We start from the raw sequence: 272,903 nt of genomic DNA on the forward strand, positions 1-272,903 counted from the left end.
GTCTTTAAACCAGACGACTGATTTGATGGAAATATGACATGCCACTGGCCTGCACATTACAACGTTAAAAAGTTAGTTTGGAAACAAGTTGTTGGGGTTTTCCCCCAGGTTTTTCAAGGAATTTTGGAGATTTACTATGTATTCAGTTCACATTCCCACATAGTGTGTCACAGGGAAAGATCGTGGAAATAGAATGTACAAAGTCTCCCCTTCCCCCCCCAGCAGAACCTGACGTATATTAAGCTTTTACGCCAAGATTGTTGCCATCTTGGCTTATCTCCAAACAACAAGATTGATTACACCATAGATTTCACATGGCATGTATTTATAAAAGAAAGAAATAAGATGACCGGGATGTGATTTTCCAAAATTAGATTTTGATGCCAGATTTTCAAACCTGTGAGAAACCTTCCTTGAGAGGAATTTAATAAAAATGGGTTGAATTTTTTGTTAAATTTAATTTACTTTCCCTAGTTCTCTCCTTTCCAAAATCATGTTGAATCGAGACCCATCCACCTACAAATCTTCAAATTTTTCAGAGTACGGTAAGCCCTCAAACTGGTCAATCATATTACTCAAATAAGGTTGGTGTTTTTTGTTTTTTTTAACGTTGACATACATTCTTTGGTCTCAAATTGGTTTTCATCATAAGCCTATAACAGACCACATGAAAATCGGGTTTCCCATTTATGTGTAGCCCCCAGATCCACCTGACCTTATAGAAAAAGTGCATGAAGGCAGGAAGAGAAATGGCCTACCCATTGACTTCAAAAGTTAACGAGTGCAGGTTCCCCCTCAGTGGACCCAGACAGAAACGTCTCTGAAATGTTGACACGACCTGCACATAAACCTCCCATTTAACAGCACAAGAATCATCTGCTTCCACTCTTAACCCTTTCAGGACCATAAGGATCGTAGGCCAATTTTTGTGGTTTTGACGACATTTTTATGGTAAAAAGGGCTTGCAGATGCCAAAATATTGATTTTTTTTGTGAAATATCATTATTTTTTTTTTTAAAAATAACACTTCTGGCTTATGGACAGTGTGGCAAGTGAATCTTCTTGTCAATCTGGCAACGACGCTAATGAATGAATGTCGGAACCAGTTTGTTTACATAAAGGCAGTATCATATGGAATCCGTACATATCAAATTTAGAACTGTAGACTATCCCAATCAAAATTTATAGGATTTTAAAGTTATGGGACAAATATGTCCCTTGGTCCTGAAAGGGTTAAGGGCTGTGGCAGATTGCCTGATTTCTCATAGCAATGAACTGTTTTTTTGCTTAATCCCTACAAAGTAAAAAAAAAATATTGAGGAGTGACGAGCATGTAAACAGCCACTTAGAGAGATATTAGTTGATGGGAGAGAGCATGTTCATAACTAGCCCATCTTTCACAGGCATGCTTCTTTTCTCCTAAATTCAACCAGGAATATTTTCCTGTATACGATACTATCGGCCTCTTTTACAAAGCTGCCCTAGCGGCCCCAAAGCCCAAAGGGCTTCAGGGCTGTTGCTGCACGGCTTTGTAAAAGAGGCCGTATGTCTCTCCAATTATCAAATTCATTCATTCAATTTTCTATACCGTTCTCCCAGGGGAGCTTAGAACGGTTTACATGAATTTATTCAGGTACTCAAGCATTTTTCCTTGTCTGTCCTGGTGGGCTCACAATCTATCTAATGTACCAGGGGCAATGGGGGGATTAAGTGACTTGCCCGGGGTCACAAGGAGCAGCGTGGGATTTGAACCCACAACCTCAGGGTGCCGAGGCTGTAGCTTTTAACCACTGCGCCACACATTTGAGCATTTCTAAATCATTTTCTCTTAATATTCAGCATTACATATTTGCCTTTTCCCGCCTCTCTTATAAAATATGTGTTATAGTAAATCCCCTTTCCCTCCCCAAGAGCAGCTCGAGGCTTACAGTACTGAAAGGATCAAGTGTTACCATATCCAAGCACAGCATATAGTATTTCAGCGACAATATATCTGTGTTCTCCCTCGGAGAGCGCTACGATATGGTGAACGGTCTTGGTATCTGCACTTGCAACCTCGTTCGCTTGCCTCTTCATGGAGTGGGGACCCGGATGCGAAACAAGCCCTGTTGCAGCTGCAGGCGGAAAAGCTTGCAATTCGCAATGCGCAGAGGAGCGCAGCCTGTGCGACGGAGGTCTGAAGGTAACAAAGGTTTCGTGTGATGCCATGTCCCAGTGCTCCTTTTAAACTCTCGGACATAGTCGTAACTGGTACCTGAAAGAAAACAGAAGCAAAAACATTGTATACCGTATATGCCTGCATTTTGTGCTTTTGAATCATAATCAATCATTTTGCTCTTTAGCGTGTCCTTATATTTTAAGGGAAAGATGACAAAGTTATCAGGCAGTTCAGGAATGCAATTCTCTTCCAATGGAAATAAGAAGTGCTACATACAAGTACAGACAAACCTCAGTTTGTGAGGAACGCGGTTTGCGAGTGCTTTGCAAGATGGGCAAATCTTACCTCGCAAACTGAGCGCTGTCCCGATACATGAGCGAATTAAGCCATCCGCCGTCCTGATAACGCTTTAGTTTGTTTCTCCCCAGATAATGGTTTTTGACTAACGGAAGCAGTCTCCCTTACTCCTGAAGCTCCCTTTGGCAATTGGCAGGTGCTCTTCTCGCGTGCATGCGTCTACATTCCACGCAATCTTTTTCTCTCTCAACTCCCTCTCCTTCCGCCGCCGCCAGTCGCGCCCCCCAGTCACGTGAGGTAACTTTTAACCAATGAGCGCGGACCGGTGAGCTGCGGCTGTATAGGAACACGCCCAGAAATCAACAGAGAGGGAAGATGTCTGTTCCTCTCTGCCAGGGAAATCTACTGTTCTCCGTGCTGCCTGGTTGTGATAAAGGTCTGAGGGGAAGCGGATGCACCATGCCCGCCGGCTCGAGGCTGTCCTTTCCTGCAAGCCTCGCCACAGGTGCCTGTGGGAGCTTCGCTGACTGTGCTGCTGAGAGGGGAGGGGAGACGAGACGAGACATGCTAGTGAGGAACTGGTACAACCTGGTGGAGGACGGAAGCAGGGGTAGCTGTACGGGGACCCCGATGGAAGGAAGTGACCCTGCTGAAGGGGCTGCGGCACCCGTGAATCATCCAGGCATGTACCTACCCCTAGACCACCATAGCAAACCTTGGTTGTGGAATGAATTGTCTGAGTTTATATTATGGCCTATGGGGAACTTTGCTTTGATATACAAATGCTTTGGATTACGAGAATGCTTCTGGAATTAATTATGCTCGTAAACCAAGGTACCACTGTACTTTCAATTTTTTTGTTATGTTAAAACTTTTTTCCCTGATGTATAATTGTTTTGTTTGCTTTTATCTAAACTTTTGTTGCTATGACAAAATGTTTACTTAGCATTTGATTGATATTATATTCTATTAATATCATCCCAACTTTATTGCACTCTTCAAATTTCATTTTGCTTTTCTGTATTTTTACACATTGTGATATTTTTTTGTAACTAATTATTATGATTATTTTCTGTTATAATCTGCACTGGAACTTTGGTGATAAAATGAAATATGAGGGGCTGCTGAAAAGTTACCAAGAAAAGAATGATGTGGAGCAGGGGTGCACAACTTCGGCCCTCGCCAGGCCAGGTTTTCAAGATTTCCCAAATGAATATGCATGAGATCAATATGTATACAATGGAAGCAGTGCAAGCAAATAGATCTCATGCAAATTCACTGGGGAAATCCAGACTGGATCGGCCCACGAGGACTGGAGTTGTGCACTCCTGATGTGAAGCCATGAAACTTACAAGTTATTCCACACTTTTCTTGATGCTTTTCGTTTCAATGAACCAAAAATGCACTGCCATTTTCAGCTGAAACCCAAACCCAGATCTCTGACTGCTTTCAGTGCTGAATCCAAAACCAAAATTCAGTTAGCCTCTAATGTCATCTTTAGGTACAGGAAAGAACCCCAACTCTTTCCTGCCTGGTGCCACTGCTGGTTTAAAATGGCTTCAAACTTGAATGCAGGAGGTGACAGTAGCCATTCTGAGATTGCTTTTGCTTATTTATTTATTAGGCTTATTTCGGAGAAAGAGAAAGAAAGAAAGAGAGAGAAAGAAAGAGAGAGAGAGAGAAAGAAAGAGAGAGAGAGAGAAAGAAAGAAAGAAAGAGAAAGAGAGAGAAAGAAAAAGAGAGAGAAAAAGAGAAAAAAGAGGAAAAGAGAGAAAAAGAGAAAGAGAGAGAGAAAGAGAGAGAAAGAGAAAGAGAGAAAGAAAAAGAGAGAGAGAAAAAGAGAAAAAAGAGAAAGAGAGAGTGAAAAAGAGAAAGAGAGAGAAAGAAAGAGAGAGAGAGAGAGAGAGAGAGAGAGAGAGAGAGAGAGAGAGAAAGAAAGAGAGATTTGGTATCAACCAAAAATGCACTGCCATGTTCAGCTGAAACCCAAACCCAGATCTCAGGCTACTTTCAGTGATGAATCCAAAACCAAAATTCAGTTAGCCTCTAACTTACTAGCAGCACTCCAGCTGGTTTCTGGAAAATCACAGCCTACTAGTATGAACTCTGCTCCCTCATGACCTGCAGGGGGCACCAGTCTACTGTCTGAAATTGAGTATGGTTCCTACCATAACCAACCATAACACCATCCAGGCAACTTCAGATTTCATTTCAAGTATTTGGAATGCAGCATTGAATGTGCTAAAACAGCAAGCCTTGAAAATTGTGTATGATTTATATAATCTAAGCTAGACTGGCAGAAACTCAGCATGGGGAGCAGAGCCACATGCCAGTGCGTATCAGTCCACAGCCACACGCTGATCTTAGATCAATCATGCGGCCCGGTTCCCCTATTCATTTCTCATGGGAAAGCACGTAACCAAGGGGAGAATGGCTACTGCAAGGGAAAACTAAAGAGGCTTCCTTCAGTGCTTTCATATCATCAGCCCACCTTCCACCACAACACTTGAAGACAGGAGGTTAAAGATTTAAAACCTTGAGTGATAAACAGAAGAAAAACAAGCTGCAAATGAACTTCAAAGCACATTTCAAGAGATATAAAAAGGGCAGGGGGGTTCTCAACTCAGTCCATGGGACATACCTAGCCAATCATGTTTTCAGGTACAGTATTTAAAAAAAGGCTATTACTGGCTTAGATGCATTCGTTCAGTCAGTAAGACCTTAGATTTTGACTCCATTCACACACTTAATCATGCCTTTGTAATATCAAGGTTAGATTATTGTGGAATCAATGCAGCACTTTTACGTAGGTTACAGACATTGCAAAATTCAGCAGCTAGGCTTCTACCGGTATTCAAGGCTAGAGTATATGATTTCAGAGACTGGTACTTCCTTCACACAAAAATGGCTCATTATCAAATCAACTCATAATTCTGCTTTTTTTCTTTTTATCTCCCCTTCTTATGAACGACATTCCACAAGTTATTCAAAGTGAACTTTCATTTCCAAAATTTAAGTCTATGCTGAAAATTCATTTTTTCAATTTGATATACATACCCCCCTCCCTTTTTACAAAAGCACGGAAGAGGATTTAGCGCTGGCTGGCATGATGAATGCTCTGCGCTGCTCTGATGGTCATGGGGCATCCGTGGAAAATCAGGGGTGGGAAACTGCACGGTGACACTAGGAAGTTCTTCTTCACTGAAAGGGTGGTTGATCGCTGGAACAGTCTTCCACTTCAGGTCACTGAGGCCAGCAGCATGCCAGATTTTACAGCCAAATGGGATAGACATGTGGGATCTATTCGCAGAGATAGATAGGGAGGGTCATTGGGGTGGGCAGACTGGATGGGCCGTGGCCCTTATCTGCCGTCTGTTTCTATAGAGTTCCTAAGAGCAATGGAGCAGCCCAGAGCATTCAGCATGCTGGCCTGTGCTAAAAACCTCTTCCGCGCTTTTGATAAGGGGGGTGGGTGTTAATTTGAGGTGATTTTTAGATTGTGAGTGGACATAAGACTGCATTCACACGACCACAACAAAAAGAGGTGGGTTTTTTTGCTCCTCAGTATTTAGATGAAGTCTTTCCTATTAATAATGGTGTTCTTTTCTTGTTTTAACTGATTTTATTGTGTTTTGTAAGCTGTGTTGATCTGTTGTAAATTGCAATTTTAATAAACATAAAACATGAGATAATATACATGCACTGCCTCCATTGTATGCAAATCTATCTCATGCATATTCATTCAGGATGTCCTGAAAACCTGACTGGCTAGGTATATCCTGAGGTCTGGGTTGAGAACCCATGAAATGAACTTATTGCACTTTTTCGAAGGAATTAACAAACAAATGGACAAAGGGGATCCCATAGACATAATATACTTAGATTTCCAAAAAGCCTATGACAAGGTACCCCATGAACGCCTACTACGTAAACTGAAGAGCCATGGGGTGGCTCTTCAGTTTCTCGTACATAGATGGATCAAAAATTGGCTAGCGGGTAGAAACCAAAGGGTAGGAGTGAAGGGCCACTACTCAGACTGGAGGAGGGTCAAGAGTGGTGTTCCGCAGGGGTCGGTACTCGGACCACTGCTGTTCAATGTATTTATAAATGATCTAGAAGCAGGGATGAAGTGTGAAGTAATAAAATTTGCAGATGACACCAAACTATTTAGTGGAGTTAGGACTAAAGAGGACTGTGAGGATTTACAAAGGGACCTGAACAAACTAGAAGAGTGGGCGAAGAGATGGCAGATGAAGTTTAATGTAGAGAAATGTAAAGTCTTGCATGTAGGAAACAGGAACCCGATGTACAGCTATACGATGGGAGGGCTGGTAATGGATGAAAGTACCCTAGAAAAGGACTTGGGGGTAATAGTGGACAAGACAATGAAGCCGTCGGCACAGTGCGCAGCAGCCTCTAAGAAGGCGAATAGAATGCTAGGTATTATCAAGAAAGGTATTACAACCAGAACGAAATAAGTTATCTTGCTGTTGTATCGGGCGATGGTGCACCCGCATCCGGAGTACTGCGTCCAATATTGGTCACTGTACCTTAAGAAGGATATGGCGATACTTGAGAGGGTTCAGAAAAGAGCGACATGATTGATAAAAGGTATGGTAAATGCTGAAAGATTAGAGAAACTGGGGCTCTTTTCCCTGGAAAAGCGGAAGCTTAGAGGGGACATGTCAGAGACTTACAAGATCATGAAGGGCATAGAGAAAGTGGAGAGGGACAGATTCTTCAAACTTTTGAAAACTAAAAGAACGAGAGGGCATTCGGAAAAATTAAGAGGGGACAGATTCAGAACCAATGCTAGCAAGTTCTTCTTCACCCAAAGGGTGGTGGACACCTGGAACGCGCTTCCAGAGGGTGTGATAGGACAGAGTACGGTATTGGGGTTCAAGAAGGGATTGGATGATTTCCTGAAAGAAAAGGGGTTAGAAGGGTATAGATAGAGGATTACTATACAGGTCCTGGACCTGATGGGCTGCCGCGTGGGCGGACTGCTGGGTGCGATGGACCTCTGGTCTGACACAGCAGAGGCACTGCTTATGTTCTTACGAAAAAGAGAGTATAGCAGCTTTTCCACTGGTAAGGAAACACTCCTGTCAGCAAGTACTTCAAATGTCGACTGTGGTGTTTAAATTTATACCCAGATATTCAATGCTGGGCCAGATCCAGAAAATTGGCTCTGAACATGCAGGTATGAAGGTGGTCTTCACACCCAGAAGAGCAACCAAGATGAAAAAGGGGATAGAACTCTTCTCGTATGAGGAAAGAATAAAGAGGTTAGGGCTCTTCAGCTTGGAAAAGAGGCGGCTGAGGGGAGATATGATTGAAGTCTACAAAATCCTGAGTGGAGTAGAACAGGTACAAGTGGATCAATTTTTCATTCTGTGAAAAATTACAAAGATTAGGGGACACTCAATGAAGTTACAGGGAAATACTTTTAAAACCAATAGGAGGAAATATTTTTTCACTCAGAGAATAGTTTAGCTCTGGAACATGTTGCCAGAGGTTGTGATAAAGGCGGATAACGTAGCTGGTTTTAAGAAAGGTTTGGACAAATTCCTGGAGGAAAAGTCCATAGTCTGTTATTAAGACATGGGGAAGCCTCTGCTTGCTACTCTTTGGGTTTTGGCCAGGTACTAGTGACCTGGATTGGCCACCGTGAGAACGGGCTGCTGGGCTAGATGGACCCTTGTTCTGACCCAGTACGGTTATTCTTATTTTCTTATGTACTGTTGAAATTCAATGCAAGTTAGCACATCTGTTTGAAGTTCTTCAGCTTAGCTGCACTCCTGAACCAACCTGACAAATGATGCTGAGTTGATCAGACTAGACCAGGGGTAGGCAGTACCGGTCCTCGAGAGCCACAGTCAGGCCAGGTTTTCAGGATATCCACAATGAATACGCAGGAGATGGATTTGCATGCACCATCTCCTTGAGATGCAAATCTAGCTCATGGCTCTCGAGGACCGGAATTGCCTACCCCTGGACTAGACTATTTTTAGCAGTGTTACATGGATAGAGCTGCTGAAAAATCACAGCTCGAGGTCAATGAACATTAGCTAGCCATGTAACAGGTAGTAGCTACCTAGATAAATAGCTTAGAATATTGAGCCTTGAAATGGCTGAAAGAAAACAAAATAAGTAAAAGGTTTAAGCCTTAGTGCAGGGGTGTCAAAGTCCCTCCTCGAGGGCCACAATCCAGTCGGGTTTTCAGGATTTCCCCAATGAATATGCATGAGATCTATTTGCATGCACTGCTTTCATTGTATGCTAATAGATCTCATGCATATTCATTGGGGGAATCCTGAAAACCCGACTGGATTGCGGCCCTTGAGGAGGGACTTTGACACCCCTGCCTTAGTGTTACAGGAAAACAAATCTCCCTTGCTTGCTCAGTTTGACCATTTATTTTCCCGAAAGTCTTCTCACAGTGCCTAAAACCCAGCTTCCAGTAAGAAGGATTACTTTGAGAAATAACCTGGCTCTGCTTTTAATCATTTGCCTGCTTACAAAAGACGCCTGGCCAAGCCACATCAGTCTGAGTTGGCAGACAGAAGTAAGAACTGAATCCCTGAATGGTGAGCAGCAACACTTCATCAACCTGATCTAAAAGCTGGAACACGGACCTCCATTCTAAGGGGATACATGACGCTAAAATATAACACAAAATGCAAGCTTCATATGCAACATAAAATATATTATTTTCTTAAAAAAAGAAGCAGTTTTCTCCTGAGAAGTTTGAAAACTGGACACATCCCGGAAAGGCCAATCCTTTTTCTGCTGGGTTAAATCAGAGTCCTAAGTGCTAAGTGCTCTGACAGGTTTCAGAACAGCCACAATTAAGTTCCAAATTTCAGCAGAGGGTTACTACGAGAATGAGCCTGATTTTCTAATTCCATGCTTAAGTTTATTTTAAAAAGGCAATGTAAGTACTTGTGTTTTTATAAAAAGGCAGCCAGTATCAGCTCCAGTAAAGCATATCAACACACACATGTACACCTGCACCAAAGCAGATATGCATATACTCTAAGCCAGTGGCGTAGTGAGGGGCAGAGGCGTCCCTCTACATGCTTCATTCCCACCCTCCACTCATATTCTCCATTCCCCCCCCCCCCCGGACCTCTTTAAATCTTCACCAGCGTGAGAAGCTTCTCTGGCTTGCTGCTCGCACCAGTGTTGGCTTTCCCTCTAATGTCACTTCCTGGCCCTGTGACCCGGAAGTGATTTCTGAGGAGAGCCAGGCTGGTGCAAGCAGCAGGCTGGAGAATTTGCTCGCAGTGGTGAAGATTTAAATAGGTACGGGGGGGGGGGAAGGGAGGGCGCAAGTGTGGTGTGGGAGTTGGAGAGGTGTCAATTCCCTAGGGTGGTCTGCACCCTCCCTCCCCTTACTACGCCAGTTGTCATGGTGCGACGGTTAATTTGTTCTGAGCATAAGTGCTTTACAGACTATTAGGCCTGGGTTTTATTATTTTCAAAGTCCCTTGAAGAAGGCTTCTGCCGAAACTGGGATCCTAGTTGGGATATTATAGAAGAGAGCTGCTTTCTTCTTTGGACATTTTTATGGACTAATAAATACATTTCCATGGCTTGGTTTGAGACATGTCGCTTGCCTCTTTTTGTGTATATATTGTGTTGTTTCTCGAGGTGAATCTTGCTTTTCAAACACAACTCTGCCCCCAGAAATGCCAAAACATGCTTCACATTCATAAACACAATCCTTCATAAAAGGCTTTTTCCATAGGTGAAACAGGATTTACATGTATGAAAAGCTTAAGAAAAATTACCCCTCCCCACACCCAGCTGGGGATAAAACTATTTAGTTATGCAGATGATTTTACGATTATCATCCCATTCACCAATTCTGTCTCCGAAACTATTCCCAAAGCTTCAGAAGCTATAAACATGATGGAACAATGGATGACAAACTTTAGGCTCAAACTTAATTCAGATAAAACGACTTTTTTCATTGCTTCACCACATCCACTTGACATTAAATCACCCCTCTATATCAATAACCTTAGTTACCCTATCCAGCCCTCCATAAAGATACTAGGTGTAACTCTGGATCAATGCCTAACCATGAAAGTCCAAGTAGATTCCTTAATCAGAAAGGGATTTTTCACTCTCTGGAAACTCAGATCCCTTAAAGCTTATTTTGTTACATCGTTTTTTAGAATCCTAGTCCAATCCCTCGTACTAAGCCTGCTTGACTACTGTAACATCGCCTATTTGGCAATTTCCCAAAAAAATATGCGACGCCTACAACTGTTGCAGAATGCGGCAGTCAGACTAATCTTTGGACTAAAAAAATTTGACCACGTGACACCCTACTACCGGCAGCTACATTGGCTGCCGATGAAGGCACGCGTAAAGTTCAAATTTGCCTGTTTCTGCTTTAAAGCATTACACGGACTTGCCCCTAAATACATTACTGACCTTTTCTCCTTCTCAACCAACAGACACAAGAGAAGTTCACACTCCAACTTAGTTTCCCCCCCAGTGAGAGGTTGCAAACTGAAAAAAACACCATGAATTCCTTCTCTCACACCAAGCAGCATCATGGGGTAAAGACCTAGAACAATTACTTTCGCCCTCTACTTATGAGGAATTTAGGAAACCTGTTCCTAAAACATCTTGACAACTGATCCACTTATCTCTTTCCTCTCAATAGCGACCTACTGTCCTTTTGATCACTTTTCTCCTCAACAATGAATTTCCTGTCTAATTACTTCTCTTTCTTCTTCCCCTCTTGAAGTCAGTCAATTTGTACCTTTGCTTAATCTTTTGTAAACCGCATAGAACTTCACGGTATTGCGGTATATAAGCTGTTATTATTATTATTATTATCATGGCTAAATGCCAGAATTTATTACTAAACTCTTGATACCGTACGCTTCATCGCGTCTTCTTCGTTCCTCGGACCAAAATCTATTAGCAATTCCATCCCTGAACCCTATAAACACTAGAAGAAACACTCTTTTCTCAGTAGTTGCCCCATCCCTCTGGAACTCGGCGCCAAACGCATTTAGAGAGATAAGTAACCTCAAGAAATTTAAGGGCCCCTTTTACAAAGGCACGCTAGGGCCTTAACGCACGGAATAGTGCGCGCTAAATTGCCGCGTGCGCTAGCCACTACCGCCTCTTTTTGAGCAGGCGGTAGATTTTTGGTTAGCGCACGCTAATTCAGTGCGTGCGTTAAAAACGCTAGCGCACCTTTGTAAAAGGAGCCCTAAGTCTTTTCTTAAGACATTCCTTTTTAAAGATGCTTTTCAAGTTTGAGTGTCCTTTTAAGGATCTAAAAACTTTTATCTTTTACTAGTCCATTTGTATTGGACTTACTTGCTTTTAACCCCGTCCTTTTGGTTTTCCCTTTGTACCTCACTTTCTTTTAACCATTGTAGTTCTTCCCCTCTTTCCATTCGTACCCGTTTGTCCAGCTATTTACTTTATCTTTTGTTAAGTTATGTTAATTGTATTACTATTTTAAAATTGTACAACCACCTTGAAATAAATGATACTTGAAACTTGATTTCAAAACAGAGAAAGCTTCCATCTCTCCCTCAAGAGAGAGAGAGAGATGGAAAATAAATATTTTTTTAAGCAAACAGAACAAGAACTGTAGCAAATAAAAGCTATACACTTTTCCCTCCGTATTCGCTGCAATAGGGGATTAACAGACCCGTGAATACAGAAAAACCGTGACTTAACTTTTTCATATGTTATTCACTGCTTTCTATTAAAAACCACCATGAATATGGTGAAACCGCGAACAACATGGTGGGAGACCTGGCCTGTTCCTGAAGGAGAGGCAAAACACGGTCAAGAAAGTGCCGGGAATCAGCGATTTCTCTTTGCAAGTTGAGCTAAAAACCGTGAATAATCGAAACCGCGAATACAGAGGGAGAAGTGTACAAAGAACAAACTACCGGCAGTTATTGCAGTCCAATCTAACCTGTATCAAGATCTCCAATCACATAAATACTGGCCCCAATAGGAACAGCGCCATACACGAAAGAGGAGCTGGTGGGAATGCATAAATTCTGGTCGTTCAGATAGATCCACCTGTCGAAAAAAGAATAACAAAGGTTAGGCTCAATGACCTCAATCGGCAATACATTTCAAAGTCCCAGACATTCGTCATGTGTAACGTTTCCCTTCCTAGCTTATGTCTGATTTCTTTATTTAAATATTTGTATTTAGCTCACACCATTTTCAGCAGTAGCTCAAAGTGAGTTATATTCAGGTACGTAAGAATTGCCATACGGGGGACAGTCCAAAGGTCCACCAATCCCAGTATCATGTTTCTAACACAGGCCAACCCAGATCACTGTTTAGTTATGCTGATGACGTTAACAAGTACGATTTCTATCCCAGGTTCTCTTTCTCAAATTCTCATATAGTTACTGAAGTGTTTAGGTTACTGGAACAATGGATGATCGAATTTAGATTAAAACTTAATTCAGAAAAACCCCCCAAAATTTTATGCTTCTCCATGTGATAATTGCATAGAAAAATCATTGACTATAGCTTGAGAAATCGTAGCATGATAAAACATAGTATGGAAAACATAAAGTGATAGATATGATGTATAGTATCACAGAAATGGTGACAGTATGACAAAGTGGCAAAACATTGTACGGTAAGACCTAGTACATAGTATGGTGGGACCATTTGTCTCAACATTCTCCCCCCCCCCATCCGATGGGCTCTTCTCCACTTCCATATCTCCAGAAATCCCACAGAGGAGGCAAGAAGACAGACACAAGTTCTTTGGGTGATGGGAAGGGAGACGGATGAACCGCAGAGCTACATGTTGGGAAGACAGGACCCTGGGCTCCATGTCATTTTTCCTTTTGTTTTTACATTTTTTTCCTCCCACAATTTTCTATTAGTTTTAAAATGTATTTTGTTTCAGGTAAAAGAAACCCAAAATCAAATCAGAAGTGAAACGAGTTTGAAATCCCCATCCCATTGCAACATATTCCCCTTGCCAGTTCCTAACCAGCCTTCGTTCCTGCATCATCATCTCATCCTGTGCTGTTGAAATGTGAGCGAGCAGCAGACTTGGATTTCTCTTAAAAGCAGGCAGACAAGGGGTAGGAGAAACCAAAAGACTCTCTTAACATAACTTGCACTAGGACAGTGGCATCAATATTTCTTTGTATAGCAAAAGGGAAACCCCCCTCCACGGTTCCTCTAGGGCTGGCTTCAGCAACACCCTCAAGCAGTTCAATTCTTTCTTCCCTAGCCATAGAGAGACCTTGCCTTCAAGTCTGTGCCCTACTATCCTGATCTTCAAAATAAGAGAGACTTCCTACCTTAATAGCCTCTTCCACAAACAGGTACCTGAAACACTCTGCTTCCCTGGTCCAGTCTCTTCAGGTATTATGGCTCATCCTTCCACAGGGGTTCTCTTGACTCAGGACCTCCCTCCTGGAAGTCTCTACATTTGAGGCCTCTCTGTTCTGTCTTGCCAGAGAATTTTTACTTCTTGCTCCCTGTTGAGCTCCGCCCCTCTGGCCAGACAGCCTAACATGCCTCCAGTTGGCGCCACCTGCTGGAAGGTAGCTTAACTGCCACATCAGTGAGGAATGTTTCTAGGGATACCTGCTACTATGTCACTCCCTCCCTCACATAATGAAACTCCCAAGCTCAGCCTGTATCTGGGGTCCAATGCATAGAACTGGCAGCGTTTCTGTGAATGTTATTCTAAAGAGTCTGTATTTCAGTATGCCACACAGAAGCCTGTTATATGGCTTCTAGAAACTGCCTCCTGCATAATCTTACCTCATTGAAACCTACAAGTACCATTGATGGCTGGTTCCTCCCCAGCATGTTTTAAAAATCTTTTGCAGATGACATATCAGATTCACTACCTCCACATCAGGTAAGCTGGTTACCAAGCGATCCTTCCGACTGACTGCCACACAGCTGTCTGAGCTGCTGCTGCTGCTTCTTATCTCTGTAAATGAACCAAAACCAATCCCACAGGAGTCTAGAGTTTAAAGAAGTCAAATGGATTCTTGTTGGGCTGGAGAACTGAGTTTTGCTGAAAACTGTCACTTGCTGCTGAAAGCAGGAGTTAAAATGATTTGGAAGATAAGTGAATAATTTCGGAGACTTTTTCCCAGAGTCCCTCACTGCATGAGTTTTCATATTAGGTCTAAATGAAGGTCATTACATTATCCATACTGTATATATTAGGCAGACTATGCCATACAGCCGTGGTACAGAAATTCTGAATTTAATAGGAAAAGATGCGAGGGAATGAGCAGAGCAGTAAGGGGGGAACGTCGAGCATAAGTAATGACTGCTACTGGGCTCTCCGTGCACATCTATAAATGCCCTAATTTTCCCATCGTTTGCCATTATACTGTCATTACTACCTGCAGAAACTGAGCAACCAACACAGTCTCATAATAGATCAGGTAATCCTAGTCACTGCAAGAGAAATAAGCAAGAAATAACCAGCAAGCTCTGCTCTCTCCCCAAACACAGAACAGCCTCAACCAAACTTGATGGACTAAAAGACAGAAGAAAATGTTAACACACAAAATTAATATTCAGTTGATAAAGGTTATATTGGATCTTGCCTAATTTTCTTTTCTTTCTTTTAAGCCTCTCCAGACCAGTCAAGACACTTTGATATTAGCTCAAAACAGACAGATTTATGACATCACTCTGTGTAGCCTTCAGTACTTTCGCAATGCCACGCCAAAAACACGAAGAGAAACCCAGCGACATACGTATTGCAGACATTTGAAGTGCCAATTAACGGTACTATACAAATTATGCCTACTCACTTTTAAATCATTACTTTTTAAAACACCTGCATTTATTTTTAAATCATTAATTCCTTACTCCTCAAATAGAATACTACGGTCAAACGAACAACATTTATTGACAATTCCCTCTCTCAAGATCATCAACACTAGACGACAATTTATTTTTTCCGTTACGGCCCCTCAAGTCTGGAACTCTCTTCCAATTTATTTGAGAGAAGAACACAATATTGATAAATTTAAGACTAATCTAAAAACATTTCTGTTCAAAGATGCTTTTGAGTAATATTTTTTAACTTTGGATTTATTAATAATATTGAATTTGACTATGTATCTTATATCCCTTACCTTGTGTTTTTTCCTAACTATTCTCTCTATAATAATTTGTAGTTCAAATCCCTTTCTCCCTTTTATCTTGTTTATGAAGTTTGTGTATAGTCTGGCTTGTTTTTATGTTTATGTTAAATATTATATTACTTTTTAATATTGTAATTTTTAATGTTTTTTATTTATGTTCATCGCTTTGAAGTATGATTAAGCGATTAATCAAAAACACTAATAAACTTGAAACTTGAAGATAAGGGAACAAGTTCAACCTCCCTTAAACCAGGGCTGCCCAAGTCCGGTCCTCGAGATCTACTGGCAGGCCAGGTTTTCAGGATATCCACAATGAATATGCATGAGAGAGATTTGCATACAAAGAAGGCAGTGCAGGCAAATCTTTCTCATGCATATTCATTGTGGATATCCTGAAAACCTGACCTGCCAGTAGATCGCGAGGACCGGACTTGGGCAGCCCTGCCTTAAACACATCTGTGTAGCTGTTCTGCCCCCATTTGCATGGGAGCATATTTTGCTGTCTGAAACAGATGGTACAGTGTCACTCTATAACCTACTACCAGTGCTTTGGCGAGTGGCTCAGAGCACATGGATTCTACTTGTTAGCTTGGCTGGCCCTTTGCTTGCTGGGAAGAGGAGGTGGAGGTGGTGGTGACCCCCCCCCCCCCCCCAGCAACCGAATGTCTCTGACAGAAGATGCCAGAAGGCAGCTTACTGAGAGCCATGCTTGAGTGAGCAAGTACCTTATTGAGAGAATTGTAATCTCTCCATGCCAAAGCAAGGCTATAAAATGCTTGTTCTCCCAGGCCCTTAGCAATCCGTGATGTTTTTCACTCTATACTATTTTCACATTTGCAGTCAGTAGCAGTCCCTCCTTTTTGTGAAAAAGGCTAATCACAGTACAGACTCACTCTGTAGAGACCGAACTCAAGTGTCTGCTTGTCTTTGCCTCGTCATTAAATGCATCAAAGGAGGAATTTGGATTAAGAATTAAATTCTTTTCTCTCTGGTAATAAAAATACTGGGGTTAACTTTCTGAATATACTCAGTAAAGGAGCAACGAATAAAGGTCTGAATAGTAGCAGTTCACAACCGAGACATTGGGTGGGGGTTCTGGACTGGTCTGGAGAGACTCAAGGAAAGAAAATTTCCTGGAGGAAAAGTTCACAGTCTGTTATTGAGAAAGACATGGGGGAAGCCACTGCTTGGCCTGGATCGGTATCATAAAATGTTGCTACTCCTTGGGTTTTGGCCAGGAACTAGGGACCTGAATTGGCCGCCGTGGGAGCAGGCTACTGGGCTTGATGGACCATTGGTCTGACCCAGTATGGCTGTTCTTATGAAAAGTTAGTAGGTAAGACCTAATTTAAGCTTCATTACCTTTCTTCCAGACTACAGATGTTTGGGAGATACAAATGCCCTATTCAAGGGTAGGAACTAGTGCCACCCGCTAAAAACACACAAGCTCCAAAAGCAGCATCTTACCCCATCCACACATCTAATGGGTAATTCTTAAAAGGTCACCGCAATTTAGGTGCTATTCTATAACCACAATTATATACATAACTAGCTGATGCCCCGGCGTTGCACGGGTATTTAATTATAGCAATAACACTGTAAATGGAATCAAATAAAGATACTTTATAGTGGTGAATTAAATTATATTTTTACAGCTTTATAAAAAGTACAATAATCAAATTATAATGTGAAATATTTGACAAAATGAATACAATACAACTAACACAAAACTTGATTATAAACAACATTTTTAGTTTCACCTCCAGGAGCAAGAACATATAAATTCTTGGGTGAACCCACCCTTGAGCAAGCAACATAGAGTTGACCATGGGGAAAACAGGGGGATCTTAAATCCACTCCACAGTCTGTCCCTGTGATTTGTTGATCTGGAATTTGCAATCTCTTAAACTGAAAAGGAAGATCTGTTGGAATAAGTGGCATCCAAAAGTTTCAGTATTGATTTAAACAACTCAATATGTGGAAACTCAGGTTGAAAAGAAACTCCATGCATTTTTTTCCCGGTTCAGAATGGAACCTGTGTTCCTAGTTCAGCATATGTGAGTACTCATGTAATGTAATAACATTATGAACTGGGGTGCATGAAGGAAACAGTTACAAACACAGTTAGAACATACAAACTCTATATGTATGGTGTCCGTGGTAGAATAGAAACGATGTCCCTAGTGGTTATAGTGTCATAGAAAGTGTTTTATAGTTGGAATTACGGTGAGAATGGCAGCTTTTTACATTTTTTCCATTGACATGAATGGGTGAAATCTGATTTTCTGTTTGTAGCTCCGCCCACGTGTGCAGGTGGGCCGTGAGACCCCCAGAACATATCACCCCAGGTAGTGAGGGATCTGCATACCAAGTTTCGTTCAAATCGGTCAAGCCGTTTTTGCGTGATCGCGGCACATACACACATACATACCTCCGATTTTATATATATAGATTTCTGATAAAGAATTCATACTTAGCGTGTAATAATAATTTTATTTTTGTATACCGCCATACCCGGGGAGTTCTAGGCGGTTCACATCAGTTAATCGAATTACAAACAATGCAGTCATTGAAGTTAACACATTAAATGCATACGATAAAGAAGAGGAAGAAGGAGGAGTTTACAGGCCAACAGGCTTAAAGGATCGTAATAATAATTTAATAATAATAATAATTTATTTCTTATATACCGCTATACCTGAGGAAAGAAGTAGGAATTCAGTCTGTGGAATACCTTAAATGCATTTATTACTATCTTTTTACTACTTCTTTCCTCATTATGATCCTTTAAGCCTGTTGGCCTGTAAACTCCTCCTTCTTCCTCTTCTTTATCGTACGCATTTAATGTGTTAACTTCAATGACTGCATTGTTTGTAATTCGATTAACTGATGTGAACCGCCTAGAACTCCCCGGGTATGGCGGTATACAAAAATAAAATTATTATTACACGCTAAGTATGAATTCTTTATCAGAAATTATGTATATAATTGCGGTTATAGAATACTGGTTAAGTTTACATGCCAACATTTAGTAAAACTGCTTATTTCATGTCAATGCCTGGTGCAATGTTGCAGTTGGGTGCATATCTGACAGTATTTTATAGCACTGACTCCCAACCCTGCCCTGGAGGACCCCCAGCCAGTCGAGTTCTTGGGATAGCCCTAATGAATATGCATGAGGGAGATTTGCATATAATGGGGGAGACAGGCATGCAAATCTGCTCCATGCATACTCATTATGGCTGTCCTGAAAACCTGACTGGCTGGTGGTCCTCCAGGACGGGGGTAGGAACCACTGCTCTAAAGTACTAACCTGAAAGTGCCGGGCATGGTCCTGACTCATGCATGCCCCGTCTGCCTGCAAACCCCCTTGAAGTTCTGTATTAGAGAATGACACGGGGAAAAAATCTGTCCCCGTCACCGCCCCACCATCGTCTGCACCGCCCCATCACCGCCGTTCCCTTCACTGCCCTGTCACCGTCACCGCCATCCCTTTCACCGCCCCGTCACCGCCACTGCCATCCCATTCACCGCCCCGTCACCGTCCCCGCTGCATCCATATAAGCCTTAGTACTGTAATATTTAGCTTATTCCTTTCTTATAAATCAAAGTTCCTGCTGCTGAACTAGAGAAAGAGATGTTCAGCTGGCAGGGCTTTGTTTATAAATTTTTATCAACACAACTAATATACTATTTTATCCTAAAGCAAAAAATAAATAAATAAATATAATTTTTTTTTCTACCTTTGTTGTCTGGTTTCTGCTTTCCATATCTTCTCATTCAATTCCTTCCATCCACTGTGTGTCTTCTCTCTGCGTCTTCCACTTGCTGTTACTGTGCCTCTCTCTTCACCTCCCACCCCCTCCAATTGGTCTAGCACCCATCTTCTTCCCTCCGCTCCCCCATAGTCTGGCATCTGTCTTCTTCCCACTCTGTCTTCCACATTTCCCTTCGGGGTCTGTTCCTCTCCACCCTCCTTCAATGTCTGTTCTATTCCTTTCCACCACCACCACCCTTCCCTCCCTCCTTTACCATCTGTTCCTTTCTACTACCCTTCAGCTCCTCTCACGTGGCCTATCTATCTACCTACCTTCCTCCCTCTTATTTTCATGGCACGTTACAATGTAATTTGTGCAAGCCACTGGAGCCTGCAAGCTCGGTCCCTGTCCCATCCCCACAAACCATCTCGCTTCTGTGCTATTTTCCCCATTTCTAATATCTCCCCTATGTATCTGCCATTGCCCCCCCCCCCCGTGTCCATATACCATCCCCATGGCATGTCCCCTTTATGTCTCTGTCCCTATGCCCCATGCACATAATTTCCCCTCTTTCTGTTACCTTCCTTTGTCCAGATTTCCCCTATCTTCCTCTTCCATACCAGTGTGTCTCTTCTTTTCAACCCCATCTAGCTTTTTTCCCTCTTTCTTCCCCTCCCCCACCCTTGCTTCTAGCATCTGGCTCACCTGCCTGTCCTTCCATTTCTTTCCTGCTGTGGGTTTTTCTTTCTGTCTTCATCCCCTTGGCCCAGAATCCTTTTCCCTTTCACTCCCTCCTTCCAATTTGAGCCGGGAACACGAGCGATCGCACGGTCCCCGCAGTCACCACCCGCCTGCCCAATGGATCCTACTGTTTAGCCAGCTCTCTCCCTTCTCCTCACCTTAGTTTGTAGGTTTTGTTTTTCGGCGACGCGCACGCGCGACTGCTCAGTGTTCAATCTTCTGCTCTGCTACAACTTCCTGTTTCCGGTTGCGTCAGAGCAGAAGATCGAAACTGAGCAGCGGCGGGTGCGTGGCTCTCTGATAGCGTGCGGGTCGCCGAAAAAGAAAACCTACAAACTAAGGTGAGGAGAAGGGAGAGAGCTGGCTAAACACTAGGATCGATTGGGCAGGCGGGTGTGTGCTGCGGGGACCGCGTGATCCTTCATGCCTCACTGCGGGGACAAGACCATTCACCGCCCCACGGGCGGTGAATGGCCTTGTCCCCGTTGCCGCAGCGACTGCTAGTTTTCGTTCCCCATTTCGGCGGGTGACCCGCGGCTAAAATGCGGTGGCCGCGGGTAAACCGCCACCGTGTCATTCTCTATTCTGTATTACAACTTTTGCATATTAAATTTCTAGTATAGCAATTAAGTGTATTTACCTGCAACTGCAAATTAATACCAGCTAATAATTTGGGATTATTAATTGTTAGCACCAATTAGCTCCTAATTTGCCAATTAACTTACATGCATAACTGGCACTATTCTCTAACCAAATAGAAGGGGTAAGTTAAGATTAAACATATAGGAAGGGTAAGTCTAAATGCATATACATGAAACTCTTCTCTGGACAAAACTATTTCTTATTTGAACTGAAAACACAAAACTTCAAAAATACACTTCAAATAAAAGTGATCTGGTATATGCTCTGAGACCTAGATACTCTATGAGATGTTGAAACTCAAAAAAAGTCAAACCGACCAATCATTGCATATACATATTTAAAACTTTTTAAATAAGCTGCTTGAAATCTGATATTTTCAAAATACTGTGCAAAAAACCCAAAACTTATCTCAATCTTGTAGGATCCCAACATGGACCATGTTTTGATTGTGATAATTGTATTATGCAGGATTTAAGGGGGGCCCCATAACCAATATGTAGTAGATACAATGTTAGTTAAGACCTTTAAAGATAGATATATATACAGTGGTACCTCGGTTTACGAGTGCACCGGTTTGCGAGTGTTTTGCAAGACAAGCCATTGGCAAAATCGGCGCCTCAGAAACCGAGCATGCCTCGATTTACAAACGGCACCCCCCATGATCCGGCACCCTCCACCCGCGATCCGGCACCCTCCCCCCCCCGCCGCGATTGGGCACCCCCCCCGCCGCTTCTTACTGTCATCTGGGACTGGGCACCGGCATGTCCTGTGCGTTGGTGCCGGTGCCCGAAGATCGGCCTCCTCTTCTTGCTGGGCCTTGAGCATCTGCGCATGCTCAAGGCCTGCGAGTTCACACTCTCTCCGAGATCTCCGAGAATCTTCGGGCTCCGGCACCAACGCACAGGACATGCCGGTGCCCAGGCCCAGATGACAGTAAGAAGCGGCAGGGGGAGGGGTTGAGCAGTGCCGCTGGCCTCGGGGGGTGGGAACATATCAAAGCGAGTTTCCATTATTTCCTATGGGGAAACTCGCTTTGATAAACGAGCATTTTGGATTATGAGCATGCTCCTGGAATGGATTATGCTCGTAATCCAAGGTACCACTGTATATAGATATAAAAAGATGGAGCTGAATGATAGAAATGCTTCAGAAATTTGTGACACAGCATAGTATAGACAGCATGCAAACTACATATTTTTATCATCACTGAAACAGAGAGAGAAAATATTTTGGTTTAATGTCTGGAACAAGATGCTGAAGTCATAACATAACTTTATAACAGAAAACTGTTCCCTGAAAATAAGCTAAGGGTTACACCGACATATTTGTACTGTCCCCTTGACAACTGCTTCAGGAGGAGAGACTTAGCTGTTTACCAGTAAGACATATGGATGCCCTGTGATTTAATAGCATATGATAAGTTAAGTCATTACTTGTTGTTAAGGGAAAGTACTAATGAAGTATGATTAACCGGAAACCATGTGACTTGAATAGAACCAATAGAATATTGTTGAAGTATGCGATTTGTAAATGGATGTACCAACTACGTATGCTTAATAATGAATTAATTGATAATGTCATTATCCCAATAAAATGGCCAGTCACTTGTAATTCGGGGAGCCTTTCTGATGCTGTCCTATTCATTAAAGGATGACAGAAACGCTACCAAGGCCTTGAATATTAAAACCACACTTTGTGTTAGATTTCTTTTTCTTGATCTGCTCTGAGATAGAAATAAGAGCTGAGGGGTATGTAGCCTGTCCACATAGTTTCGACCAAACAGTTTCACTGTCTGCCTCAGGGAACCCCACTCGAAGTTCTGATACCAAAGTACCGGGTCCCTGTGTGCTAAAGTGAAAATGTTTTTTGACTTGAGGAGCATTTTTCAATGATTGGTTGGTGGGACTTTTTTTGAGTTTCAACATCTGAGTCTCCAGGTCTCTGAGTATATACCAGATCACTTTATTTGCAGTGCATTTTTGAAGTTTTTGAGTTCTCAGTTCAAATAAATAGTTTTGGTCCAGAAAAGAGTTTCATGCATATATGATTCTATAACCTGCATATATAATTTTGTGCTCCAAGTGTAAAAAGGTGCACACATAGATTATAGAATGAGGGGACTAACCTGTAAAGTCCAAGTGGCCATCTTGCAAATCTCTTGCCCAAGACATTGCTTGACCTCAAGTTGAATGAGTCTTGAAAATCAAGGGGACTGCTCTGCCTGACCAAATGTGTACTAAAGCAGTCAGAGCCTTAATTCATGCTCGTTATCTTCAAGACTGTTTCACTAGGGCAGGGGTAGGCAATTCCGGTCCTCGAGAGCCGGAGCCAGGTCAGGTTTTGTGGATCTCCACAATGAATATGTATGAGATGGATTTGCATGCACTGCCTCCTTGAGACGCAAATCTATCTCATGCATATTTATTGTGGATATCCTGAAAACCTGACCTGGCTCCAGCTCTCAAGGACTGGAATTGCCTACCCCTGCACTAGGGTCCATTAAATATCACAAAAACTGTCATCCTAACTCACTGGTCCTTAACAACAAAGGAGCTTCTCTCCCATATCCAATTTATGATGACATAATGATGATGCCCATCTCTAGATTGTTTAAAGACTGGTAAGGAGACTGATGAGGTGAAATGGAATAACTCGGCAGACCATTTCTGCCGAGAAACTCTGCTTGAACACTTTCTGCTTCTGTTGTGTGTGAGGTTGACAGGGCTAGGTGGCGAATTCCCACCCAAATGAATCATCAGATTGATTTCCTCTTCTACTATTTGACTCTGTTCCTTCTTGGTGACCGACATATGCCACTGCTGTTGCACTGTCTGAAAACACTTGTGCTGTCATGTCCGAGAGTAAGTGAACTACAGCAATGCTAATTGGAAGGCTTTTGCTTTGACAATTGATCAACTTTCCATTATTGACCACTGTTTCTGGGTAAACTGTCCCTGGAAAGGCTGGCATCTGTTGTGACCACCAGCCATTGTGGAGACTCTAATTCTAGTCCCTGCTTCATACTGAAGGTGCATAACCACCAAGCAAGACTGAGTTTTACTAAAAACAGAAAAGGCAAACCTTTTCCAGATGGTGTGAGTGAGGCAATGAGCAGCAAAGCAAAGCTCTTTGAAAAGGTCTCGTATGCACCCGAGTCCACAAACTACAAACTTGTAAGTCCAGGTTTGCTACCATGGAGCCCAGTATTTGTAGGCAATCTGGCACAGCCAGCCTAAAACTGTTGCACAATGTTTTGACCTGATGTTGGAGCTTTTTGATATGATTTTCCTGTAGGAAAACCTTCCTCTGCTGTGGTGAACTGTGTCCCCAGATATCCCCACAACTATGAAGGAACCGCCGCACACGCACCGCCACGCACGCTCGGAACTAGTCCCCACAGAGTGCCAATGAGGTGTGTAGGTTTGCCAAAATAAAATCTTTTTCTTTTTTTTGGCACTTTCAAAAGCAAAAGATTTATTTTTCTTGGAATTCTTTTATACAGTGAAACTGGCAGAAAAATACCCCTTACTGCTTCCAACACAGTCCAAGCTTCAAAAAATACAGCAAACTTTTCAAATATCTCCAACAGTTCAGGATTTCAATATTCTTCATTCAAACACAGCAAACTTATTTTGCAGCTGCTCTAACACAGTCCAGCCATCTTACAGTAAACTTCCTAATTTCAAACCGTAAAACAAACTCTCACAGCAACAGATTCAGTCCAAATACCGTAGCCAGAATTTCATTTATACCGGCTGAAAGGTTTTATAGAGGACCTAAGGGATATCAGACAGCCCTCCAAACAGCATAGTTTGGATGGGTAAATTCCTCATTTGTCCCAAGGTACCTCCTCCACCTTATCTATATAATAAAACCGTAGACGGCGCATGCGCAGTCTTATCGGCGTGCTTCCATGATCCGTATGTCCGTGGCCGCCAAGACTGCAGCATGCCCCGCTCTTACTACGGCCCCCACTGCCCTACACTCTCCAGAAGGACTGGACTGTACGAGTCCCCAGCACAAGCGCGTAGGCTCGAGCCACTTCTCATCTCTGCCTTGATTACACATAACAATAAAAAATGCCCCAGATGTTAACACCAGCCAGAGAGCAAGAGGAGCGCCTGCGATCCACTGTCACGTGAGCCCTGCATTTGACACATAGGAAGTGTGCATGCGCGGCTTACGATTCTTTTGAAAGACGCGGCGGTGGCTAATCTCACGATCCCCGCCTGCGTTGAACTTCCGACGCAGGCGGGGATCATGAGAGGAGCCACCGCCGCATCTTTCAACTAAAAAAAAACAACAAACCAAGGCGGATGTCGGCCCCGATGGCTGGAGTTCACCGCTGAGTCCGGTGAGGAGTGCTTCCCTCACAGGAACCGTCGGGTCTAATTCAAATACTCCCAGCAGGTCGGGAGGGGGCGGAGCAGGCTCGCACGCCTGGCGCGGACCGGACAGGAACTAGACTCCCTGCAGGAGCCATCCTGTTGGCTGGAGATCACCGGACTGGACAGGGGGAGCAGGTAAGGGGGTGCTGCAGTACAGGAGGAGCGGCGGAAGAGGTGATTCTGGACAGGGGGGGAGGTAACAGGAAGGAGGCCCTACTGCTGGATAGGGGAAGCAGGGAAGAGGTACTGCTAGACCGGGAGGGGGGGGGATAAAAGGAAGGGAGAAGGGCTCCTGCAAAGGAGAATAGCTACTGCTGGATATGGGAGCTGGAAATGGGGTGATGCTGAACAGGGGGAGATAAAAGGAAAAGGGCTACTGCTATATAGGGGGAGCAGGGAATGGGTGGGGGTGCTGCTGGACAGGGAGGAGGTAAAAGTAAGGGAGAAGGGCTGCTAGCACCCGTTAATGTAACGGGCTAAACAACTAGTTTTATATATATCTTTTGCTTAATTTCTTATATGTATATTTATTCTTATTTTCAATCTTATAACTTATTTTTCTTAAGCATATTGGATGTACTTAGCTTTTTTTGTTAGCATTCAGCTGCAAGCTATTTCCCCAAACGCCAACGCGTTTCGAGATCTTTGTCAAGGCGACAAGGGGAACTAAAAGCAAAAAAGAACAAAAGCAAGCACATGATTAAAAACTAAGCAAGAGTCAGGAAAGATATTTTTTAAAGATACTGACCCCAACACTATATATTATCTAAGGTCTTACCTTAATATTAACAAAGAACAGCATACCGTCTACCCATATCCAAAAGCAGTAGCAGACTGAATCTGAGGCTTTAAATAATCCCTCCCCTATGACGTCATATCCTGGGAAAAAAAGGCTGACACTACCTAAATTCCTTTTAAAGGGAACTGACACTTCCTACAAATCTGCTTGGGCAAGCCAATCCGATGTTTCATTCAAACCCTTAGGGGACATGGAGTTAAGTTTAAACATCCAACGGAGCTCACAACGATTAAGTCTCCTGATGGTATTACCACCCTCCCACCCAACTACAATACGATCTATCACCCTCCATTTAAGATCTTTTAAAGTGTGCCCACAATTAGTCCAATGACGGACTAAAGGAGATGATTCGTTTTGGGTGTGGACACGTGATTTATGTTCCGTTTGTTACAACCCATAATACTTCCTGCACTTCGGATAATGTCATATATGTAATTCAATGTCCTTGCCCCATGTTATATGTCGGACGTACAACTCGTCCGATTCGTGTCCGTTTAACGGAACATAAATCACGTGTCCACACCCAAAACGAATCATCTCCTTTAGTCCGTCATTGGACTAATTGTGGGCACACTTTAAAGATCTTAAATGGAGGGTGATAGATCGTATTGTAGTTGGGTGGGAGGGTGGTAATACCATCAGGAGACTTAATCGTTGTGAGCTCCGTTGGATGTTTAAACTTAACTCCATGTCCCCTAAGGGTTTGAATGAAACATCGGATTGGCTTGCCCAAGCAGATTTGTAGGAAGTGTCAGTTCCCTTTAAAAGAAATTTAGGTAGTGTCAGCCTTTTTTTCCCAGGATATGACGTCATAGGGGAGGGATTATTTAAAGCCTCAGATTCAGTCTGCTACTGCTTTTGGATATGGGTAGACGGTATGCTGTTCTTTGTTAATATTAAGGTAAGACCTTAGATAATATATAGTGTTGGGGTCAGTATCTTAAAAAAATATCTTTCCTGACTCTTGCTTAGTTTTTAATCATGTGCTTGCTTTTGTTCTTTTTTGCTTTTAGTTCCCCTTGTCGCCTTGACAGAGATCTCGAAACGCGTTGGCGTTTGGGGAAATAGCTTGCAGCCTGAATGCTAACAAAAAAAGCTAAGTACATCCAATATGCTTAAGAAAAATAAGTTATAAGATTGAAAATAAGAATAAATATACATATAAGAAATTAAGCAAAGATATATATAAATAAGGTGGAGGAGGTACCTTGGGACAAATGAGGAATTTACCCATCCAAACTATGCTGTTTGGAGGGCTGTCTGATATCCCTTAGGTCCTCTATAAACCTTTCAGCCGGTATAATGAAATTCTGGCTACGGTATTTGGACTGAATCTAACACAGTCCAAGCAGCCTTTGAAAATAGGACCAAAGTTTGCTTCTTTTTTGCCCACAGGCAACTCCAAGCAGCGCTCCTGCCTGCCCTCAATTTTCAGACTGCTACTACCATCCACAGTCAAATCAAGGACTCCAAGACTACACAATCATTCATAGATGTAGACTTTGCATCCATGGCAGACTAAACTACTTCGTTGGGGGTCTTGCAGCTGCCAAATGCCTCATAGCTAATCACTGGAAAATAAAGTTGCTCCATCCATATCAGACCTTGACCACTAGATTTTTGTCCATTGGAGAATGGAGATGGCGGGTGGCTATGCGTCGCCATAAGTTCCTAACACGTTCTTTGACTTGGAGCACAATTGGAGCCTTATTGGATTGCTCCTGTAGGGGTTTCTGAGTATCTTTCTACCTAGCTGGCTCACAGGATGGTGAGCGAGAGTTCTGGGGGGGTTGAATGGGGGTTGGGAGTGGAGGTCTGATTGAGTGGGGGGGAAGAGGGGGGGGGTTTGGGATGAAAATTGTAGGGATAATGTGCATTCTTTCTTGTATATTGAGCATTCTTAGTAGTTGATATCTAATCTATTGCTGTACCTGATGGTTGCTGTATATTGTTTGTTTGTATTTTATGGAAAAACTTTACAATAACAAATTTAAAAAAAAAAAAAAAAAAGATGTAGACTTTGCCCAATTTACTACTATTATTTATCATTTCTATAGTGCTGAAAGGCGTATGCAGCGCTGTACATTTAATATACAGTGGTACCTTGGTTTACGAGTATAATTCGTTCCAGAAGAATGCTCGTAAACCAAAATACTCGTATATTGGGGGCGTGGCTTGGACGCGCATGAGGAAGGTCGGCTAATAAGTGAGCTCCAGAGAAAAGACCTTGAAAGTCCAGAAAAAGTCAAAAAGATTTAAAATTGGATTAAAAAAAAGTGCTTAGACTAAATAAAGAAGATAAGATAAAAGGATGGCAACAGGAAAACAAAACAAGAATGACTTTGCGATGTCTGGAAGCAGTAAGAGAGCAAAACCGGAACAGGAGTCAGGCTTAAAGATGGCAGATGTAGAAGTAATAAAAGAACTGAAAGAAATAAAAGAAATGTTATCAATTTTAACTAAAAAAGTAACGAATATATCGGAGGAAGTTTCCACATTAAACAAAAAAATGGATCTCCTGGAATTAAAATCTAATAACCTAGAAGAAAGAATGATGATTGTAGAAGAAGAAGCATGCTGCAGTCGAGCAGATAGGAAAAAAATAGATCTACTTACTAAAGAAATTGAAGATTATTCGAACCGAGAAAGAAGAAGTAATGTCCGTTTGATTGGATTACCAGAAGGAGCAGAGAAGGGAAATCCGGTAGCCTTTATTGAAAATCTGCTTCCCAAACTACTTCCGATAAAAACAAACTATCCCATAGAGGTAGAAAGGGCACATAGAGTGCCTATGAAAAAAGGAGAAAATCAACATCTGCCAAGGCCATTTATATTCAAACTATTGCGCCACCAACAGGTCTTAGAAATACTTCAGCTAGCAAAACAAAATAAAGGACTTAAATATCAAGATGTTTACATCCATTTTGTTCCTGACTTCGCTAAAAACACAGCAATAAAAGAAAAAAGCTGTTGGAATTGAGACCAAAGCTAAGAGAATTGGGAGCAAAATTTGGTTTAATGTATCCTGCAAACATGAAGGTTACCATCGGAAACAAAACTTTAACATTTGATGATGCAGAGAAACTAGAAAGATTTATTCAAACTCAAGAAGTGCCTATGTCATCCTAATTTGATTAATATGTCTTTAAATATATTGATTAGAAATGATGAAAATTGAATTATATTAACATATATTGATTATATAGCATATATTGATTATATAGCAAAAAAAAAAAAAAAATGAATGATTTTATTTTATTTTATTTTAAAGGAAAAGATTTCTGTGTTTTAAAATACAACGATTTAGAATGCTTAGATTAGCTTCAAATGTATTCTTTTCTAACGTCTCTCTTACAGTAGAACTAGAATGTAATAAACATTCTAAAATGCAAATGAAATTTATTAAAATGGCTTAAATACAATTTATATAATAGAGAGTTAACAAAATAGATGTTATAATATATGATATGAAAAGAAAGAAAATAGACAGGAAATTGAACGATTTAATATAAAAAATATTTAATTATATTTAAAAGACTATTCTGCAAATTGATTTCTGATAAAATAGAATGATGAAATATGGGGGAAAAAAAAAAATGAATGAGGGGAGTGGTTCTTCGTGTGGGATTTCTCTCTTCTGGGGGGGGTTGCTGCGGAATTACACACCGCAAATAAGAAAAGGTTTGTTGGATTTGTTTTCCCTCTACTCTCTCTCAAAAGTTTTAAAACTTAAAAACTCAGAATCCCGAAAATCTGTGCGAAAAGGAAACAGGAAATGGATTTTTTCTACATACACCGGAACATAATATGAACTTACTCCATAAAATACAAGAAGAAAAAGAAGGAAAAGGATATTAGAACTTGAACTACAAGAAAAGGGAAACTTGTAAAGACCTATTTAAACTGTTCTCCTTCAAGGGAAAAAAAGAAGAAAGAAGATAAGGACAGTAAAGAAAAGAAAAGGAAAAAGAGAAGAGAGAGGAAGAGAGATAGACAAAAAGAGAAAAATACATAATAGCTGGTGTGTGGTTTCGTGGTGATCTCTCGTAGGGGGGAGGAATCTTTGCTCGTGGAATCACTTTTCACATAACATTATACTCCCATATTAATAATATCACGATGATAAAGTAAAAGATGAAAAAAAAAAAAAAAACAGGGAAAAAAAAAAAAAAAAAAAGGGGGAACGTTTTAAAGTTTTAGAATATAAGTAAAGATAAACAATATCTGTCTGTGATTTCATTAATGCTTTCAGTTTCTGCCAAAACCAAGCAGCTAATTTTGGTCGCAGATTCAATTGAGGCATAAATCAAAGATCTTTGCTTGGACTCTAACCATCGGCTTGCACTACTGGATGCAAAGAAACACATTAAAAGGCTGTAAAACCAGAGACAAGCTGCAAGTAAAGGTAAACAATATATATTTATTTGTTTTTACAATAAACAATTTATATTTAACAGGGGAAAAAAAAAAAAGAAATATATATATAATAATAAAAAGATATTAAAGATTTAATAATATTGAATATAAAAATTTTGATATATTAAGAAATATATATGAAATTTATTTAGTTAATTCATGATTACTAAATATATGAATTATTACTTACATTTTAATATAATTTTAATATTCAGATGACTTAAATTGAATATTGAAAGTTTTAAGGTCTTCTTGGAGTGTGTTATTGCTGATCTTGATATGCGTGAGGCCAAGTGTACACAACTTTTGTTAATTGGGGAGGGATGGGAGGGGGATGGGAAAAGGGGAATGGAATTAGATATAAGTAAGGAATTGATAATAAGAAAAGGAATAAATATTAAACATGTGTGGATGTCTGATCTAAACTTTTATTATAGAGTTCTAATTCAAACATTACTTATTAATTTAGATGGCTCTTAAAATTTATTCTCTTAATGTCAATGGTCTTAACCATCCAATCAAAAGAAAGAGAATACTGAATTTTCTTCATAAGCAAAACGCTGACATATATTTCATACAAGAGACCCATCTGACAGGACTTGAATCTAATAAACTAATAGGGGGTTGGGTGTCCAAATGTTTTTTTTGCACCTGCTATTGGTAAAAAGCGGGGAGTAGCTATTCTCATAAATAAGAAATTCATAGCAGATTTCAAATTAATAAAATTTGATCCACTAGGAAGATGGGTACATATTAAAATGAATCTGAGAAATACAACCCTGGATTTATTTAATTTATATGCTCCTAATTCAAATCAAATGGAGTTTTTCAAAAATATTCAACAGATATTACTACCACTGGCTGCTTCTAATTTAATAGTAGCTGGAGATTTCAATGCTGTAATGGATCCTATTTTGGATAAAAAACCAAGTAAAATTATGAAATCATTAGGATTAGACAATTTGATACAATCTTGTGATTTAGTTGATATATGGCGTATCCTTCATTTTAATGATCAGGAATATTCTTTTTGTTCTCAGGTCCATAAATCCTTTTCAAGAATTGATTATATATTTGTTTCTAATAATATTGCACAAAGAGTGATAAAAGCAATTATTGATCCTATAATTATTTCAGATCATGCTGGTGTGTGGGTTGATCTGCAGGATGATATATCAGTTTTTTTCTAAACAATTTGGAGATTTGATAATGCTTTGCTTGCAGACATGAACTTTATAGAAGATATTAAAGTAAAAATGGATGAATTTTTTCAAATTAATAATTCAGACAACATAAATATTGAAATTTTATGGGATGCTTATAAAGCAACAATGAGAGGAAATATTATATCATATTCCGCATATAAGAAAAAACAACTTAAAAAACAATTTATAGAATTGGAGCAAGAAATTAAATTACTAGAACATAAATTAATTATAAAATGGGAACATGATACATTACAGAAATTATTAAAAACAAAAGTTAAATATAATGAGATTTCTTCTCAATTTGTAAGAAAAGATATGTTCTATAGACAAGTACAGTATTATGGAAATTCAAATAAGGCTGGAAGATTGTTAGCAAATTTTATTAAAGCAAAAAAAAGAAAAACTAAAATAAATTGCAATTAAAGATAAGCAGGGCAATACACACACCAACATTGAAGAAATTATAAAACAATTTCTTGATTTTTATAAGGATTTATATACTTCTAATACTTATGAAAATAAAGAACAAGATGGTTTAGAGTTTTTAAATTCATTTATTGGACCAAATGTTCCGGATCATATAAAAAGAAGCTTAGAAGAACATATATCTTTAAAAGAAATAGAATCAGCATTGAAGGCTCTTAGAGTTGGATCCGCTCCAGGTGGAGATGGATATACTGTTGAATATTATAAAACATTTCAAAATACTTTATTACCTTATCTATTAAATTTATACCAATATCAAATGAATAATGGAATATATCAGGAACTATGGCTGATTCTGTTATAATTGTCTTGCCAAAACCAAACAGGGATCCAACATTGATAACAAACTATAGGCCTATATCTTTGATGAATGTAGATGCTAAATTAATTGCTAAAGTGCTAGCTATAAGGCTAGCAAAAGCTCTTCCTTTTATCATTGATGTACATCAAACAGGATTTGTTGCTAAAAGACACTCTTCACATAACACTAGATTAGCATTTCATTCTTTAATTTAGCAAAAAATTTTGAATGATCCAGCTTTTCTAATATCATTAGATGCAGAAAAAGCATTTGATAGAGTAGAATGGAAGTTTATGTATCAAGCTCTAGAATGGTTTGGTGTAGGATCTGGTTTTATTAAAATGATTCAAACATTATATAGCTCCCCTGGAGCAAGATTAAATATAAACAATAACTTATCTGATAAATTTAACTTGCTAAGGGGAGTTAGACAAGGTTGTCCTTTATCTCCCTTACTTTTTGATATCGTTCTGGAACCCTTATTAATTGCAATATAAATCAAACTAAGGGAATAAAGGGAATCACATTTTCTAATTGGGAATTTAAATTATCTGCGTATGCAGATGATATTTTATTATATTAAGAGAACCAGAAGACACCATTCCAGATCTACTTAACTTAATAGAAAAGTTTGGAAAGTTTTCTGGATATAAAATCAATTGGGAAAAATCTGAAGTTCTTCCAATTAATATCCATTGTACCAAAGGATTATTTGATTCATATTCATTTAAATGGAAAGATGGAAGGACTAAAATATTTAGGTATTCTTATAAAAAATACAATTGATGACACAGTAAAAGAGAATGAAAACTTTTATTAAAGAAAATAACAGAAATGTGCGAGCAATGGAATCCTTTACATCTTTCTTGGTGGGGAAGAGTTCAAACAATTAAAATGATGATTTTACCTGTGGTTTGTTATCAAATGAGTATGATCCCAATATTTTTTCAGGGGTCATTTTATAAAAGTTAAACAGTATACTAACAAATTTGTTTGGTTTGGGAAAAGACCCAGAATCGCTTTAGCATCATTACAAAAAACAATTAAGGAGGGAGGGGTAAATTTTCCAAATTTCTATAGGTACCATCAAGCCTATATTTTAAGACAGGGTATGTATTGGATCCTCCCAGATCTCATGGAAAATGTACCTGATTGGTTATATTTAGAATGGCGCCTCATGTTCCCTTTACATCCAGAACAATTTCATTAGTATAACAATGCCCAGGAGTTATAAAGATCATAGAATTCTAATAGATACATGGAAAACATTAAGATTTATAAGCAATTTATCAACAAATCCATTGGCTAAATCTTTAAATCAATCTATTTTGGGTAAACTCCAGGATCAAATTGGTGGATTTAAAATAGTATGGAAACAATGGATAATAGCAGGTATACGTACTTTAAAAGATGTAATAATAAATGGATCACTGCTTAGTTTTTCACAATTGCAACAAAAATTTGGATTAGAAAAAACACAATATTTTAAATGGATGCAATTGAAGCAGGCTATTCAGGAAGGGTTCCCTGAATGGAAGAATCTTAATAATCAATATAGTTTGCCAATCCTTTGTTTTCAAGCAGATTTTCTAGGACACCAAGCTGCAAAATGGTATAAGATTATATATGAATTTTCAAACAAAAAAAAGAGAACAGGACTTAGGGACATTTGGAGTATTGAGATAGGACAGACAATTTCTGCATCTCAATGGCAAAAATTTTGGTCCTGGAGAATACATACTACAAGGTCAGCATCTATGAGTCAAACATGGATGTTTTTATTACATAGAGTTTTATGGACCCCTACAAGATTACAGAAATTAGATAGTAGTAGATCTAATAGATGCTGGCATTGTAAGATAGAAGTGGGGACATTAGATCATTTATTATTCTTTTGTCCCTGTATTAATTCCTTTTGGAAATTAATTTGGCCCCAAATTAATAAATTATTAGAAAATCATGTTGGACTATCATATGATACAATATTATTTGGAACAACAATGAGAACACAGAGTCCGATATCAGCTAACAATAATAAACTTTTATTAATTCTAACAGGGGTCGCCATTCAGCAAATTACTCAGAATTGGAAAGATTACACTAAATTAAATTACACTTTCTGGTGGAATTCAATTTGTCATATATATAAAATGGAAAAAGTAATGGCATTACAACAAGGTTATATATTAAAAATTTAATAAAATATGGGGACCATTGACAAATTATTCTACTGATCAGATATCATAACACATGTATAGAACATATAGAGGGGGGTAGGGAAGGGAAAAATATTGTAATAATAATATGATATAAAATTTTGATTAAAGGGTTTTCTTTAATTTACAATGTAAGAACATTTATTGATTAATTTCAAGTGTTTCTTCATAATTGAATGTAATACATGTATTTCACTTGATGTAAGAATTTAAAAAAGAATAAAAATTATTTACAAAATACTCGTATATCAAAGCGAGTTTCTCTATAGGAACTAAGGGAAACCTCGCTTGATTCGTTCCCTACCCACCCACCCACCCCATCCCCTGAGGCCAGCGGCGTTGCTCCACCCCCCCCAAGAAGCGGTATTGCTCCCCCCCGCTCATGAAGGCCCCCTCCCGCGTGATCTACCATCCCCCCCCTGCTCGTTTCGCCCCCTCTCCCGCGATCCAGCACCCTCCGCTCGCGTCGAACCCCTTCCCTGCCGCGATCCGGCATCAAAAAGACCCCATCCACCCACCCGATCACATTTTTTACCCTTCATTTGGCACCGGCACCAACGCACTAGGACATGCCGGTGCCGAAGATCTGCCTCCTTCTGTGCTGGGCCTTGAGCATCTGCGCATGCTCAAGGCCTTCGTGTTCCCATTCTCTCCGAGAATCTCGGAGGAGAACGGGAACATCGAAGGCCTTGAGCATGCGCAGATGCTCAAGGCCCAGTGCAAGAAGGAGGCAGATCTTCAGGCACTGGCACCGGCATGTCCTGTGCGTTGGTGTCGGTGCCAAATGGGGGGTAAGAAATGTGATCGGGTGGGTGACTTTTTGATACCGGATCGTGGCGGGGAGGGGGTGCGACGTGAGCGGAGGGTGCCGGATCGCGAGGGGGGGGGGGCGCTCGCAAATCGAGGCACGCTCGGTTTCTGAGGCGCCGATTTTGCAAATGTTTTGCTCGTCTTGTAAAACACTCGCAAACCAGTGCACCACTGTATTTATTTATTTTAAAATTTATTTATTATTTATATACCACTTATATCCTATGTGGTTTACATTCAGGTACTTTATCATATTTCCCTATCTGTCCTGGTGTACCTGAGGCAATGAGGGGATTAAGCGACTTGCCCAGGGTCACAAGGAGCAGTGAAGGATTTGAACCCGCAACCTCATGGTGCTGAGGCTATAGCTCTAACCCCTGCACCACACATTCCCATCAATCCGGGGTTTTTTTTTTCTTTCTAAGACTAGCGATGGCTCATGTATCGGGAACTACATCAAGTTCATTCTAAAGGCGTAGCACCTGTGGGCACTTGAAGTCTTTTCCCATTGCAATGCATAGCCAGCATTTAGTGGCGATTAGTCTTGTCAGACCAACAGAGAATGAGGAGAGTAAGAGTTCAACACTGCCTCCATGACCATCTGGGCAAGGTGTGTGTGAGAAAAGGTACCCTCCATGGCACAGGGTGGCAGCTGAAGCAGCGTCTCCAGGGCAGATCCAGGTTTCAGTTAAATCAAATTTTAATAAACTTGAACTATCACTTTACATAAAATTCTAAGCAATTTACAATTAAAATGGGGGGAATACAAGTAATTGTATAAAACATGGTGTTAGTTAGTGCTAGCAGGTGGAGCTGTTTATTAAGAAAGAGGTCATGGATGAAGGACAGTTTGTTGGAGACGGAGCGGGTATTCCATAGGGTGCATGAGAAGGGCAGGCAGGAACAGAAATAAGATTGATTAGATTACGCTGTGATTCCCATGAGTAGGCTGAGAAATGATTGGGAGGACCAGATTAGAAAAATACAAACGAGTGTGGGCGAGGCATGGGGGCTATGCCATGGTCAAGATGCATCTAGGTAGAGTGGCAATATCTGAATGAAAGGGAAACAGTTGGGTTGAGAAAAGGGTGAGGTGGTGAAGTTGAAAAGTGATTGGTGTGATGGTGGCAGGTTAAGTGACTTGGGATGGGGGGAGGAGATGGGCAAGGTCAGTAGAAGCAAGAGGAATTGGTAAACAGGGGTCATTGGGGAGGACAGAGAGTGAGTAATTTCCTGTCCCTGCCCCATTCCTGCAAGCTCTGCACAAGCCTCAAACCCTTTAAACCCATAAGTAGCAACATTCTAGAGCTCAGATTGTGATGTCATAATGCCTCATTCCACCAATGCCTAAGCTCCGTCCTCATCTGCAGAAGCCTCAAACCCTTTAAAATCCTAAGTAGCAACATTCTAGAGCTCAGATTGTGATGTCATAATGCTTCATTCCACCAATGCCTAAGCTCCGTCATCATCTGCACAAGCCTCAAGCACTTTGAAATCATGTGTTTGAGGCCTGTACGGTTAAGGCAGAGCTTACAGGAATGGGGCAGACACAGAAACAGCGACAAAACTCGTGGAGATGGGACGGGAAAATTGAGTTCCTGTGAGGACTGCGATAAATTTGTCCCCCTGTCATTCTCTAGTAGGGGGGCAAGTCTTTCATGCCCACCAACTTTGGACTTAGGCCAGCCCACAGTTTGACTACACTCCTGCTTAAGATTAATCTTAAGACATATGTTGCGTGCACTCAGAGCATAGAAGGCACAAAAGGACACCCTGGGGACTACTACTACTAATTATTTCTATAGCACTACAGGACCTATGCAGCGCTGTACAGAGTCATGAAGGAGACACACTCTGCTTGAATGAGCTTCCATTCTAAACAGACAAGACAAATGGTTAATTGCTGGCTAGGTTGGTGGGCAGTGGGGAATGGGATTATGAATTGAAGGCTATCTCAAAAAGGTGGGTTTTCAATCTGCTTTTAAACAAGGAAAGGGAAGGTACTTAGCAGACAAATTCAGGTAATTTATTCAAGGCATAGGGAGCAGCTAGATGAAAGGAATGAAGGCTGGAGTTGGTAGTGAAGGAGAAGGGTACAACTAAGAGCTGCTGATCTAAGGAATGGAGTTGCTTGGGAGGTGTTTAAGGAGAGAGAAGAGATAATGAGGGGCAGCCGAATGAACACACTTGTAGGTCAGCAATAGGAGCTTGAATTGGACGCGAAGGCAGATAGAGAACCAGTGAAGTGATTTAAGGAGAGGGCTGACATGAGCGCAGCGAGGTTGGTAGAAGATATGGAAGCAAAGCGCGTGAAAGGGAACTTGGAGCAATTCAAGAGTTGTCAACTTCCTGATAAGTGACAGCTCCAGATTATTCTATGCACAGAACTACATGACCATATTTTCTGGCCTCAATAAAATGTATTAAATAATAATGCTTAAAACTAATCCCCTCTTTTACTAGAACGGTAAATGCTCCGATGCTCATAGGAATTCTATGAGAATCGGAGCAGTATCGGAGCATTTAGCGCTCTGGGCCACGGTAGAAATCTCTACCACAGCTTAGTAAAGGAGGGTGGGAGTGATAAATCAAAAGCACTATCTATGGCTGGTAAGTGGCCAATTCAAAAGCTCCACTTCTCTGCAAAATACTAAGGGCTTAAGAACATAAGAAGTTGCCTCCGCTGGGTCAGACCAGAGGTCCATCGTGTCCAGCAGTCCGCACCTGTGGCGGCCCATCAGGTCCATGACCTGTCTGGTTTTCTAGATTTAGCCCCATAGACCCCTTATTGTTCTAACCATACTCTTTCTGTACCCTATCTACCTCTATCTATACCCCTCAATCCCCCTATCCTTCAGGAATTTATCCAATCCCTCTTTGAATCCCCGTAGTGTACTCTGCCCGATCACATCCTCCGGGAGCGCGTTCCATGTGTCCACTACCCTCTGAGTGAAGAAGAACCTCCTGGCATTGGTTCTAAACCTGTCCCCTTCCAGTTTCTCTGAGTGCCCTCTTGTATTTGTGGTTCCCCGTAGTCTAAAGAATCTATCCTTGTCTACCTTCTCTATGCCTTTCATGATCTTGAAAGGCTTCTTTTACTAAGCTGCGATAGGGCATTAACGCGCTAAATTGCCCCGCACGCTAGACCTTAATGCCAGCATTGAGCTAGCGTTAGTGCTAGCCGCATAGCGCCACGGTAATATCCTGCGTGTGCTAAAAACGCTAGCGCAGCTTAATAAAAGGAGCCCTAAATTACGTCTGTTGGCAGCGACGAGACATAAGAAGCTAACACCAACTCCATAAATCAGGATAATATATAAATATTTCTCACAAAAATCCAGCAGTGCCAAAGTCACCGTAAAAGGAATAGCTGGAACTTGAATTAATCATATTTTAAGAGGATTAGTCATAGTTAATCCATCAAAACAACCCTTACTGGCATCTTTGCTATGGACAAACAGTATCGTGCTGCTTCAGATAAGTGCGATATTGGTAGCAGTGATCTGATTTATGAAAATTAAATGGTTTAAACCAGGGATCTCAAAGTCCCTCCTTGAGGGCCGCAATCCAGTCGGGTTTTCAGGATTTCCCCAATGAATATGCATTGAAAGCAGTGCATGCACATAGATCTCATGCATATTCATTGCGGCAATCCTGAAAACCAGACTGGATTGCGGCCCTCAAGAAGGGACTTTGAGACCCATGGTTTAAACAATTCTAAAAGTCTTTTTATGAGATGAAATAGTAGCATTGGGTTTGTACATTATAATTTTGAGCACAAGCACTTAAGTCAGTGGTGTCTGTCAGGAGAACCTCTGCAATTAAGACTATGGAGCTGATTTTGGCTCGACTATAATTATGAAGGAACTGCTTAAATTCGGATTAATTCAACTTCTAGTTATTCCATGTACAATACGACTTTGGCAGTACATGTACCAAGCAACATAATTAAATGAGGGACAATTTCTTTTGATCTCAAATGAATGGCATTTCCAACAGAGCTCCCTCCTAATGTTTGATAAATCAGTTTCTCAGGAATATATTGGTGGAAACGCCTTTTTTTTTTCTTTTAAATCCCTCCTGGCATCTTCTCACTAGATGGCGCTGTTGGGTTAATTTTCTACTCCTGGTGCTGCAGAAGACAGAGGTCCATAGAACAGTGGGTGTTGAACTTTTTTGGCTCCGGCACACTAAACGGAGCATATTTTTTTTGTGGCATATTATTACTTCATTTCAAATGCACCCTCCTACCAAACCTTCAGGAAATCAATTAAAACCTATCTCTTTGATAAATTTCTCTGACTCCTTTCCTGCCTTGTTGTATCTTTGAAATGCTTCCAGATAAATCTTGACTACTCTTGGCATGCTAATGTAATTTGAAAGTCTTTTTCTGTAACATCGCTGTCTGTATACAGTCTCTTCCTCTGTAAACCACTCTGAACTGCTTGTGGTATTGCGGTATACAAAAAAAGTTATTATTATTATAATTGAAATCATAAAATTGTAAACCAACAAAAAATTGAATTTGAGATTTCTTTATTTAAATTTCTTTAAGCTATGTATGGGTAATTGTAACAACAGTGAAACTAAAATAGTGGATGTGCTTGTTTCAGAGTGCAAATTAACTCAAAACACGACTCAATAGTCAACAAGCAAACAAACTTTCATCATCCATCATCTGCAGTTCTCTTCCATTTAATTTCTGTCAGAGCTGAAAAACCAAGTTTGCAAACATATGAACATCCAAACAGTATCAAAACCTTGCTTTGTTGCTTAAGTTGGGATAACTACAGCATAAAAAATAAAATTACTTGCCTTTAGTGTTCAAGAACCATTCACGTCAAAGAATGATGCTTGTCTGGGCGGTTGTATCCTTTACACACAGACTCACTTGTGTAGGCAACTAAATTGATAAAAGGTATGGAAAACCTTTCATATGCTGACAGGTTAGAAAAGCTGGGACTCTTCTCCCTGGAGAAGCGGAGACTTAGAGGAGACATGATAGAAACCTTCAAAATCCTGAAAGGCATAGAGAAGGTAGACAGGGACAGATTCTTCAGACTGTGGGGAACCGCAAGTACAAGGGGGCACTCGGAGAAATTGAAAAAGGACAGGTTTAGAACAAATGCTAGGAAGTTCTTCTTTACCCAGAGGGTGGTGGACACATGGAATGTGCTCCCGGAGATTGTGATAGGGCAGGGCACGCTACGGGGGTTCAAGGAAGGTTTAGATAAATTCCTGAAGGATAAGGGGATTGAGGGGTACAGATAGATTTAGAAATAGGTTATAGGAAAAGGCAGACACCACTTAACAGGTCGTGGACCTGATGGGCACGATGGACCTCTGGTCTGACCCAGCAGAGGCAGCTCTTAGCTCTTATGCGATGCACATGCCATCTATTCTACTGTATATTTATGAAGGGAATTTTATTAAATAAAGTAAAATTCTGGAATCTCTCATGGCACACCCAGAATCTCTTCAGGACACACCACTGTGCCCTGGCACACAGTTTGAGAGAGACTGCCATAGAGGAAGCTCAGACTAAAGCAATCATCTGACTGCATTAGCTTTCAAAACAGCACTACAGTCTACAAGAGAAGATTTGGGTGGATTTCTTTATAAAAAGGTTAATAAATGCCAATAAATAAAATTCATATTATGTCTACTTAAAATTAATTTAATGTAAATCTTCTAATTCATACTAGATTCACTAATCAATCACCTAACAATTCATTTTGGAACACAGAACCGACAGAAAAAGGTACTTTATCTTAGGAAAGTGCACTGGTGCTTTAAAGTGCTGTATTGAAAAGTGCATTTGTGCTTCTTTAATTCATTTCTGCTTGTAAAGCTTAAAGTGCATAACTCCTGCTCTAAAAAACCAAGGCCGTTGCTGGTATCTTTCAAACATCCGACGCAGCTTGCGTTTTGCGGGATGCACTACTCCCCGCTGCGTCAGGGAAAATATCTCTAGCAACACTTCTTTTTGGCAGGAGCATGTTTGCAGCCAAAAAGAAGCGTTGCTAGAAATATTTTCCCTAACGCAGCGGGGAGGTGATGTATCCCGCGAAACGCAGGCCGTGTCGGATGTTTGAAAGACACCAGCAACGGCCTTGGTTTTTTAGAGCAGGAGTTATGCACTTTAAGCTTTACAAGCAGAAATGAATTAAAGAAGCACAAATGCACTTTTCAATACAGCACTTTAAAGCACCAGTGCACTTTCCTAAAATAAAGTACTTTTCTGTTGGTTCTGTGTTCCAAAATGAATTGTTAGGTGATTGATTAGTGAATCTAGTATGAATTAGAAGATTTATATTAAATTAATTTTAAATAAAATTTTTTTTAAATAAGTAGCAATAAATTAAATGAATTAAAGTATTGTAGTTTAAAAGGTAGGGAGGATGGGTTCAAGCCAGTGATGTAAGCAGGAGCAAGAGAACAATCTGGCTTGTCTCTTTGAGAAAACCCGAAATGGGTGTGGCTCCATGAACTGAGGCTTGTTCCTCTATTAATAAAATCCTTTCAGTATCATTTTGGTTATTGGCGGTTTTTATAATAATACTGTGACACGTGATCTGATCTTTTCAATCTGAAAATCAGTCGTACTGCAGTATTTTGAATGATCTGAACCCTTTTTACATTTTTCTTAGAAATCGACAGAGAATATTAAAGTAATGGCTTAATTGTTCTTAATTTCCATAATAGGAAGTGAGATTTTTTAAAACTAGAGTGGTAATATGGAAATCGAAAGATAATTTACGATCAAGGCAGACTCTCAAGATTTTAGAAATTCTAGCTTCACCCTTCTTACGTGATCAGCTGCAGTCTATGGCATGACCAAAAAGACAGGCAGCTCCTTTATTAGGTGTTCATGTGAAGAGGGACTCAATGGCAGCAAGTTGATCTTTATTGACCAGTTTTCTTCAGCTCAACAGGGTGCAAATCAAGAATTATTTACGGGTTAAAAAAAAAAAAAAAAGCAAGCCAAAAATAGACATGCCCAAAAACCCAAACAGATTAAGAAGGCATGGTATATAAGAATTAAATTAAATTAAATATGCTTTACTAAAGATTCTGTTCTATTACAGTTTATCTTTATTCTGCCTATAAATTATACTATCTAGGCAGTGAACAATATAATAAGAGAACTGAGTGGGAAAAACACACAGAACTACATAAGGAGGAGCAAGCTGCAATATTTTATTTATTTTTAAGTATTTATATACCACTTAAAGCCTAAGTGATTTACATTCAGGTACTCAAGCATTTTTCCCATCTGTCCTGGGGGGGGGGGGGCTCACAATCTATCTAATATACCTGAGGTAATTGGGAATTCAGTGACTTGCCTAGGGTCACAAGGAGCAGCATGGGATTTGAACCCCACAATCTCAGGGTGATGAGGCTGTAGCTCTAACCACTGCGCCACACACTCCCATGTAATCATAAAATAATCTAATGAGAGAAGACTTAGGTGGGGCTGGGAAACGACGAGAAAACCACAAGAGATGCGAGATGGTCAGGACAAAAACAAGGTTCAAACAAAGTAACAGTGGAAAATGCCAAGGTAAAAATCAGTTTTTAGAGCTCTTTAAATGTTTTAAGAGACATTTAAGTGCAGTTGTGAATAGGTGAGAGATTCCACAAAGTGGGGGCCTGAACAAAACATCACAATCGAGGATGGTGGAGCAACCAGGAGTTCTGCTGAAATGATCCAAATACGAGTAGGTTTGAAAGGAAGCAAGAAATTGTAAAGTAATAGGGGGTAAACAGAGTAATAAACCTGGTGTGTTATGACCAATGTTTTAAAAGGAATATGGTGCACGTTAGAGAATGACACGGTGACAAAATTCATCACCGTTCCCGTCCCCGCGGATAACCGCGGGAAACCATCTTCATGTCATTCTTTAAGGAGAGAAGGAAGAATCAAGAGAATGAATGGCCACAACCACTGACCCACAAGCTTTGCTCTGAAGAATGCTGGTGTAGAAGGACTGAGGTTGAAACAGACACTACAGAATGACAGTCTCTGGTATCCAGAGCAGATATTGTGATGTCATAATGCCTCATTCCACCAGTGCCTAAGAGCCAATCACATCAGTGATGTCACAATGGCTTCATTATCCTTGGCTCCCATAAGAATCAGAGTATGAATGGCCACAACCACTGACCCGCAAGCTTTGCTTTGAAGAATGCTGGTGTAGAAGGACTGAGGTTGAAACAGACACTACAGAATGACAGTCTCTGGTATCCAGAGCAGATATTGTGATGTCATAATGCCTCATTCCACCAGTGCCTAAGAGCCAATCACATCAGTGATGTCACAATGGCTTCATTATCCTTGGCTCCCATAAGAATCAGAGTATGAATGGCCACAACCACTGACCCTCAAGCCTTGCATTGAAGAATGCTGGTGTAGAAAGACTGAGGCTGAAATAGACACTAGAAAATGACATGGGATTATTTCCCGCGGGGACGGGAACGGTGATGAATTTTGTCACCGTGTCATTCTCTAGTGCACGTGGCCCGACAAATGCACGCAGGACAACAGCACCCATGTTAATCATGCCACATCAAATGCGTGCACCAACAAGTGTGCGCAAGACAATGGCGCTCCGTCAATTGTGCTCCATACAGCGGATACTATTTTGCCTTTTTGAAAGTTACAAAGTAACCCTCTTTTTTGAGAAGGGGTGGGGGCGGAACTCCCCCCCACACTTAAAATATTCACTTGGTATCTAGTGTTAGGGTAAGGTTTAGATGAGGATTTAACCTAACCTTATCCTAACAATAGCGCAATTGACGGGGCACAATTGTCCTGTGTGCATTTGTCAGTGTACCCATGGTGTAAATTGGTAACCAGTGCTCGACCAGTAGTAACAGAGTAACCTCCATCAAATTTCTTAGCAGTATGCTAATAAGTTAATTTTGGTGCGATATTAACCCCCCCCCCCCATTTACAAAACGGTAGCGCAGTTTTTAGTGCCAACTGCGGTGGTAATAGCTCCGACGCTCATAGGAATTCTATGACAGTAGGAGCCGTTTCTGCTGTGGCCAGCACGAAAAACTGCGCTATGGTTTTGTAAAAAGGGGGTGGGGGATGTAAATGATGTCATTTTAGTAAGCGATATCCAACTTACTGATTTTGTGGGCAAGAAAACATGAACAGCGCAAGCGCCACCTTCAAGCGCAAGTGGCGATACAGCACTGGCCAGGGTTCTGTACCTCTTAAACTCATCGTGGTAGAACTCGGACTTGCATGCGACCATCTCGCTGTTTTGATTATCGTTGTCGCGGCTTCGGACCCCGCCAAACACGTAGAGCTCCAAGCCTACACCACAAGCAACAGCGCCAAACCTAGAGGGGAAAAAAAAAGCAGAGGAAAGGCTGAGTGAGGAGCTGCAGAGCGTATACTCTTGCAGGTCAGTAAGAGGAGTTTGAACTCTCCTGCATGATCTTCCATTGGGCCTGAGAGATTAATAATACTAAGAACAGTTTATATACTGCAGGACTGTGAAGTTCTATGTGGTTTACAATGATTAAAATATGCTACAGATTGAGTAGAATTAACAAAGTTAAGGGCTAGTGATAAACAGCTCTAGAGATCAGATATTGTGGACTAAGATTGTACAGGTCAGTTGCCTAAATACTTCAGGAACACACATGTTTTTTAGGTGTTTTCTAAATTCCCCATTAAGTAGTAGGCATAAGCAATTGTTCCAGATCTTTACCCCATAATGCTGCCTGGAATAACCGGTCAGTAGTCCTTCAAGGATATACGGAATGGCTAGAGAGCTCAAAAACAGTGGTGAGTAATCATAAGCTTTATAGGCCAAAAGTAAGATTTTAAATTTCAACTCAAAAATGAACAGGCACCAATGAAAATCATATGAAGAGTGAGGATACAGCTACTATTTATCATTTCTATAGCACTGAAAGGCGAATGCAGCACTGTGCATTTAACATGCAATAGACCAGTTATTCCCAACCCTGTCCTGGAGGAACACCAGGCCAATCGGGTTTTCAGGCTAGCCCTAATGAATATGCATGAGAGAGATTTGCATATGATGGAAGTGATAGGCATGCAAATTTGCTTCATGCATATTCATTAGGGCTAGCCTGAAAACCCAATTGGCCTGGTGTTCCTCCAGGATAGGGTTGGGAACCACTGCAATAGACGGTCCCTGTTCAGAAGAGCTTACAATCTAATTTGGATAGACAAACAGGGTCTATAGGAGTTGAGGAGTTTCTTGCAGAAAGAATATAGTAACATAGTAGATGACGGCAGATAAAGACCCGAAAAGTCCATCCAGTCTGCCCAACCTGATTCAATTTAAATTTTTTCTTCTTAGCTATTTCTGGGCAAGAATCCAAGGCTCTACCCAGTACTGTGCTTGGGTTCCAACTGCTGAAATCTCCATTAAAATCTACTCCAGCTCATCTAAACCCTCCCAGCCATTGAAGCCCTCTCCAGCCCATCCTCCCCCAAATGGCCATAAACAGACACAGACCGTGCAAGTCTGCCCAGTACTGGCCTTAGTTCAATATTTAATATTATTTTCTGATCCTAGATCCTTTGTGTTCACTTTCTGATCCTAGATCCTCTGTGTTCATTTTCTGATTCTAGATCCTCTGTGTTCACTTTCTGATCCTAGATCCTCTGTGTTCACTTTCTGATCCTAGATCCTCTGTGTTCATTTTCTGATTCTAGATCCTCTGTGTTCATTTTCTGATTCTAGATCCTCTGTGTTCATTTTCTGATTCTAGATCCTCTGTGTTCATTTTCTGATTCTAGATCCTCTGTGTTCATTTTCTGATTCTAGATCCTCTGTGTTCATTTTCTGATTCTAGATCCTCTGTGTTCATTTTCTGATTCTAGATCCTCTGTGTTCATTTTCTGATTCTAGATCCTCTGTGTTCATTTTCTGATTCTAGATCCTCTGTGTTCATTTTCTGATTCTAGATCCTCTGTGTTCATTTTCTGATTCTAGATCCTCTGTGTTCATCCCACGCTTCTTTGAACTCAGGATGGACATAGGTAATTTTACTGTGATTGGGAGTTAAGAGTTGAAAGCAGCCTCATAAAAGTGGGCCTTTAGCTTAGATTTGAATACCGCTATGCTTACACAGATTTTCTAAATCTCCAAGGCTGCATTTTGAGTGTTTGCAGACGCTTCATTGAGTTGGTGGAGATCTGCATACCCATATGTCCTTGAGGTAATCTACTATAATAAAACCCTAGCCGTGCATGCACACTCTTACCTGCGTGTTCCGTGATCTCTGATCTGTGATCAGTAGGTCCGTGGCCGGCAAGAGTGCGTATGCGAGCTTACAATGGCCCCGCATTCACGGTCTGGCTGGCTCCCTTACTAAAGTATTTCGCGGTGGCGGCTCCTCTTGCATCTGGCTTCCGACGCTGGTGCGCCTCTTGAGAGAAGCTGCCGCCGCGGCTTTAAACAGAAAAATAATATTTTCATGGGAGCCAGCCTTCGGAGAAGCTTTGGACACAGGGCTGGATGCAAGAGGAGCCGCCACCGCGAAAAGCTTTAGTAAGGGAGCCAGCCAGACCGCGAGTGTGGGGCCATTGTAAGCTCGCATACGCACTCTTGCCGGCCATGGATCTACTGATCACAGCTCAGAGATCACGGAACATGCAGGTAAGAGTGCGCATGCGCGGCTAGGGTTTTATTATAGTAGATTACCTCAAGGACATATGGGTATGCAGATCTCCACCAACTCAATGAAGTGTTGTAAGCGCAGATCAGTCGAGGAGCTGCCGCTGCCGGCGGCTTTGAAATTTGGCAAGGGAGCCGGCCAGAAAAGAAAACAAATGCTGCTGCCCTGCTGCACAGGGAATGGGGGACTTCTAAAATGTAAGGTGGCCCGGCCTACCAAAAGCCCCAAGGCTGCATGGTTTGCAGGTAAGGGAGAAGGGTTCCTAATGGACAGTGGGGAAGGTACAAGTAAGGGAGAAGGGCTACTACTGGACAGGGGGCGCAGGGAATGGGGGGTGCTGCTGGACAGGGAGGAGGTAAAAGTAAGGGAGAAGGGCTGCTAGCACCCATTAATGTAACGGGCTAAAAAACTAGTAAGAACATAAGAATTGCCGCTGTTGGGTCCATCGTCCTCAGCAGTCCGCTCCCGCGGTGGCCCGTAGGTCAAAGACCAGTGCCTTGACTGAGTCTAGCCTTACCTGTGTACGTTCTGGTTCAGCAGGAACTTGTCTAACTTTGTCCTGAATCCCTGGAGGGTGTTTTCCCTTATAACAGCCTCCAGAAGAGCGTTCCAGTTTTCTACCACTCTCTGGGTGAACGTTACGTTTGTACGGAATCTATCCCCTTTTAACTTTAGAGACAGCCCTTTAGATCTCTCTACCTTGGAGAGGGTGAACAAGCTGTCCTTATCTACTAAGTCTATCCCCTTCAGTACCTTGAATGTTTTGATCATGTCCCCTCTCAATCTCCTCTGTTCGAGGGAGAAGAGGCCCGGTTTCTCTAATCCTCCGCTGTATGGCAGCTCCTCCAACCCCTTAACCATCTTGGTCGCTCTTCTCTGGACCCTTGGCTCTATAAACTGTAGAGATTGCAATCAAGTGATTTCTTGCCATACTTTGCAGCTTACAATAATGATCTCACATGTCACAAATACTAATTGTGGATTGCCCGTAGGTATTGGTTCACCAGCAGTGCAACCATTTGTGTGAAAGGAACAGATTCTGCATCAGTAATGAAAGGAAAAACTGTTAAGAGCTAGCTGCACTAAACAGGGTCGATAAGACGGTGTAGGTCTGCTCTGATCCGATTTTTGGCTGATTCAAAGAGCTATTGATCCACAAAAAAGTTGCATGCAAATGATTGAGTGGAGGTTCATCATAATCCCCATCTGATCCCGCCGCCGATGAATCTGCAGAGCCGGCAGGGGAAGCCTCGAAGCAGCCTCCTGCCACTCAGCTTTTTGGGGCAGGAAACCTTTTTTTCTTTTTAATGAACACAAAATATAACCTGAAACCTCACTATGTAACATGAAACCAACTACCTTCCAATGTAATGTAACTTCCTGGAAATGTCCAGCCATCTTCAATGTAATGTAACTTCCTGGAAATGTCCAGCCATCTTCAATGTAATGTAACTTTCTGGAAATGTCCAGCCATCTTCAATGTAATGTAACTTTCTGGAAATGTCCAGCCATCTTCAATGTAATGTAACTTCCTGGAAATGTCCAGCCATCTTCAATGTAATGTAACTTCCTGGAAATGTCCAGCCATCTTCAATGTAATGTAACTTCCTGGAAATGTCCAGCCATCTTCAATGTAATGTAACTTCTTGGAAATGTCCAGCCATCTTCAGAAGGGAACAAACGGATGGAGGACAGGACCAGCCAGGAGCCTCCAGGACCCACCAGGACCCACCAGGAGCCGAGGGGAAGGAACCTTGCGGAGAAACCAATCAGGAGAAAGAAGGATTGGAGGACCCAATCATTGACACAGACCTGAGACCCAGGAGGAAGCTGAGGAGAGGAAAATCTGCTATCGTGGTGGGAGACTCAATCTTGAGAGAGGTGGACAGTCACATAGCAGGAGGCAGAGCGGATCGCCTAGTGACATGTCTCCCAGGGGCGAGGACAAAGGATATCTCCGACAGAATCGAGAGAATTATGGAGGGAGCTGAGACAGAGGAAACAGCAGTGATAATCCACGTCGGAACCAATGACGTCAGCAGAAGAAATTTCAACATGACTACACTGACCGAGCAGTTTAAGATCCTGGGGAGGAAGCTGAAGCTGAGGACAGGGAAGATAGCCTTTTCAGAGATCCTGCCAGTACCAAGGGCAGATGCAAAGAGGCAGACCGAGCTGCAAGCAACAAATGGATGGCTGAGGCGATGGTGTGATGAGGAGGGTTTCCTCTTTGTACGGAACTGGTCAACCTTCCTGGGGAAAAATAAGCTCTACAGGAGAGATGGACTGCATTTGAGCACGGCTGGGACGAAGATGCTGGCACAAAACTTCCAGACCTGCATAGACATGGCTTTAAACTGATAACAAGGGGAAAGCCGACAGTCGATCTGACCTCGACACATCGGACCACGGTATCAAACAAGGATACTGAAACAGGAAAGGGCGATAGTGGACTAGAGACAAAATGGGCACTTTATGGATATAAACCCAAAGATGCAGTGCAGGGATCCGAGAGGAAATCAGAGCAAAAGAGTAAGACAAGGAGGAAACAGCTGGAACCAGAGGGCTATCAAAGAACAAAGAAGAGGGCAGAGGACAGGATAGACACACCACAGGAGGCAGACAGTGAGGAGGCAGCCCGTGAGGAGACCAGCAAGGGCATCAAATCAAGAGTAGATCCAAAAGAAAAGGTAACAAACTGGGACTTAAATTGCCTATATACAAATGCTAGGAGCCTAAGGACTAAAATGGGGGAGCTAGAAGTTATAGCCAGAAATAAGGACCTAGACATAATAGGAGTCACAGAGACATGGTGGTCAGAGGACAACAAATGGGATGTGGCCCTGCCAGGGTACAAACTCTACAGGAGGGACAGGGCCCACAAGAAGGGGGGAGGAATAGCACTGTATATAAAGGACTCCATTCCTTCATCCAGAACAGAAACAACAATAAGGGCAGACAGTCTGGAGTCACTATGGGTTAAGCTCACAGGAGGGGAAGGAGCTGACATCAAATTGGGACTGTACTATCGCCCACCAGGACAGCCAGAAGCAAACGACCTGGACCTGGAGGCCGAACTGAGGCAGGTGTGCAAAAGTGGAAGGGTGGTGGTTATGGGGGATTTCAACTATCCGGGAATAGACTGGGACATTGGGCTCTCAAATTGCACGAGAGAAACTAAATTCCTAGAGGCAATAAGGGACTGTTTCATGGAGCAGCTGGTCACGGAACCAACACGAGGGGATGCCACTCTAGACCTAATCCTCAACGGGCTAGAAGGACCCGCAAAGGAAGTGGTGGTAATAGCACCATTAGGGAACAGCGATCACAACATGATCCAATACAAATTAAACATGGGAACATCAAAGGCGAAAAGAACCACAACGACAGCACTCAACTTCAGAAAAGGAAACTACAAAGACATGAGGAAAATGGTGGGAAAAAAGCTCAGCAACAGCCCAGGGAAAGTGAAGACCGTAAAGGAAGCCTGGACACTGCTTAAAGGCACAGTGCTCGAGGCGCAAGACCTGTACATCCCAAGGTTTAGAAAAGGGTGCAAAAAAAATCGAACTAGAAACCCAGCATGGATAACTACTGCAGTTAAAAAGGCGATAAGCAACAAGAAATCATCCTTCAAAAAATGGAAAAAGGAACCAACAAAGGAAAACCAAGAAGAGCACAAAAGACACCAGAAAGAATGCCATCAAGAGGTCAAGAAAGCAAAGAGAGAATATGAGGAAAGACTGGCAGGAGAAGCAAGAAACTTCAAACCCTTCTTCAGGTATGTGAAAGGGAAACAACCAGCCAGAGAGGAAGTGGGACCACTGGACGACGGAGACAGGAAAGGAGCGATAAAGGAGGAAAAAGAGATAGCTGACAGGTTAAACAAATTCTTCTCGTCAGTCTTCACCAGAGAGGATACATCCAATATCCCAGAACCCGAGGTGATTATAAGCGGAGAACACGACGAAAGGCTGGTACAACTAGAGGTAAGCAAAGAGGATGTCCTCAGGCAGATAGACAGACTAAAGAGTGACAAATCACCGGGCCCGGACGGCATCCACCCAAGGGTACTAAAAGAACTGAGAAACGAAATAGCAGAGACACTTCGCCAAATATGTAACCTCTCCCTAAAAACTGGGGAGATTCCAGAGGACTGGAAAATAGCAAATGTCACGCCCATCTTTAAAAAGGGATCAAGGGGTGACCCGGGAAACTACAGGCCTGTGAGCTTGACCTCGGTTCCGGGAAAGATGATGGAAGCAATGGTAAAGGACACAATCTGCGAACACATAGAAAACAATGGACAACTGAAGGCGAGCCAGCATGGCTTCTGCCAGGGAAGGTCATGCCTCACGAACTTGCTGTACTTCTTTGAGGGAATAAACAGCCAGATGGATAAGGGGGAATCCATAGACATCATTTACCTTGACTTCCAAAAAGCCTTCGACAAGGTACCTCACGAACGGCTACTTAAAAAGCTGTGGAACCACGGGGTGCAAGGGGATATCCACCGATGGATCAAACACTGGTTGGCAGGCAGGAAACAGAGGGTTGGAGTAAAGGGCCAATACTCAGACTGGCAATGGGTCACGAGCGGAGTTCCACAGGGGTCGGTGCTGGGACCTCTACTATTCAATATATTTATTAACGATCTGGAGACGGGGACAAAATGTGAGGTTATCAAATTTGCTGATGACACCAAACTCTGCAGCAGGGTTAGAAACACGGAAGACTGTGAAGACCTGCAAAGGGACCTAACGAGATTGGAAGACTGGGCAAAAAAGTGGCAAATGAGTTTTAACGTGGAGAAATGCAAGGTCATGCATGTAGGGAAAAAGAACCCGATGTTCAGCTACAAAATGGGGGGAACACTTCTAGGGGTGAGTAACCTTGAGAGGGACCTGGGGGTGATGGTCGACACATCACTGAAACCATCGGTGCAGTGTGCGACAGCTTCAAAGAAGGCAAACAGAATGCTGGGCATCATCAAAAAAAGGTATCACAACCAGGACGAAGGAAGTCATCATGCCGCTGTATCGCGCAATGGTGCGTCCGCACCTGGAGTACTGTGTTCAATACTGGTCGCCGTACCTAAAGAAGGACATGGCGGTACTAGAGGGAGTGCAGAGGAGAGCGACTAAACTGATAAAAGGTATGGAAAATTTTTCATACGCTGACAGGTTAAAAATGCTGGGACTGTTCTCCCTGGAGAAAAGGAGACTTAGAGGGGACATGATAGAAACCTTCAAAATCCTAAAGGGCATAGAGAAAGTGAATAGGGACAGATTCTTCAAACTGAGGGGAGCCACAAACACTAGGGGCCACTCGGAGAAATTGAAGGGGGATAGGTTTAGAACAAATGCTAGGAAGTTCTTTTTTACCCAGAGGGTGGTGGACACATGGAACGCGCTTCCGGAGGATGTGATAGGCCAGAAATCTGTACAGAGGTTCAAGGAGGGTTTGGATAGGTTCCTGAAGGAAAAGGGGATAGAGGGGTACAGATAGAACTTGAGGTAGGTTAAAGAAATGGTCAGAAACCATTTCACAGGTCGCGGACCTGATGGGCCGCCGCGGGAGCGGACCGCTGGGCAGGATGGACCTCTGGTCTGACCCAGTGGAGGCAACTTCTTATGTTCTTATGTTCTTATTAATGTAATGTAACTGCCTGGGAAATGTCCAGCCATCTTCAATGTAATGTAACTGCCTGGGAAATGTCCAGCCATCTTCAATGTAATGTAACTGCCTGGGAAATGTCCAGCCATCTTCAATGTAATGTAACTTCCTGGAAATGTCCAGCCATCTTCAATGTAATGTAACTTCCTGGAAATGTCCAGCCATCTTCAATGTAATGTAACTGCCTGGGAAATGTCCAGCCATCTTCAATGTAATGTAACTTCCTGGAAATGTCCAGCTATCTTCAATGTAATGTAACTTCTTGGAAATGTCCAGCCATCTTCAATGTAATGTAACTTCCTGGAAATGTCCAGCCATCTTCAATGTAATGTAACTTCTTGGAAATGTCCAGCCATCTTCAATGTAATGTAACTTCCTGGAAATGTCCAGCCATCTTCAATGTAATGTAACTTCCTGGAAATGTCCAGCCATCTTCAATGTAATGTAACTTCCTGGAAATGTCCAGCCATCTTCAATGTAATGTAACTTCCTGGAAATGTCCAGTTATCTTCCAATATAATCCGCTTAGAACTGCAAGGCACAAGCGGAATAGAAATCTGTAATGTAATGTAAGATGTTGGCCATGTGTTGCACACGCACGATATCCGTCTCATTAAAGAAAAGAAAAAAGCCCCCCGCTGCCAGCCCTCCCCAACATCCCCCCTGATGAATCAGCACCAGGGATTGACATCCACCCCCCCACAGCATCAGCGAAAATCAGCAGGAGGGATGTCCACTCCCTCCTGCCAGGCCGTAAACCCCTCCCCCCCCCCCCACGGCTTCATTCTGTTACGCTCTTCTGAGCATCTGGATCAGATCTCCTCAATAATCTATCCATCTTCCTTCAGCACACTCTGCGCCTCAAGGGACAGCTGAGGAACAGACCGGCAACCGCTATGCTTTCTCATTTTACTATAACCAAGAGACTCCTCCCTGAACATATGAATTTTATATTTCCCTCCAAAAGGTAAAGATTCACTGATCTTGAGCTATTTTCTTTTTAAAAGATTACCCCCTAACCCCCCTCCATTATATTCGATTGGCACCTTGGTGGAGCAGGGGTTCAAAATGTTCTTCCTGCAAGTGCATAGGATGGCACATTTTTTGCAGCCTGCTGCAGACATACTTGGGGATTAAAGTTTGGGAGAGAATGGAATTCATTATGTCATATGTATAAAATGGAAAGAGTAATAGCAACACAGCGAGATGTGTGGGAGCCATTAACAAAATTTTTTTTTTTTTGTTTAAATTTTCTTTTATTAAGAAAAGAAGAATACAAAGAAGTAAACCACAATCTGAATACAAAGAACCAGGAACAAATCAAAACACAAGACAAAAGGGTCTACCGCGTGGTTTCTGCGCGGAGACAAAAGATACTCATCAAAAGCCAAGAACAAAGCACCCCCCAAACCCCCCCCAACCCCACCCCTCACCCCCCAAGCACTCCAGTATCAGAAATTCAGAAGAGCACTTCGGGCACCCAGAGACAAATTGTCCCAGACCGGAGCCCAAATCGCTCGGAATTTCCTTCATTGACCAGGGCCACTTTTCTTAGTATCCAAATATTCATACTTCAACAAAGTAAACAGTTCATTTTTCCACATTGTGAGGGTAGGCACCTCAGCCTGTCTCCAGAACAAGAGGATACATTTACGAGGTAACAAAAAAGCCTTCTTCAGCAACAGGGAATTACCCCTAGAAAGTCCCAAAGAGGTAAAGTGATAAAAAAGAAAAACCTTCGCTCCAAGGGGAAGTCGTTTCTTTAAGATCGTCTGTAGATGAAGGCCCACAAAAGACCAGAAGGTTTGTATTCTGTCACAGGACCAAAACACATTAACAAAATTTTGTAATTTCCCTTAATTCTTAAAGTTCATTTTTCAGGGGGGTGGATTTTAAGTATAACATCTTATATAAAGTAATTTAATTACATGTTATGAAGGGGTGGGAAGGGAGGGAGATAAGATTTTATGATTGGTATTATTGCTGAATATTAAGTGGTATTCTCAATGTGCAAATGTGTTTATGTATTATCACACTTAGGGCTCCTTTTATCAAGGTGCGCTACGGAGGTTAGCGCGTTGGACATTTCATCACGCGTGAACCCCCGCGGAAAGCCAAAAACCCAACGCCTTGTCAATGGAGGCGTTAGCAACTAGCGCGGCAGATGGTTGAACGCGCGGTATTCCGCGCGTTAACCGCTTACTGCACCTTGATAAAAGGAGCCCTTATTGTACGTATAAAAATGAATAAAGATTTACAAAAAAAAAGATGTGCTCTGAATTCAGGAGTTTAGGACTGACAACTGACTGACTTTTTCTGGATGTGACAGATTTTTACATTAGTGTCTATAAGTTAGAAGAATGGCCAACATATCTAGACTTTTTTGGGCGATCAAAACTATTGGCTGATCTCTACTTAAGTGGACACACAACACACATTGCATAAAAGTTATGTTTTTTTCCACTTGGACAAAAAAGGCACTACGGCCCATATTCTATAAACGACGCTGGCATCCTACTGACGCAAAACTTAAGCAGTCAAGCTATTTAAAATCCCCCTTAAAATCATTTAGAACGAAAAATGAAGATGCCTCGATTGCGTTTATGGTGGTGCCTAAGGCCAAAGTAGGTATGACTAATGGTGAAAACGACCTTAGGCATCCTTAGGTGCCGCCATAGACAAGATTCATGCCAAGCATAGGAGTTGGAAATGTAGGCCTCGAAAACCCTGGCCTACATTTTCAGCGCCTTTGTTTGAGATGGCCTTGTTTCCACAAATGGTGCAACTGAGTGACTGAAACGCGATCAGCGATTGTCTTTTAGGCGGCCACCAATACCGGCACCATTTGTAGAATCCAGCCTTACATGTGCCTTTCCTACTATAAAATTACCCTCCATATTAAAACGTTTGAAATTTGGAACAGTATCTTTTTGGTTCAGCGTCCAAATTCTGAAAGAAAAACGTCATATTGAAGTCAGGTGCTTTGGGGATCCATGCCTTGTCCCTGTGGACTGGCACTCACCGTTACTCCTGCACTCACCGTCTCTCTTTCAAAGGACAGATAGCTGTCCACTGCTGTGTCTTCGGGTCATAGCACTCAACAGATTCAAACAGCTTCCCGTATGAGCCTCCACCCATTGCATAGATCTTCTTCTTCATAGCTGCATAGCAGCCAATCTGAAAAAATACAATAAAGAATTTAATTTGAGTATTTATTATCCACTTAACTAAGCCAGGGTTACATTACATTACATGTTTATATTTCTCCTACATCAACTTTGGTTTGAGATGGATTAAAGGACTAAGAGACAGCCTAAAATACATGGAATTGCAAAATAATCATTATATACAGTAATAACATAATATTCGCCGAGTGTGTCATATACTGTGCCAAGTTGGTGGTGGAAATGATTAGACTCTTATTCTGGGTATTGAAACCAAAACAAGCTTACTTTTCTTTGATTCCAAGGACAATATGTCTCATTCAAAACAAAAGGTCTCAGTATAATCTGTATAATCTGAAGTTTTCTAGAAAAACTAAATAAATATACCCTATACTTATTAGCTGGGACAAAATTCAACCTTTTTTGTAATACAGTGGTACCTTGGATTGCAAGTATAATTCGTTCCAGAAACATGCTTGTAATCCAAAACGTTTGTATATCAAAGCAACTTTCCCCATAGCAAGTAATGGAAACTCGGACGATTCGTTCCACATCCCAAACACTCTGTAGATTAATTACTATTAGCAACGCCTCCACTGCTGCCTCAGACCTATCCGCGTGGCTCCTCCAGTTCTCTCAGGGAGGACTCTGCCACTCTTTGCTGCCTCTCCAGGTCTCTCTCCCACGGAGGACCCCCAGCGCCTGGCCTCTTCGTCGCTCTCTGCAGAGCCCACAGTCCTCGAGCGTGGAAGAAACCCAGCTGCACATTTCAGTGGCAGATACTGAGAGCTCTGGGGTGTCCCTTCCTTTCACTTCTCTTTCCGCTTGGCTGCTGGGGCTCCACAAAGCCCAGTGCACTAACCTCTATTCTTACGCTAATGCTTGAGAGCGCCTGGACTTGCAGTGAGTACGACTTTGCTCTAACCTATTCCTATAAAGAGCAAGTGAATCTATTTAAATCAAAGCAGGATGCCAGCCTGCTGAAAATTTAACACCCGATCCCCTTTTTAGAAAGGAATTGCTCCCTCACTCCTGCCATTGCATCCATGCCGTCGTACGCGCTCCACCCCCTTTTGATTGCACTTCCTGTTTCCGGAGGAGCTGGATGCGGCTTGGGCAAGGCGGTGGTGCCGGCGTGAGTTGGTGGTGTCCGCTGGAGGTAAGGGTTTGGGGGTGGGCCTTGCTCGCTTATCAAGTTACTCGTTTTGCGAGTTAAAACTTGCTCGAGTGTTTTGCTCAAAACACTCGCAAACCACGGTTTGACTGTATTTTGTTCTGTATTTCACACAAGGATATATGTGTGAAATTAAAAACTGGAATATCTGTTGTTGCTATCTTTGCTGATATTGATGGCGATTATCTCCCCGCCCCTGTTCCATGGTTGGTATGCACTGCCTCTGCCTCTCCATGCCCTGTTTGTGGTGAATGAGGTCTTATTGTTTTTATGGCCCTGAGTCATATCCTGTCTAAAAAAAAAAGCAGGTGAATCATCATTCTCAATGAAATCATGATTCTTGATAAGATCGTGGGCAGGACTGCTTAAAAGGTAAAGTATACGGATCACCAGAATCACTCCCGATTCTTTTCCTACCATGTTCTTCATTATTAATATAAGTTTTTAAATTATTAGATTCATTATCAATGGCTCTTCTCCAATTATGATTCCGATTGGACATTTTGGCCCTGATTCTGCAAAGTGCTCCCGATTGTAGGCAGCTGTAGGCGTCCTACAATCTGTCTAATCAGTGAATCTGAAGGCACTTTAAAAAATAAAAAAAAAATGCTCCCCAGGCAGGCCGCCTATATTGAAGGCGCCTCCAGGGAGCCTAGAGAGGCCCGCAAGCCGCCTAAGGCTAGGGGTAGCCTTAAGCGAACCTAGGCGGCCCTACGCGTCTCCCTAGCAGAACGGGAGACACTTACAATGTAGGCTAGCGAAATGCTGGCCTACATGGTAAGTAGACGCGGCCGCTGTACCTAATCGCGGCAAGGATCTACCTGCCGTAATTAGTATAGTGGCCTTGGCTAGGGCCGCAAAAGTCTTCCCTCCCCACAGCGATCGTGGCAGGAGGGTGCCCAACCCCTCCTGCCGACCCCCTACCCCAGAACCCCCCCTTGACCTTACCAGCAAGTTGGACCGGACAGCTCCTCACACATCCGGCCAGCAGGCCCGCCTCTGTCCAAATGAGGTGGGCCTGCCCCTCCCCTGCCCAACCCACAGGATCCTAGGACCTTATTGGTCCAGGCACCTAAGGCCCCTTCCCCTATAGGAGGGGCCTTAGGCGCCTCTACATTTCTAGCTGTTTTCTGATAGAAATCTAGCTGTATATAATTTGTCCTGTCTTCTCAAAAGTTCTTGCTTTAGAACAGGGGTATATAGATCCGTTTCTATAATCTGCCTCATCTCTTTGAAATTTTTTGTTTTTAATCTCCTTGATGTCATGTTTAAACTCATCTGAACATTTACTGACACCAGATAAAATTACTTTAAAATCTTTTCATCTTCTTTAAAAACAAATAATTTCTCATTTAATATCACTTTTTGCTTTGGTTGTTTCAGCCAATAAGATCATTAAATCCAGCAAACATTTGTTTAAAAACGGCACACCATTTATCTAAAAATGTTTGATTGTTTAAAAATATGAGGTATTTTTTCACACATAAACCTCAGGTAATTCTCCTGGAACGACAATAATTAATTAATCCTATAAAATGTTGTTTGTTTTGTATAATCATTTTTTTGGGTGTATACCATCTGGTGCCATTTCTCTTCTAAAGAAGTTTATGCATATGCTTGATTCATCTCTGGAGATATAGGTGCTTGCATTAATTTCTGTCAGTGTTCTTCAGAGTAACTCAATATATCATCCCAAGGTTGGAAGGACATCTTGAATCCAAATCACCAGACACAACCAAAAAAAGGAGTCATGTTCCATACGTTGAAGAATAAAAGCAAATAGCAGGGACAAGATGCCTCTACCCAGAATCCAAAGTATAGAGAAGTATTTATTGTTTATATCTCCTGCAAAGTCATGCTCTTTACATACAAAAATCATTCAGTTTGACATGGCCAGTGTTTCAACACCCAAATGGTGTCTTCATCGGGCGTCTATGGTAAAACAAACAATATATACGTATTCCATTGACGGCCCAAAATATATTTTTCTGTATTCTTAATTTCTATTATTCCATTCTTGGTGTTTTATATATACATATATATAAAACACCAAGAATGGAATAATAGAAATAAAAATACAGAAAAATATATTTAAAAAAAATTACATCATTTGGGCCGTCAATGAATCAATAAATATTATATAAAAATCATTTTAAAAAACATATATAACCAATCATCATATAAACATTTTTAACTATTAAATTATACATACCTTTGCAGATGACATTCAACTGTACCTACCACTAGGAGAAACCTGCGACGCTCACATTTCAAAACTCATGAATTGCCTCTCGGAAATCAAAAACTGGATGTCCATCAACAAAATTACAACTAAACTCCTCCAAGACGGAACTCCTTTGGATTCCACGCAGAACACTGCGATCATGCCTGTCCTTCGCTGCACTGGGACTCAACTACCATAACTGCAAAGGACTAAGCACGCAGCCTAGGAATATTCCTTAACTGCAACCTATTGCTTTCCAACCTTGTCTCTCAGGTGGTATCCTCATTTTAATACCTATAACAACTCTAAAAAAATAAGGAACTACTTTTCAGAGTCTGACTTCACCCAACTACTCTATGCTCTAGTACTCTCCCACATGAATTACTGAAATGCGCTATTCAACAGTCTCACGGCGAAGAACATACATCTCCAGCATGCACAAAACGCAGTTATCAGGTTTCTAAAAAAGACCTCCATGCCCGCGACCCTGTCTCCCAGGCTCTAGAATTGACTCATAACATAACATTATACTTATAGACCGCGTTACCAAAAAGTTCTACGCAGTTTACAAAAAATTATAAACATTAAACATAATCGCATATTTGAATGAGTCAGCTAGTCAGGTATTTGGAGAAAAGATAGGTTTTTAGCTGTTTTCTAAAATGTCTGTAAATTATTAGAAAACCATGTAGGACTCTCATATGATACTATATTATTTGGTACAGCAATGAGAACTCAGAGTCCGATTTCTGCAAATAATAATAAATTATTATTAATATTGACAGGGGTCGCCATGCAACAAATTACTCAAAATTGGAAAGACTATACTAAATTAAATTACACATTTTGGTGGAATTCAGTTTGCCATATATATAAGATGGAAAAGATGATTGCGTTACAACAAGGGAATATTCATAATTTTAAAAAAATATGGGGACCATTGGCTAGTTACTCTAATGATCAGATATCTTAGCACATGGATAGAATATATAGGGGGTTAGGGAGGGTAATTTATTTTATTTGGATATAGGAATATTGACAAAAAGGGAGATATTTATTTTATATTATAAGAGTATTTGAATGTAATTCAAGTGTTATGAAATAATTGCCTTTTAATATGTATTTTTACTTGATGTAAGGAATGAAAAGGAATAAATATTTACAAAAAAAAATAAAATAAAATGTCTGTAAGAAACAGCTGTGAGCAACAATGATCGAAATTCTTTTTCATGAGAAGCTGCCTGAGATGTTAAAGAGTAATTTAGAAATTTCTTGCTTTTACAACCTTACTGGCTGCCCGTAGCAGTGCGCATCGGCGGCAAAGAAGGCAAACAGGATGTTGGGCATGATAAAGAAGGGAATCATGAGTAGATCGGCGGACGTCATAATGTCGCTTTACAGAGCAATGGTCAGACCACACCTGGAGTAATGTGTCCAGCACTGGTCTCCCTACCTAAAGAAGGATGTGAGCCTGCTGGAGAGGGTGCAGAGGCGAGCTACGAAGCTAGTAGAAGGTATGGAAAATTTGAGCTACAAAGAACGCCTCAGAAAACTGGGCTTATTCACCCTTGAGAAGAGAAGACTGCGAGGGGATATGATAGAGACTTATAAAATAATAAAAGGATTCGACAAAATAGAACGAGAAGCATCGTTATTCACGTTGTCAAACGTGAATCAGACAAGAGGCCATGGACTGAAGTTGAGAGGCGACAGGCTCAGGACAAATACCAGGAAGTTCTGTTTCACACAGCGTGTGCTGGACACTTGGAATGCTCTCCCGGAGGACCACCATTCTGGGTTTCAAGGGCAAGTTGGATGCACACCTTCTTGCAAATCACATTGATGGATATGGATAAATAGGTCTTCATCGGGGAACACCTGGCTTGGCCTCCGCTTGTGCAGGTCACCGGACTGGATGGACCAAAGGTCTAATTCGGTGAAGGCGTTTCTTATGTTCTTATGTGTCTTCAAGGGCATGATGCTAGCGTTCAAATTCTTGCATGACATGGCGCCGGGCTTTTGTGACGGCTAAGCTTCCTCCATATGTGCCTAACAGGTCTCTCTGCTCCCAGGATGAAATACGCCTCAAAACGCCCCCTGGTCATGTCATTCAACTGCAAACTGCCAAATGACGTTCCTACTCCCACGTCATATCGAGCCACTGGAAATCGACTGCCCTCGTAGATCAGATCCCTTGAAGGACTCCTCAACTTTAGGAAAGCAATAAAAACATACCTCTTCACCTAACTCCACTGCCCTTGACTGATGAATTGCAAAGAAATGTATATTGGTACCAGATCCCAGTACGTGTCATGTTAGTAAAACTTGTATTACAAAATCTATGTAACTATGGCAAATTTAACCTGTAAACTATCTATGCGTGTCAAGTTTGGATAAAACTTGTACTGTAAGGATAGCTATGGTAAATTGTAACCTGTAAACTGTATATTATGTATATTAGTATTAGACCCCTAGTATATGTCAAGTTAGGATAAAAAGTTGCATCGTAAACTTGCACTGAAATTATGGTAAATCCAGTGCAAATGTATTTATTCATTTATTAGCCCGTCCTCCCAAAGGAGTCCAGAATGGGTTACAAGAGTACATTCACAGTACAAGCAAGACAAACTTTGGTGGGAAATACAAACATAGTGGGCACTGAGGTACAAATTTCAGCTTTTACAGTATAGTCATAACATAAGATTTGGAGATGCAGACTTACCCCCCACCCCCCTATTACGAAACTGCGATAGCAGTTTCTAGCACAGAGCCACACTGAATGGCCTGCAATGCTCTCGAAGCTCATAGGAACTCTATGAGCGTCAGGAGCAGCGCGGGCCATTCAGCGTGGTTCACCGTGCTAAAAACTGCTATCGCAGTTTCATAGAAGAGGGGGTTAGTGGACAGAGGGTGTTTTAAAATTTCAGCATTTTCCAACAGACATATGGTGGTTTAAATTACATCATTTACCGACTGGACTTAGCCTAACATAAAGGTAGAATGGCTGTATATTATGTATGTTTAACCTGTAACCTGTTCTGAGCTCTTTGGGGAAAATGGGATAGAAAATGAAATGAATGAATGAAGCTACCTGAAGAATGTATTAATTAGTCCAATAAAATTATATTTTCTTAGTTTCCATTTTTCGGTTTATTTCTATTTGTTAATTTGTAAAGTGGCGACTGATATTTGTCATTTTTTCAAATTTACATCTGATATCTTTATATCTTGCATCACTGTTTCTGATTTTGTGGTGTCGCACTGTATGCAGAGCCTGGCTTCTTGGCGGTTCAGTTTAACTTTTGTCTACATATTACTAAGTTTGTGATATTTTATTCCATACTGGGCGGGGATTTATCTCTGTTGTGTGTGTACGAAAGAGACATTGTTTTCTGTCAGCACTGACTGTGCAGGATTGATCTGTACTAATCTGGCTTGTTGTTTAGTTTTTACAATGAGTATATTGATGTTCTAGTGCTCACTGCAGTGTTTAAAATACTGCCTTTTCTTAGGTGCACCCTTGTTGTGTGACTTACTAAAAATATATTTTTTATATAGAACATAGGGTGTTAAAAAATATGATTAGACCCATGTGTCATATATGCTAGGTACACCACTGTAGTACAGTACTCCCCCGAAGTTTGCGGGGGTTGCGTTCCCAGAGCACCCTCGAACTTCGATAAACCACAAATATTGGATGCGGTTTAGAAGTGGGGTTCGGAGGTGGGAGAGGTGCTGAAGGGGTGGCGGCGGGTGTTGCTAGTGTCAATGCGGGCAGTGGCGCTTGCAGATCGGGGGGGAGGGAGGTCGGAGGATGCGCACAGTGGAGTCCAGGGTCCCTGAAGAGGCGGTCAGAAAAAACTGCAAATGACTTAGTCCGCGAATCGCGAATTCGCAGGGGTAAACTGTATATCAATCGTGGGCACTGAATAGCGCACTTAGGCACGCCAAACGTTGATCTATCTTAAAAGTGCATGCCGAAATTCTGGAATGCCAATGTGGCTTTGAGGGTGCTCCAGGGCCACAACCCAGTCAAACTTTCAAGATTTCCACAATGAATATGCAATAGATTGATCTGCAAACAATAAAAGCAACTCATGCAAATCAATCTTATGCATATTCATTGTAAAAAAATAATCTTGAAAACCCAACTGGGTTGTGGCCCTCAAGGACCGTGGTCACTCACCCCGGCTATAACTACTTGGACATGCCCTGAATTTCTTATAGAACTGATGCTAAGCCTGTCCTGTTGTGGTACAGTAGACTCTCAGTTAACTGGCACCCATGGGAATCGATAGATACCGGATAAATGTAGTTTCTGGTTGCTTGAGAGTTACTATTAAAAATAGGCCTAATAATAAGCCACACCGGTTAGAGCTTTGGATTCTTGCCTAGAAATCGCTAAGAAGAAAAAATAAAAAAAATTTAAATTGAATCAGGTTGGGCAGATTGGATGGACCATTCGGGTCTTTATCTGCCGTCATCTACTATGTTACTATGTTACCATAAACTGTAACCAGAAAAAGCGTGGGTGTACTCAGGTGTGGCGTGCAAAGTTTACACGTATATTTCCATCAGAAATTGATTTTATTTTCATTTTTATTTAAAGTATTACAGTATTTCTTAGATTTTTTTTGATGGTTGCTTGAGTTCCAGTTAACAGTGTACTGTACTTATATTTTGGCAGCAAATTATAGAATTACCCCCTTGTAGTGTAGACAAAAGACACCTCCCTCCATTCTAGAGATTATTTTGAATTTAGTTCATGCCTTTTCCAGTTGTATCTCAAGGTGCCAAGTCCCCTCTGGGGACAGAAAAATACCTAATTTTATACCCAAGGCAATTGAGGGCTAAGGGCTTGTCCAAGACCACAAGCAGCAGATAAGGCTTCCTCGGTTCTCAGTTCACCATGTCAACCATTAGGGAAAACTGATGCAATGAATTTAGACTGCACACATTTTGTTCTTTAGAATAGTTACCGTTCTTCCATTTCTTTTGGCTGAAAATGAAGGTACACATTCACATAGAAACATGATGGCAGATAAAGGCCAAATGGTCCATCCAGAGCATCCACTATCTCCTCCTCTCCCTATTGGCTAAGGCTCTTAACATTTGCATCTCCTCTTCCTACAGGCTAAGGTTCTTTACACCTGCATTGTGAGGTCATAGAGCTTTATGATTATAGAAACATAGAAACATGATGGCAGATAAAGGCCAAATGGCCCATCCAGTCTGCCCATCCGCAGTAACCATTATCTCTTCCTCTCTCTGAGAGATCTCGTGTGACTATCCTCAAGTTCTGCAAGCCTACTAAATACAATATTAATGTTTCAGTTTTCTACATCTGTTGAGCGGGGAATCTCTTCCTATCGGATTACTGGGGGGTTCTTACCTTTCTAACCATGGTCAGGTCTGGCTCCTTGCTCCAGGATTTGGAACAAATATTGTATGATTCCATGGAGATCAGCTCCCTGTCATTATCTTCTCCTCCCAGAGCATAGATCACACCATCGATCTCCACCATCCCAAAGCTATACCGTTCCTACCGAAGACACAATGAATGTTAGCAACAACCTACATGGATCAGCCCACTGGTTCACCAGCAGCACTAAGCAAAGGCCTAGGCCCAACTTCAGCATGCCAATGGAGGAAAAAAAAAAAAAACCAACCAAATCCAAAAATGTATTATGCCATGAGAAGAAGCAGAAACCATCGATTCTGAAGAGGAAAGACAGGATGTCAAGGAACCAGGCTGAGCAGGTGGAATCATCATTTCATTATTCCTGTAGTCACAAATTTAAAGGAGATAGCCTGGATGCTCCGAAATCCACATCTCCCAAATCAATCCCCAGGCATTCTATCCCCATCTAATCGAGTCTCAGCCCCCTTTTGCCAGCTGGCACTCTGAAACATGCAATGTGCTGGAGTCTTGCAAATTATCAGACAAACTTTTCAGAGTTGAATGCCACTCTCCTCTAGTTAGGGGGTGCTGGAGAAGAGGCCCAGTCTAAATAGATGAGCAAGTGCACAGACCAAGGGTGGGGAACTATGGTCCATGAAGGTCAAATGTCAGTTGCATTTTCAAGAGTTCTGCGATGAATATACATGAGATTGATTTGCACGTACTGCTTTGGTTGCATGCAAAGAGGAATTACGCATATGCATTGTAGAAATCTTGAAAACCCAACTGGGTTAAGGACAGAGATGAGTAGGGGGAAGGGGGCAGGTTCTGTTTTGAGTCAGGAGCATGGTGAGAGAGAAGATGTTGCTCTTTGGCCATAACAAAATTACCAGCGGCGGGCCCAAGACAAAAAAAACAAAACAAAACTCAGATCCCTAGTGCTATGTGCTGCCAGGAGAAAGACTTAACTAATTCCTGGGCCATACACTGTGTCTTACACCGATTGGGGCTGCAGATGCTACAGAAGCAGTGTTCACCACCATGGAATTTGAGGGGAGGGGGCATAACAGGAAAGGAGCCACAGCCTTCAAGCAACAGCATCAACTTGTGGCCACGCTAAAGATTCATAATTACAGGGTCATGGCAGGGAATATAAACTTGGGAGGGGGGTGGGGGTGGCAGAAGGGAACCTAGGTACTAGAGAATGACACGGGGACACATTTTTCTCTGTCCCTGTGGGAACTCATTTTCCCTTCCCGGCAAATTCTTTTCCTGCCCCATCCCTCCAAGCTCTGTCCTCAAATGCTTTAAAATCATAAGTGTTTGAGGCTTCTGTGGTAAAGGCAGAGCTTACAGGAATGGGGCAGGGACAGCGACATAACTCACAGGGCCGGGACGGGGAAAAATCTGTCCTCGTGTCATTCTCTACCAGGTACTTAAAAATGAAAGTTTACGATGCCTTAGTCCAACTGAGACTGGTTCTAAGTTGAAATTCAGAAAAAGCAACAAACATCTGAGCCAAGAAAAGAAAGCAACCCAATCCTCTTTTCTCCATTTTAAAAAGAGACCAAACGCTACAAAAATGGCCATCAGTTTAAGAGAGCCAGCTAAAAAGGCGAGCCAATGGGGCATGTAGTCAGGATGCCAAAAACCTGCCTCACTGGCTCATCCCTTCACAGCAGCAGGAGGATATTTCTTTGCTCCCACTGCAAATGTGAAACTTCTCTCTCTTATTTTACATCCCTCATAATTCTTTAGCCCAGTACTGGACCAAGAACCATGCAAAAGGGCTTCTTCTGAACCTAGAACACGGAGCTTGAGTATAGAATACCAGAAGAAGCTACTATGTTACGTTAATCAGGTTTTCTATTCCGCCTTTACCTATTCAGCTCAGGGTTGGATTACATTACAAGAGGTTGGGCCACTTACCCAGAGAGTTACAATGGACAGTTTGGCACGGACTTTCAATATGGTTACTAGTACTGGTGGATCAGTACAACTACTAATGCAGTTAGGTTGTAGTTACAAATGCAAGTAGGTCAATGTTGGCTCTTTTTGTCCCAGCAGTTGCATTAGACAGTTTAGAAATGGGTTTTTGACAATTTTCATTCAGTTACTTCAGGGTTGGCTCCTTATCTTGGTACAGAAATGCTTTTAAAAGTTTTCTGAACCCGAGACAGTGGTTACAAGTGTAAGTGGTAGCTGGTTCCAGTATTTTGTTAATTAATATTGGATGGATAGGGTAATCTATCTGGTAGGCTATGTGTTGCGCTTCAGCGATGTTCAGGATTCCTCCCCCTGTCCTTCTTGAAGGGTTGTAAATCCCAATTCTGCAACATATTTAACTATGGCTAATGTGGAGTACAGAAGACCAAACTCGGAAATCAAACAAGGGTCCTTCTACACAGCAGTGCTCGATCTGCCACTAAGACCCAGGCACAGACATCAAGAAATTCCAACATATGCTCCAAAAAAATACACTAGGGCTTATTTTCAGGGGAAGTCTTATTATTTTTCATGTGCAACAATCATCTCTCCCTTCCTCTCTTCCACACCAATTCTTCTTCTTTCCTTTCTCCCCCCCCCCACCATGTACAGCATCTTTCCTCACATCCCCCTGTGCAGCAGAACCTCGCCGACCCTCCCACACAACTTGATTTTGTTTTGTTCAACAAACCTATTGAAAAAAATATAGCAGTTCTGATGGGTATCAGATGGGAAGGATGTGAAGTTACCACCAAAATTTATCTTACAATTGAGGCAACCGTTAGAAGAATCAAAACCATTACTATCTTGCTTCTCCTTTTCAGGATATACCCTGTTTCCCTGAAAATAAGCGCTACCCCAAAAATCTAGCATGAGTTTTAAAGATGCTCCTAATATAAGCCCTACCCCAAAAATAAGCTTAAGATCAACCCCCAAAGCCCCTCCCCCCAGAATGTTCCCAACACTCCCCGACTCCAACCCTGTCCGTTTTGCCATAAAAAACGGACTCATCGATTCAGCAACCCCCCACCCTGGTGAAACCTGACATACTGCCATTCTTAGGCTTTCTTTTTTTTTGTATAAATATTTTTTATTCTTTTTTTTTAAATTCTTACATCAAGTGAAATACATGTAATACATTCAATTATACAAAAAAACACTTGAAATTATCATTAAATTTTCTTAGGCTTTCTAAAGCAGTGGCGACGGCAGTGCTCTTAACTGGTTGCTTCACGGCCTTCCCTCTGCCACGTCACTGATATCATCATGTGATGCGGCAAAGGGAAGGCCCTAGCGGGGAATGCTGCAAAACAGTCTGTTCAGAGTGCCGCCGCCGCTGTTTTTGGAGGCTTCGGAGTGGAGGTATGTCTGTCTCACGGTGGGAGGGTTGGCGGGGTTCTGCTGCACAGGAGGATGGAAGGAAAGATGCTGCACAGGGGGGGAGGGAGAAAGGAAAGAAGAAGAATTGGTGTGGAAGAGAGGGAGAGATGATTGTTGCATATTAAAAAAAATAAGACTTCCCCTGAAAATAAGCCGTAATGTATTTTTTGGACCCAAAATGAATATAAGACACTGTCTTTTTTCCGGGGCAACACGGTAAGTACACTGGAGTGCTGTCAACAGCCCTATGAATCTATCTTACTCTGATTTATCTAATATCTAAACCCACAACTGCACTGAAACGCAAGGGAACACAGAGATTGAAAGAGAAAGGTAGGACGACTAAAGAATGGGAACAGAGCGTTATTCAGACAGAATTGCAAGCAGGCAATTTCTCTTTTAGTTCTTTTGTGTGTGTTTCTTGAGCCCACCCCCGGTCACCTTACCTCATCCATGGGAGGCAACGGACTCCAGGAGTTGGTGTCGGGATCATACTTCTCACCGGAGCTGAGAGAATCCTTGTTGTCATCCTGGCCCCCAAGAACAAACAGGAAGCCTTCTGCAATACACAAAAAAAGTTTAAGAAACACGATTTGAACAGTTACTATTACTAGTCTAGTACTGGTAACATAGCCATGCAGCAAAGAGATGCGTTAGTGGCTGTTTTGGCCATAATTTCCTGTTCCATGATATCGACAATATGACTAACTTGGTAGTCAGAAAAATCTCCAGCACTGATTAATTGTTCTGAATGATCAGACAAGCCTGGGGATATCTGACAGCGTGTTAGAATCGGCCTTTATTTTTGTTTGTTTCGCACAGTACCTAAACTCGGAAGAATAAACCATACGTTTGCTTAAGCTAAAGCACAGAGATCCCCTGAAGTTGCTGGAGTGAGGGAGGAGAAGGCATAAACAACACCGGCTGTAATTATGAAACATGCCGTTTGGGTACCTGCTGATAGAACTCCATGATTAATTCTCGGTATACTCAGTGGAGCCAGGTCTATCCAGAGCTGTCTGTTGGGGTCATACAGGGGACACATGCAACGCATAGCTGCTGTTGGCTTCCGGGAACTAAATTGGGAAGAAGCAGCCTGTGTCAGTTTCACATTTTACATTCCAGCACCACCACAGTACGCAGGTCAGAAAGTTCAAATTTAACCTGTTTTGTGTCCATTTTCTGAAAACTAACCTATAAGAACACCAACACAGCTGGGTGAGATGAGCACAAAGTTTTGAACTATCAAAGTGCAAAAGTGCAAAGTGCAAAAGTGCAAGGGTATAAAATGATCTGTACCGTGTATATACTCAAATATAAAGTGGGATTTTGGGGCATAAAAATGGGGGGGTCCCAGATTTATTGCAGTCCGCCACCAGGCTCTGCGTCCTGTCTCCTCTCCCTGTCCTCGTACCTCCTCTGCTGATCCCTGGTGGTCCAGAGGTGCAGCGGGCAGAAGCGAGCTTTCCATGCTCTTGCCCCGCTGCTAACCCGGTCGATGGTGGCTGACTCAAGGTCAGGTTTCTTTGGCTGCTGCGCGGCACTGAGCAGCTTCCTGGCTGGCCAACTAGCACCAATACCCAGATATTTAGCGCTTGCTGGCATCTGGATACCACGTGCTGAATATCCAGGTGCCGATATTAAGCCTAACTTTATCCGGTTAGCGATCTTAATAATTAATTTTATCTGGATTATCTCCAGTTCCACCCAAGCATAGATAGTGCTGAGGTGGTCAGAGGAAATATCCAGTGGCAATGGGACTAAATATCTATGAAGTTGCCACATCCTTGTCCCACCCTAAACACAACCAGGTCATACTCCCTTGCCATTTTTGTTTTCAATTCCTTTCCTGATTATTCTTAATATTCTATTGGCTTTTTTAGTCACTGCCGCACACTGAGCAGAGGATTTCAACATATCATATCATCAATGATGATACCTAGATCCTTTTCCTGGGCAGTGGCTCCTAAAATGGAACCTTCCATTATGTAGCTATAGCTGAGTAGAGAATGACACGGTGACAGAATTCATTACTGTTCCCAATCCCTGCGGATAACCGAGTGAAACCATCTCCGTGTCATTTTTTATATAGAGAGGGTAGAATCAGGGTATGAATGGGCCCAGCCACTGACCCTCAAACCCTGCATTGAAGAATGCTGGTGTAGAAGGACCGAGATTGAGATAGACACTAAAGAATGACACCGAATGGTTTCTTGCAGGTATGAGAATGGTGATGAATTTTACCCACATGCATCACTTTGCACCTGTTCACATTACACATCATCTGCTATTTGTTATTCAGTCTCCTAGACTCACAAGGTCCTCTTGCAATTCTTCACAATCCTTTTGAGATTGAACAACTTTGTGCTGTCAGCATATTTAATCTCACTACTTATTCCCATCTCTAGATCATTTACAAATATGTTTAAAAAACAGGAGGTTCCATCACAGACTCTTGACGAACCTGCTGTACTTCTTCGACAGAGTAAACAAGGGTTTTGTAGTACCCCTCCTGATGAAGCCAACTGGTGAAACCTGGGTTGGGGGGGGTCGGTGAACATGCATTTTGTGCAGTTGTGGTGAATAAGGATGTACCCGGAGTAGCTGTAAAGACCACAGTACCACCTTACTAAGATAAGTAGTTTTTGTTCCTAGTTCAGGAGCTGTGGATGCAGTTAAGATCTAATGTTATATGTAATGGTGGGAGAGACTGTGAACAAGCAATGATGGTCTCTTTACACAGCTTCTCCGTGATATTTCACTGGGATCTAGTTGTGGGTCTGAGCGTTCACTATTAAGCATACATTATACTGTGTGTTCATTCTACATATAAAGAGATTTACAGATTTGGTATGGATGACTAATTAAAGCAGTGTTATTATTATCACCCTTTTGTGATTATAATTCTCTCTCATAATAAGTTTAATAAGTATTCACACTTTGAATATAACTAAAAATGTTTTTTAACTATCGGCCTCTCTTACAAAGCTGTGCTAGCGGCTGCCACGCGACAACAGCCCCGAAGCCCTTTAAATCTCTATGGGTTTCGGGGCCGCTAGCACGGCTTTGTAAAAGAGGCCGTATGTGTTCTTGCCTCCAACACAATCTACTTTTCAAGGTCTGTTTGCCTTCCTCTTCTAAAGACAAATGCTCTCAGGAGCATGGGGACAGGATAAGACATCATAATCAAGAGTTTCAGAAGAAATTAATATTAAATCAACATGGCAGGAAACCGCTGTGTGCAACAGTAAAAACTGTACCAAAATAAAAGCCCATAATATCTTCATATGAAATGAAATAACTAAAAACCTTCCAAACTCGATATCAGCTCCTTCCAAAACAGTAATAGAAAATCATACACTGCTTTCATAAATCAAAAAAAGGCAGCCCTATCATCAGCTAGAAAGATTTTAAAGTAGCTATCTGTGCAACACAGCCCATGGAGATTATGGAAAGAAAGGAGAAAACAGTACCATATGCCTGGTGAGGAATAGTGGATCGTGGCCAATAGGGGGCGATGTCTATGGGACGGTAATGGAATGGACGTTAGGACATGAGTGGTGCAGTATCTTGTGGAGTTTTTCTACAAAAGCACCTGCTTTTCGTATGATTCTGGGTAACTCTAGTTAGATATAAGCATATGTGTTAGTTAAGGCCATGCCTAATAGAAGCGTACGAAAAGTTGGTGAATAAAAATCTGGATTAATATTAAGGAAAGCATAATAATATTCTTTTTATGTACTTTGCTATTAAGCTAGATCAGTGATGGCTAACCTTTTTGAGCCCGAGTGCCCAAACTGCCGCACAAAACCAAAGAATTTCCTCAAAGTGCCAGCACGTCAACTAAACCTTAATAACAAGATTTTAGTATCTAAAAATTCTTTATAAAGTTGCCTGAACTATGTAACATCATTTTTAAAGGTTGGAATCTTTGTATTGTCAGAGAATCAATTTGATTCACAATCCTTTGGTTTTCATTTCAATTTATTGGCAATTTATAATGTTTTAATGATTTCATTCAATTTAATGAATTTAGGAAGAATTTGATTCAGTTACACAATATATTTTAAATGTATTATTCACATAACATGTCAAATGTATTCTGAGTAAAAAAAAAGATAAACTTCTTAAAACTGTTAACTGTGTCAAGACTCGGTGTGTATTCCCAAAGAGTCTATACATGTTTTTTTGTAAAATTTACAATCAAATTAGAAAATAGTTAAATCATTACATTTCTAATAATATGATGTAAAGAAAACAAAAGAGCTTTCAATTAAACCAACTATTTTTATTGGAAATTCCAGATTGGAATACAACAGGGCCATGTAAAGTCCCTTTTTTTAAATAACATCTTTAAATAATATTTAAATAACTTAGAAAGTGTCTTAACTGCAAACTGAAAACACTGCTTCATGTAAACATATGCATTGGGCATGCTCTGAAAAAAATTAATGTGATTTTTGTTGTTGCATGCATGCTGATAACTTGTCAATCCTTGGCTCATAGTGCGTTAATTTCAGAGCAACACATGCAGCACTCATGTCATCCGTTAATCTGTTTCTAGCATCAGATTTTACATTACATTACATTACATTAGGGATTTCTATTCCGCCATTACCTTGCGGTTCAAGGCGGATTACAAAAGGTTAATTTAAAAACAGAGTTACAATGATTAGCTAGAGAGGTAGGTTGTAGATCTTATAGACATTTAGCGGGTTGTTGAGGGTGAGGTGGTTTGTAGTAGAGTTGATAGGTGGTCAAAGTGGAGGTTCTTTTGTTATTATTAGTGCAGTAATGGGTAGATCGAGCGTCAGTTTTAGTGTTACTAAGAGGTCGTGATGTTATTGCTGCTTCAGGAATTTCTTGAAAAGTGTGGTCTTTATTTCCTTTCTGAATGTCCTATAGTCTGGGGTGGTCATCAGAAGGTTGGAGATTTGGTTGTCCAGTCTTGCAGCTTGAGTGGCTAGTAGGCCGTCGTGTAGTCTTGTTCTTTTTACTTCCTTGATTGGGGGGGGTATGAATGGGGAGTGCGTTTTTCTGTGTCTGGTAGTGGGTGCTTGGATGAGGCGATTGTTCAAGTATGATGGGCTGTCTCCGTGTAGGGTTTTAAATAATATGCAGTAGAATTTGAATTGGATTCTTTCTTGGATTGGAAGCCAATGTGAGTTTGTGAAGGCATCCGTAATGTGGTCATGTTTTTTCAATGAGTAGATGAGTCTCAAAGCTGTATTTTGGATTGTTTGGAGTTGTCTAATCGTAGTTGCAGGGCAAAGAAGGAAGAGGATGTTGCAGTAGTCCAATATACCCAGTATTAGAGATTGTACTATAAGTTGAAATTGTGTTCTTTCAAAGAATTTTCGGACTTGTCTCAGGTTTCTCATGATTGTGAATGATTTCTGAATTGTTTTATTTATTTGCGGTTGCATAGTGCAGCATCTGTCTATGGTCATGCCAAGTAGTTTTATGGTGGTTTGGATGGGATATTTGATTGCGTTTATCTCTAAGTTGGTTGTGGTTTGGATCTTGTCATTTTCGAGAAGGATGAATTTGGTTTTGTCTTGGTTGAGTTTAAGTTTGTGATTTTTCATCCAGGTTGTGACTGTTTCAAGTGTTTGGTGAAGTTTGTCTGTCATGGTAGGTTTGGAATGATCGTATGGGATGAGGATGGTGATGTCGTCAGCATAACTATAGGTGGTTATGCCCAGATTGTCCAGATGCGTTCCTAGAGAAGCAGTGTAGAGATTGAAGAGGGTAGGGGATAGTGGAGATCCTTGTGGTACGCCGCAGGGGTTTGACCAGGATTCTGACTTTTCTTTGTTTGATTTTACACTGTAGGTTCTGAGTTTTAGGAATCCTTCAAACCAGGAGTAAACTTTATCTGAAATACCTATTGCGTCTAAGATCTGTAGAAGGATGTTGTGATCCACTAAGTCGAATGCCGCAGTTAAGTCCAGTTGTATGAGAAGCATTTTTTTCCCTGTACTAAGGTGTTGTCTGACGGTATCCATAAGGGAGCCTAGTAGTGTCTCTGTACTGAAGTTTGTTCTGAAGCCTGATTGCATGGGGTGGAGTAGGTTGTGGTCATCTATGTAATTGGTGAGGAGTTTGGCTACTAGGCCTTCTATAATTTTGACATATAGCGGAATTGAGGCTATAGGTCTAAAGTTAGATGGGTGGTTTTGTGGTGCTTTTGGGTCTTTTTGGATTGGGGTGATGACGATTTCGCTGAGGTCAGCAGGGAATGTGCCTTCTGTGAGCGTGAATTGAATCCATTGTAGCATTATGGTGCGGAATTTTACACTAGCGGTGGTGAGGAGATATGAGGGGCAATGGTTGAGGTCACAGGAGGCATGACTGTATTTTTTGTAGAATTTGTTGAGTTCTGACCATTGTATGTTGGGGAATTGAGTCCAAATTCTGTCTGCTGCAGTTGCCTCTTTTCCTGAAGGGTGGATTGTGATTGTGTTTTGATGGGATGGGTTAAGGATGAGAGTGGCTCTGGTGTTGGTAATTTTGTTCTTGAAGTGTTCTGCTAAGAGGGTGGGTGATGGTGGGGGGGTGTTCGTGGTGGTTGTGTATGGTTTGGGGTCTGTTAATTCTTTCAGGATTTGGAATATTTTTTTTGGAATCTTGGGTTTCCGTGCCTATGAAATTAGTATAGTAGTTTTTCCTCTTATCCCTTAGTAGATTTTTGTATTGTTTGTTGATTTTTTTCCAATCGTTTTTTGTTTGATCTTGGTTCTTTTTTCTCCATTTTCTTTCTAATCTTCTACACTGTCTTTTGAGTTGGAGTAATTCATTATCAAACCATTGGTCTGATTTCCTGCTGGTTCTGGTTTTGGTTTGTAGGGGGGCCAGATCATCGAGGATGTTGGTGGACACATTTTTCCAGTGGGAGATGAAGTTTTTTGGGTCGCAGTCTTGTATGGTTTCGTCTACTTTTGACCAAAACGTGGTTGGGTCGATATGTTTGCGTGTGGTATATGTGGTTTTTTTTTTTTGAGGTGTGTGTTTGGTCTTGGTCCAGTTGATGTTGAAGTTATATGTGTAGTGGTCTGACCATAGGGATGGGGACCATGTTCCGTTAGGTGTTTGGATTGCTGGATTGGATGGTTGGTGAGTCATGAATGCAGCAATGTCCAGTTGATGACCTTTTTCATGGGTGGTTTGTGGGTTTAGGATCTGGAAGGATAAGGCATTGAGGAAGGATAGACAGTTATTTGCAGGTGTGGAGGTTGTGTCTTCTAGGTGTAGGTTTAGGTCTCCTAGGATGAGGTTATATTCTGCTGTTAATGAGTTTTGGTAGATGAAGTTTTCAAATTCAGGTCTCACTGTGGTCCAGTTTCCTGGTGTTATGTAGCAGAGCAAGCAGTTTAGTGAGTTTTTTAGTGTTGGGTTTGTGAGGTGACATGCTAGGAAATCCATTTGCGGTGTGGATGTTTTTTCAAGTATGTTTAGAGTTAGGGATTCAAAGCCAAAAACAGCTGCTCACAAGCATAGGATGACACAAACAAAGTAAAAAGAGCAATCCCAGGTGCTTTCATGGACTTAAAATTGTCTGGCAGAAAATTCCACGCTTTTAGGATTTCATTTTCAGAACTGCTAGCAGTGATTTCATTTGTCACCCTTTCACACTCAATACGTTCAAGAGCCGCACGCAGGTCATTGAATTTACTTTTCCAGATAGAGCTTTCTTGAAATTCCAGTAGCTCCATTTCCAAATTTTGAATATCCAACCACTGTAAGCAGGAAAGATCAAGATCTTCAAATGTGGACTTTTCTGGGGAAGTTATAAATGAAAGGGTTGTCTCCATCTTAAGGAATAGAGAAAATCTTTTACTAAAATTCTCCTTTGCTTCGGCTACAATGGTGGAATATGCTTTGTGGATTTCCTGGTGTTTTTTATGACTGTCCACAAATGTTGTAGAATTATCCAAATGTATTTTTAGGTTGGGAAAATATTTTAGCTGTCCACTCTCAAGGTCTTTTTCAAAAACATGCAATTTTCTCTCAAAAGCTTTGATGTCACTAAACTTGCTTTCTGCTGTTTTTCCCATGCCTTGTAATTTTTTGTTTAGTACATTAAAGTGGTTAGTAAAATCTGTAAAGAACATGAGGTTGTGTGGTTTTGCAGCATTTACAGACTTGGAGCAATGGTATGATTGTTTCACTTTTGACCATTTGCCATTTAAAGACTACTTGATACCCAAAGACTTCTAAGACTCCTGATGCAGGCCGGATGGCCGAAACGTGATCATGTCGAGTCATTGAGTTGCTTTGGATGTACGATTTTGTTTTGGATTAATAAAGACCATTGGATTTATCAGATGAGTTGAAAGACACTGTTTTTGTGCACCATCTTGATTGGACATTTCCACTTTGCCCTTGCTTCTACAGCAGGGGTGCCCACACTTTTTGGGCTTGCGAGCTACTTTTAAAATGACCAAGTCAAAATGATCTACCAACAATAAAATTTAAAAAAAAACCCACAAAGCACACTGTATGCAGAGAAAATGTTAATTATCATTTATATTCCGTGGGTTTTCAAAGAGGTCAAGTCAGACGATTCTATGCAATGTCACTTCAGGAACAACTATACAAAAATAGACAAATATACCCCCTCCCTTTTTACTAAATCGCAATAGCAGTTTTTAGAGCAGGGAGATGCACTGAATGCCCTGTGCTGCTCTCGATGCTCATAGGCTCCCTGCGCTAAAAACCGCTATTGCAGATATAAATTCTCTAAACAGACACATTTTGATCACTAAACTGAAAATAAAATCATTTTTCCTATCTTTTTGTCTGGTGATTTCATGAGTCTCTGTTTGCACTTCCTTCTTCTGACTATAAATCCAATATTTTTTTCTTTCTGCCCCTCCCCTTTTCTTTCTGTCTCTTTCTTTCTCTCTCCCCCCCGCCCCCCCAAGCCATCGCGCCAATTTCTCCACTTCCCCGATTCTTTCCCTACCCCCTAAGCCGCCATGCCGATTTCTCCCTGCTTCCATGAGCCAGGCCAGGAATGTACAAGCGCCGGACTCACAAGACTTCACCTCTGATGTCAATTCTAACGACGGAGAGGAAGTTCCAAGCCAGCCAGGCAGCGAGTGGCTGGCCCAGAACTTCCTCTCTGATGTCAGAATTGACGTCGGAAGTGAAGTCTTGTGAGTCCGGCGCTTCTACGCGCCTGGCCTGGCTCAGGGAGGCAGGAAGAAAAAGATTGCCAAGGCAACGCGATCGACTCACATTGCCTTTGCGATCTACTGATTGATCGCACTCGACCATTTGGGCACCCCTGCTGTTATGGTATCCTGTCCTGACCTGAGAAAAGGGGTTTAGTCCCCAAAAAACTGCCTTATTTCTATTTCCTATTTATAAACTTTAATCAATAGATACAATACTACTTGATTCTACGTAAAGCAACAAAACAATTTTTTCTACCTTTTGTCGTTTTTGCTTTAATCATCTTGTCTTCACTCTTCTTTCTAGCCAGCATCTGTCCGCTCTGTCTTCCATACAGCATCAGCCCCTTCCATCCACTGTCTGCCCTCTCCCCGTTCCATATGGCATCTTCCCTCTTTTTATGCTCCTTCAATAAACTGTCTATCCTGTGCCCCTTCTCTTCTCCTTTGTACATGATTGATTTCAGCTCTGCCACCTCTCCATTTTTCTCTCTCTGTCACCATCCCGTCCCCTATGCTCTGGCATCTCTCTCTTCTCCTTTCTTTCCTTCGCACCCCATAGTCTGGTATCTTCCCTTCCCTGATTCTCTAGCATCTCACTCCTTTCCTTTTCTTCCATCTCTCCCTCCCCCTCCATGCTCTGTCTTCTCCTCCTTCCTTTCCCCCTTCCTTTTCCCTTGGTCTGGCATACTTTCCTCCTTCCCTCCATGCCCTGGCATCTCTTCCTCCCTCCCTTTCCTCCAATCCCTGGCATCTCATTCCATTCCCTCCCTCATCTTCTTTCTCCCTCCAGTTGGGTGCAGCGAGTCTCTCCCCCTCTGCTCCCTTTCCTCCTTCTGTCACCCATGACCTGGCGTCATGAACTTCTTCAGGCAGCAGCATTCACAATTTGCTGTTGTTGCCAGCTTCGGGCCTTCTTCTCTGTCGGGTCCTGCCTTCATGGAAACAGAAGTAGGCAGGACCCGGCGGAGAGGAAGGCCTGAAGCTGACAACAGCAGTGAATTGTAAATGCTGATGCTAGCCAAAGAAGTTCATGACGCCAGGTCGAACACCCTGCTACTCTCCCCCCCATGACCCTCCTAACTCTCCCTCCCTCCCATCACAAGACTCTAAACAGCACTGCTCTACTCTAAGCAGGCTGCTTCAGGACTTTCTCCTGCCGTGATTCCCTCTGGCACGTCACTGATGAGGGAAGGAGGGAGAGATAGGAGGGTCGGATCGGGTTGGGGTTTGCCCGGGATGATGATGAGGCTGCTGCTGCTGCCAGCGAATCCAGCAAGGCCCCAAAGCACAGCACTGGCAGGCCCCCCTGACTATTTCGGGCCCTAGGCCTGTGCCTACAGGGCCTATCCTTTAATCTGGCCCTGCTTCCCCCCCCCCCATATGCCCTGACATCTCTCTCTTCCACTCCGTGGTATGGTATCTCCTTTCCCTCCGTCCCATGGTCTTTGCATCTCTTTCCTCCTTTTCCTGATCTTCCTTCTCCCTCCTTCCCTCTCTCTCCCCAATTGGGTATAGCAGTATTTCTCTTCCCCCTCCCCCCACTGAGTACAGCAGTATCATCAGCATTTCTCTTCCCCCCCCCCCAATTGGGTACAGCAGAAGCAGCATTTCTCTTCCCTCTCCCCCCTAATTGGGTGCAGCAGCATTACTCCTCCCATTCCACCCCCCCGTCTCACACACCCGGCAGATTCACTACAGACAAAGGCAAGTTGCAAGTTTCCCTTGGTCGCTGACCTATCTCCCAAAGGGCAGCGACAGAGGGAAGTTTACAACTTGCTGCTCTTGCTTACTTCGGGCCTTTCTCGTTGCCGGGTCCTGCCTTCACGGAAACAGAAAGTAGGCAGGACCTGGCAGCGAGAAAGGCCCGAAGTAAGCAAGAGCAAGTAAGCTTCCCTCCGTGGCTGGCCTATCTCCCGCATGCTCCGGGGCTCTAATGGTCTGTGCCGGCTTCTCTTCTCTACCCCCCCCCCCCCCGACGTAACTTCCGGTTTCGGAGGGAAGCTGGGTTCGAGTCGCTTGCTGGGGTTTTTTTTTTTGTTTAAAGTCTGGCGGGTTTTTCGGCGGCTCTTCAGGCTGCGCATTAAGCAGTGGCGGCAGCAGGATTCGGCAGATGACAGCCGGGCGGGCATCTAAATTTGCTGGGCGTTGCTGTGCTGCACACGGGGCGGGGCGCACCGCCCCCCTCCCTTGGTAGCCGCGAGGCTACTCCTCCTTACCTACCCTGCCTGCAATACAGAGCCGAACGGAAGTCTTCCCGACGTCAGCCCTGACGTCGGGAAGACTTCCGTTCGGCTCTGTGCTGCAAGCAGAGCAGGTAGGGAGAAAATCCGCGCGACTTAGTACATCCAGCCCCGTTCCCGTGCAGCTCTCTATTGCGGACCTTCCCGCGTGCCAGCTGCAAGGCCTTCGCGTGCCACAGCTGGCACGCGTGCCATAGGTTCGCCATCGCTGAGCTAGATCATAGAGGAAATCAGGATATACATGAATTCCATCTTGAGGTAGTGACTCCATTTTTGTTCTCTGTTTTTCTGTGTCTTCTGCTTGGCTTTACTCCATTTTGTGTTCAGCCTATATCCCTAGTCTTTGTTCAGGTTTTTGCCCGCCTTGAGCTTCCCTCATTGTCTAATTGATACCAGATGAGCTTGAGCTGGGTATACTGGGCATAATAGAGAAAATTTTCTTGCATTAAATATGAATGAAATACATGGTATGGATGTGGATGAAAGGGGCCCTGACCAAACGGACGAATGAATGGATATATGAAAGAATTTGTACTTAAAGTGAAATGGTTTATATAAGGAACACTAAGGAAAAATCCTAAAGCAACATCTGGAAATAATTAAGTTAGAATCAGAGACCTGTAGCAGTCTCCAGCATAGGAAGGTAAGGGGGGCACATGAAGCCCACACTGAGGAAAGTATATCAGTGAAATTTAACATTAACAGTTTGAGCAAGGGGGAAATACCCCTCCTTCTCCTTTACTGTGCTGACAGTGAGAGCCGAGAATTTCTCAGCACATTTTAACAAATGCAGGCTCTCTTAATATACCTTTTTGAAAAGGACAAAAAGAATATTGGATATGTAGTAAAATGTTAATGTATATTCAGAAATGAATGTAAACAAAAAAATATGATTTCTAGAACTTTTATTTCATGTTAAAGAAAAGTTCTTTGTCCAAATTTCAGGACAGCATCTGTAGTGGATTGGCTGACAGCCAATAATGTCATGTAGGACAAAAGATATATATTGGAGAACAATGAATTATCAAGTTGAGATCGTTATCAGAAGGCCAGCATTTTGGCAACTATAATGACCTCCCGGTGACGCAAAATTAACCCTTTTAAGGTCCATTTTGACAAATAAATAAATAAACAAAATAACTATCTAATATAATAAAATGCTAGGCCGCGCATGCGCACTCAAAAGTCGTGTTCCCTGATCCGTCGAGGAGCTATCTAACTTCTGTAAACGAACTGGGATGTTTGGGAGCCATTAACAAAATATTGTAAAGAATGAATAGTATTTTTTTCCTTTGAAGATGCATGTCCAAGGTGGGGAGGGGATACTTTTGGGTTGTTGTTTTTTTTTAGTTTTTTTGATTGTGGATAATTGTTGGATAGGGAGGGGGGAAGGATATCTGATCTGAAGTGTCTTGTGAGAATATTAAGTGATGTTTAAAGTGTAAAATGATTTTATTCTATAGTGCGCTTATTGAAAGTTTTAAAAATGAATAAAGAATTTTAAAAAAAAATTTTTTTCCAGCTCCCTGCTTTCTATTACATCCCAGCACAGAGTAAAATATGTAATGTTGGCACTGTGACAAGACCTGGCAGAAGCCACAAAACCTATGCAAATATTTTTTTTTCCTGCAAGGGACACGTGCTTTCATGCATCTGAGAGAAAGCTGACTTGTCAGAATTTCAATTCAAGTTGGGACACAACTTTCATCTAATGTGGTCCTCGGAAGGTTGTAAGAGACAAAACATTCTAGCTTTTTCTCCAAAGACCGGTCGAGAGGCTGGATGTGCATGGGGGCCACATTCATTCTGAAAAGTTCATGTAATGGAAAGCCAATTACTTACTAATATGATGGAGTGTGCGCCTGTCAAAGCTGACCATGAGGTCAAAATGGCTTTCCTGGTTAGAGTCCATGATAGTTCTCTAGTATGGCTTTTCCTCTACATTTCAAATGAATTCATCATTTTGCCATTATTTTCAACCACACTGCCCAGTGCCTGAGAAGTCCATTATTTAATCAACTTTTCTTTTGGGCCAGGGCTTATAATCCTATGTAACCAGTCATAAAATCTCAACAGCAAGTTCAGTAACTTATTTTGAAGCAACTACCTTGTTTCCCCGAAAATAAGATAGTGTCGTATTAATTTTAGGTCCAAAAAACACATTAGGGCTTATTTTCAGGGGATCATCTCTCCCTTACTCTCCTCCACTCCAAATCTTCCTCGTCCTTTCTCTCTCCCCCCCCCCACCCCATGTGCAGTATCTTTCCTCTCCTGCCACCCATTCCCTGGTGCAGCATCTTTCTATCCCTCCCTCCCATCCCCCTGTGCAGCAGAACCCCACTGACCCTCCCACCGTGAGAATGACATACCTCCGCTCCGAGGCCTCCAAAAATAGCAGCAATGGCAGCTCTTTTTGGAGGACTCAGAGCGGAGATATGTCAAGTCTCACCAAAGTGGGGATAGCTGAAGTGACAAGTCCAATTTTTGGGGTGAATCGGGCAGCACCTGTGTCAGGGATGGAGTCTGGGAGTGTCGGGAACAGTTGGGAGAGGGGCTTCAGAGGTTGATCTTAACTAGGGTTTATTTTTGGGATAGGGCTTATATTAGGAGCATCTTTAAAAATCATGCTAGGGCTTATTTTCAGGATAGGTCTTATTTTTAGGGAAACGGGGTAGTCTTCCATGTATATATGGAATCCAATTAATACAAGTTCAGTTAACACTTCTGAATCCTCTTTATTTTGCACATTGTCCTCAGGGAATAAGGATCTACACTTCTCCCTCCATATTTGCAGTTTCAGCATTCACGGTTTCGATTATTCACGATTTTTAGCTTGCTGGCTCCTCCCCCCAAATTACATCAGCTTGCATAGAGAAATCGCTGATTCCAAGTGTTTACAGAGAAAATCGCCGATTCGCAGCACTTTCTTCACCATGTTTTGCATCTCCTTCAGGAACAGGCTAGGTCTCCCACCATGTTATTCGCGGTTTCACTATATTCACGATGGTTTTTAATAGAAAGCAGCGAATAACGTATGAAAAAGTTATTTGCGGTTTCTCTGTATTTGCGGTTCTGTTAATCCCCATTCACAGCAAATACGGAGGGAGAAGAAGTGTAATTTTTTTAACATTCCTGACTCTACACAGTTAGGCTCATCTCTGAATAGATGCTGAACCCAATCAGAAATATATGAGGCTACAGATTAAAACTTTTTTTTTTTGCCCACTGAGCCTAGTCAATCAGGATGTGAGAAATGGGTAAGTTAAGAATGGATAAAGGCCAAATGGCCCATCTAGTCTGCCCATTCACAGTAACCATTATCTTTTCCTCTCTCAAAGAGACATGAGTCAAGTCTGTTTCATCTGAAAGGAAGCGCTGGAATGTGAGAGCATAGGATGAAGTTTAGAGGCGATAGGCTCAGGAGTAATCTAAGGAAATACTTTTTTACAGAAAGAGGTGGTGGAAAGAAAGACTGTCTGAATTCAAGAAAGCGTAGGATAGGCATGTGGGATCTCTTAGAGGAAGAGATAATGATTACTGTGGATGAGCAGACTAGATGGGACAATTGGTCTTTATCTGCCATCATGTTTCTATAAGATAATAAATGTACAGTAAAAGCTTGGTTTATGAGCATAATTCGTTCCAGGGAGGTTAGGATTGTTTCCTTTCATTTCTTTACAGGTAGGATAGTAGCAAACATACGTATCTTCAGAGGTTCTAGACCAGTGGTTCCCAACTCTGTCCTGGAGGACTCCCAAGCCTGTCCAACAATCACCCTGTCTCTCTTCTTCTGTTCCTAGCCAAGCTACTCGAGTGTGCTGTTCTCCATGAAAATGCATGAAAGAGATTTGCCTACACTGCCTTCTTGGTATGCAAATCTCTCCCATGCATGTTCATTGTGGATATCCTGAAAACCTGGCCTGCCAGCAGATCTCGAGGAACGGAAATGGGCAGCCCTGATCTAGATTGAGAAGGTGAGGTCTTGGAAGATAGATGGTAAAAAAAAGAGGGAATGAAAAAGGTACAAGAGAGACAAAATAAAATTGTTTATTAAGTTCCACTTACGCTCTCTCTTCACCACCCACAGTCACAATGCACTCAGAGTAGCCTCTGGGTTTAAAAGAGGCTAGAAGTGCCTCGCCTTGTTGTGACTGGTTGAGCGGGATATTGCTGCATTCTTTGACTATCTCCCGTGCCAGTGGCTCACTCATCATTTGCTCTCGTAAATAGCTGGAGTCTAAGCCAGTTACCCACAAGGCCGATGCGACATCCTTCATGTGCACCTAATGAATTGGAAAGAAATGTAAAGGAATGAGTAGCACAACAGCATGATCAGTTCACCCAAGGTGAAGTGCCACCTGCTCATAATCAATCAAGTGGATTCTATACCACCCTTTGTGGCACACTCACACACACACAATACAGCAGTTTAAAATATTAACAAATTAAAATAGACAAATAGGAAAGGCACTCCTGACACCTAGGTTGGTGTCAGGTCAAAAGCGCGCCGGGACAAAGGCGCGCGCAGACAACTGAGCGCAGTGCGGAGGAGCGCGCCGAAGAAAATGACTGTTTTAAAGGGCTTCGACGGGGGCGTGGGGGGGAACCCCCTCACTTTACTTTATACAGATCGCGCCGCGTTGTGGGGGGTTTGGGGGGTTGTAACCTCCCACATTTTACTGAAAACTTCACTTTTTCCCTAAAAAACAGGGAAACAGTTAAGTTTCCAGTATAATGAGGGGGGTTACAACCCCCCAAACTCCCCACAACGCCGCTGCGATCTGTATTAAGTAAAGTGGGGGGGTTCCCCAACAAAAACCCCCGTCGGAGCCCCTAAAAACACTCTTTTTCTTTGGTGCGCGCTTCCATCTTGCGCTCAGTTGTCGGCGCGCACCTTTGTCTTCGGCGCTTTTGTCTATGAACCCCTAGGTTAGGCACCACTAGGCACCCTAATCACGAACACCTAGTGACCACCTAACTAAAATTTGTATGCAACTTGTTTTTTTTTTAAGGGTTAAATGGTAATTGACCACACCGTTAAAAATCCGTTAAAATCCTCTTTTGCCTGTTTGTGGATATGGCTCTTTCCTACCAGGTATGACAGCTGCCGGATTTTCGGCAGATAGGAGGAGAAACATTTCCTCTTTATATCAGACTAAACAAACCACCTATGGGAACCGCTATTTATACTTATAGGCCAGGGGTCTCAAAGTCCCTCCTTGAGGGCCGCAATCCAGTCGGGTTTTCAGGATTTCCCCAATGAATATGCATGAGATCTATATGCATGCACTGCTTTCAATGCTGATTCATTGGGGAAATCCTGAAAATTCAACTGGATTGCAGCCCTCAAGGAGGGACTTTGAGATCCCTGTTACAGGCCCTCTAATTTCAATCTTTCAACTAACAATAGTGCCACTTTCATTCAAAAAGTTTTCTTTTTAAAAATGCTTTTAATCTTTAAATTATGTTAGTTTCCTTCTTCGATTGCACTCTTCCCTCCCTATTGTTTTTTCCACATATGGTTCTCTTCTGTACTTGAAAAAACACTGAACTGTAGTTCTGTTCCCTCTTACCTTGTCTACTAGTTGGTCGTAAATCTGTTTGTCTAACCCATTATTCTAAATTTTAAATTGTATGTCTAAATCAGAGATCTCAAAGTCCCTCCTTGAGGGCCGCAATCCAGTCGGGTTTTCAGGATTTCCTTAATGAATATGCATTGAAAGCAGTGCATGCACATAGATCTCATGCATATTCATTGAGGAAATACAGAAAACCCGACTGGATTGCGGCCCTCAAGGAGGGACTTTGAGACTCCTGGTCTAAATGTATGTTTATATTTTTATCAATTTTGAACTTCACTTAGTAAAACTAAATAAGCGATTCATCAAACTAAAATAAAACTTGAAAATATAATTTTCTTATATTGAATATTCAATTCATGACCAAATAACTGCTTTACCAATATAAATAAATGTAAATCCTATATAATAAAACCTTACCCGCGCATGCGTTTTTAAAATGGCGTGATCCCTGCCGCCGTGATTTCTGATCCATGGCAGCATTCTACAGCGCGGCATTCTACGGCGTGGCTTCCTAACTTCAGGCGCGAGCGGCGGCTTGCCGCACGCACCCCAGCTGTCAAAGTGTTCATGCGCGAGCGGCGGCTTGCCGCACGCGCTGCTTTCAAATTGTTCATTTCTTCAGGCTGGCGCACAGGAGGGTGTCGTGCGGTGACGGTTTGTCTCCAGGAGCTACGGTTTGTTAGCTAGCTCACAGGATCAGCAGGAGGGTGTCCTGCTCTGGTGGTTTGTGTCCAGCAGCTACAAGGTAAATTGCTAATTCTGCTACTGCTCAGGGAAGTGGAGGGGGAGAGGGAAAGAGGATGCTTTGAAGGGAGGGGTGTGCTAGGGGCAGAAGGGGCCACGAAGAGACAGAGAAATACAGGCAGGCAGGGGGCCAGGGAGAGAGACAGAGACAGACAGAGAAAAAGGGGGCCAGGGAGAGAAACAGAAAGAAAGAGAGAGAGAGAGAAAAAAAAAAGACAGACAGACAGCATCCAAGGAGAGAGAAATTTTTTTAACTGTTAAGTCTGCACATCTATTCTAGCACCCGTTAATCTAACGGGCTTAAACACTAGTAAATCATAAAGAGCTCAGTGCCACCACCAGGTCATTGCTAATGCAGTTCAGACCACGATAGTTTTTGGAACAATCATTGCACTTTATTGATCCCTGCCTTCCATAAAGTACAGTGTGCAATGGCTTGAATGTTACTAAAAAAATCACTAATGTTCCAAATTGCCTAGTTTTTAAAATGCTATCCAAAACATATTTAGAACTGTACTTATCTTGTTATTCTTGTTGCCCTCATATTCAGCGCTTAACTATCATGTGTCATAAACCGCATTAAATTACTCCCTATAAAGTGCTTGTGTGATAAAGTGCTGTCCAGTGTCACTTTAAAACAGGGGTGTCCAACCTTTTGGCTTCCCTGGGCCACATTGGACGAAAAAAATGTTTCTGGGGCCGCACAAACGCGCAAATCCCGCAACAAGACAGATGAGGGAGCCAGCAAAATGGTAAACACCCGGGGGCAGCAGAGGAAAACACTGCATCGCCCTCAACCGGGGCTGCACAAAATACTTCACAGGGCCGCAGGTTGGACACCCCTGCTTTAAAATAACAATCATGCTTGCAATCAAGTCTAATATATCGCTGTCCTCCAGATTCTGCCTACCTTTTCTCAGTTGCATATGGATCCAAGTTTCCAAGTTTATCCAAGTTTATTAATTAGCTTGATTTATCGCCTATTCAAAATTCTAGGCGATGTACAAATTGTTCACAAATATAGGTAACATATCATTCGGACAAACAATAATTTGGGTAAAAAAGTAAACATTATTTATACAGATATCAATACATTTAAGTTGAAAATTTCTACGTATAATAGTAAAACAAAAGGGAAGTTATTTAATGGTTACATTCATTGTTAAATTCAATAATTCGAGGGAAGTACATTAGGAGGGGAGACAATAACGATTGACGAAGGAAATTAGATTGGCAGTGAAGAAGAATTTTAATCGCTAAAAGCATCTGTAAATAAAAAACTTTTAAGTTTGATCTTAAATTTGTCCAAGTTTTTTTCTTGTCTTAAATAGAGTGGGAGATCATTCTAGGACTGAGGAGCTGTTATTGAAAAGATTGTATTGCACCTTGTGTTAATAACTTTTAACGAGGGGATAGCCAATAAATGTTGATCTTGTGATCTAAGAGATCTAGAAGTAGTATAAGGTATTAAGAGTCTAAAAATAAAGGCAGGAGTTTTGAATTCTAAAGCTTTAAAGGTAAGCAAGCATTGTTTATATATAATGCGATGTGCTACTGGGAGCCAGTGTGCCTCCTTGAGTAGTGGTGAAACATGATCCAATTTTTTGGCTTTATAAATAATTTTAATGGAGGCGTTCTGAATTATTTGTAAACGCCTGAGCTCTTTTTGTGGCAAACCTATAAATAAGGCATTACAGTAATCAATTTTAGAGATTACAAGGGAATGAAGTAAGATGTTCAAGGATTGTGCGCATAAAAATTTTGACACAGATCGAATTTGGCGGAGTCTGTAAAAAGTAGATTTAACCACTTGGCTTATATGGTCGTGGAATGATAATTTATTATCAAATATTACTCCTAGAATCCTGATATTTTTGGTCATCTGCAGAGAAATGCCTTTAATAGAGATAGGAAAGAGAAGTGTTTCACAATCTTTCTATGGGAAGAGCATAACATTAGTTTTCTGAATATTTAAAGCTAGTTTATTAGTTTCTAGCCAATAATGAATTTGATCCAGTTTATCGTTTATTATTGCTATTTCTTGAGGATTTTTGATATTGATTGGATGTAATAGTTGTATATCGTCTGCGTAGGCAAATACTGTAAATCCAATAGATTGACACAATGTCATTAGAGGAGCAAGGAAAATATTAAATAAAATAGGAGAAAGTATTGATCCTTGAGGGATTCCATAAGGCAGTGAATAACTGTTTGAGATGGCATCATTAAAAGAGACATTCGATGAACGGTTATCGAAGTAAGACTGGAACCAAAGCAGAACTTGATCAGTTAAGCCAACTGATTGAAGCCTATTTATTAAGAGCCTATGATCAATAGTGTCAAAGGCAGACGATAGATCAAGAGATATCAAAATTACGGATGTATAGTGATCTAAATGATATAATATAGATGTTGTCATACCAATTAAAGAATGTTCTGTAGAATGATTTGGATGTAGTACATTGGTTTTTTCAATGTATTCAGATATTTGATTAAAAACGATTTTTTCAGTTATTTTAGCTAAGTACGGAATATTAGCAATTGGCCTGTAATTAGTTTTTATATCGGAACCAATTTTTTGATCTTTAAGAACTGGGCGTATAGTGGATTTTTTTCAAGCTAGTGGTACTTTACTTTGTTGTAAACTAATAATGATTAGAATATGTATGTAGGGACCAAATATTGAAAAGTATTTCTTGAGGATAGTAGGGGGAATTGATTCAGTGAATGTTCCTTTATGATTGATGGTTTTAATAATCATTTCTAAGTCTTTAAGACTGGGAATGTTAAAGTGAGAACATTTTGAGGTAAGTGATGAATTAAATTCTTGATCTGATGTAGTTATAGATTGTTGTTTTAATGTGAAGTTATTTCTGATTTGTTTAATTTTATCAACGAAACAGTCTGCTAACTCTTGTGCAGTCGGAAGAGGTTTAGTGTCGTGAAAAAGGTTTTTTGATTGTTGGTTAATTGATTTTAAAATATTATATAGTACGGTAGAATTCTTGGCCTGAATAATTTGCTTAGAGTAATATTTCGATTTTGCATGAATTATTTTTTCCTTGTAGTATGTTGCATGGTCTTTAAACTTTGAAAAATTTGAATGATTTTTGTCTTTCCTCCATTTTCGTTCCAACGAACGCAGTTGTTTTTTAATTAAGTCTAGCTCTGAATTAAACCATGGATTAGTTTTTTGACGTGATGAGATATGTTTTGTTTGGGTTGGGGCTAGTTTATCAATTAGGAGCTGAGTAGTATTCTGCCATTTATTTAAAAGGTCTTCTAGAGTGGTTGATTCTAAATCTCCAAAATCAAGGCAAAAGTTTGATGAAATTGATTCAACTGATAGTTTCCTAAAATCTTTAAACTGTCTAATTTGGGAAATTTTATTTGGTTTGGATGGTACTGCTGTAAAAGTTATTGATATTAAAAAGTGATCTGACCAGGGTACTGGCTGTGAAGAATGAAATTGGAAGTGAAATTTGTTTGGTGAAGATATAGAAGTTAAGATCATATCGATCGTACGACCAGCTATATGTGTTGGAACTGAAAATAATGGAGATAAATCTAACAATCTAAGATGGGGAAGAATGTCTTTAGTATAGTTATTGTTTAAATCCTCGAAATGAATATTAAAATCTCCTAAGACCAAGGGATTAGAGGTAGATGAACCAAAATCAAAAAGCAGTGATTGTAAATAAAAGAAATTATTACTATTGATTGGTGGTGGAAGATAAATTAGGAGGATATCTAATTTAGGTTTAGTCCTTAGAGAAAATTGAAGGAATTCAATTGGGGTGTTTATAGGGGATGAATCTAACCTTATCACTAGTGAGTCTTGAAAAATAACTGCTAAACCTCCTCCCCGTTTCTGAAGGCGGTGATTAAAGATGAAGGAAAAACCTGGGGGGCAAGCGTAAGAGAGGTAAGCTTCCTCCCCCTCAGTGAGCCAAGTTTCTACCAAACATAGTATTTTATAAGATGATTATGGTTGTATTAGTTTGGATGTTTTTTCTTATCTTCAACTTAAACACTATGTAACTTCTTTGGCATCGGTCATTAAAGCATATAACTGGTTAGATGCCCAGCTACCGGTACCTTTGAAATATTTTCGGCATTCCATGTTGGAATTCTCTCCTCCTTTTGATTATGCTAAAGTGGCCAAGGCTTGGCACACTGAATTGAAAATTAACCTGCAGCGTTTTCACATTCAGAGATTCTTGAAATTGCTTCATGGCCTATTGTCTGACATTTCCTATTTTGAGATGAGTTAAAAGTTTCTTTGCAGAATGTGCATAGCGCCTTGGCGTGCATATAGAGCAATACTCGTCTCTATGGGCTCTTGCCTGAAGTGTGGTTACCCAAAAGCTATCCTATCTCATATGTTTTGGGAATGTCCTCTGGTGTGCCATTTTTGGTCTGCTGCCTTTTTTTTAATTTTTTTTTTTAGAGTTGGTAGTATGTGGCACATCTGATGGCTATAGTTATAGCCTATTTTGGCTTTTTGACCTTCAACATCCTGTGCCCAGGGGCCTTAAAGGCTTTCTTCAACGAGCGATTCTTTCAGGCCTGTAAGTTATACTTTCTCTTTGGATAGGGCCCCTGGGTCCTACTTATGGCCACTGGCGCTCGCATATGTTACATCTTTTGACTATGGAAAGTATGACTCTGTCTGACTGGGACACTAAACAGGGACGAGTGTTATTTACTATTTGGCAGCTCTTTTTAGATACACTAACCTCACATGCCCATAGCCATGTTCTTGGAATACACCTTTGATTTTTGCAGTCCTGAGATGGGGGGAGGTTGGGTGTTGACACTTGCACTAATGTATTATTGTGTTGATCACGTGTTTTGTTCACTCAGCTGGCTTTATTTCTATGCCTTATTGTTATAATTGCCTGTATTTTCTTGAAAATTTAATAAATATGAATATTTTTTTTTTAAAAAAAACAAAACATTAAAAATCTATTTTTTAAAAATTACTAAATTTAGGTTGCATGCGGATATCTGCAGGGTTCCTAGCCACACTTGTAATACTATGTTTTACCATACTATGCTCGTCATGCTATGTCTCACCAAGAGAATGACCCAGTGATAAAATTCATCGCTGTTCTTGTCCCTGTGGGAAACCAGCCAGTGTCATTCTCTACCGTCTATCTCAAACCTCAGTCCTTCAATACCAGACTTCTTCGATGCCAGGCTTAAAGGTCAGTGAGCCAAGTATAAGATAATGAACCCATTGTGACATCATTGATGAGGTTGGCTCTTAGGCATTGGTGGAATGAGGCATTATGACATCACAATCTCTATTCTGGATACGAGAGACTGTTATTCTCTCAACCTCGATCCTTCTATACCAGCATTCTTCAATGCAAGGTTTGAAGGTCAGTGGTTGTGCCTGTTCATACTCTGGATTCTTCCCTCTCCCCTTAAGGAATGACATGGGGATGGTTTCTCATGGTTATCCGCAGGGACGGAACGGTGATGAATTCTGTCACCATGTTATTCTCTAGTTCACCATGCAGAACCCCAAGGCAAGAGAAGCTAGGAGTTGAAGGCATTCTTGAAGAGGTGGGTTTTTAACTGGGCCTTGAACACTGCCAGATGGAGCCCGCTGTAGGGATTCAGGCAGCTTCTTCCAAGCATATGGCACAGATTGTTAAATTAAAGCCTGTCATAAATGATTCATGCCTAGACAAGACCAATGATGAACACACTACCCCAGTAAGAACACGAAAAATAATTGAGTAGTGTCTTGAGTGTTTGAGGTCTTGGGGAGAAATTTCAACTTTGCATCATTTTGTATTCTGCATGATGCTGTGGTGATTAACCTTGCCATTAAAAATAAATTTTGCCGTGCTGGGTAAGAAAATAATCCTTACCATTTGGATGCAATAAGCCACACCTGTTTTTTGGGCCTGGTGCAATTGCTTCCATGGGCAGATTTTGGATGCTTCTATTCAGTTCTTGTCTTCTAGGGTTCGGAGCTTAGTTTTGAACTCATTCTAACTTGGGGGATCTATTTCTTTCCCTCTTTTTTCTTGGATATTGGGTACTCACTTTGGTGTTTGTGGGTGGGGGAGCGGTTGCGGTATGTATGGCTTTGGGTATGCTTGGTTTCATTTAGGGGGATGGATATAAGGGGGGACTTTCTGAAGGGGGTCGCTGCTTTTACCCGTCTGTGGGGGAGGGTGGTCTTCGATCAATGATTGTCAGGGAGTATCAAAGTACAGCTCTCTGACAAGGATAACTGCTGTGTTTCTTTCTACTTGGGGGTTCGGGAGGATTGGGGATCGTTTCAGGGGGTATTTCCTTCATTCTGGTCATTGGGTCAGTGAGAATTGTTGTCTGCTGTTTCTGCGTTCGATGTGGGGATTTCTAGTCTTGGAGGAAGGGGAGGTGCTTCAGGGTGGGGGAGTACATTGAGCTTGAAAATTCTTGATGACTGTCTATTGGCTGTATATTACTCCTTACGTGTTATCTTTGTTCAGTATTCTTGTGATGTGGTTTTGGAGTTTGTGTTTTGTCATCAATAAAAAATGATTTGAACTAAAATTAGTAATTTAGTTTACAAGCAAATATCCAAGTGATGCTTAAGTCAAGGTGCCCTCCGACGCCTACCTGAAAAGTAGGCATGGTTGGGGCGGAGAATAGGTGTGGCAAACTTAAGCATCGTTAGGGGTCAGAATTAGGCCTACCTCTAGGATACTAAGCATGTTTCTATAAAGGACATCTATCAGTTGATCAACAACCGTGTCAACTGGTGCCTACAAGTTAGGCACTGTTAGGCGGCATTTAAAGAATCAAGCCCTGTGTTCCTTGTTATATGATCAACTGTACATGCAGGGATGGCCTGTGCAAGTGCATTCTCAGGACAGAGACTAGGTTTGGAAACCATGGCTCTGCATCTTTGTTGCTACATTGCTCAGCTGCCTGGACTGGTGCGTACCTACCAGCTCATCACAGAGATTGCCACACACATGATGGAAAGTTCCCACGCCTCGGGCAGTGAGCTCAGCTCCAGCCAAAGAGGCTGCACCCAGGGTTTGGCACTACCTACGGGACTAATACCGAGAGAGGGAGAGAGACGCTGGGACCCGACTATTCTGGACCCGAACTGTGCTGTGCAGTCTTGACTATCCTGCACAGTCCCTGCTCTTCTTACTGGCCAAATATTTCATTGTGTCTCTTTTGAGGACTGTTTGTTTTTCTCTTTCCACAGGTCTTTGTCCGTACTGCTTTTCCTTCCCTGGAACTGGACTGCAGATGTTGGTCAGCTCAAAGATTAAGATGGACTTTCATTCCTGATTGGGGTTATTTAGTGAAAGAGACTCTGAAAATTGAGCCAGAGCAGTGACCCTAAGGTTGACATATATTCTACTAATTACAGGATTCTGTCATTTCCTTTCTGGGAAGAATTTAAAATTCTGCCTACTGCAATTCTGACATGATAGAAAAATAAAAAAAACTGCAAGAATTTAAATTTTATTCTAAGAAATCACACAGAGCCATTCCTTACTGTTAACAAGACAAGTAATTAGGATCACCGAGCAGGGTGAAAGTGTTTATATGCTTACCTACCCGTGCGCTTACAGTATTTCTGCCCCCAAATGCAAAAACAATCAACGTGGTTCTCAGATGACAACTCCAGAAAGATCTAAAATGGTCTGTTTAATTTAGAGAGACCAGTATATCTTCCACGCATCCTCAGACCCAAGAATATTGCAACCCCTAGAGGGCAGGTCCTGGCTACAGCATCACTTCCTGCCTCTCCACAGTGATTCTCTCCCTTCAGAAGACCTTTCTCTTCCTTGGCAGCACTGAAGTTGCCAGACTGGAGGTGGGATTTCTCGATAGCCCTCTGGGCCTCCTCTATAAATCTGCCTGCCTCAGCTCCTTCAAGTCTGCTAGTCTAGCCTCCAGAGAATGACAGGTGACCGTTACCCGTGGGTAGCTGCGGGTAACCCGCAGGAATGGGGCGAAAAAAAAGATTGGTAGCTGCAGGTACGGGGATAAGGCCATTCACCGCCCCATGGAGTTTGGGGGGAATGGCGCGGAGACAGGGACAAATTTTTACCCCATGTCATTCTCTAATTGGACCCGTTCCCTGCATGCAAGGACCTCTGCACCGAGTACACATATACAACCTCTCACTAACTGGGAGATAATCAAACATGTAATACTCCATGCAAAAGACTAGATAGCTCCCATATCACTGCTGGGCTGCTGCCTGCAATTTCTTTTTTTTTCATTTTTTAAACTTTATTGATTTTCCAAATATTAACTGTGCAATAAACATATAATACATCAAGTAAAGCACATTCATCTTAATTAAGTTGCTAATGGAATATGTAGGCTAAAGTCCCCTATGACTGCTAGTTATATGCTAGGCTATGCTAATGTTTTAGTTTTATTTATTATTATTTTTTAAATACTATTACCGTATTTTCACGTAGATAACGCGCACCCGTGTAAAACGTGCACACGGGTATAGCACGCGGGAAACCAACATATGTAAAAAATTTTTAATATACCGCGCACACCCGTATACCGCGCATGCTGCCCCGACTCTCCCGTTGCCGCCCGACTCTCCTTTCGCCCGCCCCGACTCTCCTTTCCCCCGCCCCAACTCTCCTCTCCCCCTTGAAGTCCTGCCCCCACCCTGAAAGCCTGATGCCCCCCCCCCGACGTCCGATTCACCCCCCCGCAGGACCACTCGCACCCCCACCCCGAAGGACCGCTCGCACGCACCCGCACCCCCACCCCGAAGGACCACTCGCACGCACTCCCACCCGCACCTGCACCCCCACCCTGAAGGACCGCTCGCACCCCCACAGCCTCCCGACCTCCCCCCCTCATCATGTAGAAGCTCCTACCAGTGTCCTGCTGCTTCCTCTTGGCGGTCCCGGCCCTTCTGTGAGCCTGCGTCTGCGCTGCTTCGTCTTCGGGCGGTCCCGCCCTTTCTCTGACGTCAGGGGGGGTGAATCGGACGTCGGGGGGGGGGGGGGAACTATGTAAAAAAAAAATTTGTAAAACGCGCTCACGCGTATAACACGCTAGGTTATGCACGGTTTGTAAAAACCGTGTATAACGCACGCATTATATGCGTGAAAATACGGTAGTAGGTTTCCCTCAATGGATCTAAGTAAAATGTATTTCTAAGAGCTAATTACTGGCTAACCGAGATGCCCTAATTCAATTTGCAGCCTCCTAATTGGTTCAAAATCAGAGCAATGTACAGATTAAAATACAACTGTACTGAAAAGAATGCCATAATAAAATGGAATCACCAGTACAATAAATCCAATTTAACTGGTCAATCAATCAATCAGCTTTAGGAATGGGAAGTATTGGAGCCACACTAGCAAATTTGGGGCGAGAGTAAAAGTGGATCTTAAGCACAGTCGTAAATCTAGAGTAGAAGAGAGAAAGTTAGGCCAAAGTTTAAAGGGAGATAAAGGAAATAAAAGCTGTCTAGTAGATTCGGAATTTGCCATTTTAGGATTGGGCAGGACTAAGCAATTAAGAGCCGAGGGAACAAAATCAACATGCCGGAGAATAAGGAATAGAGAGGACAGATAAAGAGGATTTTCCCGGGGGATCAGCTTTGGGTCAAAATCAGAATTTTGAATAGAATTCTGAAGCTAATAGGGAGACAACGTAGACTGGTAAGAAGTGGTGTCATATGATCCAACTTCACAACTCTACAGCAGGGGTGTCAAACTCAATCACATTAAGGGGCCGAAATCCAAAACACAGGCTAAGTCGTGGGCCAGACCCCGCCCATCTCCGCACCAGACCCCGCCCCCATAATAGTAATAATTGTAACATCATTTATTCCATTCATTTTTCATATATACACACAACATAATCTTATTAACAACACATAATGGTCAACCACAAAATTAAACTACACAAAGCATACTCTATGCTTCTCAACATTCATTGCTACCAGAACACACATAACCCCTATGCAAATATGGGACCAAAAACTAAAAGTACTAATACACTTCCCCCTCCCCATTCGCGGTTTCCCTACTCGCGATTTCACATAATTGTGATTTTTTTTGGGGGGGGAGGAGGGAAAACCCCCCCATATTTTTGTCTTCCCCCCGGCATCCTGGCCTTACCTGGTGGTCTAGCTGGTTTTCGGGGCAGGAGCGATCTTCCTACGCTCCTGCCCCGTGCAAATAGCCATTAGGAAATGGCTGTGGGGAGTCTCTCAAGAGACTACGGGAACTCCCCACAGCCATTTCTTAATGGCTATCTGCACGGGGCAGGAGCGTAGGAAGATTGCTCCTGCCCCAAAAACCAGCTAGACCACCAGGTAAGGCCGGGATGCCAGGGGAAGGCGGAAGGGAGGCGGGGGTGGGTCAGAGCCGGATATTCGCCGGATATTTTCACCATTCGCGGTCCGGCTCTGCCCCTATCCCCCGCGAATAATGAGGGAGAAGTGTATATACAAATGAAACCCTAAGATACAAGACTCTGCATGCAGCACAACCCCAGAGAAAAAAACCCACAAATGCATTTCTTCCTGAACAGTGCAAAATATAGACAGCAGATGTAAATTCTCAAAATTGGCACAATTCAATCACTAAATTGATTTAGGGCTCACCTCAGGGCTCACCACTGTCACCTACTCTGTTTAACATATATATTTCTTCTCTCATATACTTATTGCAGAGCTTGAATTTAAATTTTTACATATATGCGGATGATACAACTATTTTAATTCCTTTAAATGATTTTACTTCTGATATTTTAAAACAAATATCTTCCATCAATGCCCTTGAGTGGAGGGAAGGCAAAAGGGTTCGGAGTTCTTCTTTGTCTTGAGGTGAGGATCTGGTTTAGGCGGTTGTTTAGATAGGGGGGGGGCGGCGGAGCCGTTTAATGCTTTGAATAATAGACAGTAGAATTTGAATTGAATTCGTGCTTGCATAGGTAGCCAGTGAGAGTCTAGGAAGGCAGTTGTAATATGATCATATTTTCTCAGGGAGTAGATCAGTCTGAGGGCAGTGTTTTGTATAGTCTGAAGTTGTTTTATCATGTTGGCAGGACAAGGTAGATAGAGGGAATTGCAATAGTCCAGTAGACCTAAGACTAGGGATTGGACAATTAGCCTGAATTGTGCTGGGTCAAAGAATTTTCTTATTTTACGTAGATTTCTCATAATTAAAAAAGCTTTCTGGGATGTTTTATTGATTTGGGACTGCATTGTGCAGCATCTGTCTATCGTTACTCCTAGGAGTTTGAGTTCGGGCTGTATTGGGTATTTGGTGTTTTTAATTTTCAGTTCTGTAATGGTGGGAGTTTTGGCATTTTCGAGCAGAAGGAATTTTGTTTTATCTAAGTTTGTGGTCTACCATCCATTTTTTTGTAGTCTTATTAGAATGTTTATTTTCTTATTTTTCTCCTCTATCTCTATTTTTATTTCTTCATTACTCTACTAATTGTCATTTTCCCAGGTACTTTAGTTAGATTGTGAGCCTTCGGGACAGTAAGGGAATTTCTAAGTACCTATCTTACTTATAATTTTAATGCACCCTAATGTATATTTTCTGTAAACCGCTTAGAACCTAACGGAATTAGCGGTATATAAGAAATAAATTACATTACATCATGACTTCGACAGAGCAGTGGATAATTGGTTTCAAACTGAAACTTAATACAGAAAAGACCAAACTGTTTTTAGCCAGCCCAAATGATAACATAACCAAATCATCCCTTCATTTAAATGGTTATGACTACCCAATTTCAAAAACTATAAAATATTGGGAGTCACTCTAGATCGCCATTTAACTATGATAGAACATACCGACTTAGGGCTCCTTTTACGAAGCCGCATTAGCGGTTTAACGTGCGTAATAGTGCGCGCTTATTTGCCGGCTGCGCTAGTCGCTACCACCTCCTCTTGAGCAGGCGGTAGTTTTTCAGCTAGCGCGGGGGTTAGCGTACGCAAAAAGTGTGTGCGATAAAGCCACTAACGCAGCTTGGTAAAAGAAGCCCTTAGTGATAAAAAAATGCTTTTTTGCACTATGGAAGTTAAAGACTATAAAAAATATTTTGACCCATTATCTTTTAGATTATTGATGCAGGCATTGGTTTTATCTATATTAGATTACTGTAATATTATTTATTTAGGTGCCTCTAAGAAACTATTAAGAAAATTGAGGATAATTCAGAAAACAGCTGTCAGATTGATTTTTGGGCTAAAGAAGAAGGATCATGTTAGTCCTTATTACCGACTGTTGCACTGGCTGCCGGTGGAGGCACGAGTGTTGTTTAAGTTTTCTTGCATTTGTTTCAAGATGATCTTGGGTCTGTCTCCAACTTATCTTTTATCACATTTTATATGGTATAGGCCAGGGGTAGGTAATTCCGGTCTTCGAGAGTCGGAGTCAGGTCAGGTTTTCAGGATATCCACAATGAATATACATGAGATAGATTTGCATCTCAAGGAGGCAGTGCATGCAAATCCATCTCATACATATACATTGTGGATATCCTGAAAACCTGACCTGGCTCTGGCTCTCAAGGACCGGAATTACCTACCCCTGGTATAGTCCAATGAGAATAACTAGAAGTCAACAGTTATTTGCCTACTCAAAAATTAATGGTTATAAATACAAGACTTTCCTGGATAGGACCTTTGCGTTCCAAGCATGTAAACAGCAGTCTTGAGTAAGTGCAAGTCAAGCCATGTCATCCTACAGTATTTTTCAGAAATTGATTAAGACGACACTGTTTAAAAAATTCATTTCTTAGAGCAATTGCGTTATCAAAAACTTTTATTCTAACTAAAAGCTCATACAGTATTTTTAAAGAGTATTTGTACTTATAAGAAATATTTTGTATTTTCCTATCGTCTTGTATTTTACTGATTGTCCAGTCTTCTTTGGTGTAAACTGCCTAGAAATCAGTCGGTTATGGCGGTATAGAAGAATAAAGTTATGTTATGTAAATTGAAAATAAAAATCATTCCCCCTACCATTGTTGTCTCCCTCCCTCCATGATGTGCCTCCCCCTCTGGTGGGTGTCTTACCTTCTTGGCCTGCTCCCGAGCCTGGCAGTGCGATGCGCGTTTTCATTGCCGCCCCCGATGTTATCTTCTGGCCAGCTCCCTCTTCCTCAGTGCCGCTGCCACAATGTGCACAAAGCCGCATGTGGCGGCTCCTCGCGTGTCCCGCGCCTCATCCAGAAGCCTTCTCTCTGACGTTGCGACGTCAAAGAGAAGGCTTCCAGTTCAGGCGCAAGACGCACATAGGAGCCGCTGCCCGCAGCTTTGTGCACTGCAGCAGTGAGGAGGAGATAACACCGGGGACGGCAATGAAAACACTGCATTGATCGCACTGCGGGCTGCATAACACAGCCAGGCGGGCCAAATTTGCCCCACGGGCCTTGAGTTTGACACCTGTGCTCTACAGGGTGGTCCAGCAGCAGTGTTTTCGAGAGTCTGCAGGCATTTAATATGGAAGCATGGCAGGCCTGCATAGACAGTTACAATCTAACCGAGATGTCAGGAAAGCATAGCATGCTGTGTGTAAAAATGGAAAATCTAAGAAATCACAACCCCCCTTCCTTTTTACAAAACGGTATTATGGTTTTTACTGCTGGCTGCAGCTACGACACTTGTAGGAATTCTATGAGCATTGGAACTGTTACCGCAGTGGCCAGTGCTAAAAACTGCGCTAAGGTTGGTTTTACAACCTCAGAGTTTTATTTCTTGAATGATGATTGGGAGTCGAACCAGACCCTCAGATACTTCAAAGTAGAAACTGGAGTAATGGGGCTGGCCAAACAAGAGTGGAACAATATTTGGCTCAGGGAGTGAGCCTGGAATACCAAAACCAGAGTATTTTCTAAGCTGCTATAATAATTTAGCAACTTTATTCAAATGCCTATAAATTTTTTTTTTTTGTGGCTTTCATGTAATAAGCTACTCTGGTCATGTCTAACTTATTTCATGAAGTCCAGAAATTGTATGTTTACCTTCTTATTGAGATATTAAAGTTTCGTATTTTGGATCATGTAAGTTAAAGAGGTTATGACCTTCTTAAAAATGCCACAAAAAGGGAAGAGGTACAAGAAACCCCACGAAGAATGCCAAGGAGCCCATTGCTCATCCCCACTTTTGGACTCCTTGTTCTTAAAAATTCTTTATTCCAGACAAGAAAAAGATGTTCTTGTGCTCAAAGTTGAAAAACAGGATTATTTAACCTATTCGTTGATCGACTCCCAAATCTAAATTGCTTATGATCGATGTGACAGGAAATTGATCTGGGAATTTAACACACTGCTTATGCCCTCAATCGAAAGAACCCAGAAGTCTACTTGGTCCTCAATTTGTACTTTCACATCCCATTACTGTCTGGAGACTCATTCCAGACGGGATAGCCGGTTCGGCCAAGCAGTTCTCCGGAATTTGTTTTCTACTTAAAAGCCAACCAACCCACCATCCCCTGATATTTCAGCTAGGGAGTCCCATCTGTGAGGATATGTTGCCTGCTTGTCCAGGAACAGCAGACAGATGTTCTTACACCCTCCCACCTCCCCTACTTGGCTTCTTAGCTTGTTTACTGAACTGGTGACTCTGCAAGTCAGTGTCAGGCGGGAAGGCACTTGGGCAATCTTGAAGCTTCTTAAAAAGCTTAAAGTGATAGTACACTTTAGAAACTGTCCATATCAGGCTCTGTGGATGACGTCATCCATCTGTGAGAATATCTGCCTGTTGTCCCTGGATAACACCTGTTACAGGTAAGTAACTGTGCTTTGTACGCACTGCTACCTGCCCCCCTCTAAAGATATTTAACGTTAATTAAAGGGGATTACAGATCCCTTGAGAAAAGTCTGAAAACGGGATAAACAAGACTGACGTCTTAGAAACATTGAACTTTAGTCTGTTCTCTTTAATCCAGTAATTAGCTGCTGCCAGACATTTATTTAATGGGAAAGATTAGATGTACAGGGACATAGCTCATTGCTGTTAATAAAAACATACAGTATCTGGAGATTCAAGATGGTGACCTGGGCAGACTGAAAGGCTCCTGCTAACATTTTCCCTTTTGTTTCTCATTTTGAGAAAAAAAATTTAAGAACAAGAAAGGGGAAGATAAAGGACTTACTCTTCTGTTTCCTCTCTACTCCCTGTTTCTTCCATTGAGAAGTTTGTAATAATAATAATAATAATAATAACAGTTTATATACCGCAATACCGTTAAGTTCTATGCGGTTTACAATAGATTAAGCGAGGTACAAATTGATTGAATTTAAGAGGGGGAAGAGGAGAGTTAATAGGACCGGAAATGCGTTGTTGAGGAGAAAGAGATTAATAGGACAGACGAATCACTATGGAGGAGAAAGAAGATGAGTGGGTCAGTTGTCTAGATACTTTAGGAACAGTTGAGTTTTTAGACGTTTTCTGAATTCCTCATAAGTAGTGGGCTAAAAAAGTTGATCTAGGTCTTTACCCAATCTGCACAGCGTTACCCTCCAGAACTGGTGCTGGCAATGAGGCAGCCTTACCAGGGCTTATCCTGGAGGAGAAACCTCCGTCCTCGGATCCAGGCATGGTGAAGCTGCTGGAGCTATCGATGCAGCCACGGGTAGTAGGAAACCTAGTGGCTATTGCAACATCAATTGAAGGGAGTGACCGGAGTTTGAAAGATGCTGTTGGAGGGACAGACGCCGCCGCAAACGTGAGCTTAGAAAGTATTCCTGGGTTAAAGGGACCTGTTAGAGAATGAGAGATCCAGCAGCTAGAAGGCCTTCAGGCTGTAGAATCTTTGAAGAAGCAGGCTGGTGGTGAGCTCCCCTTATCTTCCTTAATTAAACCTAGCCACGTTACATTAGATTCTAACTGGGAAGCTGTGGTTTGTTTGGAAAAAGGTTTTTTTGGTGAATAAATTGACTTTGGACATTTCTTTACAAGACTGTAAGACTTGCTTAATCACCCAGGAAGCAAAAAATTTTGAGTTAAGAGAGAAAAGAAGAGGTCATTCAATAAGATCTAGAAGAGATTAAATCAAATTCTTTAATATCTAGACCAGGGGTCTCAAAGTCCCTCCTTGAGGGCCACAATCCAGTCGGGTTTTCAGGATTTCCCCAATGAATATGCATGAGATCTATGTACATGCACTGCTTTCAATGCATATTCATTGGGGAAATCCTGAAAACCCGACTGGATTGCGGCCCTCAAGGAGGGACTGTGAGACCCCTGATCTAGACAATTTATTAGATTAGTATTAAAGTGGAAAAACTGGAAAATTATGCTAAGAGGTTGAATCTCCATTTTGTCAACTTTCCCCAATCCAAAAGTATAGCTCCTATAGAACTGTTTAATATCTGATGGAGATTTGGGGGGTTCCCATGGAAGCTATTCCTCCTTTTTCTTGAGTATATTTTTTGCCAGAGAAGAAACGACTGGACTCAATATTGGAAGTACTATCAGTGGACAGTTTGAATGTTAAACAGCTGGTGGAAAGGCCTTTAGAAGAGTGTTCTAGAGCTACACTTCTCCCTTCGTATTCACTGTGATAGGGGGATTAACAGAACCGCAAATATAAAAAAAACTGTGAATAACTTTTTCATGTTATTTCCTGTTTTCTATTAAAAACCATAAGCTTCATCTACTATACCATCTACTCCTTATCAAATCTAAAATGTTCAAATTACCCATTGTGTATTACCTAATTTCTCGACAATTCTTATGTAATCCGCCTTGAACCGCAAGGTAATGGTGGAATAGAAATCACTAATATAATGTAATGTAATATGGCAAAACCGCGAATAACATGGTGGGAGACCTGGCCTGTTCCTGAAGGAGAGGCAAAACACGGTGAAGAAAGTGCTGGGAATCGGCGATTTCTCTATGCAAGCTGTCGTAATTCAGGGGGAGGAGCCAGCATGCTAAAAACCGTGAATAATCAAAACCATGAATGCTGAAACCGCAAATCCGGAGGGAGAAGTGTATGCTCTTGGTGACTTCCGTTTTTGTGTCTGATAAGGACTGGGTGATGAGACTATTTTCAGAACTGCGATAAGTTGCACTTGGGTGGGAAAGTTTGGGTTCTTCCAGTTATCTGTGAGGATACACAGGAGAGAAAACAATTTTTGTTATTATGCCTACAAGATTTGTTTTTGGACACTCATTTCTTCTTACATTTTCCTTGCAAATGTATAATTCTTTTTGATTTTAAAGGATACCTTTTCTATGGCCCAAAGGCTTTTCTCGATAACAAGTGACTTATACAGATCCCAGCATCTGATTAGAAGTTATAAGTAATGGAACTTAGTTAATGGAAGGTATAGAATGTAATTGTCTAGGTTAAACTGCTGAATTTGATTGTATTTTTTCTTTATTTTTAGTGAGTAAGCCTCTTTTTCTTTGGGATCTCCTCTTTTAAATTGTGGGTTTACAGGAAGTTCATTGCTTTTCTTTTTCTATACAGATGTTTTAAGTTCTGTTAAATTTACTTTCTGTTAATTTATGTATAATGCAATTGAACTATTTTCCTAAAGCATGTTTTATACTATGTATTATTTAAAACGCAAAGAAATAAAATATAAAAAATAAAAACATAGATGTTGGTCTACCAGATCCGCTCAACAGTAATTTCCTAGGAAGGTGTCTTGCTTTCTCATACACAGAAAAATTTAGAGTTGGAGAGGATTTACAGACATGTCCACCATAATTAAACCTGAGGGTTGCTATTTCCACATTCTATAAATCTGCTGAACAGATTGTGCTTCACACAAAGATATGTTCAAGCCAGTAGCGTAGCCAGACACCCAAATTTGGCTGCTCGCACTAGCTCCCGCAGCCTTCCCTCTGATGAACTCCTGCCTATGCGGAAACAGGAAGCTATGTCTGAAGGAAGGCTTTGAGGGCTGGCGAAAACGGTTCATAGACAACGGCGCGAAAGACAAAGGTGCGCCCAGACAATTGAGCGCAGCGCGGAGGCGTGCGCCGCTCAAAATTAGTGTTTTTAGGGCTCCGACGGGGGGTTTTGTTGGGGAACCCACTCCCCATTTTACTTAATAGACATCGCGCCGGCGTTATGGGGGGTTGTAACCCTCCACATTTTACTGTAAACTTAACTTTTTCCCTAAAAACAGGGAAAAAGTTAAGTTTTCAGTAAAATGTGGGGGGTTAGAACCCCCCATGCCCCCCACAACGCGGCGCGATGTCTATTAAGTAAAGTGGGGGGGTTCCCCCCACACTCCCCCGTCAGAGCCCTAAAAACAGTAATTTTGAGCGGCGCGCACCTCCGCACTGCGCTCAATTGTCTGGGCGCGCCTTTGTCCCGGCGCGCTTTTGACCTGATAGTGTGTATCAGTCGCTGCTAGCTGCCAACAAAGATCTTCTGAGGGTGGGGGGTGGGAAAGGTGTTGGGAGTTTTCAGCTGGCAGGGCTTGGGGATCCCCACCAGCCACATCAGAGATGTGCTGCTGCTACTGGGTGGTCCTGGACCCACACCACTGATTCAAGCACTGTTTCTATAGGATGCTACATTTCTGGCCCAAAAGGTCAGCACTCAGCGAGGATACTCTTAAGGTCAAATTATTCACCAAAGCAGTTATATAATACTAGCTTAAGTTGGCAAAGGTATGCCTAAATATAGACATTACTTACATCTGCTCTATAGCAGGTTAACTGCTCGCACCTAATTGCTAATATTCTATAAAGTGAGCGCTAAAATAGTCGGCAGACCCCTGAACGCCCATACCTCACCCATACGTATGTCCCCATTGCAATTTCTGATGCAAACTTTACAGAACAGGGTTATACCTCCTCTTCCCCCCTCTTAAATTCAATCAATTGGTACCTCGCTTAATCTATTGTAAACCGCGTAGAACTTAACGGTATTGCGGTATATAAGCTGTTATTATTATTAATTATTATTATACCTCACTAATGCACATAACTGCTAATTGGTGCCAAGTCATTCTAGTTAGCATCAACTCAAAATGGCATTTACGCGTCAATTTACATTTTTAAAAAAAACCAAATTATGCGCGTCAGGTATTCAATAAAGTGCACGCAAATTTTCACATGCAACTAGTGCACCATTTACAGAATTAGGACGACTAAGGGCTCCTTTTACTAAGGTGCGCTAGCGTTTTTAACATCCACGCTAGCCGAAAAATTACCGCCCGCTTAAAAGGAGGCGGAGGCTGTAGCGGCTAGCGAGCGCGGCATTTTAGCGCGCGCTAAAACCGCTAGCGTGCCTTTGTAAAAGGAGCCCTAAGTATTAAGAAACAAAAAAAATCACACACGTTCACACAGTCAGACAAAACAAAAAGAGATACAGTACTAGGTTCCATCAGTTACCCAAATAGAAAGAAGTTACCCCAGGACTGGGAGGTACCATACCTTTCTGACTTCTGGGTCATGGCCTATCCACCTGATTACTGCTTCAAACACATATTTTTCATTCCCCACGTTTAGTTTCTCGAGGGAGAGCACCTCTTTTAACTTCTGATGCCCCAGTTCCAAGAATTCCTCCGTGCTGCTAACATCTCGAAAGTGCGTCTCCAGGAATTCGGTGGCCATGTAAAAAACATGATTCAGACAGTAATGCATCGCAAAATCACGAATACCGATACAGTTCTCCGCAGCGATGCAACCTTCTAAAAATTCGCAACACAGTGTCTTCAGGTCGGTGAGCAGAAGTAGATCCGCGGCCTGCACGACATCTTGGATCGTCTCCTCGCTCAATCGGATCTGCAAAAAGTGAAAGAAATGGCATAAACTAATTGCCAGCATAAGAACATAAGAATAGCCTTACCGGGTCAGACCAATGGTCCATCAAGCTCTGCAGCCCGTTCTCACGGTGGCAAATTCAGGTCACTAATACTTGGCCAAAACCCAAGAAGTAGTAACATTCCATTCAGAATCCTAAAGAGTAACAAAAGATTCCAGAACCTCAAATAGTAGCAACATTCCATTCCACCAATCCAGGGCAAACAGTGGCTTCCCCCGTGTCTTTCTCAATAGGAGACTATGGACTTTTCCTCCAGGAACTTGTTCAAACCTTTCTTAAAACCAGCTACGCTATCCGCTCTTACTACAACCTCTGGCAACGCATTCCAGAGCTTAACTATTCTCTGAGTGAAAACATATTTCCTTCTATTGGTTTTAAAAGTATTTCCCTGTAACTTCATCGAGTGTCCCCTAGTCTTTGTAATTTTTGACAGAGTGAAAAATTGATCCACTTGTACCCGTTCTACTCCACTTAGGATTTTGTAGACTTCAATCATATCTCCCCTCAGGCGTCTCTTTTCCAAGCTGAAGAGCCCTAACCTTTTCGAAGAAACGGCTGAGGGGAGATATGTCCAAAGCAAAGCCGAGTGTCATGAATAAGAAGAGGGAAAGAGCATTTAGAAGCCTGAAACTGCCTACTGCAGTCTCTTTTTATACTCTTCCCCCCCATGGAAGAGACCTCCTGCTCTTCCTCTTCAAACTGTGCCAACCACAGCCTGAAATCTCATCATACATTCAGACTCCTGAGGCAGGCCCGTCAGTGGGCCGAAATACAATCGTGTTGAGTCTTTCTATTCAATAAACAAGACTGAACACCAGTCAGTCAGCTTTGTTGTTTTCACGTCCTGTGAAGGTAGCATCTCCTGTGTTTTCTGCCTAAATTCATGTAAAACCATTCTGAGCTCCCCTGGGAGACCGGCATAGAAAACCAATTGATTGATTAAATAAATAAATATAAATTAAAATAAATAAAATACTTCTCTTCTGGAGTGGAATAGCTAATAGTTTCATAATCATCAGGGTTGAGGAGTCAGGAGCCGGTAAAAATGTACCGGACCCCACTTTCAAAATAAAGTAATACAGTATGTGGTAACTATCATTTTATACACATACATTTTTGTCTTATATCTACTTATGTTTATTAAAATTTGCTATACCGCTTTAGATCACTCAGCAGATCAAAGCGGTTTACAATTCTCGTAAAAGCAGGAAGGAAAAAGAAATTCAAAATTCAGACAGATAAGTACTTTAAATCCAGGACGAAAAAAGTACCAGTAAGAGTCAGAGTCAGAAAGTAGAAACAGAGGAGCTGGAGTCAAAGATTTGGTACACTGACTACTTCACAGTCCTGGTTACCACTGAGCGTAATATGATGTCTGCATATGTTTCTTGCATTAGCCCCTTGTGCAATACCCAACATTGCTGAGCCATACTGAGATTTAGTGCTCAAAGCTTTACCTGCCCATTGAAGATGTAATCTAGAATTTCTCTCATAACAGCAACCGATATGCCTTCCATCTCAATCCTATACACAGACCCATCGTCCTTGGGGGGGTTGTAGTTCAGCTTCGTTCTGCGAGAAGCACAAGAAAATAAAAAGGGCACATTCAGAAGCCACGTCGTCATCTTATTGTTTAGTTGGGTCAAGATTCATGCAGCTCAGATTAAAGATTTTGCAAAGACCTGCCAAGATAAGAAACTGTTCATGAACAAGAGGGCAGACGAAAATCCAGAGAATCTCAGTAGAGCTGGAATGCCACAAAGTTTTAAGTCTTATTAAAAGCTGATATACCACCTCAGGGGCTAAAGTCATGTAAGCTTGTCACAATTGTAGTGGAGAGTGTGTGGCGCAGTGGTTAGAGCACCCTGAGGTTTTGAGTTCAAATCCCACGTAGCTCCGCATGACCCTGGGCAAGTCACTTAATCCCTCAATGCCTACCGGTACAGAGAGGGAAAAATGCTTTGAATACCTGAAAGTAAACCATGTGGAAAGGCATAATCAAAACAAACATCTAAGTCCCCTTTTGGCCTAAGGCCTAAAATGCTGAAAATAGCAGCAGGGAAAATGTCCATTCTCAAAAAAAAAAAAAAAAAAGGCCAAAATGAGGTTTTTTTTGAGAATGGCCTGCCTCTACGTTCAGCAGTTTAAACGGCCAGAACACCACTACTTCTAAACTTACAACACATAATAAACCAAAAAATGCCTAAGTCCCAAACGTCCAAAACAATAGCTTTTAGGCAAAGGAGGGGCCAGTCCTTCACCTAAAAGCTGGATTCTGTAACCTGTGTCTATCAAAAACACTGGTTACAGAATCCCCCCCGCAACGATCGTGGCAGGAGAGATGTCTCATCTCCCCTGCTGCGATCGATCCCCCCGAACCAATACGGGCAAGAGGGAGCCCAACCCCTCCTGCCCACGACACCTCCCCCCACTAAGATACGGGCAGGAGGGAGTCCAGGCCCTCCTGCCCATGATGCACCCCCTCACGACTGACCCCCGATCACCCTCCTAACCACGTGACTAGCCCCCCCATCTCCGACAACCCCCCTTACTCACAATCTGTTGGCCGGGCAGATGGGTCCCAAGTCTGTCCTCCTGCAGGCCCACCATCCGCTGAATGGCGGGCATTAGGACCTGATTGGGCCAGCCGCCTAAGGCCCTACTCACAGGAGGGGCCTTAGGTGCTTGGGCCAATCAGAATAGGCCCAGTTGCCTTAGGCCCCTCCTGTGTGTGGAGCCTTAGGCACATGGGTTTGGTTGTCTCCATGTGCCAAAGGCCCCACCCACATGAGGGGCCTAAGGCAACTGGGCCTATTCTGATTGGCCCAAGCGCCTAAGGCCCCTGCTGTGGGCGAGGCCTTAGGCACCCATTATGTTTCTTTACTCTGGTCAAGGGAGACAGTGATATAAGTATGGTCTGACAGCATATCCTTTACAGTCATGTACAAGGTCTGTTTTCCATTCTGTGGTCAGCATCTGGTCCCTTCTTTACACAGTACAAAGAATAATCGTATATTCTATAAAGAACATAAAAATAACCTTACTGATAAGACCAATGGTCCATCTAGTCCAGTAGCCCATCCTCATAGTGGCCAATCTAGGTCCCTAGTACCTGGCTAAAACCCAAGAGTAGCAACATTCCATGCTGCCAATCCAGGACAAGCAATGGCTTCCCCCATAGCTTTCTCAATAACAGACTATGGAGTTTTCCTCCAGGAAATTGGCCAACCCTTTCTTAAAATCAGCTACGCTATCCACTCTTACCACAACCTCTGGCAACATGTTCCAGAGCTTAACTATTCTCTGAGTGAAAAAATATTTCCCCCTATTGGTTTTAAAAGTATCTCCCTGTAACTTCACCGAGCGTCCCCCTACTCTTTGTAATTTTTGACTGAGTGGAAAATCGATCCACTTATACCCGCTCTACTCCACTCAGGATTTTCTAGACTTCAATTATATCTCCCCTCAGCTGTCTCTTTTCTGAGCTGAACAGCCCTAACCTTTCCTCATACGAGAGGAGTTCATTCTAACTCCTATAGGAATACCTCTCTTCTGAGGCTGGTTAAAAAAAACCAAAAACGGCAAGTAGCCCCTACTTCCTCTTGAATCCACAACATCGATGCATTAAAGTGAAAGTGGTTTCATAGCAAAATAGAATGAGAAGCCTTATCTCAGAAAGTTTTATTTTAAAGAAAAGGGTATTTGACATGACTGCATAAAGTGACAATGAATGTATGCGGCATCCACAAAATACAACTTTCCTATGTGATCCCCTCTCATTCCCGCTTGGTAAAAATTATATTATGGAGAATTATCTTCATTTCCTGCAATGTGGAGTAGAGGCCACAGGAGTCGATTGCTGTCTTATACCCACCCACCTCCTGCTTTCGTGCATTGTTATTCATGGTTGCTACCAAATACCCACCTCAGCGGCTTCAACAGTTCAAGTGAAAGAATGGCTTCTGAGGGGAAAAATCTCCACCCAGTAATTAGCTGCTGTTACTTAGGCAGCAAGCCAGGAATTAGGCAAGCTGGGAGAGACACTGAATTTATTTTACAGCCCAGACTGCAAAAAACCATCCACTCCCTGCCCCCAAATCATCCTTCAAATGCAGAATGATAACCTTGTGTGTCACACTAACAACCTCTCTTTTTTTATTTTTTTTTTAATCTAATCTTTAGTCAATGGTATGTTTCTTTGTTCTTGTTATGAAAAATGAGGAAGTGCTGGTCTCGGTGTCACTGTCGATCGTATATAGTACACTGCTCAGATTGCTCTAAAAATTACTTGACTGACAACGTTTCAGAAAAAAAAGAGAAATTTGCAAATTGTGCCTAGCCAGAACACAGGCGGTTTCATTTCTTAGGGAAAAATCAAAGAACAGAGGGGGGAAATTTTATAACAGGATAGCTATGTTAATAAGGTAGGAAATGAGAGGGAAAAAGACCCTTAGGAGACCCACATTTTCAAAGCTGCGTGGAGGGTCAGGCAGTGGTAGTTGCCCTACCACTAACTAACAAATGGGATAAACAATGCGGTAATTGACGACATCATTTAAAAAACAAGTTTCAAGTTTATTTAAAATTTTTTATATCGCCCAATCAACCTTCTAGGCGGTATACAAAGTCATAAAAACATGTACTGACTAAAAAAACACCATATTTAAGATGACAGAATATCATTAAAAACAATAATTATTAAAAACAAAGAAAACGGGAACAAATGGGAAAAGGGCAAGAACTACAATAATCAAGTAGAGAAAACATATAGGGAACAAAACAAAAGGAAGGGTGGCTAAAAATAAAATCAAGCTATGTAGCCCTGAAAAGGACATTTAGGTCTCGAAGGTGTCAAGAAAAAGAAATGTTTTTAACTTTGTTTTAAAATGATTAAGAATTAAAATATGATAAAATAAGATAAAAATATGGGGGCCATTGACAAAATATTGTAGTGAATGATCATCAGTTTTCCTCTTCTTCTTTTCTTTTTCTTCTTTATGGCACATCAGGAGGGGTGGTTAATGGAAATAATATTACATAATGTTATAATATGTTATATAATGTGTATATGGTGATTGGAAAGCAGTTGAAGGGTGGGTGGTGGGGGAGGGGGTAAAAATATTATTAGAATTTTATGTAGTAGATATAAAAGTGATATTGTGTAATAATTTGTTGTAATTTAATATTTTGTGCACTTGATGTAAAATATGAAAATGAATAAAGAATATTTAAAAAAAAAAGAATTGATTCTTCCTGTAAATGGGACGGAATATTATTCCAAAGAGAGGGAGCGCTAACAGAGAAGATGGTAGACCTTGTTGCGTTGATATACTTCAGAGACGGGATAGAAAGAAGAATTTTGGCAGACGATCTTAAGAGTCTTAGAAGGACTATAGGGGATAAGAAGATTATTAATAAATTTGGGTTGGTTATTTTGTCTAGTTTTAAAAGTTAGTAAAAGAATTTTATAAGTGATTCTGTGTTTTACTGGTAACCAATGAGCTTTATGTAGGAAGTGGGTGACATGGTCAAACTTCTTTGCATTAAGTATAATCTTTACTGCAGTGTTATGTATTATCTGACGTCTTCTTATTTCTTTTTTAGTTATGCCTTTGTAGAGAGCATTACAATAATCAATGCAGGAAATCATGAGAGAATGGATCAAAATATTCAGAGAAACGGGCTCTAACAATTAAACCAATTAAAATCTAATTTTTAAAAAATGTAGGCACTTGCAAGAGCCTACAAATGACGGCAGCCAATTTCCATCCATAGAGACGTCTTCTGGCACCTACATCTAAAGTAGGCATGGTTTAGAAACATAGAAACTGACGGCAGAAAAGGGCCACGGCCCATCTAGTCTGCCCACACCAATGACCCACCCCCTAACTCCCTCCGTGAAGAGATCCCACGTGCCAATCCCATTTTTTCTTAAAATCTGGCACGCTGCTGGCCTCAATTACCTGTAGTGGAAGACTATTCCAGCGATCAACCACTCTTTCGGTGAAGAAATATTTTCTGGTGTTACCATGAAATTTCCCACCCCTGAGTTTCAACGGATGCCCTCTTGTTGCCGCGGGACCTTTAAGAAAAAAAGATATCTTCTTCCACCTCGATACGGCCCGTGACATATTTGAACGTCTCGATGCCGGAAGTTGGCGTAGGCACCTCTATAATGCAATTTTTGTCAAAAGTAGGTACCAGAAATGTAGGCCTGTAAAACCCTGGCCTACATTTCTGGCGCCTACTTTCGACGTGGCCACAATTCTCTAAACGGTGCCACTGCATGATTGGCATACGTCAGTGCCAATTTTCTAAGCAGCTGCCGCTCGCGGCATCATTTAGAGAATCCAGCCTAAGTGCCTTTATAAAAGACTAACCTAACCCCCCTCTTTTACTAAGATGTGCTAACCGATAAGCGCGCACTAAACACCCACGCATCCATAGACTAACATGCACGCGTTAGCGTTTAGCATGCGCTAATCGGTTAGCGCACTATAGTAAAAGAGGGCCTAACACAAATCCTGTAGCAATCGTCTACATTTTGCCTGCTGTAAATATTAGCACATACTTTATAAAATGCATAGAAATCCCGGGACGATGTCAGGCAGTCCCGTGAGGCAACGGGAAACGTCGGGGAATGAATCTCTGTCGGAGCCGATGGTGCTGCCTTTGACCCCAGAGGTGGTTCGAGCTATGCCGGGTTACCAGCAAACAGCAGAGGGAGGAGGCGGCGTTCAGGGAGCGACGAGCGTGGGAAATGGAGTACTTTCTCCACTTCAGCCTCTGAAACCCCTGACCAAGCCAGAAGTGGTGGATATGGAGGCGTTGGGGGGAGCCATGGAGAGCCTTCATCAGGTATGCTCCCAATTTATTTCTTCAACTCAACAAACTGCTGTTCAAATTAAAAGTTGTGAAGGAAAAATTCAACAACAATCAACTAGATTGGATCAAATAGAGAAAACAGTCTCTGAAATAAAACTTGCAACAAATTCTCAAATGAAAGACAAAAACTTATTGATCAAGAAAATTGAAAATTTAGAAAATGCTAACAGAAATTTGAACCTGAGATTTCTTAATTTTCCTGTATCCAGAATATTATCTCCCAGAGAACTCTTTCTTTCTTTTCTGACTTCAGTTCTAAAATTTTCAGAGACTAATATGCCACCATTGCAAAAATTATATTACCTTAACATAGTGGAAGAGGAAAAGGTTAAGTCAACTACACACCCCGGAGAACTAGACCTCACTGGGATGTTGGAATCCTCACGGATTGAAATTTCAGCGAGAGCTACTTTGTTAGTGACTTTCGTTTTCTTACAAGATAAAGAAGCTCTTCTTCGTCTTTTTTATAGAACTGAAAGTGTTGAATTCTACAATCACAAAACTGCAATTTTTCCTGATGTTTCAAAGTGGACGCAGCTTAGACGCAAAAATTTTTTGACATTTCGTCAGCCAGTTTTGGCTTTGGGAGCAACTTTTCAACTTAGGTTTCCTTGTAAATGCTGTATTACTTATCAGGCGAATAAGTACATTTTCTATGCAATTTTTTTTGGAAGGAAAGGCTGCCATTAAGGCTCCCGACCCCTCTGTAATTCCAACTACTCAGGTCTTAATGTAATTAACCCAAAGAAACCTGTATTTTTTGAAGGCATATATTAATATGACCGAGTATAGTTTTCCTTTAATTCAACTCCCCTTGATTGTGTATGGCTTTACTCTCTCCCAATGTGGACTATGATCATTGTACTAGGAATTTGTGATTTGATAATAATTTATTTGAGTATATTTAGTTTCCTTTATCAAAGTGTTTTTGATCTTTGATGTGAAAATGAATAAAAATTAAAAAATTTTAAAAAAATGCATAGAAATTGTGGTTCTGCTCACATTCTTCACAGCATGCCAGAATTGGGAGTATGCTTACATTTAGATGCTATTTAAATTTTTCTAGAGGCCATATATCTAATATAATAAAACCCTAAGCGCACTTCCGTTTTCCATGCGCTGTAGGGATCTGCAGGTAGGAGTGCGCATGCACGTGGCGGCACGGAGCCTGTCGGCCGTGGCGGCTCTTGCCGTCTGAAGGATGTGAACTGGCCAGGGCGACGTGAGCGGGGGCCGGAACAGACTAATTCCTGCCTCTCAGGCTTCTCCTCCTGCTCCGGCTGGGCCCGCGTAAAAAAACCAAAAACCCATAGAGCTCGCTTCGGGTCCAGCAAGGGCTGCGGGTCCTGAAACCTTCCGATTCAAGCAGCGTCTGCAGCACTCTACACACGCTGCTTCGGGGCCTTCTACTGCCCTGATTTGCTGGGCAGTAGAAGGCCCCAAAGCAGCAGTGTGTAGAGTGCTGCAGACGCTGCTGGAATCGGAAGGTTTGTCGGGATCGTGGGAAGGGAAAGGGGGGTAGGGGAAACGCTGCTGCTGATGCACAGGGAAGTGGTGGGAGAGAAATGCTGCTGCATAGGAGGCAGGGAGAGAGACAGAAAGACAGACAGACAGACAAAGGGGGCCAGGGAGAGAGACAGAAATAAAGACACAGACATATATTCTAGCATCCGTTAATGTAACGGGCTAAAATACTAGTTTGCTTATAACAGCTTTAATGGAATGAAAATGGTTTATAAAATTTCCCTTCAAAAAGGAGCACATTTCAAAGCCATTCCTGTGGGTAATCAATAATTTTGCCCTTGAATATAGACACTATAAAAATGTCTCACCCTAGGTGTTGATCAATGTATACACTCCTCCCTCAGCATTTGGGGGGGGGGGGTTAGGTGCAGAACCGGACCGCGAAGTGTGAAAAATCGCAAATAACTTCTCGGCCGGCTCTGATCCACCCCCGCCTCCCTCATGCGTCCCCAGAACCTTACCTGTGGTCTAGCAGTGAAGCGGGGCAGGAGCGATATTCCAATGCTCCTGCCCCGTGCAGAGCCGTCATCAGAATGGCTGCCGTGAGTTCCTGTTGTAGTCTCGAGACTACAATGGGAACTCATGGCGGCCATTCTGTCTCCATTTAAAACTATAAATGGAGACAGCCCAGCCTACCTTAACAACTGCCTAATCCAAGCTAACTTAACCAGACATAGGAGAACCCACAAACCGTTCACGCATCCCCCAAACAGAGACGTCAAACGAAAAAAACCTGTACGATGGCCTTCTAGCCACACAAGCAGCAAAACTGGACCACCAACTCTCCAATTTACTCATAATGACCCCAGACTACAAATCGTTCAGAAAAGAAATAAAAACCTTGCTATTTAAGAAATCCTTGAAGATAAACTAACACCGCAAGACTCATCCCAATTCTCTGAAGCAACTCGCTCTTCTCTTCAATTCCTCTGGAAATGGCCAGATAACTTCTTTTGTAATCCGCCTTGAACCACAAGGTATTGGCAGAATAGAAGTCACTAATGTAATGTAATGTAATGTAATGTATTTACTTTATGATGCTTTAGAGCCAATAACTTACTCACTATGAAACATTCCTAATTTTCCTTAAACTGAACTCCTTTCTTGATGGGGGTTTCTCTACGATTCCATCTGTTTTTGATGAGATTCATTATTCCCTCCTTCAAAAACCCCCCTCCCCCCGTGAAAAAGATATGCCCCCCCTTCCCCAAGGGGGAGCACGCCAGGTCATTCACCATTTAAAATGATCAATGATTTTACATGCCCTAGCCTCTTTAGCCTTTCCTGATAGGGAAGTTGTCTCCATACTCTTTATCATTTCCATCACCCTTCTCTGTACCTTTTCTAATTCCGCTATAGCTTTGAGATGCAGTGACAAAAACTACACACAATATTCAAAGTTGTGGTTGCACCAGGGAGCCATACAGAGGCATTATGGCATTCTCATTTTTGTTTTCCATTCCTTTCCTGACATTACAGTGCTCCCCCGGTCTTTCGCAATCTCAGTCATTCATGGTATTTTCCAACCACGAATGACCGGGGTAGGAGAGGGCAGCCGGAGTGCCGGCGAGTGAAGGAAATCACTCGCGGTATGCTCCGACCGCCTCTTCCTATACTAAAGTCGGGCCTTACCAATCAGGAGCTGCTTTGACACGCAGTAATTTGCATACAGTACGACATAATGCTTTAGAACAGGGGTCTCAAAGTCCCTCCTTGAGGGCCGCAGTCCAGTCGGGTTTTCAGGATTTCCCCAATGAATATGCATGAAATCTATGTGCATGCACTGCTTTCAATGCATATTCATTGGGGAAATCCTGAAAACCCGACTGGATTGCGGCCCTCAAGGAGAGACTTTGAGATCCCTGCTTTAGAGCATCTTTTAGTGTACAGTATTAGAATGCAACTCTGGATATAACGGACTGTTTTGTCAGGTCCATTAAAGTACATTATAACGGGATTATACTGTATATGCATCATTTTACACTTGCTCCCATTAAATGTCACCTGCCATTTGGATGCTCAGTCTCCCAACTGTGATTTTTCCCAATCCTCTTGTGATTTAAGAGCTTTAAATAACTTTGTGCTATTGGCAAATTTAATCATCTCACTAGTTATTCTTGTTTCTAGATCATTTATAAATATTAAAAAGCAGTAGTCCTAGCATAGACCCCAGGGGAACCCCGCTATTTACATAATCACTCGAAAAGACTCCGCAGCTGAAATCTATAATTCTCTCATCAAAAAGCAAATGCAACCTAAAAAAAAAGTGTTTTTGTGCTTGAGATATTTCTTTAATACACTAAAAGGAATTTGTACTAACAGCGATCAATAAACCAATCGGGAATTTGTAAGTGGAAGGAGGTTTTTCTGCCAAAGACGTTACTTGCCCTCTCAAGTTGGAGAAGGCCGCTTCCCTAAAGGGGCTCCGAGGCTTTTCCTCCTTTCTGCTAAAAGTACAAATCTAGCACTGCTGTCTTTTCACCTTTTTTTAGGTTGCATGGCTTTTTGGCGAAAGAATCCCACTATTTACCCTTCTCCATTGAGAATTTAACCTTACTCTGTATTCTATCCACTATAAGTCACTGTCTCTTATCCAACTTTTTTTTTTTTTTTAATTTCTCAGCAATCTTTCAGGAGGTACTTTGTCAAATGCTTTTTGAAAATCCAGATCCACAATATCAGTTGGTTCACCTTTATCCACATATTCATTCCCCCCTTTAAAAGAAACGCAGGAGATTGGTAAGGCAAAGTTTGCCTAAGTTAAAGCCATGTTGGCTTTGTCCCATTAATCCATGCTCAATAATTTGGTTCTTTACATTACCACCATGCTGCCCAGTACCGATGCCGGGCTCACCGGTGTATAATTTTCTGGGTTACTTCTGGAAACCTTTTTAAAAATTGGTGTTATGTTGGCCACCCTCCAATCTTCCAGTACCAAGCTTGAATTTAGTTATTTAAATTTATATCAGTGGTCTCAAACTCAAACCCTTTGCAGGGCCACATTTTGGATTTGTAGGTTCTTGGAGGGCCGCAGAAAAAATAGTTAATGTCTTATTAAAGAAATGACAATTTTGCATGAGGTTAAACTCTTTATAGTTTATAAAAAACTTTCCTTTAACAGCTAAAAGGAAAGATATATAAACTATAAAGAGTTTTACCTATAAAGACATTAACTATTTTTTCTGCAGCACTCACATTTAAAGTTTAATATCTTTTCTTTCTCAAAACAGGCACATTTCAATCACTAAATTGAAAATAAAATCATTTTCCTACCTTTGTTTGGTAATTTCATGAGTCTCTGGTTGCACTTTATTCTTCTGACTGTGCATCCAATATTTCTTCCCTTCTTTCAGCCTCCTGTATGCTTCCTCTCCTCCAGACCTCATTCCCTCCCCCAACTTTTTCTTTCTTTCTCTGTCTTTCTCTGATTCTGTGTCCCATTTTTTGCTTTGTTTCTGGCTCCCTGTCCCCCCCCCTTCTTTCTTTCTTCCTTCCTGCCCTCCCCATGCCACCGCCGCCGGGGAATAGGCTGCTGCTGCTGCCTCCGCCATCGGGAACAGGCTGAGATCTCCCTGCTTCTCTTCTCCACGGGGCCAATTCTAACGTCGGAAAGGACGTTCCGGGCAGCCAGGCAGCGATTGGCTAGCCAGAACGTCCTCTCGACGTCAGAAGTGACGTCGGGCGGAAGAGAAGCAGGGAGATCAAAGAACACGGTGCCGGCCTGTTCCCAGATGGCAGCGGTGAGAAGGGAAGGGTGAGCAGGTTGGGCACCACTGCTCTAGACGAGCCGCGAGCCTCACTCTAGGGAGAACAGTGGACCGCCCCCCCCCTTGGTACGCCACTGGAGCAGCAGCGTGTCTGGCCGGCTCTTCCATGGATAGCGCAAGGAGCCGCCAACCCGCAGCTTTGAACAGAACGAGCCGGCCAGACACGCTGCTGCTCCAAAACGAAGAGAATGATCGCGTCCAGACCGCGGGCCGCAGATAAAACTTGGAGAGCCACATGCGGCCCGTGGGCCGCGTGTTTGAGACCGCTGATTTATATCCTGTCCTCCCAGAAAGCTCAGGGCAGGTTGCAACAGTGGAACATACACAGTTGCAATAAGCAGATGGGATCTAGGTACAATACTGTACGCTACAATATTACATACTGAAAGGAACCTACCTACAACACAAGGGATCTACACAGTTAGGAACCTACCTACAACACAAGGGATCTACACAGTTAGGAACCTACCTACAACACATAGGGCACACACAGTTTAGGAAGAAGGAACTTTGTTAACATAGGGCGCCTAATGGTTTCAAAACTAAAAGAACATATCTACAGTACAGTGTCCCGCAAACTTTGTCGAGCCGCGGCTCAAAGCATCCAGACGTATGCTGACGTCATCACGTTGACGTCCGTGCATGCACGAAGGTCTTCAAGATGGGCCCTGAGCTGCCAGTGGGGGGTGCCAGCAGGAAAGAGGTGCTGGCACCGGCTGATTGCCTACAGGATGTGCATCTCACCACGAGAGGCACGTCCTGTAGGCAGTCAGCTGGCGCCTCTCCTCCTCCCCAGTGTGTCACGGCACACCTGAAATCTCAGGAGGCATACTAGTTTTCAGGATAATGACCATTACAACATACTCAGGGTCCCAAGTATAATATTGTAGGCTACATAGTATCTTATACAAAGGGGATCCTGCGTGCAGCACATGGGACATACAAAGTTTAGGAAGATGGAATTTGGTCAAGGGTGCATTTCACGTTTCAGAACTGAGGGAACAAATTTATACTCTACGGGGGTGTCCAACCTGCGGCCTCATGAAGTATTTTAACATAGAAACATAGAAACATAGAAACATAGAAATAGACGGCAGATAAGGGCCCACGGCCCATCTAGTCTGCCCACCTTAATGTCCCTCCCCTACCTTTGCCCTGTGAATAGATCCCATGTGCCGATCCCATTTGGCCTTAAAATCAGGCACGCTGCTGGCCTCAATCACCTGTAGTGGAAGACTATTCCAGCGATCAACCACTCTTTCAGTGAAAAAGAATTTCCTGGTGTCACCTCGTAGTTTCCCGCCCCTGATTTTCAACGGATGCCCTCTTGTTGTCGTGGGACCCTTGAAAAAGAAGATATCTTCCTCCGCCTCGATGCGGCCCGTAAGATACTTGAACGTCTCGATCATGTCCCCCCTCTCTCTGCGCTCCTCGAGCGAGTATAGCTGTAATTTGTCAAGCCGTTTTTCGTATGCTAGATCCTTGAGTCCCGAGACCCTCCGGGTGGCCATTCTTTGCACCGACTCCAGTCTCAGCACATCCTTGCGATAATGCGGCCTCCAGAATTGCACACAGTATTCCAGGTGGGGCCTCACCATGGATCTATACAATGGCATAATGACTTCCGCCTTACGACTGACGAAACCCCTTCGTATGCAGCCCATGATCTGTCTTGCCTTGGACGAAGCCTGCTCCACTTGATTGGCAGACTTCATGTCCTCACTGACGATTACCCCCAAGTCTCGTTCTGCTACCGTTTTTGCTAGGATCTCGCCATTAAGGGTATAAGACTTGCATGGATTCTGGCTGCCCAGGTGCATAACTTTGCATTTTTTGGCATTGAAGTTGAGTTGCCATGTCCTAGACCATCGCTCCAGTAGGAGTAGGTCGTGCATCATGTTGTCGGGCACTGAATCTTCGTCTGTTGTGCATTTGCCCACTACATTTCTCAGTTTGGCGTCATCGGCGAATAATGTTATTTTACCTCGAAGCCCTTCTGCCAAGTCTCTTATAAAGATGTTGAATAGGATTGGGCCCAAGACTGAGCCCTGTGGTACTCCACTAATCACCTCAGTCATTTCGGAGGGGGTGCCGTTCACCACCACCCTTTGGAGCCTACCTCCAAAGGTTGTGCGGCCCCGGTCGAGGGCGATGCAGTGTTTTCCTCTGCGGCCCCTGGGTATTTACCATCTTGTCAGCTCCCTCCTCTGTCTTGCTGCAGCGTTTGCGCGGCCCCAGAAAACTTTTTTTTTGGCCAATGCGGCCCAGGGAAGCCAAAAGGTTGGACACCCCTGCTCTACGGTATCTTTTTACCTTCTCCAGGATTGTTTTACATCGTAGCAGCGATGAACATTGAGCCTTAATACAGTATTTTCTTCAGTACTGGGGCGACACCGATGGTTCCAGTCCTGCATCCAAAGGAATGGGTTTACATCATTGCGGAATACCTCCACATTGTATTAACTTGGGGTCATTAGGGTCCTAGGGTTTACTCCATCTTAGATTAAACTGTTCCTTCTATTCAGCTTCTCACAACTCTTTCTGGTCCAGAGGGGAGATTAACAGTAGAGGAAGGTCTTCACTGCCCTCCGGAAGACAATGACCTAATTTGCACGGGCAGCTGATTCCATAGCTTGGGTAGAAAGTGGCTATAGGAGTGCTTGCGTGCCATATCTAGTTGTAAGGCTCTTTAACTCACACTGGCTCCCAATTCAAGCAAGAACACTATTTAAATTCTACTGTGTATTATTTAAATCCATAAATTGTGACAGCCCAGCCTACTTGAACAACCGCCTAATCCAAACTACCACAACCAGACACAGGAGAACCCAGACATCATTCACATACCCTCCAATCAGAGACATTAAACGGAAAAAACTGTACGATGGCCTTCTAGCCACACAGGCAGCAAAACTAGACCACCAACTCTCCAATCTACTAATTGCGACCCCAGCCTACAAAACTTTCAGAAAAGATATAAAACCCCTGCTATTCAAGAAATCCAAGAAGATTAACAAGCACAGTATGAAACATTTCAATCCTCTGAAGCAACCTGCTCTACTCTAACACCTCTGGACATGTCCAGAAATCCTCTTCTGTAATCCGCCTTGAACTGCAAGGTAATGGTGGAATAAAAATCACTAATGTAATATAATATAAAATAGTGATGTCATCAACATAACTAAATAATTTAATTTTGAACTGGGATAATCTATTGCCTAAAGAGGCCAAATAAATATTAAAAAGCAACGGAGACACTGGAGACCCTTGGGGTACTCCACAAGGGTTACTCCAACTGTTTTAAAGTCAGGTACTCTAAGCATTTTCCCTATCTGTCCCAGCCCAACTAGTGATTTTTATAGAGCAATGAACTTTTAGAAATGAACTTTTAGAAAATGTGGGGTGGAAAGTTTTTTCCATGCACACATACCCACCACACTCTGCGTTATCAAAGACCTTTTAACTCAAGAATGATAAAGCATGCTCTTGGAAATTAATTATTTTACAAAGGAAGCAGCATAATATCTTGTTCTGGTTAAGGCCTTGCCCTGAAGCACCCTCCACACACAAAGAACTGGCGTCCACACCACACCCTGCAAGTGCAGAGTCAACAGGTTTTAACCCCAGCAATACAAGCGCTTTCTAAATCCAGTAACATCAAGCATGCAAATCCAAGTTCACGGCCCAAACTCGAGCCCTGCTGATCACCACAGAGATCAACAGCAACCTGGGTATAGCATTGAAGCCATTTCTCTTAGGAGCTTTCCGTGAAGACTAACTAGCTGTGGTGTTTGTGAACAACAGACTAATTGTCTATTCATAGCAATACAGTAGCCATTCCCACACAGATTACTATCATAAAATGCAGGTTGATGCTTGAGCGCTCTCCCTCAAGCTACCACTCAAAATTCACAATCTCAACCTGAAGGTGGAGTGATGGAAACAACATGGCCACTGACAGTTTCAGCACTCTGGTAAAAGTCAGGATTCTCCAGAGGTGTTTCAGGACACATACTGATCTTGCATAGCATGAATAAAGCCATAAAAGATAAAACAAGGGATTGAGGACTTTGGGCAACATCCTTTTGCGTGGTGCGCCTACAACCACTGTTTATAGCTTGGATGGAGGATATTGTTGGGGCGCTATACACAGCCTATCATGTTTGTTTGTTTAGTGGCTGTAATGTGACGCCGATTGATACTCCCTCTATATCAGGGGTCTCAAAGTCCCTCCTTGAGGGCCGCAATCCAGTCGGGTTTTCAGGATTTTCCCAATGAATATGCATGAGAGCTATGTGTATGCACTGCTTTCAATGCATATTCATTAGGGAAATCCTGAAAACCCGACTGGATTGCGGCCCTCAAGGAGGGACTTTGAGATCCCTGCTTATATGTACAGTATATACTTTTTTCTTCAAGCCCTGTGTATGTTACTTAGATGATGTGATAATTGGAGCGAAACAAGATTTTATGTATGTGGTATGGAAACCGAATAGTTGTATGCGGTATATAAATTTTTAAATAAATAAATAATAAATAACTATTGCCTGTTTACCTCCGATTCCTTAATAAAATTTAAAAAAATAAATAAATAATGAATAACGCCTACACCTTGGGTTACAAATCCCAAAATGCCCCATATCCTTAATACATGCCCATTTCAGCACAGATCGAGGTTTCAAGATTATTATGCTTACAGAAAGCCCATCAAAAATAGATTATAAACATAAAATTCATACCAACTAGAAAGGAACTACAAAATCAAATTAAAAAGCAGAGCATAGAGAAAGAAGTGTGTGCCCCCCAGGCCCTGGTCATCATCTATCAGTGTAATAGTAAATCCATATTAAAACTGTAGACTTTCTAAGCTACAAAAGCCATTTTGAAAAAAAATTGTGTTTACAAAAGAGGTCTTAAGTCTCATAATGACAAGGGGAAAGCATTCCATAATGTAGGCCCTGCAACACAACACAACACACTGAATGACAGAAAACATCTAAATGAATGTCCAAACAGGACAGACTACCAACCAATGCTGTTGTGTAGAACCTAAAGGACCCCACTTCTGAGTGTCCAATAGGGAAAGAGGTCTGAAGGGTCTTCAACACCCACTTAATTAAACACAGATTGTGTAATTCCAACACTTAGTGGGTAATGATATTGATCCTTGACCCTTATCACCTCTTCCTTGATGTATTACTTATAACTTACTGTTGTTTCTTAATTCAATAAACTATTTCAAACAAAGCCTCACAACAGAAAGTATTTTCACTTATCTTTTAATGTGCATCATCCGGAAGCCTTCCCTCTGACACTGCGACGTCAGAGAGAAGGCTGCCAGTTCCGGCGCTGGATGCGCATAGGAGCCACCGCCCGCAGCTTTGTGCACTGATCTCCTCAGGCCCGAAGCACGTTCCGGCTGCGGAACGGCAGGAAATTTCTGCGGTCCGGTACTGGTCCATGGACCGGCGGTTGAAGAACACTGATCTAATATGGAGGATTAAGTGACTTGCCCAGGGTCACAGGGAGCAACGAAAGGATTAAACTTCAGGTGCTGAGGCTATAGCTCTAACCACTTCACCACATAGGGGGCAAAGCAACAAACAAAAGCACCATATTCCATCACAATACTTAATTATACCTGTCAAAAATGTACTAACTATAGTACCGGGCAGAGCAATAGCTAAGAAGGAAGATTTAAATTAAGTCAGTAATTTAACGAGTGGATAGGGTTGGGCAGACTGTATGGACCATTCGGGTCTTTATCTGCCATCATCTACTATGTATGAGCAATAGTTTCAAGTTTTATTAAAATTTGATGTACACACACTAACAAACATTTCAATGCTTATTGCTAATTAAAAAGGGGACAGACGATAAGGCAATTTATTACAAAAAAAACCCACAAAACCGTGTATGTGTGTGTGTGTCAAATTCTTCACCTCTAGGGGAAAATGTTCATTCTTATGCCTCATTGATCCTAAATGGGATATTCTACTCTCCATTTCATTTTCAAGCTACTAAAAAAAAATAAAAATAAAAAAAAAGAGTGGAATTTTTTTATTATTTACTCATTTTGTTGTTGTTGCTGCTTTTTTAGGTTTGGTTTTGTATTCATTTTCTGGTTCTTCTGATTTTCCTTTATTTCTCTCTTTCGCTTTCATGCTTTTGCAGATCTGAGTGTCTCGATTCACCAAGTTTATCAAGTTTATTATAAAATTTGATTTATTGCCTATTCAAAATTCTAAGCGATGTACAATTAATAAAAATTACAAAGTTGAGGGGAACAGACATAACTAACAAAAACTCATACTACACTTCCTCCTCCGTATTCGCGGTAGTTAGGGGCAGAGCTGGCCCGCGAATATTAAAAAACCGTAAATAATATTCAGACCAGTTTCGTCCGTAACCACCGCTTCCCCCAGCTATTTTAAGCCCTGAAAGCCCCCCCCCCCTTAAGACTTACCTTGTGGTCTAGCGCAGTGTTCTTCAACCTTTTTACACCCGTGGACCGGCAGAAATAAAATAATTATTTTGTGGACTGGCAAACTACTAAGACCGAAATAAAAAAACACATTTTCGCCCCATCTCCGCAAGCTCGGTCCCCACAAACTATCTGATCCCATCTGCATAAGCCTCAGTTATGATTTTATATTGAACGTATTTTATTAAAGTATAAAAAGAAACAATATTCTGTACAATTGTCATTTTATAAATATAAATATTCAGAGCAAGGACCAACAAAACCCCTGTCTCCCCTCCCCTTCACATATATCCCCTCTACTATCAAGAAAACTGAACAAGCCAAATTATTACAGAATGCTACACAGAAATATCATGCTAACAGAATACTGCAGTCACACATGATAGGAATAGTGTTAGGCTTTGCAGTCCCCAGTTATGTCTCTAGCAGGATATATATTTCAAATCTGATATATTGTAATGACAAAATAGAAATAAAATGATTTTTTTCTACCTTTTGTGGTCTCTGCTTTCATCTTCTTTCCACTCTTCCTTCCAGCATCTGCCCGTTCCATCCACTGTCTGGCCTCTCCCCCTTCCATATGTATCTGACTTCTTTCTATGCCCCTCTCCCCTTTCCATCCAGCCTGTGCCTCCTCTCTCCTTTTTACATCATTCATTCCAGCTTCACTGCTTTCTTCATTTTTATCTCTCCTACACCAGATCTAGCATCTTTATCCCTCTCTCATTTCTCTGCTGACCCCCTTTCCAGCATCAATCTCTCTCTACTTTCTCATTCCTCTGTCTCTCCCCTTTCCCTCATCTGATCTCTCCATTCCACCCTGACCCCCTTCCTCTCCTGTAATCTCCCTGCCACCTGTTTCTTTCCTTTTTCCCTTCTCCCTTCCCTCCTTCCCCCTATCCAACATTAACTCTCTGCCTATCCCTTTCCCTCATCCCCTCCCAGTAGCATCTCTCCTTCTACCTCCCTCCAGGTCCAGTAGCAGCTCTCCCTTTATCCATCAGCTTCCCAGCCTCCAACAGTGGCTTCCTCTCCTTCCAGCAGCTCTCAGTACTTGCCTGCAGCAGTGATTTCCTTAGGTAGCCTTGGGTCCATTGCCGCCTCTGAGGAAAGGGGAAGTTGCCGAAGTAAATCACTGCCCTGCAGCCACTGTTGAAGGCTCCCCATGATCTTACTCCTGCTGTGTCCTGCACATTCGCGACTCCCCCCCCCAAGTCTGCAAAAACAGCTTTGCGCTGCAGGCCCTGCCGCCCAAGACGAGCCGGAGGCCCCTACCCGCCGCATTCTGCACATGGGCAGACTCTCAGCACAAACGCTGCTGATGGCCCCAATCGACACGCTTACGCCCCCCCCCCCACGCACGCTGACCATCTCCTCTCTGCCTGCACTTTCCCCGCGGCCCTCTTCGGCGACTCGGCAGGGGCAGCGATCAAGACAGGCTGCCGATATCGGGATCTTTCCTCTCTGAGTCCCGCCTATTTTGTTTCAACTTCCTGTTTCCGCATAGGCGAGACTCACAGAGGGAATGGCCGACGTCGGCAGCCTGTCTTGATCGCCCGAGGCTGGGAAGAACAGAAGATTTCCGCAAACACCATCGGGGCAGGAAATTTAACGGCGTCCATCTCGCCGGTCCTGTGCGGACCGGCAGGAATTTTCTGCGGACCGGCACCGGTCCGCGGACCGGCGGTTGAAGAACTGTGGTCTAGCGGGTTTTCAGGCAGGAGCGAACTTCCCACACTCCTGCCCCGTGCAGATCGCTCATAGGAAATGGCTGTCTTGAGCTCCCGTAGTCTCTCGAACCATTTCCTGTGAGCGATCTGCACGGGGCAGGAGTGTGGGAAGTTCGCTCCTGCCTGAAAACCCACTAGACCACCAGGTAAGGCTTAAGGGGGGGCTTACAGGGTTTAAAATAGCCCAGAAAACAAAAAAGCAATTTTTTGTTACAAAACCGCAAATAATCGAATCAGTAGATACGGAAACCGCGAATGTGGAGGGGGAAGTATACTAAACATATTAGAATTCAATAAATACATACAAAGTTAAACATAAGGAAAGTAGAACTTAAAGCATCCTGGATTTGAACACAGAAACAATCTGAAGATCTAAAACTTTCTCGAGGGAGACAAGATGGCGACGAGAGTGGACGTGTGAGTCCAAGCTCCCGCTCTGGCAAAATACATTTACCTTCGGTGACGCTTTCCTCAAATTTTCTTCGATGCCTAAGAGGAGGGGACGACAGAGGGATATCCCTCATTCCTTTGCCGTGACTTCGACTCCGCGTCAAACTGCGATAACAACATTCGCAGTTCCGATGGCGTCGGGCGGATACGCTACTGAGCTCCAGGAGCAGCTCAGCATGGACGGCGATGCGTCGCTGAGCCCCTAGGGACCTGATCCTCCTCCTCCCCCGAGTAGCATAACGGAGTTGTTGCTTCCTGTTGGGGGAATTCGGCAGCAACCGACTCAGGAGGTGACCCTGTTGCAGGCAAGCTCGGAAAAAAGATCAGGAGAGGGAGGAGCAACACTGCAGGCAAGCGGTGGTGAGAGTGGGGAAGGTGAAGCCCGGGAAGGAGAGCGGGAACCCGGGTTCCCTCATCTCAAGCCGCTTGTGAAACCGGCGGTGGTCACACTGGATTCATTGTGGGGAGCAATTGAAAATCTTCAAACTGTATGTATTGGATTTATTTCCTTGATGGCTGAAGTTTCTTCTAAAGTTAATAAACTGGAAACTGTTTCCTCTGATCAAGCGAAACAAATAGGAGACATTGAAAAATCTATAATTGAGGTTAAATCTTTAAATAATCAGAATGCAAAGGATAAAGTTTTTCTTCTCCGTAAAATTGAAAACTTGGAAAACCAAAATAGGAGTTTAAATTTGAGGATTTTAAACTTTCCTATGTCTAAATTTAAAACTCCTAGGGAATTATTTAAAGATTTCCTGGTTTCTACATTAAAAATCACGGAAATGAATATACCACCTTTGCAGAAGATTTATTACTTAAAAAGGACATTAAAGGAGTCTGAAACAACTATTGAACAAGATTTAACAACTCTTTTGGAATCATCAAATCTTGAACTGTCCGGACGAGCTACATTGATAGTATCCCTGGTATTTTATCAGGATAAAGAAATGATTTTGAAATTGTATTATGGTTTAAAACAAGTGTCCTTTTTGGGAGAAAGAATATATATATATATCCGGACGTTTCAAAATGGACTCAGACTAGAAGGAAAGAATTTCTTGCATATAGGGATAAAGTTGTTTCATTAGGAGCCTCTTTTTAGTTAAGATTTCCTTGTAAATGTTTTGTTGTATTTCAAAACAATAGATATATCTTTTATGATTCTCAGCAGCTACGTTTCTTTTTAGAGGGTAAAGGTGTTTCATTTGCACCATAATGACTTCGGTGTAACTCAAGTCCTTTTTCTTTTATTAACCATCGGTTCTCACTTAATTTCCTGTAAAACTTTAATATGTGATCTTTCCTGGAAGAATTTCCTTTTCTTAGTCTCTTTCCTCCTTTATTGAGGACTATGTTAAATAAAAAGTATGGGTTACTTCTTTTTGTCAATATATTTCCAATAATGAAAATGGATTTATTTTGTATTATCTTTGTTTTGAATTATGATTACTAATATTGGATGTATTAATATCGTATATTGCCTTTAAACATAATTGTTGTTTATTTGAAAATTTAAATAAAGATTTATAAAAAAAAAAAAAAAAGATCTAAAACTTTTGCTAAAGAAAATATGGTAAATGTACTAGTTGCAGTGCATTGCAATAATCCAATATTAACCTCCCCCCCCCCCCACACACATCTTTTTATGAAGCCTGTTCAGGGTTTTCATCACTGGCCGCAGCAGTAAAAGATCCGACACTCATAGGCTTCCTATGAGCGTGAAAGCTATTACCGCTGAGGCCAGCAATAAAAAAAAGGCCTAACACGGCTTTATAAAAGGTCCCTAAATTAGGTGTGGCCTCTGAAGAAATTCTCAGGCTTGTGTCAATCTGAAGCTTAGAATGGTGTGTTTATTCCATATGTTTAAGAAAATGCTTTTTACTAATAGTGTCCAACAAACCATCCAATAACTCTTTGGATTAATTACTTTAACATACTTAATTTCAACTCATTTATGTAACAAATCAATTATTCTGGAAATAAAAGGCTCAAAATCTTGCATATAAGAACATAAGAAGTTGCCTCCGCTGAGACAGATCAGAGGTCCATCCTGCCCAGCGGTCCGCTCCCGCGGCGGCCCATCAGGCCCATTGCCTGAGCAGTGGTCCCTATTTACCTCTTGCTCCTATCCCTATAACCTACCTCTACTCCTATCTGTACCCTTCAATCCCTTTGTCCTCTAGGAACCTATCCAAACCTTCTTTGAAGCCCTGTAACGTGCTCCTGCCTATCACAGCCTCTGGAAGCGCGTTCCATGTATCCACCACCCTCTGGGTGAAGAAGAACTTCCTAGCGTTGTTCTAAACCTGTCCCCTTTCAATTTCTCCGAGTGACTCCTTGTACTTGTGGTTCCCCATAATTTGAAAAATCTGTCCCCGTCTACTTTTTCTATGCCCTTCAGGATCTTGAAGGTTTCTATCATGTCTCCTCTAAGTCTCCGCTTCTCCAGGGAGAACAGCCCCAGCTTTTTCAGTCTGTCAGTATATGGCAGGTCTTCCATACCCTTTATTAGCTTAGTTGCTCTTCTCTGTACTCCCTCAAGTACTGCCATGTCTTTCTTGAGGTAAGGCGACCAGTACTGGACACAGTACTCCAGATGCGGGCGCACCATCGCACTATACAGTGGCAGGATGACTTCCTTCGTCCTGGTTGTGATACCCTTCTTAATGATACCCAACATTTTGTTGGCTTTCCTTGAGGCTGTGGCGCACTGCGCCAACGCCTTCAATTTTGTGTCTACCATCACCCCCAGGTCTCTTTTAAGTTTACTTACCCCTAGCGGTGATCCCCTCCATTTTGTAAGTGAACATCGGGTTCTTTTTCCCTAAATGCATGACCTTGCATTTCCCTATGTTGAAGCTCATTTGCCACTTCTTGGCCCACTCTTCCAGTGTCGTCAGATCTTTTTGGAGATCTTCGCAGTCTTCCGTGGTTTTAACCCTGCTGTATAGTTTGGTGTCATCCGCAAATTTAATGACCTCACATTTTGTTCCTGCCTCCAGGTCGTTGATAAATATATTGAACATTCAGACTACTCAATACAGGATAATGTTTGCAGTAAATCATTACCTTTAACCCCATATTATAAATTTGACTTTTTCCTTACAAATTAAAAAAATGTTCCTCGTAGAGTGTGTTTTCAAAGAAAATCAGTGGCTGCTTACCATACCTGACATATGCTGAAGAAATAGCCATGCAAATCCATTTTGAAATGGAAGCCTTAGAAGCCAGCTTCCCCAGGCATCTGGGACTTGTTAGTACAAAAGGATGATTTGAGAAACGAAAATCATTCGTCTCCTCAAGGTAATGGAGAAGAACTCTCCTAACATCCAGCAACGCCAACATTTTGTCCTTTTTCTTCAAACCTGTGGCATTAATCATAGGCAGCTGGACTTCCTGCTTTACATGGAAGGTCAAGACCACCTTTGTCAAAAAAAAGAAGGTACTGTGCACAGAGAGACACCAACCTCCGTAAACCCGAGGAAAGGCTCTCTGCACGACACAACTTGGATCTCAGAGATCCTTCTCACCGAGGCGATAGTTAGCAGAAAAAATGTCTTAATGGTAAGACCCTATAGCAAAACCCCCAAGACAAAATATCCTTAAAAGACACCAAAATATAAGTTGGGCATGCCCTAGGACATTGCAGTAAAGTTAACTCCTTAGACTCCACCAAAAATATATATACCTCAAATCTAAATTTTTAAGATAAAAAGCACCCTCAGCGTGAGTTTGAAAGCTTTAAAGAGTGACTCAAAGAGCAGCTCTGGTGCTTAGAATAGCAAAGCCAGCAAACACTGAGCAGAGATGACCACTAACTGCCAGCCACACACCATCATCTGGGTGCTCCTGGGTGCTTTAAAGTACAAGTTAAGTGCAAACAATGTGCAATAAATAAATATATATAAAAGTGGAAGACAAAAAGTTCACTGTCCTGCAGTGCCCCGAATGCCTAACCCACTGACCTGAACAGAGAATGAAAAAATGAGTCACTTGTCCCTCCAGTTACTTAGCTGAATAAAGGTGCTGTAGTCAAATAGCAGCAAGGAGAGTCCAGCTTTTTTGGGATCAAATACCAAAGTTAAGGTGCAGTCCTCTTTCAACACGGCTCGACCCAATATAGTTTCAGGGCAATAGCCCCTTCCTCAGGAACCGAACAGGCCAACATGACTGTAGGGAAGACCCAACAGCGACGCCTCTTATAAGGGCTCGCATGGAACCTTATTGAGGGCCTGCAAGACAACGTTAAGGTTCCATGTTAGGAACAGCTGTCACACAAGAGGATGCAGTCACAACACTCCCTTCAAAAATTTGGCTACATCAGGATGGGAAGCCAAAGAAAATTTTCTCCACATGAGACCCATCGCCTGCACTTTTGAGGGAACCAACCGCCTGGCTCTTGTCGAGTCCATCCTGAAGAAACATTAGAACCATGGACATTGGAGCCTTACAAGGCTCCACATTTTGCTTAGCACATAAGTACTGAAACAGTTTCCAAGCTTTAGCATAGGCTGTGACAGTCACCAGTTTTTTTAGATCTGAGGAAGGTAGCTATGACCACCTCCAAGTAGCCCTTCTGCGCTAAGGCCGTGCACTCAAGAGCCAAAGCGTTCCAGATCCTCCAGGGCAATTGGATACTGTGAAAAGCAGAGTTGGATGAAGTTGCAGTTTGAGACATTGGTCCCTCTGTAACCGAACCAGATCTGTGTATCACAGTCAATGCAGCCAATCTTGGGTGGACTACTATTCTTTGAATGATCCAGCCTATCATGGGCCATGGGGGAAACATATCCATCCCGTCCCCCCGAGCTCGGTCCCCGTCACCGTCCCTTCTCCACAAACCATCTGATCCCATCCATACAAGCCTCGAATAGTTTTATACTGTATTTTATTAAAAGTATAAAAAGAAACAATATTCTGTACAATTGTCCAAAGTTCTGGCTGCTGAACTAGATAAAGAGATATTCAGCTGACAGGGCTTTGTTTATAAATGTTTATCAACACAACTAATATACTGCTTTATCCTAAAGCAAAAAAAGAAAAAATAGAATTATTTTTTCTGCCTTTGTTGTCTGGTTTCTGCTTTCCTCATCTTCTCCTCATTCAATTCATACCATGTATTGTCTGCCTTCTCTCTCCCTTCCCCCTCCCCCCCAATTGGTCTGGCACCCATCTTCTTCCCTTCACTACCCCCATAGTCTGGCATCTCTCTCTTCCCCATTTCCCTTCAGCGTCTTCTCCTCTCTCTCTCTCTTGCCCATTTCCATTCAGTGTCTTCTCCCCACTCTCCACTTCTCTTCCCCATTTCCCTTCAGCATCTTCAGCCCACTCTCTCTTCCCCATTTCCCTTCACCGTCTGTTCCTCTCACCCCCACTCTCTATCCATTTCCCTTCAGCGCACACAGTCCAGCAGCCCCCCCACCAATTGCCAGAAATCATCCCTCCCTCCCGATCGCCGAAGTCATCTCTGAGTCATCCAAGGGCATCTCCCTTCCTTCCTTCCCCTCACCTTGGCGATTTTCTGGGCTTTTTTCGTCTCCCAGCTACCCGAGCCGGCTTTCATCAAGTCGCGTTTGGCTGCTGAAACATCTCCTCTGACGCAACTTCCTGTTTCCAGTCAGCATCAGAGGAGAAGTTTCGGCAGCCATACGCAACTTGATGAAAGCTGGCTCGGGCAGCTGGGAGAAGGCCCCCCCCCCCCAAAAAAAAAAAAAAAAAATCAACACGGTAAGGGGAGGGAGGGAAGGAAGGAAGGGAGATGCCTGATTGGTGACCGTGCGTGTTCCTGACCTTAACTGCAGAGACAAAGCCATTCACCGCTCCACAGGGCGGTGAATGGCCTTGTTCCCGTACCCGCAGCGATGATGACTTTTTCCTCCCACCGTTTCGGCAGGTTACCCGCAGCTAGCCACGGTTAACAGCCACCATGTCATTCTCTACCAAATACCTAGCTAGATCCCAAGTAGTAAAACAAATTTTATGCTTATTATCCTAGGAATAATCTGTGGATCTCAATAATGGCCTATGGACTTCTCTTTTAGGAAATTATTCATACCTTTTTTTAAACTCTGCTAAGCTAACTGATTTCACCATATTCTCCAGCAACGAATTCCAGAGTTTAATTATACATTGTGTGAAGAAATATTTTTTGCAGTTTGTTTTAAATCTACTACTTAGTAGATTCATCGCCTGGCCCCTAGTCCTAGTATTTTTGGAAATAATAAACAAGTAATTCACATCTACCCTTTCCACTCCACTCATCATTTTATAGGCCTCTATCATATCCCCCCCCCAAACTGTCTCATCTCCAAGCTGAAGAGCCCTAGCCACTTTAGCCTTTCCTCATAAGGAAGTCGATCCAGCCCTTTTATCATTTTCATCGCCTTTCTCTGTACCTTTCCTAATTCTGCTATATCTTTTTTGAGATATGGTGACTGCACACAGTATTCGAGGTGTGGCCATACCATAGAGCAGGGATCTCAAAGTCCTTCCTTGAGGGCCGCAATCCAGTCGAGTTTTCAGGATTTCCCCAATGAATCTGCATTGAAAGCCGTGCATGCACATAGATCTCATGCATATTCACTGGGGAAATCCTGAAAACCCGACTGGATTGCGGCCCTCAAGGAGGGACTTTGAGACCCCTGCCATAGAGCGATAAAATTTCTCCCAGCTGCCATGGAGGTTGGCTCACACCATGTCAGGTGTTATTTGTCCTTTCACCAGAATAGCACTACCTCTTCCTCTGGTGGTTACTGGGCCACACTATGATGAGACCGTCAATTACTCCATTAATTAATCTAACAAGGCTACAGGAGGTGAGGTTGTGACATACTTGGCAGAAGCCAGCAAAGAAATTTTAGTATTTCTTTGGGTTGAAAAATCCTGGGTGACCATCACTAAATCCAATTCAGCATCTTCAGTAACAAATCTTTGGCAGCACAAGCTACATGCTGAAGACATGAGAAGACAAGAATATGCTACATGCTGAAGACATGAGAAGACAAGAATATGCTAGAACTTGTTTAAAGACGCTGAGAAATTTCCCTGTGTCAAAAGTTGACACCTTGTGTAACTAAGGTGCTTCTAATTATAGCAAGGGTGGAGAACCAACAGGGTTTTTTTTTCTTTTCGTGCAAAAAAAAAAAAATTAAAAAAATTAAAAACTTGAAGTTGTTCACGTTGAATTAATCAGCAACTTGTTAAGGGCCTGGTCTCTCTTATCCTCCTTTCAGTCAGGCCCATCAGACGTGGCTTCCCGTCTGGAGTTGGATACAAGATGACAAATGGAGGTTTTGCCATCCGACATATACATGAAACCACACCCGCGTGCCCAAAGCAAAAACCGGCAAATTCCATTACTGATTGCCTTAAAGTGATAACCAGGTAAAATAACCCAGAACTAAAGCTTTGGCTCTTTTATATATTGTGTAATAGATACGACAGGGTAAAGAGAAATACCGGTAGACAATACAGGGAGTGGGGACCTGTTCCTTTAAAAAAAGGATTGCCAAGCTCCCAACTTCCACCCAACCAAGCCAGCTTTTCCTGATTGCAGTAGTTGGCCTCAGCCAACCTTAAAACCCAGGGTAACAAAGAACTGGAATGGTAGCAAGAGAAGGGGGATTGGAGGCACCAGAGTTTCCTTGGGAAGCCATTCTACAGGAGTAACCCTCCAGAGCTTCTAGGGATTCCCACGCACCAGTGGGAGCTGAACTGGAGAGCTAAGTGGGAAGGTTTTTCAGAATGGAAGATATGGACAGGTAACCATCCTCATTAACTAAAGATAGGGACATAAATAATGTGGCTGGGAAGGTAGAATCGCATTTGGCCAGCCCTGAGAAAATGGGGGGGGGGGGGGGGAGGGAAGAAAAATGAGCTAAAGGCTGACTCAACTTCCAAACTCACCCATGCTTCTCATTACCTAGGGTGGGGAAGAATCCCTGTGCTTAGGTTGATGAATAAAAAACAGGATTCAAATGGATGAAAGGGAGTCTAGGTAGGATTATCAGACATCCGGAAAAACCCGGACATGTCCTCTTTTTAGAGGTCTGTCCAGGTGCCCGGACAGACTTTCCAAAACCCAGCAATTATCTGGGTTTTAGAAAGCTCTGGTCATGCCTCTGAGCATGCGTGGATGACATCACATGCGTCCACACATGGTTGGAGGCCTCTGGACACGGCCCGGAGGTCAGGAATAATAAGACTAGGCTTACAAGGGCGGGGCAAAAGACGGAACAGGGCAGGGCCAGGCATTTCGCCAAGAAAAATATGGTAACCCTAGGCCTAGGGATACATTCAAGCAGTGCGGGCCCAGGAAATGCCAGGGAATTCTTCTTACCCAGAGTCTGCAGGCACTAGATCTTTGAACTGAGTTTTGCCTATGTGACTTTACTTAAATGAAGTTTTTGTTTCAAGTTTTGCTTTATCAGAGTCCCTCCAAGTAACTTTTTGGAGACTGAACAGGTGGAGACTCTGAACATTTACTGAATTCAGGAAGCTTTCTCCCTTTGGATTAGGGATAGCAATGAGGCTGCCCTGAAGAGTCTGAGTTTCTCTTTCTTTTTTCTCCCAGCCGTGGGACTCTTCTGGAGAGAAATCAGTGCTCCCTTTTGTGAAATGCTGGTACAGACTTTATTGAGGAGGGGGAAGATCTTATGTTTTTCGACCTGCAAGAAATAGTAGGAACTGTTGTAAATCTCCCTGCGTCTTTTTTTGGGGGGAAGGCAGCATCTAGGTGCTGGCCCTCTGCACGAGCACACTAGGCCATTGCCTAGTCGTGACATAATGGTATGAGAAGTGAGATCTTAAAATGCCACAAGCCAGCAGGGAGTGTGGGTTCCAAACCCCAGAGCATCAAGCACAGTTCAAGAATGATGAAACCACTAGGAGATCCAGCACCAGCAAGCAGCTGATGAGGCACCCTGGCAGATCTAAGCAAAACACAGACTCACCTGTGTGTCCTCTAAGTGTACCTAGGGGCACAGGAGGAAGAGCCTAGATACAGGATATAAAAAAAGTGAAAAGGGGTAGATCCCCAAAGTAGGGAGGTCCACACTTGGGTGGTGTTTGTTCTCTCTCTTCCAGGGATCAAGATGGATGACCAGTAGTAGTTTGTGTGGTTTGTGAACGAGATGAAGGGTGTTCAGGCAGAGCACCGGATAGCAATGCAGAGACTTCTGGATCTATAAGGACGCTTGGGCCCACTGACAAGACTACTTATGGGAGTATAGACAAGTACTAGCCCCTAACCTCCTGCTAGCTCTTGTTCCATTACTGGAAACAGTAATGAACAGTAACAGTAAGGAAATGGAACTTACACGGAAACTTTATTCCTCTGTGCTGCTCATTATCTAGGTGGGGGGAAGAATCCCCGTGCTTAGGAGATTAATAAAAGGCAGGATTCAAACGAGTGGAAGGGGGTCTAGGAGTACAATCAAAAAGTGCAGGCACAGGGCAGGCCAGGGGTGGGGAAAGAGAGAATTCTCCTTACTCAGAGAGTCTGCAGCCTATGTTCCAAGTTAGGATAAAAACTTGCATTGAAATTATGTATGTTTAACCTGTAACCCGTTCCGAGTTCTTTGGGGGACAACAAATAAAATAAATTAAACAAAAAAACAGAGGCTCAAGACTTGCTGATTGTGAACCTTTCCTTTATAAAGACTGAGCAGGTATGAAAGAAATACAGGACATATCCCCCAGCTGATAAGGTAACCTGGGTTTGGCTTTTCTTAAATACAACCAGTATTTTGTAAATAAGGAGCTAAGAAACAAAGCATCTAAAACAGACATAGTCTACACTTCTCCCTCCCTATTCGCGGGGGTTAGGGACAGAGCCGGCCCGCGAATAGGGAAAATTTGCAAATAATTTTTGGGCCGGCTCTGACCCACCCCCGAAACTTACCTGGTGGTCTAGTGGTGACGCGGGGAGGAGCGATCTTCTTACACTCCTGCCCCGTGCAGAGCCGTGCTGCGAGTTCCCGTGGTCTCACGAGACTACAACAGGAACTCCAATTGTAGTCTCGTGAGACCATCTGAACGCACAGCATGGAGTGTAGGAAGATCGCTCCTGCACCACGTCACAGCTAGACCACCAGGTAAGGTCCATATTCCTGGGGCAGCTGCTCGCCTCCGATTGCCCCCCTCTGCCTCCTCCAATCACCTCCCTCCTCACCCCGATCCAAGTCCGGGGGCCGGTTTTTTTTCGATGCAAGCTGCCAATGATCCATTCTCGGGGGGGGGGGGGGAGGGTCTGGGGAAAAAAGTTTGCGAATAATCGAAACCACAAACGTCGAAATCACAAATAGGGAGGGGGGAAGTGTAGTTACAAATAATGGTATTGCTAAAGGATGTGCTATATCCAACTGTATCTGCTGGCCTGTTTGCTATGTGACCCTCCCAAGACTTGCCCTGCTGCAATTGTTTTGAAGCACTGCCTGCTACAGAAGTCTTCTTACAGAGTCAACTGGCAGAATGTATACAAAATAATGATAATTACAACCCAGGACTAGTAACTTACTGTGCTGATGTTTCTGAAACAGATCAGTGTGCATAGGATTGGCTTCAGAGCTGTTTGACCCCAAACATGCAGCAAACATTCAGCTGTTCCAGGGAGTGTGAGCTGGTAATGGATTTTACTTTTCTGCAATCCGCATTCAGTTGCGTAAGATACTACTGTTTCCTAGTAAAATATCTCTGTACCATCAATTCAGGGTATTGTGGAACCTTACCAAAGTAGTTAACTTATTAAGGGATGAGCATATTTTACTGTCTTACACGATTACATTTCTGCACTCAACCTGCAAAATTTCGTACAAGCTGGAAACTGCTCCTTTGAAGGACTGATTTAAGAAAAACTGCCATCCATTAAATTCCACCATGCAACAAGTTACAGAAACTGGACTCCTGCTCCCTGACTCAGTTCATAGACAACGGCGCGAACGACAAAAGCGTGCGCCGACAATTGAGCGCAGCGCGGAGGTGTGCGCCGCACAAAATTACAGTTTTTAGAGGCTCCGACGGGGGTTTTTGTTGGGGAACCCCCCCCCAGTTTACTTAATAGACATCGTGCCGGCGTTATGGGGGGTTTGGGGGGTTGTAACCCTCCACATTTTACTGTAAACTGAACTTTTTCCCTAAAAACAGGGAAAGTTTTCAGTAAAATGTGGGGGGTTACAACCCCCCCACAACGCGGCGCGATGTCTATTAAGTAAAGTGGGGGGTTCCCCCCCACACCCCCCCCCCCCCGTCAGAGCCCTAAAAACAGTAATTTAGAGTGGTGCGCGCCTCTGCGCTGCGCTCAATTGTCTGGGCACGCCTTTGTCCCGGCGCGCTTTTGACCTGACACCCCCTGACTCAGTAGAAATAGGAACTATGTGCCCCTCCCCTGGAAGGTCGTGCCCTCGTGAAGGGAACTATCATAAGTGCCTAAACTACTATTAATTATTTCTATAGCGCTACCAGATGCACGCAGCGCTGCACAGTCATAAACAAAGAAACACGAGCAGTGGAAAAATGAATGACAAGACCACAAACTGAAACTGAACACGGACAAAACAAAATTTCTACTCCTCGAAAAGGATAAGAACCCCTCCACCACAGAACTAAGCTAAACTAAACTAAATCTTGGGTTTATATACCGCATCATCTCCACAATGTGGAGCTCGTCAAGGTTTACAGGGGTTGGGATAGAACAGAACTCCAATGGAATTATAGACATAAGTATAAAGAGAGGTTAGGGCTTAGAATACCAGAGAGGGGGGAGAGGTTACATTTTGAAGTTACGAAGAGGGGAAGTGAGACTATTCCAGAGCTGAGTGATTCTGAAGGGGAGGGAAGACCCTAGTTTACCAACATGGGAGATGCCTTTTAAGGAAGGGAGGATAATTTTAGTTTTTGAGTGGATCTGGTGGAAATTGGATTTGAGGAATTCCAGGATAGAGGAATAAGAGGAGGAAGGATGCCGTGAAGGATCTTGAAGGTTAGGCAGAACTAGAAATTAACTCCACCAAATACCATATACAACCCACCCTTAAACTCCTGGGAGTAACATAAGAACATAAGAATTTGCCTCCGCCGGGTCAGACCAGAGGTCTATCCCCTGGAAGGTAGTGCCCTCGTGGGGGGAACTATCATAAGTGCCTAATGCTACTACTTACTATTAATTATTTCTATAGCGCTACTAGATGCACGCAGCGCTGCACAGTCACAAACAAAGAAACAGACAGACGCTGCACAATGCAAGCCCATATCAACAAGACCACCCAGAGAGCATTTCTAGCCATGCGCAATTTACGTAAAATCAGAAAATTCTTCGACAAAGAGCAATATAGGCTCGTAGTCCAATCCCTAGTACTAGGTCTACTGGACTACTGCAACATCCTCTACCTGCCTTGCCCTGCAACAATGATAAAACAATTACAGACAATCCAAAACACTGCACTCAGTTGATCTACTCGCTAAGAAAATTTGACCACGTCACCACTGCCTACCTAGGACTCACATTCAATCCAATTCAAATGATACTGTCTATTATTCAAAGCAATAAATGGCTCAGCCCCCAATTACCTAAACAACCGCCTGAACCAAAATCTCGCCGCTAGACAAAGAAAATCTAAGATTCCATTTACCTACCCCCCACTCAAAGGCACCCAGCGTAAGAAGATGTTTGACAGTCTGCTAGCGACGCAAGCAGCGAAATTGGACCTGCTGATGACAACAAGCGATTTCAAATCTTTTCGCAAAGAAATCAAAACCAATCTATTCAAAAAATTTATACAGATGTCATGTCATTCCCCTCAGTGTGATTCCCCCATCCTCCCTTCTTCACCAGTTACCCTTCCCCTCAAAGCCCAAGCTTGTCAACTGCTTCCCTAACTGCATATATACTGAAACTGCACTATATCCTATCTGTACAGCATCCAGAATTGTAGATCCACTGGAATAGCCCAATCCTCCTTGCCGTATCCCATTCCCTAAACTATACTACATCATTCTTCTTGTAACTCCTCTGGAAATGTTCTTCTTCTTGTAACTCTTCTGGAAAAGTCCAGAAGTCTCTTTGTAATCATCCTGGAAATGTCCAGATGTCTCTTTTGTAATCCGCCCAGAACTGCAAGGTTGAGGCAGAATAGAAATCAGAAATGTAATGTAATAAAGGCCATATGGCCTATCTAGTCTGCCCATCCACATTATCTCTTCCCCTCTCTAAGAGATCCCACATGACTCTCCCAGGCCCTCTTGAATTCAGACACAGTCACTGTTTCCCCCACCTCTTCCTGGAGACTGTTCCACGCATCTACCACCCTTTCTGTAAAAAAATATTTCCTCAGATTACTCCGGAGCCTGTCTTAACTTCATCCTATGCCCTCTCATTGCAAATGAAAGAAACTCAACTCATGCACATTTATATCGTAGGTATTTAAATGACTAACATATCCTCCCTCTCCCGGCTTTCCTCCATAGTATACAGATTGAGATCTTTAAGTCTGTCCCCATCTGCCTTATCAGTCCCTGTTCGAAAGAGCTTACAATCTAAACAGGCAAGACAGACAAACAGAATGTCATGGATACAGTTAAGGGGAATGGTTAATCTGCTGGCTGGGTTGGACAATCAAGCCATTGTGATATCACTGAGAAGGTTGGCTCTTATTGGTGGAATGAGGCATTATGACATCACAATCTCAGCTCTGCTTCCCAAAGACTGAAACTCTTCCCACTACTATTACTATGAATTATATCTCTAGTGCTACCAGACTTAGGCAGAACTGTGCAGAGTCACAAAGAAGACAGTCCCTGCTCAAAAGAGCTTACAATCTAAACAGGCAAGATAGACAAATAGGATGTCATGGATACAGTTAAGGAGAACAGTTAATCAACTGATTGGGTTGGAGGGCAGAGGGTTAAGGATTGAAGGCTATTATCAAAAAGGTGGGCTTTCAGTCTGCTTTTAAACAAAGGAAGGAGCTTGACGGACAAACTCGGGTAATTTATTCCAGGCATAGGGGGCAGCTAGGTGAAAGGAACAAAGTCAGTGGAGGAGAAGGATAAAGCTAAGAGTACTCTGGGAGGTATATATGGGGAGAGGAGAGATATTGAGGGGCAGCAGAATGAACACCCTTGGAGGTCAGCAATAAGCTCTTGAATGCTGAGCAGATGAGGGGCGGCGGCTGCTGCTCTGGGAGGGCGGATTCCACATCCCCGGTGGAGGGGCTGCGAAGCGTGGTCCGTCGCTCACCTGATGTAGGGGCTGGCAGCGGCCAGGATGTTTTTCTGCACCGGGATCTCTTCTCCTTCCAGCACCAGCAGCGCGTCGCAGAAGCGGGACTCCTCGCGGAAAGCGCCCAGGGCCCGCAGCAGTTTGTTGGCGTGCTGGGGGTCGGTCACCACGGTGACGGCGACGGCCTGGGACATCGTGGCCCCCCCCTCTCCGCAGCGGGAAAGGCAATCAGAGCCCCGTGCACCAGCCGCGGCGTGCGAGCCCCGCTCCCCTCGCAACACCCACCGCGCTACTCCCGGGAACCATCCCGCCCCGGGAACCGCCTCAGCCTGGGCGCTCGCAGGGCTTCCGGGCCCCGCCTGCTGACGTCATCTTCCCGCGACGGGAAACGCGGAAGTTCGCTGCAGTTTGTTGTTGTTGTTGTTGCTTCTGCTCGCCACGTGTTCAGCTTGCCTTCTTCTTCGCCCTCCTTTGTTCCTCCATTCTTGGCGTCTTTCACTTTTTCTCTCTATCCCCCCTCCCTTTTTATTTCTTCTTGCTGTATTGTTTATCGTTTTTACTTAAGTTTTATGTAGGGTTACTGTTCCGCCCAAAGTGCCCTGGCTCTCTCCTGCCTCCACTGATCCCGCCCCACCCCGTGCGCAGCCTCTTCTATCTCCCTCCAGCTTCTCCCCCTGAGTCGTCCCCCCCCCCCATGTCTCTTCAGTGCTGCAATTTCAAACTGAGGGCAGTTGACAACTGTTAGCAACATAATCGTCCTGTCCTCGGCCTGCCACGGGCCCATCTATGCAGGAACAGGAAGTTGGTGGCAGTACAGTGTACATTACAAAAGGAACCCCAAATGTAGTCCCCATTGATGTGCACAACCTGGGAGACTGCTTTGATGGATGTTAACAGTTAAAAGTATGCCATAATGATGAAATGGCATGTTTTGTTTTTTTTTTTTGGGGGGGGGGGGTTTGCTTCTCACCTACCAGATACGCCTGCATTCATCTCTCATCTGGTGGCAACATGAAGAAGTACATGTCACTTTCAAATGTATGCAGTATATTTAGATTTTCAGTGTTAGTGCGTTTCTGAGAGAAAAAAATAATTGCCATGATTTATGAATCAACCCTCATGAATTTTATGTACTGTCTTTAAGAACAGAATCGCCTAAGGTGCTGTACTTCCAATTCTGTTAACAGCATAACAATAAAAACTGAAACCTAATAATAGGACTACTATGAAACTGTATCAATAATATGCACATTTTACAGCACTGCAGATCAACCATGTAACAGAAATATGATAAATGTCCATCTACACTCACTTGTAAAACAACCCTGCATTTAAGGAGGAGGAGGTTGTTTGCTTGCATTCATTAGAAAACTTGTCTTGGACTACACATCCAAAAGTAGCGCTTCTTATCTACCAATGTAATGTATACTCCTGGAAATGCCCACCTATCTTCCAATGTAATATAACTTCCTGGAAATGTCCAGCTATCTTCCAATGTAATCCGCTTAGAACCGCAAGGCACAGGAGGAATAGAAGTCACTAATGTAATGTAGACAATAGTGTATAGGAAAAGTATATACGGACAACCATGGAGCTGATTTCTGTGAAAGATCTTTGAAGCTAGGCTTTCATAATGAGAGAAACCATCTCTGGCCTACTAATCAGTCTGGACACATGGGGGTGCTAAAGAGAGAGAAAGACATTGCTGATCTTTCTGTTTCTCTGCGGATTGAATCTGCTAAGGAAATGTTTGTGCATTACAAATTTAAGCATATGTGAAGCAAAGACTTTCACAGATATCTCAGAAGCCAGCCAAAGTTGTTGAGGGATATGGTAACCTCAGTCCCAGAGGCAAATCATTAATATTAGCTCAGAGGTGGACACCCTGTAGCCTGTAGGCCAAAAGCCTTTGAATTTTATGCAGCCCATGAGACCGTGAAGTTTACCTAGGTTACCAGACGTCTGGATTTACCCAGATATGTCCTCATTTTAGGGGACATGTCCGGATGGCTTTTCAAAACCCGACACAGGATCTAGAATCAGAAAATAATAGTAAATATTGAAGAAATAAGGTCAGTACTGGACAGAATTGCACGATCTGTGTCTGTATATGGCCGTTTGGTTGAGTATGAGCTAGGGAGGGCTTCAGATTGGGCAGACTGCATGGACCATTCAGGTCTTTATCTGCCGTCATCTACTATGTTCCACCCAGACCGCATCACAGCAATACCTGTAGTGAAAGTATATTCATTTGTGCCATTGCATGCACTTTTATACCTGCCATAGATTTATTCCTTGAGAAACTGATTTTTTTAAATATTCCTGCCCATTTGTGTAAGCTCTGCCTTTACACAAGCCTCATACACTTATGATTTTAAAGTGTTTGAGGCTTGTGCAGATAACGACAGAGCTTACAGGAATGGGGCAGGGACAGGAAAAGAACTGACTGGGATGGGACGGGAAAATGAGTTCCTGTGGGAACGGGGAAAAATTTGTCCCCATGTCATTGTGGGTTCAAACTCTCTACTGCTCTTTGGGACCATGGGCAAGTCACTTAATTCTCCACTGCCCCAGGTACATTAGATAGATTGTGAGCCCAACGGGACATATAGGGAAAATGCTTGAAATACCTATATATAAACTGCTTTGAGTATGGTTGTAAAACTACAAAAAGGTGGTATATAAGTACCAATCCCTTTCCCCAGATGTCATAATGCCTCATTCCATCAATGCCTAAGAGCCAACCTCATCAGTGATGTCACAGTGGCTTCATTGTTCTATACTTGGCTCACTTTTGATACTGTAATAGAGGAGAGGATGATGTAGTGGTTAGAGCTACAGCCTCAGCACCCTGAGGTTGTGGGTTCAAACCCATGCTGCTCCTTATGACCCTGGGCACGTCACTCAATCCTCCACTGCCCCAGGTACATTAGATAGATTGTAAGCCCACTGGGACAGATAGGGAAAATGCTTGACCTGATTTGAAACCTGTTCTCAGCTCCTTTGGGAGGCTGGGCAAAAAAAAAAAATCAAATAAATAAATACAGTAACTGTTAGTGCAGGTCCGTGCTAACACATATTCTTAGGCTCTAATTCTTTAAACAGTGCCTAAAAGATAGGCGCCGAAAAATGTGGGGCATAGCCCTTCTCAATCTTCACTTAGGTGCCATTTTTAGAATCACGCCTAGTGGTGTCTAAAGTGGACTTAATCGCTGGTAGGCATCAAAATCTTAGCACCCCCTATTTATGCCAGGGTTTTCTTGGCCTAAATATTGCTGCCTAAGTCCAATTTAAGCGCCAAGATCTGTCCATGATCCACCCCATAACCACATGTATGTTCTAGTAAGTGCCTACAAAGGCAAGATGCAGAGCATTGCAGGTTATACAAAACGCAGCGGCACGTCTCAATGGGTTTGTCCAAATATGACCATATCATAAAAAATTGCATTGGCTTCCAGTCGCCTTCAGAGTCCAGTATAAAGTTGTGATGATTTGCCATCAACTTATGTATGGTAACATTCCAGAATTGCTTAAAAGTAATATACTCAGTTAAATACCAAAAAGATCTTTGTGTTCTGAGAACTTAGCACTACTGAAGACGTCTTTGAACCCAAGACTTGTTGAGACTAGAAAAAATGACTTTCTGCTGCGCAGGAGTTGAGTTATGTAACTCCTTAGTGGGGCAGATATGAAATCAAGGTTCAAGGTTTATTAATATTTGATGTATCGCTGAATCTGTTTACAAAGCGATGTACACAAGTAAAAATGGGATAAGATTATAAAGATACAAATTAAAAATTTGTTAACGTCAAATTTAAGACAAGACAGACTTGAACTGGGGAGGGAAGAAGGGCAAAGGTTACATCTGTTATATCGAGAAAAACAAATATGGAAAAAACAGAAGGAAACGGGGGTAGTTAAAAAATTAAAAAATAAAAATATTAATATTGAGTATTAAAAGCATCTTTAAAAAGGTGTGAAAAGAAGAGCTTTAGAAAATTAAAGACGCAGCTATTTGTTAATGCCTTTTTTTTTTAGGTATTTCTGACAGTGTTGATGAAGTAACCATGATCTTGTTACCCACATTATGGTATCTCTTGGATTGTTTTTATGTTTTTAACTATCTGCTTGTTTTTACTATGTGTTGACTTTAAGGGCTCCTTTTATTAAGCTGTGATAGTGTTTTTAGCGCGTGCTGAATTGCCGCGCACGCTAAACCCATGCTACGTAGCTAGAACTAACGCCAGCTCAATGCTGGCGTTAGCATGTAGTGCGCGGGACAATTCAGTGCGTGCTTACCGCTATCGCAGCTTAGTAAAAGGAGCCCTAAATATTGTAAATAGTGTAAACCTTGTAAACCGTTTAGTTTTAAATTGTATACATTTTTAAAATAAATAACTAAAAAAACATTATTGCTCATTAATGGCACCAATTAAGCTAATTAAAAAAAACTAAGGGCTCCTTTTACTAAGGTGCGCTAGGGCTTTAACGCATGGAATAGCGCGCACTACATTGCCACGCATGCTAGACCTTAACGCCAGCATCGAGCTGGTGTTAGTTCTAGAAGCGTAGCGCGTGGTGTAGCACGCGGTAATTTCCTGCATGCTGAGCAAGGGACATTGACGCCTTCTTGAAAGCTCAAGGTTTGAAAAATAATAAAAAACATGCAAAATGACACCAGCGCAAGGTTTTAAAAAGATTTATTGAGTTATTGTTTCTATTTTTCCATTATGAGATTCAAAAGAATAAAGCATAATTGCTTGCATTAACAGTTGCGCTAATGGGAGATCGTTATAGTTGCCAAATGCTGGCCTTCTGATAACGAGCTCACCTCAGGATCTCATGACCCTCTATTATATACTTTTGGCTCAGTGACATCATCAGTTTGACAACCAATAAAAATCAACAAAAGAGGTGTTTCAAATTAGACAAAAACAAAAGTTTCAGAAAAGTACATTTGTTTGCTTATAGTCGTTTCTGAATATAAATCATAATTTTCACAAAAGTATATTAAGAGAAATTATTTGTTAAAAAGATGCTGAAATGTTCTCAGCCCTATGAACCATGCTGAAAATTAGTCAGCCTTAGAGGAAAAGAGGGCTCTCCCTAAACTGACAGGTTCAAATTACATAGCCATTACACAGAAGCCTTCCTAGAAAAGGAGGAGGAGGGGCTGGTCTCCCCCTCTCTTCACTAGAAACTGTTACTCATTTCCAGATGTTTTAGGATTTCTTTAGGTTGCAAAGATACACAACATGCTTTTCCAAAACCCATTCTTTTGTTCAATACACAGTCATACAATCACATTTACTTCATTTACATTTGCTTCATTCATATTTGCTTGGCCAAGCATTCATTCATAATTTTCATTCATAACTATATTTAATTCCTGTTATATCTTAGTTTGGGACACATTATCTTCCTAACCAGTCTAAAGCACATGAGGTATTAATTAACACCACGATGCTGAGAACAAAGACTTGGAAAACAAAATGGATTCCAAAGACTGAGAAGATATAGAAAAGACAGAGAACCAAAATGGATTCCATATATCCTCTGGTTTCCTTCATGATCTGGCCCAACAGCAAAGTACACAAAAAGAACACCATTGCACAAAAAGTACAAAGTACACAAAAAGAACTTACCCTTGCTGTAGTCTGTTAATCTATATCAGCTTCAAATAGGCATGAAGTCTAAAGCCGCAGGACATGAGGTTTAAGTCAAGACAACCAGGAATACAAGGAAACAAAGCCAGCTGGAATTTGAGGCACAGATGAGGAACTGAGGCATTGGAAGCCTTTGACAATGTTCCATACAGGTGTCTAATAAATAAACTGAGTGCCCTCAGGATGGACCCCAAAGTGATGGACTGGGATTGAGTGGAAGGTGAGAGGGTAGTGGTCCGTGGAGATCGCTCTGAGGAAAGGAAAAGTTACCAGTGGTGTGCCTCAAGGTTCTGTTCTTGGGCCTATTCTTGTAAGTAATATTGCTGAAGGGCTGTCAGGTAAGATTTGCCTATTTGTGGATGATACCAAAATCTACAATAGAGTAGACACCCCTGAGGGTGTGGAGAACATGAGGAAGGACCTAGTGAAGCTTGAAGAATGATCTGAAATTTAGCAGCTAAGATTTAATAATAAGAAATGCAAGGTCATGCATTCGGGCTGTAAAAACCCAAGGGAACAGTATAGCTTAGGGGGTGAAAAACATTTGTAAACAAAAGAGGAACGGGACTTCGGTGTGATAGTATATGATGATCTTAAGGTGGCCAAACAGGTTGAAAAGGCGATGGCGAAAGCTAGAAGGATGCTAGAGTGTACAGGGAGAGGTATGACCAGTAAGGAAAAGGAGGTATTGATGCCTCATTTAGAATATTGTGTGCAATTCTAGAGATCGCACCTTTGAAAAGATATAAACAGGTTGGAGTCTGTCAAGAGGAAGGCTACTAAATTGGTTGGTGGTCTTCTTCATAAGGTATATGGGGACAGACTTAAAGATCTCAATATGTATACATTGGAGGAAAGGCAGGAGAGGGGAGATATAATAGAGATGTTTAAATGCATGGCATAAATGTGCATAAGGCAAGTCTCTTTCATTTGAAAGGAAGCTCTGGAATGAAAGGGCATAGGATGAAGTTAAGAGGTGATAGGCTCCGGAGTAATCTAAGGAAATACTTTTTTTTTTTTTTTTTACAGACAGGGTGGTAGATACATGGAAAAGTTTCCCGGTAGAGGTGGTGGAGACAAAAACTATGTCTGAATTTAAGAAAGTATGGAACAGGTATGTGGAATCTCTTAGGGAGAGGAGGAGATAGTGGATGCTGTGGATCGGCAGATTGGATGGACCATTTGGCCTTTATCGACCATCATGTTTCTAAGATAGCACAGATAATGATCCAGCACTGGATAAATCCAGAAAAAGTACATTTCCCACCTTCCCCTGACAAGCTCTTTGGGTGGCCCCAGCAGGACCAATCAGGACAGGGGAGAAGGCACAAGACAGCACACATCCGTACAACAAAAGCAAGGGACACAGGAAAATGGCTCACATTCGAACAAGAACATGGCTTCTTGTAAAGGAGTGGCGATAAATATATGGTTGCAGCCAACCAATTTAAACCAGCTGCCTGTCCTGGTATACCCTAGCTCTCTACTGGCTTGGAGATCCATTGAGTGTAGCAATTGGATTTTTGTGTCTACAGAAAAAGGCTTTAATTTCAGTGACTGTTAAACCAGTGAAAGTGTCCGTAAAACATTCATCTTCTCAGAGTAACAATTCTTTATGTATTCTCGGCACTTGCTACCTTTTCAGGTATAAAAAGTCCATGGAGGTCCAGGTGCATGTCCACTTCAACGGAGGCACGTGCGATCTCTGTGAATGTCTTACCGTCTAGTATGAGTAGAAAAGGGGCTTTCTTGGGACCAAAAGTTACAACAGTTGACAAAATTAGACCTAAAATAGAAATATTGATATTAGAAGAATTCTCAATCTCCCATGCATTGTTTGCTATAAAGTACTCCCCCCGAAATACATGGGAGTTCCGTTCCAGGAGCACCCATGAATTTTGAAAAACCACCAATGCGTTTTAGAAGCAGATTGGAGGCTGCAGGGGTGGTGGCGGGTGCTGAAAAAAAGGCTGATGTCCTGCGGGATCATTCATAGTATTTTCTGACCGCCTCTTCCGGGAACTAAAGTCAGGCAACACCAATCAGGAGCTCCTTTGACACGCTAAAGCAGCTCCTGATTAGTGTACCCTGACTTTAGCTCCCAGACAAGGCAGTCAGAAAATACCGCGAATGACTGAGTCCGCGATTCGCGAACCGTGAATTCACAGGGGTTTACTGTACAACAGTGTCTCTCAAACCTTTTGAGCTCTTGCCCACTAAACGGAGTAAATGTTTTTCGTGGCACATTATACTTTGAAATTATAAAATTACAAAAGCAACAAAAAATTAAATTTGAGAGTTATTTATTTAAAGTTCTTTACGTATGGGTAATTGTAACAATGATGGATGTGCTTGTTTTTGAGCGCAAATTAACTAAAAATGCAGCTCGACAGTCGACGAGCAAACTTGCATTTCATCATCCACTTGCATTTCCTTTTTTTTTTTTTTTCCATTTAATTTCTGTCAGAGCTGAAAATCCCAAGTTCACAAAGATAAGAAGATGCAAATGGTAACAAAGCCTTGGTTGCTTTGTTTCTCAAGTTAGGATAATGACTGCATAAAAAGTAAAAATAAATCTAAAATTGCTTGCTTTTAGTTTTCAAGGACCAATCACGTCAAAGAATGATATTTGTCTGGGTGGTCGTAACATTGACAGACTTGTGTGTGCGACGTACGTCATCTATTTTAGTGTATATTTATGAAGGAAATTTTAAAAAATAAAGTAAAATTCTGGAATCTCTCAAGGCACACCCAGAATCTCTTTGGGGCATACCACTGTGCCATGGCACAGTTTGAGAGACACTGCCACAGTGTGTTGATTTTTATTTTCCTTTTATCTTTGAAGCTCCAAACATCACACCCTTTGTCAGCAGTAAACAGCTATTCTCAGTAACGCACGTCCAGTGTTGAGACGGGATGGTGAAAATAATGCAAAAATACTGAAATCTTTAAAATAGTTTTTGACCTGTGAGGGCCCAGTATGTACAAGGACCTGTGCTGGAGGCAGCAGGTGCTTCCTAGATAAGTCCTGCGGTCCAGGGCCATCCTCAGATTATTTCCTTGTATCAATCAATTTTTTATTAAAGCTTAAAATATCTTCAACACAGAAAAACATAATTAAAAAGGCTCTGATTTTATAAGCAGCGCCTAAATCCTAGGTGCTGTTGAGCGCGGGTGTCAATCATCCTCTAGGCGACATTTATAAGATCTTACCTAGTGGTGCCTAAGGCCCTCTTTTACTAAGGTGCGCTAACCGTTTAGCGCGTGCTAAATGCTAACGTGTGCATGTTAGTCTATGGATACATTAGCGTTTAGCGCATGCTAATTCGATTAGCGCACCTCAGTAAAAGAGGGGGTAAGTGGTCTTAGGTGCTGGTAGGCGTTGAATTCTTAGGCGCACTTGTCATTTAGGCCAGAGATTTCTTAGTCTAAACGAGTGTGCCTAAGGTAGGTGCTCACTTGACCTAAGTCAAACCAAGCCTAAAATCTATCCCATTTCCATTCCAAATTCACCCCTAACCATGCCTACTTGCTGGTAGGCGCCTTGGTGAAGATGCCTACCTTGAAGAGGTAGGCGCCTACCGAATTAATAATAATAATAATAACAGTTTATATACCGCAGGACCGTGAAGTTCTATGTGGTTTTGCTTACCGGCTAATTAATTTTGATAATCAATTTTAATTGTTTTTAATGGCACTTTCAGTTAATGACGTTGACTAAGCCAATTAAGAAAATTAAGTTAGGTGCCTAGATCGGCTAAGCATGCCGATCTAGAATCTGGGTCAAAGTTTTCAACACACAACAAGAAGTCATGAGGACAAGATGTCAGAGCTATTGTGACATATTCATCAATAAAGTGACTTTTTGAACTATACACCCTTGGCTGACATCTTTTTCTCATGACTTCTTGTTGTGTGTTCTCGTCGCTGAGGCCAGTTCTTGGCTTCTGATTCAGTGTCAAAGTTTTCAACAGCATAACACTTATCACTGTCTCCTGTTTGTTGAACAAATGTACTTAAATCAACTCCTCTCCCGTCCTAAATTACACCGAATATGAGTGCCCACAGTTGGTTCTTCGGCAAGCACTCCGATCATCCTCAGATTTTTAATAGCATTTTCCAGATAATGCAACTGAACATCACCACAGACTGCCATTGAATTTTCTGGATATTGCCATTCAGTAAATGGCACCCAAATATAGGTGCTGAAATAAACGTACGCAGAGCACCATTCTAAAATCAGCACTCCGAGTTGGTTGCCATTTATAGACTAAGCACGCTAGCTGGGATTTGCACTCAGTGGCGTAGCGGGGGGTGAGCGGCGCCCAGGGCAGTGGCGCTCCTCTCCCGTCCTCTTCCCTGCCTCCCCTGCCGCACGTCCTTTCCCCATACCTTTTTATCTTTGGCACAAGCAGCCACCAGAGTCAGCTTCGGCGCTCTCTCTGATGTCACTTCCTGGATGCAAGTCCCGAAAGTGACGTCAGAGAGAGCGCTGAAGCCAATGTGAGCAGCTACTTTGCAGCTGTTTGCGCCGAAGTTAAAAAAGTACTGGGGAGTGGGAAGGGGGGCAGAGAGGAGGAGGGGTGCTAGCGCCACGAGGAAGACCTCACCTGGGGCAGACCTCCCCCTTGCACCCCCCCTTACTACGCCACTGTTTGCACTTAACTTATAGGCGTGAGGATTTAAACCAGCTGAAACCTGGTGTAAATCCATTCCTCCTGTCTAAATTAGGTATGGCTCCCCCAAATTCTGTATTAGTGTGCAGTGATGTAGCAAGAGACGGAGGTGCCCTGGGCGCTGGCACCCGACATCAACGAAAAACAAAATCCAAAGAGCACCAAAAGGTTCCTCAAAGGAAATGAAGCAGCAAAACAACAAAAGATTGTGGAGCAGAAGATCGGATGTACCAGTTTGTAGTTTAATAAGCCTTCAACTAACTTAAAAACAGTAATGCATCTTCAAAGCCCTAGTCCTGGAATTCAAAACCTTTAAGGAATTGGTACCAGGCTATATTATCCTCAAGCTACCAATCTATAACCCAATCCGACCGTTAAGATTTCAGAATCTCCTCTCCAAAATCACCGGCCTCTGGAACGACCTCACTGTCCCGCTGCGGAACCTGGACTCCCTCCAACTATTCCGAAAACAACTGAAAACCTAGCTTTTCTCTAGCATATAATAATCTCTTCTCCTGATTACATCCCCTCTTTTTATGCTTTGTAAACTCTTTCTCTTCTCTCTTCCCATATTTTTTAAACTCTGTAAACCGTGTCGAGCTCCACTTCAGTGGAGAAGATGCGGTATATAAACCTAAGGCTTAGTTTAGTTTAGTTTAGAAAGAAAAATGGCTGTCTCTACCCCCTGGACGAGCCCTCAAAATAGAATCTGCCCGTAGACACGCCTACTCGCACTTCGTATCCAAACTTTGAAACCTCATCCCTCCATCTATCAGAGAGCTGGACGATCTATGGGACTTCAGGAAGGCCATAAAAACCTTCCTCTTCACAAATCTAGCTCCATGAGAAGACCAAACCTAACTGACCTCAGATAAACTCATCAACTAGACCAGTGGTATCCAACCCAGTCCTCAGGAACCACCTGGCCAGTCGGGTTTTCAAAGTCTCTGTCTGTCATCCATATTCATTGTGGATATCTGGAAAACCCGATTAGCCAGGTGGTCCCTGAGGACTGGGTTGAATACCACTGGGTTGAAGGCCCAAATTCTGTAAATGGTGCCTAATGTTAGGCACCTATTTCAGAGGTGCCCATCTAAATAGGCGCCTATCTAAATCGAGTAACAAGCTCAATTAAGCTTTTTAATCAGCAATAATTGAAACATAGGCGCCTATCAAGAAAGAGCGATTCTGCAATAAGGCACCTCTAAAAATTTAGGCGGCCTTCAAAAAATAGGCACTATGCACGTTAGGCGTGGGAGTGGCTACAGGTTAGGCGCCTTGTTGAGAATCGTTGCTCTTAAGCGTGCTTAAGTGCTCAGCTAGGCGCCTAACTTTTAGTTGCGCCTAGAGCTAGCCTATTTCTTGGGCGCCTCCAAAATAGGTTCCACTCAGCGTGAGTCATTAAACAGCACCCAATTTTACTTGAATCGCGCTGAACAGTGCCTAATTAGGTGCCTAACTTTTGGGCACTTCTTATGGAATTTGCCCTTTAGTTCCTCACCAAAGCATGTGTAGTAAATTAGATTATCTCGATTGTTAATGTCTACTATAGTTGATTAGTGTAGCTCGGATGTTTATCTCTCCTATAGCATATATAGTTAATTAATATATATTATATTACATTGGTGTCTTCTATCCCACCAATACCTTTCAGTTCTAGGCGGTTTACAACAAGAGTTGGCTTGGGCATTTCCAGGGAGAATACATGGTTAATAGATGTGGTATGCGTCGGGATCTGTGAAGGGTCAATTAGGTTTAGTTAGATCATTTGATAAATTTCTTGAATAGAAAGGTTTTAAGTTCTTTCCTGAATGTTTTGCAGTTGGGTGTTATAGTCAGCAGATTGGAGAGGTGGAAGTCTAGTTTTGCTGCTCTGGTGGCTAATAGTCCGTCGAATATTTTTTTGCTTTGTATACCGTTGATTAGGGGGTGGGTGCATGAGTTCTCCTTGGTCTGGATGTGTTTTTCCTGATTAGGCAGTTGCTCAGATAGCTTGGTCCGTTTCCATTTAGGGCTTTGAATAGGGTGCAGTAGAATTTGTATTATATATACTGTATTATATATATGTATTAATATATACTATATTATATATATGTATTGGTATTATATAATTTGTATTATAGATATGTACTGGGAGCCAGTGTGAATCTCGGAAGGCGGTGGTAATGTGGTCATATTTTTTTTAGCAAGTAAATCAGTCTAAGAGCTGTATTTTGGACTGTTTGTAATTGTTTTAGCATGTTGGCTGGGCATGACAGGTATAGGATTTTATAGTAGTCCAGGAGTCCTAGGATTAGCACTTGTACAAAGAGTTTGGATTGTTCGTTGTTGAAGTATTTTCGGATTTGCCTTAGTTTGTGCATGGTTGTGAATGCCTTCTGGATCGTTTTGCTGATTTGAAGTTGCATGGTGCAGCCTTTGTCTATCATTATTCCCAGCAGTTTTAGGTTGGGTTGCATGGGGTATGTAATAGAGTCTAAAGTCTTTTTCTAGGTTTATTATGGTTGGGGTTTTGTTTTTTTCTAGAAGTAAGAAATTGATTTTGTCTTGATTCAGCTTTAATTTGTGGTCTCTCATCCATTTTGATACTGTTTCTAGTGCAGTGTGTAGTTTGTTTGTTGTGTTGGGGTTGGTTTGGTCGAAAGGCAGGAGGATGGTGATGTCATCTGCATAGCTGTATGAAGTTATGCCTATTTTATCTAAGTGTGTGCCAAGTGTGGTTTTGTAAAGGTTGAAGAGTGTTGGAGATAGTGGGGAGCCTTGGGGGACTCCGCAGGGATTGTTCCAGGATTCCGACTGTTCCTTGTTTGCTTTAACTCTGTATTTTCTTGAGAAGAGGAATCCTTCAAACCAATTGTAGACTCTGTCTGTGATTCCTATTGCCTCCAGTGTTTGTGTTAGGATGTTGTGATCTACTAGGTCAAATGCCGCTGTGAGATCGAGTTGTATGAGTAGCATTTTTTTTCCTTTACTTAGGTGTTGTTTGACTGTGTCTACGAGGGAGACTAGTAGTGTTTCTGTGCTGTAGTTGCCTCTGAAGCCTTATTGTGAGGGGTGGAATATGTTGTGGTTTTTGAAGTATTTAATGAGAAGTTTTGCTACGAGGCCTTCCATTAGCTTGACGTAAAGCAGTATGGAGGCTATAGGTCTATAATTGGATGGCTGATCTGTAGCTCCAATTGGGTCTTTCAGGATAGGGGTTATGATGATTTCGGATAAGTCTTGTGGAAACTGGCCCTCTGTTAGCATGTAACTGATCCATCGCAAAATTTAGTTCTGGCTGCTTTTAACAGATATGTGGGGCAGTGGTTGAGGTCACAGGTTGCATGATTGTATTTGTTGTAGAGTCTTTCTAGGTCAGGCCATTGTAAGTTTGGGAAGTCTGACCAGTTTCTGTCTGCTGCGTAGGCCTCTTTTTCTATGGGTGATAGTGAGATTTCATTGAGATGGCTTGGGGTCCTGGTGAAAGTGTTTCTGGCTGTTGAGATTTTGTTTCTGAAGAATCCAGCCAGTTGGTTTGCTGTGAGGGGAGGGGCAGTATTGGTGGCTAGGTAGGGTTTGGTGTCTGTGAGTTCCTTTAGTAGCTTGAAAAGTTTTTTGGTGTCTTGGATTTCTGTGCCTATTTGACTGGTGTAGTATGATTTTCTTTGTTCTTTTAGCTTTTGTTTGTATTGTTTGTTCAGTATTCTCCAGGTTGTTTTTGTGTGTTCTTGGTTGTCTTTTCTCCATTCTATTTCAAGATGTCTCCATTGTCGTTTGATTTGTAGTAGTTCGTTGTCAAACCATTTGTCTGAGCGTCTGCAGATTCTGTTTTTTATTTGTGGTTGTGTCATGTCTTCAAGGATGGCTGTGCTTAATGTGCGCTAGTGGTTTAGGAAATCCTTGGGGTTGCCATCTTGGATCATGGTGTATACTTTGTTCCAGAATTTAAGTGGGTCGATCTTTTTATGTGTTTCGTATGTTAAGCTTTAGTTATTTTGTTTGGTTTTGCCCTGTGGCCAATTGATTTTGAAGGTGTACCTGTAATGGTCTGATCAGAGGGTGCTAGACCAAATTCTGTTTGTGGTGTGTATTTCTTGTGTGGTGGATGTTTGGGACATGAAGGCAGCTATGCTTCTTGTGTGGTTTGTGGGTCCAGGATTCTGTAGGAAAGGGTTTTGAGGAATGCGAGAAGGTTTTCTGTTTGATTCGTCTTCTAGGTGCAGGTTAAGATTGCCCAGGATTAGGCTGTATGTTGATATGAGGGAGTTTCTGAGAATAAATTCTTCAAATTCTGATTTTGCTATGTTCCATTTTCCTGGTGTTATGTAGCAAAGTAGGCATGTTAAGGTTTCTTTGAGTGTGGGGCTCGATAGCTGGCATGCGAGTAGATTCATGTGTGGGGTAGAGGCTTTGTCCTGTAGGGTTATATTTAGAGTGTTTTTGGCTAGGATGGCTAGTCCTCCCCCTTGTTTTTTGTCTCTGCAAACTACTTGTATTTTGTAGCCTTGTGGTCACACTTCTGTTATTCTGGGATCGGCGTCTGAGGTTAGCCATGTTTCTGTGAGGAAGAAGCATCCTAGTTTTTCTGTTTCTATCCAGTCCCTTATAATCTCAGTTTCTGGGCCTAGGGATCTGATGTTCATGTATGCGCATTTTATTTTATTGATGTAAATTCTGTTTTAGTGTTACTTGAAGTTTTCGGGTAGATGAGGTTGTTTGCTTGCTGGGTGGTTTGTTCCTGGGATGGTTTCAGGAGGCGTTTGTAGGTCTTCTCCCCCAGGTCTGGGGGATACTGTGGAAAGAGGAGAAGTCAACCACGTTTATATGGTATCTCCTCAGCTGTTCATGTGTTCTCTATCTACTATATCTCGGTCGTTGAACCATTAGCTTTCCAAGTACGTCTTATCCATACTGTGTATGTACTACTATAACCCGTTCTGGGCTCTTTTGGTAGGACGGGCTAAATAAATAAATAATCTTAAAAACAATTCACAAAGGGTGTATATAGTCACAAATGACCCACAAGATAAAAAGCAAATAATGTATAGAATACAAATGACGCAACACGGGCCATGTTTCGGCAAAATAAAAATGCCTTCCTCAAGGGTCTTACAGGGTCCTTGGCTGTCTTACATATAAAAACATGAAAATCACAAAAAAATCCAAGCAGTTAAGAGGCTACAAACACTGCTGCTGTTTGCTTGTAGCCTCTTAACTACTTGACAAAGTTGAGTCCAACCAGATGTTTTTTTCAAATCTTCTGCAGATCCAGAACACTGTGGCTAGGTTGATCTTCGCAAAAAGCAAATTCGATCATGTTTCCCCGCTTCGGTCAAAACTTCACTGACTTCCGCTGATTTCTAGGATTCACTTTAAATGTACCTGCCTAATTTTCAAGATCTTATATGGCATTCTTCCTCCCTTAATCCCACTATCCTGGAATTCTTCGAGACCTGACACTACCAGGTCCGCCCACATACTCAAACTATCTTTCCCCTCGTTAAAAGGCGTAATGTTAAAAGGGAAATTAGGAAAATCCCTTTTCTTCAAATTCACTGAGCTTTGGAATAACCTCCCTGCCCCGCTGCGAAACCTAGGCTCATTCCAATTATTCTGAAAGCATCTGAAAACGTAAAGCTATCTATTGAAAATGTAAAGCTAGCTATCCTCTTCATAACCTCTAATTTCCTATTATGTCCTTCCCTCATTTATTGAATTACCTGTAAACCGTGCCGAGCTCTATCTTTATGGAGATGATGCGGTATACAAACTTAAGGTTTCGTTTAGTTTCTCTTCCTCTCTCTCTTTTTTTTCTCTCTCTCTTCCTCTCTTTTTTTCTCTTTCTACCTCTCTTTTTTTCTCTCTCTCTTCCTTTCTTTCTTTCTCTCTTCCTCTCTTTTTTTTCTCTCTCTCTTTTTTCTCTCTCTTCCTCTCTCTTTTTTCTCTCTTCCTCTCTCTTTTTTCTCTCTCTCTCTCTCTTCCTCTCTCTTTTTTCTCTCTCTCTCAACCACTCTCTTTTTTCTCTCCCTCTTCCTTTCTTTTTTTCTTTCTCTCTTCCTCTCTCTCTTTCTTTTCTCTCTCTCTTCTTTTTCCCTCTCTCTTCTTTTTTTTTTCTCTTTCTCATTAAAAGGCATAATGTATGCAGGTAAATTAGGGAAATCCCTTTTCTTCAAATTCACTGAGCTTTGGAATAACCTCCCTGCCCCGCTGCGGAACCTAGGCTCATTCCAATTATTCCAAAAGCATCTGAAAACCTGGCTTTTCTCCAAAACGTAAAGCTATCTATTGAAAATGTAAAGCTAGCTATCCTCTTCATAACCTCTAATTTCTTATTATGTCCTTCCCTCATTTATTGAATTACCTGTAAACCGTGCCGAGCTCTATCTTTATGGAGATGATGTGGTATACAAACTTAAGGCTTAGTTTAGTTTAGTTTTTTTATCCCATCGTATATTTCAGTCTGTGTCAGAGGAATTGAAACTACCTAAACAACTGCAATGTTTCTCACCCTCGTCTTCTTCTTTGGCATCGGGACTTGGAACAAATAAAGGTTCTGCAGGCCAGCAGTGTTCCTCCTTCCATCTGAGTGTTTCTCTTGTCTGAACATTGAACTTCACAATCTGTAAAACCAGGATGAAGGGATGAACATCAAGAGCCCAAGCTGAGATCATATCACTACTTTCCATTTCCAAGTTATGGCCAAACACAATAAGTATTGTTATGGTGTTGCCATTTAAAAATATGTGCAATTAAGGGCCTCTTCTATCAAACTGCACTAGCAGTTTGTAGCGCAGTGAGCCCACTGAATGGCCCGCGCTGCTCCCGACACTCATAGAGTTCCTATGAGTATCGGGAGCAGCACGGGCCATGCAGCGCTAGCGCAGTTTGATAGAAATGGCCCAAAGGGTGGCAATATGAAAAAATTTAAAAAGATTTGGAACTGCTTTTTTTTAAAATTTTTATTGAGTTTCTAAAGCTAACAAAAATGCAATACAATATCTATACAAATAATAGTAATCATATATGCACTTATAATCAATCAGAATCCATACAACATTAAAAAAAAAAACCACCCAACTAACATTTTCATAAGGGAATAGAACCATACGAAAAAAATACCCCCGTCCCGCCCTCCCTCCCCCTGGAACTGCTTATTGAATACGAAGGAGTAAAGATTTGTAATGTTTCTGTTTTCATTATGTTATGACAACCCTGATATTTAGCTTATTTATATAATTTTATTATTTATTTATTAGTTAAATTGTATTAATATATATTTTTATTATCATGCTGGTGCCGGTGCCGCTGTGGAGGCTACAGCGAAGTAAGAAGAGGGTTCGGTTGGGTTGGGGGGACCTCAGGTCGTGGCGGGGGGTGCCTGATGGCGGCGGGGGGGGATGACTGATGGCAGCGGGAGGTGCCGGATCGCGGGGGGAGGGTGCTGGTTCGCGGGGGGTCTTCGGGGGGAGCAATGCCGGATCTCGTGGGGGGGGGGAGCAGCGCTGCTGGCCTCGGGGGGGGGAGGGTGGTGGGTGGGAACCTATCAAAGCGAGTTTCCATTATTTCCTATGGGGAAACTCGCTTTGATAAACGAGCATTTTGGATTACGAGCATGCTCCTGGAACGGATTATGCTCGTAATCCAAGGTACCACTGTACATTTTAGTGAAAAGCCAGTTTTTCAGTTGCTTGCGGAATAATTGGAGGGAGCCCAGGTTCCGCAGCGGGGAAGTAAGATCGTTCCAAAGACCTATGATTCTGAAGAGAAGGGATTTTCCCAGTTTGCCTGCATAGCGAATACCGTGTAGAGAGGGGAAGGATGGTTTATACCTTTGGACGGGTCTGGCAATAAAATATTTTGGAATAGAAATGTATAATGAATGCAGCCCCTGGATCCCATTTCTGAGGTGTGATTAATCACCAGTTCCAATGATAGTTGAGTTTCCAGAATAGTTGCTACCTTGACACACATTAGCACGTGTTTCTTCCCTCTGACATATGAGGGTTGATTGAAAAGTAATGAGACTGCCTCTGTCACAGCGCGAGAAAGAACTTTGTACATTCCGTCATGGCAGATGAGGGAAGATGCGTCTGTGAGAGCATGCCACAGGTATGTGATTGAATTTTGTGTTAAATTTGGAAAGAGCGGTAATGAAATTCTTGAAATGTTGTGGCTGCCACAACTGAAATATTGCAGTACGGCTGTTTCGCTGTCGTACGCTTGCCACAACATTTCTTCCTCGTTTAGCATGACAAAACGTATGAAGTTCTTCCTCTCGCTGTGACCCAACGACGAAGACTATGGCAGTCCAACTGCAGGTTCAGAAATGCTGACGTGTGAGCTTCACAAGAACCAGCACCGTGCTGCCACGTCTACTTCTTGGAAAGAAAAACAGAGGCAGTCTCATTACTTTTCAATCAGCCTTCATATCTTAAAATAACAGAACAAGGTAGACTCCAGGAAAGTCCATTGTTCTCTTGATTGCTTCTTGGTTCTTAATCCTGACACTCACTTCTGCATCTCAGGATATTTTATTTATTCTGCTGTTCAACATGAAAGTGTTCAAACTATTGCTGTACTTCTGCCTTCCATGTCCTAGAATCTTCTTCCCCTTTTTCCAGTGTTCATACTAGATTCCTGCTTGACATACAGAACTCCCCCCGAAATTCGTGAGGGTTCCGTTTCAGGAATGCCCACGAATTTTGAAAAACCGCGAATACGGTTTTTCAGCTGACTGAATGCAGGAGAGGGCAGTTGGGGCACCGGCGGGTGCTTAAATTGTACTTATGAAGCCGGGCACATTTTCCGACCGCCTCTTACTGGTACTAAAGTCATGGTTACACCAATCAGGAACTGCTTTGATACGACAGATAGCATGTTAAAGCTGCTCCTGATTGGTGTAACCATGACTTTAATACCAGGAAGAGGTGGTCGGAAAATACCGCGATTTACGAACTGCGAATTCGTGAGGGGGTTTACTGTATATCAGTCTGGCTCTGGATGCAGATAGGTTACTGATCGCTAATGTGACCTCAGGTGCTGCAAACAGATAGGCAATAGAAAAGGGCTCTTTATGGCCATCTTTGCTGCCAGCTATTGAAACTTGACTGCTTGTTGGTTATTTTACTTTATTCAGGTCAGTTTTTGTTGTGTTCTATTAATCTCTACTATTCAAAGGCCCCTGGGAGCTGTCCATTCAACCTGAGTGAAGTAGGGTGCTGAAAGGAGAGCTCCAGCACAGAGAGCTGAGAAAAACAAGAATTCCTTCTGGAGTCAGATGACCCTCAAGGGGAGGAATGCTGGCTTTGTTCTAACCCTTGGCAAGTCTGATAGATGGCCTGCCCGGAGAGTATGGAGTCCAAGAGGGACTCAAGCTTGACAACCAGCAGAGAGCCTGGTGGAGAAGGTGTGAGTGACCAGGAGAGCGAGTGACTGGAAGAGTCCTCACGGAGAGCAGCTGAGGGACTGGAAGAGTCTTCAGGGAGTCTTCTGAGCGACTGGAAGGAGTCCTCAGGTCGTACTGCATGAAAGACGTCCAAGTTCTAGCTATATCCAGCAGCATGAATATTAATTTTATGACCTGAAACATCCAAACTATGAGAGTGTGGTGCACTGGTTAAAGCTACAGCCTCAGCACTCTAAGGTTGTGGGTTCAAACCCACACTGCTCCATGTGACCCTGGGCAATCCCCTCATTGCCCCAAGTACTTTAGATAGATTGTGAGCCCACCGGGACAGGCAGGGAAAAATACTTGAGCACCTGAATAAATTCATGTAAACTATTCTGAGATCCTCTGGGAGAACAGTATAGAAAATTGGATAAAAAATAACAGGACAAAACAAGGGATGTCCATACTATAAAAATGGCCAAAAGGCCACACAGACATCCATATGAAGGAGTAGCCTAATAGAGCATTCTGCTGAGAACCTGGGCAAAGAGCTAAAGGTTACCAGCTTACATCCCCTTGTAGCTTTTTGTTATTTTGGTGTTGGGCGGAGGGGGTGAGCATTTCAAGGACAGGAAACTACCTACTGTGAGTTCTCTCAGTATAGAATTGCTTAATCAGAGCACTTTCTGAAACCTGGATGTGCTAAGTACGTCCCTTTCTCTTATGCAGTCAAAGTTGGATGTCCATCTTTTGGCCACTCCCTAGTCTCTAGTTCGTTCTTCAAGTCAACATCTTTTGAGTGTTCCTCCTTTTAAGCAGTTATTTCTGGATATACATAGAAACTTCATTTTCAGTTATGGCGCCTACACTTTGGAATTCTCTTCCTACTTACCTTCGTGAAGAAAAAACATTCTTCACATTCAAAGCTCAATTGAAAGCATTCTACAAAGATGCATTAGGGCCTTAATGCACGGAATAGCGTGCACTAAAATTCCACGCGCGCTAGCCGCTACCGCCTCCTTTCAAGCAGGCGGCAATTTTTTGGCTAGCGCCTGCTAATCTTGTGCGTGCGCTAAAAACGCTAGCGCACCTTAGTAAAAGGAGACCTTTGTTTCTCAAGCGTTCTGCTCATAGTTGTTGTTTTTTTTATATTCTAAATCTCATTTTATTTTAAGTAAGGAAAAATATATTGTGGGGGTTTTTTTCCCCTTTTTTTCCTTCTTCCCTAATTTCCCTATGCAAATTTTATTATAATTTAACCTTATTGTTTTTTTTCCTTCAAATGTAATGAAGCTTGTTTTTCTTTTCCCCAATTTATGCTCATTGTAAACCGCTTAGATTTTAATCTTGGTTTTATATTTGCGGTATATTAAATAAATTGAACTCCTGCCCAAATCACACCCAGACCATGTGCCCTTGTCATAGGGACATACTACAGTTTTAGATGCCCATATTTTGGCTTTATTAAATCAGGATTTGGATGTTTAAAACGCAAAGAGAACTTCTAAGATAAGCATATATACCTCTGTTGGAACAGGCCGCCACTGTACGCTGGCTGCATAGATGTAGCTATATTTCCTGCCGTTGTAATCATAGTTTATTTGAGGTAGCTCAATTCCTATAAAGTGAAACAAAACACACCAATAACATAAGTCAACTGGTGGGTTCCAGCATCCTGTGTTTTTGCTTTCAGCCTTAGGAACAGTGAGTAGAGTGGAAAGAGTAGATATGATGAAGCTACTAAGATCCTGGTGCATATGACATCTATTAACCATGTATTCTCCCTGGAAATGCCCAGGCCAACTCTTGTTGTAAACCGCCTAGAACTGAACGGTATTGGCGGGATAGAAGACACCAACGTAATGTAATAGATTTAAAACAAACTGGAGAAAATATTTCTTCACACAATGTGTAATGAAGCTCTGGAATTCGTTGCCAGAGAATGTGGTGAAATCAGTTAGCTTAGCGGAATTTTAAAAAAAGTTTGTTGACATCACCAATGAGGTTGGCTCTTAGGCACTGGTGGAATGAGGCATTATGACAAGGGACTTCCTAAAAAGTTTCATTTCAAAAAAATACCCTTCTCAAATGTCATTTCAATTTCCTTAGTCCAAGTTATTCAGAGGTGAATAGCTCATAAACTTAATTCCTTTTTGGTTACTATCTAAGGGGCTCAGATCCCCGTGTGTTATATATGTTTCACAAGTACACTAGAAAGGGAATTAACCTCACTGGTTCATGTTCCCCTCCTGCCCTGTTGTTAATCAAAAACACTTTTAGTTCTTAAACTTATGTTTTTTAAACAAGGACTTCACTTTTAGATCCCGGGCAGGGTGTTGTTGAAAATAGGCAGTGATTTACACCTCTGAATAACTTGGACTAAGAAAATTGAAATGACATTTGAGAAGGGTATTTTTTGAAATGAATATATGCTCTTTCTCATCCTGTATATGATTTTGGTGACTTCCTAAAAAGTTCTCAGCCCGACCAAGAAGACAATGATGTGGACCCATGAAACCTTACAAGTTATTCCACACTTTTCGTTTCAATGATATAAAGTGAAAAGTGTCAAGAAAAGTATGGAATAAGTTGTAAGTTTCAAGGCTCCACATCATTCTCTTCTTGGTTTGGTGAGAACTTTTCAGCGGCCCCTCGTATACTTTATTACTTATATTCTGCCATTATACAAAGTGGATTACAACAGTACACTAATATTTAAAACAATAACTTAACATTCATAATACCACATGCATCATTATTAAATAACATAACAAAAGCTTTATAATTTCCTGAGAGGATCATTAAATCCAATATTTCTGACAAGTAAGTACCTCAATGCACATATTTCATCTGGCATAATACAGTAGATGACCATTTTAAATGTTTCTTAAATTGATATAAATCATTTGACTGTCGGAGATACACTGGAGGCCTTTTCCATTCTGTTGGCCCTGCACATGGAGTTGCTTTTGTGCTGGTGCAACCAATCCTGATTGTGCTGCTGAATGGGGTCATTTACACACCCAGCTGCCATTGGCTGCATGCCAGCCTGTACATCAGCTTTCAACAGGTGTAAGTGCCACACCCAAAGTGAGGTGTAAGATCCACACGATTCTAGAATCCCATAAAGGGGACAGCATATAGTGCACCCTTTGCAGAATATTAGTTTAGTGTGGATCTTCCCAGCACCTAATTTTGCGTGTTGTTTATAGAATTTTCCCCAACACTGGCTCCCAATCTCTTATAGGATTACGTATAAAATAGCTTTAATAACCTTTAAAACTCAATTCCGTGCGAATGTAAGGAAGTTCTTCTTCACTCAGAGAGTGGTAAAAAACTGGAATGCTCTTCCGGAGTTTGTCGTAGGGGAAAACACCAACCAGGGATTCAAGACAAAGTTAGACAAGTTCCTGCTGTACCAGAATGTACGCAGGTAGGGCTAGTCTCAGTTAGGGCGCTGGTCTTTGACCAAGGGCCGCCGCGTGAGCGGACAGCTGGGCACGATGGATCACTGGTCTGACCCAACAGTGGCAATTCTTATGTTCTTATGTCAAAAGCACCCGTATTTCTCGATAAGCTTCTTATCTCTTACACTCCCCCTAGGACATTAAGATCAAATGAACCACACCTTCTATCCATCCCATCCTTGAAAGTTATTAATACGCGGCACACTGACATAAGAACATAATAGCCTTACTGTGTCAGACCAATGGTTCATCTAGCCCAGTAGCCCGTTCTCATGGTGGCCAATCCAGGTCACTAGTACTTGGCCAAAACCCAAGGAGTAGCAACATTCCATGCTACCGATCCAGGGCAAGCAGTAGCTTCCCCCATGTCTTTCTCAATAATAGACTATGGATTTTTCCTCCAGGAAATTGTCCAAAACTTTCTTAAAACCATCTTCTCTGTTACAGCCCCCCAACTCTGGAACTCCTTCTGACCTCAACGCCCTCCCCGGCTGATACACCTCCCGCAAATTCTGATAGTTCGCTGGCACATAGCTATACAAACTCTGATGAACTACTGATAGCAACTTAAAACAAACCCTTTGAGCCACCGGAAGCCAATACAATTTCTTTAACACTGGAGTAATGTGTTCTCTGCGTGAAATACCCAAAAATCAACCTAGCCGCTGAGTTCATCAATTGTTGTGATGCTTTACATTTGACTTTCGCCAAGCCCAAGTAAAGCATATTACAATAGTCTAAACGAGTCAAAATCAGTGCTTGAACCAATGAACGAAAATCATATGGAAGGAGCATTGGTTTTACTCTATACACTTCCCCCTCCCCATTCGCAGTTTCCACACTCGCGGTTTCATATATTTGCTATTTTTTTGGGGGGACCCCCCTGTCCCCCCCCATAGTTTACCATGTTCCCGCCTCTCTCCAGCCTTCCTCCCGGCATCCCTACCTTACCTGGCGGTCTAGCAGGCTTTCGGTCTAGCAGGCTGCTGTGAGCTCCTGTCGTAGTCTTGAAAGACTACAGGAACTCACGGCAGCCATTTCCTATTGGCGATCTGCATGGGGCAGGAGCGTAGGAAGATTGTTCCTGCCCCGAAAGCCTGCTAGACCACCAGATAAGATCGGAATGTCGGGGGGGGGGGGAGGAGGGAGGGAGGCAGGGGGGGATCAGAGCCGGACAAGAAGATATTTGCGTTTTTTCTCAATTTGCGGTCCAGCTCTGCCCCTATCCCCGCGAATACCGAGGGAGAAGTGTAAAGTGTCGGCAACTGCGCGTATCAAACCAAAACCCTGTGCTATTCAGACTGAACGTGCAAAATAGTGATTTTGGCGATCTGCCTGCCTGTTTGTGTTTGTACCTTCGGACAAGACTCTTACCTTCACATAGTACTTCTGGAATACAGTAAACGACACCTTCTTTTTCCTTAAGTGCCTTTGCAGTTACTAGTGGAAGTCTGACTAAGTTAACACCCACTTCTGCATTCTAATAAATAAGAGATGAAAACAGTTAAACTCTTCGAAATTGATGCTATTTAGTTTTGCAGTCCATGTTTCTGAAATTTTATTTTCAGCCTCACTTTCTGTGTTGCTCCTGTCACAGTATTTTTCCCACCCGACACCCCTGAAATTCATTTCCTGCTATAATATACTGAAAAATTGTTTGTTAGGGCAATTATTTGTTTTAGTGTGTGGCTTTCCAATCTACTTGGGAACCTTTTTGGAATATTCGTACCCTGATGGTTTGTAGTAGAATACTAAATGGTTACTGAGACACTATTTGTATGGAGATCGGGGGGGGGGGAGGGCAGGTTATAGAAAGTATGATATGTGGTCATATGAAATTTTAAATAAACTTGAAACTATGATGTTCAGTGTTGTGCATTGTCTATTTTTGTTCTGCTCAATAAATACAGGCAGTCCCCAGATTACGAACATCCAACTTACGTTACACTCGTACTTACAAACGGGGCTCCTGCTTTTCCTTTGGGTATTCCAACGCACCCCTCTCACTCACTCCCATGTCCCAATGTGCCTCTCTCCTTCCTGTGTCCTAATTCACCCCTCTCTCTCCCTCCCTCCGTTTTCTGTCACAAGTTCATGCCTCCTTCCCGCGGGTGGTTACCTTCATCTAGCCAGCTCCATCCTCTTCCTCCTTCCAGTCGCACTTGTTTCTCTTCACAAAGCTGCGGGCAATGGCTCCTACATGCAACCTGTGGCTTATCCGGAAGCCTTCCCTTTGATGTCCCTCTAACAGAATGGAGGGAGGGAAGGAGGGAGAGAGAGATGGGCACTTTTGGACATGAGAGAGAGGAGGTACATTGGGATACAGAAGGAAGGGAAGGAGCACATATTTGGACAAAAGATCAAAGAGGGAGGAGGGGAGGGGAAATGAACTTGGGACACAGAATGGAGGAAGGGAGGGAGGGGAGCATGAACTTGGGATACAGTATGGAAGAATGAAGGAAGTGAGGGAAAGATACTGAGATGTAGGAGGGAATAGAAAGAGGAGAATTGTTGGGGACAGGGAAGGAGAAATGGTGGTGGGAGAGGCGTGGGGTAGAGATGCATAGGGAAGAGAGAGATAAGAGCGAGAAATGTTGGATGGAGATGAAACAGTGGGATGGATGCAAAAGGGGCCACAAGATGGTAGAGAAGGTGGGAAGAATGCTAGGATCAGATTTTGGGAAGGAAAAAGAACATTTTCCACTACTCTATGCTCAAAGGGAAGACTTATGGGTCAGCTGGGGGCAGCATGTAGGAAATGCCGCCCGTGGTTTTGTGAAGAGAAACAAGATCAGCATCTTTCCCTCACTTAAGAACAGTTTTAAAAATGGAACTCGTTCTTAACCTGGGGACTGCTTGTATATTGAAACATAAAATATAATAATACAACAAACTGAGGTATTACATATCTTTAAAAAAAGAAGAAAATTCAAAGATTTTTTTCTTCTTTTTTTCCCCCCTTCAGTTGAAGCTGTATTAGTGATTAACTTTAGGATCTCCGAAATGCTAATCTAACGGTCTTGAAATCTTTTTTCTTTTACACTGATCTAATCCTGTTTCAGTTTGTAAGGAATTAGTAATAAATGTGTACAAATGGTGCATTGTTAAAATGCTGTAATAAATTGCTGATAACTATGGGGTCCTTTTAATAAGGTGCGCTAACCGATTTAGCGCGCGCTAAAGATTAGCGCACGCTAAAGATTAGCGCACGCTAAATGCTAAGGTGTCCATTATATCCTACGGGCATCTTAGCATTTAGTGCGCACTAAATTGGTTAGTGTACCTTAATAAAAGGATCCGTATGTTTTAATTGCTACTTAAAAAACTCCACAGAGAAGGAGATTTTTTTTTTTTAAAAGTTTTTTTGTGGTCACCTTGTCATGCTGGAGTGGGATAACAAATCGTTGGCAGATGGGGATGGAGGCAAGGCTGCTGTTACCGTCAAAGACTTTTTTCAGGTTTGCCATGTAGAACACATCATACAAGCTACTGTCTTTGTAGGCAATCACATCTACAACAAGATGGCCGTCTTCTTCATAGGCATTTACATGATGAAACACAACCAATGCGTTGGTGTAGAATTTGGTCTCGATGGGCTTTTTTGTTCTCTTATCCACAACATGAATCCATGTCTGAAAGATATCAAAAGAACGATGCTATTCTGAACGACACCTTTGATAACTTTTTCCACCAAGAATAACATCAGCAGTGAAATAGATGTTTGTTTGGATTATAGCTTCTGTTAGATCAGGGGTGTCCAATGTCGGTCCTCGAGGGCCGCAATCCAGTCAGGTTTTCAGGATTTCCCCAATGAATATGCATTGAAAGTAGTGCATGCAAATAGATCTCATGCATATTCATTGGGGAAATCCTGAAAACCCGACTGGATTGTGGCCCTCGAGGACCGACATTGGACACCCCTGTGTTAGATAGATTGTGAGCCCACCGGGACAGATAGGGAAAATGCTTGAGTAACTGATTGTAAAACCACTTAGATAACCTTGATAGGCGGTATATAAAATCCTAATATACTAGATACTAGATACTTCAGTCCTATGACTTGTCCCCACCTCCCTTCCTCCCCCTTCCTCTTCCTGAAGCGCAGAAAGTTGGTGTGCTGAAGTTTTATGTCTGTTTCCTAAGCCCAAAAATATGAAGAACGTTTACTCAGAGGCCCAGATTCTCTAAAAGGCATCAATGTCGGCGGCTGCCGATTGCGTGTCAATCACGCGATGGCACCGTTTAGAGCATCGCGCCTTCGGGAAAGGTAGGCGCCAGAAATGTAGGCCAGGGTTTTTCAAAGCCTACCTTTCCGGCACCTACCTTTGATGTGAATCGCACTTTTTGGAGGCGCTTTATAGCGCCTAATGCCTCTTCTGGCGTTAGCCACGTCTATGGTGGTGTTCAAGTCTCTCTGTAGGTGCAATTCTGGTGCCATTTTTTTAGGCACCATGAAAATTCTTTTAAAAGGTCTTTTAAATGGTGTTTTGCACTTAGGCACCGGTAGGGCGCCTACCTGCGCACAAGTTAATACACCATTCAATGGCATAGTAAGGGGAGTGCGGAGGGGGGTGGGACGGTCCACCCTGGGTGCAGACCTGGATATTCAGTGGAAGATAGCCCGCTAAGTGCTGTTTGGTTTGGCCCCAGAGTATCTATCTTCCCAATTTAAACTAAACTAAACATGCATGGGATGAACACAAGAGGATCTAGAATCAGAAAATAATATTAAATATTGAACTAAGGCCAGTACTGGGCAGACTTGCATATGGCTGTATATGGCTGTTTGGTGGAGGATGGGCTGGGGAGAGCTTCAATGGCTGGGAGGGTGTAGATGGGCTGGAGTAGGTTTTGACAGAGATTTCAGCAGTTGGAACCCAAGCACAGTACCGGGTAGAGCTTTGGATTCTTGCCCAGAAATAGCTAAGAAGAAAAAATTTAAATTGAATCAGGTTGGTCAGACTGGATGGACCATTCGGGTCTTTATCTGCCTTCATCTACTATGTTACTATGTTAAACCTTAAGGCCCTGATTCTACAAAGTGCGTCCTGATTTTAGGCAGCTTTAGGCGTCCTACAGCTGTCTAATCAGCTAATCGGGATCCATGTTTTTAAAAAAAATGCTCCCCAGGCAGGCCGCCTATATTGAAGGCGCCTCTGGGAGCCTGAGGCCCGCAAGACACCTAAGCTCGCCTAAGGGCCTTAGGCGAACCTAGGCGGCCCTACACGTCTCCCTAGTAGAGGAAGAGACGCTTACAATGTAGGCCAGCAAAATGCTGGTCTACATTGTAAGTAGACGCGGCCGCTAAACTTATCGTGGCAAGGGATCTCTCTGCCGCTATAAGTATAGCAGCCACGGCCGCCTGTCCGATTGCCGGCAGGAGGGTGCCCAATCCCTCCTGCCGGAAGACGCCCCCCTTCGCACACACACCCCGCGCTAACAGCCCCCAAACCTCCCCCCCACCAAACTAACCTTTAATTGTTGGCCAGATGGGTCTTGCCCGTCCAGCCGGCAGGCCCGACTCGTCGAAATGAGGCAGGCCCGCCCCTTCCCGGCACATCCCGCAAAGCCTAAGGCCTGATTGGCCCAGGCTCTAGAAGCCTGGACCAATCAGGCCTTAGGCATAGCAGGTCCGCCCATCCCCACTAAGCCTAAGGCCTGATTGGTGGTTACTTACTTTTAAGATGCCTTATCTTACATTATGTGTATAATTTTAAGTAGCACGTTTAACTATGTAGCATGCCTGATTCTGTGTATAATTCTACGTATAGCTTCTCACAAATGTGGGCAAAGCTTTTTTGTATAATGCTGTTATAATTGTATGCTACTCAAATTAACATCACAGTGTTTGTTTAAATTAATAAATAAACCTCTAGCTGTTGGTTACTGATGTAAAACTTACTTATTAGGTGAATTTGATTTGCTCAGACCCAGGATATAAGATTACACATAACATAACATAACATTGTTAACCTAAAGTATGCAGCATAAGCCAGGGTGGGCAACCAATGGTCCTCGAAGGCCATAACCCAGCTGGGTTGTCAAGATTTCCACAGTGAAGATGCCTGACATCTATTTGCATACAACGGATGCAGGACATGCAAATCAATCTCATACATATTCATTGCGGAAATCTTGACAACCCAGCTGGGTTGTTCCCTTGAGGGCAGTGGTTGCCCGGCCACTGTATAAGAAATAAGACTGATAGCAGAGCTGGGTTACCTTTTCTTCTTTATGGAAGTTGAGACAGGAAGCCCAGTTGGCACCTCGGAAGTAAGCTGTTGCCAATTTCAGAATATCGAGTTTGAAAGGTTGCTCAATAAAAATAATGTAGTTTTCCGACATTCCAAAGCTGTGATAGTAGCTGGGGTTGATGCGGCTATAGGATGGAATGCTGCAGACCAGCTCCGTACGCTTCAGGCAGGAATTTTTCTTGTCTTTTTCTACGATGGCAGTGTAGACAGAGAGAACATAAGAATTGCCGCTGCTGGGTCAGACCTGGGGTCCATTGTGCCCAGCAGTCTACTCACGCGGCAGCCCTCTGGTCAAAGACCAGCGCCCTAAATGAGACTAGCCCTACCTGCGTACGTTCTGGTTCAGCAGGAACTTGTCTAACTTTGTCTTGAATCCCTGGAGGGTGTTTTCCCCTATGACAGACTCCAGCAGAGCGTTCCAGTTTTTTACCACTCTCTGGGTGAAGAACTTCCTTACGTTCGTACGGAATCTATCCCCTTTCAATTTTAGAGAGTGCCCTCTCATTCTCCCTACCTTGGAGAGGGTGAACAACCTGCCCTTATCAAATATTTGTGAAATGGTTGGTCCTTCAACATGCATCTTGACTTTTCGCACGGTTGCTCTTTGTGACCTTGGCCAGGTCATTTCAATGTCCATTGCCTTTGCTATAGCTTTGCTTGCAAGCTTTCTTGGCGAAGGGAAATAACTAGGGTATCATTCTAAACTGTACTTCACCTCGAGCTTGGATTTGGAAGAGGAAATGCTTAAATCTATATTCCAAATCCAGCATCAGTATTGCAAAATGGGCCGGGCCTTTAATCTTGCTGTCTGTTTCATATAACTGTTTATACAGGCACAGGCCCACCCATACTTGGCCCAGGTCTACTCAGCTGTAGTATTTCATACCCCTCTCTTCCTCTCCTCTGGTAGCCCACCATCTGCCCCCCTCTCTGAATTCCTCATCCCTCCCCAGTCTCCCCCCGAGACATCTTGGTAGCTAGAGCGATTCATCCTCGGACTTTGCCACCTGCACTGGTCTATGCAGGCTTCCTTCTGCTGTGTCCTACCAGTGAGGAAACAGGAAGTAATGTCAGCTAGGGCAGGATGCAGCAAGGGGTGCCTACGGGGGCTGGCGCAGGCAGCGAAGTTGAATCACTGAGGCTTCCAGGATGCCTATTTGGTAGACCAAGAAGGAACAGAGGAATTCAGAGGGGAAGAAGAAGGTCTCTGATGGTGGGGACAGGTGTGTGTGTGTGTGTTTGGGGGGTGGGGGGTTGGGCAGCAGAGAGGAAATGCTGAACTAAGGGGGGAGAGGATGAAAGGGCCCACCCAAGTAACTGTAGGCTCACCCAAAATAGTACATCTGGCTTCTCCACTGGCATACTCATAACAAAAACTTTAATTCTACAGGTTATAACGCAGACAAAGTACACTTTACTTGTCCTGTGTACCAGTTTCTGGTTTTAGAAAAAAGCACAGTCCATTTCATTTGTCTGGACCGTGTACAGATTTTTTCTCGTAGTCTCATTTCTAACTACACTACTCTCCATTTTTAAGGTTTAAGTTTAATAATCTGAAATATCATCTCTTGTACACAATGTGAACGTGGAAATGAAAATGAATTTGTGCAAACAGTAATATATTTACCTAATGTACCATTTTCAATGTAGCTGATGTGTTATTTATAATTGCTATCTAATTCTGCTCCAGGAAAATGTTATTTTATGGAAGAAAATACTGTGTTAATGGCGGGGTAGCAAGGGGAGTGGGAACCACCCTGGTGCCAGCTTGGCAGGGGCACCGAAACCTCTTCTCTCCCTCCCCCCCACCAGCAATGGGATGCAATATGATGCAACGGGATGAGTATCTGAAGGGCACCCCCTCCCCCTCTGCTACCTCTTCAAATCTTTGCCAGCAGCAAGCAGGTTGTCCTATGTGCTACTCGCGCTGGCCTCGTCCCTCACTCTGAAGTCACTCCTTGTTCATGGGATCAGGTCATGACATCATATGGAAGGCTAAACTGGCGTGAGGAGTGAGTATTCCAGCCTGCTTGTTGCTGATGAAGATACGAAGAGGTACTGGAAAGGAGAGATGTGGTGATGTCACAGTGCTGGCGACAAGTGTGTGTAGGGGGTGCATGGCCATGTCATGGCAGTTGGGAAGAGTGAATCGGGGGGCACACAGGGAAGTGATGCCAGGCATCTCTGCCCTGGGTGTCAACCTCTCTCACTATGCCATTCGGTGAGCCAGTTTGCTGTAAAGAAGGACCTATGAGCTTATGTGCATATTTAGAGAATGAACGCCAAAGAATGATTTTAGGAGTATATTCACCATTTCTTAGCTAATGTAGGGACATCGTGGTCTTCACAGTCTCAATGAATGATAAACAGAAAATGATACCAGGTTTGATTATCATCATACACGGTGTCTGGGACAAAAAAACGGGACCCCAACATTTTTCCAAATAACTCAAAAGTGTCCTATTGCAGCAGAAACTTGTGCCTGAAATTTGTCTTTCAAGCAAAAAACAAAAGGAATTGACCCTGAAATATCCACAAAGAAGAAAATCCAGAGAAAACCAAAAAAACTCTGTGGAGTGACGATGTTCCTAAATGGACTTTATTAGAAAGTGTCAAAGTTCCAAAGGTACACTGAAATCATCCACATAAAATAATTCCATCCACATAAGAGCCTTAAAAGACCTAGGTTGAAGACTCTTATGTGGATGATTTATTTTGATGTGGATGGAATTATTTTATGTGGATGATTTCAGTGTACCTTTGGAACTTTGACACTTTCTAATAATGTCAATTTAGGAACATCGTCACTCCACAGAGTTTTTTTGGTTTTCTCTGAAATTTGTGTTTCAACAGGATGGAGCTCCAGCGCACTGAGCTTACAAAAGAGGTCAGCTCTTAATTAACAAAACCCCAAAATTCATTGAGCCAATTTGAACACAAATTATAAATTAACTAAACAAAATAGTAAATTTGATCACGTAACCCATTGCTCAAGGAATTACATCGGCATCCAGGGTACCTTAAGAGTTCAATTTAAGTGTGCTTGTATTGCATTTAAAATTCTCTTTGGCATCTTTATTACTTTGGTTCCTTTAGATTGGAATGTACACAGATCTCATCTCGCTAGGAGTTCAAATAAATTAGAACTTACATTTCCTTCCCTTAGGAGTAAAAACAGAACTTTCAAGAGATTCAGCCACTCTTACATTTTCAAACTAACCGAGCTCTGGAATGAGTGACCACTTCCAGTTAGATGTCTAGGCCCCTTCGTTTTATTTCGAAAAGCTGTGAAAACTTTTTTGTTTACTAAACACTTTGGAAACTAAGGGCCCCTTTTACAAAGATGCGCTAGCGGTTTTAGCGCGTGCTAAAATGCCACGCGCGCTAGCCGCTACCGCCTCCTTTTAAGCAGGCGGTAATTTTTTGGCTATCGTGAACTAATCTTGTGCGTGCGCTAAAAACGCTAGCACACCTTAGTAAAAGGAGCCCTAAGTCATTCTAGATTACATTATTCTTCTATATTTATGCGCTATACTTACATTATTGTAAACTGAGTCGAGCACCTTTTGGTTGAAGACCCGGTCTATAAAATTAAATTTTAGTTTAGTTGAGGTTGTTCAAGCATTGTCGTTGACTTGGCTTGATTACTGCAATCGGCTTTACCTTGGATTGACAAAGAAAACATGTAGACCTTGACAGACTACTAGTGGGTATAGCTAGGATTGAACATATCACTCCCGTTCTAAGATCTCTACATTGGTTGCCTGTACAACAGTGAATATGGTATAAAGTAGAGAATGACACGGTGACAAAATTCATCACAGTTCCCGTCCCCGCGGATAACCGCGGGAAACCATCTTCATGTCATTCTTTAAGGAGAGAGGAAAGAATCAGAGTATAATTGGGCACAACCACTGACCCGCAAGCTTTGCTTTGAAGAATGCTGGTGTAGAAGGACTGAGGTTGAAATAGACACTAGAAAATGACATGGGATTATTTCCCGCGATTATCCGTGGGGACGGGAACGGTGATGAATTTTGTCATCGTGTCATTCTTTATTATAAAGTATTATCAGCTGTTCACCAGATAGTGTACTTTTCTGCTCCCTCTTGTTTTCCAAGTTTATCAACCAGAGAGATTTATGCTCTGCGGAGGGGGGGGATGTTGCTAACTAGCTTAAAGGAAGACGGGATTCACTATGTGAAATCTAGAATGGCTATTTTTTCCATTGCTGGGAACTATCTTTGGAACTCTACGCCAGGCGTGATGAGATTGTGTAAGGATCGCATGTCTTTTAAGAAATTCCTAAAAACACACTTGTTTGTAGATGCTTTTCGCCAAGTTCAGTGGGTTCTTGGATTGTTCCAGGTTTAATGGGGTTTTATTTTTTGAGAGAAAATTAGGAAGGATTGTTTTGAAATTATTGTAATATTTTATGTCGTCTTGTTTGAGTTTTCTACCATATGTACGATTGTACACCGCTTAGATAAAAATTTAAACAAATGCAAAGTATTTTGAAACTGCGTGAAGAGTCCTGTTCTTTCTAGACACCGTGAAGTACTGAATCATCTTGCAAGCGCACAGACAAGTCACAGCAGCTCCATAACTTACCCAGTTGAGATGTAGGGATCTTGAAGATCATGTATTTTGTCTTTCCCATGTCAGCTATGGAGGTGCCCACATTGAGGACGTTGCCCTCTTTGTCGTAGTGAGGATGAGAAGTTGCTATATTCACGGCTATGTACTTAGTATAGTCAACCTAAAGCAATGAGAGAATCTGACTGTAGGTTTATTACACTGCATAGTGCAGTGGTTCTGAACCCTGTCCTGGAGGACCCCCAGGCCAATCGAGTTTTCAGGCTAGCCCTAATGAATATGCATGGAGCAGATCTGCATGCCTGTCACTTCCATTATATGCAAATATCTCTCATGCATATTCATTAGGGCTAGCCTGAAAACCCGATTGGCCTGGGGATCCTCCAGGACAGGATTGGGAGCCACTGGCATAGAGTGTGTTAATGGCTTCCATCTAAAGCATTGGTTCCCAACCTTGTCCTGGAGGACCACTAGGCCAGTCGGGTTTTCAGGATAGCCCTAATGAATATACATGAGCGAGATCTGCATATAATGGAGGTGCCAGGCATACAAATCTGCTCCTTGCATATTGATTAGGGCAGTGGTTCCCAACCCTGTCCTGGAGGAACACCAGGCCAATCGGGTTTTCAGGCTAGCCCTAATGAATATGCATGAGAGAGATTTGCATATGATGGAAGTGATAGGCATGCAAATTTGCTTCATGCATATTCATTAGGGCTAGCCTGAAAACCCAACTGGCCTGGTGGTCCTCCAGGACAGGGTTGGGAACCACTGATCTAAAGCTACCATTTTGGAAGTAAAAGCTTTCTAGGATGCACGGTCATGTGCTCAAAGCTGCTCCTGGATTGGAGGATCTGAGAGCAGCTGCTGGTGGTAATACAGGAGAATATTGTTTTAATAATCACACTATACTTCTGTCTATACAGCACTGTTCCTCTTTAGGTGCATTAATATATTGGAAAGGTATAGAAAAATGGTTAGAAGAGTCCCACATTTCAGACCTAATACAGGGAATATTGGAGACTAGAAGAGTACCTCAATAAAGGAGCAGTTCTTTGTAAGAAGTGGGGGGGAGGAACAGCTTTCATTAACTCAAAAGTACAAGTGTTAGGCATTTTAAATCTAGTGCATGCCTTTTCCATAGGAGATGAAGTGAGTTACATTACGTCCTGTGGGTCACTTCTCTACCATCTAAGGCAGGGGTGTCAAAGTCCCTCCTCGAGGGCCGCAATCCAGTCGGGTTTTCAGGATTTCCCCAAATGAATATGCATGAGATCTATTAGCATACAATGAAAGCAGCGCATGCAAATAAATCTCATGCATATTCATTGGGGAAATCCTGAAAACTCGACTGGATTGCGGCCCTCGAGGAGGGACTTTGACACCCCTGATCTAAGGGCAGGGTGTACATCGCTCAGGCAAACTAGTAAAAAAAACAAAAACCATGGGTTGGGAGCGATTTCAATTTGCCTAGTGTGCTATTTGTGCTGAGTAACCCAGTGAAAGGGGGAGGAACGGTGCCTGGTGCCTGTGCACAAGAGCTGAGCAGTAGGCACAGCTCTTCTGCCCAGGTCCAAAACAGTTTCTGACTGGCAGAGCTCTCGGGCATGGACGTAATTCTTGTGCGTGTTTTGTGTAAGTGTGTGTTCCGCAGCTAACAGCTGTGTTCTGACCATAGAACACATAAGAACATAAGAATTGCTGCTGCTGGGTCAGACCAGTGGTCCATCCTGCCCAGCAGTCCGCTCACGTGGCGGCCCCCAGGTCAAAGACCAGTGCTCTAAATGAGTCCAGCCTCACCTGCGTACGTTCCAGTTGAGCAGGAACTTGTCCAACTTTGTCTTGAATCCCTGGAGGGTGTTTTCCCCTATAACAGACTCCGGAAAAGCGTTCCAGCTTTCTACCACTCTCTCGGTGAAGAAGAACTTCCTTATGTTCGTACGGAATCTATCTCCTTTCAACTTTAGAGAGTGCCCTCTCGTTCACCTTACCTTGGAGAGGGTGAACAACCTGTCCTTATCTACTAAGTCTATCCCCTTCAGTATCTTGAATGTTTCAATGATGTCCCCTCTCAATCTCCTCTGCTCGAGAGAGAAGAGGCCCAGTTTCTCTAATCTCTCGCTGTACGGCAACTCCTCCAGCCCCTTAACTATTTTAGTCGCTCTTCTCTGGACCCTTTCGAGTGGTACCGTGTCCTTCTTCATATACGAATAAAGAGCTGCCAGCAGCTCCAGACCTGCAGGAAAATTTTACCTGGTGAGAGGTGGTTTTCCCTTCTGCGCTCATTTTAATACTAATGAGCTCTTCTAATGCATTTGCATAGGGTTCTTGGTGGCTGATACCACAATCGGTAAAAGCCCTCAAGAACCCTTTGGTGCATAAGTGGTGAGTTGCCTTGCAAGTAAGACTGGCTACAACCAGGCTTTTGAACCGCCCTCCCTAAATTTGTTCGCTGGCTTGCCCAAGATCACAAGGTGGGATTTTGCAACCCGACTTCACTTGTTCTCTAACCAGGGGAAGCACAATATCAAATTTTGATTGGAGGGGCCGAACAAACTAGTCTCCTGCCCTGTTCTTCAAGCTCTCTAGCTGATGCTATTGTTTTGGGTAAAATATTGGTGGGGACCATGGCCCCTGTGGTCAGTGACGTAGTGAGAGCGAAAGGCACTTGAGGCAGTGGTACCCCTCCCCTGCTCTCTTCTCCACCCCCCCCATCTGCTCCTTCCCCGCCCCCTCCCTTCACCCGTGCCTCTTTAACATTCCCAGCACAAGCAGCAACCCCAACCTGCTGCTCGTGCCAGCGTCGGCCCTTCCTCTGACGTCACTTCCTAAGCGCGGGTCCAGGAAGTGGCGTCAGAGGAAGAGTCGACACCGGCGTGGGCAGCAGGTTGCGATTGCTGCTTGCGCCACGAATGTTAGAGGTACGAGGGAAGGGGCATGTGTGTGAAGTAGTAGGGGGGGGAGGCGGAGATGACAGGTTCCAGCGCCCCCACCAAGACAGCACCCAGTGCGGACCCCACCCTTCCTCTCTTACTACGCCACTACCTGTGGTCCATTCTGTTAGGTCTATTGGGCTAGGTACTGAGAGGAAGACTTATTTGGAATTATACCTTCCAGCATCCTTGTCCAGTGGCATAGTAAGGTGGGGTGGGGGGAGCAGACCGCTCTGGGCGCCGTCTCGATAGGGGCGCCGAAAACCTCTCCACCCTGCCCCACTCGCACCATCCCTCTCCCCCACCCCATACCTCTGTAGATCTTCACCAGCGCAAGCAACTTCTGCCTGTTGCTCGCGCTGGCCCGGTTCCCCTCTAAATCACTTCCTGGTAACGGGGCCAGGAAGTGACATCAAAGGAAAACCCAACGCTGGCATGAGCAGCATGCAGGAGAACCCACTAGCACTGGCGAAGATTTACAGAGGTATGTGAGGGGCTGATCCTCTACCCATCTGTTTTACTCTCCCTAGTGGCTCTTGCTCCTTGAATCTGGTTTCCTCCCGTGTTCTGCAGACAGCTGACTGAATCCATGTGACAGATCCCATATGTGTGCACCTCACCGGCCAGCAACGGATATCACACGGGACCTAAACACAGTGGATATGTGTTTAGACCATGTTTTCCTGAAAATAAGACCTACCCCAAAAATAAGCCCTAGTCGCTGGCAGCAGCGCTTCCCCCGCCCCTCCTGCGTGCCCCCCCCCCCCACCGTCGACCCTTCCATCTCTCCCTCCCATCCGATCCCTGACCGCGAGACCGAAATACCTGGTATCAAATGGCAGCGTCGGCACATCGCGGCCTGCCCTTCTCACATTCGGCTGTTCGGTGCCACATTGCTGATGACATCATCAGTGATGCGGCAGAGGAACGCACAGACATGAGAAGGGCAGGCCATGATGCACACTGTGCTGCCGACACTGCCGTTTGTTTCCAGGTATTTTGGCTCACGGTCAGGGTTCGGACGGGAGGGAGAGATGGAAGGGTCGACGGTGGGGGGGGGGGGCACGCAGGAGGGGTGGGAGAAGCACTGCTGCCAGCGACTAGGGCTTATTTTTAGGGTAGGTCTTATTTTCAGGAAAACATGGTCTAAACACATATCCACTGTGTTTAGGAGAGATGGGAGAGATGAAAGGGTCAGCGGGGAGAGGTGTGCGGAGCGGTGGCGGTGGGGGGGATGGGAGGGATAGAATGTTGCTGCACAGGGGGATGGGAGGAAGGGAGGAATACAAGCTGCAAGGGTTCTGCTGCATAAGGGATGGGGGGGATAGAAAGATACTGCACAAGGGGATGGGTGAGAGGGGAGGAAAGATGCTGCACATGTGGGGGAGAGAAAGGAAATAGGAAGAATTGGGGTGGAGGAAAGGAAGGGAGAGATGATCATTACATGAAAAAAAATAAGACCTATCCAAAAATAAGACCTAGTGCCTTTTTGGGGCCATAATTAATATAAGGCAGTGTCTTATTTTTGGGGAAACACAGTAGGAATAAAGTGAATGACCGTTGTGAATTTCAAGTAACAAAACTCAGAAGGAACCTTCTACCTTGTCTAGTGTGTCCAGAGTCAGCGGATCAATTTTTCTAATGAAATTTATCTCGGTTGTAGCATAATAATCCTCTCCACATTTCATGATATTGATTAGGCAGTTATCCGAGAACTCGGGGATGATATGAGACAAGTGGGAGGCGGCTCTGAAAAAGATAATGTATTCAATGTGTCAATACCATTCCTTGCTAGTTTTGCTCAGATTGCTAATCATATACCACATACATTCTTATCATAATAATGCTCTAGCACAGTGTTCTTCAACCACCGGTCCTTGGACCGGTGCCGGTCCACAGAAAATTCCTGCTGGTTCACAGGGCCAGCACCTGCATCAAGCCCAAAACAGTGTTCTTCAACCGCCGGTCCACGGTGCGATCGATGTGGCGTTATCTTCGAGCCAGCTCCCTCTTCCTAACTGATTCAGTGCACAAAGCCACAGGCAGTGGCTCCTACGGGCATCCTGCGCCTGAACTGGAAGCCTTCTCTCTGACGTGGCAAAGTCAGAGGGAAGGCTTCCAGATGAGGCAAGGGACGTGCAAGGTGCAATTAGTACTATTATGGGGCCTGGATCTGGGGTGGAGATTGGGTAGAGATGGGCGGGGTCTGGCCCACGACTTAGCCCAGTGTTCTTCAACCGCCGGTCCACGGACCGATGCCGGTCCACAGAATAATTATTTTATTTCTACCGGTCCATATGTGTAAAAAGGTTGAAAAACACTGCTCTAGCAGACTGCACCAACGACCTTCAGACACAACACAGTTACAAAGATTGCTTTGGCATTGGTTGCAAACCAAAGCAAGCAGAATAACTTCTGCAGTGTAGTAAGGGGGGGGGGTGGGGGGACCACCTCGGGTGCCGTCTTGATAGGGGTGCCGCACCTCTCTGCCCCGCCTTACCAACCATGCCATGCTTGCGCCAATCCCTCCTTTCCATCCCGTACCTTCTCTTGCTTTTTGCTCGTGCTGGCCTGGTTCCCCTCTGAATTACTTTCGGGTTGTGGGGTCAGGAAGTGATGTCAGAGGGAAACCCATCGCTGGCGCAAGCAGCATATTGGAGAAGCCACCCGCACTGGCAAAGATTTACAGAGGTACATGAGGGGAAGAGTGTGGAGTTGGGGGTGGGATGGAGCAGGAGGGAGAGGAGGGCACAGAAGGAGTGGGGGAGAGGAGGGCACATGGGTGCACCACCATCCCGGATGCCTCCTACCCTCGCTATGCCAAGTTCTGCAGGATATGAAGTGTTGGTTTATCTGAGCAGCATTGTCAAGTAAGTAGTCTATTCGAGATGTGGTATTTGAGAGTAGGTAGCTAGTGTGGAAACACTTATCCTGGAAAGGGTGAGTGCTATTGCCTTGTGCAAAGTTTCAAGGTATTACCATGTTACAAGCTGTCAAAACTCAATGAGATTTGGTGAGCACCATGAGTTTTACAAAGTACATACATCTTTGTGGGCCAACAAAAATTAAATGAAATAATTAAAGGAATAGAATATCGAGGAAGCACTTGAAATGTCCATGTTGAGTATTATACAAAAGACTCTTCTAAACATGGAGTTTTCCATAAAATACATTTAAGGATGCGCAGAAGTGCACATGTATTTGCTGGCATGTGCAGCTTGAATAGCCATTTTATAAATTTGCGTGTGAACAGAAAGAACGGGGTTTATACAAGGTTTGGGCAAGTTCCTGGAGGAAAAGTCCATAGTCTGCATCTTTTCCCAGGCAGAGGTACCAAACAGTGGAAACCTCTTGGCACTAAGCCTCCAAAGAAAAAAATACCCAAAATAAAAATCTGCAGAGCAGATCAGAATCACTTCTGAGCAACTTGCTTGCAGAAAACAAACTGAGAGGGCAGAAGCAGCTCCCTGGGAAGAAGGTAGAGCTGAAAACATGATTTACAGTTTTCTGCAAGCAACTTGCTGGTTCAGATACAAGACCCTACCGTTCAGGGCTACTAGACACATTGCATGAGAATTAACTGTCCCTTTTCGGGCATCCTTTTTTATATTCTGAGAAAGAAGCGTTGAAAGCTAGCTCTGGATAGAAATATATGCACCCCTTACTTGGCAAATATATTCTTGCATGGATCCGGATAGGCCATTGTTCCAAATTCTGACACTACAATTCTGTTTGCCTCTGTGTTGGAGTTGTAAGTGTCACTGCGGAGGAATTTACTTCGGTAGTAAACTTCACCTGCCAAATGACATAATAGTCTGCTTAGTAGCTGGCTGATAACCTGGAATTGTCACAAACCGCCGGATTCTGTATAGGTAATTGAAAACTGGGTGTACAAATTTGGGTGCAGATCCCAGGCCTGTACATAAACTAATTAGCTGATTGGGCACTAACAATCAATTATTGGAGTTAAGAAGCACTTAAGCTGCAGTAATTAGGAGTTACATGTGTATTTGCCCTAAATATGTGCCTAAATTTCATAGCACCTAAAGGGGGGGTGGCTACGGGAGGGGCATGGCTGGGTCAAGATCATTCCCGGAAATTAAGTGTAACGTTCCAGAATACATGCATTTGCGCACTTAACTGCCATTAGCTAGGTATGAGCGTTTACACCAGCTTTTGGCAGACATTAAGGGGAAAATTCTATTAAAAAACATCCCAATTGTAGGCGTCCTAGTGCTGTCTAACTAGCCAAATGGAATGTAAGTTTTCTAAAAAAAAAAAAAGAGACAGGCGCCTGTCGTGGGTGTAGGGCGATGCCTAGGGATACTTAAGCTCTCCCAAGGCTGGGCGTGAGAATAGTTTTGCCTGAAATGGCCTTAGGCGAGCTTAAGCGGCCCTAGACATCTCCCTAGGGCTACGATAGGTGCCTGAAATGTAGGCCAGCAAAATGCTGGCCTACATTTCAAATAGACACGGCCATTAAGCTGATCGCAGCAGGGAACCCCCAAACCCCCCCCCCCCCCCCGGACACTGTCCGAAGCAGAAGGGATGCCCACTTCCTTCTGCCGCCAGCCCCATCGATCGCCCCCAAACCCCCGACAATCCCCAACACCTACCTGATACATCATCTCCAATGTGATCTGTCCTAAAAAAAGACTAACCGATTTATTAGCCTTTTCCTAACGTGTGTCCCGGATGACGGGACATTCCAAAAATGTCGTTGCCATCGTATGTCCCATGGCATGGGACATACAGTACACCAGTGGTTCCCAAACCCATAGAAACATAGAAGATGACGGCAGAAAAGGGCTACAGCCCATCAAGTCTGCCCACTCTGCTTACCCACCCCCTATCTATGCCCTAATGACCCAATTTCCTTATCTTGACCCTCGTAGGGATCCCACATGGGTATCCCATTTATTCTTAAAGTCTGGCACGCTGTCTGCCTCGATCACCTGCACTGGAAGCTTGTTCCAATGATCAACCACTCTCTCTGTGAAGAAATACTTTCTGGTGTCTGCAGCAGCCACTCTCTCCTCCTCTCCCTATTGGCTAAGGCTCTTAACATTTGCATCTCCTCTTCCTATAGGCTAAGGCTCTTTACACCTGCATTGTGATGTCATAGAACTTTCTGATTATAGAAACATGATGGCAGATAAAGGCCAAATGACCCATCATAGAAACATAGAAGATGACGGCAGAAAAGGGCTACAGCCCATCAAGTCTGCCCACTCTGCTTACCCACCCCCTGTCTATGCCCTAATGACCCAATTTCCTTATCTTGACCCTCGTAGGGATCCCACATGGGTATCCCATTTATTCTTAAAGTCTGGCACGCTGTCTGCCTCGATCACCTGCACTGGAAGCTTGTTCCAATGATCAACCACTCTCTCTGTGAAGAAATACTTTCTGGTGTCTGCAGCAGCCACTCTCTCCTCCTCTCCCTATTGGCTAAGGCTCTTAACATTTGCATCTCCTCTTCCTATAGGCTAAGGCTCTTTACACCTGCATTGTGATGTCATAGAACTTTCTGATTATAGAAACATGATGGCAGATAAAGGCCAAATGACCCATCATAGAAACATAGAAACATAGAAGATGACGGCAGAAAAGGGCTACAGCCCATCAAGTCTGCCCACTCTGCTTACCCACCCCCTGTCTATGCCCTAATGACCCAATTTCCTTATCTTGACCCTCGTAGGGATCCCACATGGGTATCCCATTTATTCTTAAAGTCTGGCACGCTGTCTGCCTCGATCACCTGCACTGGAAGCTTGTTCCGATGATCGACCACTCTCTCTGTCTTGGGGGACACCAACCCTGTCTTGGGGGACCCCCAGCCAGTCGGGTTTTCAAGATATCCCTAATGAAATGCATGAGAGAGATTTGCATATAATGGAAACGACAGGTATGCAAATCTCTCTCATGCATATTCATTAGGGATATCTTGAAAACCCAACTGGCTGGGGGTCCCCCAGGACTGAGTTTGGGAACCACTGCAGTACACCTTCTACCTATCATTTGTCCCATCTATTTATTACCAAGTAGTTCGGAGTCTGAGTTGGATAATGATTCGGACTTTGTTGCAGAAAATGTAGCGGGCAGTAGCGATAATTACGATTGGAACCAGCGTAACGTAAAATTTATTACGATAGGAAAAGGTTAAGGCACGAGTGTATGAGAATAACTGTCTACTTTCTCAGACGCGTCAGCCAAGAATGTCGTAGAACAGTGTCGTACCATTCTTAATTGTGAAACTGTGCAGCAGAGCAAAGCCATCAAACCAGTGGTTGTAACTGGTGTCCCCTACTGAATGCCTGCCTGGACCGTTTCGAAGGAGAGTCCCCTGGAGCCATGCTGGTATTTGACCTGCAAAAGAAAGACGATGGCTTTGTTAGTTTCACCCTCGAGGGGCACCAAAATCCTGGATCCGAGGAAGATTTCTAAAATGCTTTTTTGGAGTTCTCAGACATAGAGATTAACAAAAATAAAATAGGTAAGATGGAGGAAAGATTTTGGATGCAGTTCACACTTATTTCAGCAACAGCTCAAAGGTACAGGAGAGTTTATAATCAAAGGAGTAGATGTTTAGCCAGGGATGCTCAGCATTTTGCTGCCCACCACTGGGGTTATGCTCAGATATTTAAGGCCGGACCATGTCCAGGCTCCAGGCATATGCCTCTGGACAAAACACAGCCAGTTAAGTGCTATTTTCATTACTTAAGTGGCTATGGTGAACTGCATATTACAATAGAACGGTGTTCGATGCAGTCCTATTTAAACAGTTCTCCTATGCATATATGAGCACTTAAGTGGCTAAATGCTGACTCCACCCTGCAGTGATGTATTAAAATAGCCCAATGTTGTTTATGACGTTGTCTATGTAATATATACCATCAATCCACAACGGCATATAATAAACTTCAAAGTGCCTAATTTCTAAGTGATCTTTTTTTCAGATAATACCTTTCTAAGTGCTCTATGGTCTTCAGTTCCAGCCAACCACCAGCCAAATTATTTGAAGGCTCGTTTCTCTTTCTGGCTTTTATTCATCATCAGACCTTAGTTTGTTTTTTTTTAAAGTGCTCGATAAACTTTTCTCATACAACTTTAAAAACCTTTGTACTTAGCTTTAGCTATTTCTTCATTCTTTTTTTAAACCTCGGGAAGGACCTTAAGGTTCAACCAGTTTCGCCCGAAGGCTTTTTCAAGAACGGGTCCCCCCCCCTTTTGTTTTGCTCCACAGCATCCCGACATTTTAAACCTCGGGAAGGACCTTAAGATTCAACCAGTTTCGTCCGAAGGCTTTTTCAAGAACGGATTCCCCCCCCCCTTTTGTTTTGCTCCACTGCATCCCAACATGTGGCACAGTAAGGGAGGATGGGGTTGGGGTTGGACCGTTCAGGGCACTGTCTTTGCGGGAGAGCTGGTGCCTCTCCTCCTCTCTGCCCCTCCGTGTACCTCTTTAAATGTGCGCCGGCACGAGCAGAACCTTCCACTTACTGCTTGCGCTAGCCTCGGCTCCCTTCTGACATCACTGCCACCCCCGGGACACCAGCAAAATAATTGGTTTTGGCTTAGGCACTAAGGCCGATGATAGCACTGATTCTGTAAAACTTAGGCGCCCATTATAGAATCATGCTTAGCTTGCCTAAGTGTGCTTAGGCAGCACTCAGCATCTTAACATTTAGGCATCCCCAATTTATGCCAGGGTTTTCTTTGCCTAACATTAGGCACCAATATTGGAGTCCAACGGCACCTAATACACAAATAGGCGCCTAATTCAAAAACACACCCATGACCCGTTCCTCCCTAACCACACCCACTTAGTTTTTTTCGAATCAAAATTTTCGAGTAAGATGCCTAACTTTCAATTAAGTCCAACTACAGCCAACTGTGAGGTGCTGAGGGCCAAAATCAGCACCGATTAAGCCAGTGGTCTCAAACTCAAACCCTTTGCGGGGCCACATTTTGGATTTGTAGGTACTTGGAGGGCCGTAGAAAAAATAGTTAATGTCTTATTAAAGAAATGACAATTTTGCATGAGGTAAAACTCTTTATAGTTTATAAAACTTTCCTTTAACAGTTAAAAGGAAAGATATATAAACTATAAAGAGTTTTACCTCATGCAAAATTGTCATTTCTTTAATAAGACATTAACTATTTTTTCTGCGGCCCTCCAAGTACTCTATTTTTTCTGCAGCACTCACATTTAAAGTTTAATATCTTTTCTTTCTCAAAACTGGTACATTTCAATCACTAAATTGAAAATAAAATCATTTTCCTACCTTTGTTTGGTAATTTCCTACCTTTGTTTGGTAATTTCATCAGTCTCTGGTTGCACTTTATTCTTCTGACTGTGCATCCAATATTTCTTCCCTTCTTTCAGCTTCCTGTATGCTTCCTCTCCTCCAGACTTCATTCCCTCCCCCAACTTTTTCTTTCTTTCTCTATGTCTGTCTTTCTCTGATTCCGTGTCCCATTTTTTGCTTTGTTTCTGGCTCCCTGTCCCGCCCCCCCCTTCTTTCTTTTTTCCTTCCTGTCCTCTCCCATGCCACCGCCGCCGGGGAATAGGCTGCTGCTGCTACCGCCATCGGGAACAGGCCGAGATCTCCACGCTTCTATTCTCCACGGGGCCGACCAACTCTCGCCGCCCGACGTCAATTCTAACGTCGGAAAGGATGTTCCGGGCAGCCAGGCAGCGATTGGCTAGCCAGAACGTCCTCTCGACGTCAGAATTGACGTCGGGCGGCGAGAGAAGCAGGGAGATCAAAGAGCACGGTGCCGGCCTGTTCCCCGATGGCAGCGGTGAGAAGGGAAGGGAAGCAGGTTGGGCACCACTGCTCTAGACGAGCCGCACTCTAGGGAGAACAGTGTAGGGTGGCCAGCTGTGCGGACCGCCCCCCCCTCCCCCTTGGTACGCCACTAGAGCAGCAGCGTGTCTGACCGGCTCGTTCCATTCAAAGCTGCGGGTGGCGGCTCCTTGCGAGATCCGTGCCTGCGTCTAAAGCCTCTCTGATGTTGTGATGTCAGAGAGGCTTCCGATGCAGGAGTGGATAGCGCGAGGAGCCGCCAACCCGCGGCTTTGAACGGAACGAACTGGCCAGACACGCTGCTGCTCCAAAAGGAAAAGAATGATCCAGTCCAGACCGCGGGCCGCAAATAAAACTTGGAGAGCCACATGTGGCCCGTGGGCCGCGTGTTTGAGACCGCTGGATTAAGCCTATGGATCAATGAAGTGCTGATATCGGTGCCTAACTCTAGGCGGATTTTATAGAATCAGGGCCTAATTCTATAAATGGTGCCTAAGTACTAGGCACCGGTCATCATGGTTGTTAATCAGCCACTAGGCACTGCTTATAGAATCACACTTAACGGTGTGTAGGTGTTCTTAGGCATTGCTAGGTGTCCCTGGCCTAATTTACGCAGCGCTGCACAGAGTCACAAAGACATTTTATCAGAAAATATATATAAAAATCATACAAAACATTCTGATGGGGAAGGGAGGAAGTTGTATGTGTGTGGGGGGTGTAGGTTGATGGGTGCTTAAAAGGTGATTGCAAATGCAAAGCCTTCATGTCTCAGCAGACAATTAAATGCAGTTAGCTCCAATGCTTGAGGTGGCGTTATCATTAACAATTAATGCATGTTTACTATAAGGCCCATTCCCCCCATTCCATTTTTCTACCTTTGCTGGTTAAATGGAAACAGCCCTGCACTGTTAAGGTGCCAAATTACCCGAAAGTGTGCAGCAGTTCCCTGTCAACCCTCTAACACAGCTTACTATTTACAGTACGCCCCTGAAATTAGCAGGGGTTCCGTTGCAGGAACTCCTGCGAATTTCAAAAAAATGCAAATGCGTTTTTATGGCCTGTCAAAAGGCAGTGGGGAGGCAGGAGAGGGCAGCTGGAACGCCGGCGGGTGAAGAAAATCACTCGCGGTCTGCTCTGACCGCCTCTTCCTGTAGTAAAGTCAGGCTACACCAATCAGGAGCTGCTTTGACACGCAACTCCTGATTGGTGTAGCCCGTCTTTACTACAGGAAGAGGCGGTCGGAGCAGATATTTGGGGAGGGGGGGGGGGTCAGTGACCACCAGCGAAATGTGTGGAGGCCATATTTTTGTCCCTCCAGTGGTCATCTGAGGTACCTTTTTGGTCCTTATGTGTTTTAAATAGAGGTCTAGCCCAAAACATCCAAATTGTGCCTGGATGTTTTGTAAAACGTTTGATTATTGTTGTACAATGTCCGAGTGCTGATGCTGCCCAAACCATACCTCCCTTAAGATTTAAACACACCGGAGACAAAACGACCAGAAAGACATCTAGAAAGTCAGTTTTGAAAATGCCCACTTGGACGTTTTGACTAGTAAGAAGTCCATGTGGGTATATGCTATCTTTTGGATGGTTCATAGTCATTCGCATGCGAGACCTCAGCGCGCCGACATTGCAGCGCAGATAATTCAGCGCAAGACCCCAGTGTGCCGCCTAAAAAGTGACTTTTAAAGAGCTCCGACGTGGAGTGTGAGTGGGGAACCCCCCCCCCCCTAGTTTACTTCATACTCTTTGCGCTGCCGTTGGGGGGGGGGTTGGGGGAATTGGAACCCTCCATTATCGAGTAAACTGAACTTTTTCCCGATTTTTTTTTAGGAAAAAGTTAACTTTTCTCTATAATGGGGGGGTTGCACCCCCACATCCCCCAACAGCAGCGCGAACAGTCTAAAGTAAAGTGGGGGGTACCCCCCACACACACCCCCGTCGGAGCTCTTTAAAAGTCACTTTTTAGGCGGCATGCTGGGGTCTTGCGTCAAATTGTCGGCACGCTGAAGTCTCGCGCACTTTTGTCACCCGGACATTGACTTTTTTTTTGAAAATGAGCCCCATGGTGTCTAAAGTCAGAGGTCAAATAGGTGCTCAGCTTTTGGCACTGAAACGGGACTGAAATGGTAGATCTGATTTGTTTGGTCTTTTTTTTTTTTTTGTAAGTTCCAAAGAGTCTGATCATTTTAACTTTAAAAAAATTTAATGTTTCTGGCTTGTTTTAAAACCTCATTTGAGTATCTGGATCATAAGACGACAGACGTACTAGTCTAGTGATGAAAAGCAACCCCACTCAAAAAGAAATTAGAGGTAAATTAGCCTATTAGGAGGCTGGGAATCCCCCTGATAGATCTATTTGTAGCTGGTTTTCTGATGGGACCTCCCAAGAAGATTGGAGGAGGGGGAGGGGGAGCCATGGAGAGAACTTAAGGAGAGAGAGCAAAAAAAGTCCTTTTAAAGCAGGGGTCTCAAAGTCCCTCCTCCAGGGCTGCAATCCAGTCGGGTTTTCAGGATTTCCCCAATGAATATGCATGAGATCTATGTGCATGCACTGCTTTCAATGCATATTCATTGGGGGAAATCCTGAAAAGCCAACTGGATTGCGGCCGTTTTAAAGGGTCTCTCCAGGGTTGCAAAGCCTCAGGCATAACACAGCTCTTTTAAAAGACCTCCCTCCGGATGAACTAGTGATTTCAATGCAGCCATTAGATGGGTGATGAGGGAAGATTTGTAAGGGCCACCCTATTCCCACATGCAAAGGAAACAGGATGTCAACTGTGTAAACACTGGTGGGATGCAAGAAAAGGTGCTGGGAAGTGGGCGTTGCTGGTGGTAGCGACAGTGGGGTTAGGATTGCAATGGCAAGGGGTGGGGGGAAGGGCAGCAATCTCCAGAACTGCATTGGGATCAGGGGGATATTGGTGCTCAGGTTTAGACGGAGGGGGGTGGGTGGTAGAGACCCCCCCCCACACACACACACACACACTCCGATCCTGTAGGCACCGGGAATGCACAATCGTCTAAGTAAAAGCTGCCCCGTTGACTCGTTCATAAAGCGGGTCGGGGGAGGAGGCGGTGCCTCGGGGTCTCCAGGACTAGGAATGGGGGGGGGGGAAGGGCAGATCTCGGCTCATTCCGATCGAAGCTTCCCTCTTCCCCTCTCCAGTGCCCTAAGGGGCAGAATAAGCCCCACCCCCACTCCTGCCCTTCCCCCCCCCCCCCTCCCTCCAAAAGCTTTTCTTACCTTGCACCGTTGCCTTCCGGGGCTCGGGACATTCTTGCCTGCTTTTGGCAAACAATTTTTCCAGCAGGGACTCGCTCATGTCAGAGGGAGGAGGAAAGTGACCACGTCCTGGGCCTGGATCACGCACTTTCTTCAGTGGGCCGGGAGGGCAGTTCTCGCTAGTGTTTATTGCCCCTCCCCCTCCCCCCTTCCGGACCAAAGGGCGCAGCTCTGGGCTTCTGACTGCTTTCTATTAGGCTGCCCTGACTGGAGATATGTCACTGCTGGGCAGACGGCAAAAAAGAAAGTAGCAGCATCTTCCCTTTCATTGAAATTGTGCCCAAATGGCCATTAATCATTTCTGAATATTTCCTAGAGACAAGAAATTGGAGCTCGGGCGAGATCCGAAAGTGTTCAGTCGGTGGGACACAGAGAAGAAACCGGTTGACTGAGCAACTTGCCCAAGGGCTTTGCAATTCGAGTCTGTGCTCCCATCCTCAAATCTAACCCAAGGGAAACTGCAGACAGGCATACCATGATGCAGGCAAAGTTTATTATGACATTAAATAAAATGCGGTTAAAAACATCACCTAAAGGCAAACAAACCAATGGACCCGACACGGTCCGTGTTTCGGAAAACACGCCTTCATCGGGGGTCCCAAATGGAGAAGGAATCAGTTAAAACCGCAAACAAGCTGTAGAGATACGTTAAAAATGATGCTTTAGCCCAGGGGTGTCCAAGCTTTTGTCTTCCCTGGGCCGCATTGGCCGAAAAAAAATGTTTCTGGGGCCGCACAAATGCGCAAACGCTGCAGCAAGACAGAGGAGGGAGCCGGCAAGACGGTAAACACCCGAGGGCAGCAGAGGAAAACACTGCATCGCCCTCGACCGGGGCCGCACAAAATACTTCACCGGGCCTCAGGTTGGACACCCCTGCTTTAGCCTTTGTGAAAGCAAACTCCGGAAATAAGTCTCTGCGTATGCTGCTGAGAGGAAAAAAAAAGGCCCATTGTCAAATCTGCCATCATTGTCCCATATTCACTAAGCAAACCGATCGTGTACCGATCGTTTGCGAGCCTTTTGCGACCAAATTTCCCTCCAATCCCATTCACTAAAGCCTGTAGCGATCCTCCCATGCAAAATAAACAAGTTGATTTACTAACAATTGCTTGGCTATTTTTTTTTTTTAATTGTAATTTTGAATATATTTATAATATTCAATAATTCAAAAAGAAAAAAGGAATAAATCAGAAAAAGGAACAATACAAAATAAATCATACATACATAGTTCCTTTCAAGCCCACATTAATGGGGAGAACATGTTACTATTTCTATTACAAAAGAAACTCAAGAAAAGCTAAAGGACAATAATCCAGGGTCCGTACTAGTAAATGACCTTGAATCATTCCTTACTAAATGGGATATTAATTTAATTTCATCTCCTCTTATTCTCAGCAGATGATACAAACTCATTTCTGTTCTTTTGCAACTAAAAATTGTTGTCGTTGTATGGGGTCCCAAAAAATATACTCAACGTCTTGTAACTTAACCAAACATTTACAAGGAAATTTCAGGTAAAAAGATGCCCCTAGAACCAAAACTCTCATCTTCAACTTCAGAAATTCTTTCCTTCTCAATTGAGTGGTTCTAGAGACATCCGGGAAAATCCTAACTAAATCCCCACAAAATTTCATTTGCCTATTTTTAAAGTAAAGTTTCATTAATAACATCTTATCTATCTCGGTCATGCATGTTATCACCAGGGTGGACCGGCTCTGGATCACATCCTGTGTATCTTCCAAAAATTCAGTCAAATTTACTTCTGGTGTGGCCAGATGGTCCACCTCCTGGGTAGATTCAATTTTTTTTTTAGGAATATAATAAAAATTATTTATTGGAAAATTCTCCGCATTGGCCAATCCCAGTACTTCTTTAAAAAACTTCCTTAATAAGATTTCAGATGACAATAAATGAGTAACTGGAAAATTGACTAGGCGGAGATTTTTCACTCTATGCATATTCTCCATAGATTCAATTTTGGAATGTATCACTGTAGAATCTTTAACAGCAGATACCGAGACAGCCTGTAATGTGTTACAATGAGTTTCTATAACATTTAGTCGTTTATCCAAACAACCTAAATTAGAATCTACATTTTCTAATTTATAAGAAACTGACTGAGAAAAGTCCCCATTGCTTGGCTATTTTGAGTCGGGCCGGTGGCTGGGGCTAGTGTAAGCTCTCCTGCCTGCCCTGCTCTGCCCCGATCTCTCTCGCCTGCTCGCCGGACTCTCCTGCTCTCTGCCGCATTGAAACCATGGGCTTGCACTGCAGGGAACGGCGGCAGAGAGCAGGAGAGTCTGGCGAGCAGGCGAGAGAGATCGGGGCTGAGCCCCGACGGCAGTGACAGGAGGCTGCTTCTCCTGTCACTACTGTCAGGGGTGTGCGCATGAGCGGGGATCGCTCTCTAGTGATCCTGGCCGTGGATAGGGGGCGTGCTAACGATCGTCCCCATTTGCATGCAGGCCTTTAGTGAATTTGTCGGCCTGCATGCAAACGTAAACAGATCGCACACGGTTTGGAGGGTTAGTGAATCTAGCCCATTATTCGCAGCTGACGGGCACCATTGTTGAGGGTCCTGGTTGTTCCTTGCACCTCTGGTGATGATTCCGCCAAGCAAACACCAGAAGTCCAATAGGACAAAAACCCCCACCGGTTCAAAATCGCACAAAAAACTGTGGGAACGGACAAGGATGTAAAAGAGTCTTGTTTATTCCATCTAAAAACATATCTGTTCCTGAAGTACTTAGGTAGGTAGGTTATTTTCCACAATAACTGATCTCTAGAGCTGTAAATCACTAGCTTTTACTTGGTTAATTTTACTTAATTTGTAGCATTTTTAACCATTGTAAACCGCATAGAACTTCACGGTCCTGCGGTATATAAACTGTTATTATTATTATTATCAGGGCAGGATTAATTCGCCAAGGGCCCCTAGGCACCCAAGTACACTGGGCCACCCTGCCCCGCCCCACCATGCGCCCAGGCGGAAACAGGAAGTTGTGTCACAGGGAAGCTTTGGGCAAGCAGCACCGCTTGCAAAATTACAATTCCCGTTGCCTTTCTTACCTGCGTTGCTTGCTTGTCTTACTTTCCGTCGATGGGGAGAGGGCCGCGTTGCGGATCGGGGGGGGGGGCGTTGCCGATCGATGCTGGAGGGGCCCATCGCCGTTTGGAAAAAACAATGTTGATGCCCTCCTTCATTGGGCCTCCCTGACCATTTCGGGCCCTAGGCACGTGCCTACTGGGCCTATTGGTTAATCCTGCCCTGATTATTATACACAAACTGTGGACCCTCCAAAGCATTTGACAGAAGGACAGTGACATGAATACGGTTTCCCTGCTGTACTTGGTTCTTTGTGTGAATGAAAAGGATGCAGAGTATGAACCTTACTGGCACTGCTGTTGTCTGGACAATCTACCATCCTTTATACGTATTACTAAAAATGAACTAAGTTAAAGAACTGAAATCATTCTTGTTTTTGGGGGTGCTTATGCCGATGGTCTTCAGTTCTGCAGTACTTACCAAACTGTTGAAGATCGTGACCCCTTGGTCGCGGCCACAGTTATATCCACGACCCCTGCTAATGTGTGCCATAAAAGTACACCTATTTATTGCTGGCAGTTTGGGAAGCCCTGTCTTCATGAATATGCATGAGATAGATTAGCATACAGTGGAATAAGTATGCGTGCAAATTTCTCTCATTGCATTCAGTTCTGGTCTCATCTCTAAAAAGATATAGCAGCATTAGAAAAGGTTCAAAGAAGAGCGACCAAGATGATAAAGGGGATGGAACTCCTCTCGTATGCGGAAAGACTAAAGAGGTTACAGCTCTTCAGCTCAGAAAATAGATGGTTGAGGGGAGATATGATTGAAGTCTACAAAATCCTGAGTGGTGTACAAGTGGATTGATTTACAAAGACTAGGGGACACTCAATGAAGTTACAGGGAAATATTTTTAAAACCAATAGGAGGAAATTTTTTTTCACTCAAAGAATAGTTAAGCTCTGGAATGCATTGCCAGAGGATTTGGTAAGAACGGATAGCATAGCTGGTTTTAAGGAAGGTTTGGACAAGTTCCTGGAGGAAAAGTCCATAGTCTGTTATTGAGACAGACATGGGGGAAGCCACTGCTTACCCTGGATTAGTAGCATGGAATATTGCTATTCCTGGGGTTTTGGTATGATATGGATTGGTTACCGTGAGGATGGGCTACTGGGGTTCATGGACCATCGGTCTGACCCAGTATGGCTGTTCTCAGTGGCTTACCAAGGGGGGGGGGGGAGGTCCACCCCGGGTGCACGGCCTAAGGGGGTGCATAGCTGGTCACTCACCGGGGAATAGGCTGCCGCTGGGGAAAGGCTACCATTGCCGTCATCAGAAAGAAGCCGGCGCCGAGTTCTCCCTCCCTGCTTCTCTTCCCTGCGAGCTGACCAACTCTAGCCATCCGACATCAATTCTGACGTCAGAGAGGACGTTCTGGGCTGCCAGACGTTAGAGTTGGTTGGCCCGCGGGAAAAGAAGCAGGGCGAATTCGGTGCCGGCCTGTTTCCGATAGCCAGTGGCAGCCTTTCCCCGGCGGTGGTGGCAGCAGTATGTTTCCCAATGGCAGTGGCATGGGGAGGGCAGGGAGAAAGAAAGACAGGGGGGAGACAGGGAGCCAGAAAGAAAGAAAGGGGTGGAGGACAGGGATCCAGAAAGAAAGAAAGGGGGCAGGGTGAAAGAAAGAAAAAAATGGGGCACGGAGAGAGAGAAAGAAAGACAGACATACAGAAAGAAAGGGGGCATGGAGAGAGAAAGAAGGGGGCAGGGTGAAAGAAAGAAATGGGGCACAGAGAGAAAGACAGACATATAGAAAGAAAGGGGGCATGGAGAGAGAAAGAAAGAAGGGGACAGTTTGGGGAGGGAATGAGTTCTGGAGGAGAGAAAGCATACAGGAGGCTGAAAGAAGGGAAGAAATATTGGATGCACAGTCAGAAGAATAAAGTGCAACCAGAGGCTGATGAAATTACCAAACAAAGGTAGGAAAAATGATTTTATTTTCAATTTACTGATCAAAATGTGTCCGTTTTGAGAATTTATATATGCTGTCTATATTTTGCACTATGGGCCCCTTTTACTAAACTGCAATAGCAGTTTTTAGCGCAGTTTTTAGCACAGGGAGCCTATGAGCGTCAAGAGCAGCGTGGGGCATTCAGCGCAGCTCCCTGCAATTAAAAAACGCTATCGTGGTTTAGTAAAAAGGGAGGGGGTATATTTGTCTATTTTTTGTATAGTTGTTACTAAGGTGATATTGCATAAAGTCATTTGCCTTGACCTCTTTGAAAACCCGCGGAATATAAATGATAATTAACATTTTCTCTGCGTACAGTGTGCTTTGTGTTTTTAAAATTTTACTGTTGGTAGATCATTTTGACTTGGCCACGAAGGTAAGGGGGAGGGAGGGAGGGGAGCTGCTGAAAGACATCTAGTAATCCTTGCAGGCTTGACTGTGCAGGGAATTATTTTTGTAAAATCATGTTTTGTTATGTGACTGGCATTATTTAGACTTTAATTTCTATGAATGAATAGAATGAAAATGATATAAAATTACTTGCTTGTTTTTATGTGCATGCGCTGAAGTAAAGTGGAGAGAGAGTGGGCTGAGGATGCTGAAGGGAAATGGGGAAGAGAGAGTGGGGAGAAGATACTGATTTATAAATTGACAATTGTACAGCATATTGTTTCTTTTTATACTTTAATATGATAAGTTCAATATAAAACAATTCAAGGCTTGTGTGGATGGAATCAGGTGGTTTAGAGGACATGTATTACTGTTTTTGTGGTGTTGTAGTGTTGCATTGTATGCAGAGTCTGGTTTCTTGGCGGTTCAGTTTAACTTTTGTCTACATATTTTTATTTTTAGTTTATGATTATTCTATATTGGGCGAGGGTGTATCTGTCTGTGTATGAAAGGGACATGGCTTTCTGATAGCATCGACTGTACAGGATCAATTGACTGTGCAGGATCTGGTTTGTTTAGTTTTACAATGTATGTGTTGGTGTTCTAGTGCTCACTGCAGTGTTTAAGATGCTGCCTTTTCCTAGGTACACTCTTGTTGTGCGATATGTAGATTGTTACTAAAAATCATATTTTTCATATAGATGGGGGGGTGTCAAAAAATGATGGGCCCCGGGTGTCACATATGCTAGGTACGCCACTGGCTGCTCTTATTCTCTTATGTGTGCCAAGTATAGGACAATCAAGCCATTGTAACATCGCTGATGAGGTTGGCTTTGAGGCATTATGACATCACAATCTCAGCTCCGGAATGTTGCTCTCAATGCGGTTCTGGAATCTTGTTATTCTTTGAGATGCTGGAATGTTGCTACTATTTGGGTTTTGGCAAGGCACTAGGGTCCTGGGTTGGCCACCGTGAGAACAGGCTACTGGGCTTGATGGACCATTGGTCTGACCTAATAAGGCTGTTCTTATGCTCTTATGTGTGCCACGTATAAGACAATCAAGCCATTGTAACATCACTCTGAGGCACTGTGGAATGAGGCATTATGACATCACAATCTCAGCTCCGGAATGTTGCTCTCATTGGGGTTCCGGAATCTTGCTATTCTTTGAGATGCTGGAATGTTGTTACTCCTTGGATTTTGGCCTGGTACTAATGACCTGGATTGTCCACCGTGAGAACGGGCTACTGGGTTTGATGGACCAATGGTTTGACCCAGTAAGGCTATCATTATGTTCTTATATGCTGTCTAAACCTAAGTGGATTACAAAAAAAAAAGAAAACATACATTATCAGGACCTTATATTGAGCCCTACATCTTAATGGTGGCTACCAGTAAGATGTGTAGTCTACAGTTTCAAGTATCCCAGTTCAGACGGTACTGCAAGCCCATATATTTAGTTGGGTGGGGTTCTATGAGCCTTCCAAAAAAAGAAAAAACACAAAGTTTTGAGGCCTGTGTTTTACAAATATGCATTTGTGTCTTCTTCATATCATCATTAACAAGTAAACTCCCCCTTTTACAAAAGTGCGGAAGAGGTTTTTAGCGCCAGCCGGTGTGCTGAATGCTCTGTGCAGCTCCAACGGTCATAAAGTTCCTATGAGCATCGAAGCGGCGCAGAATATTCGACGCACCAGCCACCGCTAAAAACCTCATCTGCGCTTTTGTTAAAAAAAGGGGGGGGGGGGCGATAAAGATGGAATGGATATTTGTTGTATGACGTTCCAGTTCAGCTTTCAAAATATGCCAGATGCAACACCTAGTGTGACTTTACGTGACAAGATAAGAGATGTAATAAAAGAACCGATATGTATCTTTAATCACAGATAATATTAACTGCATTATGTGGATCATACGTCAAAGTGCAAAGAGACGCAAGGTTTAATCTAGACCTCTGTTAAATATTGGCCTGTGGACATGAGCAGAAGCGGTTTGTGAAAGCTGCCAAAATATTTCAGATACACCACTGAGCAGGTCTTTGGGCCGCTATCCTTCGGAGAGCTGGTGGAAAAATGCCAGGCCACTTTACATAGAAACATGGAAGATGACGGCAGATAAGCGCCAAAGTCCATTAGGTCTGCCCACTCTACTGATCCACCCCCAAGTCTACTATCCTAGGGATCCCTACTCCTGGTGACAGGTTCCCTTGGCTTAACCCTCGAAGGGATCCCACACGGGCATCCCATTTGCTCTTAAATTCTTGCACGCTGTTTGCCTCGATCACCTGCACCGGGAGCTCGTTCCAAGGATCAACCACTCTCTCGGTGAAGAAATATTTCCTGTTGTCGCCATGAAATTTCCCGCCCCTGAGTTTGAGCGGATGCCCTCTTGTGGCTGAGGGTCCTCCAGATTCATGAGTTGGAATTGCCAAGCCTGGAAAAAATATCGTCACACTGGAGTTACAAAATTTGATGAGCAGGGCCGGCTCGAACTGTTATGGCGCCTTGGACTCGGACTCACTCTCATCTGGTGCCCCCAAACTCCAAGCCCCCAAGCTAGTTCCGCCCTCCGATGCTGCTACCTGGTACCGACAAGATGTAGCTGAATAGGCTAGCTATCGTGAGGAGGGAGGGCCAGCCTCAGCATCAAGCAGCGGCGTCAGGAGGAGGGTAGATTTCCTTCTGACATTGTTGTTAACGCTGGTGTTGGCCCTCCACCCTATGAAGCTGCACCTTGTCAGGACTGGGCATCAGCATTGGAGGAGGAAGGAGAAGAGTGTTCAAGTTGCGTCTCAGATTAACTCATGGGCCCGGGCGTTTGGCGACCTTTAGCGCCCAGCGCTCTGGGCCAGAGCCTCACCGGGTCCGTAGGCTAAGCTGGCCCTGTTGATGAGATGAGAAAGTGATGCAGAGAGCAGGTGAAGAAGAACAGAAAGGCTATAAAGAATAAAGAAACAGAAAATTATCCAGCAAGGCCAAGGTCACCTAGGAGACGAATGTAACTCACCTTCAGCTACAACTGAAAAAAAAGACATGAGCCAAATCCAAATAATAAATGAAATAATATGAAAAATAAATAAAATGTTCAGGCAACAGCCTGTCTAGTGTTAATGATTGTCTAGATCAGGGCTGCCCAAGTCCGGTCCTCGAGATCTACTGGCAGGTCAGGTTTTCAGGATATCCACAATGAATATGCATGAGAAAGATTTGCCTACACTGCGTTCTTGGTATGCAAAGCCTAGTGGTGGGGGCCAGTCCACCCTGGGTGCAGCCCATAAGGGGGTTCTCCGAGGCCAGTGTTGTGAACTTTTTCCGGCAGCAGCAGCATTCAGAACTTGCTGCTCTGCCGGTGTTGGGCCTTCCTCTCTGCCGGGTCCTGCCTTTGCATAAATAGGAAGTAGGCAGGACCCGGCAGAAAGGAAGGCATGAGCAGCGAGTTCTGAATGCTGTGCTGCTGAGTGGGGGGTGAAAGAGAGGGAGGGACAGGGAGAGAAATGCTGCTCCCGATTGGGGAGAGAGAGGGAGGGAAGGAGAAGGAAGAACAGGGAATGGAGAGGAACGAGAGATGCCAGACCATGGGAAAGGAAGGAAGAAAAGGAGTGCCAAGCTATGGCAAGGGAGGAAGAGATGCCAGGGCATGCGGGGGGGGGGGGGGGGGGGGGAAAGGGAAGGAGACAGAGATGCCAGGCCAGGGAGAAAGTAGGGAGGGAGGAAAATTAAAGAGTGGGGATACCAGAGCATGGAGGGAGAGGGAGAGATGTAAGGGAAGGAGAGGAGAGAGATGCCAGGGCATGGGGGGGAGTGAAAGGAAGGAGACAGAGATGCCAGACCATCGGAAAGAAAGGGAGGGAAAGGAGGTGCTAGAGCATGGAAGAAGAGGGAGAGATGGAAGAAGAGGAGAGAGATCCCAGGGCATGGGGGAAGGGAAGCAGATACCAGACCATGGGGTGAGTTGGGATGGGAAGGAGGGAAGGAGAGGAGAAGAGAGAGATGCCAGAGAATGGAGAAGGGAGTGGAGACAGAAGGAGAAAAATGAAAGAGTGTTTGCTGGATGGAATGGAGAGTGAAGAGAAGATGAGGAAAGCAGAAACCAGAGATGACTAAAGGTAGAAAAAAGATTATTTTTTTTTTGTTGCTTTAGAAAAAAGTAGCATTGTGGCTTTATTGATAATCATTTATAGATAGAAAATGGAAATAAGGTAATCTTTTTTATTGGATTAATTTTAATTGATCAGGTGCAAACTAAATTGAAAGATTGTATGAATAGGCTCAAGAAATGGATGGATAACAACATGCTGATGTTAAACTTACATGAAACAGAAGTAATGTTTGTTGGTAACTATGAACGGTTACTTCAACTGAAGGAGATAAAATCACAGGTTGCAAACCTGCCAATTTCTTCATATATTAACAGACCCATCTATTTGTTAAATAACCTGGCTTTTAGTTCCCCTCTTGAAGGTTTTGTAGTTTGGTGCTGAAAAGTTCTCAACCCCACCAACCAACTTCCTAAATTCTGAGCGTTATTTTGCCACCGCAGCTGAAGTGTTATCTTATTTGTGTAATCTTTCTAATAAAATAAGCTAAACCCTGCTCCCACTTTTCCCTGCCCCTCCCTTGTTCCACTCACCCATTCTCCCAATCCAAATCCCCAGGGTGAAATATTTTGAATAAATATGGGACTGCAAGACAACGAAACAGGCCAGAATGAGCACACCTCAGCAAACTCAGAAACTTTTCTTTTCAAATATACATTTCTCCCTCCGTATTTGCGATTTCAGCATTCGCGGTTTCGATTATTTGTGGGTTTTAGCTTGCTGGCTCCTCCCCCCCCCCCCTCCATTACGTCAGCTTCCTAGAGAAATTGCTGATTCCAAGCGTTTACAGAGAAAATCGCCGATTCCCAGCACTTTCTTCACCGTGTTTTGCCTCTCGTTCAGGAACAGGCCAGGTCTCCCACTATGTTATTCGCGGTTTCACCGTATTCACGATGGTTTTTAATAGAAAACAGCGAATAATATATAAAAAAGTTATTCGCGGGTCTGTTAATCCCCTATCACAGCGAATACGGAGGGAGAAATATATTATGATCAAGCTTATTTTTAGTGGGGTAGTTTAGATTGTATCTTAATTAGAAAAGTAATCCAAGGAATTCCTGTTTGATAAGACAGCTATCGTTGGTAATAAATTAATTAGCTTTACCATGTTAGATCCCTGCCTGCCAATGGCTCTGCAAACAGCTAGGCCTTGATCTTGCAAAACAGTGACATTCACCTTGCTACTCTGTGACAGATCATAACATCTCATCTGAAATGCAAGCCGTCTCGAAATGAGCTAGTCACTCAACAGACCAGGTGGCAGGGTAGCAGGTGACAGAGATGGGCAGCTGGAAATTTTTCATTTCATGACGTTTCCCAAACTGATTTGGGGAATTTTTGTTTCATTCAGATTTTCTTGGCCATCTTGTCGTTACAGGAGCAATGTTCTTAAGAGTCATAAAAACATAAGAATAACCTTACGGGGTCAGCCATATGGGGGCCCAGTATCCTGTTTCCACAGTGGCTAATCCAGGTCACAAGTACCTGGCAAAAACCCAAATAGTAGCAACATTCCAGAATCTCAAAGATTAGCAAGATTCCGGAACTCCAAATAGTAGCAACATTCCATGCTACCGATCCGGGGCAAGCAGTCTGTCTCAATAGCAGACTATGGACTTTTTCTCCCGGAATTTGTACAAACCTTTTCGGATCTTTTCCAGATAAGCCCCGCCAAAAAGTTAACCCCCGCCGCCCAAAAAAGAGGCGCGATCTGTATAAAGTAAAGTGGGGGGTTCCCCCCCCCAAGCCCCCCTGTCAGAGCCCTTAAAAAAATGACTGACAGTTTATCCTATTTTTTATAATGTTAAGTTTCATATCCTCTTTTTTATAATCTTTTTTGGGTGCTCCGATGGGGGGGTGTGGGGGGGAACCCCCCACTTTACTTTATACACATCGCGCCGCGTTGTGGGGGCGTTGTGCTGAGAACTTCACTGGTTAAGGTTGTGTGTGCTGGCAAAAGGTGGCGGGGCTTAACTTTCGGCGTGTGCACTTTTTCCATTAGTGGCGGGGCTTATCTGGAAAAGATCCACCTTTTCTAAACCCAGACTCACTAACACTTATTTGCTGTGTCGGTTCCTCACTATTTGGATAACGGACCATAGATATTTAGCATTGTTTTTTGGGCTTGGGTTCTTTTTACGAAATCTTTTCATCAACCACTTATGAATAGGGTTTTTGTTTTGTTTTTTACCACTTAGGTGCCAAAAGATTTTTTAAAACATATATAAATATCACAAATGGCAGCAACCATTTTCTATCACCTGCTAGGAATGGACTGTTATATATCCCATGACAAAAACAAGCAGGAAAAAAAACCCCCATTTTATGGATTTTTTTTGTTTACCAAAAATAGTGTGCACTTGTTGCAAAGAGAATAGTTAAGTTCTGGAACTTGTTACCAGAGGATGTGGTACCAGTGGTTATCCCTTCACAACATCTCAGGGCCTCTTCTACTCTGCCCTACTGAAGGTGACCCTATCGGACACAGGATCCATGAGATAATCACAGCTCTGTCAGAAGGGAGGCGCTAACGCATAGCTTGAGGCGGAATGGGATGATTCTTTGCGCCCGTTTCATTGGGGGATGTTTCAGCATAACTGTGATGAAACAGCTGCGATGAATCATCCCCTTATGGGAGGCTGGGCTTCACAGTACCTGCAGAGGGCAGTAGACACAGCAGCTGCATATCCCCCCAGGACCCAAGCTCCAAGGATGTGACACAACAGGTTTGGCGGCAAGGGGTGGGCATGGCGATGCAGCAGCTCAGGTGGTAACTTCTCCTCCCAGGGCCCAAGCTCCCCGCCAGCCACTGCAGATGTGCCAGACCACGAACAGGGAGGCGAGGGGGAGAGTAAAATTTGGTGGGATTGTGGAGGGGAGGGGGTATCACCCCCCTAATGCTGAAATCTTGAGGTAACTGTCAGTGGTGTGATTCCACGACAGAGGGTTCACACTGGTGGGTTCCCTCTCAGAATCATTCTGTAATATCTAGAACTGATACCACCTGTTCTACGAAAGCAGTGATTTATGTCATTGTCTGCCCGTGTGATAAGCTATATGTGGGCAGGTCTTTAAGGAGAATTAAAACTAGGCTCACGGAACATAAATCCAGGTTGAAGAATAAAGCTCCTTTAGCCCCTTTGGTATCCTATTTGGACTTAGCTCAACATCAGCCTATGGATTTTAAATGGAGGATCTTGGAAGAGATTGGAATAGGGTGGGAGGGTGATGACATAGAGTCCTTGATTAACTATAAAGAACAGAGATGGATCTTTGATCTTCAGACTCTTGAACCTCATGGACTCAATGCAGAATTGGACTGGATGTCATTAACTTGAGACGCGGGTCTGTTGAGAAATCATCAGGTTGAACTGGGTTAGCCTATCAGATGTTCTCCTTGTCTTTATGATATGTGTGTGTGTGTGTGGGGGGGGGGAGCATAATTTCATTCCTTTTCGTTGGAGCAGTGTGGATGCCCGCCATGTTTAGAAAGTTGTTTAATTACTAATCGTAAGAATCGTAAGTTTAAGATCTAATATACTATGTAAAATGTTAGTGAGTTGTCACTTGAGGAATAATAACGTTGATATATGTGTTTGATTGTAGCTTTGCCACGCCCTGAAGCAGTAGTAATGCACAAAACATGCATGTCGGCGTTGGCGGCTTGCTTTTCCTGTTGTTAGCTTTTCCAGAACCAGGATTGCTAAAAAAAAAGATAAGTTCATTCTAAGTTGAAATATTTATAACTATTTATAGATGAAACAAGATAAAAAAAAAAGTATACAATTACTAATTTATAAAAACTTTATAAAATACGATTGTGGTACAGGAGCCGATGAGGAAGCATTAGCGGCATTTCAGCCCCTTGAATGAATACTTGATGTATTTGGGGGTGAAGCTTCTGATGGCTCACGATCTACCGCTTTAGAAACGTGTTCTGAAAAACCTTTACAACATATTGGGGAAGATTTGCATTTATAGATGATTCTTGGTTTGATTGCAAATCTATAATAAAATTCTCAGCTGGTGTCATTGTGTGAAATCTTGAGGGGGGCATTGCGCTCACCCAAATGCTGAAATTTTTTTCTGGGGGGTTAGGGGTATCATCCTCCCCCCCAATTCTGAAATTGGATGATTCATCGTGGCTAGTTTATCACGGCTGAAATGGCCATGATAATGGCTGCAATGAATCTTCCTAGACCCCAGCTTGAGGAGGGCTGTGAGGCTGATAGAGACAGGATGGATCCCTGCGCTTAGAAAGGTGAGGAGGAAGCCGCGCCTGCTGAGCTGAGCAAAACTGGAAACTGCACAGTAAGAAGCCATGGACCAAAGTTCAGATCTCAGATACTGTTAGAGCCCTAACACAAACCCAAATTTAAGTGGGATATTGTCTGCAATAAACTGTTTAATACAATTACCATATCTTAACAGTGTGGCACTCTGAACTTTAACCAGGTTATCAGCCTTCATATGTCTCTGCCGAGGCAGTAGCGTCCTCTGTTCATCTGGGGTTATTTTTTTTTTTTTTGTATAATTACAAAGGAGGGAATCTATATTTTATGGACAGGAATAGAAAAGGCATCTTACTTGACATTCGTAAGGAAGTTCTTCTTCACCCAGAGAGTGGTAGAAAACTGGAACGCTCTTCCGGAGGCTGTTATAGGGGAAAACACCCTCCAGGGATTCAAGACAAAGTTAGACAAGTTCCCGCTGAACTGGAACGTATGCAGGTAAAGCTAGTCTCAGTTAGGGCACTGGCCTTTGACCTAAGGGCCACAGCGGGAGCGGACTCCTGGGCAGGATGGACCACTGGTCTGACCCAGCAGTGGCAATTCTTATGTTCTTATGTTATGTATTTTTGGGAGAGGAAGTGGGAATGTGGGAAAGATTTAAACAAGTGGAGAAACTATACAAATTACGACTCATGGAATTCTTTCCAACTTTTTGGCATGTAAATGCACGTGTACATATGCATTGGGTGTGTATGGGTACATGTTTATTTAAAAACATAGTAAATGATGTCAAATAAGACCTGAACGGTCCATCCAGTCTGCCCATTAGTTATTCTAATTAAAAATACATGATTAAATGAACTTGGGGATCGCTTAGGGGTAAATTCTCTATTACTGCGTTTATTTTAGGCGTGCTTTAGGCGTCCGATGTAAGTGAATAATTACGGAGTTAAGGGTCTTAATTAATGTTAATTGGGAAATAAACGACACATAGACGTCCCTAAGACGTAGTTGACGGACTGGCGTCTATAGAAAGCATAGTCCCGTCTCCAGCTCTGGACGTGGGCATTCCGTGGGCGTGCCAAATGGGGACGCTAGATGAGCGCTACCTGAGCGAGCAACTGCGTCTAAATATCGTGTATTATGTAGACGTAAGAAACCCTGGTCTAACTTGGATTTCAATTCCGTTTCAACTATCGTAATTGCGGCTCTTTGTTAGACGCGAGTCAGACGTCCGCTGTGTTTTTTCATCAATAATTCCAATAGTGAGTTTGAATAGGTAATTTTCATCTTTTCTCTGTCCTAATAAATATAATGACACCATAACAATGGAACACATTATATTGCATGGATAACAAACCACATTTCTGCCCAAACAATAATATAATTTACACATGGCTTTTACAACATCCTTTTTTTTCTCAACAAACAGCACTGCAATCGGCTCTCTTTTGAAAGCAAAGAAAAAACAGCACACATTATCAGCACTTAAAAAGAGAATAAACAGATACACACCTTAACATTCAGCTTCCCTCATTGCAAAATGGAGGTCTTCAGTTGCACAAAACTGACCTCATTGTGACCTCATCAATCTGCACCTTCAAAGTAGTATGCCACAATTAAAAGATGTGCTGGGTGTAGAACTCACAACCTCTGGATGTTAGGAGCACAGGCTCCTAACACATAGGCTCCTAACACATAGAGCTACAGCTGCTTCTACTTAGGTCCATCTCACCACCCTTTCATATCATACTTGACTGTGCTGTCTATGCTCATTAGCGATCATATCAGGATGAACTCAAATAAGTTTAAGCAAAGGAATGCCTAAAGATTTGGAAGGTTTTCAAGTAGAAAACAAATATCAACTATGTATTAAAGAATTGCAGCACAAATGACGCTGATCGGTAAGGGCAAAAAAAACACCACTTTTCCGGTATGACGCCTAAACGGAACAGATTACTTACAGTCATATATGCATTAGTACAGTGCTTAGAATGAAGATTAGCGTGTGAGAAAAATGGAGCTTCACCTCACATGCATTCAAGCACACTTGGGAATATGGGTTTGGGGCTCAGTGAAAGCAGCGCTTTTAACCATTGAGCTACCACTCTTTTATCTCAGCCTACTATGACATTATAGCTAAACTCCTTTTCCCTTAGCACTTCACTAAGATATGATATGACAAGGGAGCCAGAGGCATTGGAGCAAAAGTTGCTGTAGCTCAGTGAGGAAAGGCACTCTCTACCAATCTTCTGGGCTTTGAGGGTTCAAATCCCAGCCTGTATTTTACTTGTGGCATATCTACCTTCCAGGTGCACTTTGAAACACTGTGGAACATTAAAATTTTTTTGTTGCCATGAATATACTCGGTTCTGAAGATAGTCACGTTCATCCCTCTTCCATTTCTTAACGTGACTATCTTCAGAACCGAGTATATTCATGGCAACAAAAAAATTTTAATGTTCCACAGCGAAAGAAAGTCACTTTTGATGGTACCTCAACGGATTCTGATTCTACCAGTGAAGGCTCTATGGAAACTACAAATGAGAAGACAGGGGAGTCCTCCAACGTAGATACCCGGGGAAGAGGACGAGGGAGACAACAACGGACAAGGACAAATGTACAACAATCAACATACAAGACTTGGACGGGCACCGCTCGACAATAATAAATCTATCATCTCTGGATCTTACGGACCACCAAACAAACATTCTGGAGAAGGGACTAGGATTTGTGATGTTCCATCCTCCAGATTTTTTCAAGCTTCATTTGGCTTTTCAAGTTTTTATTAGAAAAATGCAATTAAAAGTCTTTTTCCATGATAAACTTGAGCACACTACACAAGAAGTAGAAGAAGATCGGGTTGAAGAGGAGCCATTTTTGGATGTAGATTCTATCCCTATATGCAAAAAGAAATCTCATTGGGTCCCCCCGGGTCCTATGGACCCTTTTATTTTCACTTTTCGGGAACTAATTACGAAAGAACTTAGAGAACTCCAAAAAAATTGGCTGAACCAAGGTCCCTATAATACCACTAGGGCAGAACAAAGGGGTTTTGAAGAACTGTTGGATAATAACAATATTATCATTATTAAGGCCGATAAAGGGGGAGCCACAGTTATTCTAAACAGAACAGACTATGAACGTGAAGCTGAGCGTCATCTAGCTGATAGGGATTCATATACTCCATTGGAAGGTGATCCCACTACTTCTTTAGGAGAAGAAATACTCCTGTTTTTGAATCTACAGCGAGAGAATGAAGTAATCACAATGAAAGAATACAACTTTATGTTTGAGAGAAACCCTAAGGTCCCGAGGATCACCTTTGTACCTAAGATCCATAAAACTGTGGTGAATCCCCCGGGACGTCCTATCGTAAACACCCGTGGATCAATTTTGGAACCCTTATCAAAGGTGGTGGACTTTTTCCTTAGGGTAGAAGTCCCCAAAATCAAATCCTATATTAGGGATTCTTCTTATTTTTTGAAAACACTGACCGATCTACAAATAGACATGACTAATAAATGGATGGTATCCTTGGATGTCATCTCTTTATACACTAAGATCCCCCAGGAGGGAGCCCTTCAGATAGTGAGAGAGACATTGCAGAGTATGAACCCACATCGTATTTCTTTAGAATTTCTTATGCAACTAGCTACCTGGGTCATCAAGAGGAATTATTTTGAATATCACCAACAATTTTTTCAACAAACACAGGGGGTGGCGATGGGTGCCACATTAGCCCCCTCTGTTGCTTCCCTATATATGTCAAAATTTGAAGAGACATGGGTATATAATTCTACATGGGATTCATACATTTCTTATTGGGGTAGGTTTTTAGATGATTTTTTTTTTATCTGGAATAACACTAGGGAAGAATTAGATCAATTTTTGTGTCACTTGAATTCTGTAGACCCTAATATAAAATTTACTATGATCTGTCATCAAACCCGAATTGATTTTTTGGACATCACCGTACTGGTGAAAGAAGGAAGGATAACTACCACCTTATTCATGAAGCCAGTCACTCGGAATACTACACTTCATTTCAGCAGTTTCCACCCTTTTAGGCTACGTTTTAATCTTCCCATTGGGCAGTTCCTGCGCGTTCGTAGGATATGTTCTTCTATGGAAGAATATAAACTCCAAGCTAGAAGATTGACTGAGAGACTCCGGAATAGAGGTTACCCAGTAAGGTCTATTAGACAAGCATACATAAGGGCCAAATATGCCCAAAGAAATCTCCTGTTACAGGAAAGAATAGATCTTCCCCCAACTGAAAATGATCAACTCACTTGTATTCTACCCTATTCCCATGCCGTTAAAAACTTGGTAAAAATGCTTAGAGAACACTGGCACATTGTTCAAGCTCATGAGTCTTTGAGAAATTTCCCCCTGATAGCATATTCAAGGGTGATTACAATAGCTCAACGGTGCAATTTTCAAAAGCACGGGGTCAGGGAGACAAGGAAGGAGGGACACCACGGGGTATGTGGGAAATGCCAGTGGTGCTCCTCCGCTATTGTAGGAAACAGTTGGGAGGTTCCGGGTAGAAATTGGACTTTGAGATCTAGAAGTCTAACAGACTGTAACACCCAAGGGGTAGTGTACGTAATAATCTGCCCCTGTGACCTGCTATATATTGGACGGACAAGCAGAAAAATTAAATTGAGACTGACGGAACACAAATCGCGCATACTTAATGAGGTACTGCAAGCACCGCTTACAGATCACTGGATGAAACATAAACATGCTATTAGCGATTTGAAATGGCGAATCATTGATAAGGTGAAAAGTTTGGATACAGGAGGAGAGGACACATTGAAATTGAATGAAAGTGAACAAAGATTTATATTCATGTTAGACACCGTTACGCCATACGGGTTAAATAATGAGATCGAGTGGGGTTCAGTAATGTAAGGGTATTATAATAGGAATTCTGTCGGACCTATCGGCTGCAGGGGGCGGGTTTATGATAATTACAACTGTAAGGTTTAAATTTCGAGCCCGAGGTCGCCGCCGCCATCTTTACTCACAATTTGGTTGGAGTCGGATGACAGCGGCAGCCTTGGTAAGTTTTGTAACATAATTTTTAAGTATTACAGCATGGTTTAGGATAATCAGGCTCAAAAGGGTTTAATGTAAGCACATACTACAATCTTTTTTTCTATTCTCACATAGGGAGACCCTTGATAAAGCACTTTGTGCGAAACATGTCGGGTCTGACTCCCGGGTTCAGCTGAGATAAGTATTGAACAGCTAAGTAGATATGTATACCTAACAACAACATAAAAGCTAAAAATATTCAAAAAACTATATTTTTTCAAATGAATGTTTTATTCAAGAAGACAACACATAAGTTACAACATTAAAAGAGAAACTAAAATGAACACAAAAAAATAAATCAAATAGACAGCCAATGATGGAAAGCCACAGTGAACTTCCCACAGTATAAAATTACTACAGTGGTGGAGAGGTGGGGCTGAGGCGTCTGTTTGAAAACTATATAGTGATATTACAAGAATCCAGTATTTATTAAGAAAGTTTGTATTTTATTTGTGGCATATCTACCTTCCAGGTGCACTTTGATGATGCTTTCCACTTCTTATAGGAGTTGAATATAACATTACTGTACAACTTTGCTGTGTAGCAGAAAAATAAACTTTTCCCCCTTCCATGCTAAGAATTTGAGTTCAACTCATCTTATATTTCTCCTTTTAAACATGGCATACTTTGTTAGTTTTTATCATGGTAAAGTATACATTTCTGAAATGGTGAAGAAACAATAATATACAACTGCAGTGTTTTGTCTCACCAAACTGCTATAAGCACAAGAAAGCATTACTAGGTCAACACGGTAATGCTCCTGTTCTGAGCTCTGACCTCTGAAACTCCCCGGTTTGACTCCCACCTTTGCTCATTTTAATAAGGTCCTAGTTTTTTCCTATTAGTTCTTATAACAGGGTCTACATGGTAGACTTTGCCATTTGTAAGATGCACATTTCCCTTTCCAGGCAAACCTATTTTCAACTTACCATGGCTCGGACATCCTAAGCAGTGATGAGAGGAAACCTTTCCTCTGACAGCAAGATGACATTTGTGGATCGCCTGGTTAATGTGCTCTCATCACTGCTTAGGATGTCCGAGCCATGGTAAGTTGAAAATAGGTTTGCCTGGAAAGGGAAATGTGCACCTTACAAATGGCAAAGTCCACCATGTAGACCCTGTTATAAGAGCTAATAGGAAAAAACTAGGACCTTATTAAAATGAGCAAAGGTGGGAATTGAACCAGGGAGTTTCAGAGGTCGGAACAGGAGCATTACCGTGTTGAGCTACAAATGGTTTCTTGTGCTTATAGCAGTTTGGTGAGACAAAACACTGCAGTTGTATATTATTGTTTCTTCACCATTTCAGAAATGTATACTTTACCATGATATAAACTAACAAAGTATGCCATGTTTAAAAGGAGAAATATAAGATGAGTTGAACTCAAATTCTTAGCATGGAAGGGGGAAAAGTTTATTTTTCTGCTACACAGCAAAGTTGTACAGTAATGTTATATTCAACTCCTATAAGAAGTGGAAAGCATCATCAAAGTGCACCTGGAAGGTAGATATGCCACAAGTAAAATACAGGCTGGGATTTGAACCCTCAAAGCCCAGAAGATTGGTAGAGAGTGCCTTTCCTCACTGAGCTACAGCAACTTTTGCTCCAATGTCTCTGGCTCCCTTGTCATATCATATCTTAGTGAAGTGCTAAAGGAAAAGGAGTTTAGCTATAATGTCATAGTAGGCTGAGACAAAAGAGTGGTAGCTCAATGGTTAAAAGCGCTGCTTTCACTGAGCCCAAACCCATATTCCCAAGTGTGCTTGAATGCATGTGAGGTAAAGCTCCATTTTTCTCACACGCTAATCTTCATTCTAAGCACTGTACTAATGCATATATGACTGTAAGTAATCTGTTCCGTTTAGGCATCATACCGGAAAAGTGGTGTTTTTTTTGCCCTTACCGATCAGCGTCATTTGTGCTGCAATTCTTTAATACATAGTTGATATTTGTTTTCTACTTGAAAACCTTCCAAATCTTTAGGCATTCCTTTGCTTAAACTTATTTGAGTTCATCCTGATATGATAGCTAATGAGCATAGACAGCTCAGTCAAGTATGATATGAACGGGTGGTGAGATGGACCTTAGTAGAAGCAGCTGTAGCTCTATGTGTTAGGCGCCAGCCTGTGCTTCTAACATCCAGAGGTTGTGAGTTCTACACCCAGCACATCTTTTAATTGTGGCATACTACTTTGAAGGTGCAGATTGATGAGGTCACAATGAGGTCAGTTTTGTGCAACTGAAGACCTCCATTTTGCAATGAGGGAAGCTTGAATGTTAAGGTGTGTATCTGTTTATTCTCTTTTTAAGTGCTGATAATGTGTGCTGTTTTTTCTTTGCTTTCAAAAGAGAGCCGATTGCAGTGCTGTTTGTTGTTCACTTTTGTTTCCTTGCATCCTAACAGTTCTCAGAAGTGGTGGAATTTGCTGTTTCTCCTCAGCATTCTGCAGCCACAGGTGCATGAGATACTTTCATTTACTCCTAACTACAAGCCATTCTAGTAGGAATGTGTTTCTTTTGATGCAATATAGGCATTGGCCAACAGCTATGAGTTAAATCAAACTTCAGAGGGCTTGGACAGATGTTGAAGAATGATCCAGTTAGGGGGGGATGTTTTTGGTGGGGGAGGGTGTTTAGCATGAGAGAGAACAGGTTGCATTAAATATTAGACAATGGGCTGCACATAATAAAAGCTGAAGCAAAATATTGATATGTAAAGGCAAGGCTAAAGAGTTACCAGGTGTCCTGGCTGAGAAATGAATATAACCTATTTGCTAACCTTACTCAAGACTTGAACCCCCTGATGTATGGAAGATGAAAAGCAATGCCTTAAGGCATAAAGCTATAGAGGTAACTTTGTTTAGAATATAGAGCTTCGTATCAAAGCTTAGAGATGTGAAGGAAATGACTACAACGTCACTACAGCTGTATATTGCAAAACGACATCCAATGCACATCCAATTAGATTTGAATCCTAACGGTTCCTATGACATCAGACGCTAATTAGGCGTGCTTTAGTATATAGAAAGCTTTGGCACAGCCATTTTTCCTATGTAAGACCCCCTCATGTGAGTTGGTGTTTGTGATGTTCCGTTTCCTCAGTGATGAAACTTTGTGCTATGACTTGCCTGTTCTCCTTTATACTCCCTTCTGCCTTTGACACTCCTCCCCACCCCCATTATCTGTATTTCTTTAGTTTATGGATTTTTCTGGGTGTTGGTGTGAGGGATTGTTGAGGACTTAGGTTTTGTGTTAAGTGTGGAGGGGAATAAATTGTTAGGGAAAAGAAGGGGCCAGGTCAGTTTACACACAGATGCCCACACCCACCACTCTCCCTGCTTTCATAATGTCATGGTCTGCCCCACCTACATTTTCCATATTAGCAGAGTACACCAAAAAGAAAGAGCGGAGGGGGCCTACAACTTTCAATTAACTCCAAGTGGAATGGATGGGAACCTGTGTTTAAATATGGGAAATATGTCATCAACCAAGGCAGCTACTGCACCAGATGGGATACATATTAATGAGATTCTTAAGTTGAATGCAGGAGAGGTGCCTAGATATGGCCAGACTTGGGGGAGGGGGGGGAGAGATATGCTGGATAGTAGTCTGGAATGAGAAAAGATAAAAGCAAGAGGTGGAGGATGTCATGGAGGCAAGGAGAGATGCAAGGGTATTTGGAAACAGAAAGGGTGAAAGGTTGACACTGGGGATGGAAGGAGATTAGGGAGAAACACTAGGTTTTGAGGTGGAATGGAGAGATGGCATGTAGGTTCCAGCCCTCTCCTCCCCTCCCCTGGTATGCATCAAGGAAAATAACAGAAAAGAGAGGGACAGATGTTGATGCATAGGGAGCTAGGTTGTGAAAGGTGGGATAAGAGGATTGTAAGGGATAGCCCTAATGAGCATGCATGAGAGACCTGCATCTAATGGAGGTGTCAGCCATCAAATCTACCACTATGCATATCCATTAGGTGGTCGTTCATGACACTATTGGGACATACCTCTGTAAACCACATGATACAGCAATGTAGCTCCGTGAAGCACCTAACGAATACAATATAAGCTGAAACACAAACACACTGTCAGCTATATATGTTTCATTTATTTGATGGATTTTTATTGTAAAACATAAATCCATTGACTTGCTGTTGTACATAATAGATGGAAATATGCATAATATAGGATGCAACCACAAAAAACAAAAGGGAACAAGCCTGAAGAAGTATTTAATACCTTATTTAACTCAGATGGTGCTCAGAATCCACGGATGGAATAGAAAACCCTCAGGATGGGGAACAAACCCCTAAAGAGATTGGTCATTGAAAGTGCTTCATTCTGTTTAGCATGTCCATAACATAGGTGAGTATTCAATGATTCAAAAAAATATAGTTTCAAAAAGTGCAAGCAAACTTAACTTCAAAGTCCATACAGCGATGGTCCGGCAGGGTTCTGACGCGTTTTGCCAAGGAGGCTTCTTCAGAGAACCCGCTGTGCTGTGTGCAATTCAAAATTAAATGCTTCCTGGTTCAAAGGAAGAAGTCTTTCATTTCCTGTGACAAAGATGAAGTCAGGCAAATGTCCAGGCTGCCAACAGATGGCACGGGTTGCACCTTAAGATGAAGTCAGGCAAATGTCCAGGCTGCCAACAGATGGCACGGGTTGCACCTTAAGATGAAGTCAGGCAAATGTCCAGGCTGCCAACAGATGGCACGGGTTGCACCTTAAGATGAAGTCAGGCAAATGTCCAGGCTGCCAACAGATGGCATGGGTTGCACCTTAAGATGAAGTCAGGCAAATGTCCAGGCTGCCAACAGATGACACGGGTTGCACCTTAAGATGAAGTCAGGCAAATGTCCAGGCTGCCAACAGATGGCACGGGTTGCACCTTAAGATGAAGTCAGGCAAATGTCCAGGCTGCCAACAGATGACACGGGTTGCACCTTAAGATGAAGTCAGGCAAATGTCCAGGCTGCCAACAGATGGCACGGGTTGCACCTTAAGATGAAGTCAGGCAAATGTCCAGGCTGCCAACAGATGGCACGGGTTGCACCTTAAGATGAAGTCAGGCAAATGTCCAGGCTGCCAACAGATGGCACGGGTTGCACCTTAAGATGAAGTTAGCAACATGGCTCCTGGAGAGCTACAGATCCTTGGAAGGGTGTAATAGTTATTATCCAACTATGATGCCCTCGATGGGAGTTGAAGCTGATGAAGATTGGCACTCAAGCCAGGAGGCTATCTGGATGAAAGATCTGCAGTGACTGAACCGTGATATAGAGGCTGTGGCGTGTACATGCAGAGGAGGTCCAGCGGAGCCCCAGGGTCCATGCGGCATGACTGGCCTGGGAGTGTTCAGAGGACATAGTGGGTCCTAATGGGGGTCCTTTCCTTTTCCCTTTCCCCGGCCACGGTCTCGACCCCGACCACGGGTGGCCGGGGGGGAACCCTGCCTGGTGGGAGCCTGGCTGGAGGAGGTCTGGGAGGTGGATTGAGCTCCAGGATCCCCATGGGAGGCAGTCTGGGTGATGAGCTGGGGGAGAAGGTGTGAAAGAATGCCACACATGTTCTCCAGGGCCCGGCGACTCCCTGCCTGCTCTTCCAGCATTGCAGCCTGCAGAGCACGTGTTGCAGACTGCTCGGCCACCAGGGAGGCCAGGTGCTGGTTCATGACATGTGTGGCTTCTTTTATCTCAGCCACCTCCCTGATGAGCAAAGTTTGCCTCTGGTGGATGTGGTCACCCACCTCCACCAATTGACGGTGGAGCTCATCAGGGGGGGCCTCCAGCTCATCACCCTGATGGAAATCTTCCTCCCCCAGGGCTCCGACCTCATCCACCTCTTCTTCCCCCTCCAACTCTTCCCCCTCCTCTACTGCCCTGTTGTCATCGTGGGGATGAAGGGGGGGCGCCGGTGCAGCTTGTGTATCACTGTTCTGAGGAGGAGGGGTGGCGTATGATGTGCCAGCCACTGCTTCCTCCTCCTCCTCCTCCTCCTCCCCTTCATCCCTATCAGCAACAGAAGGAGGATGGGACGCCTCTGCAAAAAGACAAGAAAATACACATTGGTATTAGTTGAAAGCGGTAACATCTGAGAACATCATTTGAATTGCATCACAGGTCACAATACTGTACATCTGGTCATTTACAAGGTATTATGCAGGCTAACATAAGGAACATTAGCAACGTATTCCACATGTTAGGCTTCCAAGAGTATCAAAACAGGCAATGGCTTTTATTATATTACTATGAATTGCATTGGTTGTATAGTACTGTTGTAGTTTAGAAAGATATAAAATATGAGTTAAAACACCAACATGAGGTGTGATGGGCGTGTTTAGGAAGCGGGCCAAGGAACCGCACCCGAACGGCGCCCAATAGGCATAGAGAAAGTTTTCCCGCCATGCTGACGTCAGACGCTACATAGGCGTGCATGGGTATAAATAGGTCCAGGTGAGCAGCGTTTCCTTTCTATTCTGTCCTATTGCTTATGTTTGAGACTTTACTATGTCTTAGTCTTTTACATTTTTTTTCCTATCTCTGCCTCCCATTTCTCTCTATTCCACAGAGCCATTAACAATATTCTAATATGTTGTTTTATCTTTTCTAGAAGCAGCTCAGATAGTAAGTCCAGGTGAGAATGATATTTTGTAAGCTACTTAGGTGTCCTTATGATAGAACTAAAGAAACCAACCAGCAAAAACTGACTTCTCTTTATGGGCTTTCATTGTGTGCTATTGTTTATACTAGTTATTTTATTTCTGATATCTCCTACTCTCCATTCCACAGGGCTGACAAAAATGACTGAGAAGACTGATAAAGACCATGCTGGTAGAAATTTTGCTGGTAGAAATATGGATATGTAAGTAAAATGGATGTGTTCATACATCTGAGAGGGTTTACTCATAGAGCTAAAGTTAATTCTTTGTAGAATCAAATTACAGGCAAGTTAAAATCAGGTGAGGAATGGTTCTGTGTACTAACTCATTGATAAGAATAGGTTGGGTGTGTTTGGGGGGGGGGGGGGGGGAAACACTGCCATTCAGTGGACATCCAATCAGTGTACATGGTTCAGGTGGAAAACTCCTAATGAGTGCCTAATGGCTGCCATTTTTAATAAGGAGTCTAAAGGTATGTTAGCACCTCTGTTAATTCTAGGTGTGTGTTCTGCCACAACTTCAGTGTTTAATTTTGGAGACATAGGTCTTTGTTAACAGTTTCTCTCTATTCTTCATTTCAGGTTAACTCTGCTCATCACCTATGTGTTTGCCAGAGAGAGACCAGACAAGCAGCTCAGCACACCAGCTTGCACCTAGCCAAACAGTTGTAGGTGAGAATGATATATGGTAACCTTTATTTGCTTACTCTACTATTCTTCACTTGAGTCACTCTTCTGATGAGTGAAATAAATGTTCACAAAGCTAACATGTTTCACACTTCTATTGTTCTCTTCACACAGGTATCCTTGATGACTTTCAGGAACAATAGTAAATTGATAATGTTGGCCTCATAGAACACCATGGCACGCATTCCTGCTGTTATATGCACACAAACTTTTTGTTTTCAGTTAGTCTATTCCCTCACATGAGTTCTAAACAGTAGCAGTGGAGGATTACAGGTGATATTAACCCACACCATCAGCGAGTTAAGGCTATTGTTTTAACAACTCTACCACGGTGACATCTAAGCAGCTCAACATAAATGAGGTTAACACATTGCTTCAGGGAAGGGAGGACAGATATGGACCTTGGGGGTTGAACCCCCTGTTTGTGAACCTTGTGTAAACCAGCTTCTCCTCTTTTCTGTTTTCAGGTGTCTTAGACAGGCAACTGCAGTATTGTCAGATGGAGTTTTGTATTACTGAGAGCAGTGCAGCTGTGAGCATCTTTGTGGTTTCCACACCTGCTTAACCAAAATAGTGCAGCTCAAGAACCAGGAGGATAGATTGAGGTATGTGGCCTTTACTTCCATCACCTTCCGTGAAAGGAAGAAAACCCCACGTCTCATTTGGATTCTCCTGGTGTGGAGCCAACTCTTACTAGCAGTAACCCTATTCCTCAACAACAAATCTACCACAGTGACTTATATTCTCTTCCTTATGTAGCCATTTACTTTGGAACAGGGACTGGCTTACTTTGCACATCATAGCTGAGATGTCGTCATCTACCTACAGTTGCATATACCCTTGCATTCACTTGCTTCTTTCCTAGATTCTGCAATGATTTGACATCAGAGTGGCTAGCAGGTAATAGAATGAATGACAGACCCCAATAAAGATTGTCAAACTTTCTATATGTCACCTTGTTGTTATATTGAAAAGGGCCCATTCAGCAGTCCCTCCTGAACCCCTATCTACCTTGGACTCTGTCCACTAAACTGCTGATGCTACAAGGTTAAAACCACACAGGAAAGTTGAAACTATAAAAAATTTTTTTATTCAAATAGAAAACTTTTTTTAAAATTTAAACTTTAGAACAAAATAACTATTTACATAACACATAACGCAGGGAAAGAGGGTGGGTGCCCCCCAAGAACAGCTTGAGCTACCTCAGGCGAGGGGTGCAGTTATTGAGAGGGTGTATGGCTGCTGGCACCATGCCCTCTTTCGGCTACCAGCCGCAAGAGGGCATGTTCCATCCTCTCAACACACCCTCTCAATACCTGCACCTCTTCCAAGAGGGCAGAGTAGGGCTCTATCTCCCTGACCACCCCCTCCTGAGGCTGGTCGGGCTGCTCCTGGGGGGCAACAGCAAAGAAAGGGGGTGGGATGGGAACAGGAAGGGCAGGAGAGTGAGGGGAAGGGCTATGGGTGGGGGAAGGGGAAGGTCCAACAGGGGATGGTGGTGGTAGTCCTGGAGGTAGTGGTGGGGCAGGCGGTGGAGGTCCAGGGGGCAGTGGTGGAGGTCCAGGGGGCAGTGGTGGGGCAGGCGGTGTGGGTGGTCCTGAGGGCTGCCAGGCCTCCTCCTCCTCCTCCTCCTCCTCTTCCATCTCCTCTTCCTCCTCCTCCTCCGCCGAGGACCAGGGTGGGGCTCCCTCCATTAGTTGCGGGGCCTCCTGAGGGGGTGCCTGCGCTGCTGCTTGACAAGAGAGAAATAGGATACAGTCAGATATGTCCACAACACTTTTGAACATGACATTCTTTACTACGTTATTTTCTTCAAATGCTAATAACAGGATGCAAAGCACCTACTCCACTGTAAACATCAAAATGTAGCGTAAGTAAGTGAGGCAAGTAGAACACCATAACGCCATTGTGACATGATATCACAATAGCAGCTTTACTGCAGATTTTATGATTAAGAATGGTTTACAGCTACTCAAGCATTTTCATCTATTTATTCTGGTAGGCTGATCACAAAGAAACACACGCTGGACTCATTACTCACCGGCTTCAGCGCGCAATTCCTCCCTCACCCCCTCAAGGAAGGCCCGCTCCTGGCGCCTCAGCAGCCGCCCCCTTTTCCTGAGATCCTCAACCTGGATAATAGAGAGAGAGAGAAAGAACAGAGAGGGAGGGATATGATGAGTGCCATCTAGCACTGTGGCATAACATGTTTACTTAAGTATTGACCTCTATAAGCACATAAAAATGGAGTACGCTGCCCTCCAAGAGCCCCTATCCGCTTTGCTGCCTGCCTCCATCCCCTTCTGCCACATGTTTTACATGAATTTATTCACGTACTCCAGCATTTTCCCCTTTCTGTGCTGGAGGCATCGCTATCTCTCTACTGTACCTGGGACAGTGGGGGGGGTGGGGGGGGGTGGGGGGAGGGGTGTGAGGTGACATGGCCAGCATCACAAGGAGGAGTGTGGGATTGAACTCACAACCCCAGGGTGCTGAGGCTGTAGCCTATCAGCACTGCCCCACATTACAGCATGTCCTGGTGAGCTTACAATCATGCAGCAGGGGCAATAAAATAGTTTGGTCAGAAGGAGCAGCGTGGCTTGAAACCCCTGAAGTCAGGGTACTGACGCTGTCACTTTAAACGTCATGCCACTATCTCCCTAGATCAGCAGATTGATACAGGAAAGTTGAAGGTATTTGAAATGACATAGCAGCACTTTAATATTACATTACATTACATTAGGGATTTCTATTCCGCCATTACCTTGCGGTTCAAGGCGGATTACAAAAGGTTAATTTAAAAAAGACAGTATTACAATGATTAGCTAGAGAGGTAAGTTGTAGATCTTAAGAGCATTTAGAGGTCGTGTTGTTATTGCTGTTTCAGGAATTTCTTGAAAAGTGTGGTTTTTATTTCTTTTCTGAACGTCCTATAGTCTGGGGTGGTCATCAGAAGGTTGGAGATCTGGTTGTCCAGTCTTGCGGCTTGAGTGGCTAGGAGGCCGTCGTGTAGTTTTGTTCTTTTTACTTCCTTGATTGGGGGGGCAAAGTTGATTTCAAGATGTTTCTATTACAAATGCGAAGCTTGTGACCCAAAAATTAGTTGTGTGCATGTTGTGAATGGAATAGATGCCTTCTAGGAGCTGAATTTGTCATTTGAAATCCTACTACTGCTCCTTTGGGATGTGCTTTAATTTCAGTATTCAATGTAAAAGATTTATTATGCATAATTGTAGTTTTTAAAAGGAATCAAAATTTACCCACAAAAACATGAACAATTTGATTGAGACAGGTTTCCATCATTACATTTTACATGATTATTTGTGAGGGCCTGACTTGGAATACTTACTTCCCTGGGACATGAGGCTCTTCTGTTATACCGCCAGGTCAGGCGGGTCCAGGAGTCCCTGAACTGCAGGTATGACCTGCGATGGCCTGCCACTCTGAAATAGTGGTGCTCATGCACTAAAAAGAGCCTGGCCAGCAGCCTGGAGTCTTCAGTGGTGAAGTTTGGCTGTCTCCTGGCAGCCATTTTAGGAGAAATAACTGCGAATGAAGAACGGGCGATTCTATGACGTCACAACGCAAAAAAACGCGATGACGTGTTTGTGCCGCTTGGGCGTGCTTGCAGCGGCCGCTCCGCGCTACATCAACACTGTAGATTACATCCTAAACCACGCCGATATCGCTGTTATACAAAAAAGTACAGCAGAACGCTTAGAAGCTTACCCTGTAAACCTAATGAAACTTCACCTCCCCCAAACACAATGACAAATTATAAATGAAATAAATGAAGATTGGGAAGTAGGAGGTTCACATATTTTAGCTTAGCTATGCATGTTTGGGTGGGTGGAAAAACAAAATAATATTATGTCTTTGGTAACCTTAATCAGGACTTGAACCCCTGACCTTTGGAAGATACATGCAGTGCTTTTAAGCACTGAGCTATGTTGGGGATTTGGGAAAGGGAGTCCCCAGAAATGGCTTTAGGTACAAGCTTTGACAAGGGGTAATCATTGCAAGTATCTACAGGTGTATTTGATCTATGCACACCCAAAGAACGTGCAAACAGATTTCAAAATTCTAATGGCTTCTATGACGTCAGACGCTACATTGGCGTCGAGAGTATATAAGGAGCTTTAAAAAACCATTATTTTGTCTCCTTTAGACAACTGTGCGTTCGTGCTTCTGGTGCTTGATTTGTGATATTGTGACTTTAAACTGTGATCTTATTGTTTCTCCTTTCTCCCATCTTCTCGCTTTTGTTGTGTACTTGTCAGTTGGTGTCTTTGGTCTGGTGTTGGTTTGAGAGATGGCTGACGACTTTGAGTTTGTCTTACGTGTGGTGGCCCTTGATAGATTGCTGCGCAGAGGAAGGGGTCTGGCCCCGGCCCCGGAGCGTGGGCAGGTTAGAGGTAGAGGAAGAGGTCCGGCTGTGGCCCTGGGGCATGGCCAGGTTAGAGGCAGAGGCCCAGGCCGACGCCGACGCCAGGCCCCCAGGGTATATAGGCCCAGGGCAAACTTCCTTGATATGACAGATGAGCGGTGTATTGGTCTCTTTAGATTTAATCGGGAAACCATAGTTCATCTCTGTGAGCAACTGCAGGTGGATTTGGAGCGCACCACTCTTAGGGGACATTCCCTTCCAGTTTATGTACAAGTAACTACAGCCCTGGGGTTTTTGGCTACAGGAACCTTCCAAAGGCCCCTGGGAGCTGGGGCTGGCATCAGTCAACCGTCTGTATCCAGGATAATCAATAAGTTTTTGGAAGTCTTTTTAAGGCGTATTGCTATGTATATCCAGTTTCCGATGAGTGAGGCAGAGCGGCGACGCACAATGAGGGGTTTTGCTCAACTGGCACGTTTCCCCTCTGTCCTATAGACTGCACACACGTAGCACTCAAACCACCTGCTGAAACTGAAAGGCAATTTAGGAACCGGAGGGCATATCATTCCATGAACATGCAGGTGGTCTGTAGTGCTACCATGGAGGTGACAGATGTGTGTGCCAGCTTCCCAGGGTCCTGCCACGATGCTTATATCCTGGCCCACTCCGGCCTAGGTGGCAGGTTCCAGAGGGGTGAAATCCAAGGTGGATGGCTGGTTGGTGAGTTAACGTACTACTGCAGATAAAGCTTTGCTACATTAACCGCCTTTCTCTCATTTTACCACAGGGTCATGGCTAACTTTGGAGGATGATGCAGAACAATGGACAACAGATATGTGCCCCTTTTCTAATATTGTTTCTCCTTGCAGGTGATCGTGCCTATCCCCTGAGGACGTGGTTGATGACCCCAATTGTGCGTCCCCAACAGCCAGAGGAGGAGCGATATAACCGGGCCCTGAACACCACAAGGACCATCGTGGAACATGCGTTTGGGTTGCTCAAGTCCCGCTTTAGATGTCTACACCGCTCAGGAGGGCAACTGCTGTACAGGCTCGACAAGGTGTCCAGGATGTTTGTTGCCTGCTGCATGCTACATAACCTAGCGCTGAGAAGACGGATGCCAGACCCTCCTGAGCCGGTCCAAGACAGTGATGATGACGAGGACATCCAAGCTAGACGCAGGCCTCTACCTGAGCAAGAAGAGCGTAGGAGAGGGCAGGTGGTCAGGGACAACCTAATAAGAGCCCATTTCTTGGGATAATGGTGAGTATATTTATGTGAACCCCAAACAGCTTCTCTCTCTCTGTCTGTCTCTGTCTCATGTGAGTGAATGTGATGATGCCTCTTTCTCTAGGCAGAAGTTAAAGTTCAGATGTCCCTGACCAGCAAAGCAAGAAGTTATTGGTAGCAGCTCAAGTATTAAAGGTAGAATAATAGGTAAGAATCAAATATAGCTATCTTTGTTTTTGGCCTCATTCACTATGTTGCTCCTGTATATCATTCCATTAGCAGGCTTTATGATGAATTGCCCACATGTCAAATAGCTAACAGCTTTCATACTCTTGTTGCAGGTTGGATATCCAAGACTTTCATCGTCACCATACAAGGGCATCGTAATGTGCTTCTCGATGGCCTGGTAAGAGCTAGCAGTTTAGGACCTCTTGATTTTTTGTTGTTTTACCAACAACAAATCGTATATCGACACATGCTGGTGTTAGGTTAGCATGTGTGTTGATTGAACACCCCCTTAGTTTTAAGTATAAATGACATCTATAGTGGAAGCTCAGAGAAAGCCGATTGGATGACCTATACTGCTAAAATGTTAAAACTATGGCTATCAGAAGCCTATATGCTGCTCAGCTTTCCACACCTTGTAGGAGTTAATGATGGTATTGGTCTACAAGTTTCTGTGTAGCATAAGACTATAGCACCCCCCCCCCTCCCTTCTCCATGCTGGTACTTCAAGTTCAACTGAAGCTATAGGGTAACTGTAGGTAATGTGACAGTTTGAGGTGGGGGACTTTTCCAATGTATTAACATGCTTCCCCTCTTTGCAGGTGTTCGGGCCCAGCTGATCTCCTCCTCCTCCTCCTGTGGCTAGCATCTCATCGTGAAGCTGTTCCTGTGATACGGGCGGATCCTGTGACGTATTCCTGATACTTGTGCATAGGTAGGTATGAGACATTTGTGCTCACTTCTACTAACCTTCAACATTCCAACCAGTGTGTGTAGGTTCTTAGCTCACATATGGACTCTGTAACAAGGAGGACGGCTTTTATTTCCCTTGCTTCTATGGCAGAAACCTCTGGCCTTTATTCTCTGACCTCCTTACTTTCCTGTCTTCCTTTTGAAGAAAATCATGAGGAAATCTTAATATTTCACAGGCACTGACATTGTACCCTTTCCTCCTGTAGGCTGGGAGTTGATTTGGACCTAGGAGTGGCTTACTCTGTATACCGGTGTAGCTGTGATCCATCTCAGCGAACTGCAGTTGCATGTGTTACAATTTCACACCGCTTTTCTGGACTTTTGAGTGTCAATGAAATGACATGATATTCTACAATAAAAATCTTAAACCATTTAAGGATGTTGTGATTACTTACCAAAGGAATGCCATTATTGTAGCATATGGGACGCCGAATGTTAAGCGCCTAAACGGAATAGATTCATTCAGTAGTACAGTTCGGTTTTAACACCCTCAACTCCTTCAGCTGACACAATACTCATTTGAATAAAATTACAAGATACAGACCAATCACATCTCATTTTCATCTGAAACAGCACATTAGCAATACCAGATACAAAACATTAGAGAAGTTGAATTTGCGTGTGATCAAAACAGCACTTTTGGACTATGTATTCAACCATACTTGAGAATATGGATTTCGGGTCAGTGAAAGCAGTGCTTTAAACCATTGAGCTACCACTTTTTTGTGTCAGCTAATTGTGATATGATAGCTAAGCTGATTATACCTTGGCACATCACTAAGGTATGCTATGACAGGGGAACCAGAGACACAGGTGTAGGTCAGTGAGTAAAAGCACTATATTGATCATCTGTAGGTTGTGAGTTCAACTCCCGGCTTGTCTTTTACTTGTGGCATATCTACCTTCCAGGTGCACCTTGATGATGTCACAATGAGGTCAGTATTGTGCTGCTGGCTACTGCCTCTTCCTGTGAACTAGAAGCCACATTCAGGTCTGATCTGTGTTTTGATTCTGTTTCTAAGTTGGGCCAGTGTAAGTTATGGGATTTACCTTTGTTGTGAAGAATGAGCTGATTGTAGGAATGTTTTAAGACCAGGAGAGTGTTCTTTCGAGCAAGATATCACTTCTAAACTATCCTCTCTGAAATAATGTCTCTGGGAAATCAAGAGAAAGCTTATTGGATGACTTAGGGTGCTTTTCCTGCCAGTCTTTGTGGAACTTAAACGAAGTTTATAAGAAGTCTATATTGTGTTCAAAGTCCTATCCTTTCCACTTCTCTGGGACATGAGGCTCTTCTGTTATACCGCCGGGTCAGGCGGATCCAGGAGTTCCTGAATTGCAGATATGACCTGCGATGGCCAGGCACTACAAAGTAGTGATGCTCGTTTGGTAGGAAGAGCCTGGTCAGCAGCCTGGAGTCCTGTGTAGAGAAATTTGGCTGTCTCCTGGCTGCCATTTTATAGGAAATAACTGCATATGAAGAACGGGCGATTCTATGACGTCAGTGCAAAAAAAACGCGATGACGTATTTTGTGCCGCATGGGCGTACGTGCAGCGGCCAGTCCACTCTACATCAATACTGTTGATTACATGCTCAACGACGCCTATATCGCTGTTATACAAAAAAGTACAGCAGAACGCTTAGAAGCTTACCATGTAAACCTAATGAAACTTCACCTCCCCCAAACACAATGACAAATTATAAATGAAATAAATGAAGATTGGGAAGTAGGAGGTTCACATATTTTAGCTTAGCTATGCATGTTGGGATGGGTGGAAAAACAAAATAATATTATGTCTTTGGTAACCTTAGTCAGGACTTGAACCCCTGACCTTTGGAAGATACATGCAGTGCTTTTAAGCACTGAGCTATGTTGGGGATTTGGGAATGGGAGTCTCCAGAAATGACTTTAGGTACAAGCTTAGAAGCTTACCATGTAAACCTAATGAAACTTCATCTCCCCCAAACACAATGACAAGTTATAAATGAAATAAATGAAGATTGGGAAGTGAGGTTCACATATTTTAGCTTAGCTATGCATGTTTGGGTGGGTGGAAAATAAAAAGAATATTATGTCTTTGGTAACCTTAATCAGGACTTGAACCCCTGACCTTTGGAAGATACATGCAGTGCTTTTAAGCACTGAGCTATGTTGGGGACTTGGGAATGGGAGTCTCCAGAAATGGCTTTAGGTACAAGCTTTGACAAGGGGTAATCATTGCCAAGTATCTACAGGTGTATTTGATCTGAGAACACCCAATGAACGTCCAAAACGATTTCAAAATTCTAACGGCTTCTATGACGTCAGATGCTACTTTATGGTTAGAGTTAGGGCTACAGAGTTCGGTAGCTCAGTGAGTAAACGCGCTGTACCAATCATCCATAGGTTGTGAGTTCAACTCCCGGCTTGTCTTTTACTTGATTATAACTTTTACTTGATTATGCTGCAGGAGTGTGTTGTTGGGGTGTTGCAGGGGTGTCTAGGATGATAGAGAATAGTCACTTGCATTTTCAACAATGCATTTGAATTTCTTAAGATGAAACCTTAGTGAGCTGGGGGAGAAAGGTCACCGCAGCCTCACGCCTCAGATGAAAAGGTTAATTTTTTAGGGAATGTGTAAGCTGATCTGGGACAGTCTTCAGCGACTCGGAGCCCTCTTCCCGGCTGGGCAGAAGGAGGAGGCTTTGGCGGTGGTGGTTTTGGTGGTGAGTGAGGGCGGGAGGGGGGGAGTCACCTGGCTGCTGCATCTGCACTCCTGCTGGCCACAGACCTACTGATCACAGAGCAGAGATCACAGAAGCACGCAGGTATGTGCGCATGCGCGGCTAGGGTTTTATTATATAGGATATACACCTATCGCATCTCATTTTCATCACAAACACATTAGTGAGACTATGCATAATACATTACAAAGTTGAGCTTGGGTTTGATAAAATAAACAGCATAATTTTGACTCTGTATTACATTTATTGAACCATACTTAAGAATATGGGTGTTGCATCCATGACAACGGTGCTTTACACCATTGAGCTACCAGTCTTTTGCCTCAACTGACTGTGATATGATAGCTAAGTAGAGTATACTTTAGCACATCACTAAGGTATGCTATGACAGGGGAACCAGCGACACAGGTGTAGGTCAGTGAGTAAAAGCACTATATCGATCATCTGTAGGTTGTGAGTTCAACTCCCGGCTTGTCTTTTACTTGTGGCATATCTACCTTCCAGGTGCACCTTGATGATGTCACAATGAGGTCAGCATTGTGCTGCTTGCTACTTCCTCTTCCTATGAACTAGAAGCCACATTCAGGTCTAATCTGTGTTTTAATTCTGTTTCTAAGTTGGGCCAGTGTAAGTTATGGGATTTACCTTTGTTGTGAAGAATGAGCTGATTGTTGCAATGTTTTAAGACCAGGAGAGTGTTCTTTCAAGCAAGATATCACTTCTAAACTATCCTCTCTGAAATAATGTCTCTGGGAAATCGAGAGAAAGCTTATTGGATGACTTAGGGTACCTTTCCTGCCAGTCTTTGTGGAACTTAAACGAAGTTTATAAAAAGTCTATATGGTGTTCAAAGTCCTATCCTTTCCACTTCTAATTGGAGGTGAGTATGACATTTCTGTACAGCTTTCTGTGTAGCATACATCTACCGGTTCCCACCTTCCATACTGATGATGTAAGTTCAACACCCACTCGGTACGTTTCATTTTCTAGTTCTCCTTTGAAACATAACATATTTTTTTTCCTTGTATTAATGGTAAACTGTACAATTCTGATATCCTAGAGGAAAAAGATACAACACAGCAGTGTTCTCTGTCTACCATTCCCTACCTCACTGATATTGCTAGATCAACTAATATATAGTTTACAAAATGGTATACTGTGTTTTGGTTATCTTTTTCATCATCCTATACTTACAATGCTGAATGAGTGATAATAAAGAGTATAAAAAAAGTATAATCTTAAGAAAAAAAAAAAATAAAAATCGTACCCACGTCTATCACGGGTCCATTGGAGACGTCTTAATGACGTTTCAGAAACCTGCATCTATATTGCGCGAATAGGTTGTAGGGACGTCTACCGCACGCCTAAGTACCGTTTGATTGGCACTTGCGTTTACCGGACGTCTAAAGCACGCCTAAGTTAGACGTACTAATAGAGAATTTACCCCTTAGTTCCTCCTCGTCTAGTATCATGTCCAATTTGCATTTGATGAGTGTTTTCATGAGTTTACTCACTACCGATGTGAGACTCACTGGTCTGTAATTCGCAGCCTCTGTCCTGCAACCCTTTTTGTGCAGAGGAACGACGTTAGCTGTTTTCCAATCCAAGGGCACTATTCCCGTGCTCAGGGACAGATTGAAGAGTACGGATAATGGTTCCACTAGGACGTCTCTGAGCTCACTGACCACCCTGTGATGTAGATTGTCCGGCCCCATTGCTTTGTTCACCTTGAGTCTTGATAATTCGTCGTAGACGTCTCCGGAAGTAAATTCAAAATCCCAAAATGGGTCTTCTGAACTTTGCTTTGCCTGCAACTGTGGACCGGACCCCGGTGCCTCGCAGGTGAAGACCGAGCAGAAATATTCATTTAGTAGTTCGGCTTTGTCTGAATCTGATTCTACATACTTCCCATCTGATTTCCTAAGGCGCACTATCCCATCAGTGTTTCTTTTTCTGTCACTAATATACCTGAAGAAGGATTTGTCGCCCTTCTTGATGTTCCTTGCTAGGTTTACCTCAGCTCGATGCTTGGCCTCTCTGACTGCCGCTTTCACCGCTGTAGATTTGGCCATGTATTCCAATTTAGCCTCCCTTGTCTCTGAATGTTTGTAGGAAATGAATGCTAATTTCTTTTCTTTAACGAGATCTGAGATCTCTGCGGTGAACCATTGGGGTCTATTGTTTCTTCGCCGTTTGCTTGCTGATTTTATGTATCGGTTCGTTGCTACATGTAAGGTAGATTTCAAGGTTGACCACATATCCTCCACATTATTGGCCACAGCTTGGATTTGTAGTGCGTGATGGACGAAATCTCCCATGCGTTTGAAGTCAGCGCCTCGAAAGTTGAGTACTCTTGTTGTCGTGCTTGATCTAGTGAAATCTTTCTTGAGGTTGAACCATACCATGTTGTAGTCACTGGAGGCTAACTTATCGCCTACCGAGACCTCCGATACGCTTTCTCCGTTGGTGAGTACCAGGTCCAATATCGCCTGTGCCCTAGTGGGCTCCAATACCAGTTGTTTGAGTTGTGCGCCTTTAATGGTGGTAATCCAAAACGTTCGTATATCAAAGCAAATTTCCCCGTAAGAAATACAGTAATGGAAACTCAGATTCGTTCCATAACCCCAAAACTTTAATATAACATACTGTACGTGCAGGAAGCGCAAAAACTGTACATCCCCAGTTTCAGGAAAGGCCGCAAGAACAAGCGGTCAAAAGACCCGGTTTGGATGACACATGAAGTAAAGAAGGTAATCAGTGACAAGAAAGTGTCCTTCCGGAAATGGAAAAGGGATCCAACGGAGGAAAATCACCAGGAGCACAGGAAATGCCAAAAGGAATGCCACCGAGAGAATACGAGGAGGGGCTGGCCAGGGAGGCGAAAAACTTCAAGGCATTCTTCAGTTACGTAAAGGGGAAGCAACCAGTGAGAGAGGAGGTGGGGCCATTGGACGATGGGAATAGGAAGGGAGTGATTAAGGAGAATAAAGAGGTAGCTGAGAGGTTGAACACGTTCTTCTCGTCGGTCTTCACGAGCGAGGACACGTCCAATATACCGGACTCAGAGGAGCTCATGAGTGGGGAGCAGGCCAAAAGATTGGGGCTTATAGAGGTAAGTCGGGAGGATGTCCTCAAGCAGATTGACAGACTGAAAAGCAGCAAATCACCGGGACCGGACGGGATCCACCCAAGGGTTTAAAGGAACTAAGTCAGGAAATAGCAGGCGCAATCCAGCATGTTTGCAACCTATCCTTGAAAACTGGAGAGGTACCAGAGGACTGGAAACTGGCGAATGTCACACCTATCTTTAAGAAGGGATCGAGAGGTGACCCCGGGAACTACAGGCCGGTGAGCCTGACTTCAGTTATAGGGAAGATGGTGGAAGCAATGATCAAGGACAGCATTTGCGAGCACATCGAGAAAAATGGCCTACTGCGGACAAGCCAGCACGGATTCTGTAAGGGAAGGTCGTGCCTGACAAACCTTCTGTACTTCTTTGAGGGAATAAGCAGTCAGGTGGACAAAGGGGAACCCATAGACATCATTTACCTCGATTTTCAAAAGGCCTTTGACAAGGTGCCACATGAAAGGCTGCTTAGGAAGCTGTGGAACCACGGGGTGGGCGGGGATGTACACAGATGGATCAAGCACTGGCTGTCAGGTAGACTACAGAGGGTCGGAGTAAAGGGCCAATATTCTGACTGGTGGGGAGTCACGAGCGGTGTGCCGCAGGGATCGGTGCTGGGGCCGCTACTCTTCAACATATTTATCAATGACCTGGAAATGGAGGCAAAGTGTGAAGTTATAAAATTTGCAGACGATACCAAGCTCTGCGCCAGAGTTAGGACCAGGGAGGAGTGTGAGGAACTGCAAAGGGACCTCGATAAGCTGGAGGACTGGGCAAACAAATGGCAAATGCGCTTTAACGTAGATAAATGCAAGGTCATGCACATAGGGAAAAAGAACCCGTTGTTCGAGTATAAAATGGGGGGGAGATTGCTGGAAGACACCGGACTTGAGAGAGACTTGGGTGTGCTAGTGGATCCATCCATGAAACCATCCGCACAGTGTGCAGCAGCCTCGAAGAAAGCCAACAGGATGCTGGGCATCATCAAGAGGGGCATATCAACCAGGACGCGGGAAGTCATCATGCCGCTGTATCGAGCGATGGTGCGCCCACATCTGGAATACTGCGTTCAATATTGGTCGCCGCACCTCAAGAAGGTCATGGCAGTTCTTGAGAGAGTCCAAAGGAGGGCAACGAAACTGGTAAGAGGGCTGGAAAACTGCCCATATGCTGAGAGGCTGGATAAACTGGGGCTCTTCTCTCTGGAAAAGAGGAGGCTCAGGGGGGATATGATAGAGACCTTCAAAATACTTAGGGGCATAGAGAGGGTGGACAGGGACAGGTTCTTCAGACTAAAAGGGACGACAGGTACGAGGGGGCACTCAGAGAAACTGAAGGGAGATAGGTTCAAATCAAATGCAAGGAAGTTTTTCTTCACCCAAAGGGTCGTGGACAAATGGAATGCGCTCCCGGAGGAAGTGATCCGGCAGAGTACAGTACAGGGATTCAAACAGGGATTGGACAGATTCCTGAGGGAAAAGGGGATCGTGGGGTACTGAGGGAGGTGCTGGGGTGTTGCATAAGTATAGACAGCTCACCAGGTCGTGCAGGTGCAAGGCCGGAGGGTTAGGACATTGATGGGAAGATAGGACTTCGATGAGAAACCTAGGGGGCAAGGGGGCCCCTTCTGGTGATTAAGGCAGGTCATGACCTGTTGGGCCGCCGCGGGGGCGGACTGCTGGGCGGGATGGACCTCTGGTCTGACCCGGCAGAGGCACTGCTTATGTTCTTATGTTCTTATGACCTCGCTCGTTTAGAACGGCCACTACACTCCTGCAGCGTCGGCTCAGTTATGTGTATACTGTATGTACTTGTATTGCAAGACCTTGCTTGTTTATCAAGTTCAAATGTAATAAAATGTTCTGCTTGTCTTGCAATCCAAGGTTTTACTGTACACTTTTTGGCTTCACCGTCTCCACTGGGAGGCTGTTCCGTGCGTTCACCATCCTTTCCATGAACAGGGTTACCAGATTTCCCCGGACATGTCCTTCTTTTCGAGGACACGTCCGGGGGTCCGGATGGCTTTTCAAAACCTGGCACTTTGTCCGGCTTTTGAAAAGCCTCCTCAAATAGCGTCGGGCAAGGAGGAAGATCGTGCATGCGCAGGTGCAGCATGAAGCGCGTGAGGCATATGTTGTCATTGCGTGGCAGCCGCGCACATACAGACTTCTTCCCTGCCCGACAAGAACAGGCAGAGGGGGGGGGCGCGGGACTGGGGGCCTAATTAGGGCGGGGATGGGCAGAACTGGGCAGTCCTGGGGGCGGGTCTAGGGGGGTCCGGAATCCGTGAAAGAATATTTTCTGAGGTTACTTCTGAGTCCATCCTCTTTCAACTTCATCCTATGCTCCTCCATTCCAGAGTTTCCTTTCAATTGAAACAGACCCGTTCCATGTGCATTTATGCCATATAAGTATTTAAGCGTTTCTATAACTCCCCTCCCCTGCCTTGCTTCTAAAGTACAAACCCAAAAACATATAACTGACCATGTAAATATAGACATTTTTTCTTTTCTTTAACTTTCTCTCTGATATTATCTATTGTTCTTTTATGTTTTGTTTTATGTAATTTTTGTTTTGTTTCCCTGTTTTGTTTTATATTTTTTAAATACTTTGTTATATTACATGTTTTTAATACTTTGTTAAAATTACATGTTATTTTATTTATTGTAATTCACTTAGAAAAATTTTTAATTAAGCGATTAATCAAAAATAAATAAAACTTGAAAACTTGAAACTAGACAAGCCTTTGAAGGGTGATCAAGAAATATTTTATAAAATTACTCAGAGATGTGAAACTCTGAATGGAAGGCTACAAGACCTCCCTTGGGTAAAGAGTTCACCTTCCAGTCATTGTTATTCTATAAAAATCTTTTTTGATCACAACCTGGAAAGGCTAAAAAGTTCAAACTGTTTCAAAAGTTCAAAATAACTGGTTTGTTCTTGTTGTTAATATCATGCAAACGTCACTGCATACTTCATGAAAAAAATCCACTTAGCTGTTAAACAGGAGTGAGGGGGTCCCAACGTGGCCCCGTTTCGTTCCCTGCTTCAGGGGACCCGATGTAAGCTGGTTCAAATTGAATCCAAGTTAATACTAGTGCTGGAATAGCATAACTGCGTGACTCGCAAACAAACGCAGCACAGCTGGGGAGTCAAAAAGATAACTTCTTGCGATTCGGACCACATTGGGACCCCCTCACTCCTGTTTAACAGCTAAGTGGACTTTTTCATCAAGTATGCAGTGATGTTTGCATGATATTAACAACAAGAACAAACCAGTTATTTTGAACTTTTTAGCCTTTCCAGGTTGTGATCAAGAAACATTTTCATAGAATAACAATGACTGGAAGGTAAACTCTTTACCCAAGGGAGGTCTTGTAGCCTTCCTTTCAGAGTTTCATATCTCTGAGTAATTTTATAAAATATTTCTTGATCACCCTTCAAATGCTTGTCTATATTTACATGGTCAGTAATATGTTTTTGGATTTCGACTCTTTCTGACCTAGTGTTTGTCGAATAATATCCCTGAATGTAATTCAGTATTTGCTTCTGAAGTATACATATTGAGAACTTTAAGTCTGTCTCAATACATTTTTATGATGAAGACCACCGGGGGGGGGGGGGGGGGGAAGCTAGGGCCACTGTTGCCCGCAGAGGTCTGTCTATTCTTCCAACCCCTGTGCATTGTCTTCCAGTTAGCAAGAAGGGTAGACAGACAGTGTGTCTTTTTACCTACTGCTTCCTCTTCTGTTCATTTTCCTCTTCAGCCTTTGTGGGGTGTTTACAATGTATTTATAATATAATGTGGGGCTCAGTGTGTTTGTTTCCCTAGGGCTTACCAAAGGGTGACCCCTGGATATAGGGAAGCTTGCCTATGCTTTATTGGAGCCTGGTCAGTGCAATCTTGTGCTCTCCATTTCTTGACCACCTACGTCCTCCCTGAACTTCACGAAGCCTCTCTGCCCATGGGGGTTATATTGAGCTAGAAACGGACTGGTTAAAGAAAAGGTGTTATCTCGGCGTAACATATGCGCAGTCTGACAATGAAAGGCACACATTGAGCTTATCTCCTCAGTACATAAACAGTAGGATGCTTAATTTGAATTTATCAGGACATTCATTCAATAATCCATCAATTCCTAATAGCCAAAATGGCACTCTCTCCACCCATATTTTTTTTCTCTCTTTGTGCACTCACTGATTTATTAGGAGATTCTGTCTCCTCCTTTTGTTGGGGGTTATGGACAGGAAACTAGGATGACAGGTTGTCTGATAATACCCCTGCTGAGGTAGGAGAACAGTGACACCCTGGGCTACATCAGTAGCACCGGGACACAGGGAGAGATCTGGCAGCCGGGCTAAGAATGTGGCTCCAAATCTCTGTCCTGTGCTCCTTGGCCCTCAGTGCGGTCACAGATCCTGAGACCGAGGGCGCAGCTTGCTCAAAGTATCAAGCAGCCTTCAACAATTCCTGCTATGAGTTTGTCAAGCATGAACGCACCTTCCAGAGTGCTGAGAGCTGGTGTGAGAGGGGAGGAGGGCATCTCGTCTTTATTCAAGGTGAAGAAACGCAGGAATTTTTGCAGCAACAGGTTCCGGAGGACAGGGAATGGTGGATCGGACTGGCTTGGAACACTCTGTCTTTCAACGAGACAGATGAAGGTACGTTTCTCTACAATTCTTTTCGATTCCCACTTAAAACCCGCTTCCCCCACCGGCAATGCTTGAAACCGTAGGCAAGCTACTTTACCCCTCATTGATTTATATCGGAGCATTTGCCTTACTGGCCCGTGCTATAAACCTCTAGCGCTGTTTAGTAAAAGGAGCCCTTAGGTTATAAACTCTTAGAGGAACGAACTCATTGTACTTGGATTTGAAAAAAGCTGTTAGCTGTCATGAACACAGGCAGCAGATTAAGAGCCCAAATTCTCCCATGTTTTGGTGTCTGCACCTAGAATAACAATTATACCAATAAATAATGTAGATTCAACATATCAGAAATTTTCCGTATCATCTTTATCTTGGTTTGGTTTTTTTTTTAATTAAACTTTATTGATTTTAAAATATTAACAGTGCAATAAACAAGTATGTGAACATATAGCAAAACAAGATAAGCACATTTGTCTTACAACATATCAGAGCAATATCCTGCCGTTGTATCGGGCAATGGTGCGCCCGCATTTGGAGTACTGCGTCCAATATTGGTCGCCGTACCTTAAGAAGGATATGGCGTTAGTCGAGAGGGTTCAGAGGAGAGCGACACGTATGATAAAAGGTATGGAAAACCTGTCATATGCTGAGAGATTGGAGAAGCTGGGTCTATTTTCCCTGGAGAAGAGGAGATTTAGAGGGGATATGATAGAGACTTATAAGATCATGAAGGGCATAGAGAGAGTAGAGAGGGACAGATTCTTCAAACTTTCGAATAATAAAAGAACAAGAGGGCACTCGGAAAAGTTGATAGGAGACAGATTCAAAACAAATACTAGGAAGTTCTTTTTTACCCAACGTGTGGTGGACACCTGGAATGCGCTTCCAGAGGATGTAATTGGGCAGAGTACGGTACTGGGGTTCAAGAAAGGATTAGACAAATTCCTACTGGAAAAGGGGATAGAGGGGTATAGATAGAAGATTACTGCACAGGTCCTGGACCTGTTGGGCCACCGCGTGAGCGGACTGCTGGGCACGATGGACCTCGGGTCTGACCCAGCAGAGGCATTTCTTATGTTCTTATGTTCAATACTTTTAACCCGCCCACCCACCCATTGATTAATCAATAAAAGCACGAATACATATACACATTCAGTAACCTTCCTTTCTGTAAAATAATAATGCAATCCCACCCATCTCCCATCTCCCATCCACCCTTACCCCCTTCCCTGGATGTGCGTGTGAAAATAAACAAAAAGTTAAGACATAGAACCAACTAATCTAAAGGGTATTTTTAAACTATACTGAAGTAATGAAAGATGTCAACGGGCTCCAAACTTACTATACTGCTTGAACTGACTTTGCAGAGCAAAGCGGTTTACAGAAATACCTTGGCAAATGGTAAAGAAAACATTCACACCAGCCAAAAGCAGACAAACAACGGAGAAGGATGCTCAGATCAACCTGGTCCAGGTGAAATCAGACGCCAAATGCCTGCTGAAAATTAATGGACATTAAACAATGGCTTAACTCCAATATGTTAGCATTAAATATACAAAACTCTAAAGCCTTATTCTTTCCATGGAAAAAAGACATAACTTTAAGTACCCCATTCACCATAGATAACATTCATTTAAAGTTAGTAAAATCCTTAAAAATACTAGGCACTATAATTGATGATAAGCTTTCATACCACGAACATATTAGTAACATTGTTAAATCCTGCTTCTATAGGTTGCGTATGATTCGTTCTATTTCTACATTTTTAGAACCAAAATCTCTCAACATATTGATTCATTCACTAATTATTACAAAACTAGATTACTGTAATTCTTTATTAGTAAACTAGTATTTTAGCCCGTTACATTAACGGGTTCTAGAATATATGTCTGTCTGTCTGTCTTTATTTCCGTCTCTCTCTCTCTCTCTCTGTCCTGCTGTCTTTCTTTCTGTCTGTCTCTGTCCCTGGCCCCCTTTGTCTGTCTGTCTTTCTGTGTCTCTCCCTGTCCCTGTGTCTTTCTTCTTTTCTTTCTGTCTCCCTTCCTCCCCCTGGTGGTAGAATATATGTCTGACTTTCTTTCTGTTTCTCTCCATACCCCTGTCTTTTTCTTTCTGTCTCTCTTCCACCAGCTGTCTTTCTTTCTGTCTCTCTCCCTCCCTAGCCCCCTTTGTCTGTCTGTCTTTCTGTCTCTCTCCCTGCCCCTGTCCCTGTGTTTTTCTTCCTATCTCCTTCCCTACTTCCCTGTCCAGCAGCCGCAGCATTCCTTCTCCCTCTATTTACCGCGAGAGGAGCCTGCACGGACCTAACAGCCCTGAGCCCCCAGCAGTGTAACTTCCCAGCGGCTCCTCTCACGATCGCTGCCTTCTCCGATGCAGGAGCGGCTCGTGAGAGGAGCCGCTGCAGCGTCTTTGAGAAGTTGAAAAAAACTTTGGCCCGTCTCCATGCTCGGCCGTGGCGGGCTACATCTGCCGCGGCTTGCAGCCGCCGACAGCCGCCGCGGCCGACATCCGCCTTGCCGTATTTTTTTTTTATTTGAAAGACGCGGCGGTGGCTCCTCTCATGATCCCCACCTGCGTCGAAAGTCTGACGCAGGCGGGGATCGTGAGAGTAGCCACCGCTGTGTCTTTTAAAGAACTGTAAGCCGCACATGCGCACTTCCTATGGGTCGCTACAGCTCACGGAAAATGGACCCATGCGATGTTAGATATCACCCAAAAAGAAAAGAGGGGTCTCCAGATAGTACAAAATACTGCCATTAAACTGATACATAACCGAAAAAAATATGATCATGTTACACCACTTTTCATTGAATCCCATTGGCTCCCCGTCAGTCATCGTATTACTTTTAAAATCTTACTTTTAATCTTTAAAACTCTTTCCTCAAATGAGACTCAATATATTAATAAATTACTCATTCCGCATAGGATATCTCGTTCCCTTAGGTCCATTAGCCAAAAACTTTTAGTAGTTCCCTCACTGAAAATTATTGGAACCTGTCGTCATGACATTTTTTCTGTAATGGCTCCACAATTATGGAACGCCCTTCTTCTCCATATGTATCTGTAAGTCTGTATGTCAGTCTGTTTAACCCATATTATTTACTGACTAGCTTTATAGCCCGTTACATTAACGGGTGCTAGAATATATGTATGTGTCTGTCTTTATTTCTTTCTCTCTCTGTCTCCTTAGCCACTTTTTCCTGTCTATTCTCCCTTTGTTTTACCTCCCCCCTGTCCATCAGCACCTCTTCCTGCTCCCCCTGTCCAGAAGTAGGCCTCCCTTTATTTCCCCCCGTCCATCAGCACCTCTTCCTGCTCCCCCTGTCCAACAATAGGCATCCCTTCCTTTTTTCCCCCCCTGTCCATCATCACCTCTTCCTGCTCCCTCTGTCCAGCAGTAGGCCTCCCTTCATTCCCCCCGTCCATCAGCATCTCTTGCTGCTCCCCCTGTCCAGCATTAGGCCTCCCTTCATTTTTCCCCCCTGTCCATCAGCACCTCTTCCTGCTCCCCCTGTCCAGCATTAGGCCTCCATTCATTTTTCCCCCCTGTCCACCACCACCCCTTCACTGCTCCCCTTATCCAGCAGCAGCCCTTCTCCCTTTGTTTTACCTCCCCCCTGTCCATCAGCACCTCTTCCTGCTCCCCCTGTCCAGCAGTAGGCCTCCCTTCATTCCCCCCCTGTCCATCAGCACCTCTTCCTGCTCCCCCTGTCCAGCAGTAGGCCTCCCTTCATTTCCCCCCCCATCCATCATCACCGCTTCCTGCTCCCCCTGTCCAGGGGAGTTAGTACAGGGCCGGTCTCTGCCGTTCTCCCCAGAGTTTTTTATTTACTCGGATAGAGTCCTTGCCGCCCCCCCCTTCCCTTCCCGCGTACCCGATTACGAACTCGGCGATTCAAGCAGCCTTGCAGTAGTCTTCACACGCTGCTTCGGGTTCTTCTACTGCCTTGATTTACTCTGGCACGTCCCTGATGACATCATCAGAGACGCGGCAGAGCAAATCAGGGCAGTAGAACGGCCTGAAGCAGCGTGTGAAGACTGCTGCACACACTGCTTAAATCGCTGGGTAGGTAGTCGGGTCAGCGGCAAAGGACTCGGACTCCTCTGGTCTGTTGCGGAGGGCGGCCCGGCTCCATTTCTTGATTCGTTCTGGAGAGGGGGGGGGCAAATGCGCTGTGTTGGGGGGAAGGGTAGGCAGACGCGGGGACCGGGTTGCGCGCTTTCACGCTCAGTAGATTTCGCAGCTTCTGTGGTGCCTGAGCTGCAGGAGAGGGAGCGGGTTGTGCGCGGCGGGGGAGGCCCCGACTGCCCCAGCTGCAGCTTCTTCGTCGTCGGTGATGTTGGAGAGGGATTGGACTGGTGAGGAGCTTCAGGGGCTGCTGCTGTTCTTCACTTTTCCTGAGTGAGCCAGTTGCCATGTGTGACGTAAAAAGCACGCATGCGCACTCGTGCTCGCCACTTCCCGACAGAAAAGGGATCAGGGAACATGCGGAGCAAGTGCGCATGTGCGGCTAGCAAATTATTATTATAGATTACATTGATGTAAATTATATTTTACTTGTTTTAATTTGTACATCGCTTAGTAAAATTTAATAAGCGATTCATTAAGTTAAAAATAAACTTGAAATTTTAGGGAAAGTTCTCCAACTTCTGAATGGATGGAGTTCCACAAACGCGGAGGCCATGTTACATTACAATATCTACATACAAACACACTCCACAAGTTTGAATCGAATAATAACTTTAAAAATGATCATATAAAGTGCTCAGATCACCAACCAAAAGTGCTATAAAGTACAAATAAATGTGCTAGCTTTGTTTGCCGGGAACCATCATGGCACTTAAATGTCCCGCACATCGCCCTCAAACTTTCTGTATCACACTTTCAATAATGTACTCACTCGAGGAACGCAGAGAGAGGGGTGACATGATCGAGACATTCAAGTATCTCACGGGCCGCATCGAGGTGGAAGAAGATATCTTCTTTTTCAAAGGTCCCGCGGCAACAAGAATGGTGGAAAATTGGTGCCCTAAAATGGTGAAGAGTAATGGGATGAGAAATCAATACCCTACACTGGTAGAGAGACTACTGGAAAGGAGGAGAGTGGGAAATAGTGCCTTAGACAGGTGAAGAGGTTACTGATGGGAAACTGGTGTGTTTTTGACACTCGGTCATTTGTTCTGCTGTTGACTTACGCTGTTGTCTCCCTTTTGCATCACGCGTCTTTATTCTCTTCCTGGTCAGCTGCCTGCGGGAGAACAGATAACACCGCATTGACATACTGGCATGCAGAGCTGGCTGATTAGGAAACATTTATTCGATATCGCATTGAAAGCGAGCCAGGAAAAAGAATAATGTACCATTGCAGTCGGGCTGCATTTTGATTATCTATATGGGGTCATGGCAGTAACTCAGCACAATTGTTCAGTTTTCTTTCACTGTGCTTGCTTTCTATTTCTCATTTCACTGTGTAACAAAAAGAGTACTTAGCGTAGTTATTAGATGTCTGTGTGGATCAGGATCCGTGTCAAAAGCTTTGCTAAAGTTTAAATACGCCACATCTAGCACTCTCCCTCTAACCAATTCTCTGGTCAACCAGTCAAAGCAATGGATCAGATTTGCCTGACATGACTAGGATTGCCAGATTTCCTCTTTGAAAAAAAGAGGCTGCCTGGCCCCGCCCTGTTCCGCCTTTCCAGTCCCACCGCATTTCGCCTCTGGCTCTGCCCCATTCCTCCTCCAGCCTCACCCCCACACGAACCTCCCTGAGCTCAAAGGCCACATTTGGAAGCCTTCGCGCAAGCGCGGATGTTGACGCAATGACATCACATGCGCGCGCGTGTGCGTACGATGTCATCGCAGGGACGGACGCGCCTGCGCAAAGGCTTCCAGATGCGGCCTCCGAGCTCGGGATTTCCAAAACCCAGACAAACTGCCGGGTTTTGGAAATCCCTCCGGGCGCCCGGACAGTCCTCTAAAAAGAGGACATGTCCGTTTTTTCCCGGACATATGGTAACCCTAGGCAAGACCTGCCTGTAGTGAATTCATGTTGCCTTGAGTCTTGTGGATTCCAGAAACTTCACTATTCTCTGTTTTAAAAGCATTTCCATGAATTTATTACTGCTACCATTACTACTATTTATTATTTCTATAACGCTACCAGATGCACGCAGCGCTGTACATTGAACACGCAAGAGACCGTCCCTGCTTCAAAGAGCTTACAATTTTTTTATAATTTATATTCTGCATATCCTACAATTTTATGCGGATTACAAATTATTCAGGTACTCAAGCATTATTTCCTAATAATCTAATTATGATAGACACACAGGACATAGGGTGGTTCGATATAGATCCATGGTGAGGCCCCTCCTGGAATACTGTGTGCAATTCTGGAGGCCGCATTACCGTAAGGATGTGCTGAGACTGGAGTCGGTCCAGAGAATGGCCACCCGGATGGTCTCGGGACTCAAGGATCTCCCGTACGAGGAACGGCTGGATAAGTTGCAGCTGTACTCACTCGAGGAACGCAGAGAGAGGGGTGACATGATCGAGACATTCAAGTATCTCACGGGCCACATCGAGGTGGAAGAAGATATCTTCTTTTTCAAGGGTCCCGCGGCAACAAGGGGGCATCCGTGGAAAATCAGGGGCGGGAAACTGCACGGGGACACCAGGAAATTCTTTTTCACTGAAAGGGTGATTGATCGCTGGAATAGTCTTCCACTGCAGGTGATTGAGGCCAGCGGTGTGCCTGATTTTAAGGTCAAATGGGATAGACACGTGGGATCTATACACAGAGAAAGGTAGGGGAGGGTCATTGGGGTGGGCAGACTAGATGGGCCGTGGCCCTTATCTGCCGTCTATTTCTATGTTTCTACGTACGAGGAACGGCTGGATAAGTTGCAGCTGTACTCACTCAAGGAACGCAGAGAGAGGGGTGACATGATCGAGACATTCAAGTATCTCACGGGCCGCATCGAGGTGGAAGAAGATATCTTCCTTTTCAAGGGTCCCACGACAACAAGAGGGCATCCGTGGAAAATTAGGGGAGGGAAACTATGAGCTGACACCAGGAAATTCTTTTTCACTGAAAGGGTGGTTGATCGCTGGAATAGTCTTCCACTGCAGGTGATTGAGGCCAGCAGCGTGCCTGATTTTAAGGCCAAATGGGATAGACACGTGGGATCTATACACAGAGAAAGGTAGGGGAGGGTCATTGGGGTGGGCAGACTAGATGGGCCATGGCCCTTATCTGCCGTCTATTTCTATGTTTCTATATGGGATAGACACGTGGGATCTATTCACAGAGAAAGGTAGGGGAGGGTCATTGGGGTGGGCAGACTAGATGGGCCGTGACCCTTATCTGCTGTCTATTTCTTTGTTTCTATATGGGATAGACACGTGGGATCTATTCACAGAGAAAGGTAGGGGAGGGTCATTGGGGTGGGCAGACTAGATGGGCCGTGGCCCTTATCTGCCGTCTATGTTTCTATGTTTCTATGTTACGGGCCTGTAGTTCTCTACCTCTTCCGTACTTCCACTTCCACATCCGTCCTTCTCCAGTCCTCAGGTACCACTCCCGGCTCTAGAGAAGCATTGAAAAGGTCGGCCAGCGGAGCCACCAGAACTTCCCTAAGTTCCTTCAATACCCTTGCTTTGTCTGCCTTTAGACAGATGGTCTTGCTTGAAAGTAGGGATATGCGATCACTCTAACACCCCACATTACCACTTGGCTCTTCTGTCAATTTTATCTAAAAAAAACCATGACCAAAAGGCAAGTAAATGATGAATATGATAGTGTCTGTTATTAATGCTTCTGATTTTAATTCTATCGCAAAGCTAACTGGGGAAAGACCTCAAACGCTATTGTACCAAGGAAGATGGTATAAGGCAGTGTTTTTCAACCTTTTTACACCTATGGACCGACAGAAATAAAAGAATTATTCTGTGGACTGGCATCGGTCCGTGGACCAGCGGCTGAAGAACCCTGGGCTAAGTCGTGGGCCAGACCCCACCCATCTCTACCCAATCTCTACCCTAGACCCCGCCCCCATAATAGTACTAATTGCACCTTGCACGTCCTGTGCTTCATCTGGAAGCCTTCCCTCTGACGTTGCAACTTCAGAGAAGGCTTCCGGTTCAGGCGCAGGATGCCCATAGGAGCCGCTGCCCGTGGCTTTGTTTCACTGAATCAGTTAGTAAGAGGGAGCTGGCTCGAAGATAACGCCGCATCGATCACACCGCGGACCGGCGGTTGAAGAACACTGTTTTGGGCCTGATGCATGTGCTGGCCCTGTGGACCGGCAGGAAATTTCTGTGGACCGGCACTGGTCCATGGACCAGTGGTTGAAGAACACTGGTATAAGGGATTAACTGGCAACAATCCAAAACAATGAAGAATCCCACTGTAGAGTATCTTTCTTTTTTAACAGGTGGATAAAGGGTCTCGGAGACCTGCTTGAGTTTGGACACTGCTGGGTGATATCAAGACTGATAGGTCCAAAGTATTAATCATCATCCCAAAATTTCCACCTCCTCCTTTTATGCTCAACTTAAATCTCTCTGTTGGTATTGATTTATATTAAACTTTAAAATTTTTAAATCATAAGAGATTTTTATTTATCTTTGAACATGCAGAATTTCTTGCCAGCCCTGACAGGACCCGTTTCGCCACTAAATGGCTTTATCAAGAATATCAGGTCGCTCGTCAGTGGACAGGCAGCAGCAGTCAGAACGCTGCCTGACGTATGATTTAAAAATTTAAAAGTTTAATATAAATCAATACTAACAGAGAGATTTAAGTTGAGCATAAGAACATAAGAATTGCCGCTGCTGGGTCAGGCCAGTGGTCCGTCGTGCCCAGCAGTCCGCTCATGCGGCGGCCCCCAGGTCAAAGACCAGCGCTCTAAATGAGTCCAGCCTCACCTGCACGCGTTCCAGTTCAGCAGGAACATGTCCAACTTTGTCTTAAATCCCTGGAAGGTGTTATCCCCTATAACAGCCTCCAGAAGAGCGTTCCAGTTTTCTACCACTCTCTGGGTGAAGAAGAACTTCCTTATGTTTCTATGGAATCTATCCCCTTCTAACTTTATAAATGGCCCTCTCGTTCTCTCTGCCTTGGAGAGGGTGAACAACCTGTCTTTATCTACTAAGTCTATTCCCTTCAAATATTTTGAATGTTTCGATCATGTCCCCTCTTAGTCTCCTCTTTCAAGGGAGAAGAGGCCCAATTTCTCTAATCTCTCACTGTACGGCAACTCCTCCAGCCCCTTAACCATTTTAGTCGCTCTTCTCTGGACCCTTTCGAGTAGTACCGTGTCCTTCTTTAAGTACGGCGACCAGTGCTGGACACAGTATTCCAGGTGAGGGCGTACCATGGCTCGGTACAGTGGCATGATAACCTTCTCCGATCTGTTTGTGATCCCCTTCTTTATCATTCCTAGCATTCTGTTCGCCCTTGATATCACCCAGCAGTGTCCAAACTCAAGCAGGTCTCTGAGACCCTTTATCCTCCTGTTAAAAAAGAAAGATACTCTACAGTGGGATTCTTCATTGTTTTGAAAGACCTCCAACGCCCAAGTGTTTCAAAGTGCTAAAAGCAAAAACACTTTAATGGGGCCGTGAACATCATCATTGGTCACAAAACCCCACTTTATTTTTTATCCCTGCTAATCAAATCCAAATTTATGTGCATTGAAAAAGCATACTTATATGATGTAATTTTCCTAAATAATTCTCATTACTTTAAATGGAACCTTTTCACTTTTAACTTCTAAAGTCAGCCATTAAATGATAAAGATAGCACTTAGCTTGCTCCCGATGGAACTTTGGCCTATCTGTTTCACTGCCAAACGGCTTCTTCAGGGGAAGTACTTATTTGGAAGCATTAATAACAGACGCTATCCTATCCGTCATAATCTTGCCTTTTGGTCATTTTTTGGATATTAGATAATTTCCATTAACAACTTTGGAAATATCTCAAAAACCATAACATAACATAACATCGTATTTATAAACCGCGTAACCATAAGTTCAACGCGGTTAACAAAAGATTAATCATAAAAATAACATAAGAAACACATACTACTCCTTAGCAAATTAGAAAATGTTCAAACTATTCATTAAATACTTCTTAATATCTTATCAATATGTACTTCTTAAGATCATAACAATTCTTATGTAATCCACTTTGAACCGCAAGGTAAAGGCGGAATAGAAATTACTAATGTAATGTAATGTAATAAAACTATTTGGCCAGGTACTTTGAGATAAGGGAAGTTTCCAATTGGGTTCTAAAATGTTTGTAAGAGCAAGCATTGCGCAATAATGGTCGAAATTCTTTATCGTAGAATGCTAATGTATGATCCAAAGATTTCTTACTACTCTTCTGGAGAAATCTCTGTAATTCTCTCAGGGATCCTAATACACCTCTAGTGGGCAAGATCTCTCCTCATCCCGTCAAAGGAGTGATGGAATTGTACTATGAGTATAATCGGCTTATCTAGCTCTAAGGCAAAGGGGCCTTACGTCGGAGGAAATGAGTAATTCACTAAATATATATGTTTCCTTCTGCAGGATCCGTGGCTTGGTTGGATAGCTCAAATGTATCTTACAGCAACTGGCCTAACAGTGAGCCCCCACCTGCCACCTCAGCCAAGTGCGGCTACATTCTGAAGAATTCTGCCTATCGTTGGGGAGGCACTGAGAACTGCAGTCAGGAGTTTTATTTCATCTGCGAGTTTGGTAAGTAAATGTGTTTGCCTTGTATTGCTATTTGGGAACACAAGGACAGTCGATGCGAGGTTCAGTGGGAGGAATGAGAAAGACTCAGGAATCCAAACAGGTTGAAAAGGTGATGGTGAAAGCTAGAACGATGCTGGGGTGCATAGGGAGATGTATGGCCAGTAGGAAAAAGGAGGTCTTGATGCCCCTGTATAAGACTTTGGTGAGACCTGATTTAGAATATTGTGTACAATTCTGGAGGCCGCACCTTCAAAAAGATATAAAAAGGATGAGCTCAGTGCAGAGGAAGGCTACTAAAATGGTGCGTGGTCTTCATCATAAGGCGTATGGGGACAGACTTAAAGATCTCAATCTGTATACTTTGGAGGAAAGGTGGGAGAGGAGGGATATGATAGAGATGTAAATGCGCATGAGTCGAGTCTCTTTCATTTGAAAGGAAGCTCTGCAATGAGAGGGCATAGGATGAAGTTGAGAGGTGATAGGCTCCGGAGTAATCTAAGGAAATACTTTTTAGGTTCAAACAGTTTTTATTGATGGAAACAACAGCAAATACAACGCCAGGGCTCCCCAAAGGTGCATAGTACAAACAATGATGCATCATCATATACAATAATATAACAAGCATGGACAAAAGAAGAGTAACAGCAACCAAACTTCCCCACATCCTACTCTACATAGGGCGAGCGAGATTAATGAGGACAGAAGGACACTCCGAGGCCCTGGACTCTTATGAGCACCGAAGATGCCGCACCCCCCCCTCACCTAAGCCCACTTATCCTATCCGTGACTAAGTGCCAGAACCTTCCAATCCCCTCAACCTCCCCTCCCCAATCCCCCCTCCTCCCTCCCCTCCCCCCAATGGTACTCTCCACCCTGCCCCACCAGTACTTGACTTTGCTCTCCCAGCCCGAGTATCTAAGCGCCCAGATTAGGACACCCATCTTAAGACCGCACTGTGGCCCTTTGGATGCAAGGCTTGCAGATAGGGCTCCCAGATATTCAAGAACAACATCTTTCGCTTCCTAGCCCCTCCGGCATCTCGCGCCTCCCAGATGGCCAACTGATGCAACTGGTTCCGCCAATGCCAAAACGCACAGAGCCCGATGTGCCCTAGTCAAATGACCAAAAGGCTCTGGCAAATCCAAGACAAAGTGGGCCGGGGTATTGCGCAAGACTCTCCCAATTAACCCTGACATGTAAGAGATTATACGCCTCCAGAAGTGCTGGATAATTGGGCAGGACCAAAAAGCATGTCCCAAAGTATGTCCCCCCATCCCACATTTATGACACAGTATTGTAGGGAGACCCCCACTGTAATATAACTGTGTATGAGTGTAATAGGTGTGTAATGTCACCCTATAATATGTTTCCTTCAACCAAGCACACGGGGTCACCCCAGACGTCGCCCTCAAGATACGGGCTACATCCCAATTTCCCAAATTAATCTGCAATTCCCCCTCCCATTTATCCTGGATGCTCAGATAGTCCTTGGCTGGTTGTAACTCTTGCAAACTAGCATGAAGGCTAGACACCGAGAGGGAGACCCCCTCCTCCTGAGTAAACAACTCCCGCATCCTGGCCCCCAAGTGCAAGTGCAATTGTGCTCTATCGAGGGATCCCACATAGTGCTCCACTTGATGACATGCGAACTGCGCTCCCCAGGTCTCCCCCACCTTAGCTAGCAAATCTGCATGGGTCAACAGCTCCCCATCATCCCCCAAAACATGTTCTAAACATAAAACTCCTTTTGCTCCCCAGGACAGGTACTCTCTGGATTCCCGTCCCGGAGGAAAGGCCGGGTTACCCCTCAAAGGCAAGAGATTTGTAACCGTCGGATCCCCTCCCAGGACCTGCACAAGCCAACGCCAGGCCGCTTGCAATGCGCTAAATAATACACTAGATTGGATAGAAGGGGACAGTGCCCTCCGAGGACTATGTAGTAACGCAAACACATCATAAGGAGCAAAAACTCACGTTCCATCAGAAGAGGGGTGTAACTGCTGGTCATATTCACCCAGTCTTCCAAATGGCGAAGCAAACATGCATAATTATAGACTCGCACATCCAGTAATCCTAATCCCCCCCCCCCCATGCCAATTCCCTAGCAACTGAGACATCTGCAATTTTGGTTTCTTGGCCGCCCAACAAAAACGAGTAATCCCTTTATAAAGAATGCGTAAATCTTTCTTCAGCAAGCATAACGGCAGAGTCTGCAATACATACAGCCATTTGGGAAAGATGAACATCTTAACCAAGCAAATGAGCCCCTACAGAGAAAGGGGCAATGCCCTCCAGGTATCCAGCAGAAACTCCGTCTGTTGCTGAAGATTATCCACATTAAGATGATACAAACGGTGAACCTTCATGGTCATCAAAGTCCCCAAGTACACAAACTGCCCCGTCGCCCATGTCAACAGAAACCCATTCCCCCCTTGGGCCTGAACCGCCGCAGAGGATGCTAACGCCTCCAATTTATCCAAATTTAAGCGGAACCTGGCATAGTCACCATATTCTTTAATCAAGTCCTATAAGGCCATCAAGGAGGGCAAAGGATCTGTTAGGTGCACTAAAATATCATCCACAAAAGCCGATAACTTAAAAGAGGTAGCTCCGATGTCAATCCCCCGTATAGATGGTATCGCGCATGTATATCCTGAATTAGGGGGTCCAATGTTAGCACAAACAACAACGGTGATAAGGGGCAACCCTGTCTCGTCCCCTTAGAAATCGGAACCGGTCCATTTCAAAATCTTTCAACACTATTCTAGCCTGTGGAAGAGCATACAATGTTCGCACCGCCAATGCAAAAACCCCATCAAAACCACAGGCCGCTAAAGTATCATAAAGAAAATCCCACCGCACCCTATCAAACGCTCTTTCGGCATCAAAGCTAACCAGCACAGACGGGAGATTGCACGTCGCACGCCGTTCCAGAGACAGCAACAATTTTCGTACATTTTTAGCTGTGGTTTGTCCTTTCACGAATCCCACCTGAGCTTCGTGGATAAGGGAGGGAAGCACAGCAGCCATCCGCTTTGCCATGATTTTCGTTAACAGTTTAACCTCCGTATTCAATAAGGAAATAGGACGATAGGAGCCTGCTTTTTCAGGGTCTTTATGCGGTTTAGGCAACAACAATATGTGTGCCGTGATCATACCCTCCGGTAAGGCCTCTGCGCCAACCATGATATTAAACATCCGAGCGAGTGGCTGGATAATCTCCTCACCTAAAAGCTTATAAAATTCAATGCGCATGCCATCCTCGCCCGGTGCCTTCAGCAGAGGACTGCTCCCTATTGCCTATTACACTTCCTCTGGCGATATTGGTACATTCAAACGCTCCCGGTCTGTCTCAGTGATACGGAGTAACGTTATCCTATCCAAATAGGGGCCCGCTGTCACTCCCTCCTCTGAGGGGGGGGGCATAGAGGTTCTTAAAATAGCGATAAAATATATCTCCGATCTCTGGGTCGGTTGTAACTCTCTTCCGCTGCACGTTCCTCAGGGCCTGAACCCTACGTGGGCCCGTCCTGGTAGAAACCAGTCGGGCCAGCAGTGTCCCCCCCCCCTTATTCCCATATCTATAAAGCTGGTACTTATAGTAAGTGAGGGATTTGCGCGCCCGCTGATGTAGTAGGGAATTGAGGGCCACCTGAAACTCTATCAATTCTTGTTTGTGCATGGGGTCACTCATCTGGCCATACCTCCTCTGGGCCCTAGCTATGTCCCTCTCCAAACGCAGAATTTCCCTATCGTGAGCTTTTTTAACATGACTACTATAACTAAGGGTATCCCCCTTCAACACTGCCTTCGCCGCTTCCCAGAATAAGATGAGGTCCCCTTCCGCGTGAGCATTATGCCTTTTGTATTCATTCCATGTACCCAGCAACCGTTCCTTATAGTTTGGGTCCCTATACAATGCGAGTGGAAATACCCAGCGCCACTTCCCCGGAGGCCCCTCTCCTTCTTGCCATATCACTTGAACCCAGGCATGATCTGAGATTGTATAGGGACCTATCTCCGCCCACTCCAGCTTCCGAAACACCTGTTCCATCACTCAAATATAGTCTATGCGAGACTGCGTACCGTGCGCCCGGAACATATGGGTGTAATCCCGCTCGGTTCCATGTAGTACCCTCCAGGGGTCGATTAATTCCAGGTTACCACTAAATTTTTGGAGCTCCCTCTCCCCTGCCCGACATAGGGCACCCCCCCGGTCCTGTGCAATCCAAACTAGAATCACAAACTGCATTAAAGTCTCCCCCAACAATCAGGGAGACCTGGGCGAAGGGCAACAACAAACGGATCAAGTTTGCATAGAATGCCGGGTCACTTTCATTAGGAGCATAGACACAGCAAAATACCATGTCCTGCTGCACGATCACCCCCCTACAGAGCACATATCTGCCCTCCCCGGAAATACTTTTTTACAGAAAGGGTGGTAGATGTTTGGAACAGTCTCCTGGTAGAGGTGGTGGAGACAGAGACTGTGTCTGATTTCGAGAAAGCCTGGGATATTCAGTGGGATCGCTTAGAGAGAGGACGAGTTAATGCTTCCTACAGATTGGATGGGCCATTTGGCCTTTATTTGCCATCATGAAAAAAACAACAGCAAAAAATCATAAAACAAAGAAAAAAGAATGGGTAGTGGATGAGCTGAACACTTTCTGCAGCATTGTTAAGGTAGATTTGGAAAAATCCATTGCCCTACTTATTCCTTGGATAAGAGCATGGTCTTTGTCAAAAGGTGTATGGGGACAGGCTTAATAATCTCAATATGTATACTTTGGAGGAAAGGTGGGAGAGGGGAGATATAATAGAGACGTTTACATACCTACATGGCATAAATGCACGAGGCGAGTCTCCTCTTTTCCTCTCTCCTCCTTCCCTGTGTCACTCTCTTCTCTACCTATCTAAGTGTCTCCTGCCCCCCCTCCCTCATTTTAGCATTGTAAACCACATAGATCAGTGGTCTCAAACTCAAACCCTTTGCGGGGACACATTTTGGATTTGTAGGTTCTTGGAGGGCCTCAGAAAAAAATAGTTAATGTCTTATTAAAGAAATGACAATTTTGCATGAGGTTAAACTCTTTATAGTTTATAAAACTTTCCTTTAACAGTTTTACCTTATGCAAAATTGTCATTTCTTTAATAAGACATTAACTATTTTTTCTGCGGCCCTCCAAGTATTCTATTTTTTCTGCAGCACTCACATTTAAAGTTTAATATCTTTTCTTTCTCAAAACTGGCACATTTCAATCACTAAATTGAAAATAAAATCATTTTCCTACCTTTGTTTGGTAATTTCATCAGTCTCTGGTTGCACTTTATTCTTCTGACTGTGCATCCAATATTTCTTCCCTTCTTTCAGCCTCCTGTATGCTTCCTCTCCTCCAGACCTCATTCCCTCCCCCAACTTTTTCTTTCTTTCTCTATGTCTGTCTTTCTCTGATTCTGTGTCCCATTTTTTGCTTTGTTTCTGGCTCCCTGTCCCCCCCTTCTTTATTTCTTCCTTCCTGCCCTCCCCAATGCCACCGCCGCCGGGGAATAGGCTGCTGCTGCTACCGCCATCGGGAACAGGCCGAGATCTCCACGGGGCTGACCAACTCTCGCTGCCCGATGTCAATTCTAACGTCGGAAAGGACGTTCCGGGCAGCCAGGCAGCGATTGGCTAGCCAGAACGTCCTCTCGTCGTCAGAATTGACTTCGGGCGGCGAGAGAAGCAGGGAGATCAAAGAGCACGGTGCCGGCCTGTTCCCTGATGGCATCGGTGAGAAGGGAAGGGAAGCAGGTTGGGCACCACTGCTCTAGACGAGCCGCACTCTAGGGAGAACAATGGAGGGTGGCCAGCTGTGCGGACCGCCCCTCCCTTGGTACACCACTGGAGCAGCAGTGTGTCTGACCGGCTTGTTCCGTTCAAAGCCGCGGGTGGCGGCTCCTTGTGAGATCTGCGCCTGCGTCTGAAGCCTCTCTGATGTTGTGATGTGGATAGTGCGAGGAGCCGCCAACCCGTGGCTTTGAACGGAATGAACCGGCCAGACACGCTGCTGCTCCAAAAGGAAGAGAATGATCCAGTCCAGACCGCAGGCCGCAAATATAACTTGGAGAGCCACATGCGGCCTGTGGGCCGCGTGTTTGAGACCGCTGACATAGATGATCCTTCCAATTTGCAGCAAGTGCTAATACACTTGGAAACTTGGACTGGAGTCTCTTGCTCTGAGACTTTCCTCTGTGCTGTGTGTGCAATTCAAGACATCTTTGAAGACACAACGCACGCATCTTTTGTAATGTAACTTAGACTGCCGTGTTTTCTCAACCATAGAATCCGGTCTTGTCATCGCCTGCGATTATTACAACGCCACGGCCCAGTGTGAGTCGGGACAAGTCATTCAGATTAGTGACAGCTTTTATGGCCGCAAGACCCCTCACTTCTGTACTCTGGAGATCACGTCGGAACAAGAGTCACTGGAAGAGTGCAGTTGGGTCGATGTCAAAGACCAGGTTGCAGGTACGAAATGTTATGTTAGCCAATGAATGAGGGCCTTGTTTTTATTTGTACTCCTGTACTGTGTAACGTTGACTTGATTGTAGACTCCAAGGAGTAAAGACTGTCCATTGTGTGTCTCTGTACAGTGCAGAGTTCATGTGATATGTACTACAAAAATCACAGGTGATATATATTTTATGTATTTTTTTTTAAACCTATATTCCACAAAAATTACAATTCTAGGCAGTTTACAGCATGAGTGTGGATTATGCTTGACTGTTTATTGTTCCTTTTGTTTGGGTGATTTTGGGGACTTTTGTTCATTTTGCATGATGAGATGGGGGATTTTTGAGTTTTGATTGCCAGCTGGAGGAAGACGTCCTGATTACTTTGGACTGCACTGCCTAACCGGGAATTTAATGAAATCCATCTAAAGATAAGTACAGGTAGTCGTCAACTTACGACCGCAATTGGTTCCGACTGCTAGGTCGTAGGTGGATCAGGACATAAGTCATAGAAACATAGAAACAGAAAGATGACGGCAGAAAAGGGCTACAGCCCATCAAGTCTGCCCACTCTATTGACCCACCCCATTAAGTCTGAATGTTAATGACCTAGTTCCTTAACTCGACCCTCGTAGGGATCCCACTGGATGTCCCATTTATTCTTAAAGTCGAGCACGCTGGTGGCCTTGATCACCTGCACCGGAAGTCTGTTCCAGTGATCTACCACCCTTTCTGTGAAGAAATACTTGGTGTCACCACTAAATTTCCCTCCTCTGAGTTTGAGCGGGTGCCCCCTTGTGACTGAGGGTCCCTTGGGAAAGAATATATCGTTTTCCATCTCGACACGACCCGTGACGTACTTAAATGTCTCAATCATGTCACCCCTTTCCCTGCGCTCCTCTAGGGTATAGAGCTGCAGTTTGCCCAGTCTTTCTTCGTATGAGAGACCCTTGAGCCCCGCGACCATCCTAGTGGCCATCCGCTGGACTGACTCAGCTCGAAGCACATCTTTCCGGTAATGTGGCCTCCAGAATTGCACACAGTATTCCAGATGGGGTCTCACCATGGTTCTGTAGAGTGGCATTATGACTTCAGGTTTACGGCTGACGAAGCTTCTATTGATACATCCCATCATTTGCCTTGCCTTTGATGAGGCCTTCTCTACTTGTTTGGCAGCCTTCATGTCTGCACTGATGATTACCCCCAAGTCCCGTTCCTCTGAAGTCCTAGCTAGCGTTTCTCCATTCAAGGAGTATGTTCTGCATGGATTTCCGCTGCCGAGATGCATGACCTTACATTTTTTAGCGTTGAAGCCTAGCTGCCATGTCGAGGACCAGTTTTCCAACGTGATCAGATCTTGTGTCATACTATCCTGGAGGTTGCTTTCACTTACTATGTTACACAGTTTGGCATCGTCGGCGAACAGTGCTACTTTACCCTGAAGCCCCCGGGCCAAGTCCCCTATGAATATGTTGAAAAGGGATGGTCCCAGGACTGAGCCCTGCGGCACTCCGCTAGTCACCTCCGATGTCTCAGAGAGGGTGCCGTTGACCACCACCCTCTGAAGTCTTCCACTCAGCCAATCACTGACCCATGCAGTTAGTTTCTCACCCAAACCCATCGATTTCATCTTGTTTAATAGTCTACGGTGTGGGACACTGTCGAAAGCTTTACTGAAATCCAAGTACACTATGTCCAGAGACTCTCCCAAGTCTAGCTTTCCTGTCACCCAATCGAAGAAGCTTATAAGATTGGATTGGCATGACCTGCCTCTGGTGAATCCATGTTGACAGGGATCCCTTAGATTCCCTTCATCCATTATCGTGTCTAATTTACCTTTAAGTAGAGTTTCCATGAGTTTACACACTATTGATGTGAGACTCACTGGTCTGTAATTCGCAGCCTCTGCTCTGCAACCCTTTTTGTGCAGAGGAATGACGTTAGCTGTTTTCCAGTCCAGGGGGACTCTCCCCGTACTTAGGGAGAGACTGAAGAGCATGGCTAACGGTTCCGCCAGAACATCGCACAGCTCTCTGAGCACTCTTGGGTGCAAATTGTCCGGTCCCATGTTAAATGAAGGCAAGAATATTAGACTGGCCTATGTTAAATGAAGGCAAGAATATTAGACTGGGTAATGATATTTTAATCATTTAAATCATCTTAAAGCAATCTGTTAACAACATTTTCTTTCTTCGGAGAGTAAAAGTCGCGTCGTAAGGTCAAACAGTCGTAACTTGGATACGTCGTAAGTTGATGACTACCTGTACAGCCTCTTTATTGCCCTGTTACCACCCTTGTGGCTATATGCATTGTACCATCTTTTAATGCTTGGCTATTTTTTGAGGAGGTAGGGAGGGTCTGTGCGATGATGTAAATACTACAGTACACTTCCCCCTCCCCATTCATGATTCCTGCACTCGCGGTTTCATATAATCGCAATTTTTTTTCTGGGGAGGGGGAAAATAAAAAAAACAGTCTTAATGTAAAAAAAAAATCCATCTTTTTTTCCTCCCTGCCGCCTTCCCGGCCTTACCTGGTGGTCTAGAGGGCTTTCGGGGCAGGAGCGATCTTCCTATGCTCCTGCCCCGTGCAGATCGCCCATGAGGAAATGGCTGCTGGGAGTTCCCGTAGTCTCTCGAGTCTAAATCGGGAACTCCCTACAGCCATTTCCTGATGGCGATCTGCACGGGGCAGGAGCGTAGGAAGATCACTCCTGCCCCGAAAGCCCTCTAGACCACCAGGTAAGGCCGGGAAGGTGGCAGGGAGGTGGGGGTGGGTCAGAGCTGGATAATTGCGGTTTTTTGGCATTCGCGGTCCGACTCTGCCCGTATCCCCCGCAAATGATGAGGGAGAAGTGTAATGCCAAACTGGCCACCAATTTTAACCTACACATATTATACAAACGCAGCCTTAAGCATTGAAAAATACATTCATTACTCTTTTGGTTGCAGATTTTTCAGATATGCCTCCCCCAGCCATATGTTATGTATATTGGCTGAGTGACTCACTGTCGGCATATATAGTCATCGTCATATCAGCTTTTTTTGCTTTTTTAAAAATATTTTTTACTTTTTAATATTATTTTATAATTTATTTTAAAAATCCTTATAGTTCAGTTAACTTCAAATATTTCTTGCAAGAAGCAACAAGATGACTTATCTTATAAGCCATCGAGTTAGGCTTGCACTTTGTATTCAATTTCTTCAACGTGCCGGGAAGGGGCTGGCAGACATGTTTCGCTCTTAGGCTTTCTCAAGATCAGCCCCCTCGCCTTTGTTGCCGTGTACCATCTGTTTTTAATGTAAATATTAAACATCCTTTATTTCTGCCCTCCAGCAGCGTTATATAGGGCTCTTTTTACGAAGGCGCGTTAGGGCCTTAACGCGCGGAATAGCATGCACTAAAATGCCACGTGCGATAGCTGCTACCGCCTCCTCTTGAGCAGGCGGTACTTTTTCGGCTAGCGTGCGCTAATCCGGTGCGTGCGCTAAAAACGCTAGCGCAACCTTCGTAAAAGGAGCCCATACTGTTGGTTGCACTGAGCACAATTTTTAATACTTGAAGTATTTTTCAATTGGATTCTCTTCATGGTTTGATCATTTTTGAGGATTCTGTTATTTAATTGTGTGCTCTCAATTTTGTGAGTTTTTTTAGTTTACACTTCAAACACATATAATTAAAACAAATAAAACGCAATTATAGAAACCATAGCGCGTGTAAAAATCTCACAAAAGTTTCAAGTTTATTATTTCTTTGATATACTGTCCATCAAAATTTATTCTAGACAGTTTACAGTCAATAAAAATATATACACTTCTACCTCCGTATTCACGGTTTCAGCATTCGCGGTTTCGATTATTCACGGTTTTTAGCTTGCTGGCTCCTCCCCCCAAATCACATCAGCTTGCATAGAGAAATCACTGATTCCAAGCGTTTACAGAGAAATTCACTGATTCCCAGCACTTCCTTCACCGTGTTTTGCCTCTCCTTCAGGAACAGGCCAGGTCTCCTGCCATGTTATTTGCGGTTTCACCATATTCACGATGGTTTTTAATAGAAAACAGCAAATAACATATAAAAAAGTTATTTGCGGTTTTTCAGTATTTGTGGTTCTGTTAATCCCTTATCACAGCGAATACGGAGGGAGAAGTGTACCGGTAAAACCAAAGATAGTAAGAGAGCTCTTATTCTGATTTCACTTTAGGCCTTCTTTTATCATATAACATTTTATTGAAGGAATTCAATAAATATCCAATAATATAATACAATAAAATAAAACATTACATTTATATTCACAATATTAATTTTCAAACATATGTCTATCATTCCTTCAAAATAAATTTCCAAATTACCCATTATATACCTCCATACACTCCCCCCTGTTTCCTACCCTCTTCCCTTTCCCCCTATTCCCCCTTCCCTCCATTCCCCCTCATTGTTTTCATTTTAATTATAATATTGTAATGAATGAATTAAACATAAATACAATTCAAGTAATTCCACACATATTACTATCATCCCTCCTATTCCCACCCCTACCCCAGAATGAAAGGTGACACCAAGTACCAGCTATTAAAATGCAAAGAATGTTTCTAAAAGTTCAATGTAAAGCAATAAAAATCATACTTCATGCTCTAGAGCAGGGGTAGGGAACTCCGGTCCCTGAGAGCTGTATTCCAGTCGGGTTTTCAGGATTTCCCCAATGAATATGCATTGAAAGCAGCGCATGCAAATAGATCTCATGCAGATTCATTGGGGAAATCCTGAAAACCCGACTGGAATACGGCTCTCGAGGACCGGAGTTCCCTACCCCTGCTCTAGAGGATAAATTTTGTATATAAGGGTCCCAAATTAAAAAAAAACAAAAAACGAGTTCGTCTAGGAAATTTACGAACCTCCTAAACCTCAAATAAAATTAAACGATGAAATTGGTTCCTCCAATGCCAATAACTAGGAGGATCTTTCTGTAGAGTTCTATCCCATTCTCCCCAACAAGCTCAGAAGGGGTTACAAGTGACAAACCACTTCTGTACTCTGAAACATCACAGGGTGGATTCCTCACTGTGCATGTTGCCACGAGTCAGTGGCCAACTCAGTGGCATCATCCATAAACAATAAACTGTGACTTCTCCCCCTTTTATCAAGCTGAGCAGCACAAGCCAAATGCCCATCGGAATAGAATGGACAGCTCGACATTTAGGCCACGCTGCTTGGCACCACACTTCTCCTAAAGTTTCAAGTTTTTATTAAAATTTGATAAAATCACTTATGAAAGTTTCTAAGCGAGTTGCAATAAAAAGATTTTGGGATTAAAATAATAATACACTCCTCCCTCCGTATTCGCGGTGGTTGGGGTGGAACATGACCGCGAAGAGGGAAAACCACGAATAACTTTTTATATGCTATTCGCAGTTTTTTGTAACAGCCATCCTTTAATATATTAAAATCTCAAAAAATAGCAGCAATTGTAAAGTACTTTACTCATGATGTAATTTTTTTTGGGGGTGAGAAGAGTCAGCATGCGAAAAATCGCAAATAAGCGAAACCGTGAGTGCTGAAACCGCGAATATGGAGGGAGAAGTTTAATAATTTACAATAGAAATGCCGATACTAAATTTGGACTTATGGCTAACAGGAAACACAAGGTTGGAGGGTATGAAATACAATTGCAAAAAAAAAAAAGGGGAAGACCCAAAGGCCTGGGACAAGAGAGTGTCTCTTTGATAGTTCACAAGCAGAGTCTAAATTTGAAGGTTGTCATACTGTAACTGCTTCCTTAAACAGATGACTTTTTTCAGTTCTCAGATTGGTGGGAAGCGAATTCCAGTATTGCGGTGCAATAACAGAGATGATGTCCTGGCGTTTGATACTAATTATTTTTAATGATGGAATGGTCAATAATCTAAGCAAATGGTTCTCCTCAAGCCTAAAAGTGATTTAAAAAAAAAGTTTCAGAAGCCAAAATAAAATGTATATTCAGCCTTTAGTTTAAAGATATGATGAATACCCTCAGTATACATATACCTATGCTCCTTCTTATCTCCATCCATACTTATACATGTCTTGTACAATATTATAAAAACTTTTGTCTTGCATTTAAACCAGGCTTTACTCACAATTTTTTTAAAAATAAAAGTACCCTTCAGGAGAAGAATTAGTCGTAAGGTATGAACTTTCTCAATGGCATGTCCAGAGCTGTGGAACTGCATGCTACTGGAGGCCCAGTCAGAAACTTATAAATGGCTTTTAAGAAAAATATTAAAACATGGCTTAATTCACAGGAAAGGGGGTAAATTCTGGGCCGGTCCAAGGCCAGTTCTCCAGGATTTGATGGGTGATGGTTATGCTATGGGCTTGAGGACTAGGAGAGGGTTAAGTCTAACCAAGAAAAGTCTTCAAAGACTTCAGTAGATCCAGAATACTGAGGCTAGGTTGATCTTCGCAAAAAGCAAATTTGATCATGTCTCCCCGCTTCTGTCAAAACTTCTCTGGCTTCCAGTAATTTCTAGGGTTCACTTTAAATGTGCCTGCCTAACATTCAAGATCTTGCATGGTATTCTTCCTTTTCTAATTCCACTATTTTGGAATCCTACGAGACCTGATGCTACCAGATCCATCCAAAAACTTAAACTATCTTTCCCCTCATTAAATGGCATTATCTATGCTGGAAAATTAGAGAAATCTCTTTTCTTCAAAATCATTGAGCTTTGGAATAACCTTCCTACCCAGCTGCGGAATTTGGGCTTCTTCCAGTTATTCCAAACACATCAGAAAACTTGGCTATTCTCAAAAATGTTAATTTTGCTGCTCTCTTTATAATCACTAATTCATATTATGGTTTTTTCCTTACTTTAAAGTACATGTAAACCGTGCCGAGCTCTATCTTTATAGAGGATGCGGTATAGAAGCTTAAGGTTTAGTTTAGTTTAGTTGGTAGGTAGGAAGATTGACGGATTTTATTGAATTATGATGGGGGGTTTAATGTGTTTATGATTCCTTGTTTTATTGTATTTTTATTACGCTGTACACTTTATTGATTGGTCTAGATCCTGATCAATCCATCAATCCTACACAACCCCACACGAGCAACCAGAAACAAAAACATCTTTGCATACCCAAAGATTACAGGCTGCAGATACAAATCATTCCTGGATAGAATCTTTAAGTTCCAAGCGAACAGACAGCAAGTTTGGCTGAAAAACTACATAAACGAACCCAATCTGACTTACAGTGCATTCCGCAAATCGATCAAAACCGCCCTATTCGCAAAATTCATTGACTAAAACTGTCCCCTCCCTCACTAGGACTCCCCTCCCTGTAAACGCCTTTTCTTTCTCTCAAGAAGCTCCTCATATATTCAGGTATTCTCTACCCATAGAAATCCAATTCATATGTAAGTTCTAAAGTATTCAGGTATTCATTACCCATAGAACTCCAATTACCGTAGTACGTAAGTTTCCCATTTAGACTATTGTATTGTATTTAGACTCATTGTATTGTATTGTATTTAGACTCATTGTATTGTATTGTACTGTATTGTACTTAGACTCATTGCATTGTATTGTATGTAGACTTATTGTATTGTATTAAGACCTTTTGTTATTCGCTGAATGTCCAGCCTTCTTACAATGTAAACCGCCTAGAAGTCGCCTGACTATGGCGGTATAGAAAAATAAAGTTATTATTATTATTATTATTATTAATAAAGAGGATGAAATACTGATAGGGCACTATGTGCAGAACAAAGGATGGAATGAAATGGAAAAGTAGAATCACTTGCATTTTTGATTATGGTGCAATGGTTGCTATTTCACAGGGTGTATGGCAGGGACTCTTTCCTGGCTTCTGTAATATGGATCAAAAGGAGCAAGGCATGTGGGTACCAAAGGGTGCTAAGCATCTCAGTACTGAGCAAGCTCCTTCAGTGTGTCCATGGAGGGGTAATTTGTAGTTTGTTTGGCAGTCTCGGTCATTTTGAATGGTTGGCACCTATGAGTTCTCAGCCCAACCATGAAGAGAATGATGTGGGGCCGTGAAACTTACAAGTTATTCCACATTTCTCTTGACACTTTTTGTGTCATTGAGGGAGATGCATCTAGCAAATGGGCATAAGTATAAGGAAACCAAGCCATTGTGACATCACCGATGAGGCTGGCTCTGGCAGTGGTGGAATGAGGCATTATGACATCACAATAGGAGGGGCCGCAGAAAAGTTCTCAGCCCAACCAAGAAGAGAATGATGCGGAGCCATGAAACTTACAAGTTATTCTACATGTTTCTTGGCATTTTTCGTTTCAATGCTACGACATGAAACAAAAAGTGTGTACATTTCATGGCTCCGCATCATTCTCTTCTTGGTTGGGCTGAGAACTTTTCAGCGGCATCTCATATGTATGGACAGATTTCCTCTGACCACCACAGCACTGGGAAGAGTGGATGAAGCATCACGTCATCTGCTGTACATTATATAGAAGTTGCATTATAGAAGGGTGTATGTGTGTGTGTGTGGGGGGGGGGGGGGGGATATTCTAATCAAGCTGCATTTAAAAAACCCCAAAACATGCCCATGTCTTGGAAACCTCAATGATCCTAGATGGTAAAAAAATGTAGAGAATAATTGTGACACCAAGTGAATCTTGTCATCTTTTCAAGGTCAGTGTCACGGGCTCCAGGCGTGCCAGGTGGCAGCAGATGCGGCACTATTTGGTGATCCTTGTCCGGCCCTGGGGAGCTACTTATCCATTACGTACCAGTGCATGGAAGGTAAGCAGAATCTCCCAAGCAGTGGCATAGTAAAGGGAGGGGGGGGGGCAAAGGGGATGGTTCGCCCCGGGCACCATGTTGGTGGGGGCGCTGGCACCCTCCCTCCTCTCCGTCCCTTTCCCTTCCCCCATACCTCTGGCTGAAGTGGTTGTTCACAGTGGTCAACAACGTGCTCCTCGTGACCCCACGCATAGGAAGTGATGTCAGAGGGAGAGCCGATGGGGTCACGAGGAGCGCGTTGTTGACCGCCGCAAGCAACAACTTCAACAGGAGGTACAAGGGAAGGGGGATCGTGCGCAGCAGGCGGGATTGGGGAAGGAGTGGGGGGGGGTGCAGAGATGAGGGCGGGAGAGGGGCACCACCACCCCCAGGCGCCTCTTACCGTCGCTACGCCGCTGCTCCCAAGTGACCTGCCAAACGTTACAGAGCGTAAGAAGAAATGCAAAAATGTAAAATCCCATCTCAATGTGCTGTCAACATTGGATTGTAAACCACTAAGATTATTCCAGCCGATATTCAAAGTGAGTTAACCAATATTCAGAGCTAACCAGCCATGTTTAGTGCATAAACAGGAATGCATATGTGGCTTCCCTATTTTTATACATTTGTCCATGGCCGGTTAAGTCTGAATATTAACTTAACTGGGCAAGCGCTAGCCGGCTTTAAAAAAACACAACAATAACCCCCCCCCCCCCCCCAAAATTCAATGCAGAAGCCCGCTGTTGAAAATCATTACAGAAGCCCCCAGGCGCTAACTGGATAGTGCTACTGACAATCAATATGTTAAGTTACGTTAACCAGGTTTTCTATTCCGCCTTTACCTGTTCAGTTCAAGGTTGGATCACATTACAAGAGGTTGGATCAGTTACCCAGAAAGTTACAATAGACAGTTTGACACGGACATCCATTAGAGTTGCTAGTACAGGTAGATCAGTATAACTATTAAATACAGTTAGGTCACAATTACAAATACATAGAACTTCAAGTAGGCCATCTTTGGCTCATTGTTATGTCCCAGGAGTTGCATTAGACAGTTTAGAAATGGTTTTTTTTAACAATTCCCAATTCAGTTACTTCAGAGTTGTCCAGAGAAGAGCGACAAAGCTGATAAAAGGTATTCAAAACTTCTCATACGCTGACAGATTGGAAATGCTGGGGCTATTCTCCCTGGAAAAGCGGAGACTTAGAGGAGACATGATAGAAACCTTCAAAATCATGAAGGGCATAGAGAAGGTAGACAGGGACAAATTCTTCAGGCTGTGGGGAGCCACAAGTACAAGGGGGCACTCGGAGAAATTGAAAAAGGACAGGTTTAGAACAAATGCTAGGAAGTTGTTTTTCACTCAGAGGGTGGTGGACACATGGAACGCGCTCCCGGAGGCTGTGATAGGCCAGAGCACGCTACAGGGTTCAAGGAGGGTCTAGATAGGTTCCTAAAAGAAAAGGGGATTGAGGGTTACAGATAGAAGTAGAGGTAGGTTATAGGATTAGTCAGAAACCACTTCACAGGTCATGGACCTGATGGGCTGCTGCGGGAGCGGACCGCTGGGCGCGATGGACCTCTGGTCTGACCCAGTGGAGGCAACTTCTTATGTTCTTATGACTCCCTATCTTGGTAGAGAAATGCTTTGAAAGCTTTTCTGCAACAAACCAAATCCAAATCCGTGTGGGTCCCTTACCTGGTAAAAGGTTTTTAATCAAAGATTTATTTGTCATAATAAAGCCTGCCTGCATCGTGTACAAGGTCTGCAGTTTTTTGCTTTGTTTGTTCTTGAAAGCTTTTCTGAACATGAGAAGGTGGTCACAAGATCAGTGTAAGTGGTAGCTGGTTCCAGCATTTTACTAATTGATATTGGATGGATAAGTTCATTTGCCTGGTAGAATTTATATTGTTGCATGCTGGGAATTTTAAGAGGAAAAGATTTCTGGTGGAATATCTGTTGCACGCACCCTGGAGTAGGACGGCCAACTCTGTCGGGTAGTCAGGGGCATTCCCTCTCAGGATCTTAAAGGCAATGATGCCTAATTTAAACTTGATCCTTGCGGTTATGGGCTGTAGAGGTCCTGATTTCCATAGTCCATATACGAGTCTTACTTTTGCATTTTGAACAAGATGTAGATGCAATGGCAATGTTTTAGAGCAAAGAACTAGTGTTACATTACAGTAGTCTAGTTGAGACAAGATTAGGGATTGCACTAAAATTCAGAAAGCCTCTGTTCCATTTCTGACGACCTGGGTGCTATCCGGATAGTGCTTCTGAAAATCATTACAGAGGTGCTATTCCGTTAGTACTGAGGCTCAGTGCAAGGGATGGAGGGAGGGGAACAATGGTAGGGTTGCCAGACGTCCCCCGTGTCTGGATGGTGTGTCTGTGCATGCGCGGATCTTGATGTGATGTCATTGCGCTGATGTCCATTCATGCGCAGACACCCTCCGGAGGCGGCCCCCGAGCTCGGGGAAGGAGATGCAAGGTTTATTTGGGAGCTGGGCTGAGGGTGGAACAGGACCAGACCAGGTGTCCTCTTTTTTTTTTTTTTTTTTAAAGAGGAAATCTGGTAAACCTACACAATGGGAAATTATCTGGAGAGCAGCTAAATCATGCAGTACCACTATTTAAAGAGCATGAGTGGTCAAGGATCCATTGGGATATTTTTGTTCAGCCCTGAATATCCAGGAATGTTGTGTTTTTAAAATAAAACACTGCAGCTGGCATTTAAAAGAAATGCCCTGATCAGAAACCTACAGCGCCCACATTTACCATATACTTGTCAGGCAGACCTGCCTACTACCTTCCTGTAATCTGTCTTTTTGACAAATATTCTAGTGAAAAGGCCACTGCTTAACCTCATCGTTTCTGTGCTATTTTACAGGCTTGGAGCTGACTGTGACGGATCAGTGTTTAGTATCTGAAAATGTAACAATCGCTTTGAAATGGCTTCTCACCCCTTATTCCGGAAATCTGTCCTGTACAATTAGTACAGGAGACGGAAACACAATAGATCCCTATCACCCACAAAAGTAAGTAAAAAGACTTGTTGGGTTGTTTTTTTTTTTTTTTTTTTTCAAAGCTCCTACTTAGAGGGTGTGTTTCTTTCTGGCATGCTGGACTGGGCTGTCAAAGCCAATCCAGGGAGCTCCACAACCAGTTGGATTTACAGAATATCAGCAATTACTATGCAGGAGATAATTTTGCAAATACCAGAGGCTCAGTGGATGCAAATATACCTCACGTATGGACCTTCTAAAATTGCTGAAAAGCCAACTCATGGGGGCAGGGCTGATAGGGACTCGTTATGGACCTTGTGCTTCGTAGCATATCCTATCTGGTTGCATACATGATTGTTAAGAAAAGTACAAGTTTAATTGTTATAGACATCTCCCTCCTCTCGCTGTGCTGTGCTGTGCTGTGCTAAGATAATCTAGATCAGTAGTTTCAAACTCCAACCCTTTGCAGGGCCACATTTTGGATTTGTAGGTACTTGGAGGGCCTCAGAAAAAAAAGTTAATGTCTTATTAAAGAAATGACAATTTTGCATGAGGTAAAACTCTTTATAGTTTATAAATCTTTCCTTTTGGCCAAGTCTTAATAATAATATTGTCATTTATAGTTAATGAGACATATAATCAGAAAACTCTTTTATTTTACTTTTGTGATTATGATAAACATACCAAGGACCTCTAAATAGTACCTGGCGGGCCACCAGTATGAGAACACTTCTATAGGCTAAGGCTCTTTACACCTGCATTGTGATGTCATAGAACTTTATGATGGCAGATAAAGGCCAAATGGCTCATCCATAGCATCCACTATCTCCTCCTCTCCCTATTGGCTAAGGCTTGTAACATTTGCATCTCCTCTTCCTATAGGCTAGGGCTCTTTACACCTGCATTGTGATGTCATAGAACTTTATGTTGGCTGATAAAGGCCAAATGGCTCATCCAGAGCATCCACTATCTCCTCCTCTCCCTATTGGCTAAGGCTTTTAACATTTGCATCTCCTCTTCCTATAGGCCAGTGGTCTCACACTCAAACCCTTTGCAGGGCCACATTTTGATTTTTAGGTACTTGGAGGGCCTCAGAAAAAATAGCCAATGTCTTATTAAAGAAATGACAATTTTGCATGAGGTAAAACTCTTTATAGTTTATAAATCTTTCCTTTTGGCTAAGTCTTAATAATAATATTGTAATTTATAGCTAAAGAGACATAGGATCAAGAAACTGTTTTATTTTACTTTTCTGATTATGGTAAACATACCGAGGGCCTCAAAATAGTACTTGGCGGGCCGCATGTGGTCCCCGGGCTGCGAGATTGAGACCACTGATCTAGACTGTGTTGCTTGAGTCACAACAGCTGAAACTTGTGTCGAGACTTTTATCTGAGCTTTTCAATGAATAAATATTGCAATTGCCACTTTCTTCCTGGACTCAGTTTCACGTTTCTTGGCGATCCATTCTCTCATCCCTAGTTTCTGTGATGGTTATGTATATCTGCGTAGAGGGGGGATCCTTTCCTTGTTGCGTTTTGGAGTAAATAAAAGCATTCATTGCCGCTGGCTGACTATCTACAGTATCAACATTATCAAAAAGTACCACACTGTTGAGTTCCATGCACCAGTGACAATGATTTTGTGTGTCTCGGTTGCATCTACAGTTTATCGGGCAGTGTGAGCCATAGGTTCAGCACCCCCGGGCAGTTCACAGTTTTTGTGGAATGTACAACCAGCGAGTGGCACGTGGCAGCACAGAAGACAGTGACCGTTCAGGGGAACATGGACAAGGTTGACGTCGTTGGCTGCTACAATGTGCATGAGTCCCAAGACAGTTCTCACTGCAGGACGCTCTACGGAGAGACCCTGTGGATACAGGTAGCGCTCAATGGAGGTAAGAAGCACGCTACATTTCCAAAATCCACCCGTGGTAAAGTTAGATGCACCACGGAATTTCAGATCCAAGATGGTATTCTGAAAAAGAATAAGAAATGAAGTACTTTTGTACCCTCCTTCATCTAGAACATTAAACATAAGCAATAATCAGAGGTACAGAGAGGTTTTTGTACACCTGCCAGGTGCCTTTCATCCTCTTTCACCTCAAGGCACTTTAGGGCTTGATTTATGGCCCAACAGTTTTCTGTCAAGTTCAGATCATAAAAAAATGATCACTAAACTTGGAATTTCCTAAGGGGAAGGTCTCTAGTGATGTCCGTAACTGCAAACCTTTAGGTCTTTGAAGATGGGCCAATGGATGGCCAAACACACAAAAGGAAGCCGAGACACTCACATCCGAATGATCAATGCCTTTCAAATTATTGAAACAGGCTAAATCTCACCTATTATGAGTGACTCTGAGCATAGGCGTTGGAACAGGGGGTGGGGGCACAGGTGCCATGGCCTCCCCTCAAATTGGCAGTGGCTCTGCTCCCCACCTACCTCCTCTTCTGGCTGCACTAATTATAAATCTTTGGCGTGTAGCGTATGCTCTTTCCTCCCTCTCCCCCAGCAAGACCTCTCTCTTCAGCTCCCGACTCCCCCACCTACCTCCTCCCCTGTCGCTGTTATCTTAAATCTTTAGGCAGCCGCAGCATCAATGAGATGAGCCTTCTACCATCAACCTGCCCCGGAAACCTTCATTCAGCAGCGACTGGGAGCTGAAGAGAGAGATTGTGCCACAGGGTCCCACTGGGGGTGAGGGGGAATAAGAAGAACATATGCTACATGCCACGGGCTGGGGGTAGGGGGTTGGGAAGATAGGGAGGACAGATGCTGCACAGGCTGGGGGTTGGGAAGACAGGGAAGGACAGATGTTGCATGGGAGAGGGTTGGGAAGGACAGATGCTGCATGGATGGGGCGCTGGGAAAGGAGGGAAAGAGAGATGCTGCCAGTGGGGGAGGAAGAGAAGAAGAGAATTGTTGGACATAGGTGCATGGAATGGGAGGGAAAGAGAAATGGTATACATGGGGAAAGGAAGAAAGAGGGAGAATTGTTGGACATGATAGTGGTGGAGAGGAGGGAAGGAGAAATGCTACACTCAAAGAAGGGAAAGATGTAAGATTCTGGAGAAGGATGAAGGAAGGAGAGAGAGAGAGAGAGTTGTCAGACCAGGGAAGGGAAAGAGGGGAGAGAGTTGCCAGACTGCGGTAAAGAGAGGACAGAGATGCCAGACCTCGGAAAGGAAGGAAGAGAAGGAGAGAGATGTTAGACCATGGGTAGAGGGAGGGAAGAAGAGAGAGATGCCAGACCATAGGAGGGGAAAGGGGGAAAACAGAGACGTCAGACCATGGGAGAGGGAGAGGGAGAGAGAGGAGATGGTGCACAGGGATGGAGAGGGAGGAGATGGTGCACAGCAATGGGTGTGGCAGGGAAGAGAAATAGAAGAAATGCTTCTCATGGATAGATAGGAATAGGGGGGTGAAGAAAGAGAGAGAAGATGGTACACATGAAAAGTAGAGTAAAATTCAGCTAAAGGGGATTCCCCATGCCAGGATCAGCAGGAGCCCTATACCCCTCCCTCTGACTGCCTGAACATCACCCCCCACATCCCTCAACATTCCTGCCCCCCATCACTAGACATCACCTGACTTCAAGCAACACCCTCACCCCATCACTAAACCCCACCCGACTTCAGGCAACACCCCCTCCATCACCAGACACCACACAATTTCAGGCAACACCCCCTTCACACACACACATCACTGGACACCACCCGACTACAGGCAACACCCCCCCACACCCCCCCCACACACACACATCACCAGACACCACTCGACTTCAGGCAACACCCCCTCCATCACTGGACACCACCCGACTTCAGGCAACCCCCCCCAACATCACTGGACACCACCCGACTTCAGGCAACAGTATCCCCCCACATTACCCGACACCCCCATACCTTGCACTGCAAAATCGGCCTATGGGGCCACATGCTGTGAATGATGGACCTTCCCCCTCCCACTGCATCTTGGGATGCAGTGGGAGGGGACTAAGGCCTTGATTTGCTCAACTTAGGTTACTATGCTACTTTGTGTGTCTAAGTGCTTTGAAAATGAGCCCCAGTGTATGCAAATTCATTTCTTGCAAGGGGATTCTCCAGGACTTGCAAGGGGATTCTCCAGGACTTGCAAGGGGACTCCAGGAGAAACACTTAGCTTCTGGGCCTATATTCAGAACATTTTTACAGGCCCTTTAGTTTCTGACTTTACGCACCTAATATTGGGCTCATATAACTTAGTTTATTTGGTGAGATGGGGAAAGGTTGTTCTATGAATTTATAAACCAATTCATTCATAATAACAGTTGTGAACTGGCAGCGCTTGAGTGTAAATCTGTAGTGTTGGCAGTTTTCCTCCTGCGGTCGGTGCGATTTAAGTGGCTGTACTTTGGTTTCTACAGGCAAGGACGTGACCTGCTCTGTGTCCGCAGACAACGTGACACTTGCTGAATTCTTTGTCAAACGGGGAATTGAGCCACACAATGTGACTTTGGATAACGCCACCCAGCAGCTGCTGGGCCCAGGAACCCATCAGCTAACAATTCGTTGTGCTGGCAACATGACCACGGAGGAGATTTCCAAGAACCAGACTGTTCATTTGGTGGAGCCTGTCTCTGGCCTGCAGGCCATGCTCGTCTCTGACACTGCAGAAGCGGGGACAGAGCTGCAAGTTAAGGTTTCCGTAGCTCGTGGAGCACCAGTGGAACTCAAGTTTGAACTCAGTGGACTCAGTGGCACATTCTACCATTCACAAAGCAATGCTGGGGGAGAGCCACATGTCTATGGTGTTCCTGCTCCTGTGGAAGGTACTGTGGCTGATTCTTTTCCAGTCTGTGTTTACAAATTGGATGCTGAGGCTGTAGTCCTAACCCAGAGGTGTCAAAGTCCCTCCTCGAGGGCCGCAATCCAGTCGGATTTTCAGGATTTCCCCAATGAATATGCATGAGAACTGTTAGCATACAATAAAAGCAGTGCATGCAAATGGATCTCATGCATATTCATTGGGGAAATCCTGAAAATCCCTACTGGATTGCGGCCCTCGAGGAGGGACTTTGACACCCCTGTTCTAAAGTGTAACCCAACTGGCAGCTTATTCTGGATCAGCCATACAAATGGATCCTGCTTTTGCCTGTTCCAATGTTTCATGCATGGAATTATAGGGATTTTTTTTTTTGAGCCAAAGGGAAATCAATGGGACAATAATTACTACAACTCCCTAAATGCAATGGGGCAATAATAGGATTGCTAATTGGCTCCTGATTCACACAACAGGATTCATTCAGTTCTGGGTTTATCCACTGCACGCAGGGACTTGTGGTCTTGGTTTTCGAAAGGAATGCAAAAGTGAAATTAGAACTTCAAGTCTCTGCGTGCAATTGGGTAAACCCAGGACCATATCAACTCTGTTGGGCAAATATGGAGCCAGTTAGCAACACTTGGCATAACCAGGACTGCAATAGCCTTTTTGGTTGGTCTGGGATGAACTGCCAACCCAATTCGCAAGGGACTCGGTTCACTTATTCAAATAATCCATCACGTGTTTTCCTCCTCACTTATGATTGTCCTGACTTTTCAGCTCTGTCACCACACTACAATAAAATATTATTTTGGGCTTGACTGTTTCTTCCTCCTCCTTTGGACTTTCAGCTCAATCATAACTAACCTCCCCTGGGCTATGGGGCCATAAGCCTTCACTCACAATTGCCTAGGATTCCCCACTCATATATAATATCTGGATATCTGCCAGGTACTTGTGACCTGGATTGGCCACTCCTTGGACAGGGATCACAAATTGAATCTCTCTCAAACTCAAACCCTTTGCAGGGCCACATTTTACTTGGAGGGCCTCAGAAAAAAATAGTTTATGTCTTATTACAGAAATGACAATTTTGCATGAGGTAAAACTCTTTATAGTTTATAAATCTTTCCTCTTGGCTAAGTCTTAATAATAATATTGCCTCAAAATAGAACCTGGCGGGCCGCGAGTTTGAGACCACTGCTCTAGAACAATGTTTCCCAATCTTTTTGTGGATGTGATGTCATGCTAGGGTTACCATGTGGCTCCAGAAAAAAGAGGATGGATATAGACTTCTGGGTTTTACTTACATTGCTTTCAGTGGAAGTAAAACTCAGATGTCTCAATCCGTCCTCTTTTTTTCTGGAGCCATATGGTAATTCTAAAGGAGGAGGTAACTGAGAAGAGATATCAGGAAGTGTTGCTCACTGCAAATACTCTCTTTTCACTGCAAAATGTTTTCTGGGTGCAATCCAATAACATATACTGTAAAGCCACAGTTGCGAATGACACAAGCTCAGTTGCTGAATGTATTTGTTATATTTTAAGAACTTGTAAAGCAGTTTTGGAGTCTTCGATTAAACCTGTCTCTGACTTTACTGGGTCTTCGTTTGTGGGTTGATGACGTGAAATAGATGATGCAGCATAGAGAATGACACAGGGACAAATTTGTCCTCGACCCTGCAGGAACTCAGTTTCCCTGTCCCGTCCTCACAAGTTTTGTCACTGTCCCATTCCTGTAAGCTCTGCCTTAACCGCAGAAGCCTCGAACACTTATGATTTTAAAGAGTCTGAGGCTTGTGCAGATGAGGATGGAGCTTAGGTATTGGTGGAATGAGGCATTATGACATCACAATCTGAGCTCTAGAATGTTGCTACTTAGGATTTTAAAGGGTTTAAGGCTTGTGCAGATGAGGACGGAGCTTAGGCATTGGTGGAATGAGGCATTATGACATCACATATGAGCTCTAGAATGTTGTTACTTAGGATTTTAAAGTGTTTGAGGCTTGTGCAGATGAGGACGGAGCTTAGGCATTGGTGGAATGAGGCATTATGACATCACATATGAGCTCTAGAATGTTGCTACTTATGATTTTCAAGTGTTTGAGGCTTGTGCAGCTGAGGACAGAGCTTAGGCATTGGTGGAATGAGGCATTATGACATCACAATCTGAGCTCTAGAATGCTGCTACTTAGGATTTTCAAGTGTTTGAGGATTGTGCAGATGAGGACGGAGCTTAGGCATTGGTGGAATGAGGCATTATGACATCACAATCTGAGCTCTAGAATGTTGCTACTTAGGATTTTCAAGTGTTTGAGGCTTGTGCAGATGAGGACAGAGCTTAGCTGTTGGTGGAATGAGGCATTATGACATCACAATCTGAGCTCTAGAATGTTGCTACTTAGGATTTTCAAGTGTTTGAGGCTTGTGCAGATGAGGACAGAGCTTAGGCTTTGATGGAATAAGGCATTATGACATCACAATCTGAGCTCTAGAATGTTGCTACTTGTGATTTTAAAGTGTTTGATGCTTGTGCAGATGAGGGCGGAGCTTGCAGGATTGGGGCAGGGACAGAAAAAGAACTTGTGGGGACGGGGTGGGAAAATGGGCTCTCATAAGGCCGGGAAAAAATTTGTCCCCGTGTCATTCTCTAATGCAGCATGATCAGGTAGGAATGAATTACTTAACCTAGAACAGCTTGGGTTCAGCTGCACAGTATTTTGAAAATTATTTTTGTGCTTTTCCATTACAGGTACTTTCCTCCTCAAAGTTCTAGCCACGAATGCCTTCTCAAACGTGAGCACTGATATAGGAAACATCACGGTTCTGGCCAGTAATTCTACAGGTAATAATGGGCTGTTAATATTTACATGCTGCAGCCTCTCGCGTGTACTGGGACTCGTCCATTATGTCTTATGAAAACTTCTAGAAGTGTTACAGGAATAAATCATATCTACCACTTGTTCAATGTCGCTAGCAAAAAATTTATTAAACATGATTGCAAAAGCAAGTACAGGTGTACAGTACTCCCCAGAAATTCACAGGGGTTCCTGAATTTCAAAAAACCGCAAATACAGTTTTTCGCCTGTCAAAAAGCAGGAGAGGCAGGAGAGGGCAGATGGAGCGCCAGCGGGTGAAGAAAATCACTCACGGTCTGCTCCGACCACCTCTTCCTGTAGTAAAGTCAGGCTACGCCAATCATGAGCTGCTTTGACCCGCAGCTCTTGATTGGTGTAGCCCGACTTTACTACAGGAAGAGGTGGTCGGAGCAGACCGCGAATGAGTGAGTCCACTGAACTGTCACAGATTGTCAATTTGCTTGATTTTATCAATAATGGGGCTAGATTTAAGGTTATGACGTACAAATGTAGGGCGGGGGAGGAGCTCTTGGACATTAGAGAATGGAAGAAGGGATCTCTGTGGAAATTTTGATTCTCTTTCTTTTCAAAAGAATTTACGTCCCCCCCCTCCCTATTGTGATTCTCCTTCCCCGTTCTTTCCTATCAATTATGTAGTTCTACTCTAATTCCTTTTTGTTTTGTAATTTTGTTACTAATTTGCTGGCTTTACTCTATGCTTTTAGCCTTGCTATTACCATTTTATGTTATACCCGTTTAATATATTGTAAACCGCCAAGAAATTTGATTTGGCGGTATAACACATTTTTAATAAACTTGGGAGACTTTTACTAAACCGCGATAGCGGTTATTAGCGCAGGGAGCTGTGCGGAGCATTCAGCGTGGCTCCCTGCGCTAATAACCGCTATCGCGGTTTAGTAAAATGGGGGAGGGGGTAAGAGATCAGGAGGGAATGGCGTTCCAGATTTTTGGATGCCATCAAGATTTGGGGGATGAGGCTCGTTTCTATGCCATTTGTTCCTAAATCTGACCCTAAGATGCCAAGGGAGGGAGTGTAAATTTTAAGGGGGAGATTTTGGCTTTTCTCCCACTCCACCCCTTCTCAAACACTTCTTTGCCGACATTGCAACCCTGAAGAGCTTCAACTTGAGCAGGCTACGCTCCCTGCCTGTCAATCTCTACAGCAGGACATATCAGCAAGGAGACTTGAAAGTGCTTGTGGTAACCTGTTTGACTCCCAGATCTCCCACTTGTGTGGGAGTTTCCTGATTTGGATTAGGAAGTGGCTATCCCAAGCAGAAGACTTGCCAAGTCTGTGGTACAATATCAACTCAGTCTTTGGGGAACACCAAGCCAGTCTACATAGCCACAATAAATATGCATAAAATGAATTTGTATGTATTGTAAATCTCTTTCATGCATATTCATTGTGGCCATCTTGAAACCCTGAGGACTGGGTTGAGAACCCCTCAAGTTAGATTAATGGTAACCACCAGAATTGCTGACCATAGTTTTACCTTGGTTTCAGTCTCAGTAGAGCAGGGTTCCTAACCCTGTCCTGGAGGACCACCAGCCAGTCGAGTTTTTAGACTATCCCTAATGAATAGGCATGAGAGAGATTTGCATATAATGGAGGTGACAGGCATGCGAATCTGCTCCATGCCTATTCATTAGGGCTATCCTGAAAACCCAATTGACCTGGTGGTCCTTCAGGACAGGGTTGGGAATCACTGCAGGAGAGGGACCAGAGCTTGGATGTAGGGTCTGAAGTGCTCAGAGGGGCAGGATGGGAAACAGCGCTGCCCATGCTCCAATTTTATTTACATTTCATCTGGCCGGTTTACAAAGCTAAAAGCATAAAAGTAAATGTAAAAAAGAAAAGGTGAAGCATAAAGTAGATAAAGACGGTGACGTACCGACATGTTGAACCTATTCTGCCAACTTCCATAAATGTAAATGCACAATTATAAGCTCATTCACAGAATGCCATTTTCACCTAGACTCCAACATCCTCCGCTCATCAGCACTGTCAAAGTGTCTACCAGAGCATCCAACCTACTATCCTCCTACTAGATTGAATATACTTAAATGTTTATTAGTATTTATAGACTGCTGTTCGATACATCAGCATAGTGGTTTACATGGTACTAAACAAAAAAAAGAAAGGAACTCCATTATCGATAGGAAAGTAAAAATACAAAAGAATAATAAATAAAAAAAATTATAAAACTTAAAATATGATTATAAAAACTGCAGCTGCAAATCTCTCCCCCCTCCCTCCAACATTCGTACCAATATGATATTAAAATATCCCCTGATTGAGAAGTGGAAAAAAAAAAAAAAAATTTAAATTGAATCAGGTTGGGCAGACTGGATGGACCATTCGGGTCTTTATCTGCCGTCATCTACTATGTTACTATGTTACTATGTTACCAGTCCAAAAAGATGAGTTTTTAACATTCTAAATTGAATATATGAGAGTTCACAACGTAGTTCCAATGGCAACGAATGCCATAGATAGGGTAATGTATAGCCCAGGGGTGGGCAACTCTGTTCCTCAAGGGCCGGAACCCAGTCAGGATTTTCCCCAATGAATATGCATGAGATCTATTTGCAAGCACTGCTTTCAATGCATATTCATTGGGGAAAACCTGACTGGATTCTGGCCCTCGAGGACCGGAGTAGCCCAGCCTATATTTAATCTGTTTAATTATTATATATATTACATCAATGGTTCCCAACCCTGTCCTGGAGGACCACCGGGCCAGTTGGGTTTTCAGGATAGCCCTAATGAATATGCAATATGGAGCAGATTTGCATGCCTGGCACCTCCATTATATGCTGATCTCTCTCTTGCATATTCATTAGGGCTTTCCTGAAAACCCGACTGACCCGGTGGTCCTACCACTGTATTACATTAATTATCTGTATCTTGTTAGTCTAATTATTATGTAGGTTACTTTGTAACCTGTTCTGAGCTTTCTGGGGAAGATGGGATATAGAACGAATTGTATAAAGTATGCAGACTGTGGTATAGGTCACGCACTCACTATATTTGTACTGGACAGTCTCTCCCGACAGCGAGGAAAAATCAAAAGAAAGCAATGGAAAGGTGAGTAGGAGAACTCTGAAGATTTAGCATGAAAACATCTCAAATGAACAGGAACTCTCAAAAAAAAAAAAAGATGAACTTTGTATTGTAGGGAAAATTTTGCGTGTGCTCCATGTCTGATTCCAGAACCTAGGTAAGG

The 272,903-nt window shown here is 43.3% G+C and overlaps 2 protein-coding genes across 2 annotated transcripts; both read right to left on the minus strand.

Annotated features, from left to right (window-relative positions):
* Nucleotides 1-1,684: 1,684 nt before the first annotated feature.
* GAN (gigaxonin) lies at nucleotides 1,685-141,097 on the minus strand. Its single transcript, XM_033943509.1, has 11 exons — nucleotides 140,646-141,097; nucleotides 107,027-107,141; nucleotides 105,179-105,529; nucleotides 83,537-83,754; nucleotides 69,004-69,125; nucleotides 68,496-68,608; nucleotides 64,675-64,824; nucleotides 55,761-55,897; nucleotides 44,594-44,725; nucleotides 12,420-12,529; nucleotides 1,685-2,254 (listed from the first exon to the last, which is right to left on the minus strand). Exons 1-11 carry the CDS (start codon nucleotides 140,819-140,821, stop codon nucleotides 2,073-2,075), a joined length of 1,806 nt encoding a protein of 601 aa, XP_033799400.1. The 5' UTR covers nucleotides 140,822-141,097; the 3' UTR covers nucleotides 1,685-2,072.
* A 6,287-nt stretch (nucleotides 141,098-147,384) lies between these two features.
* BCO1 (beta-carotene oxygenase 1) lies at nucleotides 147,385-189,849 on the minus strand. The gene is made up of 11 exons (XM_033943737.1): nucleotides 189,650-189,849; nucleotides 183,830-183,958; nucleotides 181,255-181,384; nucleotides 179,191-179,338; nucleotides 174,672-174,819; nucleotides 170,029-170,249; nucleotides 167,181-167,438; nucleotides 165,181-165,286; nucleotides 161,863-161,957; nucleotides 157,460-157,571; nucleotides 147,385-148,079 (listed from the first exon to the last, which is right to left on the minus strand). Exons 1-11 carry the CDS (start codon nucleotides 189,726-189,728, stop codon nucleotides 147,907-147,909), a joined length of 1,599 nt encoding a protein of 532 aa, XP_033799628.1. The 5' UTR covers nucleotides 189,729-189,849; the 3' UTR covers nucleotides 147,385-147,906.
* Nucleotides 189,850-272,903: the final 83,054 nt, after the last annotated feature.

Source organism: Geotrypetes seraphini, chromosome 4, assembly GCF_902459505.1.
Source record: "Geotrypetes seraphini chromosome 4, aGeoSer1.1, whole genome shotgun sequence".
NCBI lineage: Eukaryota > Metazoa > Chordata > Amphibia > Gymnophiona > Dermophiidae > Geotrypetes > Geotrypetes seraphini.

What these genes read in the sequence shown, in the direction of transcription:
- GAN (XM_033943509.1), bottom strand. Translation starts at nt 140,821, where the DNA reads ATGTCCCAGGCCGTCGCCGTCACCGTGGTGACCGACCCCCAGCACGCC. An exon ending in ATTACATCTTCAATGGGCAG is followed by an intron (nt 105,530 to 107,026) that starts GTAAAGCTTTGA and finishes CACTTTTTGCAG; the next exon opens with ATCCGATTGAGCGAGGAGAC. An exon ending in TGTCCTTTGAAAGAGAGACG is followed by an intron (nt 44,726 to 55,760) that starts GTGAGTGCAGGA and finishes TTTCCCCTCTAG; the next exon opens with GTTTGGCGCTGTTGCTTGTG.
- BCO1 (XM_033943737.1), bottom strand. Translation starts at nt 189,728, where the DNA reads ATGAGCGAGTCCCTGCTGGAAAAATTGTTTGCCAAAAGCAGGCAAGAA. An exon ending in CTCTGGACACACTAGACAAG is followed by an intron (nt 174,820 to 179,190) that starts GTAGAAGGTTCC and finishes TCATTGCTTTAG; the next exon opens with GTTGACTATACTAAGTACAT. An exon ending in TCCCACTCCAGCATGACAAG is followed by an intron (nt 165,287 to 167,180) that starts GTGACCACAAAA and finishes CTTATTTATTAG; the next exon opens with AATGCAGAAGTGGGTGTTAA.